General features: G+C 40.1%; 3 protein-coding genes, 1 non-coding gene and 1 pseudogene across 6 annotated transcripts; 2 read left to right on the top strand and 3 right to left on the bottom strand.

The window, feature by feature from the left end:
• Nucleotides 1-5,479: 5,479 nt before the first annotated feature.
• On the bottom strand, nt 5,480-83,298 carry SEC63 (SEC63 homolog, protein translocation regulator). The gene is made up of 21 exons (XM_036871286.1): nt 83,011-83,298; nt 54,659-54,758; nt 49,625-49,739; nt 48,185-48,297; nt 44,272-44,333; nt 43,626-43,684; nt 42,111-42,161; nt 40,976-41,084; nt 38,175-38,269; nt 37,943-38,075; nt 36,466-36,558; nt 35,648-35,802; nt 34,194-34,341; nt 32,760-32,842; nt 24,847-24,906; nt 24,469-24,642; nt 20,955-21,113; nt 19,084-19,185; nt 14,067-14,165; nt 10,227-10,331; nt 5,480-9,263 (listed from the first exon to the last, which is right to left on the bottom strand). Exons 1-21 carry the CDS (start codon nt 83,132-83,134, stop codon nt 9,120-9,122), a joined length of 2,283 nt encoding a protein of 760 aa, XP_036727181.1. The 5' UTR covers nt 83,135-83,298; the 3' UTR covers nt 5,480-9,119.
• On the top strand, nt 54,850-55,896 carry LOC118905407 (annotated as a pseudogene).
• A 54,113-nt stretch (nt 83,299-137,411) lies between the features above and the next one.
• OSTM1 (osteoclastogenesis associated transmembrane protein 1) lies at nt 137,412-175,862 on the bottom strand. Its single transcript, XM_036872107.1, has 6 exons — nt 175,378-175,862; nt 162,507-162,621; nt 150,402-150,499; nt 145,881-146,048; nt 143,663-143,828; nt 137,412-139,524 (listed from the first exon to the last, which is right to left on the bottom strand). Exons 1-6 carry the CDS (start codon nt 175,780-175,782, stop codon nt 139,469-139,471), a joined length of 1,008 nt encoding a protein of 335 aa, XP_036728002.1. The 5' UTR covers nt 175,783-175,862; the 3' UTR covers nt 137,412-139,468.
• Nucleotides 157,401-157,507, bottom strand: LOC118905544. The gene has a single exon (XR_005022250.1). It is a non-coding gene; the product is annotated as a U6 spliceosomal RNA (small nuclear RNA).
• A 225-nt stretch (nt 175,863-176,087) lies between the features above and the next one.
• Nucleotides 176,088-285,790, top strand: NR2E1 (nuclear receptor subfamily 2 group E member 1). 3 transcript variants are annotated; one of them, XM_036870933.1, is made up of 9 exons: nt 176,088-176,252; nt 270,337-270,482; nt 273,731-273,818; nt 275,400-275,635; nt 276,916-277,062; nt 279,146-279,242; nt 279,630-279,779; nt 280,020-280,125; nt 285,162-285,790. In XM_036870933.1, exons 3-9 carry the CDS (start codon nt 273,806-273,808, stop codon nt 285,199-285,201), a joined length of 789 nt encoding a protein of 262 aa, XP_036726828.1. In that variant the 5' UTR covers nt 176,088-176,252; nt 270,337-270,482; nt 273,731-273,805; the 3' UTR covers nt 285,202-285,790. The 3 variants fall into 3 exon arrangements, with proteins under 3 accessions (XP_036726828.1, XP_036726825.1, XP_036726826.1); XM_036870930.1 differs by lacking the exon at nt 285,162-285,790 and adding an exon at nt 284,297-285,141; XM_036870931.1 differs by lacking the exons at nt 176,088-176,252; nt 270,337-270,482; nt 285,162-285,790 and adding an exon at nt 284,297-285,141 and having other exon boundaries at nt 273,523-273,818.
• The last annotated feature ends 2,568 nt before the right edge of the window (nt 285,791-288,358 follow it).

The following is a 288,358-nucleotide window of genomic DNA, read 5'->3' as shown; positions in this document are numbered from 1 at the left end:
CATGGTGTGCTCCTTCTCTGTCTCCTCCGCCATCTCCTCCTCCTCACTCCAGCCTGATAGTGTTACCCCTCTTCAGGGCCCGGACGTCTCTCACTTATTTCTTTGTTGATCTCATTCAGTGAGTAAATGCCATTTCAACCCAAATTTCTATTTTGAGGTGGACCTTGTTCTTAAGCTCCAGACTTACACACTCAGCTGCCCACCTAACTTTTCATTCGAAGAATCTCAAACTAACATATCCAACACAGAACTTCTAATCTTTTCCCCCAAATCTGTTCCACGTCTTGCCTTGATCTTCTCTGCTGACAGCAACTCCATCCTTCTAGTTGCTCAGGCAAAAACCGTAGAAGGATCTTTACTCCTCTCTTTCCCTCATAACAGCACATTCACTTCACTAGGAAATCCTTCTGGATTTACCTTCAAGATATTCACATCCCAAATCCAAACACTGCACCCCACCTCCACGGCTGCCGCCCCACCGAAGCCTCCATGCGGACAAAGGGATAGCTATACAGGCATACCTCGTTTTATTGTGCTTCACAGATTTTTTTTTTTTCCCCACAAATTGAAGGTTTGTGGCAACCCTGTGTCAAGAAAGTCTATCAAAGCCATTTTCCCCACAGAATTTGCTCACGTGTCTTTGTGTCACTCTTTGGCATTTCTTACAATATTTCAAACTTTTTCACTATGATATTTGTTACGGTGATCTGTGACAGTGATCTTTGATGTTACTATTGCAAAAAGATTATGACTCGCTGGAGGCTCAGATGATGATCTGCTTTTTAGCAATAAAGTATTTTTAAATTAAGATATGTATGGTGTTTTAGACATAATAGACACTTAATACACTACAGTATAGTGCAAACATAACTTTTATATGCACTGGGAAACCAAAAAAAATCTTATGACTCACTTCATTGCAATATTCACTTTATTGCGCTGGTCTGGAACAGAGCCTGCAACATCTCTGAGGTATGCCTGTATAGCATCCATTGCCTTATAACACATGTAAAAATTCTGGGGAGAATTCTGCAGTAACCTTCTAATTGGTCTTCCTACTTCAACCCCTCTCTCCTTAGTCTTTTTTTTTTTTTTTTAACATAATAGCCAGAAGTATCCTTTTAAGACATAAAAGGATCAAAACCCTGTCACTCCTCTGCTCAAAACCCAGCAGTGGCTCCCCCTTCACTCAGAGTAGAAGCTGAAGTCCTTAAACAAAGTGAAAGGCCCTGCCTTCTGCGACCTTGACCTTCGATATCTCTCTGAGCTCATCTCTTGCTGCTCTCCCCTCGCTCACTCTGCTCCAGCAGATCCAGCCACTTTGATGGCCTCTTTGATGTTCCCCGCACTTGCCAGCCGCTCCTGTCTTACAGCCTGTGTGTCAGCTTTGCCCTCTGTCTGGAACACTCTTTCCCCAAATATCTGCACGGCTAACTTCTCCACTCCTGCAAGCCTTGGCCCAAATGTCAGCTTGAGATGAGACCCGTCTTGACCACAAAAAGTGAAACCTGTCCTCCATCTGCCTGCCTTGTTTTTCTCTACTTTCTTTTTTCCATCACTCTTATCACCTTCAATTATACTATTTAAATTACTTATCAATTATGTTTATTGTTCATTCTTTTTCTCCTCTTTTAGAATGTACAGCAGGGGTCTTTATTTGCTTTTGTTCTTTTCTGTTTTCTTTGTATCCCAAGCACAGTCTACTGTTAGCTTTGTCCTCCGCCCCTCCCCTCGGCCTCAGGCCCCTGCACCTGGAGCCCATGAGGAACCCGTCAGTGATGGTCTTCCTGGGTAGCCCTGCTGTCGGAAGCAGTGGTGCAAGTAAAGACACGTGGGTTGTACAGCGCAGCCCCTGTGGGGGAAGGTGCCTGGGTCCCAGCTCCAGCTCCGTCACCAACTGTGACAAGTCACTTCTCTTTTTTTTTTTTTTTTTTAAATGCTCACTGTGAGCCATCAGTTAATATGAGGGCTCAACTTTGTTGACTCAGAAAGTGTTGAGTTTCTTTAGGAGTTTTTGTTTAAATTCCTCTACTTTTTTTTTTTTTTTTTTTTTTTATGGCTGTGTTGGGTCTTCGTTTCTGTGCGAGGGCTTTCTCTAGTTGCGGCAAGTGGGGGCCACTCCTCATTGCGGTGCGCAGGCCTCTCATTATCGCGGCCTCTCTTGTTGCGGAGCACAGGCTCCAGACACGCAGACTCAGTAATTGTGGCTCACGGGCCTAGTCACTCCGCGGCATATGGGATCCTCCCAGACCAGGGCTCGAACCCGTGTCCCCTGCATTGGCAGGCAGATTCTCAACCACTGCGCCACCAGGGAAGCCGCACATCTCTTATCTGAGTCTTTGTTTCCATGTCTCTCCCTCACGTCAATGCCTGGCCCTCTGTGGGCGCAGCTGGAAGTGTGATCTACTTCAAACCAGAGCTGCTGAGAAGGGGCCTCCCAGGTTCTCAGCACTTGCATACACGCTGTCATGAACTCCCCACGGTAATGCCACCCCCTGGAGGTAGCACCAAGACTAAAATCCATGGATTTTGTTCCCATACTTACATTCTCTCTGCTTATATTAGGCTGTGGAGGGATTGGGGGACAGGCACTCAGTTCAATCAGAAATACCTAGCACTAAATTATGCAAAGAAAATTTTACAAATCATACACAGGGAGATGGAGGAAGGCTTTTTTTTAAAGATTTTTTTTTCTCGCTCTAAAAATTATTCTTTTCAACACACTGAAACAGTCACAATTCTACTCAAAACTCAGTTTTACTATTAGCAAACCTAAAATCGTCTAAAGTGCGCTGCCCCTAATGTGTCATTCCTGACGCTCGGAGGGATACCCTGTCATCAAGTCAGCAGACTTGAAAGATGTGGGGGTTCAGTGTATAAAGAAATAATACTGTGAGTCATAACACTAGTTTCATCTCCAATTCTCAAAAGCACTATTCTGAAAATCACAGCAATCCTCATAATTTGCATGATAATGGGCCCGGATCAGCATTTTGTGAGTGGGGTAGGGTAGCTGGAGCAAGATCTCAGGATGGTGGGAAAGAGGAACTGCAGAGTCCGGAACCAGGAGCTGGTTGTGGGGAAAACTGCAACTCTGAGACATTTGGAAGGGATGCCCTGCTTCCCTTCAACTTGGGGCACCTCTTCTGGTGCTTCCCCTTCTCTCTCTCATATATGTGTTGTCACATCAAGAAGAGGAGTCTTCTGGAAAAATGTGGAAAGTTGAGGTACAGCACAGCCAGCAACAGGAGTCCCAGGAATGTGGCAGAGAATCAAGAAATTATAAAAAGCTGGAGAAACTTTGGATGTGATTATAAAGCAAGTAGACTAATTTTTACGAAGATATAGATGCAGAGTAATAAATGAGGGAGGCTAGAGTCATCCCAGTAATATTACTGAATGTCTCCTTGGGAGTCCTCAGATGCACTTGAAATAAAAATCATGATTTTTAAAAAGGCACCCATTGAATCCTAGTCACATGCTTAATTTTTCATCGAAATATCAGCAAATTTGACTACCCTCCCAATTCATCAGCATCATCTCTAAATGACTTTTCACAGTAAAAAAATAAATATTCTCTCAAAGGATGGTCAGATGCCAGCACAACTGTTCAGAAGAATATTTCAGAGGTTCCTCAATTATTTCAACCAAAGACACTCCAAAGACTCCCTGGACTTGGATAGCATCTTAGGAAAAAGGACACCACTAAAGAGATGGCAGCTGTTCTACAAGGATCCACTCACTTGGAGGCACACGTTCAGTTTGTTGGGAAGAGTGGGATTTGGGGGAGGGGGGGGAAGGACACGTTTTGGGTTGAGGTTTTGGGCAAAGGTACAGAGGCAATTATCAAAATCTTTTATGGTTACAATATATAACAGCTATAGTGTTCATTTTTAGACACCCTGTTTGCACTACCACACTGCTCTGGATTCAATTTGGAAAATTCTGTATTTTTTTTAGTTGGTGCACATGTTAAGTGAACGGTCTTCAATTGTAACATAAAACTATCTTTGACAATAAAACATTTGCAAGAGGTTTAAATGCACATTATTCTCAAGGAACATGGCCTCACTGGTCCTAACGGTCACTAAATAGAACTCATTCTCTTTGAAAATAAGTACTCTATACCTCTTTGTAAATAGAAGTTACTATATATTTTGAATTCCAACTTTTGAGAGACAATTTTCTATGAATATCTCATGTTTCTGCAAACCTTGTGAGCAGAGGCACACTGCTTTTGTTCCAGACTATCTTTTTATGTGTGCATAGGAAACAGCCTTGGAAGAAAGAGTGTCTCCCTCTTGGGCAGCTTTGCTTGCATACTCTTTAAAGAGCAGGTTTCCTGAGCTCGAAATTCCTCAGCATGTGCAGCATCCACCTGAGCTACTCCAGCCAGCCCCATGGAACTCGGGAGACAGAGGAGCAGATGGGGAACAGGAAGCTCACGCAGCCTCCAGTGCCTCTGACTTGGGAGTCTCCTGTCTTCCGCCAGCATCCATGGCACTGTGGCAGGTTAACTTGTTAGCTTGCACAAAGAGTAAAAATCTCAGACCCTTCAATAGTTTTTGACACCTACCATCCAAAAATTAATTTTGTAGAATAAAAGGATTTTTTTGTCCTACCTGACTTCCTACCTCTCTCAAGCAATCTAATACATTTGTATTAATAAACGTGGATTGTCCTCGGGAGTTTGTTGCAAAGGGGCTTAATGTTTCTAGCCAGAAAACCGAGAAGTAAATTTAATATATTAAAGGACACATGTAATAAAGGCTAGGGTTAGACAGGAATACAAAACATTAAAGGGAAGGAAGTAAGCCTAGAAGGTGGAGATAGAAATAAATTACACAGCCATGTCTTTAATTTTGGTTCTTTGTGTCACAAACTAAACCATTCTTTGCTAAAGAAAATTATAGCCCTATCGTCCTCTACCGGAACCTGGCTAGAAACTACTGGGAAATAGTTTAAAGTTCTTTATGGAATCTGCTCATAATTATCCAGATTTTAAAGTGTACACTTCAGGTGTCCAGTAACCCAGCCTGGCAGGTTAACGCTGGACCATTTAGTGCCGAAAAGAGTGGACAGCCCTTCTCACGCTCACCTGTAATTTGTAGCAGCCACTGATTGCAGGGACCACTAACAGAGCTGTAGACTTTGCTGGAAGTCCCTGGAAGCCACACCTGGCACTTCTGCCCTCACCTGTCCCATTTTCTTTCCATGGACAACAGCTGCTTAGAACCCTCCCCTCATCTATTAACCCCATCACCAAACCTACTCAGTTCCACCTCAAAAAATATCACTTTGCTACACAGTGAATGCCAACCCTTTGACTCCAGCAGAGTAGCATTGTTTTGTGAACTCAAATGGTGAGTGCCAAAGGTCCAAACCTTCCTTTTTGCTTAAATGGCAGTATATCAACACTTCAAAGCAGCATATCCAAATATTTTGATCATGCATTGAAATCAGAAAAGAATGTATAATGCACCAATAAATGTATTATTTATTTACAAATTATAGAAGTGTACAATTGTACAATATATTATGTACATTATAAAACACATAAAAATAGAAATTTAAAAGGCTGAGAATAAATACAAACAACCGCTTTAACATTTTCCCAGTGGACTGATTACCTGCATATTCCTGGGATGTACACGCCCCCACCTGAAACCACAGCCCTAAAGCAGGCCAATGATTGCTAGACTTGAATTTTTAGCTCAAGTTACAGAAAAATGTACAAGATCACAGCTTTTTTTTTAGTTTTGCAAAATAGCCCTAGCATCAAGTTTAAATGTGTGAAGATGCCTGATGCTAACTTTTTCAGACATATTTGGGCTAATCACTGCACAGCTGGTAGGTAAAATGTCACATTATGGTTCACTGATAGCTGTTTCAGTTACCATAAGGCAGATTAAATAGGGGATTTCATGGAGTTGAATAAGAATATTTGGGGAGGAAAATGCTTTAAAGAAATACTTAATAATAAAGGATGAAGGTTTGCCTTTTTCTTTTTTTAAGCCAACAAGTAGCTAGCACCTAAAAAAACTCCTCTGCCTACAGTGGAAAGACAAACAAAAAAAGGCATTCCAAACAATGGTCATTAGCCAATGCAAATGGATTAAAACAGACTGCCACACATCTGCCTGCCCTAATACCTGTGAGTCATTAAGAACGCAAATTCTTTGATTTTTACAGCCCCAGTGTCCAATCACAGACCCAGCCACACTGAAACTCAGTAAATATGTGATGAATGATGAACAACCCCTCGAAAAATATGCGAAGTGCTTGCTGAATTACATTTGAAATAACAATTGTTGCTAAAGACCACTCCAGTATCTGGTTTTTATTGGCTGAAGTGAATAACTGGATAAATGTTATGGTCGAGAATAATATGCTCAGAGAACCTCATTACATTCCTCAACACCCTTGCCCCCGTTTTCCACATCAGTCCGTTGGTGTCCACCCGCCCTGCTTCCCCCCAGGGCCTGAGCCTCCACCTCGCCGTGGAGCCCTGCAGCCAGACCAGGCGCATTATCCTTCTGCACCCCTCAGTGCAAGCTGGGAGAACTAGAAGACAGTAATGTTCTACACAGAAAACCTTATTCAATGTACTCAATTTTTCAAAAATATATTCACCAAAAAATTTTTTTTAATTTTAAAGGACATGAACACCTGACTTCGAGATTGAGATATGCAGGTGGGGCCTCAATCAAGTTTCATAACACAAAAATTTACAACTGAAAGACTTTCAATTGTGGTCTCCTCTGGACGAGTACCTTTTAATAGGTACTTCACCAATTTAAAGAGATAAAAATATTATACAATTTAAGTAGCTTAATTTCATAAATAACCAGTTTCACTTTGTATATGCACACTGAATGTTTTCGTCTATATGTTCATCTATTCTGTTGACAAAATGTCAGTGTTTCTTGATGGGAACAAAACTGAAACTGCACTCAATGAAAGTTTCCATTTGATTAAATGCAAACCAGGGTAAATTAATTATTAAATCTCAATAATAGAGAAAGAAGGAAGGGATGTAGAATTCAGAGACTTGCTGGAAAGATGAGAACTATAAAATGAAGGCTCAGTTCTTTCACTATTGCAATATGGAAAGCGCTTACCTAAAGTACTCATTAGAAGAAAATGTACTATTTGGTTAGGAAGTACACATATATCACACAAATGGCAAAGGAAAACAGGCTAGTAGGGTTTCCTAACGAGGTGATGTTGTTTTTTTAAGCACTGTGGTGAGTTACTGGGTTGTAAAATCATCCTCTAGCCTTAAAATCAGAAAGAAGCCAGTTGTTTGAATAACTTACAAAGCCTCTTTAAGACAAAATCGCCAATAGAATAGAAACACTTTTCTTGAAAAGTATCTTTCAAGAAAACCAGGACTGCGCATACTACACATTGTTTCATTTGCTCACTTTCCTTGCCTTCATGCCACCTGCGTTTTCTCTAACCTCTCCTTTCACTGGATGCTACAGGCTGGCTCACTCCCTTCCACCTCAATTAGGTGACCAGCAGCTTCCCAGCAAAACCTGACTCGAAAATTAAACCCATCCTCTACTTATAAAATGAAACAATTCCTCAGTGGCGCTTCTGCTTCCCAAGGAAGGGTCTCACTAACACCTTTAAAAGAAAAATAGGTGATGGAGGTTCCAGTGAAAAAACTGCTTTGACCATATTATAGGATTTAGAACCAACCTAAATTTAGAACCAAAAAAACCCCCATTCATGTTTTTGGTTAAATTTCAAATTTTATTTCCAACTACTGCAGTTACAAAACACCAGTGGTAATTCTGCATGGAAAGTGGCAACCTTCTAAGTAAACAAGGTCACAAATTAGTATTCCAAGAGTACTTTGGTCTGCGGAGATTTAGATAGGAGAGGATTATTACAATCAGTCCTCTAATAGAGACTTACGCTTCCTCCGTATCTAGTAATACTAATACCGCAATAACTCATCATGTACACATTTCTGCTCTTTATACGCACTACCCTGTGGGAGCGTGAGGGGGAAATTCCTCCCAATCATGGGTTTTTCTATAGTATACAGAAATAGCAATCACTTCAGCAGTCATGTACATTATTATTAAATTTTTAGTTGAAAAATAAAAGAATGAGTTATCCTATCATATCCCTTTCTGGGAGTAAAAAGACACACCATTACAAACGTAAAGTGAGTCAAACTTCTATTTTATTGACAGGAGTCCAAAATGAATACAAAAAAATGCCTCGTTTGCATGTTATATTTTTCCTTAAAAGGCTTCTGATAGAGTCAGGTAGATTAAAAGCTAAGAATGTATTTCAGCTTTTATAATGAACCTTTTAAAAAAGGTTTAATAACGTAAGTCACCAATATCAGAGAACATATGGTCCCACAATCATTTTTAGATCTATAGCTTATAAAAAGAATTAGATCCTGTATTGATCTGCTAAAATAGAGGCTTAAAAATGTTTTAAGCCATTAAAAGCCATTTTTATAATCTGATAACTCTGGGCAATTAAGAAAAGGAAAATCCCAAAACGTAGCCCTCTATATTATGTGGAATGTGACAGAATGCCAACTTACGACCAAGATAGGCAAAAATAAAATGTTTAAAGCTATGAATGGAGCTTTTATAAATACTCTTGTATCACTGCAAAATGTCAATAAATGAATAATAGAGCTTACCAAGAGATTAAAACTTGAGCAGATGTTACTTAAAACATTTGTGGTGTTTATCATACTTTAACGTTTGTTAAAACTAAAGCTAAACAAAGAAAAGTCGCTCATTTATAGATTGTTTTTCATGTACCTTTACTTTCACTGGGACCACAAATGATCAGATAATACATAGCCCACACTTCTGGACAGTTATAACAAAGGGTTTATTATCATTTTCAGATGAAATAAATGCACCAGCCCATACTTGAAAGGCTTTCACAAGCCTTAAGCATTTTTCAGACTGTACCAAGGCACCACCACTGCCTAGTTATATTATGCACCCATTTCTAGTAAAGAACTAACACCTCCCTCAACATCAGTTCTGCACTGTTTCTGGTTTATTACACACTTCCAAAACAGCAAAAATTTGCAAATATGTGCAAATGTTGTGGTCCATTCATAGTACTGCTTAGTCATCATCTTCCTCCTCTTCTTCCTCTTCCTCAAAGCTATCTTCAAAGCCCTCGCTGTCCTCCTGGTCTTCATCCCCCTCTACTGCTGTATCCCACTGTGGGTGATTTTCTGGCACAGGCTTAGCCTCATGAACTTCCAACTATAAAAAAGAATTAAATGTAGACTTCAGAAACTTGGGGAGGAATAATGGGAGAAATACCTGGTAAAGAAAAGGTTTTCTTTGACTGCAGCAATTATAAAGATAGATTTTATGCTTTTAACTCTAAATTTAACAGATTTAGAACAGATATTCATCCCAGAAATAAAAAGGTGAATCTACTAACATGTAAGTATAGTTAAATTTCTAATGTAGTTTGATAGTTTGATTTTAGGAGCTTATACTATTTATTCTGTGACATGAAAGAGGAATAATTGTTATTCTTGAGCGAGAACACTGAGTAATGTCTTAATAAGTCTTCTGCTGATGAAGAAAAACTCAAGTGTGACTTCCAAAGAGGTATTTGCAGCCTCCAGACTCATGAAGTAACATTCTACAGCCAATGGAAAGAAATACAGTATTCTCGTGGGGGAAAAAAAGGTATGTCTTTGCTAGCTCCCTTCTCTTAGGTCTCCAGTATAGAGTGCAACAATACTTCTTCAGTACAGTCTCTCTAACACAATAGCATGCCTCTTATAAAAAGCTCAAGTGAAATGGTAAACACTGATGGGAGTGTGCTTCAAATGATACACAAATGTATACTCTAAAATGATCAAAAACAAATTAGTTTTGGAAATCAACAAACACTACAATGGAATCTGTGGGAAAACACATGTGCTTTTTAAAGAAAACAGAACCCATTTGGTGAGGCCCTGTAAAGTAAGAGCATATTACAGCACATTAAAATGTATCACGTAAGTTATACTCAAGGTTCTAAATCATTATACTCCGTTAATACAACTTAAGTTTATTACTGAAAGAGTAGTCCATCAAGTATATTACCCAAAAGTATGAGATGACCTCTTTTTCTATTATTCTACATTTCAAAACTAGAAAAGCTTCTCCAGTGTATTAAGCACTTATTCAAATAGACAACCATATTTACTGCATAGTCATTATTCTTACCTTCAATGGTTTAATCTGATCCAAACCCATATAGGAGTCTGATCTTAGAAACACTGTATATTGATAATTTCCAGGCTTTCCTGGTGCAGGAAACTTCAGTTCTACCTAGAATATAAAATCAGCACTTAAAATCTGTATTTTGAGGAGTGGAAGAAACAACAGCTCACTCCTAAAATATTTAGACTAGAGTATTTAATAGCTAGGGTTTACTCAGATGACACAGGAGGTCCTAATAAATGTTACAAAAGTTCTAACAACAACAAATACATACATATATGATGTTTATGTCATATATATACTATACAAAAAGAAAACAAAAAGAGGCAGAATTGATGGGGTTAATTTCTATCTCCACAATTCAAGAAAGCATATTTAAAGCAACCAAGTTCTATGTTGACCATCACATCTTCACAACTTGAATGAAGTTGGGTATAAAAGTAAAATAAATGAAATTGGCTAAAACAGACTTCACCAGAGAGGAAACAACAGTTCTTGCCAAATTTTCTTATTTCTACGACAAGTGTTGTGAGATAATAGAAAATATATATTATTGGCCTCTGCCCTCAGTTCCAGGCACAGAGCTCCTCAAACCCCTGTAATTTCCTAAGTGATAAGAGCACAAGGAGCATCTTTTGTTCTAATATTTGGTCTTTGACTCTGGTTCCTGACACTGAGCTTATAAATCCCTTGGAATTTCCTGGATAAGAATGAGTTCTCTTCTAATGAGGTGGCTCTTGGTGGGCTCCTAGATGAGGACTGGTCACCAGAAAGCCCAACCCATGATTAGAGGCTTAGAACTTTTAGTCCCACGCCCCCATTCTCCAGAGAAGGGCTGGAAACTGAGCTAATGATCAATTATGCCTTTGTGATAAAGCCTCCATAAAAATCCCCAAAGTAGGGGTTCAGGGAGCTTCCGAGTTGGTGAACATGTGCAAGTGCTGGGAGAGTGGATTGCTCAGAAAGAGCATGGAAGCTCCATGCCCCTTCCCACATACCCTGGCCCTAGGTACTTCTTCCATCTGGATATTCATCTATATCCTTTATCATACTATTTTCATAATAAACTGGTAAATATGTTTCCCTGAGTTCTGTGAGCCATTCTAGCAAATTACTGAACCCAAGGAGGGGGACCATGGGAACCACGATTTACAGCCAGTTGGTCAGAAGTATAGGTGACAACCTGGGACTTGTGACTGGCATCTAAAGATGGGGAGTGGGGGAACAGCAGTCTTGTGGGACTGAACCCTTAACCTGAGGTAGATATCCAGGTAGACAATGTCAGCACTGAGCTAAACCACAGGACACTCAGCTGGTGTCACAGCGAATTGCTTGGTGTGGGGAAAAGCCCACAAACTGGTATCAGAAGTGTTGAGAGTGTGGCAGTAGTGTTAGAGTAAAGCAGAAACACACAGGAGAAATACATTTTTTCTTTATAGATGTCCAATGCCTTACCAGGTCAAAAAGATACGTTATTTCCTATCATATACTAATGAACCTCAAATACAAAAATTTACGAACCCTTAGAAGTTTCTATTCCACTTGGACAAAGGAAGAATACATTTTTATGATGACATTTAGATGTTCTGGTAATCTGCCTCCACTTCCCAAAATCCAGATTTTGTTGGCAAGATTATATATTAAAATTTGCCATTAAAACAAACAAGTTAGAAAACATCATGGGAGAATTTTTTCTTAAATTAATCTCAAAGTTTGGCCCCTCTAACTGTAACATCACACCTAGAAATCATAAATGAAAAAAACTACTAAATCACACCATCAAACACCCAAATAAACCAATGGATAAACAAATGAGTAAATATTTCTATTTTTGCTTGATAAAAACAGCCACAAACTGGGGAGAAATATCTGCAATACACATCACAAAGGGCTGATTTCATAATATTTAAACAAAAAAAGTTCCCAAAACCAATTTAAAAGACCAATAACCCAACAAAAATGAACAATGGTCACAAAAACACACACAAAGAAATATGATTCAAACACACTGAAAGATGTACAGTTTCCCTCTTAAGAGAAATATAAAATTAAAACTACACTGAATACAACCAGCATAGTAAAAATTGATTCAGGCAAGAATCATCAACATATGCTAAAATGAGTGGGTTAAAGTCTGTTGGAGAACAGGGTGTTCACATAGTGTCCAAGTATCACCCCGCAGATTGGAGGAAGACATACTTTTTACAACAGAGAAAAGTCTTAACTAAATGATCAACCATGATATATCACCAATATCAGGCAAACTGATATAATGTGCCCCTGATGTGATGCACTAAGAAGGTTATTACATCACCTACGCAGCATTTTTGCCAAAAATATTTGAGAAGAATATAAGCGTGAGTAACCAATAAGACAAATTCAGATTAAGGGATATTCTATAAAATACCTTGCCTGGACTCTTCAAAAATGTCAATGGCATGAAAAAATAAAAAAGAAAGAGGTCAAAACTCATAGATGAAGGGTCTATGGGGGCATAACGTGCATGCCACATTTTTATATGTCTCACACACTGAGAGGCAATGGGCACACTTGAACATTCATTCTCCCTATGGAGAAATAAACATTTAGCAATATCAAAATTACAAATGTGCAGGGCCTCTGATTCATTAATTCTACCTCTATGAATTTATCCTATAGATATGTTTGTACCTGTGCAAAATGACATGAGGTTATTCATTGCAGCAAAAGACAAGAAACATCTTGTAAGCCCACCAAACAGCTGAGTGCTGAATAAACTAACTCCCACACAAAAGAATATCATGCAGCTGTAAAAACAAATGAGGAAGCTTTTTCTGTACTAACAAAAATTAATACAGAAATTAATTTGCACCATAACTTGGTGCAAATTCCAAGTTATGTCACTAAGAGAAAAAGGTAAGGTGCAGAACATGGTATATGCTACCTTTTGTGCAAAACTGGAGAGAATATACCTACATATTTGCTTGTAATTTACAATACCACATGAAGAACAGATAAAATTTTGATAACACTGATGGTCTCCAGGAAGTGGAATGGGTGACTGAGAGACAGGGATACAAGATATTTTCAGTGTGTGCACTTTTGTATATCTTCTGAAATATTAACTAGGTGAACGTATTATCCATTCAAAAATAGGTAAAATTTAAATTTAAAAAACTGTTAAAATTACTCTGTCAAAGAAATACCCTTAAGTTGGTACCAACTCTAAGTGTCAAATAAACAAGAAACTACTTCATACATGTACTACTTGGTTAGAAAGGTGGGAAAAAACGTTTTGGATTAAAAATCATCATCATAGATCTTGAAATTCAAAGCCTTGCTCTTGTCCACCAAGTCCAGGTAGACAGAACCTTCTTCCTAGAAAAATAACATAAAAAATCAAGAAGAAAAACAAGAAAATCCAAGGCAAAATATGTTCATCACAAAGCTATATTAGTGATGCCACTGACAGTGGACAATGCAATGTAATAAAAAATTCCACTCTAAAACACGAATCACCAGTTCTTATATTTGTTTTTTAAGACAAGAGGTATATATCTGAGCACTAACCCAAAGAGGATAAAAATCATAAATTTTTGTAAAACATAATTGAATTCTGGAGATAAGGTAAGGCATGTGTTCTGAGATAGTAACAGTGAAAACTCCCCAAAATAAGTTGAGAACAAGGTTTTAGAAGACTACCAAGTTGTAGTTCAGTACTTTATAAATTTCCAATGAGCTCTCTCCAAAAGGATGTCAGAGAATAGTTATAAAATGTGTCTTAAATAAAATGTAATAAGCCAAATACGATAAACTGATTTCTATACTGTTTTCTATATTTAAATGATGTTGTTGGATAATTACCTCTTCCATATCTTTTAGTGTGCACACATGGTATGGCATAGATATTAACGTTTGTTCCTTCCTATCTGCGATATAAAGCCACCACCATTCTTGTTTTTCCTGCAAAGAAAAAAAGAGTATAAATAACCAAAAAGAGTTGGAGAAATACAATTTTGCCTTGTCTCATTTTAGCGGTATGGTTATCCCTTGGTACCTGAGGGGGACTGGTTCCAGACACGCCCCCCCACACCCACAATGTGGACACCAAAATCCATGAATGCTCACATCCTTTATATAAACTGGTGTCGTATTTGCATATGATTTGTTTCATCTCTAGATTACTTATAATATCTAATACAATGTAAATGCTACGCCAGTACCCAGCAAATTCAAGTTTTGCCTTTTGGAACTTTCTGGAATGTACCCCCCTAACATTTTCAATCCACAGTTGGTCAAATCCACGGATGCAAAACCCACAGATGCAGAGGGCCAACTGTATTTTCCTTGTTTTATTCGTTGCTGTATCCCCAGCACAGACTCAGTGCCTGGTACAAAATAGATGTCAATAAATATTTACTGAATGAATAAATTGTTCTTAACCATTTGTAGATCTGCTCTCCACAACACTTTTGTTATGTAATTTTGGTGTTTCAAATGGCCCCTTAAACGCTATTGATGAACCTCTGTATTAAAAACCCCTGATTAATTGTAAATGACAAAAGATATGCTAAAAAAGAAAACAGTATGAACTATTACAATATCATTTAGCAAATAATCTTAGTAATGTTACCTAGTAATAAGCAAAAGCCAGAAAGTAGGAGTGGAAGGGATTTGGGCAACAATATCAGAAATCAATATATTAAAACACATTACTCATAAGAGAGCATCTCAGATTCTAAGAGCCTGTTTATACCTTTTACTGCACATGATTTTAATAAGCTCAGCATTTTTAGTTGTACTTCATAAAAGATTAGGAACAGAAAAAGAGCTGGGCAAAAAAATTGCCACCAGAATGCACAATGGTAGCAGAGAGCACTGACAGGAGACAAAAATCTATTAAAACAAAAATTAGAAGACTAGTCTGGAAGTACCAAACTTCAGTGTGCCCAGCAACCATCACTGTATTACAGCACAGGTCAGTAACTAAACAGTCATCTGCTTCGCATCCACTGTTTAAGAACTGGATAGAGACAATATCTTTCTAAAATGGCTTTTTAAAAAAAAATGTTTTGTAGCTAAAAATAAATTCTAGGATATTCCAAATAATCAACCAAAACAACAATAGACTATTCTAAAGTCTCAATTATCCAAAAGAAGGTTAAAAAAATGACTTTTTACTGAAAATAGTTTCGTAGGAAAAATGTTTATGCTTCTAAGCCAAAATCACTTGCACTTTCTATTGCATTTCAATCCTAAGACATTAAAATTTGTTTTATTATCTTTCTAAAAATGCTACACTAAGTTCAGCTAAAAGCTTTTGTTTAAATGCCTTAAACTACGAGGCACTGCAACATTAATAAGCAGAATAACAGATCACAAGTGCATGATCAACCCAACTTCTGCTTAACCCAAGGGTTAAGACTACCACAATAGGTATATGTGTATATATATGTTCGTCTATGTGTGTTTTGAACACACAAAATGTGTAAAACATAACAGACTCAAAATGGAGTACAGTTGTACCCCACAGGAGATTGGTTCCAGGACCACCCCACCTCCAGGATACCAAAATTCATAGATGCTCAAGTCTCTTACATAAAGTGTCATGGTACAGTTGGCCCTCCGTATTTGCAGATGCAGAACCCACAGATACCGAGGGCCAACTGTATAAACATCTGGCCTTTGTGAGCCAGAGTCTCTGCTGCAACTACTCAACTCTGCCACTGTATTGCAAAAAGAATGAGTGTGACTCTGTTCCAACAAAACTTCATTTACAGGCTGGGAGGCAGATTTGTCTGTAGGCAGTAGTTTGCCAATGCCTGTTTTAAAGCCATCTAGACCTGATTATTTCACTTCTCTAAACCTCACTTTTTTCTCTGTTAAGTGATGAATGCCTACCTCACGCTGTGTTGTGAACATAAACCGAGATAATACAAGTAAAATATCTGTAAAACTGCCTAGGACACAGAGCACAATAAAATTACAGTTACATTTATATAGCCACTATGGAAAACAGTATGGAGGATCCTCAAAAAATTAAAAATACAACTACCATATGATTCAGCAATTTCACTTCTGGCAATTTACCCCAAGAAAACAAAGTTGCTAATTTGAAAAGCAATTACCGCAATTACACAGCAATTCACCGCATCATTATTTACAGTAGTCAAGATATGGAAGCAACTGAAGTGTCCATTGATGGATGAATGGACAAAGAAGATATGGTACATATATACAACGGAATATTACTTAGCCATAAAAAAGAATCGAAATCTTGACATTTGAAACAATGTGGATGGACCTAGAGGATATCATGTTAAGTAAAGTGAGAGAAAGACGAATACCATATGATCTCACTTATTTGTAGAATCTAAAAAACAAAACAAAATGAAAACAGACTCACAGACATAGAGAACAAACAGGTAGTTGCCAGAGGGGTGGGGGTAGGGGGAGAAATAAGTGAAGGAGATTAAGAAGTACAAACCTCCAGTTATAAAATAAATAAGCCATGGGGATGTAATACACAGCATAAGGAATATGATCAATAATATTGTAATAACTCTGTATGGGAACAGATGGTTACTAGACTTACTGTGGCGACCATTTCATAATGTATGCAAATGTCAAATCACTATATGGTATACCTGAAACTAACGTGATGTTGTATTTCAACTATATATCAATAATAATTTTTAAAGTTATGATTATTAATGAAATGAGGTAAACATCTCTACTATTTAAGTGGTCTGACATTTCATTACCAGAACAGATATTAATATGAGAAGCAGAGGGGTATATTCAAAATGTGCATTTATTCTTTATCTCCACTTAGAGAATGCCTCCCACCCTCCACCCCCTAGCCATGCTATTTGATTAAAATGAGATTCATTCAAGAATACTATTTATTAAGAAGCTAGTGACTATCTGGGACTTCCCTGGTGGCGCAGTGGTTAAGAATCCACCTGCCAGTGCAGGGGACACAGGTTTGAGCCCTGGTCCGGGAAAATCCCACATGTGGTGGAGCAACTAAGCCTGTGTGCCACAACTACTGAGCCTGCACTCTAGAGCCCATGAGCCACAACTACTGAGCCCGCGTGTCACAACTACTGAAGCCTGCATGTCTAGAGCTCGTTTTCCTCAACAAGAGAAGCCACGGCAATGAGAAGCCCGTGCATCTCAATGAAGAGTAGTCCCCGCTCGCCGCAACTAGAGAAAGCCCGCCTACAGCAAGAAAGACCCAATGCAGCCTAAATAAATAAAAGAAAATTTAAGATTAAAAAAAAAAAAAAAAAGAGCGGATCTGTTGTGTAAAAAAAAAAAAAAAGAAGCTAGTGACTATCAATCTACGGCACTGCACCTACGCTCTCTTGATGCACATGGTGAAAAGTGGAAAAGATGTTCTACCATGAGTTATTTGTACTTTAAACAAAACTGTTTCTGTTGTGTGAGATTCCCAACCATTCTTAACTTATTAAATAAACATGAGCTGCAATTAACATGTAAGTCAATTATTAACATAAAACTTTAAGTAATTTAAGTGGGTAGTATGGTGGTTAGGTAGGTACATGGGAAGGTAGACAGGTAGATGTTAGGAAAATCCTAAATAAAGTTTATCTGATAAATGGCACTTTGAGATATTTACCATGTAGATGAAATTACAAGAAGGCATTTTCACTGCTAAAATGTTCTAAGGGAGTAAATGAATGCTTTGCTTATTAACTAAGCATGGTCTAAAATGAAGCTGTCTATTATAAGGGTACAAATTATGCAGCTTACAGCATCCCATGGTACTTTTAAAACCAATCAATGAGCGGAATTTATTCGCTTGCTTTCAGGAGCTTTGGTGTTGGCAGACGACACTGCAATGGGCAAAATGCCCCAACAGATGGGCTATAGCTCAGGACATGCCAGAAGATCAGTGCACACAGTAAGATGGAATCCTGGGCTGACTTCTCTCCAAGTCAAAACAAAAGTCTGTGCAGAGCCACTCATTTATTATTAGCAGAGCCAAATCACTTAGGAATTTGCCTTCAGCAGCCCCCAGCAACTAGAGATTGATGTTCTAGAGCAGAAAGCAGATTTATACATGAAATCACCTGCCAAACATGAGTGGTAAGCACAAGGTTCTGTGGCAAAGCTGCAAGGCAGTCTACGGGAACAGCTTCGCTAAACTAAGAGGCAACCAGTCCTTGATCTCTAGCCACAGACAAAATCATCCACAAATGCAATACGTCAAGCAGATCCCAAATTCATTTGAAAGACAAACAACATAGCGTATCAAAGAGATCAAAAGTTGAACAGGCCACAGTCACAAAGTAAACAAGCACAAGGGAACAAACAGCACTGCAATGATCTGTCCTGAGCTTGGGGCTTGGCTACTACTGAACTTTTAGCGGGTCCCTCAGCCATGGGCTTGCCTCTTCCCATGGACCAGGGCAATTATCAGAGCAAGTCTAGTGGCTACAGGTGGCCAGTAGAGAACCCTCAGAGAAAACCCACGGGGAAAATTTAAGGACATTTTCATCCTATTTAAAACATGACCGAAGTGTGAGATTCACAACAGCCACATAGTCATAGGCAAAATATGCATTTGTCCAACTAGGACTGCCTGAACTGCTAATGAAAAATCATCATTAAGCACAACTCTCAGTAATCTGGGCGCAGAAAAGACAGAAGTACTTAAAAAGTTAACAACCCTCCTTTTAAACAACACATTCACTAAAAATGATTTATGTTGAAATATAGGCTTCAAAAATGTGGCCTATCAAGAATAGACCACATTCAGCATATTTGAGCCAATACACACTACAGAGAGATAAAAAGCAACTAAGAAATATCTGAATAGAACGAGGAAAACACTAGGCTGTGTATAACTCACCTCAGGAAAGTAAAGACTATAAACAGGGTGTGTTATCTTTGATTTGGTTTCCAGTAGAGCTCGCTCCTTTCGCTGTATACTTTGTTGTAATTCTTGCCACTCCTGTAAAGTGAAAATTAAATATTTGAAATCAAGCATGTTTTCAATCATTTTGAGGGGTGTCCGTCTTCTTCCAGATGTTATTCCTGACAACACTAACTACTACTGAGTTCAGTTCACAAATCTGATCATTTCCCTGCCCCAGACTTACAATGCTTCTTTTCATAAATCAACTCTAACCCATCTAGCATGCACTACACAGCCAATCATGACCTGACCTGGACCTGTCTCTCCAGTCTCCTGTCACTGTTTTCCTCCCTGCACTTTTTCTTCTAGTCGTTTCCAACCACCTAGACTTCTCTGACCTCACCAGCTATTTCACTCCTCCTAAACCCTGTTTGGATTTTTGTTTTCTTTTTTCTCTACCTGGCAAATTCCTACTCATTATTCTTTCAGGAGCAGCTAAAGTCTAAAGTGTGAGTTCCTGAGTCCCACAAATCGTCCTCTACCCCAGAGCTGAGTTGATCACTCCTTCCTTTGTGCCATCACTGCCCCTTGCACAACGTGCATAGTCTCTTTGGTACTATAGTGCTTACTTACAAGTCTGCCTTCTCCATTAGGCTACTATCATTCAAGGGCAGAAACTATTGCACATTTAGCTTTGCATTCCTATCATCTAACACCGCGCTTGCAGTGTGACAGATAATGAGTAATTATTTGTTATTTGTATAATTATTTGTCAATTGAATGAATGTATTTTTTGGTCATCTGAAGAAACTAGTTTATCAAAACCCTACTAACCTAGTCACTTCTACTAACCCTAATACAGCCAGAAAGAAATATGTCAACTCTTTCTCAAAACAAGGGTGGGGGAATAATTTCTGTGATAGGTTTTAATTTCCTGGCAATCAACTTAATTCTCAAAGTACAAAAACACTCAAGGGCCAGCAACTGCTAAAAACAGTCATCCTTATTTTTCTCCCACCATTCCCAAGGGCAAGTACATTATTTCTATATACCTTTACCCTTTGCCCTTTTCCTTTTTCCTTTTTTTTGGCCTCTGCTTTTGCTTCAGAGGCTACTCAGGGAATCTCTTTTAAATTCCTAAACCACAGGGTTACTTTAGATCCATGGTCCAGTCAAGAACACCACAAACATAAAGAAGATGGCTGATCAGGTTACAGTCCATTTACAGTGAGCCTCTAAGGGCCGTTATTTGTCCACCAAATATTCTTTTCTACAGCCTTCTCATAAATCATGTGCAACTTAATGCCATGCCATGAGATTTTTTTTCTATTCCCTTTACCCTCACAATCTTAATTCCTTAGTGACAGCCCTTTCCTTAATGTCTTATATACCTCTTGAAACGAGGTGGCATTCCGTAAATGTTAGCTTTTACCTTAACCAACTTCTTGACGTTACAGCCCACAGTAATGTTTCTTCACCCTAAACATTTCCTGGAACTTTTGAGATCCTCTTCCAAGTAAATGCTACCTATTTCATAATCCACCTTTCCTTACTCATATTTCCAGATAACACAGAAAATTGCCTTAAGAGAACAAACTGACTTCACCTCAGACCCAGGTCCTACCCCATCTAACAATTTAAGATTTAAGAAAATTAGGATTTCCAATCTTGTTAGAAATAACTTTTCTTTATAATTACAACTACCATCCCTCAAAAACATTCTGTAAAAGTAATATAAGATTATAAAATATACTGGTATTGCTTAAGACAAGCAAAAAAAGTAAGCAAGCAAAGGAAAAACAACAACAGAAACCAAAACTATCATCAGAGGTATAATTCCAATTATTTAAACCTATAAGTCTTACTGCTTCATCATCCTTGTTTTGTTTTTCATCTTGCTCTCTATCAGAGTCTCTGTCACTACCATCATCTTTTTCACTTTGAGAGTCTCTATTGGTTTCTTCTTCCTCAGAGTCACTGCCTTTGTCAGAAACTTCTTCTTCATCTTCCTTTACTGCAGCTTCCTAAAAGGAAAAAGCAACCACAAAAGCTCTGAATATCTCAATGAATATACCATTCTGAGTCCCTGAAACTAATTTACTGTCATTATAATTAAACGGGCTCAAGATTACAATTTCACTATTCATGCAGAATTTTAGAGAATTATAAACATTTTTATGTATAAATATGTGGGAGTCAGCCTGAAGACTTTTAACATTTGGCTTATTTGTCTTTTTGTCAGTTATTTTATTCAGTCTTCAGAGTTTGTAAAACAAAAATATTTTATTTCTATTTGCAAAATATACTACCACAATGGCTAAGATGGCTCATCTTTCACAAACACCAATTATACAATAGATTTTATTTGAGAAGGAGAAATGAGAAGTTTATAGTACTGCTTTGGGAATTTAATATCATCTTCAATAAGGAGTATAATGCAGTAAGGAAAGTCACTGTCCCAGACAAAATACTTACTAGTCCGTTTCAAGAAGCAAGAAAAAGAATAGCAAATTAAATGCAAAGAAAGTAGCAGTGAATAATACAGACCAGAAATCAATTAAAGAGAAAGCAGATATGCAAAAGGGAAACCCAAACAAAACCAAACATTGGTTCTTTAAAAAGATTAATAAAATTAATAAATCTTATTAGGCAAGACTGATCGAAGAAAAAAAGAGACAATACAGATTACCAATATTAGGAATAAAAGAGACATAACTACAGATCCAAAAGACATTAAAAATAAGGATATTATGAATAACTTTGTCAATAAATTTGACAACTTAGAGGAAATGGACAAAGTCCCTGAAAAACACAATTTACTAAAACTGATATAAGAAAAAAAGTGGAATATGTTAAATAAATGGACTCTACAATTAAATCCTTTTTCAAACTCCAAGCCCATATGGCTTCTCTAGGTAATTCTTTCAAATAAGAAACAACCCAATCTTATATACCCTTCCAGGAAAAAGAAAGAGAGAATAATCCCTAACTTGTTTAATGAGGCCAGCATAAACGTGATCCAAAACCTCGCAAGAATATTACAAGAAAGAAGAATGACAAACCAACTTTCTCTCATAAAAATAGATGCAGGAATCCTAAACAAAATATTACTAAATCCAGATAAATATTTTAAAAATACTATGTTATGAGCAAATGAGATTTGTTCCAGGAATACAAGGATAGTTTAAAATTTTTTAATTCATCAGTATAATTAGTCACATTAACAGAAAGGAGAAATATCATACAATCATCTCGTGATAAAAAACCAAACTGGGAATAGAGGGAACACATCCTTAACTTGATAAAGAATATCTACAAAAACCCTATACCTAACCTCATACTTAGTGGTGAAATAATGTTTGCTTTCTCCATGAGATCAACAATAAGAAAAGGGTGACTGCCATCTTCACTTCTACTTCTAATCAACATTACACTGAAAGTTCTAGCCAGTACAGTAAGGCAGAAAGGAAGAAACCGCATAAAGATTAAAGTAAAGCTGTCTTTATTCCCAGATGGCATGATTGTGTATGTAGAAAATCTTTTTCTTTAAATATCTACAAATAGTTAGAATTACTGTCAATTCATCAAGAATCCTTGATGTAAGGTAAATATTTAGAAGGCAACTACACTTCTATACACCAGCAATAAACACTGAAGAATGAAATTTTTTTAATGTTATTTGCAATAGCACTAGAAAGGATCAAACACACAGGAGTAAATCTAATGAAAGATGTGTCATATCCTCTGCCAATGGAAATCACAAAACACTGCTGAGAAAAATTAAGAAAGATCCAGTTAATAAAGATAAAGCATAATTATGAATAAAAAGAGTCAATACTGTTAACCTGTGAATTCTTCCCATATTGAATCACAGAGTAAACACAATACCAATCTAAATTCCAGCAGCTTTTTTTGGGTGGAAATTCTCAAGCTTATTCTAAAATTTTAGCTGGAAATGCAAAGGACCTAAAATAGTCAAGACAATTTTGAAGAAGTAAAATAAGAGTTTGAGGACTTACATGACCATATTTTAAGACTTAAAATAAAGCCACAATAATTAAGACAGTGTGGTACTGGCACAAGAAGAGACAAATAATCAGTGCAATGGACTAGAAAGTCCATAAACAGATTTGCGCATATACACTTATGGTAACTTTTTTACAACAAATCACTATTGCAATTCAGAGAGGAAAGAATGATCTTTCCAATAAATGGTGCTAAAATAAGTGGTCTATAATCCCAATCTCACACTATTCACAAAAATTTAAGATATAACACAGAGCTAAATTTAACAAGCAAAATAATAATACTCATAGAAGAAAACAAAAATATCTTCCATTCCTTGTGTCCTTGGGATAGGCAAAGATGTCTCTAACAGGACACGAAAGCACTAACCATAAAGACTGATGAAACAGACTTTATTAAAATTAAGAACCATCAAAAGCTCCATTAAGAGAGCTAAAAGGGACTCATATCCAGAATACATAAAGGAATCCTACAAATCCATAAGAAGAAAAACAACCCCAAAATAAAAGAGGATATCCAAATGGCCAGTATGTACATGAAAAGGTGCTCCAAATCATTAGTCATCAGGTAAATATAAATAAAACCACACACAGGAAAAACACACACACACACCCACACCCACACCCACACACACAGATACCACCACAGATCCATCACAGTGGCTTAAATAAAAAAGAATGGTAAAACCAGGTATTGGTGAGGATGTGGAACAGGACTCATATTTTGCTGGTAGGACCAAAAAATGGTAAAACTTTAGAAAATGGGCTCTTTCAACAAGTTAAACATACACCTATTTTATGACCCAGCAATTCCACTGCTAGGTACATACCCAAGAAAAATGAATGCCCACAAAATGACATGTACAAAAGCAGAACATCTTTATTAAGAATAGGCAAAAACCAGAAAAACCCATAATGTCCACCAATCACAGAACAGATAAATTGTGGTATATTCATATAATGGAATCTCTCTCTCTCTCACACACACACACACACACACACAGCTGCTGCTACACACTGTACAGGTGAATGTCAAAGACACTATGTTGAATGAAAGCAGCCAAACAATTCCACTTACAGGAATTTTAAGAATAGGCAAAACTAATCTACGGTCCTAACAGTGAGAACAGTGGGGAAGGCCGTGGGGGGTGGATGGAGGGGTCACTGACTGAGAAGGGTACAAGAGAGCCTTTTAGGGTGCTGGTAAGGTTTTATATCTTGATCTGGGTATAATGGGTACACACAATTGTAAAACTTCAGGAGCTATACACATAAGATTTGAACATTTTAGTGTATGTTAGACCTCAATAAAGATGATAGTAACAATAATCTTTACATAAGATAATAAACTTACGCTCCCAACGACTCCGTTAGCCTGCTTTTGTTTCTGTTGCTTTGGTTGTGATAAGGGCACAGGTGTAGGTTTTTTTTTTAAAGGTTTCTTTTTTTTTGATTTAGCAGTTTTCTTGGGTCCTTTACTCTTCTGTTGCCATCCTCCTTTTGTTCTGTTCTTGTTAGTATCACCCTGCTGTAAATCACAACACACATGCACACTCAGAAGTTGTAGCACTAGTTTCATTTGGAAGTCATAGTAAATTTTAGATGGAAATGGCTAAACTAATAAATGTTGTAGTAAAGTGAATTAGTCTCCCACAGGAATATAAATCAATCAGAGAACTAACAAAACAGTTCTTTCACCAGGAAAGATAGATAGGAAAACTGAAGTTTTTACCCCATCTTCTGCTGGCTGTTCCTCTGCAGCACAGATGGACTGCTCCTTTTCAAATACTTCCTACAGGTAGTGGGAAGAAAAATATAAAGTCTATCAACCTATATTTACCTCTCTGATAAAGCAATCTTTCAATATATATTATCAGTAAGTTTTTTAACTGCTGACAACTGCACGGGGTGGGGACAAAACCATGGATAGACAGGAGACTTGAAGCAATTACTAAATGATGTACATATGCAAATTTAGCAATCACTAAATGACGCTTTAGAAGTTACCTTCTGAAATATCTCACATCTGTCTTGAATATATTTTGAGAAGTACGTTCTACTTAAATTTATAAATGCAATGCCTTAAAATATGTAAACTCATTATAAGTCAGTCATATTTCATAATTTAAATTTTTACTTTTATTCTAATAGTAATCAGACATGACTATTTTAAAGTTATGAGAATTTGAATATATTACATTATTCTCTAACATTAAAACTTCAGGAGACCAATATTAGTTTATTTATGATTGTAAGTGATATTGCTGATATAACTGATATAACTTAGATATAACTAAGAAGTGGAACACCAAATCTACATATCCTAAAGACATACCCACCCACCAAATAATCCATTTAGAATCAGTACAGAAGCTATAAATTTAGGATTTGAAATCCTGTAAGAACTTAGCAAGAATCTATACTAGAAGACGACAAGTGATATGGGTTGTGTTTCATAAACTCCCTAGAATTATTAAAGCTAACAAGTGAAAACAACAACTGTTGGGCTCAAACTGTTGGCCTAATGCATCGGTCAGCAAACTATGGCTCACTGTCTGCTTTTTAAACAAAGTTTTATTAGAACACAACTATGCCCATTTGTGAGTTCAGCAGTTGCTACAGAGACTGTACGGCCTGTAAAAACCAAACATATCAATATTTTTTAAAATTAATTAATTTCTTTTTGGCTGCGTTGGGTCTTCGTTGCTACGCGCAGGCTTTCTCTAGATGCGGTGAGTGGGGGCTACTCTTTGTTGCGGTGTGCAGGGTTCTCATTGCTGTGGCTTCTCTTGTTGTGGAACATGGGCTCTAGGCATGCGGGCTTCAGTAGTTGTGGTTCACGGGCTCTAGAGCGCAGGCTCAGTAGTTGTGGCTCACAGGCTTATTTGCTTCGTGGCATGTGGGATCTTCCTGGACCAGGGCTCGAACCCATTTCCCCTGCATTACCAGGTGGATTCTTAACCACTGCACCACCAGGGAAGTCCTGAACATATTATTTAATAACTGGACCTTTATAGAAAAAGTCTGCCAGCCTCTAGCCTAATTCTATCATCTCTGCTTCATTTCTTCACTTATTAGTTGGGTTCTAATGCTTAATTATGCTGAGATACAACTGATGAAAGAACTGAAAGATAAATACTTGATTCTTTCCCTTCCTCCAGGGCACTTTTGCTTTTTCTTTTACTAATTACCTGAGAAGTGTCAACAGCCCAAGGCCAATTTTGTGCTCATTTCTCAGGCTGGGAATTTCAAAGCCTGTGGGCAGTGTAAATCTAGATTCTAAACCCAATCCTGACCACTGGCTTAGAGCTTCCTCTTCTCCCAGGAGGCACGTCTCATCCAGAGTCCATGATACAAATGCTTCCTTACCACTTGCTACCATAAAACAGTATCTTTGATTTGATATGTCCTACTACAAAATATGCTTTTCCTACCAGAGGTTTTAGACATGGGTTTTAAAGGTAGCATAGGTTTCCTACAGATGCCAATAGACCTCAGAGTAGAACAGGCTAAAATCTACCACTGGCTGAATAAAACTGAGCTGAAATACTACAGTCTATTAAAAATGGGTTACGACTATAGTTGAAACTTGGGAGTTATACTTGGCTTGGGAGGTAATATAAATATGTAACAGAAACTGAGAAAAACAAGATGCAGGAAACATAGACATTATGACTGGATTTAATGAAAAAGAATGAGAAAAGTACCAATATACATATACATGCATGTACATATATGCACTGAAAAGGTCCAGATAGTAAACACGAGCATGGAGAAAGATACAAAAAGATTAACACAAGACTGAATTCTGGTCATCTGGGTCTGACAAGGAGGTTTCCTGGGGGAGCAGGGGTGAGATAAGGGATCCATGATAAAACTATCATTTAACTCTGTGGGTATTCATGCATTAGGCTAGCTAAAGGGACGAGCTTCAAAACTGATGATCTCAGAGTGGTAGAATTTTAGGTGATTTTAATTTCTTCCTATACTTTTCTGCATTGCCTCAATTTTTTTCCCCACACAGCATGAATGTTTCACATAATTAGGAAAAAAAGCTAATTTTACTGTACTTTTTAAAATAAAAATAAAAGGGAGTAAATTCTCAAGAATTGACTAAAAAGAAGTAGGTAGAGGGCAGACAGCAGAAGCAAGAAGAACTACAATTCTGCAGCCTGTGGAAGGAAAACCACATTCACAGCAGGACAGACAAAATGAAAAGGAGAGGACTTTGTACCACATGAAGGAACAAGATTAAACCCCAGAAAAACAACTAAATAAAGTGGAGATAGGCAACCTTCCAGAAAAAGAATTCAGAATAATGACAGTGAAGATGATCCAGGACCTCGGACAAAGAATGGAGGCAAAGATCTAGCAGATGCAAGAGAAGTTTAACAAAGACCTAGAAGAATTAAAGAACAAACACCTAGAAGAATTAAGAACAAACAAACAGAGATGAACAATACAATAACTAAAATGAAGAATACACTTGAAGGAATCAATAGCAGAATAACTGAGGCAGAAGAACGGATAAGTGACCTGGAAGACAGAATGGTGGAATTCACTGCCGCAGAACAGAATAAAGAAAAAAGAATGAAAAAGAATGAAGACAGCCTAAGTGACCTCTGGGACAACATTAAATGCAACAACATTCACATTACAGGGGTCCCAGAAGGAGAAGAGAGAGAGAAAGGATGCAAGAAAATATTTGAAGAGATTATAGCTGAAAACTTCCCTAACGTGGGAAAGGAAATAGCCACCCAAGTCCAGGAAGCGCAGAGTCCCAGGCAGGATAAACCCAAGGAGAAACACGCCGAGACACGAAGTAATCAAATTGACAAAAATTAAAGACAAGGGAAAACTACTGAAAGCAACAAGGGAAAAATGACAAATAACATACAAGGGAACTCCCATAAGGTTAACAGCTGATTTCTCAGCAGAAACTCTACAAGCCAGAAGGGAGTGCCATGATATATTTAAAGTGATAAACGGGAAGAACCTACAACCAAGATGACTCTACCCAGCAATGATTTCATTCAGATTCGACAGAGAAATCAAAAGCTTTACAGACAAGCAAAAGCTAAGAGAATTCAGCACCACCAAACCAGCTCTATAACAAATGCTAAAGGAACTTCTCTAAGTGGGAAACACAAGAGAAGAAAAGGACCTACAAAAACAAACCCAAAACAATTAAGAAAATGGTCATAGGAACATAGATATCAATAATTACCTTAAACGTGAATGGATTAAATGCTCCAACCAAAAGACATAGGCTCGCTGAATGGATACAAAAACAGGACTCATATATGTGCTGTCTACAAGAGACCCACTTCAGACCTAGGGACACACACAGACTGAAAGTGAGGGGATGGAAAAAGATATTCCATGCAAATGGAAATTAAAAGAAACCTGGAGTAGCAATACGCGTATCAGATAAAATAGACTTTAAAATAAAGAACGTTACAAGAGACAAGGAAGGACACTACATAATGATCAAGGGATCAATCCAAGAAGAAGATAGGACAATTATAATTATATATGCACCCAACATAGGAGCACCTCAACACATAAGGCAACTGCTAACAGCTATAAAAGAGGAAATCGACAGTAACACAGTAACAGTGGGGGACTTTAACACCTCACTTACACCAATGGACAGATCATCCAAACAGAAAATTAATAAGGAAACACAAGCTTTAAATGACACAACAGACCAGACAGATTTAATTGATATTTATAGGACATTCCATCCCAAAACAGCAGATTACACTTTCTTCTCAAGTGCACACGGAACATTCTCCAGGATAGAGAATGTTGGGTCATAAATCAAGTGTCGCATCTTGGGTCATAAATCAAGTCTCAGTAAATTTAAGAAAACTGAAATCATATCAAGCATCTTTTCTGACCACAGTGCTATGAGATTAGAAATCCATTACAGGGAAAAAAACGTAAAAAACACAACACATGGAGGTTAAACAATACGTTACTAAATAACCAAGAGATCACTGAAGAAATCAAAGAGGAAATCAAAAAATACCTAGAGACAAATGACAATGAAAACACAATGATCCAAAACCTATGGGACACAGGAAAAGCAGTTCTAAGAGGGAAGTTTATAGCTATACAAGCCTACCTCAAGAAACAAGAAAAATCTCAAATAAACAATCTAACCTTACACCTAAAGGAACTTGAGAAAGAAGAACAAACAAAACCCAAAGTTAGTAGAAGGAAAGAAATCATAAAGATCAGAGCAGAAATAAATGAAATAGAAACAAAGAAAACAATAGCAAACATCAATAGAACTAAAAGCTGGTTCTTTGAGAAGATAAACAAAACTGATAAACCTTTAGCCACACTCATCAAGAAAAAGAGGGACAGGACTCAAATCAATAAAATTAAAAATGAAAAAGAAGTTACAACAGACACCACAGAAATATAAAGCATTAAAAGAGACTACTACAAGCAACTCAATGCCAATAAAATGGACAACCTGGAAGAAATGGACAAATTCTTAGAAAGGTATAATCTTCCAAGACTGAACCAGGAAGATACAGAAAATATGAACAGACCAATCACAAGTAATGAAATTGAAACTGTGATTAAAAATCTTCCAACAAACAAAAGTCCAGGACCAGATGGCTTCACAGGTGAATTCTATAAAACATTTAGAGAAGTGCTAACACCCATCCTTCTCAAACTCTTCCAAAAAATTGCAGAGGAAGGAACACTCCCAAACTCATTCTATGAGGCCACCATCACCCTGATACCAAAACCAAACAAAGATACTATAAAAAAAGAAAATTACAGACCAGTATCACTGATGAATATAGATGTAAAAATCCTCAACAAAATACTAGCAAACAGAATCCAACAACACATTAAAAGGATCATACACCATGATCAAGTGGGATTTATCGCAGGGATGCAAGGATTCTTCAATATATGCAAATCAATCGATGTGATACATCATATTAATAAACTGAAGAATTAAAACCATATGATCATCTCAATAGATGCAGAAAAAGCTTTTGACAAAATTCAACACCCATTTATGATAAAAACTCTCCAGAAAGTGGGCATAGAGGGAACCTACCTCAACGTAATAAAGGCCATATATGACAAACCCACAGCAAACATCATTCTCAATGGTGAAAAACTGAAAAGCATTTCCTCTAAGATCACGAACAAAACAAGGATGTCCACTCTCACCACTATTATTCAACATAGTTTTGGAAGTCCTAGCCACGGCAATCAGAGAAGAAAAAGAAATAAAAGGAATACAAATTGGAAAAGAAGAAGTAAAACTGTCACTATTTGCAGATGACATGATACTATACATAGAGAATCCTAAAGATGCCACCAGAAAACTACTAGAGCTAATCAATGAATTTGGTAAAGTTGCAGGATACAATATTAATGCCCAGAAATCTCTTGCATTCCTATACACTAATAACAAAAGATCAGAAAGAGAAATTAAGGAAACAATCCCATTCACCACTGCAACAAAAAGAATAAAATACCTACTAATAAACCTACCTAGGGAGACAAAAGACCTGTACCTGTACTCAGAAAACTATAAGACACTGATGAAAGAAATCAAAGATGACACAAACAGATGGAGAGAGATACCATGTTCCTGGACTGGAAGAATCAATATTGTGAAAATGACTATACTACCCAAAGCAATCTACAGATTCAACGTAATCCCTATCAAATTACCAGTGGCATTTTTTACAGAACTAGAACAAAAAATCTTAAAATTTGTATGGAGACACAAAAGACCCCAAATAGCCAGAGCAGACTTGAGGGAAAAAAATGGAGCTGGAGGAATCAGACTCCCTGACTTCAGACTATACTACAAAGCTACAATAATCAAGACAATATGGTACTGGCACAAAAACAGACATATAGATCAATGGAACAGGACAGAAAGCCCAGAGATAAACCCACGCACCTATAGTCAACTAATCAATGACAAAGGAGGCAAGGATATACAATGGAGAAAAGACAGTCTCTTCAATAAGTGGTGCTGGGAAAACTGGACAGCTACATGTAAAAGAATGAAATTAGAACACTCCCTAACACCATACACAAAAATAAACTCAAAATGGATTCGAGACCTAAATGTAAGACTGGACACTATAAAACTCTTAGAGGAAAACACAGGAAGAACACTCTTTGACAAAAATCACAGCAAGATCTTTTTTGATCCACCTCCTAGAGTAATGGAAATAAAAACAAAAATAAACAAATGGGACCTAATGAAACTTAAAAGCTTTTGCAAAGCAAAGGAAACTACAAACAAGACGAAAAGACAACCCTCAGAACGGGAGAAAATATTTGCAAATGAATCAACGGACAAAGGATTAATCTCCAAAATATATAAACAACTCATGCAGCTCAATATTAAAAAACAAACAACCCAATCCAAAAATGGGCAGAAGACCTAAATAGACATTTCTCCAAAGAAGATATACAGATGCCCAAGAAGCACATGAAAAGATGCTCAACATCATTAGAGAAATGCAAATCAAAACTACAGTGAGGTATCACCTCACACCAGTAAGAATGGGCATCATCAGAAAATCTACAAACAACAAATGCTGGAGAGGGTGTGGAGAAAAGGGTACCCTCCTGCACTCTTGGTGGGAGTGTAAATTGATACAGCCACTATGGATGACAGTATGGAGGTTCCTTAAAAAACTAAAAATAGAATTACCATATGACCCAGCAATCCCACTACTGGGCATATACCCAGAGAAAACCATAATTCAAAAAGACACATGCACCCCAATGTTCACTGCAGCACTATTTACAATAGCCAGGTCATGGAAGCAACCTAAATGCCCATCAACAGACGAATGGAGAAAGAAGATGTGGTACACATATACAATGGAATATTACTCAGCCATAAAAAGGAACGAAATTGGGTCATTTGTTGAGACGTGGATGGATCAAGAGACTGTCATACAGAGTGAAGTAAGTCAGAAAGAGAAAAACAAATATCGTATATTAACGCATATATGTAGAACCTAGAAAAATGGTACAGATGAACTGGTTTGCAGGGTAGAAATAGAGACACAGATGTAGAGAACAAACGTATGGACACCAAGGTGGGGAAAGTGGCGGGGGGTGGTGGGGGGGTGCTGGTGGTGGTGGGATGAATTGGGAGATCGGGATTGACATATATACACTAATAAGTATAAAACAGATAACTAGTAAGAACCTGCTGTATAAAAAAATAAAATAAAATTCAAAAATTCAAAAAAAAGTAGGTAATGAAATTCTCAACAATAATCAATAACTAATCTCTGTATAACACTTTACAGTTCAAGATACCCACACTACCTTGTAATTATAATGTTTTATAGGGAATTAACAAATCATCACAGGAAGAATTAAAGTATTTTTCAACTTTGTGTGTGTGTGTTAAAAACTAATGTGAAAATTATAAAAATTAATTTAAAATTTCAAAACAGCTAACAGAACCTGCAAAATTAGATTTTCAAATCTACAATAAAAAAATTAATTAATTTTTTAAAAAATCTACAATAGTTTTGACTTTGAGAATGTATAACTTAGAATGAAAGAATATAAAAACCTTAACACGTAACTCTTAAAGCATAAAAATACAAACAGACTACTTACTGCCATTGTTTGCCTTGTCAATTTAACCAACACTGTAACTAAGGATCCTACTGTGATGTTGTTGCTATCTTCATCATCCAATACTATAAGATAAAAGGAAAATAAATAAATAAAAATCAAGCTCTATGTCAAGGCAAACAGCAAAACTTAACTTATTCAAATCAATCTGGTATTTCAGTATTTCAAACATACAGAGTTTTAAACCTACTAAATAAAAAATAATTCATTGACTATCTACTCTATAAAAAGCTCTCTAGTAGATGCCTTCAACAATGTACTCATTTAATCCTTAAATCAGCTCTATGAAGCATCATTATTATTTCTTTAAAGAAGATACTGAGGTTCAGAAATAAAGTAAAATGCCCAAGGTCACAAAATGGCTACATCGACACTGCCAAGTTTCAAACCCAAGTCTTTTAAAACAGAGTATAATGTTAGGACTACAACAGCTTTCTCTCACAGTGATATAAAAATAGAATTCTGTCACTCTATTAAATTGTGCAAACTTTATACTCACAAGATCTTACCTATATGAAAAAATGCGTGCCTGTAAGAATAAAATAATTAAAACTAGTATTCTGAGCAACAGTAAAGATATTTTAAGGCAAGAACTTGAAAATATTGTTTATATTAAAAAACACTTTAAAAACATTTTTTGCAATGTTTTTGCAACTGTTTAATTTTTTAAAACCACATTTGCTACACACACCCCCAAAAGTCTAATAATAAGAAAACTCAACTACAAGCCCTTTAAAAACAGAGACCATTCCTAACACATCCTTGTATTCTTGGTCCCACAAGAATGTTTTCACAATGGCAACTTAGTAAATGTCAAAGCTCAGACCAATGTCACAATGAAGGAATGGAGCAGAATAATCTCTAATTCTGTCACCATTCTAAGATACTATATTCAGCTCTAAAATGGGAACTCACAGGACAATTATGTAGGTAGAAAAATAATCTCTATTTTTTTCACTCCAAGCAGACATAAAGACAGAAGTCAGTCAAGAAAAACACATGAAATGTGCCACAGAGCATGGTGATTTTCAAGATTTAATTAATATAAACAAGTTAGGTTTTTCAAAAATTAATTTTAGAACTAAGCAGGTATCTTATACTAACAATAGATATATTTCAAATATTCTTCATTACATCTAGAAATCTCTTTCATTCTTTGAAAAGTTAAGATCTTCTTGAAAGCTGAACTACAGAACAGAAGCATCCTCAAGCCTAAGCCCATTAGGAGGATAATAAAAGTAGGGTTCTCAAAACTAGTAAGTATACAACATCTTCCATCACAGCAAATTTGACAGGTAAACTACAGTTCTGCAAAGTCTAATTAAAAGTTATTAAATGAAGTGTTTTGAGGACCTTGAGTCAAATAAGCAAAAGCCAATCTATCAAAAGGGAAGCAATGGGAAACCTCCCATTTACCCTGTGATTTTATGTCCATGGTCACAAATGGGAAACTCCCAAGGACAGCCATAACCTCTTCATACTTTTCATCTTCAAGGAAGTGCAATAGATTGTGACGATCTGATTCTTTTAAACTCACCAAATCCTGGATAGTCTTAATTTTGTACTAAATTTAAAAAGAGAGAGAAAGGAAAATAAATCCCGAGTCATATAACTTACATAAAAGGAAATTATTAGCATGTTTACCAAAAAAAAATCCAAAACTTTTAGAAAAATATTAAGATTATATACATTTCAAAGCAGAAATACAACTTCACTGCATTTCATGGCGTTTTTCTCCAAGGAAAGTTAAACTTAAGAATTTTCTTATTACAAAGTTACATACACAGTTACTTTTTTTTAATTAGAAAAAAATAAGTTAGAGGAAAAAATAATAACATTCATATAAACTCTTGACCCAAGCAGAATGACTGTCATTTGATTTGTTCAGTTTGCAGACATTTATTTTTAATTTTAATGATAAAAACCTTTAAGAGTATGAATTTATGTCCAAGTAACACCTGCATGCACCCTAAGTTTTACTATGCAATACTCTCATTTTTGTTATTTTCTAAGTACAGCTATCTGTTATTGCAGTAATACCCAGCCTGGATAAATGGATACTCAAGAGAGGATTTTTTAATTTCTGAGTATTTGGTGCCAGTTATTAATTTTTACTTTCACCGATAGGGATTAGCTCATAAGGCATGGAAATGCCTGCTTCTGAATTCTGAAGTTTAACAATTATGACTTAAAATGTGATCAAATTATAAGAGTAACACACTTACTCGAAAGGAGAGAACTCTGATGCAAATTTCTAATATATATTTATTAGTTCTACCTTAACACTATCAAATCCAATGTCTATCTTCTGCCTACTTTGTCTAATATCAATATATACAAAGTAATGTTTAAAATCTCCTAGCAAAATTAAATTTCATTCCACTTTTTCTTATATTTCTCAAGTTTTCATTTATATTACATTAAGTATCTTAAGATTCATTATCATAATCTATATACAGATGCATATTCTAAATAAGAATTATCTGTATTTGATCTACTTATTTTTTGAATGCTTAATTTTTTTGTTCATACTCAACCAATAACTATTGCCAGCCCTTAAGCCACGAATGAAATAAATGGAAAGTATACAGTGCATTTTTACTTATACATTTATTTTTGGCAACATAAAGAACAAAGTGTTGACTGCTAAAATGAACTGACAGCCAAAGTAAACCACTACAGAGTAAAATATTACAAAACAGCTACCCTAATCAAGAAAGTATTAACAGAATCCTTGAGGATAGTTTTAGAATGTTTAAAACATTGTAAATCTAAGAAGTTCATAGTAACCATTTCTAGAAAAATTTCATCATGTTACCTTTAAGTGACAGGACAACTGCTTAAAAACTAATTTAAAGTAAGCAAATTACCTTTTTATGATTAGAAACCCTTCTAAGATTGTCTTCTTCAATGTGAGGGAGCTGCAGAAGGGGAGACTTAAACTGCTGAAGGCCTTGCACAGCCATCTGGGAAAGCTTCATGCAGTTTTCCAGGGATGCCAAAGTTGGAGCACGAAACTCCCTTTCTTAGAAAGAATAGAAGAAAAGCAAAAACAGGTCTGGACTTTTTATATGTTCAGGAGTACACAATTCATCACAAAACCAAATTCATGTGAACATCCTTAACACCTCAAATTTTACGATCACAGTGTTGAATTTCCTTTAAAAGTTACTGGGTAAGACACAGAAAATACACAAACTTGATCAAATGTACATACTGATGTCATGCCAAAAACTGACATCATCCATAACAACAAAACACAACCAGTATCTCTTTTTTAAGGGTCTCTCTTTCCATTACTGACCATAAATAAACTCCCTCGTTCTTTTTTCCATTATGTAAAAAACACTACATGTCAGATCAATCATCATAACATCACTTAAAGAATTACTTCAAACTCATTGTTAACCTAATTCTAAAACTACTCAGAGGAAGGAAAAGGGTATTTTAAATCTTTGCAAACAATAAATAACAATAAAACAATGAAAAATTAAACTCAAAAAACATAAGTTACGATACTTTACATAATGAAAAATACAGGAAAGAAGAAAAACCATGAACAAAACTGGGAAAACTGATTCACCTTACAGACAGAATTATACTAAGCACCCAAAAATCTTAAAACTATGAAGTGTAATCTGTATGTGCTTGCAAGAAAAAGTACAACATAATTATGCTTCCTCCTCACCTTCACGGCTCCGGGCCATTATTATTAGTTGGCAGATTACATTAACCATTTCTTGAAGTAGGGCAGGGCATTTTTTCAGCATAAATTGCTGATCTGCAAAACAATAAAACACCTGAAACAAATCATTCTTCTTTTATGATTAAAACATCTTTATCACCTGTAGTCCAAGACGAATGCTAAATTTAAGCTGTCACACAAATTTTTCACATAACCTCAGAATATTACAGGTTGAACACAATAGTTTCTCCTCGGCAGCACTATGTCAAAAATCAATCAGAAAACCCTACCTCAAATTAGATGTTTCAAAGGCAAACTTTTAATATTATGGTCTTGGCCTTTATAAATTACTCCCTACCTTTTTTTTTTGAAATAGCCTTAATCTTAAATTTAATCATAATCTTACTAATTTAAGAACTTCAAAATTCTTCTTCTTGTGTACCTAAATTCCTATAAGTATAATTATGTATAAGTCCAAAGACTAAGATTGAGAATAAATGTCAAATAAATGGAGAGAGGAGGATAGGAGGAGGAGTGAGACAGACACTTTCATTTATACTGCATATAATAGTTAACCATTAAGATCATCCATTGGGGTTGGTACTCAACCTAAAAAAAATCTGTTCCCTGTTTCTTAGATAATTGGTAAAAATGGAGATGGTTTCATATCTGTACAGAACATTAGGAACAGAATTACTAGTTAACTTGCAACTTCAATAAACAACGTCTAAATAGCGCTCCTTGATTCCATCATAAGCAGCCTATCCTATCATTAATCACTGAGCATCAACTGACCTTGTTTTCAAAGGCATTTGATTGCATTACTGGCTTAAAGCAGGGTTGCGGGGTTGGGGGGGGCGGGTTGTTGGTTCATTCAGAAAGAAAATTCCCTAAGGATAATAACTTTCTTTTAAAACTTCCAATTGAAATAATGCAAGTGAAAAGAGATGACACTCAAATTCATGACATCCCTGAAAACACCACTGTCCCAATCCACTGCTTTTCTTTTAAGTAGAATAGATGGCTTCAAGTACTTATGAAGCTTTAAATAAAGATTAAACAGACACTTTATTGGTAACTACTGCTGGAGTATGATGGTGGTACTGGTGGCAGTGACTGAGACATCTGTTGTGAAAATCCATTTTTTTCTTGCCCCAAAAGGCTTACAAAATCCTTTTTTAAAAGTCATCAGGAATTATTGTATAATCTGCAACTGACTTAACATTTTTCATAGAGAGTATTCTCTCACCTTGAAATACAACATTTTAACATTTGCCAAAACATCTGACTTACTAATACCTTCAAAGAATTTGTGAAGTAATTATGTACACAGCATATAGATTTGTTTTTAAAAGGTCCTTGAGTAATTATCTGATTGAGCAAAAAAGAACAGTGACAAAAAAACAGAGCACCATGAGGTCTAATTAAATCCACCTCTTCTGTACCACTAAAACCCTACAGATATTAGAATCACAAATACCTTCTTCAAGGGTCTCAGGAATTTTCATTCTAGCAAGATGAGACAGTAAAAGAACTCTGGCCTTCAGGCTATATGGGCAGGTAAGTGGCGGTTCATTCTTCTTTAAATTAATGCTGCCAATTTCTCTGATTAGCTAGAGCAAATAAAATAATCATTTAAAAATGTATACTTAAAAAAGCATTAACTTTATATACTTAAATGTTTATCAAGGAATTTGGGAGGCAGGCCTAACCTGAGGTATTAGAATATTATCTGTTGGTCTGCTTGTGGCATCCTTGTTATACTGAGGATCAAATTCAGAGGCTCCAGCCAAGACCATGATAAGCCCTAAGAAAACAAAAGAAATATGAAGAAAAATAAATTTGCTCACCCATTAATCCGCCTCCCATGATACTTGGTTAATCCTAGAGTGAGGCAGTTTTCCAATCACACACAATGCTAAAATCATCTGAACTCCACTATCAATAAGCAGTAATCTCTCTCATAACAAAAGAAACGTCTCACTTTTTAAAATGTGTGCAATATTACCTATCACAAGTAAATAGAAATACACATCAAATTAAGGGCCCAGAAGCAACTAGATGCGTTAAAATCACTACAAATAGCATCGGTTTCTAGACCTAAGCATGTGTTCCACAGAAATTTATAGCAGGAAGTATTCTATGTGATGTTACTAACTGCTTTGTAAAAAAAAAAAAGGGAGGGGGGGAACTCCATGGCTAAATAAAGCTGAGAAATAGTTAAAAAGAGTTTCAGGGCTTCCCTGGTGGCACAGTGGTTGAGAATCTGCCTGCCAATGCAGGGGACACGGGTTCGAGCCCTGGTCTGAGAAGATCCCACATGCCGCGGAGCAAATGGGCCCATGAGCCACAATTACTGAGCCTGCGGGTCTGGAGCCTGTGCTCCACAACAAGAAAGGCCGCGATAGTGAGAGGCCCGCGCACCGCGATGAAGAGTGGCCCCCACTCGCCGCAACTAGAGAAAGCCCTTGCACAGAAACGAAGACCCAACACAGCCATAAATAAATAAATAAAGCACACCTAGTATTAAAAAAAAAAAAAGAGTTTCAGGTTTCTTCACTTCATGACTCCTCAGAGCCTTGAGTAAACTAAAATATACTGTAATTTGCAGAAATTTTTATTATGGAACCCTCGAGGGTTTTGTGGGAATAGTGTTCCTTGAAATACACATGATGTGAGGTCACATATATTAGCATTACTCTCGTTGGCCTATACAAGTTCTTTAATGACTGGCACTATAGTCATCAATCTTACCTTACAGCAGAAAATACGTAAAACATCCTCACAAAAAGCAGGACGGTACAGAGGTTAAGTGCGTAGATGAATGACCTAGAACAATATTCTTCACCTCTCTGTGGGCCTCGGTTTCTTCATATGTGCCTGACACACAGTCAGCATAGTAATGTGTGTGAGCTATTACTATTACTACCCTCAAATGTTTGAATGAAAACAACTAAGACAGCTATATAAATGGTGCCAATGCTAAAACCAAGGATATATAACCAAACCCACCAGCTAAACAAAGCTTTTCTGATAGAATTAATTGTTAAGGCCAAGTACCATCCTCAGAAATGAAATAGAAATCAAGATCACTGATCCAAAAAACACATTAAAACAGGTTACAAACATGAAACAGTTTCATAAGGGAGAATGTTTATATATTAATATTTCGACCCAGCGTAAGGAAGAGCCATACACGTACATAAGGGAAGGTAACATTCACTCATTCCTCAGAAATAAAAGATCTGCTCATTCTTCAGGAATATAAGATCAGTTCATTCTTCAGAAACACAAGATCAGCTCACACAGTCATATGATCCTGAGGAATCTCTTTCTCACTACCAAGAAAGTTAGTAAAATTGGCAAATATGGGGCTTCCCTGGTGGCGCAGTGGTTGAGAATCTGCCTGCCAATGCAGGGGACACGGGTTCGAGCCCTGGTCTGGGAAGATCCCACATGCCACGGAGCAACTAGGCCCGTGAGCCACAACTACTGAGCCTGCGCGTCTGGAGCCTGTGCTCCGCAACAAGAGAGGCCGCAACAGTGAGAGGCCCGCGCACCGCGATGAAGAGTGGCCCCCGCTTGCCGCAACTAGGGAAAGCCCTAGCACAGAAACGAAGACCCAACACAGACATAAATAAATAAATAAATAAATAAATTAAAAAAAAAAAAATTGGCAAATATGAAATACGAAAAAGTCCACTCAGGTTTTGGAACAAAAATACATCCTCCAGTGAGGCACAATTTAAAACTTACTTTTTTTTTTTTTTTTTAAGGAAGGGAAGGGAAGGGAAATGTGTATGATTTCCACAGAGCAGTGATTCTGAAAGGCAACACTATATATTCCAGGGATAAAATTTATAATGTTAGCTTTATGGGATCAAAGAAAGTTATTTAGGATGGTACTTTTTGTTTTTCATAATAAATTTTGAAATAAGACTCTGGGAATGAAATATTCTGGCAGTTTTCTTTTAACACACCCAAGACCTCTACATACTTTACACGATTAACACAGTATAATGTACTGGTTTAGGGCTTGGGAACCACATTACCTGAGTTCCATCCTAGGTCTGTCACTTACTGTATATCCTTGGGCTCAGTTTCTTCATCTATAAAATGTGCTTAAAAACAGCACTTATTTATGGGGGCATACAAAGATTAAATGAGTTAATACGTGCATAGTGGCTAGCAATGCCTGGCAACGACAAATACGCAAGAAATGTTAGCTGGTATTATTATTACAAAATTAGCCCACAAGAAGTTTTACTATAAAATTTCTGGAGGGAAAAAAATATGTACTGATATATACATATAGCTGAGTAAAAGGGGAACAAGAGAACTACAGATTAAGACATATGATAAAGGGTGTTAGCATTTTCCTCCAGCTTTAGCTATATAATGAACTGAATATCCCTAAAACTATTAAATGGAATTTCTCCAGTTGAATATATATCAACTCTACATAAATGACTCAGAAAATAATCTAACGTCACAGTTACTTAAATTTACTTACGTTTCATATCCATATTTCGGGTTTTATAAACAAAGTATGTATAAATCTGTGTTGTGCGTATTAGAATCTGGTCTCCACTATAGCGTATTGAGCGATACCACCAAGAGCCCTAAAACACAAAATTAAACCAGAAATAAAGCATAAAAACCATGATAAATGTTAACTTTGATGCAGAATGGTCAAATTTTCTAAATGTTCATAAACCAATAAAAAGACCTGCTCTTTAGAACAAATGCCTTTGTTACATATTTCAAATGATTTATTTGGTAAATATTTATGCTGCCTGAGGCCTAAACACCAACCTACCTCATTACATATATATGATTAAAACATTTAAGTTTCAGCTAGAAATTAAAGACAAAATAGGAATGAAACAACCCACTGTTATAAGCAACAAGCTGGTTCCTCACACATAGCATGTCTTCAACAAATATTTGACAAATAAGCGTAGGAGCAATTTTATAGTTGATATACTACTTTCATTCACATTATTCCACACAAGTGGATTCTCACACAACAATCCTATGAAGAAGGCAAGACAAGTTAATTGTTAGCCTCACTATGGGACCCACAGGAACTGTAAGATCAGTAAGAACACCACCAGTCATAAGAGTAATAAACAATAAAATCATAAACTTTATGGTACCTCCATATTGAGGTACTATGCAACTGTTTTTAAAAATGAGGTTGTTCTACATGTTGTACCCCTATATGAAGCAAAAAAAGTCACAGAACAATACATATAGTAAGATCACATTTTTAAAAAAAATGTGCACATGTATATATACATAATGCAAAGAAAAATATCTGAAAAGGAAGCAAACTTAGCAGTGATTATTTCTGACAGAGAAATGGAGTTGGGGGAGGTGGTAATGGAAGATTTTCATTTTAAATTCTAAATACATCTGTACTATCTCGTTTGTGTGTAATTTTTGGATCAGGAGGAGATTCATTTTAACATACTAAAGAGATGTCACCTTTAGAAGACCTTTAAAGTATAACTGAATATAAGATTATTAAAATTCAAGGATTAATAGATTATATTCTAATACAAATTACAATCTTATAAGGAGACTCCAAAGCATGCACCAATTCCCTTCCCTAAAAAATGTTAATAAAAAGAGCTGGAACTTACCACAACAACTGGAAGGATAACCATGAATGCCAATCCATATACAAGTAAAACCTTGAATTGAAAAGGAAAGAAAAAATTATGGCCTTCATCAGGTAAATTATGACAACATCCATGAACACTTATTTTGAGGCTTACATGGGGGAGGCACTATTAAAAGCACTCCTCATGCAGTACTTCATTTAATCCTTATTTTCGAACTCTAAGAGGAAGGTACCATTATTATTTTCCTTTTGCAGATAGGGAACCTGCAGCATATATAGTCATCCCTCGGTAACCATGGGGAATTGGTTTTAAGGCCCCCAAGGATACCAAATTTCAGGGATGCTCAAGTTCTTTATATAAAATGGTGATAAAAGAGTAGGGCCTCTTTATCCATGGATGCAAAACATGCCGAAAGGGAGGGCCAACTTCAGCTGACCCTTGAACAATGTGGGGCTTGGCTCCCCGACCTCCTTGCAGTGGAAAATCCACCTCTAACTTCAGAGTTGGCCCCCCATTACCTGTGGTTCTGCATCCGCAGATTCAACCAACCATGGATTGTGTAGTACTGTAGTCCGTATTTATCGAAAAAAATCCATGTATTAAGTGGACCCACACAGTTCAAGCCCCTGTTGTCCAAGGGTCAACTGTATTATATATCCACACCTTGGCAAGTAGTTAGTGCCTTGGAAATAAATGGTAGAAGCTGGTTTCTTTACCTAAATATCAAACAGAACACATAATGTTCTGTTTGCAAGTAATTTCTATCTATTGGTCTTAGATGTCTGTCCTACTGCTTGATCCCAAATCTGGTAGCTAACTGTCTTTTCTCTTCTCTAGTATTCCCTGAATAACCCTAAGCATAATAAACATGCTTATATACAGCAACTATATACCCTGGAAAATAACATGTAAATAAATAGCCATAAAATAACACTAAATAGCCATTTTTAAAACAAAACATGGATTTTTTTATTGCTTCAAAGATAGCTCCTAGATAATTATTTTCAAGAAAGGAGAAGTAGGGAATTCCTGAACAATAGGTTAGGATAACTCCCGACGTTTTAAGAGTTGCAGCCTCTATTACAGACTGAAGTCTGATAACCTACTGCCTCCTGAAGTACCATATATAATATATATCATTATGTTAGCACACATTAAAATTAATTTAGCCTGGGTAAATGTGGAATAAAAGATAACAAATTTTGAGCGCTACTTAAGATAAATGTAGATACCATAAAAAAACAGTGGTTCCCTAAACCAAGGGTAGGACCCAATCTGAAACCACCTCCACAAGAAATCACCACAACTGTAAGAAATTCCTTAAACAGTGGGGGGGGAACCCTACACTAGAACACACTGCCCCAAACCAACAACCTAATAATAGGAACCAATTCTTTTCTCCATTATGCAAAAACAGTTTTCACAATCCACAGTTAAACTGAAAACAGCATACCAGTATTTTCTTTGTAAAGCTCTCTTTATATTACCAAGATATATCGAACACATTACAGTGTCTTATTTAAATGTACTCACCAAAATTGAATTTTTCTGGTCAACTATCCAAGCTGGCAGGGCAATTCCAAAGCTCGTGGCTAAAATAGGAAGAATATTTTTGAAGAGTCTCCATTTCCAGTTTTATTTCTTTATATCCCCAAATTCTGTCTCCCCCACCCCCTCCAAAAAAGCTGTAAGATTATCTTATTATGTGTTTCCATTACACAAAAGTTGATGGACATGGTTTATATTTGAAACTAAATTTTTCCAGAAGAAAAAAAAATTCTAAGTACGTGAATTCCTTCTTCCCAGAACACTTAAATTCTTTTATATGTCCTGAGTTTATGTAAACTCTATGAATATATGAGAAAATGTTTAGTCAGTAAAGAAAAACAGATTTTTTTCATCCAATTTTTATCAACTACTAACTGGAAATGAAGAATAATGACAGTGACTACTTTCCTCATCAAATCAATCAAAGTTCTATCTTTCAAACCAATCTCTAGAAAGAAGAATAAAGTAAAAATTAAAGGGAACTCAATTTACATATTTGTTTAACTCCTTGTAGTTGTAATTTTCCTATTCACAAACTAAAAAAATCAAAACATTCTTTTCAATCTAGTTAACATTTTTATAATATACACATATCATAACCCCAGTATTTTTTAATCATCATTTACCACACCTTGAGGCCCATCTGGATTTCCAAACTCTTCCCAATTTTTCCGGGACTCTTCATCAGTTAAACTAGCATAAAAGGAACAAAGGTGCAAAATTAGAAAGCCACATCTGAAAAATAAGTACTCATATACACAAACTCCATTAACTAACCAACTCACTTCTTAAAGATAATTTCAGAGAATCAAGAAAAGAACTCTCTGAAATCAGAAAAGGGGGAGAGAAAAATAAGAAATTCAGCATTAACAGAAAATGCTAACTATTGAGCCCAGATACAAATTCCTAGTTGGCCCACGGGTTCTCAGGTTTAGCCAGTTCAAGCCAGAAGATGCAACTTTAAAGGCTACTACATTTTCTAAGGAGGCAGGGAGGATTATAGGTTACTTTTAAAAATCTTATACACTCAGATATTTCCCAAAATTTCTTCAATGGGCATGTTTTTACTTTAATAATGATATATATCTATTTTTTAAATATAAACTTAATACATGACTAATAATAATCCCTCCAAAACTGGCACCACATTCTCAAAGAAAAAAATAATAACACCTATAAAATTCCACTGCTTTGGAAAAGGTCATTTGCATTGTGCTAAGATCACAATTTTCTCCTAAGCCAACTTCAAGCAAGACTAGGAAAATACCTGCTAAAGCAACAGCTTCTTAACCCAAGCAATATGAAAGTGACAGTGATTTTTTAAACACCTAAACATAAATATAACCCCTAACCTGGGCAATGGCTCAAGGCACAGGGTGAGAGTAGTTTTATTCCAGGTCCCAGTATAGATGTTAAAAAAAAAAAAAAAAAATTAAAAGAAATTTTCAATTCCTTCAAAAACTTTACAATGCTGTTAAGGAGACAAGGCAGACACATACACACAAAATGACCAATAACATAATAAGGAAGGCATTCTTGCAGACCAATTGGCAAAAGATTATGTTTATGTCCAAATCTAATTTTAGCCATATTTCTATTTCCCAGAACATACGCACTTAAGATACAATGCATTTTCTATTCAACAAAGCTCCAATTGAGAGAGAGAATGCAGAAGTACCTTAATAAAATTGCAAAATTTTTCAATGACTGGAAAATATTTTTAAACTTATCAATTTAGTCATTTATGAAAACAAGAACCTTGATGTCTTTAGTCCTTATTCAACTATAACTCCACTTACACTGTTTGACCTAAGGCCGCAGTAAAATACAGGAGCCAATGAAAGGCATTATTAGAGAGATTACAAGTTAATAAGGAGTGGTGCTAAGATTCCTTTCTGCTAAGGGAGGGATGTTTTTCAAAAACTTTTGCCTTTGTTTCCCTGTACAATTGTCCACCCCACCCAGAGCTTTAGCTATTGTTTCTTTCAATTTTCTGTCTCCTAATCAGAGTCTTTTCCCCAAAATAATTATCTCTGTCCCCTCCTGACTTTCTAATGATGGCAGCACCACAAACTGTTCTGTTCTCTATACAATGCCCTTACGTTTTGCAAAATAAAGCACAGCTCTCATCAGAGAAGCACTTGATTTTTCAACCTGCATACACAGCTGATTAATGAGTTAATTCCATTAACTCATTCATTAAACCAATAGTACAACTGTTGTGTAACCATCCTGTATACTCAAAGGAATTATCCATTTTTTTAAAAGTCAGTGTAGGAAAGCAACTGATTTTTGGCTACTTATTAGTGCTTCAGTATCCATTCCTAAGACTTAAGGTACTTAAAAGCTATATGATTTCAGTATAATTTATATATAACAAGCTTAAACAACACCAATGGTGCTAACATAATTTTTTTAAATTCAATGAGTATAAAGTTTCCTAAACATGATTATATCCCTTGACTTTGGGGGTGGGAGGTTATATCATAGATCTTATTAGGAATCTAATGAAACCTATGCCCCTTCTGCCCTGGAAAAAAATGCACATTTACAAACACACATAAATTCTGTATACAGTTTCAGGGACCTCAGTTTATAAATCCTAACCCAGAGAATGCTTTCACTAAATTATATGTGAGGGGCCTGAGTTGGCTATGTAGAGCTAAGTTACATATTCATATGTAAGAACACATGAAAACATACTTTTTAAAAATCAAAATATCTTTAAGGATGTAAATCATGCTGCCCACTTGTTATAAAGTAGTTTAAACATAGATTTTACACACAAAAGCAAAATCCCAACTATATCCAGAAGAATGAATCAGATATCAATAGTTGGTCTAACTCCTCAAAAATAACCATACCTCCTTTCCTTTAAGTTACAATCTGGTCTGAAGAAATAGGAATGACCCAGCTTGTTTATTATAATGAATGAATAAGGGAAGAGAAACTAGCCTGAATAACCAAGGCAAATTCTGAAAAACTTTGTAGATCATGCAGTTTTTTATAACTGCATTCTACAAGTTGATTGAATTACATAACTTAGGCTGGTAGAGTTATACGTAAGATAGTAGCTTCAATCACTCAGAACCTATATTCAGTAAAATGCACCCTTTTAACTAATCTAGTTATACTTGTCCAAGTTACAATAACTCAAAGTTCTGGGTCCCATAATCATTTTACTTCTTCATTTGTCTGATAGACCATCAACTATTTAAGACATTTTACATACAAAACATTCTACATCTTGAAGATGTAACTGAGTTAAAACCAAAGGCCATATATTATTCTTCTGTACTTCTTAGAATAGTGACCATACATCATAGAGTCAGATTTCCAGTAACCTGAGAACAAAATCATGAACTTTAAAGTGTTAAATACCTGAAAACTCAGGGGGGGGAAAAATAACTGTACCAAAAGCACTAAAATTAAAACTACTAATTATTTTGGGGAAAAGAATCTGATGAGGAGACAGAAAGCTGAAAGAAACAATAGCTAAAGCTCTGGGTGGGGTGGACAATTGTACAGGGAAACCAAGGCTATCCAACTTCCTCTGGAAATCTTCAGTTCTTCTTAAATTACCTGAAGACAGCAACTAAGGCACTGCAATACTTGTGCAACAAAGATAAATGCTTAAAGGAGACACACTGAAAAAAGGGGAAAAGGAGACACCAACTGAAAGACAGCAATCTGGAGGATGTCTGCTGCATAGAAAAGAAAATGTAGTGTACACTTCAGAAGCTCCTGAAAGTATTGCTTTACTACAGAATCATATTCACATAGATAACAAGCAATCCACAAAGGGGGGGCGGGCTAGGCAGAGAGGAAACACGGTCAATATACTTTTATTAAGCACAAAAATGCATAAGATGATATTTCCCAAACTTCTGTCATTCACATACCACTTTCACAGCCTGCTATTATATCTGCATATCCTATTATTTACTTATATTTTTTAAGTTACCTTACAAAATTATATACATCACCGAGTCCCCAAAAAACAGATAACATCTTGTCTGTAGTTTACTCTTTAATTCAACATAAGAGCTGTGTGGGATACATCTATGATTCGGAAGAGTCCAGCTAACTTTTAACTCTTGTAATATTAATACTCAAGGAATTACTTCAAATTTTATATACCCTATCCTGTTTCCCCAAAATTAAACTCATCTTTAGTTTATAGTTTAAATGAGACAAGCTACAGGCCAAAATAAAAGAAATAGATCTAGCCTAACAAAAAGCCTAGAAATGAAAACAAGGGGCAAGTATATCTCTTCTAATCAGGATGCTTTGAAAATAGCTCAATTAACCCATCACTTATTAATTTAACCAACTTACATGGCAAAAGCACTACTGTAAGTTACTTAAAATTAAGGTTTGGCTAAATTAACACTTCATGGTTGCCAGGTAGTTCCATAAATGATAGACTCAACATATGAGGCGCTTAATAAAAGTGTATGACAACTATTTTATTACTACTTTATTCAAATAGAAAACTATCTTTACCACTCTTAAAAATGTGTAACAGGTCCTATAATACTTACGCTGCATAAGCTTTTGCTATCCTCATGAACATAACTTCATCACCTCCTTTATCTGGATGATACTTAAGTGACAGCAAACGATACTGTTTCTTAATTTCTGCTACTGTTGCCCCCTAAAAGAAAAGGCTTTGTTTTAGTAAAAATAAGCACAATGCTGTAAAAACATAATCCATCCCACTTTGAACTTAAAATACTGAACTACTCAATATTTTCAGAAACAGAAAATGAAGTTTTCATCCTATATATACCTTGTCCTATAAATTTCACCTCCATATTTTTTAAATAAAAATACTCATTTTGTCCAATATATTTTATTTTATTGAGCACCTAGTATGTGCCACGCAGTACCCTAGGCACCGACGATTTGAGACTGATACTATATAATGCCATTTAAATAAAATAAAATGATAGTGACATTTAAATATCAACGAATGATCACAGTAAATTAAGTCTGGCTGAAAAAAACTCAAATCAAAGGTTAACTTCCTTTCAAAGAAAAAATCTGAAGAATTTCTGGTTTCACCTGCTTGTCAATATTTTAATATTAAGTAAATACTGAATAAGTTTACCTTAGTTGTTTCCTAATTAGATTCAATTTCTATGAATAAATTTTTCACATTGATTTTTTATGGCATTAAATTGCCCCCAAACCTTTTAATCTTAAAAAATCTCTCTTGATGACCATGATCATCACAATAAGAAAACTCAGGTGATATGCAAACTTTTCTTCTACAAAGCAGAAAACTAGAAGATAAACACACTCCTTACTGTGTATCATATGAATCTCTGGATCAAGCCATCTATTGAGGAGAGGCTAGAAGTAAAAAAAAAAGTAGTACGGGGGAAAAAATGGAAAGGGCACTAGATTCACCTTGGTTACTAAGTTATGGGACCCCAGACAAAACACAATTTTCCAGGCCTCATTTTCTCCATGACAAAAAAAGGCTAAATGATCTCTAGCATTCATTTCAGTTCTAACTTTCCACTGATTAACTTAAAAGACCAGTTTTCTACTGGGACCCATCACTCAAGTTCAGTCAAGAAAGTCAGCTAACAGGTACACTCAAGATTAACCTGAATTTCTATGACAAAGACACCAACACACTGCCTTAGTGTCAACTAACACAGGGTCCCACCCAACTAACATAAATAAACCCCTTGCTTCTAACTTTGCATTAAACCAACCTTAGAAATGTCTTTTAAAAATATACTAACTTCTTATCTCATCTTCAGATATTTTTACATTTTAGCAATTATAAACCAACCCTTAATAGGATGGCAATCAACATCTGTGGCTTAAAAAACATATATGCATTAGAATAATAATGGATTAGGTATCTTTTTTAACTGACCAGAGTCTGATTTCTTTAGGCACAGCTCAATTTCTTTTAGGCTGTGGGCCCAGAGTATTTTCAAGGGACTATATAAAATACTACTTACGGGATCCAAATTTAATACTTCATAAGGATTGTATTCTTGATATTCTCGGTCTGTTTTGGAAACTTTGTATGTAAGGAATAATAACAATGCCCATCCTGCAAGCAGAACTATTTTCCTGTTTAGAAAAAAGATAAGTGAAGTATAAATAAATACAACTATATGGTTTTCCTTTAAGATTCTAAAGACACTATGGCAAGGCATAAAACAATCTTAAGTAGTCTCATGTCACTGTGCTATTGACTCAAATTCTATAACCACTGGGTTGTAAGACACAATAAGGACAGCATCTTTTTTCACCTTTGAATTCTCTAGAATCTAGCAGTGCCTGGCATATAATATTCTCTCAGTTACTATTTGCAGAATTTTAAGTAAGAAGTTAATGTACTCATTAACTTATTGGACCCATTCCATTAGATCAAAATATATTAATACTTAGTATTCAGTTAACCATTTAATGTAAAAAAGAATTGCTCTTGACCTTGTAATTACACTTTTAGTAAGATAAAGTATGAAAAATAATGGGTCAATTGTGCAAAGATGAATAAGTAGCCTTGTTTATAACAGTAAAAATTTGGAAACAACCTTAATGTCCATTTATAAGGAACTAATTAAATTAACCATTTATAGGAGACTAATTAAATAAACCAAGATATAGCCACACAATAGAACATTTTTAGCTAACAGATATAGAAAGACGTGCATAACAGGTTAAAAAAAGATATAAAAGAACATATAGTTTGAAAAACAACTAATTTCTTTTCTCTTCAATATGTTCTGTTTAGTAAAAATATTTAAAAGATTGATATTACCAGTGTTGGAGAGGCTAAGGTAAAAAGGAGCTCTCATACATTCTACACTCTGAAGGAATATCTGGCAATAAGGTTATCAAAAGCCCTAAAGAAGTTATACCTTTTTAACTATCATCTATTCCACTTCAAGAAATTTAGAAGGAAATAAACTAAAATTAAGTTTATAACGTATAAAAGGGTGATTACAGGTATAATTAATAGCTGAAAACACACACACATAAATGTCCATCAATAGAGTACTGAATAGATAAGTAACAGTACATCCATAGAGAGATACTATCTAGACACTAAAAATATTTGCTGTGGAAGATTATCTACCTTGTACTGTTAAATTAGAAAAACAGCTTTCAAAGCTGTATGTATAATATAATCCTATTCTTTGTAAATAAAAGTTTATTATAAGTAAAAATATAGAAGGTAAATCATCTTAATGGTGGTTATCTTTAATGATGAAATTGAATAATTTTTTTATCCCTTTTGTATCACAATTTGTTACATTAGGTAGGAACTGTTAAACAAAGACATAAAGGAATCATAGGAGACCTAATCAAACAAAACTGAAGTGACCTATTTTCAAATACAGAAAGAAAACATTCCGTGTGTTTAAGCTCTCTTGATAGGAACCTAGCTTAAACGTGTTTATTTGGAGTTTCCAGGATCCAGTTCCAACCTACCTCCTTACTTTTATCACCCTAGTATTTCAAACAAAATAAATCCCCATATCCCACAGTTCCCTAAGCTTTTCCCACCATTATGCTTTTGCTCTCTTGGGTCTTTCTACCTAGAATTCCCATTCCCCATTGCTGCGTCTCCAAACTATATTCATCCTTCAAGACTCAACTCAAATTATCTATCCTCCAAGAAGCAATCATTAACTCTTGTTAAGATGATCAATGGGGAGACCATGGTTACAGTCACAAAGAAGCACAAACCATGACCTTCCTCCTCTGGCTCGTTGCAAACTCCTTGAGCATGTGGACAGGATCTTATTCAGTTCTGACTAACCTCAGCATAACAAAGAGATGGCACTCAGATGCAAATTTCTTTCTACCTGGCCAAATTAATGCTCTAAACCTTATTAAGGGTATAATACCGCAAGTTGCTTTCCATACTATCTGTATGCCCAAAGACGAAGAGGGAGGCCTACCTGGAATACTCCCACTTTTACCTGGCTATCTAGGGAGAGGTAGTTAAGAACATAGGCTCTGGAGCAAAAACTACCTGAAGTCAAATCCCAACTTTACCACTTATTAACTGAGAGATCTTGGCAAGCTGCTTAGCCTTTTACAATTCAATTTCCAACTTTCAGGGTGGGTTTGAGAATTAAATAAGATTAGGTATGTAAAGCCCCTAAAAGGTACCTCACAGATAGTAAACAACCAATTCATGGTAGCTATTTGCTGTTATTAGTAACTCTTACCCAAGTCTCAGCTTTCAACTAGGACCTCACTTACTCAAGGAAATCTTCTCTATCTCATGCCAGTTAACAGCCCTCCCTAAGTTCTTTTATGGCACACCCTCCCCGCCCCTTACAACCCTTACTAAACTCTATTATCATCACTTGTTTACTTGTTAGTATTTGTTACTCACAGTATATCAGCGCCTAGTGTAATACCTGACACATACATAGCACACAATAACTACTTATTTTATGAATAATGAAAATAATTTAAAACAGTAACTTTTGACTCAAACCCAAAGTTTGCTAATACCCTCAATATGCTAAAGAACACTTGAAAATATATTTTATTTCCACACAAACTTAGTAACTCCACATTTTGTTTTGTGAACTTCCCCAAAAGGCTACAAAGCTCAAAAAACAAAGATAAAAGTAAAATTGAAAACCACTAAAGTAAAATTTTAAAGCAAACAAGGGTAGAAGAGAAAGGGAACAAAACACCTAAAACACACTACACCCTGTGTTAGATGCCCTTCATGTAGCATCTAGCTCTCTGAGCCAAAGAATAAAGGGAGGAGAGAAGAGGTTCATGACAGAATCCCCAGGCTGATGAAAACTACCACAACCAATAAAACCACGCTCTAATTTCCGGAGAGCCAAACCAAAGGTAGAAACATAACAAATTATATCATGCTCTGTGCCCAATTTTTTAAAAACATGTTTGGTTTCTCTTAAAAGACAAACATTTTCCCTACATATGGCTTCAGTAATTAAGTTGAGGTCTTGTGTTTTTTCTTTTAAGCAACTTCCAGAAATTAGAGTATTACACAATGACTACTTAATCTTGAAAGAATGCTTCAAGGTTAAGTAGCAAAAAGGTTTTGATGGTTCCTGACCTTATCTAAAATTTTACCAGTATTATTTAATTCTTCCTTACTTAAACATCCATTAATCTGTACTTCTATTTAAGTAAATCTCTTTACTAATTATTAAATAGAACAAAGTTGGGTTTTTTTTCTTGAAAACTGAGGTTCAGATACCCACAATGTGCTGACCAAAGCCCAAAATAGAAGAGACTGGAAAGCCAAAAATATCTGCCTTGCTGCCTCAGAAAAGTTTAATTTAAAACGAGAAGCAAGGACTTCCCTGGTGGTGCAGTGGTTAAGAATCCACCTGCCAAAGCAGAGGACGTGGGTTCGAGCCCTGGTCCGGGAAGATCCACATGCCACGGAGCAACTAAGCCCATGCGCCACAACCACTGAGCCTGCGCTCTAGAGCCTGTGAGCCACAACTACTGTGCCTGCGTGCCACAACTACTAAAGCCCGCGTGCCTAGAGCCCGTGCTCCGCAACAAAAGAAGCCACTGAATGAGAAGCCCACGAACCGCAACAGAGTAGCCCCTGCTTGCCGCAACTGGAGAAAAGCCCGAGTGAGCAACGAAGACCCAAAGCAGCCAAAAAAAATAAATTAAATAAATAAATTAAAAAAACAAAACAAAACAAAAAATGAGAAGCAATAGCAAGGAATACATAGTGAACATGAAACTACTCTTGTAAACACTAATTTTGCCTTTTAGTTTCACACCATTGAAGAACTCTTAACACCAAAGCTAAGAGACTTCCCTCCCTCTACAAAGGAACTGAACCAGGCACATATGTTGAAAACTATCATCATCATTTAAACCAATTTTTAAAAATAACTGGATCCACTTTTACTAATATCCTCTGCTAGGTCTTGCCCTCCTATCTACTGGATAGATATATGTAGGTAATTCACAGGATATAGTCCTCCAATAATGGCAGCTCTTTCACTTCCCCTCAGTTTCATCTGTTACCTGTAAATTGATGCCTTAGGGTGAAGGTCCAAAGCCCAGGCTAACCAGCATACCCCACAGCCTCAAAAAATCAAAGACACCTACTCTAATTAAACATGCTAATGGCCTGTTTAAGCAGATGGCCCTGCAAAAATAAAGGGTAACTAGGTCCCTACTCCACCACTTCTTGCTGCAGGAACTTGGTCAAGTTACCTCATCTTCTTAGTCTCAGTTTCCTCATCTGAGAAAAAGCAAAAATATCTACCTTTAAGTTAACATAAAACTAATGAGATAACATATAAAATCCTAGCCCAGCACCTGGCACACAGTATGTGCTCAAAAACTTCAATCACCATGAAATGCAAACTTGACCCTGTCACCTCTGTGCTTTCGATAACCTTTTAAAGATTCCTCCATAGTCTTTAAGACAAAATTCAAATCCTGACACAAGATACACAAGATCTTCCTTCAAGATTTGACTTCTCGGGGCTTCCCTGGTGGCGCAGTGGTTGAGAGTCTGCCTGCCAGTGCAGGGGACACGGGTTCGAGCCCTGGTCTGGGAAGATCCCACATGCCGCGGAGCAACTAGGCCCGTGAGCCACAATTACTGAGCCTGCGCGTCTGGAGCTTGTGCTCCTCAACAAGAAAGGCCACGATAGTGAGAGGCCTGCGCACCGTGATGAAGAGTGGCCCCCGCTTGCCACAACCAGAGAAAGCCCTCGCACAGAAACGAAGACCCAACACAGCCAAAAATAAATAAATTAATTAAAAAAAAAAGATTTGACTTCTCTTTCTCCCCTCCTCCCCCAAGTCAGAAGTACACTCTCTCTCTTTGGAACTTCTAAACCACTCTGCTCAGACTGTTCTCAAATTTACTAATCACATCTTACCCCTACTAAGGTTACAATTTCTTTACAAACACATGTTTTTATTCATCATTATACCCCTATTTTATATGATACCTAGCAAAGAGTAAGCACTAAGTATGTTTTTTATTGAAATCAATTACTTACTTTACTGTAGGAATAATATTTGGCTGAGGTTTTAATAACCGTAAACGATACCACATACATCTTCCATATACTTTTCTGATATTCTTTAATCGATTTTGCTCTGTCAAAAAAAGAAAAATAAGGTGGTAAGTTCAACGATTTCCACAGTGAAGGCAAAAACCAGAGTTAAAACCATACTAACCTTCATTATCATGCTAATATTATATTGGAACATCAAAGTACTCTCCACTTAAACTTTTAAGAAAAATTCACAAGATAGGCTAAATTTTCTACCACTTAGAACAAATGATCTATCTGGAAAATTTTATTCAACTACCAGGTAATCATTTTTCATGTGAGACTTAACTTCTAACTGAAAAAATTAAAAACTGACTTGAACCCAAAATATTTAGTTATATAATCAGTAATTTCTGAGAAGTTCTCTCCTCCTTTCCCTTCTGCTATAAAAGTAACAAAAAGTGCAAAATAGTTGGAACGTGCACTTTATTAGGGAAGCCAAGCAGAAATGACAGTCTTCAAATATGAAAATAATTACGTTAAATGAGAAAAGTCATCCAAACCCATAAGAAGTTAAAATAGGTTTATATAAGAGTTATAACAAAAGGTATTATTTTAGTCCCCAGGAAAAATCTGTAATTCAATTAAAAAGGAATTAAACCAAAGCCAACATATCATATACTGTTTTACTAAGCTCACCACAATCACTTGGTTTGAATAACTATCCCAAGTTTAAAAAAATTTTAGGTAAGTTTTAAAATAAAAATCTACCTTTTCATGAAGATGGCATATAGAAAGCAAAGAAAGGAGCCCATGCCACTCCAAAGCCAAAGCCAAAAACATAAGCTTGGAAGGCCAAGAAGGCAGTGCTAAAAAGCATCCATATCCACACACAAAAAAAGAAGATTGCATGTTACCCACTTTCTGGGTGGCCCAAGACACCCCGAAGGCAGCCCGTTTATCCTTGGAAGAGCGACAAGCTTAAGCACTATGTCATCATCAAGTTCCCCTTGAGCAGGGAGTTGGTCATGAAGAAGACAGAAGACAGCAATACACTTGGGTTCATTATGAATGTCAAAGCCAACAAGCACCAGATCAAACGGTCTATGAAGCAACTCTACAACATTGACATGGCCAAGGTCAACACCCTGATCAGGGCTGATGGAGATAAGAAGGTATATGTTCAACTGGCTACTGACTATAATGCTTTGGATGTTGCCAACAAAACTGAGATCATCTAAACTGAGTCCAGCCGCTTAATACTAAATAAAAATTTTTTCACAATATTAAAAAACTACAAAACCAAAGTCCTTAAATGAGATCTCAGGTAAGTAAAAGAACTTTGCATATAATAGAATGTTCCAAAGCTGCCATATAAGAAGTCCACCAACCTTGTTATCACCATGCTTCCAGGAAAGAATCCACATGAGAGAGCTATGTGGCAGGAGGTATCAGAAACAGGTGTGGTGAAGAGGGATCCATATAGGGGGAGGGGTGGTGGCAGAAAAGGAGACGGCGGATATGCAGGGAGAATTATCAAGTAAGTTAATATATTAAGGATAACTGCAGTCAGTTTTTCACCGTCAGAGAAGGGAGTTACATATGTGAAAAATTAGAAAACATGAATGAACTCTGTGGTATTAGAGTGGAACTGAAGATATCAGTAAGAACTAATTAATATCTTTTAATATAGAAATATAGATGTAGATCTATACACATACATACACATTCCCTAACTCTATTAAGTGAGCCTAGGAACAATGACATCTCAATAGCAGTGAGCACACCTAGTACCCAGATCTTGATTTCTAAATAGCATTCTCCGCGAACGGGAACCAGAGATCCAAGTATCTTCCCACAAAATATTACAAAAGGGAAAGAATGATTTTACAGTGGGGAAGTGTGATAGGCTGAATAATTGCCCCCTGTCAAGATGTCCACCACATCCTAAAACCCAGAACCAGTGAATATATTATCTTACACGGCAAAAGGCACTTCACAGATGTGACTAAATTAAAGATTTGAGATGGGAAGATTATCCTATATTATCTGGGTGGTCCCAATATAATCACAGGGGTCCTTATAAGGAAGCAGGAGGGTCAAAGAGAAGATGATGTAACAATGCGAGCAGAGGTTGGAGCGATGTTCTTTGAAGATGGAAGGAGAGGCCACAAACCAAAGAATACAGGCTGTCTCCAGAAGCTGGAAAAGGCAAGGATTCTATTCTAAACCCTGCAGAAAGAACCTGCCCTGCCAACACAATCACTAGCCCAGTAAAACCGCCCTTGGAAGTCTGGCCTCCAAAACTATAAATTTGTGTAATATTAAGCCACTAAGGTTGTGGTTTGTTACAGCAATGATAGGAAACTAATACAAAAAATCTGGTGGACACCATCTTTCCAGGTGATCAGTGAACATCACCAGCAATGAGACAAAATGCAATCATATACCATCTAACAGAATGCAATGAGAAGAACACAGAATCAGTTTTGTGAAATTCTTCTCTAAGATACATAACCTGAATCTAATAATGAGAAAATACCAGACAACCAAAATTCAGGTCCATTCTACAAAATAATTGGCCTATGATCTTTTTTTTTTTTTAATTAATAGCTACTCTATTTATTTATTAATTAATTTATTTATTTTAGCTGTGTTGGGTCTTCGTTTCGTGCGAGGGCTTTGTCTAGTTGCGGCAAGCGGGGGCCACTCTTCATCGTGGTGCGGGGGCCACTCTTCATCGCGATGCGCGGGCCTCTCACTATCACGGCCCCTCCCGTTGCAGGGCACAGGCTCCAGACGCGCAGGCTCAGCAGTTGTGGCTCACGGGCCCAGCTGCTCCACGGCATGTGGGATCTTCCCAGACCAGGGCTCGAACCCGTGTCCCCTGCATTAGCAGGCAGATTCTCAACCACTGCGCCACCAGGGAAGCCCTGGCCTATGATCTTTAAAGTCAAGGAAAAACTAAAGAACTGTTCCAGACTGAAGGAGACTAAAGAAACATGTCAACTAAATGTGATGTGTGATTCTGAAATGGATCATCTGCTATAAAGGACATCATTGAGACAAGTGACAAAACTTGAATAGGTCTGAAAATGAAATGGTAGTAATGTTAATTTTCTGATTTTCACAGTTAAATTATGGACACTTTTGAAAACACCACTGGTGATTTTTTAATCTGGATCTCATTAAATTAAGCCTCCACAGTCTCCCATTTTAAGTATGAAACCAAGGAAACATGTTATAAGAACATGCTGAAGTCTCTTTATTAACCAGATGGCTTGATCTATTCAAAGGAATGATATTCTCCCAATGTTTCTGTCCAAGAGAAAGTACACATGGTTTTCAGCCCCCAAAGTCTTGCACAATGTGTACATGCACCTTGTATGCCTCACTCTTCCAATCCAAAATTTACATCTTAACCTTTTAGTAGAATATTTAAATAATCAGTAAGTACTATGGGGTATAGTTTACACAGTAACACAGTGACATCCAGCACCACCCAATATTCATAGTACACATTCCAAAATTCTATACTAATGACCTCAAGTCAAAGTAACTATCAAAAGTAAAGTCCTTCCACAAGGAGGGATGGATTGGGAGTTTGGGACTAGCAGATGCAAACCATTATATATAGAAAAAACAACAAGGTCCTATTGTGTAGCACAGGGCACTATATGTAATATCCTGTAATAAACCATAATGGAAAAGAAGAAAAAAGTAAAGTACTTTGAGAGTTTTTTAAAGACACTTAGAATAAAAAGAAATTCATTTATCAACTTCTGGTTTATAGAATTACTAGTTTCATGGCTAGCAAAAATTACCTAAGTAATATCATTAACTTATAATATAGTTTTTAAAGAAATTATTCACATTTATAGAAAAGGGAAATTACAAGGTCATAAAACAATTCTGTGATTTAAAAAAAAAATAGCAACATATGATGATTGCTCTCAGCAATCATGAAGTTTATATGTCCACGGGAGCAGTCCAGGCTTGGGGGCAGGTTATTATGGTTATGCTTCATAAGCTATACGGTGCCTTTGCTAAAACAGTCATATCCACCTGTCATGCAGAATGATCTGTCAGTCTGTAGTATAACTGAGTGAACCCTTAGCACCATATTCCTAGAACCTGAAGAGCTGAAAGAATGTTAGTCAGATCCGGTCTTCAAACCTGTGTGCCTGCTTACCACAAAAGAATTTTTAAAAATCATGTACCCTCTTGTAGAGTTCTAATTTGGCATCTAAAATTTTCATCGTAAGTTTGAAGAGTTGCAAAAGATGTTGTTTCTGACATAAGTTGATATTTTAAAATAAAATAGTTTCACTGCTTTTAAATGTACCAATGAAATCTAAAAATCATAATAGCAATTTCATAGCCACCATCATCCATTTACAGAAATTTATGAACAAGCTCTTCATTCTACTTCCCCCACATAATTTTATCCTAATGTAATATATTTTTATCCTGGTAAGTCATTTCTTATAATACTGACACATACTTCTTCAAATTAATTTGTTTTATTCCCTGTGACTATTTTTCCCAAATTTTTATATTGAAAATTTTCAAGCCTTCAGAAAAGGTGAAAGAATATTACAATGAACAATACCCTTCACCTAAATCCACCAACTATTAACATTCTGCAACTCTTGGCTTTATCTCTAGTTCCTTCTTTCCCTCCCTCTCCCCTTTTTTTAGAGTAAGTTGCAGACATCAAGACACTTCACCTCCAAATGCTTTGGCATGCGTGACCAAAGGACATCAGTAATTTTACCACAGTGAAGTTTAACACATCCATAAGGTTTTTTATGTGTTAAAATTTCTGCTGCTACTTTTATACGTATGTGTGTGTGTACGCACGTGTGTGTGTGTTATCAAGGCAACATAAATATTACAAATTGATAAATTACTAAAATAAGAGTAAAACATCCATTACGCTTTCACTTATAAGCAACTTGTAAATATCCCATATGTTCAAAGAGTTGAAATTCTAAACACTGACACTTAGTTTTAAAAATAAAAAGTACACTGTTGTCAATATGGCACAATGTTAGGTAAAATAGCTTTATCTTTTACTTTAAGTATATTTTTTCAAAACTTGGAAGTTGCAGATTATCTTCAGTTATTCAATTTATAGAAAAAACATGCTCCATAACCTAACTGACAAAGGCAGTCCTCACTGTTACACCAATTAGGCAAATCAAACTTGGTCCAAAAAAAGTCTGACTTCATTTTTCAGTTCAAATAAATATATCAATATATATTTTGATATTTTGAGGATTATAAAAATCACTGAGGGCTTCCCTGGTGGCGCAGTGGTTGAGAATCTGCCTGCTAATGCAGGGGACACGGGTTCGAGCCCTGGTCTGGGAAGATCCCACATGCCACGGAGCAGCTGGGCCCGTGAGCCACAACTACTGAGCCTGCGCGTCTGGAGCCTGTGCCCCGCAACGGGAGGGGCCGCGATAGTGAAAGGCCCGTGCACGGCGATGAAGAGCGGTCCCCGCACGGCGATGAAGAGCGGTCCCCGCACCGCGATGAAGAGTGGCCCCCACTTGCCGCAACTAGAGAAAGCCCTCGCACGAACCGAAGACCCAGCACAGCCAAAAATAAATAAATAAATAAAAATCACTGAGAAATAAATTTTAGAATATACCTTGCAATATAGATTACTAAAATTAATAAAGCTAAGTGATATAGATAACATAATTTACTTAAAAGAAAAAAATGTACCACACTTCTTTCCAAAATTCAGTGACTCCTAAAAACTATTCCTAAATCCCTAAGGGGTCCAAGAAAGTAGTACCAAGAATCAAAAGGTTATATTTAATATTCCAAAAAGTCTAGAAGACATTATACATCAGTTTTCTAGCTACCCAAAGTCTCTCTGCAGCTAGCTGAGAATATATTACCTCAATGTGATGACACTGGCTCACTCGTTGTTGGGACAATTTTGTTCTTTTACTTAAAAAAAACAGGAAAACACATTTCACTATAATAGTGCAGTTTGGTTCCCAGAATACTTCAAAATAGAAAAGGCATGAAAATGATAATTTGGAAATGAAAAACTGGGAATTCAGTGCTCCAGACCACCAAAACTATAGCTTACCTAGTCACCCTAATCTCAAAACAGACTAAAAGAAACTAAAGCTTCTGTTATGCTCTTAACCTGAATCTGAATAGTTAGCCATAGTGTGTCATTCTCAAGGCCAGGTCAGAACTGTTTGGATTTGGGATAGATAAGACACTTGACTAAACACTACTCACCATCACTACCACCCAGTGCACACAATCACAGATTACCTAAATTGGAAGGATTTCAGAAACTTGGGTTCAGTTGCCACCTACCCCCTATGCATACCCTGGCAACAGAGAAGGAAACCCAGAAAGCAACTGAAAATGTTTGGATCAGAGTGGAACCACCCCACCACCACCAAAGTTCATAATCCTCAGGAATGCCTAAGGATTATATAAGTGCAACATAAGTGCAAACCAATACAAACCAAGTGGTTCAAACAGATTCAGCTGGTGCTTGACTGGACAGCAGCATACAACTATACCATATGCTTACCCACCTCAATTTTATTTTCCCTTTAGAGTACTGAAATGAGTACTATAGAGCACGGTTTTTCAGCCTCAGCACTATGGACATTTTGGACTAGGTAACAGTTGTGGGGAGCTGCCTTGTGTATTAGAGTATGTTTGGCAGCTTTATGGTCTCTACCCACTAGATGCCAAGAGCACCTCCCCGCTGGAGACAATATTAAACACACACACACCAAAACACATGGCTATAGAGGGGTCATGGAAAGCAGCTGAATGATATGGCCTGAAGATCAGGGACACAGGGAGAAGAAAGGAAAGGTTGGGAGAATAAACAGAGGTGATAAGGCAACAATTCTCTTTTTCCATTCCCCTACAAGTATCCTTCAGGCAAAGAGAATCACTATATATTTGAGTACTTATGAACACCTTGAGGGAGGGGGAGGTTGGGGAGCTTCATTATTTTAAAAGAAGAAAAAAGCCAGACAACAAAAAAAAGCTGGAGGAAGAAAGCCCACAACAATCTCAATTAATAGTAGTTTAGCACACTTAGAGGTCATCTGAAGGCAAAAATATTTAGATATTCCATAATTATCCCTGGGGGTATATCTCACAATTACAAGTGTTAAGCTGTCATTGTAAGCAACCTTTGTAAAGACCACTTGAAAAATTTAGCAAGTGGCTACATATTATGGAGATTAAAAATATATACTTACAGGATGATCAAACACCTAATGTTATATAATGCTGCACTTGTCGCTTGGAATAAAATTTCCAGTGATGGTATCATATTCAGAGCCCAAAAGTGCTATATCACAAACGCAGATGAAACATATACATTCTGAAAAATTGTTAAATGACTCATAAAATAGCTCTGGTGATCACAAAGACACTGAGGTTGAATACATGAGAAGTTTGAAAATAATTGTTTCCTGAAATGTAAGGGGATAAAACTGTATTTTTAAGTACTATATTTTATAGTATATGATTTTTAAATATTTTAAGTAGATACGACTTCATCCTTAAAAGGATATATATCCAAGCTGGCCAAAAAACTTTTTTCACCTCATTAAGAAATAGGAGACCTTGTCAACTTCTCTGCAAACTTTCAATAGCTTCCAACTGCACCTAAAATAAAATCCAAGCTTCGTACCAGGCTTACAGACATTTTCAGCACCCCAGCTCCCTCTCTGACTTTATCCCAGATTCTTCTCCTCACCTGCCACACTCTTGCCACTTTGGTCTTCTTTGTTCCTGGAATATGTCCAACTCTTTCTTCCCTTGAAGACTTTGTACACAGTTTCCCCAGCCTGAAACAGGCTTTTCCACTCAATTCAGATCTTTGAATGGCTGGCTCCCTTTTGTCACTCAGCTTGAAGAAACTTTCTCAGGAAGATTTTCTCTGAATATTCTACTTCTCTACACAGTATTTATCACTATCTGCTTTTGCCTGTTTGTTTGTTTAGATGTCAATCGTCTCCCCCACACTAAGATGTAAGCTTCAAGAGAGCAGGGATCCTGTCTATATTGTTCACTCCCATATTCCATTGCCTAACATAATGCCTGGCAAATAGTAGGTGCTTAATAAATATTTGTTGAATGTTTTAATTACCTCATTTAGACCCCCCAACCACCCTGGGGGTACGTATGTATGGATGGATGATTATACTTCAAAACAAAACAAAAAAACCTGAGGCTCAGTGAGGTTAAGTAACTTGCCCAAAGTTACAGACGGTACCAAAGGAATTGCAAATAACCACTAAAGAATACAGATGAGACTTGTGCCCAGGTTTAAATTCATAGGTCTGTGCACATAATCACTTTAACTGTCTTTCCTAATCAGAGAATAGTTAGATTGCCTTGACAATTCTCAAAAGCAGCTAAAATATATTATATCCCTATTCTCATTAACTTAACCAGACTGGACTATATCTCCGAAGCAGAAAATGTAATATGAAGAAATTCAAGTCAAAATATTTAAGAACAAGAAGTAGCTAAAAACAACTGATTAGGTGACACCTCTAAACTTCTGAAACATAAGTTTACAGACCAGGGATTCCCTGGCGGTCCAGTGGTTAGGACTCGGTGCTTTCACTGCCATGGCCCGGGTTCAATCCCTGGTGGAGGAACTAAGATCCCGAAAGCCGTGCAGCGTGGCCCAAAACAAACAAACAAACAAACAAACAAATGAAAAAAACAATTAAAATTTATTTTTAAAAAAGTACTACAAATAAAACTGCCACAAGGACTTCAGTATTAAAGAGTGTGGGACAAGGCAATGCAGTACATAAATTTGAGGGGGAGGGGATGGCAAACCAGTTCTCTTTTGTTTGTTTTAGCTCAATTTGCTATAGAAGTGTCAAGATCCAAAAGAAAAGCAAACCATCCTTCATATCTGTAGGACACAGGGGTTTTTGTGAGCCATTTGTCTCTAAGCCAGAAGATAATACTAAGGAAAGAAGGGGAGTCTCAACTGCAGGAACGATTCATTTCAAGCTACATTTCTTTTTTTTTTTTTTTAACAGATTTTATTTATTTATTTATTTTGGCTGCATCGGGTCTTAGTTGCAGCATGCAGGATCTTCATTGCAGCATGCAGGATCTTTTGCTTCGGCACATGGGCTTCTCTCTAGTTGTGGCGTGCAGGTTTTCTCTTCTCTAGTTGTGGCACAGGCTCCACAGCTCGTGGGCTATATAGTTTGCAGCACGCAGGCTCTCTAGTTGAGGTGCACGGGCTCAGTAGTTGTGGTGCGCAGGCTTAGTTGCCCCGCAGCATGTGGGATCTTAGCTCCCCGACCAGGGATCGCAAACCCGCGTCCCCTGCATTGCAGGGGAGATTCTTTACCACTGGACCACCAAGGAAGTCCCTCAAGTTACATTTCTTAAACTGAACTAGAGGAGATTAACCAAGATGGCGGAGTAGAAGGACGTGCTCTCACTCCCTCTTGCGAGAGCACCAGAATCACCACTGGCTGCTGGACAATCATTGACAGGAAGACCCTGGACTTCACCAAGGAGGATACCCCGCGTCCAAGGACAGAGGAGAAGCCACAGTGAGACGGTAGGAGGGGCGCAATCAGAGTAAAATCAAATCCCATAACTGCTGGGTGGGTGACTCACAGACTGGCGAACACTTATACCACAGAATTCCACCCACTGGAGTGAAGGTTCTGAGCCCCACGTCAGGCTTCCCAACCTGGGGGTCCGGCAACGGGAGGAGGAATTCCTAGAGAATCAGACTTTGAAGCCTAGTGGGAATTGATTGCAGGACTTTGACAGGACTGGGGGAAACAGAGACCCCACTCTTGGAGGGCACACACAAAGTAATGTGTGCATCGGGACCCAGGGGAAGGAGCAGTGACCCTGGGGGAGACTGAACCAGACCTACCTGCTGGTGTTGGGGGGTCTCCTGCAGAGGCGAGTAGTGGCTCTGTTTCACCGTGGGGATAAGGACACTGGCAGCAGAGGCTCTGGGAAGTTCTCCTTGGCGTGAGCCCTCCCAGAGTCTGCCATTAACCCCACCAAAGAGCACCGGTAGGCTCCAGTGTTGGGTTGCCTCAGGCAAAACAACCAACAGGGAGGGAACCCAGCCCCACCCATCAACAGTCAAGTGGATTAAGGTTTTACTGAGCTCTGACCGCCACAGCAACAGGGAGGGAACCCAGCCCCACCCATCAACAGTCAAGTGGATTAAGGTTTTACTGAGCTCTGACCGCCACAGCAACAGTCAGCTCTACCCACCACCAGAGCCTCCCATCAAGCCTCTTAGATAGCCTCAACCACCAGAGGGCAGACAACAGAAGCAAGAAAAACTACGATCCTGCAGCCTGTGGACCAAAAACCACAGTTACAGAAAGATAGAGAAGATGAAAAGGCAGAGGGCTATGTACCAGATGAAGGAACAAGAAAAAACCCCAGAAAAACAACTAAATGAAGTGGAGATAGGCAACCTTCCAGAAAAAGAATTCAGAATAATGATAGTGAAGATGATCCAGGACCTCGGAATAAGAATGGAGGCAAAGATTGAGAAGATGCAAGAAATGATTAACAAAGACCTAGAAGAATTAAAGAACAAACAAACAGAGATCACCAATACAATAACTGAAATGAAAACTACACTAGAAGGAATCAATAGCAGAATAACTGAGGCAGAAGAACGGATAAGTGACCTGGAAGACAGAATGGTAGAATTCACTGCTGCAGAACAGACTAAAGAAAAAAGAATGAAAAGAAATGAAGACAGCCTAAGAGACCTCTGGGACAACATTAAACGCAACAACATTCGCATTATAGGGGTCCCAGAAGGAGAAGAGAGAGAGACAGGACCAGAGAAAATATTTGAAGAGATTATAGTTGAAAACTTCCCTAACATGGGAAAGGAAATAGCCACCCAAGTCCAGGAAGCGCAGAGAGTCCCATACAGAATAAACCCAAGGAGAAACAGGCCGAGACACATAGTAATCAAAGTGGCAAAAATTAAAGACAAAGAAAAATTATTGAAAGCAGCAAGGGAAAAACGACAAATAACATACAAGGGAACTCCCATAAGGTTAACAGCTGATTTCTCAGCAGAAACTCTGCAAGCCAGAAGGGAGTGGCATGATATACTTAAAGTGATGAAAGGGAAGAACCTACAACCAAGATTACTCTACCCGGCAAGGATCTCATTTAGATTTGATGGAGAAATCAAAAGCTTTGCAGACAAGCAAAAGCTAAGAGAATTCAGCACCACCAAACCAGCTCTACAACAAATGCTAAAGGAACTTCTCTAAGTGGGAAACACAAGAGAAGAAAAGGACCTACAAAAACAAACCCAAAACAATTAAGAAAATGGTCATAGGAACATACATATCGATAATTACCTTAAACGTGAATGGATTAAATGCCCCAACCAAAAGACATAGACTGGCTGAATGGATACAAAAACAAGACCCATATATATGCTGTCTACAAGAGACCCACTTTAGACCTAGGGACACATACAGACTGAAAGTGAGGGGATGGAAAAAGATATTCCATGCAAATGGAAATCAAAAGAAAGCTGGAGTAGCTATACTCATATCAGATAAAATAGACTTTAAAATAAAGAAGGTTACAAGAGACAAGGAAGGACACTACATAATGATCCAGGGATCAATCCAAGAAGAAGATATAACAATTATAAATATATATGCACCCAACATAGGAGCACCTCAATACATAAGGCAACTGCTAACAGCTATAAAAGAGGAAATCGACAGTAACACAATAATAGTGGGGGACTTTAACACCTCACTTACACCAATGGACAGATCATCCAAAATGAAAATAAATAAGGAAACAGAAGCTTTAAATGACACAATAGACCAGATAGATTTAATTGATATATATAGGACATTCCATCCAAAAACAGCAGATTACACGTTCTTCTCAAGTGCGCACGGAACATTCTCCAGGATAGATCACATCTTGGGTCACAAATCAAGCCTCAGTAAATTTAAGAAAATTGAAATCATATCAAGCATCTTTTCTGACCACAACGCTATGAGATTAGAAATGAATTACAGGGAAAAAAACGTAAAAAGGACAAACACATGGAGGCTAAACAATACGTTACTAAATAACCAAGAGATCACTGAAGAAATCAAAGAGGAAATCAAAAAATACCTAGAGACAAATGACAATGAAAACACGACGACCCAAAACCTATGGGATGCAGCAAAAGCGGTTCTAAGAGGGAAGTTTATAGCTATACAAGCCTACCTAAAGAAACAAGAAAAATCTCAAGTAAACAATCTAACCTTACACCTAAAGAAACTAGAGAAAGAAGAACAAACAAAACCCAAAGTTAGCAGAAGGAAAGAAATCATAAAGATCAGAGCAGAAATAAATGAAATAGAAACAAAGAAAACAATAGCAAAGATCAATAAAACTAAAAGTTGGTTCTTTGAGAAGATAAACAAAATTGATAAGCCATTAGCCAGACTCATCAAGAAAAAGAGGGAGAGGACTCAAATCAATAAAATCAGAAATGAAAAAGGAGAAGTTACAACAGACACCGCAGAAATACAAAGCATCCTAAGAGACTACTACAAGCAACTTTATGCCAATAAAATGGACAACCTGGAAGAAATGGACAAATTCTTAGAAAGGTATAACCTTCCCAGACTGAATCAGGAAGAAACAGAAAATATGAACAGACCAATCACAAGTAATGAAATTGAAACTGTGATTAAAAATCTTCCAACAAACAAAAGTCCAGGACCAGATGGCTTCACAGGTGAATTCTATCAAACATTTAGAGAAGAGCTAACACCCATCCTTCTCAAACTCTTCCAAAAAATTGCAGAGGAAGGAACACTCCCAAACTCATTCTATGAGGCCACCATCACCCTGATACCAAAACCAGACAAAGACACTACAAAAAAAGAAAATTACAGACCAATATCACTGATGAATATAGATGCAAAAAATCCTCAACAAAATACTAGCAAACAGAATCCAGCAACACATTAAAAGGATCATACACCACGATCAAGTGGGATTTATCCCAGGGATGCAAGGATTCTTCAATATACGCAAATCAATCAATGTGATACACCATATTAACAAATTGAAGAATAAAAACCATATGATCATCTCAATAGATGCAGAAAAAGCTTTTGACAAAATTCAACACCCATTTCTGATAAAAACTCTCCAGAAAGTGGGCATAGAGGGAACCTACCTCAACATAATAAAGGCCATATATGACAAACCCACAGCAAACATCATTCTCAATGGTGAAAAACTGAAAGCATTTCCTCTAAGATCAGGAACGAGACAAGGATGTCCACTCTCACCACTATTATTCAACATAGTTCTGGAAGTCCTAGCCACGGCAATCAGAGAAGAAAAAGAAATAAAAGGAATACAAATTGGAAAAGAAGAATTAAAACTGTCACTGTTTGCGGATGACATGATACTATACATAGAGAATCCTAAAACTGCCACCAGAAAACTGCTAGAGCTGATTAATGAATATGGTAAAGTTGCAGGATACAAAATTAATGCACAGAAATCTCTTGCATTCCTATACACTAATGATGAAAAATCTGAAAGAGAAATTATGGAAACACTCCCATTTACCATTGCAACAAAAAGAATAAAATACCTAGGAATAAACCTACCTAGGGAGACGAAAGACCTGTATGCAGAAAACTATAAGACACTGATGAAAGAAATTAAAGATGATACCAACAGATGGAGAGATATACCATGTTCTTGGATTGGAAGAATCAACATTGTGAAAATGAGTATACTACCCAAAGCAATCTACAGATTCAATGCAATCCCTATCAAATTACCAATGGCATTTTTTACGGAGCTAGAACAAATCATCTTAAAATTTGTATGGAGACACAAAAGACCCCGAATAGCCAAAGCAGTCTTGAGGGAAAAAAATGGAGCTGGAGGAATCAGACTCCCTGACTTCAGACTATACTACAAAGCTACAGTAATCAAGACAGTATGGTACTGGCACAAAAACAGAAACATAGATCAATGGAACAAGATAGAAAGCCCAGAGATTAACCCACGCACCTATGGTCAACTAATCTATGACAAAGGAGGCAAAGATATACAATGGAGAAAAGACAGTCTCTTCAATAAGTGGTGCTGGGAAAACTGGACAGCTACATGTAAAAGAATGAAATTAGAATACTCCCTAACACCATACACAAAAATAAACTCAAAATGGATTAGAGACCTAAATATAAGACTGGACACTATAAAACTCTTAGAGGAAAACATAGGAAGAACACTCTTTGACATAAATCACAGCAAGATCTTTTTTGATCCACCTCCTAGAGTAATGGAAATAAAAACAAAAATAAACAAATGGGACCTAATGAAACTTCAAAGCTTTTGCACAGCAAAGGAAACCATAAACAAGACGAAAAGACAACCCTCAGAGTGGGAGAAAATATTTGCAAATGAATCAACGGACAAAGGATTAATCTCCAAAATATATAAACAGCTCATTCAGCTCAATATCAAAGAAACAAACACCCCAATCCAAAAATGGGCAGAAGACCTAAATAGACATTTCTCCAAAGAAGACATACAGATGGCCACGAAGCACATGAAAAGATGCTCAACATCACTAATTATTAGAGAAATGCAAATCAAAACTACAATGAGGTATCACCTCACTCCTGTTAGAGTGGGCATCATCAGAAAATCTACAAACAACAAATGCTGGAGAGGGTGTGGAGAAAAGGGAACCCTCTTGCACTGTTGGTGGGAATGTAAATTGATACAGCCACTATGGAGAACAGTATGGAGGTTCCTTAAAAAACTAAAAATAGAATTACCATATGACCCAGCAATCCCACTACTGGGCATATACCCAGAGAAAACCGTAATTCAAAAAGACACATGCACCCGAATGTTCATTGCAGCACTATTTACAATAGCCAGGTCATGGAAGCAACCTAAATGCCCATCAACAGACGAATGGATAAAGAAGTTGTGGTACATATATACAATGGAATATTACTCAGCCATAAAAAGGAACGAAATTGAGTCATTTGTTGAGACATGGATGGATCTAGAGACTGTCATACAGAGTGAAGTAAGTCAGAAAGAGAAAAACAAATATCGTATATTAATGCATGTATGCGGAACCTAGAAAAATGGTACAGATGAGCCAGTTTGCAGGGCAGAAGTTGAGACACAAATGTAGAGAATGGTCATATGGACACCAAGGGGGGAAAACTGCGGTGAGGTGGGGATGGTGGTGTGCTGAATTGGGCGATTGGGATTGACATGTATACACTGATGTGTATAAAACTGATGCCTAATAAGAACCTGGGATTGGGATTGGGATTGGGATTGACATGTATACACTGATGTGTATAAAACTGATGCCTAATAAGAACCTGCAGTATAAAAAAACAAACAAAACAACTAATACTAAACTTTCATTGGGTTATTTGTATGGAAATATGTTAATATAAATGTTTCAGACATTACATGAAATTTCTAAAAATCTTATATTTGTATTTGTATGGAAATATGTATGGAAATATGTTAATATAAATGTTTCAGACATTACATGAAATTTCTAAAAATCTTAAAAAAAAAAAAAAAAAAAAAAAAAAAAAAAAAAAAAACTGAACTAGAGATGCAAGATAGTGGAGAATTCTAAACGAATTATAGTGTGCTGCAAGTGGGTCTCTGAGAAGGATGCTATGTCTCCTTAGCATACTCTCAAACATGACCCAAGATCCTACTAAAGGGTCCTCTCTACCCTGCCATCTCATCAGCCGACAACACAGCTACTGTTAGCTACCTTACTCTTCATCCAATCCTCTACCATTACCACTCTATTTTTCTTTTCACCTTTATCCCAAGTGATAATCCATAGCCCAAGTCAAAGGTTAATTATTTCTAAGACAAAACAAGAGAAAAAGAAATAGAGAAACTCAAATACTGTTACAGTAAAGAAATACTAGCTTTTAAAAAAAAATGGCAATTTAAAACACAAGGATGAGGCTTCCCTGGTGGGGCAATGGTTAAGAATCCGCCTGCCAATACAGGGGACAGGGGTTCGAGCCCTGGTCGGGGAAGATCCCACATGCCGCGGAGCAACTAAGCTCGTGAGCCACAACTACTGAGCCTGTGCTCTAGAACCCACGAACCACAACTACTGAAGCCTGTGCACCTACAGCCTGTGCTCTGCAACAAGAGAAGCCACTGCAATGAGAAGCCCGCACACTGCAACGAAGAGTGGCCCCCGCTCACCGCAGCTAGAGAAAGCCCGCACGCAGCAATGAAGACCCGACGCAGCCAAAAATAAAAAATAAAATAAATTAATTTTAAAAAACCCAAAAAACACAAGGATGTATGTCCCACTGGGACCTTAAACACGACATACCCCAAAGTAAAAACAATTCACTGAGCTGAAAGGGCCTGCAGACATAAGAGGTACAGAGAATGTCTTCCTCCTTCTATGGCTATGATTGGCTCATTCCATCATAGCCAATCTAGCCAGAGATTCTTTGAATAAGCTTTCAGACATTAATACAAATTCATACAGTAAACTCAGCATATACATAAGAGCAGAAGGAAGAAAATATTCACCATTCTGACACCCAGATAATAATCAATAATAACATTTTAATGTGTTTCCTTTGTAGTCCTCTTTCGGAGAACATCTGGGAAGGAGGAAGGAAGAAAGGAAAGTTGGCAAGGTTGAGGGTACATACTCAGGAAAGACTTCTCTAAGAACAAGGAAATTCCAGCAACTAATTTCTAGGGGCAATGTGCTTCCCTCAATCAGAGGGCTGCGGGGCTGCCTCAATCAAGGCCCTCAAGGACACTTCTGCAGTAATGATGACATCTACTACTTCTCCCCAGTGCAGCAGATGCCCAAGAGATAGTTTCTCAGACAGAAGAACAAGCAGGACATACAAATGCTAATTTAAGGGCAGCACTCTATAATGTACCAGCGTACAAACTGACAGACACAAACACATAAAGCTAAAGTTTGTGTTAAAATCACATTACCTGTAATTTTTAATTTTTTAATTTCTAAACATCTCCCATGTTTAGAAACTCAATGTAAACATCATTTAATGACTACTGATAACCAAATGAATTGACACCATAATATACCTACCATCCTATAATTCGACATACAAATTGTTTCTGATTTTTTGATATTACGGGCATTTAAATAGGGTGTTCTGAGACTCAATTTCCAACGTGGGGGTGGGGAGGGTCCCCACACCTTCGACGAGTAATTCTTGGAATACCAGCTAGGTGTCCGAAAATTCAACTCAGTTCTGACACTATCTATCCAGAGTTAGCATCAGACTCCACAGGTTGAGGGCTCGGTCCCACAAGACTGCACACCCATGCCCCCCTACTTTAGATGCCAGTCGCAAGCCCAGGTTATAGACTTGGGGGGGTTCCAATCACCTCCTCCTTTGGTTTGATTAATTTGCTAAAGTGGCTCACAGAACTCAGAGAAACATTTCACTTACTATATCACCGGTTTACTATAAAAGGATACAACTGAGGAAAAGCCAAATGGAACAGATGCATAGAGCAAGGTTTGGGGAAAGGGTGAGGAGCTTCCATGCCCTCTCTGGGTGCACCTCTCTCCCAAAATCTCCATGTGTTCACCAACCCAGAAGCCTCTCCGAACCCTATCCTTTTGGGGTTTTATAGAGGCTTTATATAGGCACGGTTGATTAAATAACTGGCCATTGGCATTTGAGCTCAATCCCTAGCCCCTCTACCATCCCTGGAGATCAGGGGTAGGACTGAAAGTTCCAACCCCCTAATCACATGGTTGGTTCTCCTGGTGACCAGCAGAGTCCCTTTTCAGTGCTTCCAAAAGTCACCTCATTCACATAACAAAAGATACCTGTATCACTCTTAACACTTAGGAAATTCCAAGGATTTTGGAAGTTGTGAGCAGGAACTGTGGACAAAGGCCAAATATATACAAGAAGCATATATCTGGTCATTCAGATGACCAAAATATATTTTTATAAGTCACAATATCACAGTAGCTTTCTTTGGTCCTACAAGTATTTAGAACTATATCCTTAGGACACTGTCCCAGAAGTGGAATTACTAAATTTAAAATTTTTAACATCTTTATAGCTCTCTTCTAAAAAAGGAAGTAGGACTATACATTCTTTTCAGCAGCTGGCATGAATGGCACCACCATTCTTCAGCAGCCAGTATTAAATCCAATTTTTACTAATCTGTACTCAAACTCTTGGAGGCAGACACTGTTGTCATATACATAATCAGCCCTGCCCTTTCCAGTTGCCAAGAATACAGCAAGCACTACATAAATATTTGTATAGAATGTAGAGAACAGCTTTATTAAATAAATATTGGTGGGTACCTACTATGTGCCTGGATGTTTCTGGACACTGAGGATACAGCAGAAAACAAAACAAAAACCCCGCTCTCACACACCATATATTCTAGCGGAGGAGAAAGCAATAAACAAATTAAGTAAACTATATAGTATATTAGAAGATGATAAGTGTTATGAAGAGAAATAAAACAGAAAAAGGGAAGAGCTTCTTTGAAGGTGGAAAAATACTTAACAATTTTAAATAAGGTGCTCAAAGAAGGCAACACTGAGAAGATGGTGTTTGAGCAAGGACATAATGGAGATGGGGGAGGTCATAATGTGGCTATCCAGAGAAAAAGCATTCCAGGCATAGGGAGCAGCAACTATAAAGGTTCAAAAGAAGAAGTGTGCCTCATGTGCCCTAAGAACAGCAGAGCGGCTAGTATGACTGGAATGGAAGAAACAAGAGAGAAAGTATAAGAAATGAAGTCAAAAAGCTCATGAAGGACTTCACAGCCACTCTAATGACTTTAGCTTCTACTGTGATTGAGATGGGAGAGGCTTAAAGGGTTCTGAGCACAAGAGTGACACGGGCCAGCTTCAGTTCTAAAAGGATCACTCTGCTACTATTTTGAGAAAAGACTGCAAGGAGTAAGGGTAGAAACAATGAGACTAGTTAGAAGGCTAATGATAATCCAGGCAATAAAACAGGACGGTGGTGGTGGTGGTGGTGGAGCAAAAAGAAATGGTCAGACTAGATATAATAATTTGAAGGTAGAGCCAACAGGACACACTAAAAGTCTGGAAGTGGCATATGAGACAAAGACATGAACCAAGAATAACTCTAAGGCTTCTTCCCAGAACAGTTGAAGAAACAGATGTGATTAACTGAGATGGAGAAGACTATGGGTCAAGAAGGTTGGGGAGAGGGGAGACAGAAATCACATCAGTATTTTGCATATTAAGATGTCTATTAGATATGCAAAAGGAAATATGGACCTGGAACTTACATATACAGAAGTCTGGAGTTCAAGGAAAGAGTTCTAGACTGGAAATATAAGTTTTGGAAATATAAGTTTTTATGAGTCACACAGCTGATATTTAAAGCCATGAGACCAGATGAGATCACCAAAGGAATAAGTGTGGATGGAAAAGAAGTCAAGGACTCAGCCTTGAGGTATTCTAAAATTAAGAGGTCCTCACTGGTAAACTATGCTCAATAAATTATCCCACAAAAATAGAGACTACCCACGTGTCTAGAGCCAACTGATTTTTGAAAAGGCTATTGTTCATTCAATGAAAAATGAACAGTCTCTTCAACAAATACTATTTGGACAACTGGATTCCACCCCTAGGAATATACCCCAAAGAACTGAAAATAAGAACTCAGACATCTGAATGCCAATGTTCACTGCAGCATTATTCACAAAAGACAAAGAACAGAAACAACCCACGTGTTCATCAACAGATGAGTGAATAAAAATGTGGTGTATCTGTACAACGGAATATTATTCAGCCATAAAAAGAATGAAGTTCTGATACATGCTACAACATGGATGAATGTAGAAAACATTATGCTAAATGAAATAAGCTAAACACAAAAGGACAAATATTGTATGATTCCACTTATATGAAATATCTAGAATAGGCAAATTTACAGAGACAAAAAGTAGCTTGGAGTTTACCAGGGGCTGAAGGAAAGAGAGAACGAGAAGTTATTGCTCAATAGGTACACAGTTTTATTTGGGATGACGAAAAATTTTGGAAAGATGATGGTTGCATAACACTGTGAAGGTAATTAGTGCTAATGAACTGTACATTTAAAATGGTTAAAACTACAAATTTTATGTTTTATATACATACTACCACAATAAAAATTTTAAAAGAAAAGTAATATATCAAGTAATATCTCAAGTATGTCCCTTACCTTCCTATTGCTACCACCATTGTTTGGGCCCATATTATTTCTTGTCTGCTTCTCAATCTCTATACTGTCTCATCCTATGAGATGTTATTACATTAACTTGCATATAGCACAGTTGCAAAAGTGTTCTAAAATGTTCAAAATGACACACTGTCAACCAAATCACATATACACTCTTCAGCTGAACATATAAGGTTTTCTATACGACTTAATCAAGTTTTCTGGCCTTTTCTCACACTTTTTCACTCTGGGAACTCTGCTGCAGCTGGTTTGATCTGTACTTTAAACATGTTTCATGCTTTCCAGCCTCTACACTTTTGCTCATGTGATTTCTTCTTTGCACCTCCTCCCTCCATTCCACCCATTAAATCTTTCTTATCCTTTAACAGTCCAGTCAAAATCAACTTACTCTGAAGAGCCTTTCCTCATCTCTAGATGCCCACGACCACCCCCAACTAGATGCAAATACTTTATCCAACTAACTTCCATAGCACTTGCTTTCACTTCTCTTACACTTTCTTTGTTGCGTTTTGGATATAATAATTTGTGTATCTGTCTAATCCTAATTCTCCCACCCCATCCAGATTATAAACGCTATCAAAAGACTATATTTACACTGCATTCATCTTTGTACCGTCTGCTGCTCCTAGTACAGGCAAACAGTGAATGCTCAATCAATAACTACTAGATTTAACTAAACAGGCAAAAATCTAAAGTGAAAAACATCTGGAATCTACACAAGAAAATTCCTTCATCCATACTGACAAATATAATTCCAAAATGTAAGAAACACCTTATGTTACCAAACCCAAGTTTGGGTTTGCTCACCTGCCACAGCAAAGCCAATTTACTGACGCTGGGTTGTGGTGAAGGAAAGTACAGCATTTACTGCAGGTGCCAAGCAAGGAGTAGGGTAGCTCATGCTCAAAAGACCCAAACTCCCCGACTGTTTTCAGGCAAGGGTTTTTAAAGGCAGCATCTGGGGGTGAGGGCTGCAGGATACATGGCTTTCTTCTGATTGGCTGGTGGTGAGGTAACAAGGTGGTGTCTCAGGAATCTCAATCATCAACCTTCCAAAGTCACCACAGGGTTGAGGGGGGGGCGGGGGGGGGGGGTAGGTCTTAGTTCCTGAAGAACAACTCCAAGAGATCCTTCAGATAGTTCTGTATATCCCTTGAGGAGGAACTAGGACTCTGTTTTATCCCTGAACTATTGTCATTACTTTTCTTAACTGCTTTTCCTTTGTTTCTGCATTCCCTCACTTCCCTACTTAGTAACTACTTATGCCTACTCTTTGGAACTCAAGGAAGGCCTAGGAGACTAAAGTCTTTTTCTACAAACAAGAAATGGGGGACACGGAGGGGCTTTTGTACCTGGCAGGGTCCTGCTTGGTTTCAATCCCCCTTTCCTTTGATACTCCTCAATCTTGAGGGGAACAGTTACGGGACAAGAAAGGGAATAACGTTTTGAATAGAGAGGTTAATCATAAACTCGGCAGAGGAACTCGGGGTTTAGGGGGACTTGGTTTCACTTATTAAGAGAATGAACAATAACGCCTTTCAACAAACAATGTGACGGTGAGATGGTGTAACAACATTTGTCATCAACAGAGTCTGGTAATGGGACTTTTTTTAAAAGGAAGTCTGAGTACAATATGGATATATTTGTTATGACCTGTAAAGTATAAGTAAGGGAGTGAACATCTGAAAATTTTATTTTATATGAAAGTAAGCCTATCTTTGTCTTTCAGGTTCTCCAAGATCAAGCAAGAATGCAAGATGACCTTTAAAAACAATTTTATAAATGCATTTACTAATCCAATGTCTGTCACCGCATTTATAAAACCTAAATGTTGTACTATAATTCATACTGCCAAGTTTCCTCTATGACGTGAGACTTAAATGTGTACATGCTCACGTCTGATACCTTTTCTGTCCAGACAGAACACAGAGGGAATGACTACTTTAAAATGACTCAAACTTCTCAGATCTCTAATACCCCTTCAAAATCTAAAATCTTAGGAAGACTGTATGTTCTAACTGCAATATGAACATTCAAAAAATATACTCCTTTGAACACAAAACTGATAACTAGCCAGTTTTTTCTGTTAAAAAATCCACTCAACAACAGATTGAGATAACTCTACTGTAATTAGAAATTATCTAGATAAATCAATAGATAAAGCCAACATCTCATTTTAAATAAAAATGTTCATCCCCATCCTTTTCCCTGCACTCAACCCTAAAACTGATAAAAGTTAGTATGTTATTATTGGACGAGTCACCAAACAGCTTTTAAGAGGAAGAGAAACAAAACAGAAATGAAAAAAAAAAAACAGAAATGAGTGAAAATTCAAAATCTGCACTCCACTCTCTCATTCCCTCCACGGTACATATATTCCACAAACAGCCCATGCTATACAATTCTCTTTCTAACCTGCTCATTCTCCTATATGCTGACATCTCAAAGGACTAATAAGCCTCTGAAATGGACTCCTTCTCCATCTAGTTTCTACCCGCCAAGACACCACCACCTCCCACCAAACCATTCTCCACTAAAAGCTCCACAAAGCAAAACTGACCATGTAAATTACCCTACTTAAAAACCTCCATTATTTACCCAATAACTTATAGGATAAAGTATAAAATGGTTGATTTGCTCCTAAGTGCCAATCACATTAAATCTTTTTTTTTTTTTAAAGTTTTTTCCTTTGTGATGAGAACTCTTTATTTATTTATTTATTTATTTATGGCTGTGTTGGGTCTTCGTTTCTGTGCGAGGGCTTTCTCTAGTTGTGGCAAGCGGGGGCCACTCTTCATCGCGGTGCGCGGGCCTCTCACTATCGCAGGCTCCCCTGTTGCGGAGCACAGGCTGCAGACACGCAGGCTCAGTAATTGTGGCTCACGGGCCCAGCCGCTCCGCGGCATGTGGGATCTTCCCAGACCAGGGCTCGAACCCGTGTCCCCTACATTGGCAGGCAGCTTCTCAACCACTGCGCCACCAGGGAAGCCCCACATTAAATCTTTACCACCTACTGAACATCTCCACGCTTTTGCATATGCTTTCCCCTACATCTGGAACGCACTTCTCCCATTTACCTTTTAAGACCTATCTCAAATCAACTCCTCTACATTAAACACCCAAATCCCGGGCTTCCCTGGTGGCGCAGTGGTTGAGAATCTGCCTGCCAATGCAGGGGACACGGGTTCGAGCCCTGGTCTGGGAAGATCCCACATGCCGCGGAGCAACTAGGCCCGTGAGCCACAACTACTGAGCCTGCGCATCTGGAGCCTGTGCTCCGCAACAAGAGAGGCCGCGACAGTGAGAGGCCCGCGCACCGCGATGAAGAGTGGCCCCCGCTTGCCACAACTAGAGAAAGCCCTCGCACAGAAACGAAGACCCAACACAGCCAAAAATAAATAATAAATAAAAGATTAAAAAAAAAAACAAAAAAACACCCAAATCCCCAAACAGAATTATTCTCTCCTTCCTCTGTGCTCCCACAGCACTTTCCACTTATCATTTTAATACTTATTATAATGTGTTATAGTAATTACAGGAGAGAGTATAAGGTAGTGGCTAACAAGAGAAGCTTTGGCATAAGATGGATTTGGGTCCAACACTCAATCTTCCACCTAGTAGCAATACAGCTTTAGACAAGTTGGTTACCTCCTCTAGGGCTCAATTTTCTCATTAATAAAATTGGGATAACACTTGAGTCTAGTTTAAAGTGCTATAGTGAGTGCACTCAGCACTACCCATCTTTGAGGCTAGTCAACATTCAATGAACAGCAGCAAAGCTGAGGTGAGGATCACAATTATCTGTCTAAGACTGGAGGAGGATGTGGGGTCTCCCCCCCACAAGAAAAGGGACTATGTCTAAAGTCATCCCAAGGGGATGCACACACCAAAATGTTTAATTACTTCTGGGTGATTTGGGTGATGGAATTACAAGCAGTTTTTGTTCTGTTCCTTTTATCTTTTCTGCATTTAGTATATGCAACTTACTAAGAAAAAAGCTATAAGCCCTTAAATACCTGATCCATCGGCCTTCCCTCGTGGCGCAGTGGTTGAGAATCCGCCTGCCAATGCAGGGGACACAGGTTCAATCCCTGGTCCAGGAAAATCCCACATACCACGGAGCAACTAAGACCTGTGAGCCACAGCTACCAAGCCTGTGCTCTAGAGCCCGCGAGCCACAACTACTGAGCCTGCGTGCTGCAACTACTGAAGCTCGTGTGCCTAGAGCCTGTGCTCCACAACAAGAGAGGCTACCACAGTGAGAAGCCCACGCACTGCAACGAAGAGTAGCCCCCGCTCGCCACAACTAGAGAAAGCCCACGTGCAGCAACGAAGACCCAACGCTGCCAAAAATAAAAAAATAAATATAAAAAAAAAGCTTTAAAAAAAAAAACCTGATCCATCACCTAGGAGCAGCATCTAGCACAAAGTATTATGCTCTATAAATACTTGCAAAATGAAGAAATTTCTACAGTACATTTAGTTTTACAAGCAAGCATGTTTATATGCATTTATTTCTTTGCTTCTCATAACCACTTCTTGGGTAGGTAGGGCAGGTTATTATTATCACCCCTAGAAAATGAGGATGAGAGTTCAGAAACAACTAAACAGGGACTAGGCTGGAACTTAAAACCAAAACTTCTAACTTCAAATACAGCGTTTTTTTACTTCACTACTAAGCACTAAAAGTGAACTCCTACTCACATTCCCAAGTCCGAGAGCTAAATCACTTGTACACTATTTGAGAGGGAGCAAGCAAAGAAGCATAAAGGAATGTAACTTTTTTAAAAAAGTTTCATTAATCCTTTCAAACAATGGGGGAAAAAATCTGAGTACATAAGTGTACCAAATCAAATTGTTCCAGAAAGTCTAAGTAACCAGCAAAAACAACAGGAGCTAAGAGCCCCCATATGTGCCAGACACTGTTCTAAACATTTTACATATATCTATTTTATTAATTTAATTCTATAAAACAGATAACTACTGTCTCTAGTTCACAAATGAGTAAACTAAAACACAGAAATTAAATCACTTGCCTAAGATAACACAGTAATTGGCAGATCCAGGTTTCAAAACTAGGCAGTTTTGAAAAAGTAAGATCAAGGAGTCAAAAAAAAAAACCTCCAAAATCTGGGAAAAGCAGTGATGTATTTTATCTCAATCAAAGGATCAAAGGATCTATAATCCTTAACCTATGGAAAGAATAAAAGCCCTCTCTGGATTATTTGAATTTCTAATAATTAGAAACAGTTATTTTCTCTTGTTCAAATATCATTATAAACCTATTAAAGTTGCTTTAACAAAAATATTCTACTTTCAACTACAAGAACTTTACAGCCCTATTCTACAGTAAGTACTTATTAGCTTTGTAAAATAAAAAAGCTAAGACATTAGAGGTTTTTTTGTTTTCAGGAAAGTGCACATATCAAAAGAAATACACCACCTCCCAAAATGACAACTCCAACAAAAGACCACTACCTACCTTAGCAACACTACTCAAACCTAGTTACAATTTACAATCACATAGGGACTTTTTAAAAAACCAATACACGGGGCTTCCCTGGTGGCGCAGTGGTTGAGAATCTGCCTGCCAATGCAGGGGACACGGGTTCGAGCCCTGGTCTGGGAAGATCCCACGTGCCGCGGAGCAGCTAGGCCCGTGAGCCACAACTACTGAGCCTGCGCGTCTGGAGCCTGTGCTCCGCAACGGGAGAGGCCGCCACAGTGAGAGGCCCGTGCACCGCGATGAAGAGTGGCCCCCACTTGCTGCAACTAGAGAAAGCCCTCGCACAGAAACGAAGACCCAACACAGCCAAAAATAAATAAATAAATAAATAAAATTAAAAAAAAAAAAAAAAAAACCAATACATAGCACCCACTCCAGACCAATTAAATCACAATATCTGGTGATGGGTCTAAGTTTTTAAAAGGTCCCCCAAGTGATTCTAATGAGTAGTCAGGTTTAAGAACCACTATTCTAAGGAAATCCAAACCCTCCATATTATTACTTCACACAGAGCTTTTGCCCATAAAGGTCTGAAAAAGTATTCAGTCATCTTATTCAGCCAATTTGCAAACAACCAAGAGAGTAAGATAAATAGGACCCTTCAACTACTAAAAGGGGTATTAATTATAAGGGCACTTAGCCCAACAGATTAGACAAAAATCAAGGCAAAAGGATTCCAATGATAATGTTTTGGATAACAGAGTAACTTCAATTAACACGTCAAATATGCCAATGACCAAGCTATTTCTATTTGTCAAACCCTATATTTTCCAATCTGAAATGGCGCCATGCTTTCTGATGGACTCAAGAGCTCAACAATTCCAAAAGAGCAACACTGAAACAACTGTCAACCTTGAAACTGAAAGCCCTCAAATGTGTCATCTTTTAAAAAAGCTAAACAAAGATTAAACTCAACTTTAATGTTGTACAATTGCTGAGTAAATCTTTTTATGCTTTCATATAGAAGATACCCCTGAAAAGTCAATATTGCCATAAGAACTCTGAAATTCAAAATTACATGCCTAGATGTTTGCAGGAAAATAATTTGGTGACTTGGACTGATAGAAGGCTACTTATAATCTTTATTCAACTCACTTAAAAAAGTAGTCATATTTTGCTGTTGGGATATTAATTTGTTTGATTATTGGTGCTGTTTTAGACCCTTAAAGGCTTGTTAGGGTAGGTACTATCTTTCAAGAATTTGAAAAACTCTGTAGCATACCTGTCCTCAAGCGTTTTGAATAAAGCATGTGGATCTGTAGTAGTAATTTTGAATAACACAACAGGATATTTTAATATTTGATTTTTGAAGCTTATTTAGTTTTCCTGTGAAACTGTAAGTAGTTAAAAGCACTGAATCAGTCTTAAAGCATAACAAGTTCCGATGTGATTCCATGCTTCACTGGTAACGATGTCCCCAAAGTACAGTATACCACCTGGACAACCTAGACTCCCACCACACCCAACTTGAGAGAATCTATTTATTCAAGTTAGCATAGCTCTTGTGAAACAGAAAGCCTTCCCTAAATGTTCTTACTCAAAAGCTACTTGTTACTGTTAACGCTACCACAAACAACCTACTAAGGCCTTGCAGTTCTATCAGTTATAAGAATATCACCTGCCATATATCCTAGTAGAGTGCAACAAACGGAATCCAAAACCCAAACATAAAATGCCTTGCAAAGAATCTAAATAATTCTGTGTTCTAACCCGATGTTGTTTAATGTGAAGATTGAGAACTAAAAGCAAACGGACCAGCTACCTCACAACTGGACTACCTAGAAGACTTAATCCTTCCTTCATACTTGCACTTTTTCCGCCATAAACAACAGGAAACTCCAAAGAAACGGAAATAGAGAAAAGCCTAATTTTTCCTAAGGGTAATAACGGCATCGCTTCCAACACCCCCCCCCCCCAGTGTGAGTGAACAAATGAAAAAGCAACGGGGGAAAGGCACGGGGGGAGGGGCGGTTGGCGAGCTCAGCTGGAGTCCTATACCTGCCACCCAGCTCAGACGGTGCCCGAAACATCTGTAACGACCGCTGCAACAGGGAAACTGGGCTGTGGGGGGAAGAAGACCGTGGCCTGGGGGCTCAGAGTGGAGCCTGCACGCTCGGCTTCCTCCTTGGCCAACTCTTCTCTCACCTCCCAATTCCCATCCTCCCTATCCCACCCTGCTCCCTCCGTAAAGAAAAATACCCAATAACACAGGAGGCAGAGAAGACAAAGAGGCAAAACGATGCTGCAAGCAGCGTCCAGAACAATGGGGAACAGGGTGCAAAGCGAAACTCCCGAGGAGGACAATGAAGGGGGTGGAGAGGAACCCGGAGAAGCACAGAGGGAAACACCGCCGAGCCCGGGCCCCGCCGGCCGCGGACGCCTGGACTCGAGGCCCGGCCGCGCGTGCGGTATCACCCCGGGCGCGCCGAGCTGGGCCGGAGAGGGTGGGAGCGGCGCGGCCCGGAGGGGCCGGCGGAGCCTGCGCGGGTCCACCGGCTGCTGCCGGCGGGACTCACCGGCATTCTGATCTCGGGGCCAGAGGTAGTATGTGGCCGGGATCACGATGAGCCCCACGAAGGAGGTGAGGAAGTAGAAGAAGGTGTTCCCGCTGTCATCGTACTGGAACTGCTGCCCCGCCATGGCACCCCCTCCTCCGCCTCCCTCTTCTCACCACCGCCGCCACGACCCCGCTCTGCTTTCGGACTCCCAGGGCCCCGGCCGCGTGTGGCGTAGCTCCTACGCCGCCGCCTCTCCTCCCCGCCCCCACGCTACTCTCACGGACACGCTGCCGCCACCGCCGCTGCGGTCCCAGCTCTCGCGAGAAGAGATAGCTCCCTCCCCGAGCGGTTTTTCCCTCCTCCGCCCCTCGCCTCTCCCCAACCAGCTCGCTGAGAGAGACGTGGCGCGCAGCCGAAGAACTCTGCGAGCTCCCGCCCTTAGCCCTGCCCGCTTAGCCTCAGCTCCGCCCCTCAAGCTCTGATAGACCCTCCCTGAAGGCCCCGCCCCTACCCCTGAAGTCCCTCCCCCTCCCTCCTCAGTTTCCTTTCCCAGGGTCGAGCTCCGGGTCCTGAGGGTCGGTTTACAGGGTACTAGCCGAGGCTTCTGGGCCGAGCAGTGGGCGCGGGCGGTTCACCTGACTGCGACCGGGGTGGCACGCATTCGAAGCAGAGGTGAGGCTTCCTTGCCTCCCCTGTCTCCCATCGCTACCCACCCTGTCTTGCACTCTCACTTTTCAATTTCCCTGGTTGATAAGAATGTTTCCTTAAGTTCCGGATCCGCTCCTCCAGTTTGGAAACACTGGTCCGTCAGAATAGGGCGCGGGAGCAGGGCGGTGGGGAGGGATGGTGAGGGGTTTGGTTGTAGGAGTCTTTTGGCAAAGCAACGTTTGCTATTAAGAGACTGCGATCTACATTGCGCCCATTTTGCAGATGGAGATTCCCCAAGCCGGTAGAGATAGTGACCTACCTATCCCAGAGCTAATATTTATAGCATTTTCTTCGACACAGGCAGTAGGCGAAGACCTTCATTGCTTTAAATCATTCAATGGTCGGCGAACCCCTTGGAATGAATCAAAGCATGCCCGCTCTCCAGATGAGGAAATGGAGGCTGAAAGAGATTGCCTAGAGTGAAACACAGTAAGGAAACGTCTGGGGATTCAAACCCAGATCACGCTGACACCACAAAGCCAGTGCCCTGACCACCGCCTCGTCGCCGACCCTCGCATTTCCCTGAGAGCGGCCGGCCCTCGCGTGCGGAGTGTGGGCAGGAATCCGCACTGCGAGGAGAGACGGCTGGGGGAGCAGTCGCTCTCCGCGGCCTCTGCCCTCGCCGGCTGTGAGATCCCAGAGGCTGGTGTCAGCTAAGCTGGGAGCCGAGGGGGCTGGCGCCCTGATCCGTGAATGACCCCCACGGTCCCGCGGCAGCCCCGGCTGGAGCCTATCGCAGCATCTCCCCCTCCCCTCAGGGGACCAAAAGGAAAGGCCCACCCGAGTCACCTCACAGAGTCGTTGTGAAGATTAAAGGGAGTTATAGTGAAAACTGGAAAACCAATGCAACAAACAGATATTACATTGTATTTTTAAAAACTCATTTTAAGGCTATATAGTCTATTTACTAGGTTCCTTTCAATATGCCTTCCACTGTTGGAAGCGAAATCTGGTCACATGTCATCTTTTATTTCATGTCGTCAAAAATAATATTTATCATAATCAGTGACGACGTCCTTCATAATAGATTATATTTACATGTATTCTCTCTTCCCTCTCAAATGTCGTAACTACCCATTTTGAAAGAAAATTTCAGAACATCATTTTCTCTGCATTCCCCTCCTCACTTTTTTCTGTGTGAAGTTTTCAAAGACTGTATTAGAGGGGAAGAAATTAAACAGAGAGGTGAGGGGGAGAGGATTGGACAATTAGGTCAGCACAGCACTGTGATCACCCAAGGCTGATATGCCCAAAACAACTTGCCTTGCTTCAGAAACAAGCCTGTCATAAAATTGGCTCAACTGCAGTGGGCAGGATCCTGAAGTTCCTTTTGTTTATGTTGAATTTGTTATTAAGTCTTGTTTTAATAATGCTGAACTGGTTGTTTTTTATTACTCTGATTATACATTTTACTCTGCATTTGGATAAAGATAATACATCAGTTTTATAACCTTGCGTCAATATAAATTATTCATGATAAATATTCCCCTTCTGACTTTTTTTCTGCAGGAGTAATCTTTTCACTGCAGTTTGGGGTCATGCATATGAGTGGTTTGTACAGAACTGAACCATGAAACCAAATTTTGAACAAATCACATTTATTTGCTAAACTCCAGACCTATCTAAAACATGAATTTTTTAACCAAATTAAAAGATTAAAGATTTGAAAATGTATAAACACAGTCTGTCTTAGAACTTAATGTTATTCATCATAGATAAACTCAGATCACCCAAATATTCCCCAAAGCGAATCTGAATCATACCTTTAATTAATCACAATTTTTTCTGACTGATTTTTTTAATTGCTTTTTAAACAGTTGTTTCTTTTAAGATATCATTTCAATGAAATATTTAATAGTACTGAGTGAATATGGTGGAACCAGAGCTACAAACACATTTTGTTTAGTCTAATAGGACATGTTAAAAGGCATTTTTGTATTTTCTCTATATGTGTCTATAAATGAGTATTTTAATCAATTTCATTTTAATTGCTAGGTAGATATTTCCTCTCAAGTGTAGAAAACCTGCCTGTTTTTTGGTTCTTCCTGATAATTTGCTTTTTCCTTAGAGTGAATCTTTCCTTCCTTGCAAGTCATGCTTGTAACTACTGGTATTGACTTAACATTTATATATACCAAAATACATTTGTGTAGCTATAGTCAACATGATTTAATTTTCTGCTTAATGTAGTTAGCCTCAAAGAGACTGGAAAGAACCAAATTAATAAGTAGGTACATGCAATTATTTCCAGTCTTTTCCCCCTCTCTCTACCCTACAATAACCTTCACTGTCAAAGCCTAGCAAATCATCTTTAATGTTATGCCTCTTATTACTTTGTTTCAGTGCCAGGATTTTCTCCATTAAGAGCTAAATCTCTTCTGATACAAAATGAACAATTCTTTTTATTTGATCTTACAGAGACGAAAAGTTATGCCCATCATAATGACAACAGTAACATCAACAAAGTAACCTTTGTACAACATTTATTATTTACAAAAAACTTCCTCAGCATTATTCCAGTTGAAATTTCAAAGCAGGACCCACATGTTGGAACTTTGACTAGGTAAAAGGTACTAACCCATCGCAATCCTTTCATTCCCTAGCTTCCTAAGGCCCTTATGACCCAATGAAACCCCAATCTTACACTTGGAGAGAATGTGAAGGGAGGTATGGGTTAGAAAGACATTGGAACTGAGGGAGGTATGGGTTAGAAAGACATTGGAACTGGATTATGCTCCACTCTGAAAGCATGAAAACAATGTTAAAAGAGGAATTGAGGGCTGTGGTTTTCTTTAGTGTTGGGAGCAGGTTTGCATTTTGGCTCCTCTCTTTTCACGAGTATGTTGGACTTGTCAATATCGTTCTTGTTCTATACCTACTTTTGTGATTACAAAGCTGAGAATTATTGTACTAAAACCAGTTGTCAACGATGTATCAACAAACTTAGGTTATTCCTTTATGAATTAATTTTATGCATTACCAACATATCTAAACTGCTTAAAGAAAAAATGATTGACATTTCACAGTGAGCCATAAAATAGCACTTAATGAAATTTCCCGCCCAGATTGAAATATAATTTGGAAGAGTGGCCATAAATAAACAGGAGAGATCACTATGGGCAATTTCAAGTTTGTATATTTGCGTAAGGAGAAAAATAAAATCTCAATAGAGATTAGAACTTAAGGGAAAACATAAATCATCTTGTTGAAAAACAAATATTTGTGGATCCTGAAGTTTATAAAATTGGGGAGCCTTAATTAATAAAAAATATAAAATTATGATTATAAAATTAGGTACAAAAGTTCATATTCACTATGAACTCTGGTGATAATGATGTGTCAAGGTAGGTTCATCATTTGTAACAAATGTACCACTCTAGTGGGGGATGTTGAAAATGGAGGAGGCTCTGGGGGCCAGGAGAGGGAGAGAGTAGGAAATATATGAGAAATCTCTGTACCTTCCACTCTTTTGCTGTGAACCTAAATCTGCTCTAAAAGAAGTCTACTAAAAAATAGCTAATATTTATAATAATTATAATTGCTATAGGTTTGTGTTCTACAAACAAAAGAATTCTGATAAATTCTATTTTTGCATGATTTACATCAGGATTCTTTTTAATATGGTAACATTTACAATTGTATAAACTGCATATTGAATATATTTCTACTGAGAGAGATTTTTCCTTTTTGACAAGGCTCAATGACAACCAAATTCTCTGCTTACAATTTTAACATCTCATGAGTGGAAGAATTTTCCACAGAGTAGTTTCTGACTCTGTACATTTCAAACAATATTTCTCCTCTATTACCTACATACTTCAGGTACCAGGTCTAGTGGAATATATTCATACCATGAATCAAGATGTATCACTCTTTCATGTTGCAATGCTCGGTGAGTTTGCCCCAGGGGTAGAGGTGGAAGAAGTATTCCTGGAAGTGCTAACAACTATACACAGAAGTAACTGTAAACTACATAAAAATATCACCCTAACTCCAAAATGAATGTACCCCCTTACTTTCAAATGTACAGATTATTATGAGGAAGAAAATCAGTCATTCAACACTTAACATTCATTGAAATCACATACACTATTAGCGAGGGTGGGGAGCACAGGAATGTTTAAGACAGGGTCTCTGACCTCTGGAAACTTGCCTATAGTCTAATGAGAAGGACATACTTTTTTCAATAAGTAACAAAAACCAGAGGAAGGAATTGATAAATGCTGTAAGGAATATACAAATAAAATTATTTCCAAGTTCATAGGAAATAGTCCTTTCTTTTGGCAGAGAGAATCACAAGGCTTCAAGGACGAGGTGGCAATTGAGCTAGGCCTTCAAATAGAAATTGAAGGAAAAAATCCAGGTGGAATCAGCTCAGAGAACATTTGAAGAATAGCATGAAGTCCAGTCTGGTTGTAAATGGCAATCACAGAAGTGGGAAAATACTTTTAAGTCCAGCTTCCAGGTTACAGGCAGCATGTTAGAAATATTGCCATTTAATGAGCTTTGTTAAAGGAGTCCGTAAGTGGGAGACATTGCAGTCTCCTTTAGATACCTTAAAAAAAAAGAGAGAGAAAAAAAGAAATGGTTTTAACTAGCATGGTTTAAGTAAAGGCCTGCAGAAAACAAGAGGGTGAACTAGGTCATGATTTCTACTATTTTCTTCTTCCTCCTTTACCGAGCATATAGTTTCCATTCTTTGATATCAATCAAATCTTAAGATCTAATACAATAGTTATGTCCCCAAAAAGATTTCTTTGACATACCTTACCTCACTCTGCTGGCTCCTATATTTCACATCCTGTTCACTCTCTACTTCCAATCCTGCGTTCCCACCTCTGTCCTGCCTCACATCTGTTCTCTACACAGCAACCAGGGATCCTTTTCTTCTTTCAACTTTCTATTTTGAAATAATTATAGATTCACAAGAAGTTGCAAAACCAGTAGAGACAAGACCCATTTACCCTTCACTGCTGGTCTGCAGAGGGCTGAGTGGTTATGGTCACTGTGGGGTCCTCAGCTCTCATGGCTCAGTCAGATTAGCACGGACTCAGAGTAGCCATCCTAGAGCTGACTGATAGCCAGTGAGGAGGTTTCAGCATCAGCAAGCATTTCCAGTTCACCAAAAGTTTGGTGTGTGCCCTCCCTGCCAATGTTAACTAATCAGATCAAGGAAGGGAAACTTTGACCTACAGGCTGACTAGATTCAACCCTCATTTTAATCTCTGATTCACTGGACAGGTTGGCTAGAGACCATAAATATGAAATACATGAATAAACTTGCCTTCCAGGTTCAGTAGTTGCCTTGCTTTATGGGTAGTGAGACAATGGCCAGACCAATCTGACAATAGAACTCTAACCCACAACCCTTACAGCAAGCAATCCAGGAAGCCAAAACACAACCTCTTCAGCAGCTGGCCCAGAGTGTCAGGACTAGCTTCCCAATTTTTTGCCCCCATTTGCTAATTAGGATCAACCAGCCAAATATGCTGCCTTAATCAGTCATGCAGGATACCCAACTCCTAGTCAGCCTGTCTCCAGCTTCTCCATCAAAGCACACTGAAGCCTTCCCTTTTTTCACCGTAAAGCTTCCCCACTCCCCTGTCTGGCTTTGAGTCTCTGCCAAACCCAAGCAATGGTGGCAGAATCTCTTGCTATAGCAAGGTCTGAATAAATAGCCTCTGTTTGTTCTCATTTGGAAGATCTTCACTTATTTCTACGTTATGTAAATACTAAATGAATTGCTTTTAACAGTTGTTAGGTATACATAGTATTACACACATAGTAGTAGTCTAACATAGACGTCTTCATGATTTGCCAAGTGCCTACCTCTACTCCCACTAAAACCTAGACACTGAGGAAAAAACAACCAACCAACCAACCTATGAAATCAAACTCACTGCCTGAGTCTGAGACAGGACCAAAGAAATAAAAAGCCTTTTTAGAACCTAAGGAATGTTCTTCCTTAGCAGGGATTACCAATTTGATCCTTATAATTAGCCCTTCTGTATGCCTATTCACATGTCATTACCTGTTTGTACGGATAAGAACTACCAAACCTTGTGCCACATACAGCTGTGCTTTTAAAATTGTTTTTGACCATTATTCGTAGCAAGAGATGTATTTTACATTATGGCTCAGTACAAGTGTCATAAAAGAATACTTAACCCTCACCATGTGCAATGTGGTGTGATATTTTTCTATCGTACACTATACATTTATTCATATTAAATGTATATGTAATAAATTATACTTATGTGTGAAATGCTTTATTAAAGAAACACTGAACTACGGTCTGGAAGATTTCTGAAGATACATAGAAAAGCTCAATCATAGAATACAGATAAGGTCTCCTTTGACAGTAAGTATGTTCTTGAACATTCTTTTATCAGGTGGGGAGCTTCTCATTTAAAGAAATGCTCTAGCACAGTAGTTCTCAAACTTTAGTTGCAGGAGAATCACCTAGAAGGCTCATTAAAGCTCAGAATGCTGGGCCTCACCCCCAGAGTTTCTGAATCAGGCTGTGGTAAAGGGCAGCCTGAAAATTTGCATTTCTCACAAGTTCCCAGGTGATGCTGATGCTGCTAGTCTGGAAACCACACTGTTTTAGTGAATCATTTTTATAAATCAAATCATCCTTTTGCACAATGAATAATCACTTCCCAATTTGTCTGTTTGTCATATGTTGAGTTTACTGAAGCAACATATGTTGTAGTGGTTGGATGTGTGTGACTATAATTTGTGTCTGAGCAGGAGGTCAAAAGTCAGGAATTAAGGGAGACCATCTGCTTGCTGATTCCTTCCTCCAGCCCTCTGGTGCTCCTTTTCAGAGTTATTTAACCACACATTCATTTATTTCACAAATATTTGTGACCCTGTGCCAAGATCTGTGCTAGGCTTTAGATTACCATCCGCCTGAGCATTTTATAAGAAAACAGCTCCCTTCAGAAAGCTGTAGAATGGGGACTTCCCTAGTGGCACAGTGGTTTAGAATCCGCCTGCCAATGCAGGGGACACATGTTCGATCCCTGGTCCGGGAAGGTCCCACGTGCCGCGGAGCAACGAAGCCTGTGCACCACAACTACTGAGCCTGCGCTCTAGAGCCCACGTGCCACAACTACTGAAGCCCACGTGCCACAACTACTGAAGTCCACGTGCATAGAGCCTGTGTTCTGCAACAAGAGAAGCTACCGCAATGAGAAGCCCACGCACCTCAACGAAGAGTAGCCCCCGCTCGCTGCAACTAGAGAAAGCCCGCGCACAGCAGCGAAGACACGACGCAGCCAAAAATAAAAAGAAATTTAAAAATTTGAAAATAAAAGCTGTGGAATGATGCTGAGTCCCTTTTTCTGTTCTTTTATAACCATTTTGTTCCTGATGGGTGAGGATCAGGTGCCCTTCCAGAAACAGGAAGATGACAAAATCAGGCAGCTGTTGCAAGTTTTAGAGCTCCTGATTCACTGGTCTTTGAAGGCAGTGCCTTCCAAACCTCCTCTCTGAGGAGGAGCAGAGCACCCAGGTGCTAGTTAAAATTATAGCTCCCAGGCCCTTGGCGATTCTGACACAGCTGGGGAGGAAGCATGGTTGTTATATTTTTAGCAATTACTCCAGGTGAGTCTTAAAATCAAATAAGTATGGGAAACGTCGTTTTAAAACACACTATTACATATAAAATAGATAACTAATAAGGACCTACTGTATAACACAGGGAACTCTACTCAATACTCTGTGATGACCTATATGGGAAAAGAATATAAAAAAGAGTGGATATATGTATATGTATAACTGATTCACTTTGCTGTGCCGCAGAAACTCACACAACATTGTAAATCAACTATACCCCAATACAAATTTTAAAAATATAAAATAAAACTATCTTTGAATACAATATAGACCCTAGAATCATATTAACTGAAAGAAGAAGGTATTCACAGTAGGTAAGTGGTCCTCAAACTTCACTGCATGTAAGAACCACTTGGGGAACTTCCAAAGCCTAGGTCATTCCCTATATCAATTATATCAGAACTTTCCTCCCTATCTCCCCCGTGAGTCCAATTGGCAGCCAAATTTTAGAACCAGTACAATCATTTATGCAAGTTAAACCCCTCTTCATACTGAAGCACTTTTCACAGTCTCTTCCTAATGCAGTTGCTTTCCATCATGATGAAAAACTACATCCTGTTTAAATATTGGAGACTTAAGTATTGGGGCAGGTGAAGTATTATCAGGTGATTTTGAGTGCTCTTGTTCTGCTGACGCCAGCAGCCTACTAGCTTTTGAAAGCTCTGGACTAGATCAGGAACTACCCCAAAGCTTGGTGGCTTCAGGGATTCTGCTCAAAGATTTGGACTAGTGCCTCTCAGATTTCAATGTGCATTTGAATCCCATGGAGAATCTTAATAAAATGAAGGTTCTAATTCAGTAAGTCCAGAGTGTGGTCTTTGAGTCCACATTTCTAACAAGCTCCAGGTGATGCCTATGCTGCTGGACCACAAACTACACTTGGAGTAGCAAAGCTGTAGACCGTCCCCCAAATCTAGTGTCAATAAATAAAAGCAGCAGGAGTATATATAGCTATGGCAAATAAGCTAAGATAGAAGGGACAGGTGACTGTGACTCTCATGTAGGCAGGGCACAACAAAGCCTAGTGAATATCATAAAAATGGTGTTTGAGGTAACACAGGTGGAAAGAACTGCAGACCAAATCTGATGAGACATTTGAGATAGTCAAAGTTCAACTAAAGAGTGTGTCCAATACTGAAAAATATGGCCAGGGTGTAGATGGAGAAAAGCAGGGTAGCATAGAAGGTAAGAGCTTGGGTTTCCAAATCAGCTTAAAATTTAAATCCTGGCTCTACCACTTACTGCCTATGTGACCTTAGGGAAATGGCTTAATTTCATCTGTGAAATAGAAAGAACTTTGTGTGTGTGTGCTTAGTAAATTACAGGTGCCCAGCCCAGGGCCTGGCAACAGTAGGTCTTCAATAAATGATTGTTACAACTATACAACTGTAGCCCAAGTGTTCAGGGCTTCACCAGGTTTAGGTTCATTCATCCAATCTTTTTTTTTTATTTTATTGGAGTATAGTTGATTTATAATGTGTTAGTTTCAGGTGTACAGCATAGTGATTCAGTTATACATAGAATATTCATTCTTTTTCAGATTTTTTTCCTATATAGCTTATTACAGAATATTGAGTAGAGTTCCCTGTGCTATAGAGTAGGTCCTTGCTGGTTATCTATTTTATGTATAGTAGTGTGTGTATGTTAATCCCAAATTCCTAATTTATCCCTCTCCCCCGCCATGTTTCTCTTTTGATCACCATAAGTTTGTTTTCAAAATCTGTGAGTCTGTTTCTGGTTTGTAAAGAAGTTCATTTATAGCATTCATCCAGTCTTGATGGCTCTTCGTTCCTGCTTGGCAGCCTGTAGGAAATCCGGCCTCATGCAAAAGAGGGAGCTCTCTTGTGTGACCATTTTGGACTTGCTCATTGCTCTCCGCCATGGCTAATTAGGTTACAACCCTGCAGGCTTAGACTACAACAGAACCCAGAGAGGCCACTGCCCAGCCCTCACCACCACTGCTCTCATTGCCTAAATGCTAGATCCTTTGCATCTGATTGTTGAAATCCATGCCATTGCTTTTGCAAAAAGAATATATCCTAGTATTACTATGTTGTTTGTCCAGGATTTGGTGATGGCAGTAGAGTTCTCTGAAGTTACAGTGGGGATAGAGGAACAAGTGGAGCGGTCCACAGAAAGGATTCTTGAGTGCCAAAGGATCACAGAACCTTGAGTCCACACACATAGGCACCTTCTCCCCAGAGCACACAAATGAAGTGGAAGTTCCAGGGTCAACCACCACTCCATCCAGAACTGCTCACTACTGGCTCCTTAATGCTAAAGCCTTTTGGCTGATAACAGGAATCTTCACTAAGTACTTTACATACTTTAGCTCATTTCATTCTCAAACAGCCCTATGAAGTAGGTACTAGAAGTGCTCCCATTTTCCACATGAGGAAAAGGGAGGCTTAAAGAGATAAAGAAATATGTCCAGGGACACACAAGTGGTCAGCAGTGGAGGTGAGTTTGGAATCCAAGCAGTCTGACTCCAGGACAGAGATGTTCCTCTTTGCCTCCAATCCCTATCCTGCTCCCTGCACCAGATTCCTCTTACTTTCCAGTGTGTTTTCCCAGAAACCTAGCTTCCACCTGGAACCCCCAGTTAATCAGACATGTCTGTATATGTCTTAGCCCCAGTTGTGGACAGGGTTCAAGTACTTTGCCCAGAGGGCTCCCCAGTTGTGATACATGTCAGTGAATGCAAATAACTACACAGTGAAGAGGGTCACCATGCTTCCTTCTCCTAGAGTATCTGACTCTCACCTCTGGCCCAGCAAAGTCACCCAGTTATGGAATTAAGATGATAATGATGGAGCCAGTTTGTAAAGGGTTTGAAGGTCAAATCAGAATAAGGAAACTGGACTTTAATCTATGGGCAAATTCTATGACTATATCATTAATAAAATGGACAGGGCGTGAGGAGGATAAAAAAGGGGAAAAAGAAGAAAAGATTGAATTTCAGGTCCATTTGCTCAGGCTGTCAATGCTATGTGTTCCAACACCAGTGATGAGGGCAGCCCCAGGTGCTTCAGATGGAGAGCTCCATCTCCAATAAATGAACGTAAGAACAAGTGAAGAGTTGCTGGATGGTAGGATTAACTAATACAATGTGATAGCTGCTGTGATTCACCCCTTGCTTGAAGGTGTCAGATAAAGATGTCCTAAACTGGAATCAAGCAGGGAGAGAAAACTCGGAGAAGAGAGGGGATTGTAGTACACGCCAAAATCTTTGGTCTGTGAATAAGAATGTAAATCTCTAAGATGAAGCTTCTTAAATTATTTGACCATTGCCTCCTTTTTAAAAATAGGCATGACAAGGGTCTACAGAAATGCACTTTGGGAAATGCTGGTCTAGTAGTTTTAGCACAATGGTTGCCACTGATGGATTACTTTATCAAGAGTAGTTGCAATGGAGTAGTTGGGAAGGGAGAAGCCAGTGTGTAATGATTAGAAGGAGAAGGAAAGACAGAGACAAGTGTGGGTGCTCAGCATCTGCACTGTTCTGTCAGGAGGGGAAGGAACAGGAACGAGAGCTGGAAGAAGGGGCATGGATCGGGAATGAGAGACTGAGGGAGAACCAACTGCTGAGGTTTTCTTCTTTTTAAACATGGATGACTTTGCCATGTTTATATGACATGCTCTCAGTCCCTCCGTTTTCTGTCCCTCATAAGATGTTTCTAGCTGCTCTTCTGGGTGGAACATTATATAAATCACCCCTGCTCATCTCCTCTGGGGCTGGGCCCCTCCTGGTCAGCCATGAACTTCCCATGCCTACTAGCAGGGGCCTCTCAGTTTTAGATACAGCCTTATCTCCAATCCCTACAGAAGGTTTAGGCAGTAATTTACTCAAAGGTTTAGGAAAGAAGTCCAGAACCAAGCTTTACAGAGGATGGGAGTTAGGGAGGAGTATAGTTAAGGTACCTATCCTCAGTTCCCTAACCAGACACTTTGCCCCCAGGCAGCATTCACAAACCAAATCCCCACTGCAGGGTTTTCTGAAATCTTACAGTCTCATAGCCTCTAGCTTTGGTGCTCAATAGCCTGTGAAGGGCCAAACTCTGGTCTCATGGATGAAGGGAAGAATAAATGCTATCATTTATTTGTGTGTGTGCTTGGGGAGGGGAGGGTTGGATTTTTTGGGGTTTTTTTGTTTTTCGGGGGGCGCACCACTCGCTGGATGTTAGTTCCCTGACCAGGGATTGAACCCGTGCCCTTAGCAGTGAAAGCGTGGAGTCCTAACCACTGGACCATCAGGGAATTCCCTCATCTGTACTTAATGGGTCTTATGTTTGGGGACATTGCTAATCCCTTCGGATCTCTAGCATCTCAAATCAAGTACATTTAATCACCTTGAAGAGTGATTTTCAAATGCTGTGTAGTCACCTTAAGACATCCATCTTTCTCCTAGTAACTGCACTCTGACTCTATCTTAAGAGCTAAGATCTGGTCTCATTCTGTTAAGTTGATGAATATCTCTTCCCTGTGTTAACTAAGAGGGATCTGAAGCCTGATGGCTCCTCCCTGATTCCTGGAGTGTGAATGTGAAGGTCTATCAGTGACTGGGAGTTAGAGAATAGGGAAAGGATGGGGAGGAGAAGGAAGGTACCTCTGGAGTGAGTGGAATTGAAAATACAGAAGAAGGGATAATTTGAAGATTTATTTATGAGCACTAACCTGTTTTTAACTCTAATAATTAATGTAGTTATAAATATGCTTGGCAAGAAAAATACCTACAGAATTTATCATCCTAAAAAAAGTACAAAACTTTAAAAATGTGGCTACTAGTTCTGAATATACCATTACTAACTTTGTGACCTTGGGCAAGTCACTTTACTTTGCACTTCACAATTGCATGTGTTTGCTTTTGTCTACAGAATGGTATAATATTACACACCTTATCTCTCTCACAGCAATACCATGGAGGTCAAATCAGATTACATTAAAATAGTTATAATTACTTTCATTTGCATAGTACTTTATCATCCACAAAGCACTTCTGCGTATATTATTCCATTTTCATGAAAGAGCTTTGAAAAGTTATAAAGTGTTATCAAAGGATAATACTTACGTTTATATTTAAATATCAGCTCCATCTCTCTCTACTTCAATTTTCTCATCAGTAAAATGGGGATAACAGTGGTATCTACCTCGTAGGTGGTTGAGGGGATTAAAGTTATATCACCCCGAAAAGAAACCTGGTACCAATAGCAGTTGCTCTTCATTCTCCCTCATCTCCCTCCAGCCCATGGCAACCACTAAGCTACTTTCTATCTATGTGAATTTGCCTTTTCTGGATATTTCATATAAATACAATCATATGCCATGTGGTCTTTTGCGACTGGCTTCTTTCAGTTTGCATAATGTTTCTAAGGTTCATCCATGCTGTAGCATATACCAGCACTTCATTCCTTTTTATGGCTGAGTAATATTCTAGTATATGGACATTCCACATTTTGTTTATCCAATCAGTTGACGGATATTTGGGTTTTTTCTACTGTTTGGTTGAATGATACTGCTATGAGCACTCATGTATAGGTTTTTGTGTGGTTGCATGTTTTCAATTCTCTTGGGTACATACCTAGGAGTGGAATTGTTAAGTCATATAGTAACTCTGTGTTTAACATTTTGAAGAACTGCCAAACTGTATTCCAAAGTGTCTGAACCATTTATAATTCTGTAACAAAGAACAAACCTGACTCCACATTGGATCTAGTCCTTTAGCTCTAACCTTCTTGTTCTGTTGCCTGTGCTTAGTCATGCTGGCTCTGCAGCTTTGTAAAGGAATGCTGCCTATAGCCTGAAATATACATAACAGCCCATACTCAAGGCTCTTCCTCCCAGGCCTTTAAAGGTATAACACTTTTCATTCATATAGAGATAAAAAGTTGTGGAACAGAGAACATTTGTCTTGTTGGAGGTTTTCAAGAACCTTGTTAGCAGACCTATACAGACAGCTATAAGAACAAAGGATCATCACATACTCCCCAGGGTCTGGCCGGCACTAAGAAGTTGGCAACAACCAGCCACAACCCCTCCCCTTTTAGTATAAAAGAAGTCTGAACTCTAACTCCAGTGAGATGGGTTTTGGGGACAGTTGTCCACGATCTTCTTGGTCTCCTGGTTTTCCAAATAAGATCACTATTCCTTGCCCCAACCCCTTGTCTCTCAATTTATTGGCCTGTTGTGTGGCAAGCACTGTAAGCTTGGACTGGTAACAATCACACAGCAACGTGTAAGGGTTACACTTTCTTCACATCTTCATGAACACTTGTTATAGTCTTTTTAAAATTTTAGTCATCCCAGTGAGCATGAAATGATAACAAATTGCGGGGTTTATTTTGTTTTTTTTTTTTGGCTGTGTTGGGTCTTCATTGCTGCACATGGGCTTTCTCTAGTTGTGGCGAGTAGGGGCTACTCTTCATTGTGGTGTGCAGGTTTCTCATTGCAGTGGCTTCTCTTGCTGCAGAGCAGGGGCTCTAGGCACGTGGGCTTCAGTAGTTGCAGCACTGCAGGCTCAGTAGTCGTGGCTCGCAGGCTCAGTAGTTGTGGCGCATGAGCTTAGTTGCTCCGCGGCATGTGGGATCTTCCCGGACCAGGGATCGAACATGTGTCCCCTGCATTGGCAAGCGGATTCTTAACCACTGCACCACCAGGGAAACCCCCTACTAATTGTGGTTTTTTTTTTTTTTTTCGATTAGCTTTAGGTTTTATTCTAAATGAATTCAAAATGAAATTACGTTTACATAACATCATTCATGTATTCAAAAATACAATCAATGGACTTGAGGACACGGGGAGGAGGAAGGATAAGCTGGGACGAAATGAGAGAGTAGCATTGACATATATACACTACCAAATGCAAAATAGATAGCTAGTGGGAAGCAGCCGCATAGCACAGGAAGATCAGCTCAGTGCTTTGTGACCACCTAGAGAGGTGGGATAGGGAGGGTGGGAGGGAGGTGCAAGTGGGAGGGGATATGGGAATATATGTATACATATAGATGATTCACTTTGTTATACAGCAGAAACTAACACAACATTGTAAAGCAATTATACTCCAATAAAGATGTTAAAAATAAATATATAAATAAAAAGAAGCTAACATTTATAGAGCAAAAAAAGAAAATACAATCAAGAGCAAACTGAATGACTGCACATAGCATAAATGAGTGTTTTGACAAAGAAGCTACAGTGCAGAACTGAGAGTGACTGTGGTACAAATACACATATCAGTAGGTGAATTAATTACATTAATGACAAGTAAGCCTAAATGAGGCAATTCTAACATGTTTGTTATAGTAGAATAAATCTGTACAAAGTACACAAAGTTTTAAGGGCCATTTTTCTCAACATCCATTAATATTATATTTTTTAAGGACATAGGACTAAGGTCCTAAACCTAGCTCTGATGCTATATGTGTGATTTTGAGCAAGGCACATGGCATAGTCAGAGCTCAGTTTCCTCATTTTATCTTGAGAGCTTTGATTGGATCATCACTCAAGTTCATTCTCAGCCCAAATAGACTGTGGTTCTGATGCCAATTATAGTATCACCTTTTTCTAATATGTGGCATTTCTACTATAGTTGTTTTTCTTAAAAGATTTCTACTGTCATTTTTTAAAATAAGACAAAATTAAATTTGAGTTGTGCCATCCCATGAATGACCTTTTTTAAAAAGCTATGCAACTTTTTTCCAGAAAAAAAGATTGTCCCAATATGACCTCTACTGAAAACAATGATCTTTTCTGGTCAGTGTCTTTTGCTTTTATCCATCTTATACATGGGATTTCTACACCTTCTCAAATATGACTGTTCTGTTAGAAAAGTGAAAAAATACAATTCTTTTTATTTGCCATGACAGATCCCCATGTGATAAAGCTTTGTTATAAAATCACTTTCAGGAAATTTATTAATTTACTTATTCAAAATATATATAGTATGTAATTATCAGGAGTAAGAGCTGGTTTTAGCATGATGCAAAACATAACATATTTTCATTGTCCAGGAAGCTCATAAATAATATCTGAACATCCAAATAATAGAAGATATTTTACAAGAAAACGTAGCAAAGTGTAGAAAGAATGGCAGGGTCTACTCTGGTTGGATCACAACACTTCTGTAAATGAAACAAGAATAATAATAACTAACACAGAGAGTTGTTATGGTTATCAAATAAGATAATGTTTGTAGAGCACTTGGCACATGTAATTGATTAGTAAATTATTTCACTGCATCTTCTCCATAGGTCCAAATATGCCAGTTTTACAGATGAGGAAACCGAGGCTAAAATCATTAGGCTAGTAAGTGGTGGAGCTGATACTCAGACCCATCAATATGACGCCAGAGGTGATAGACTTAACTCAGGTACTATAACACCTTCTAAACATATTATTACCATGCCCACAACTTCGAGCACAGGGCAATATTGACAGCTAACTATTGGATGAGACTCTGAGAGATGGTAGAGCCTTGAAGACATACATTGCTGAGTAATTGGAGTAAACTAATTTTATCACTCCAGTGAACATGGTCACCTACTGGTTATTTGTGTTTACACACAGATAGCAAAATTCTTTGCAGCAGATGGTGAATCTTAAGGGCTCATGCCTTGTTCCAGTATGGGATGTCAGCACTAGAATGACAAAACCAGGTGAGGAATTAGACATATTCAATGGAGTAGGGCAAACCTATTACAGGCAGCAGTCAGAAGCAAAAGCAGGCTGGTATAGTATTCACAAAGTAACAGTTAGGTGGCAATTCAGGCAGGTGATACCTACATAAAAGATAATAACAGACGTTATCAAGGCAAGTATAGAAACAGAAGCAGGAATCCCAGCGTCAGGAAAAAATTAAACTGCAATAAGAGTTAAAATAGAGCAAGTACAGTGAAACTCCATCATAATACCATATGTGAGATCCAAAAAATATAACCTGTACAATGTGAAGTTAAAATATTTGAAGTTAATGCAATGACTGGGCTAAGGCTGCTGCAGAGGATGGGAACTGATTGCCAATCACATTTTATCCACAATTGCATTATTGTAGGATGCACTAAACTCAGTGTTTCTCTGTGCCTACCACACACCCAGAAAAACTAAGAACTTTACTTGCACTAACTCATTTAACCATCAACAACAACTCTATAGCTAATATTATTTCCTCTTTCACACAGATGAGAAAACTGAAATACAGTGAGGTTAGTAACTTTCCCAAGATCAATCAACCAATAAAGGGCAGATCTATAATTAAAATCCATGCTGTCCAGCTCTAAAGCCCACACTTACAACTACTAGGCAATCCTGTCTCTACAAAGTCAGGTATCAACCAGCTAACATTAGAGACTCTGGCAGAGGGTAACAAGACTCATGTCACAAGGTTGGCAATCTAAATTGTGGGATCAGAGCTCTAGTCTTTATGGCACAGTAGAAGTGAAGCAGTTAGAATAGTGTCTGGTCTCTAATAAGCGCTCAATGAATGTTAGCTATGAAAATCATAATAACTGTTGTTGCTGCTGTAAAAGGAGAAGAAAAGATGGGAACTTTTATAGGCTGAATTATAGCCCTCCTCCAAATTTATATGTTGAAAACCTAACCCCAGTACCTCAGAATGTAACTGTATCTGGAGATAGGGTCTTTTTTTTTCTTTTTTTAAATATCTTTATTGGAGTATGATTGCTTTACAATGGTGTGTTAGTGTCTGCTTTATAACAAAGTGAATCAGTTATACATATACATATGTTCCCATATCTCTTCCCTCTTGCATCTCCCTCCTAATTGCGGTTTTGATTTGCATGTTCCCGATGACTAATGATGTCAATCATCTTGTCTTAATGCTTATAGGCCATATGTATGTCCTCTTTAGAGACAAGTCGATCCAGATCTTTTGCCCTTTTTAAAATGGAGTTATTTGTCTTATTATTGTTAAGTTGTAAAATGTCTTTACTCTGGTACAAGTCCCATATTAGATATAGGACTTACAAATATTTTATCCCTTTCTGTGGGTTGTCTTTTCACTTTTTTGATGGTGTCCTTTGAAACACAAAGGTTTATAGCTTTGATGAAGTCTGGTTTATCTATTTTGAATTCACTTTTGAAATTTCTTCCCTTTAAGACCAGAGATGATTGATCTTTGTCCTATTGCTCCAAGAGCTGGCATGTCATTCTTGTCAGGAGCTGCTGTGATATAGGCAGTATGACTATATATTCAGCCTCTTTCTCGTGTTCTGTGCCGTGACATGTACTGCTTCCTTACTTGAAATTCCATCTCTGCCTCCATCTTCTCTGCCTAGCCAGGTCTTTATTGCTCTTGAAGACTTAGCTCGACATTTTCTCCTCCTGTTTGGAGATTCCCTGGTCCCCCCACTTCAGCAGAGGGAGCCACGTCCAATTCCTCACCACAGGTGGTGTGCAGCTCTGTCTTCCCTCATGGAAGTCATCAAAGGCAGGAATTTGGGTTTATTGTCTTTGTTATTCTGGAGTGGAGTCTAAAAAGGTCTGCATTTGAATTTCAGCCCCATAATTAGCTGTATAAATCTGGGCAATTTTATAAAATGAAAATAATTTCTAAACATAGGATAATTGTAAGATTGTAGATATAGTAATAAAGTTAAACTATTTAGCTTGGTGGATTCTTAATAAGTCCCAGCTATTGTTTTTAGCATTATTATTATTATTTCTTTTTAATGTGGGAGCTAACAGCATCAGGCACATGGTAAGTTCTCAAGAAATGTTAGTTTTCTTATTTTCTAATTCCAGCTCCAATAATGGATGTCTGGTGGCAAAGAGAACCACTATAGGCCTGTCATATCTCCTGTGTGGGCACCTCAGCTACACTCCTTTCAAAGTTTCCAGGGAGTTGTTTCCTGATGCATCTTTGAGCATCTGATGAAAACAATGAACCATACCCCCAGAAAATGCACATTACCCAATAGTTTGTGTATTATTTTGGTGGGATTTCTGAATGCCTGAAGCCCATCATGGGTCCAAGGACTAAAGGTTAAGTAGATTTAAACAGATATTTACAGCCAGTGCTGCCCACTTAGTCCTCTTAAAAATGAGCAACCTTGGGCTTCCCTGGTGGCGCAGTGGTTGGGAGTCTGCCTGCCGATGCAGGGGACACGGGTTCGAGCCCCGGTCTGGGAGGATCCCACATGCCACGGAGCAACTGGGCCCGTGAGCCACAACTACTGAGCCTGCGCGTCTGGAGCCTGTGCTCCGCAACAAGAGAGGCCGCGACAGTGAGAGGCCCGCGCACCGCGATGAAGAGTGGCCCCCGCTTGCCACAACTAGAGAAAGCCCTCGCACAGAAACGAAGACCCAACACAGCCATAAATAAAAAAAAATAAAATAAAATAAAAAATAAAAAAAATAAAAATAAAAATAAAAAATAAAAAAAAATGAGCAACCTTTACCATACCATCCAGCAACGGCACTCCTTGGTATTTACACAAATAAGTTGAAAATTTATACCTACACAAAAACCTGAACACGAATGTTTAGAACAGCTTTATTCATAATTGTCAAAACTTGGAAGCAACCAAGATTTAGTTGATGAATGGATAAATAAACTGTGCTACATCCTCACAATGGAATATTATCCAATGCTAAAAAGAAATGAGCTATCAAGCCATGAAAAGACAAAGAGGAAACTCAGGTGCATACTACTAAGTGAAAGAAGCTAACCTGGAAAGTTTACATACTGTATGATTCCAACTAAATGACATTCTGGAAAAGGCAAAACTGTGGAGACAGTAAAACGATCAAGGGTTGCCAGGGGTTAGGGAGGGATGAACAGATGGAGCAAAGGGGATTTTTAGGGCCGTGAAACTATTCTGTATGATACTACAGTGGTGGATACATGTCATTATACATTTGCCAGAATCCATAGATCTTACAACACAAAGAGTGAACCTGAATGTAAACTATTTATCTCTTTGGGTGACAAAGATGCGTCAATATAAGTTCATCGATTGTAACAAACGTACTACTCTGGTGCCAGATGTTGGCAGCGGGGGAAGCTGTGCGCGTGTGAGGGCAGGAAGCACATAGGAACTCTCTGTAAACTCCACTCGATCACTCAGTTTTGCTGTGAACCTAAAATTACTCTAAACAATAAAGTCTTTTTTGTTTTTTAAACAAGCACCTGGCCCTGTAGAGTGATGCCCGGTAGCTGTGCAACCATCTTCCCAGGAACCAACAACACAACGTACAAATATATTTTTTTGAGAGATACGTTCTCTGGAACTTTGGCATGACTCTCTGGTATCACCGTGGGCATGAAAAATACCATTCTCTTTGGGGTTTCGAGAACTACTTAAACCAAGCAATAACCAGATTGTTGCAATCTTCCTGGGAATTTTTATTTTCTAGTACAGAGGATTACCAGCAGATGGCAATCAAAGAATATGAAACCTGAGTTTATCCTATTCAAGATATTTGACAACTGGTTGAAGAATGATAAGATGATAGATTGAAGGTGGGCACACCACTGCATTCGACCTCTTGAATACCAGTTCTCCATAGAGCCACAGTTTCTTATGCTCCAAACAAACAAGTCTTCTTCCACCAGGAATTGAAATAAATGTCTAGCCACAGAAGAGGCACCAGGGACAAACTCCTAGATATTTTTAGTTACTCAAATGGGGACTCTATGTGAAAATGAATTAGAAGAGCTTGTTGTTTTTATTTAAGCATTGTATTTCCTTTAGATTTTCTGCTTACATCGTGAGCCAGGGTAAATGTTCTTTGGTATAAAACTGAACATTTGTGTAAATGAGTTCCTAATGATAGAAAATAGACAGCTATAGTAGAATAGAGCTGCAAAATCACCAGAGGGAAGGAATTTGCTCAAAACAGTCCAGTGTGTGTGCGTGGGAATGGGAGTGAGAAGGGCTCGTGAGGGTGTTCTTACCAAACTTAGGATTTTACAACCGATTTTACAAATATAGGAATTTCTTCTTTCCTCCTTTTGCTTCTGGAGATGTACTAGTAAGTAGATTCTCAATTAAATCAAGCATTCTCAATAATGTGTCTATTAAGCATGGAAGACTTTGCCCCTGTTGGTAAATTCTGGTATTTATGCTTTCCGTTTGCTAAACTCACCACGAGTCCACAGAGAGAGCTGCAGTATAGCAGAGCCTACAGAATATGAATATTGCTAATTTGTCTATTGAGACAAAGAAAATTTCGGTTTATAGTTTACAGTTCGGGCATATTTGATGGCATAAGAGAACCCCATTATACATGGCATTTGGATCATTGTAGAAAATGATTAATCTGTTTTGTTTTGTTTATTGACAATATCTTTATGAAAAAAGCCTCATAAAGCACTTGAAAAAAATAGACCTGGAGAGTTTGGGGAATATTCAATGTTTAAGAGAAGCAATGAACAGTAAATAATATTTTTTGGACTCCTACTATGTATTAGGCAATATTATCTCAAGACAGATAAATTATTTAGTCACATATTTACAGATTATGGATCTAAGGTTCAAAGAGATTCATAATTTGCCAAAGTTACATTGCTAGTAAGTAGCTGAGCTGGCATTTGAACCCAGGCCTGCTTAGGTAAATGTAAGTACTTCCCTACATTGTAATTTTTTATCTTATTCTGACAGGTGATGTTAAGCATTTGAAACCTAGCTAATTCAAAAATTTAACCAAATCAGCTGGGTAACTGTGAAAGAATCAGAGTCCCAGGTCATTCCCATAGAGATTCTAATTCAGAAGATTGCAGATGGGGCCCAGGAATCTGAGTTTTTAACACGCTCCCCCTGCCCTCCCAGTGGTTCTGCAGCAGGTAATCTTCTGACCTCAAACAATTGAAGAAAACACAGGCCCAACTCAGTGGACCAACTTTTCATGATCAAAGAGGACCTGATGAAAGCCCTGGACCATTTTTTCAGAAAAATGCACATTTTACACCCAAAACTTTGCATACAACTTTAGGGAGTTCCCAGATACTCTGAAGCCATGGACACTTGGTCTCCTACATGTCCCAATTAAAAGTGGCCTAATAAGAAGCCCCTTCCATCTCTCCACCAAAAGGTGTCACTCTTCAGCCTCAAACAGCCTCAAAAAGCCACCCCAAAAGATGCCAGTGTTTTTATTTTTTCCTTTCTCCTCAACTACAAAGGGAAGAGTTTCCCAGGGAAATGAGTTTACTGTTTGTAAAGGAGCTTCCCCTGTAAACAGAGCAGACTCTAGTTCGGTGCTTCAAAAAATTAGGTTGAAACAAATGATAATATTTTCTACAATCACGATAAAAGCTGATCTGGAAATTAAGGTGTTGTGATTAAAACCTACAGTAGGGACCACAGATTAATATGGGCACAACCAGAATGAAGGATCCTGAAGTTTACTTTCCCAAAAGCCCCTTCTCTAACTTCTTTTCAATCTCTAGGTTTTCTCTTAGGTCTCCACCTTAAAGCTAGCTTTTGCATCATTAAGTAACTAAAGACTTATGCAGCATATCTTTTGAAACATGTACATAAAAGACATTGACACAGAGTCCTCAAAAATTTTTACCATTAATAGGTTCTGGATTCTGTAAAATAGGAAAAGCATAAGGAGAACATGTAGTTCTCTGTGTAGGACTGGGGTCTTGTTAAACCTATGGCTAGAAGTAAGAGGGGAAGTGTCTGCAAACACCCTGATTTGTACATAAATGTCATATGTTTACTATCTTTTCTGGGGAAAGAGTCCATGGCTCTCATCAAATTCTTAAAGGAATCTTTAAATAAAATTTAAAATGTAATCATTTATAGGAGTCTTGTCTCACAAGACCAAGACAAGCAAACAGGGTGACAGAGCCATGTGGTGTGGGCTTGGTGAGCATCTTCTTCAAACATAAAGCGATAGTCAACATTGTATATGAAGTATGAACACAGCATTGTCAGAGCACGTGTCCTGATTTTGGTGCCCTTCTTCACAACTCTACCAGAGGGTCCACTTTTCCAGAAACATGTTTTCCTTGGTATGAGAACAGAAGCATGTATTTTGGATCAGGAAGACTTTTATCAGTGACAACGCAGATTTTACGTACCTCTCTGACTCCCAATGTACTTGTAAGTCAAGAATAATCAGTCCTAATTCATCAGGTTATTGGGAGGCAGAAATGAAATAGCATATGTAAAGCTCCTAGCACAGTGTCTGGCACAGAGTAGGCACTCAGAAATGTTTGTTTTTGTCCCTCTTGCTCACCACCACACTAAGATTTCCCCCATGACAGGAATGCTGAGTTCACACTATCTACTGCTCAGCTAGGGCTGCACCTATCAGCCTGAAGGAAATCAGGTTTCCTTAGGAATTCCCACTTTCCAGTCTCCCCTCCATCACTATTGTAAAGGTAAGCAAGGACCTCAGGCACAGAACATGCCTGAGGCTAACAAGAAGTCACAAGGGATGAAAAGACGTCATCCCTCTCCTTGGAGTTGCCAGACCCTAATAGGGCAGACAGTACCAAAAATTAGTAAACAGAAGCCACAGGGCATGGAATGCTAACAACATACATATCAGCACCAATATTCTACACACATGAAAACAAGTTGTGATAGAAAGAACAAAGCCATGTGGAGTTGATTTAGGAAACTGTCACAAAGAAAATAATTATTGAGCAATATTTTTAAAGTAGGGGAAGGGATATAATTTGAGACAAAGAAAGAGGAGGAGGAAAAGCTAAGAAAGGAGGCTAGAGTGTCATAGGGGCGGGCTTAGGAAAGAGGAGGACATGGAGCAGATTTGCGGGGCAGCAGGAGAAGCCATACTTGAGGGCCTGTGAAAAGATGACAGCAGTTATGTGTGGGGGAAGGCAGGCAGCTAATTGGTAGAGACCCTTGAAACCCATGATTAGGAGTTTTAATTTAATTCAAGAGGCAATTGGAGCTATTGTAGGCTTCTAAGAAGGGGAGTGATATGATCAAAACGATGCTTGAGGACAATGGTTCTTGCCGCTGTGAGCAGGGTGGATTAGATGAAGGAGACTCTCAGGCCAGGAGGCTGATCTGAGGTTATTCCAGGAATGCAGGGTTATAGGCGCATGGCCTAGAGCAGGGCTCCGGGCGTGGGATGGAAGGAGCAGAACCGAAATATATTATGGAGGGTAAACATTCATTCATTCTTTTTAGAACCAGACACTGGGTTAGGTGCTGTGATAATATGGGGAACAGGCACAGAGGCTGGGATGGGGAGAGACAATTAGGCAATTATAATATGGTGAGATAAGTGCTGTGACCATTGAACCAGAGACATATAAGAGTGCATAGCAGGAGCAGCACTTAACAGAGTCATGGGGAGGGATACAGGTGGTCAGGGAAGCCTTCCGTGAGGAAGTAGAGTTTACCCTGGCAATTTAATGAAGGATCGGAAGTTAACTGACTGAAAAATCACTGTGGGAAATGTTCTAGGCAGGAAGCCTCAAGATGAAAGGGTAGGAGTGGAGCCACGAAGGAAAGGAAAGAATGGTTTCTAGAAAGGCTCAAAGGAGCAAGAAGGGTGGGACCAGACCAGGAAGGGCCTTGAGTCTGCAATATGAACTGTGGACTTTATCCTTAGGGCAGTGAAAGGCCAGGAGAGAGACATGGTTCATTTTTCATCTTAGAAAAATCTCTCCAGCAATTGTGGGAGAAAAGGATTGGTGATGATTAGGAGAGGAGACTTGCATAGTCTAGGCAGAGATGATTGGGAAATAGAGATGGAGACATGTAGATATTTAGGATAGAGAATTTATGGGATGAGAAAGAGATTTAGAGGAAGAGAGTATTAGCAGGATGTCATTAGCCCAGAGAGGGGAGGTCATTCTCTAGGGTCATACAGCCAACCTGTGGAAGCATCAATGTTAGAATCCAAGTCTCCCATTCTTTTTATGTTTTTTGTTTGTTTGTTTGTTTTTTGGCCACACCGCAAGGCTTGTGGGATCTTAGTTCCCCCACCAGGGATCAAACCCTGTGCCCCCTGCAGTGGAAGCATGGAGTCCTAACCACTGGACTGCCAGGGAATTCCCACCTGATTCTTTTTAAAATAAGTATCTTTCATATCTCTCCTCATCATGCTCATGTTTTCCTTTACATTGTCAAATATACCTGTATGATTTATAATAGATGTTTTAAGCTCTTTGTCTGCTAATTCCATTACCTCTGTCATTTCTGGATCTGTCTCTACAGGTTGATTTTTCTCCTTGGTGTAGGTCATATTTTCCTGCTTCTTTGTATGGCTGGTAATTTTTATCAGATGCCAGACATTGTGCATTTTACATTGTTGGACACTAGATTTTGTTGTATTCTTAAAGAGCTTGGGACTTTGTTCTGACGTGCAGCTAAGTTATTTGAGTTTGATCCTGTCAATGCTTTCTTTTAAGCTTCTTTAGGGCAAATTTAGAGGAGGCTTTAGGACTTCTGCTTTCAGCCATGATGGAGTAACAGGGACTGGATTTACTCTCCCACCTGAAACAACAATAATGAATCAGGTTAAATGTATGAAACATTGGTCATCAGGCAATGAAGGACAGTGATCTCTGAGAGATAGGAAACAAATGAGGTGAGTCCTATGATTGCCCCAGCTTTCTGCCTTGAAAAGTTCCCAGGCCACAGCAAAGAAATTTCGAACTCGTGTGGATCCTGTTGGACTCGTGAATCGAGGAGATGGAGCCGAGAGTCTGGGGAGATAAAGGCAGCTAAAGTTCACAGGACAGAGTGCCAGAGAAGAGAGAGCTGAACAAAGAAGGAACTCCAGAGATTTTCAGAAAATCACCTTCAAATATTCAAGAGTATTTATCAGCACAAGCATGTGGAAAAATGATCCAAGGCTGAAGAAAGAACGATCTAACAGGATCAGAGAGAATACTACCTGGCACTTGCTCAGGGCTAAGAATAATGTCTGTTCCCACCAGCCAGCATAGAAAACCTCATAATTCATGGAGCATTGGTAGAGTCCTCAGAAGGTCTTGCCTCAATAATGGGGAATGATTATTAGTCCTGGACTAAACACTGCTCTAGTTTACTCTAAAATATCATAAATGCAAGGCCCCAAAAGAGCAAATGATTTCTAAGTAACTTAACTGCATTTCAGAACAATGTTGAAGAATATTTATAAAAATTCAAAAATACCCATCATCCAACAAGGTAAAATTTACAATGCCGGTCATCCAATCAAAGATTACCAGGTATGTAAAGAAACAAGAAAATATGCTCTATTATGATGAGAAAAAAAATCGGTTAATTGAAACCAATCCAGAACTAGAGGAAATGTGAGAATTAACAGAAAATATTAAAACTGTATTTTCCGTATGTTCAAAAAGTTACATAAAGACATGGAAGGTGTTTTAAAAGACCCAAATCTAGAGATTAAACCTGAGATAAATTATACAATGGATGAGATTAGTAGCAGATTAGACATCACAAATTAGTGAGATGGAAGAAAATATTCAAAATGAAATATATAGAGAAAAAAGAAATTTAAAAAATGAACAGAGCGGGTTTCCCTGGTGGCGCAGTGGTTGAGAATCTGCCTGCTAATGCAGGGGACACGGGTTCGAGCCCTGGTCTGGGAAGATCCCACATGCCACGGAGCAACTAGGCCCGTGAGCCACAACTACTGAGCCTGTGCGTCTGGAGCCTGTGCTCTGCAACAAGAGAGGCCACGATAGTGAGAGGCCCACTCACTGCGATGAAGAGTGGCCTCCGCTTGCCGCAACTAGAGAAAGCCCTAGCACAGAAACGAAGACCCAACGTAGCAACCAATCAATCAATCAATAAAAATAAATAAATAAATCTTAAAAGCAGAAACCTACCATTAAAAAAAAAAAAAATGAACAGAGCATCAGTGATCTGTGGCACAACTTCAAGCAGACTAATATGCACATAATTAAAGCCTCCAAAGAAAGGGAATGGGTACAGAAAAATATTTGGAGAAATAATTTCCAAAATTTGATGAAAACTACAAGCTCACAGATCCAAGGAGCTCTAAAAACAAAACAAAACAAAAACAAAAAATCCAAGCATGAGAAACATAAAGAAAACTACTCCAAGGCATATCATAATCAAATTGCTGAAAATCAGTGATAAAGAGAAAATCGTGGAAGCAGGAGAGGAAAAAAAATATATGTTGTATACAAAGGAACAATTAAAATGACAGCAGATTTTTCATTGGCAGTTAAACAATGGAATAACACTTTAAAGTACCGGAAAAAAAAAACCCAAAAAACTGTCAGCCTAGAATTCTACATGCAGCAAAAATATCTTTGCACAAACCACAAAAAAAGTGTTTTCAGACAGACAAAAGCTGGAAAATTCATTACCAGCAGAACTGCACTACATAGGACTCATTATTGTAGAGTTAATTTAGCCCCTCTACAAGAGCAAGCACTCTATCTGAGGTCTCTATTCTGACTGGATGAAATACAACTACTCCTAGCCCTGTGTGGGCTTTGAGCATTGATCATCCCTACCGTTTTTGCAAGGCCGTTATTCCCAGGCCTTGGGGGGTTTCCTCTTCTACATGTTCAGATCAGTACTCAGCCAAAGACTCAAAGGGGCTCCCCTGGAGCTCTCTGGAGCTCTCTTTCTGTTTACCTCCCTCCACTCTGGTACTGTACACCACAAATTCCCCAAACTCTGATCTCTGTCTTTCAACTTGGCAAGATTATCAGGTTGTTTAGATTCCTTCTTCTTGCATCCAGACAATGAGCCAGAGTGCTGATAAGGCATTCCTTGTTTCGTTCCCTTTTCTCAGGGATTACAATTCATAACCCGTTGTCCAATGTCAGGAAACTGTTTCAAATATCTTGTCTGGTTTTCCAGTTGTCTATGGTAAAAGGAAATTCCCGTAGTATTTAATCCTTCATAGACTGAAACAAAAATCTTTCAGGTTAATTTTAACTCTTCCAATTGTCACTGTGCTCACTGTCTTTGGGATTCAAACTCCGCCAAGTAAAATGCAACTCCAGTCCAGATTATAGGGGAAATTTGGGGTGGGTGGGGGGAATGTTTACCTGGAGGGGGACCTGAATGAATGAGGGGCAGAAAGAAAGCAGAGAAAGAAGTCAGGATGATGTCCAGGTCTCTGACTTGGGTGTTGAGGGAGTGGGGGGGTTGGTGCTATTAAAATAGCATGAGTAGAATCTGGGCATGTTGACATTGAAGTTTTGATAGACGATAACTTAAATCTTGTGAAAAGAGATCTGGGCTGGGCTGGAAAAACAGATTCCAGTGTTATCATTGTACAGGTGACCATTCAAGCTTGGGAATAAATGTAATTAGGAAGAGAAATATAAAGGAATATAAAGGAAAAGAAAAGTAGGTCAAGGGCAGAATCTTGAGTAATGACATATTGGAGGATAACAGATAAAGAGAGAGGTGTACAAAAAAGAGACTGAGAAAGAGCTTTGGGAGAATTGGAAGAAAACCTGGAAGAGAAAAGAATGATAAGCTCTGTGAATGAAACAAAGATAGTACTGAAAATTGACCATTTGCCTTGGCAGTTATGAGTTCAGTGGTCTTTGCAAGAGCAAAGTCAGTTAGGTGGTCTGGAATGAAGCCAGGCCGGAACAGGTTTAGGAGTGAAAAGACAGAGAGCAAGTAAAGACAATGAATGGAGGGGACTCAGAAAATTGGATGAGAAGGGAAGGAGGGAGATACATTCACAGCTGGAGGAGATCAAGGACCTCAGTAGGATACATTTTTTTTCTTTTTTCTTTTTAACTAAAGAACACTGGAGTTGTTCATGGCATGGGGGCTAAGACCCAGTAGAAAGGAGAAGTTTGGAATTGGAGAGAGAGAAGATGCATGATGGAGGAAGTCCCACTGGAGCGCATAGGAGGACAGAATCAAGCACTCCAGGAACCCTGTGATGACTGCTTTCTGTACAGTAAAACAACAATTTGTAAGGAAAGTAATTATGGAAATTCTCTCTTTCCTCCTCTTCCTTCCCCTTTGTGCAACCCCTTTCCTGCTCTCCAAAAAATATGCATGATTTATATACTCTGTAAGTTTGGATTGTCATATATCAGGTTTCTTTAAGGCAGAATGGCTTCTATATTAGAGTGTAGGACCCAACACTCCCATTGTGTCCCTCTGAGATTGTTGGCTAGAGCATGGGCTAGACATCCAATTATCTGTTGTGAGTCAAGCAGTGTTTTGGGACCTATTCAAATGTAATATATCCTGCCAGGGAAAGTCTCATGGGCTCAGTCATTCAGTGACTATTCATTGGGCATTGGACACCACTGGGGTAAAGGGAGGTCCCTGCCCTTGAGGAGTCTACTATCCAGTTGTGGAGGAGACAGGTACACAAAAGACACTAAACTGGCGACGCTAACCATGTGTGCTGAGTGTGTACAGTGTGGACGTGCTGGAGAGAAGGTGATCAACAGTTTGGGTGGGTTGTGAAAGGCTTCTCAGAGAGGCAGGGCTTGAGCTGGTCCCTGGAGAAGGGCTTTCTGGGCTGGAACGTCACATGAGCAAGTGCACAGAGGTTGTATTGTGTTGCATGTTGAATGTGGTACATGTAAAGGGTAATCACACATACTGTCTGACCATGGCTGTGGGTCCAGAAGTGGGAAGAAGTAATGCTGGAAAGGTGGTTGGAACATTTCTCAAGATAGGGGCAGAAGGCAAGGCTGACACCAATTATCAGAAGCACCTGTACTCCTAATTGACACCAGTAATTAAAAACAATGTGTTGGATAAGCACTATTCAGCGCCTATTGGAAAGAAATTGCTAAATGATGTTTTACAAAGTTATCTCAATTTGCCCACAAAGGCACGAATTGGGCTTTAAGCAAAGTGAAATCCTTTAAAAATGGGCGCTTTGGAGATTTCCTTTCTGTGTCAAACTGCTGCTAGGGAATGAAGAAATTTGGGAGAATAATGGACATGCTCTATGTCTTGATTGTCGTGGTATTTATATGGGTGCAAATATTTGTCAAAACCCATCGAATTGCACACTTAAAATGGGTGTGTTTTATTGGATGCAAAGTATACCTCTCAAAAAAGTTTACTTTTAAAAAGCAATTTGCACAATAAAAAATGAGTGAATCCAAAATAAACAAACAAATAAACAAATAAATAAATGCCCCTGGAATTCCTTTCTTTCAGCTGAGCAATACCATTTTGGAAATAGTTTAGGACTTCTTGAGAGTAAGCAAGAAAATAAAGAGATTCTGAGTTACTAAGATGAGTGAAAACAAAAATTTCCGATGAACTATTATGATTATTAACCAGCCAGCATGGATTTACGTAATTAATGATCCCAGAGGTTTTATGACTGTCATTCTCTTTTGCCTTTAAACATGTTCTTCAATAAGCCAATCATGGGGATGCACTGCAGGTGGTGAGAGGCATAAACTGCTGGGTGTAATTATCTCCCTTAGACATTGCATTAGGGCACAGATACACTTAAACTGGCATTTTAGAATCTCTCTTTTCCAGCCTATAGTGTATGTGCTTGCTGCGTTATTTGAGAATATCCAATTCTACTATAGAAGAAAGAAAAGCACGTAAGGTGGATAAAATTCATAAGAAGGATTCAGCATAGATAGAAAGTAAATGAGTAGTTTATGAGAAATAAAACTCAGGATCTGATAAGTATACATGAGTGAGCAAATAGCCTATGAAACATAGAATTCATAACATGTGCTAAGTATTAGGTAGTAATTGGTAACTTGTAAAATATGTTATATGTTAAAAAAGATCAACAAGAGTGTTACTCATAGACAAAAAGGGATAGAAAGACATGTCATATGTTATGGATTATGCTACCTCTAGGCTGGTAGTTATGTCATCCCTAAATCAGTAACCTTTCAGTGATCTCAGTATCATCCTTTATGGCCCCATGTGTGCTCTGCCCCAGAAATGCAGATGAAACTCATAGCTTTAGTAAACTAATTGGCACGCTTTGACTCTGTGTGGGTGTACTTGCCCTGTGTCTTTCCAATAAAGCAAGCATGGGGTAGCTCTAGGTGCGTTCTTTCTACTGAACCCCCTACCTTGTCCAAACTCAACTCTGGTCCTTCTAACTACAACACAAGCAGAGAGAGAAGACTGATCTTCCTTCCATGCTGCTTGCCCTCATCCTAAGGATGTTAACCCCCCATCTATGTCCCCCCGTTTCCCATTCTGTGTTTTAAATAGATTCAATAAATAATGTTATTCGAGAAATTTAATTTGGTCCATGAGCCTTTCTATTCCATGACCTCTAAGAAAGCTTTGCTGGGAGTGAAATTGGAGGCTGTCATTCCTTACAACACAGCCTGATTTGGTGGATAGTTAAAGCCGTCTTAAATTCATCTGATATTTTTAAACATATTTAAGATGCAAATAAAATTTTATTCCTGAGTTTCCAAGCTAAGTCAGTGTTTATCCAATCAAGTCCTTTTGTCACATGCCCTGCCAAGTAGCATGAGTGCTTATGTGGTTACAGAGGTGGGGGGCGGGGGGAACAAAACTTTTTTCTGCAGGGAAAGAAGAGGAGGAAGAGAGAGTCAGAGGAAGAGGCACATCCCTCCATGACCCTCATTCATTCACTGATTCAATAAACACTTAACGAAGCTCCACTATGTTCCACTTATTGTGGAAGGGCAAGAGTGATAAAGAAGACAGAGTCCCACCCTCAGGGAGCACACTTTCTCCAGGAGGCCCCAAAAGCCTGAAACATGAACAAATAAGTGAGCTTTGTGCAGGAGAGGCATTTGTAAAAGTCTATAGGAAAGAGAGGTGGTTGTGGATGAACCTGCTCAGGTGTGTGTGTGTGTGTGTGTGTGTGTGTGTGTGTGTGTGTGTGTGTGTAAAAGAAAGCAGAACTCACAGAGGATGTTTCAGTTCAGAAGTCTTGAAGGAGGAAGAGGAGTTTGCTTGGTGAACAAATGACCACATTTTGGCACCCAGTAGGACGGATTATTATGAGCAAAGACCCAGGCATGTGAAAGAATGTGAGTGTGGGACATGGAGAAGATGGGTGTGAACAGAGCATAGAATACAGAAAGCGAGAGGGAGCTGACAGCACTGGAAGGTGGGCCAAATAGAAGACTGCGATGAAAAGTCCATAGGCCTCTCTCTCTCTCTCTCTTCCCCCTGCCCCCTTACATCCCTTCTAATAGCAAGTCCTCCTGTTGGCTCTACCTCTACAAGACAGCGAGTCCAGCCACTTTTCACCACCTGTATGACCCACCAGGCCCAGGTGACTGTCATCTGTGTTGGACTGTGGCAATAGCCTCTGAACAGGTCCCCCTACTTCTGTTTTTATGCAGCCCTCCCAGCATTCTACGCAACATAGGATAGCCAGAGTCATCTTTTCAAAGCTGAGGTTACATCAAAACTCTCCTCTGCTGAGAATCATTCAAAGCTCCTCATCTCAGAGTAAAATCCAAAGTCCTTACAATGCCCCCCAAATCCATCGTGATCTCTCCCGACCTCTGCCTCCGATTCCAAGCACACTGGTGTGCTCCTCTCCACCGCAGTGCCTTCCTTCCTCTGTGTTCCCTCTACCTGGGGAGCTTTCCTCACCCCGGTTTCCACTTGGTTCACTCCCTCACTTCCCCTAGTCCCTACTCAGTGGCTTTCGCCCAGAAGCCTTTCCTGACCAAGCCAGGGTAGCGCTGGCCTTCCCTTCGCTCGCTCCAGATCCCCCTCACTTGTTTTCTTTTCCCCGTAGTACTTATCACCATCTGACATACTATATACTTACTTGTTTATGTATTGTTTGTTTCCCCCACAGATATCAGTTCCACAAGTGCAGGATTTTGGAGTGTTTTGTTCACTGCTGAATTCCCAGCTCCCAACACAATGCAAGGCACACAGCTCATGCTCTGTAAATATCTGGGGAATGACTGAATGAATGAATGAATAAATGAATGAAGAACTGTGGAAGGATTTTAAGCAGAGGAGTCTCGTGAGCATATCTGTGTCTTAGAAAGATCTCTCTCAAGGAGGCTGAGACTTAAGCGGGGAGATGGACAAGAGGTATTAAAGGTCCTGCCACAGAGGACTAGATTCTAGACATAGCTATTAAAAAACAGAGATCAAATGTGTGTTTACAGACTGACTGAGATTAGAGCTACAATAAAGAGTAACTTCAATGTGACCTAGCAGATATTTAGTAAGTATTAACTATAGGCAAGGGATCTTGGGAGGGAGAATGAGGGCATAGATAGGACAGATTCTGTCTCAAGGGGGTTACAATCAGGTGAGTCATGGGCACAAGAGTGGTTTGGTGAAAATGCTGGGAGAGCGGAAGAGGGAAATATTTGATTTTCATGAGTGGGGGAAGTTAGAGAAGATGTCGTGGAAGAGGAAGTCTTTAAGCTGGGTCTCAAAAAATGGGTAGAATTTTGAAGGCAAAGACTGGAAAGGGCAGTGAGATGATAGATTTTCAATTTCACCATCTCTACCATCACTTACACAACTTTTGATGGAGTTGCTAATGACTTGAGAAATAGTTCTTTCTACACTGTAAAATAAAATTTTTAAAAAGAGAGTGTGGGACACAGAAAAGCAGAAAGGAAGAGTCAGGATAATTCACTATCTGGATAGTTTGGAGAATAAGTGAATCATGCCAATAAGATTTTAAGAAAACAGGGACAAAATCACTTCCTTGTTCAGATGTGTCACAAAGGGAACAGCAACAAAAATCATCTAAGCGAGTAACTCTGCTGACTCCTGGACTTCGACCTGGAATTTGAAGACCCTGGATAAGCAGGATTCCTACATAAAGGCTGGCAGTCATGCTGGCTTGCAGAGCTTGCCTACATTTTTACTAAAACTGTCAGATTAAGCAATGCCTGGCTGCAGTATATTATTAATACAAATTCTTAACTGTCAATTAGTTAACTCGCTAGTAAAAAGAACCTGGTTTATAAGATTGCTGCTAATGAATATAATGCTTTGTTCTCAGGCAAAACATCTGCTTTGGATATGTAATTAGAGGAAAGGCCCCCTCCCACCCTCCCCATAGGGAGAACATGTGCAGATTTATTCAAAGGAGCTTATTATATCTGTGAGGGGTCAAAGTCTGTGGATCTGTGGCTTATGGTATTATGACAGATTACAAAATCACTCCATTATGCTAGTCAATCTGTTTCCAAGCACCTAGCGGGGAGCTAGCCGGCACTGGATGCTCTGAAACAAGATTCCCATTGGTTTACTTCCTAAGGTCTTATGATAGGTCAGCTGTTGTTGACATCACCCGACAGCTCACATGTCAGAGCCTTTTTGTCTGACTTCTGCTTCTGTTACTGCCAAGCTCTCCTCTGAGAGCCGGCCTGTGCCTCAGGCCACAACCAGCCCCTAAGAAGAGCTTAAGTGGATTTGAAATCCACGGGTAGCCCCATCATTTGCGCTAATGAAAAGGAAAAGGAAGCAGAACACTTAAACCCCATGTATCCTTTGTTTCTGACTCTTCCTCTCTCCTACCCTTCCCCCATCCCCCCTCTTTTTATTTTCTATTATTTCCCTAGTTCCTCATCCCACTCCTTCTCCCATAGGCATATGCCTTCTTATGAAACATATTTAGAGAGGAGAGCAGCTAGTTCCAAAAGCCTTTGTTTCGAAGTCAATAGTCACATGTACCTACAAAACCATTTCAAACTCAAGAGGTTGAAAGATATTCGATATTTGCCTGATACTCCAAAGAAGTGGTTTGAAGGAAAGTCAATGTTATTTCCTCAGCAGAGTAATAATTACTTTTAAAGGGTTTTCTCCCTCATAGTCTACTTTTCCAGCAGTGCCTTGCCATGGGCTGGATACTGTGTGCAGGAAGGGAGGGGGTGATTGTCTTCATTCCTGCCAACTACGCCCTCCCTGCCTAGTTTCTGCAATTGTCCAAACAACCCAGAGTTTAAGAAGGTGAAATTGACTGGGGGATGTGACATGCCAAATCATAATATTTATAAGCCTTAATGAGCTGGAATAAAACCGCAATTTTCAAGTAGTAACATCTGAATGAAAAAAATAAAAACCATATCCACAGGGGCTAGGAGGAATGGAACTGCTTCCCTGAGATGGAGGAAGAGTTTGGCTCCAGTGGGAAACCAGCACTCACTGTTGCCATTCGTTGGGGAAGTCAAACCCCTTGGAAGACACAGCTGCTTTTCATCAATGAATACTATTTAGGTGACCATTAGGAACTGAAAATACCTACGCTAAGGCAAGAGATAAGAGAAACCTGAACGGACCTAGGGGATAAATGGTGTCACCCAGAAGGGCTCTGCAGTTACCAAAGTGGGAACAGAAGCTGAGTCGATTAAGGGTCTTGTATCAGTCACATCTGTAATTGATAGTTTAGTGTTATTTTTGCCCCGTGTCTTCTAGGTATCCTTAGAGCTCCTGCAGCCTTATTCAATGGTTCCATTAGTACAGTGTGCCATTGGACTGCACCCTCTTTGTAAGGAAGACTGCCTGGATCTACAGGGCTTTTACCTGGTGTGTATAACATGTTCTCTAACACACATAGAAAAGGGAAGTTAGGAAGAGATCCACTGTAGGTGAAAAATGGAGGAACTGGATCCTGGAATACTTGAAACAAGAGCCTGTGGTATAGTGCAAGGAACATGGGCTCTGGCACTAGAAACACTGAGATCTGATTCATGGCTTTCACTTACTAGTTGTGTAACCTCGAACCAGTTACTGAATTTTCCTGAGTCTCGGTCTCATCATATGTAAAAATGAGTTTAATATAATCGGAACTACCTTGGGAGAAAAACAATGTAAAAAATGCCCAGGGTAGGGTCTAGCACATAACAGGAGCTCAGTAATGGGTAGTATTTCTTTTTTTTTCAAAAAATCATTATTTGTTTTGAAACACTGGGCACTTTCGTGGAGTCCAAAGGATCCTAGGCTTTGAAAGGTGAAGGATTCAGGAACCATTTCAAAATCTCATATTGTAGAACAACACTCCTGAGACTGCTTCATGTACTAATGAAAATTCTGTGGTCTGGGCAATTTACCAAAGATAAAGCCCCTTATGTCTTTACCCCCTTAGAGTACAAGATCTCTCAGGAAAGGGATGGAGGCTCTCTCATCTCTGTGTCTCTAGAACCTCCCAATACTGCTTGGATATTCTCTTATTGAGGAATTCAGACTGATATGTGATGGGAAACATTACAAGGGACTGTTAGAATGCAGCCTAGTTTTAGGAAAATTCCAATTAGAAGAAATTGCCTTGGGGGTGGGGGGGTGGGACGAATTGGCAGATTGGGATTGACATATACGCACTACTGTGTATAAATAGATAACTAATGAGAACCTACTGTATAGCCCAGGGAACTCTACTCAGTGATCTGTGGTGACCTAAATGGGAAGGAAATCCAAAAAAGAAGGGATATATGTATACATAGAGCTGATTCACTTTGCTGTACGGCAGAAACTAACACAACATTGTAAAGCAACTATACTCCAATAAAAATTAATAAAATAAATAAATGAAGTTGGATAGAAGAATGCTAAAAAAAAAAAAAAAGAAAGAAATTGCCTTGGGCCGATGAGTCTGTGTTTCCCTGTCCACAGCGATATTCTTGGAGACTTCATTCCTGGCAGGCAATTCTGAATCCAGTTGACATCATAATTGCACAGCTCATTGCTATCTGAACAATAATCTACTATCCTCCAGCTTGTTTTATTTGTTACTTCATATATTCAACAAATACTTATCGAGCATCTACACTGTGCCAGGTAGAGATGCTGGGGCTATGTACGGTGAACAAGACAAGAAAATTCTTACAGAACTTACCTTCTGGGGGGAGGGGAGAGACACAGACAAACGGTAGAAAATTAACTCAATTTCAGATTATGGCAGGTCTATGAAGGAAACAATTAGGATCATGGCCTGGAGACTGAGTGGATAGAGGTGATGCCTGCTTCAGGTAAAGTGCCTCAGAAAGGCTTCCCTTGGGATGAGGAGCCAGTCCTAGGAAGGAGAAGCGTTCTAGGTCAAGGTATCAGGTGAGGACAGGGGCAGGGCCTGGAAGTGTGGAACAGCAGCTGGAATTTGAGGAACACAATGGAAAACAGCTGGGCTGGAGCATGGTGAACAAGGGGAGAGCGGTCAGCAATGAGCCTGGGCTAAGCAGGTGGGGTCAGTTCATGAGGACAATGCAGGCTAAACAAAGTGAGGGGTTTGCATTGACCGCATGATTCTCTCACAGACTGTTTGGAGGATGCTTTCCATTTGTGTGCACTGGCTCCTCTGCAGGCTACCAACAGGGCAGTCTGGATCTCTATAAACCCCAGTGTACCATAAGCATTATTAAGTCAGTCTTTGTCTACCCCATGAGCCACAGATCCTAATGAATTGGGAGCAGCCCTCCCTAGGAATATTTTTATTAAGGATAATCTATTTGATATTTTATTTTTGTTTCAAATTTAATTTTTAATGGTGCATCTGTATAAAGAGACATTGAATGGGTACCTTTCAAACATCTGGGAAGTAGTCAACAAAATCCATGAAAAGAAAGTAAAGAAACAAGTAAGGCATGTGAGAGAGTTCTAAGCCTCTTGCATTAGTCTAGGGCTAAGGGTCCCCGTGGCTCAATAGAGTATGATTAGAAGGACATTATCAGAGTTTTGAACTTAAGAACTACTGGGCAGCTAACTAGTGAACTGGAGAAACAAATCAGAGCTCTAATGATAAACTTCTACTCAAAGTATTTTTATTTTCTAATTTAATCAGGATTTCTCTTTTGTTTTGTGACCTGAGTTTAACTCTTTAACTCAGGAAATTAATATTTTGAAAGCACAAATTCATGTTATATTATTTTTTTTCAAATAAAAGAAAAATAAACTTTTTTTTTTCCTGCCAGTACTGGAGCCTTCTTTCTTCTTACTATTCTCTTAGAGAAAGAAGCAAGGCAGCAGTACATAGTGGGACAAATTAGGGGTCATCAATGAAAAACTGGTCTCCAACTGCTGTGGGCAAATCATTTCAAGTCTCTGAGCCTAGGTTTTCACCTCAGGGGATGTTAAGCCAGATACTAGAGAGTCTACTGAGTCCCTTCCAGCTCTAAGAGCTGTGATTTTAGAAAGCAGGGAAATGTTTCTGAGGAAGGATGAAGAAAATATAATGAAAGATGAGGGAGGCAAGAAGAGACAGAATATGAGAAAAACAAAGTGAAGGTAGCTTTCCCTCCTTACCTGACAAATTGACCCTGAAGTCCAAAAGATTAAAAAGGATCTCTACTCTGCCTGGGCTTCTTCCCAACAACCTTAATTCAAAAGTATCCTGGTTCCTTAAATTATCCAGAATCGCCTCTTAAGCCCTTTGCAGTGTGCTTCATCAAGGATTTTGACATGACGAAAAAGCCCTGAAGATTCTTTGATAGGTGAAGCTTAGAAAAGTTTCTTGGTTCTAAATCAAGTCTTATATTTTACTGTCTAAACTGATTAGGATTCATTTCAGGTCAAGTTATCCTTCAAAATATATCTGTGGGGTTTTTTTGTTGTTTGTTTGTCTGTTTATTTGTTTTTAGTGTCCAGAGGCCAGACCTAGGGAAAGAATATTCTCGTTGAGTATACTAAGTAGAATTCCCAACTTCCTGTCTCTAGCAGTGACTTAGAAAATAGTGTCACTCAGATTCACTCATCTATTCGATACACCAGGCCCTGAGCTTGTGTGAGAGGAGGCAGGTGAGTAAACAGCAATTACAGCTCACGGCCAGGGGGTGGTACAGGTGCTGAGGGGCTCATAGGAGGGCATTGCCAATGAGCTATGAGGGAGGCTTGGGCTAGGATGGTGCAGGGGAAAGGGAGAGAAGTAGATAGACTTGAGATACGTTGGAGGAAAAACTGACAAGAAGTGGCGATGGACTGCATGAGGAATACAGGGAAAGGGTGTGATTTTAATTTAAGCAACTGTGTGGGCGTTGGTACTCGTTTACCAAGATGGGAAATCATCTCAGTTTTGGACATGTTATCTGATAAACTATAACTCCTAAATTAAGCTATAACTCCTCCAAGGAGTATACGATTTTAAAAAAGAAAGCTCTCAAGAATCAAAAAGGGTGGGGACTTCCCAGGTGGCGCAGTGGTTAAGAATCCGCCTGCCAATGCGGGGGACATGGGTTCGAGCCCTGGTCTGGGAAAATCCCACATTCCGCGGAGCAACTAAGCCCGTTGCACCACAACTACTGAGTCTGCATTCTAGAGCCAGCAGGCCACAACTACTGAAGCCTATGCACCTAGAGCCCGTGCCCCGAAACAAAGAGAAGCCACACAATGAGAAGCCTGCGCACCACAACGAAGAGTAGCCCCGGCTCTCTGCAACTAGAGAAAGCTGGCGTGCAGCAACAAAGACCCAATCCAGCCAAAAATAAATAAACAAATTTATAAAAAACAAACAAACAATCAAAAAGGGTGAAGCTAGAGTGGTAGATGGGTAGGCAGTTGCATTGACTGCTGTTTGTTGTTTGTTTGGGGGATGTTTTTGTTTTTTAATTTAGATATAATTGACATATTACGTTAGTTTTTTAGGGGTATGACATAACGATCCAATATTTATATATATTGCAAAATGATCCCCACAATAAGTCTAGTTAACATCACCATCACCATACATAGTTAAAATTTGTTTTCTTGTGATAAGCACTTTTGAGATCTACTTTCTTAGCAAGTGTCAAATATGCAATACAGTATTATTATCTATAGTCACTGTGCTGTACCTTACATCCCAGGACTTATTCATGGGCTGTCATTTTTGAATCAAGGATTACCTGCTCTGCCTATGGGTAAGGGTACTTGGGGCATAATGACCATATTTTATGGAGGTGAGCACTTCCTCCTCTACCTCCTCTAGTCTAGACACACACCCTCCTTTAAAAAAAAAAAAAAAAGATTTCGTTCTGGTGCTAGGAACCTGAGGTTTGGTGGAGAATTTTCCCTGAGTTGCTCCTGACTATATCTTGACCTAAAAGCCTGTATAAAATCTGTCTCACCCAAAATGGCTTGTGGAAGTGACCACCATTCCCCCCCACCACCCAAAGCAGCACCTCACCTCCAGCCCCTAAGCCCACCACCCTTGAGGGAGGGAACAGCTGAAGCTTCCAAAAAGCTGCCAGTCTCTGTGTCTGGAAAAGGAGAAGTTGGGATAGGTAGAATTTCATATTCACAGAGAGCAAGGAAGAGAAAGAGACCATTGTCTGCCTTAAGCCAGGTTTTCTGATCCGATTCCCAGAAACCTCACTCTTCTCCAAATATCCAAGCCCAGCAGCTCCTTCCAAACCCATCCTGAGGATCACCTTTAAAAAAAATCACAATCGTCAGTTCAAAAGAATTTGTACCTAAAAATGTTCTTCATAAAAAATTTTTGTCTCTACATACGTGAACACCTACCATTCACTTAGCATTTAAAAGTTTTGAGTTACAACACCAGTCCTGAAGAAGCTTTTAACTGGTCTCTACTTATTTTACTGAAATTAGAATATGCAGCCACCAAGTAAACTTGGTTACCCTTATATTATCTATAAGATCGGTTAATCTAGAGGGAAATCATCATGCGTTTATAGCCAACTTTGCTTTTCGTATAAAATTAAAACAGCCAAAGAAACAAAAACCACTTTATTGAAAAGGATATACAATTTTAAATTTTAAATAAAATATAATTGCCTATTATGACTAAATTCCAGTCTCCCTGCTCTTTAATAGTTAGTAATCCCTGGTTTTCTTACCTAGGACCTGCCTGGTTCCTGACATTGGCATTCTCATTAGATCAAGAACTCTGTGAGCTCAGGCCCATGTCTATCTGGGTCAATGCAGGAGCCCCAGGGCCTGGCACACTGCCTGCCTCGTCTTAGGGGGCCAGAAATACCCCTTCAATGACTGAGTGAGTGGACACAATCCAGCACCAGGGCTTTAGAATAAGCTGAATCTGGTTGGATTATTTCTGGAGTGTCTGGAAGGAGATACATAGAATTTAAGGGGTAAATGTGAATCAGAGCAGAGGAAGGGAGCCAAGACCAGAGGATTATCAAATGTGATTTGGTTTTTGTCTCCCCAAGCCCTCCCTAGGGGATTTTTATGAGGCCAAAAATAAGAGATAAGGGGAAAGTTCAGGCAGAGGACGTCAGGAACTTCTCAGAAACTCAGGTGTGAATAGGGCAAAGAACAAAGCAAGGGTCTTGGATGTCATTCTTGCTGGTGCTTGGGCATGTGATATAAAGGCCAGTTCTCCTACTTAAAGATTAGATTTGGTTCATTGAAATCAGACTCTTCCTGGGATGGCTTAAAAATTTCAAAACAATTTGACAACAAAAATCTTTACAGTGAGTTATACTGTAGTTAGGGGAACTTCAGTTCAAGGCCACATTCCCCAAAGTATATTTTTTGTTTTTTCTTAATAATTTCAATGGGGAATTATAGGGTTTTGTGGAGGGAAAAACAATGGTGAGTAAAACAAATGTTAAGCAGATTACTTTCTTGCAGTAATTCCCAGAGCCTTTAATATGTTAATGTACATTATGAGTCTCCGAGAGAGAGAGAGAGAGAGAGAGAGAGAGAGAGAGAGAGAGAGAGAGAGAGAGAGAGAGAGAGAGAGAGAGAGAGAGAGAGTGTAGCATCTCTGAAGACTACAATTCTGCAGAGCCTTTTTTGGGGAGAAAATATTGACTTAGTGAGTAATTCCACCTTCCTCTTAAGCACTCTTTGCTAAAAGAAATTCCCCATCTATGTCAACACTTTTCAGACAGCTTCATTTTCTTTTTTTGTGGCATGGCAAAAGCCCAAATGAAAATGTAAAGACCAGAAGTATATATTTTTTCAGTAAGAAAGAAATATTCTTTTCTCCTAAATTTTATTTTTTTGCCTATTGAAGCCAGAACTGGTATTATTAATTTATATAAATATAATAGCTGTTTAGTGATCATGACAAACAGAAAAATATGACAAAACTGCTTTGTGAAAGAACACAAAGTTAGAAAAATGATTTACCAAAATATAACTTTAAAAAATACTTTAAAAATAAAACTTAACCATAAAAACAGAGATATAATGTGGTTTTATTACCATGTATTTGAAGAGTAGAATGACTCATTATTTCTGTAATTCCTAAGGGTACCATTTTATAATTTGCCCAAGGATTTGATTTGATTTTCTAGTGGCCCCAAAGGTGGCAACATCTGCTTATAAAAGGCTTGATTTGGACTGTGTGGGCTGTTGAAGATTTTTCAGACTTTTTCTCATTAAAACAAGATTGTACGGTAGACTGGCAGTGTCACTTTCTCACTCATGCTTCCCAGAGGCTTAAGTGGTCAGAATTTACCTTTTCCTTTTCTTTGTAATACCAATTTTGTTTCATAGTTAATGGGTGTAAAATATCCTCTGAGGAGAAGCTTCGGAGTTTAGAATTTTTCCTTTTTCAGAAGTCAAAAGACAATAGATTATCAATTTATTTATCCTTCATTTCCCACAAAATATTTTCTCACAGATTCCCTGCACCTCTCTTACTTCCTTTTAAAAAAAAATCCATGAATAATATGAAGTAAACACAATTGATAGTGGTACGGGCCTTGGCCCATCATTGCTTACCATTTAAGAGGTGTCTACTGCAGGTGGAAACTAATTTTTGGTTCCTGTGGATATAATATCCATGGATTTTCCAAAAATAAATGACTAGACCGGGCCCAAGTAAAAAATATGTCTTAATCATTGAAGCAGCTTTTGTCTGACCATCATCCACTCACTTCTTTACTCTGACAGCTGCCTCTCCTCCTGTGGCATGAAGGAATACAGCACTAAAGGCTGAGACTGTCCTAAAGGATGGCTGGAGAGGCTACATGGAGGAAAAGAGAACCCTGGGATTGCAGGGCTGAACTGCCTATGCTGCCCTGAAGATTCCCTGCAGCAGGGTTATCCTTGCAAAGCAGGGGAAGAAAGGGAGTGGATCCTGAGCTCTGAGAGCTGCTCTCAGTCCTGTGGGATTTTTCCCTCAAAGAATTGCCCAAAGAGTCTGTTTTCTAGAAAAGTCTGAATGATGGCTGATTACAGAGCTGTTGTAGCTCAGAGATGGACGGTGCTGGCTGTAATTCCTCTGCTTGCCTTCCTGACCCATTCTCCATCCTTCCCAGCCCTGCTCTGTGCCCAAGGAGACTGACCCCTTCTGATGAAAGGGCAAGAGGAGAGAGGGGTCAGGCTTTATTCTTTGCCCTCCCTCCTTAGTAGCTGCGTCTCTGTTGATAGCTGTGGTGTTCCACACCTATGGCTCCCCTCAGGGAGCTCCAGCTCTCGCCAGGCTCCAAGACCAATTTTTCTTCCCCTTCATCCCTAGGGGAATTAATGGCTTCCTGCTGGTGCCAGACTCTGGGTGCCTCAAAATCCTTCGTTCATTTCCTTAACCCCGCCCACACCTCTGGAGGCAGTCCCTTTATTACAGTCTCCCCATTGCACCGTCTTACCTGTCGGGATAAATTCTGTTTCCTGTGGGGAACCTGACTGTTACACCAACTGACACTCATTTTAACATGAAATTGTTAAAAGAGATCTCGATTTTGTAGAATATATTTCTTCACAACTTCAGTCAGAGTATTGCTTAGGAGTGTGGGTGTTGGGGTCATGCAGATCTGTTCTTATTAACTGTGTGATTCTAGGTATGCTTAATCTTTCTCTCCAAGTGTCAGTTAAGTATCTCTAAGTATCTCATCCAGAAAATGGAGCTAAAAACAGTATTTAATTCATTTAGCACATAAAATTGTTGTTAGAATTAAATGAGTTAATGTTTATAAAGTACTTAGCCTAGCACAGTGCTTAAAAGAGAAGACTGTCGATAAGTTGGAGTGCTTCTTTCTTATTACTATTTAAGTATATTTCAATTTTCAAGCTGTGATACTGCATTTTCTCTCTATTAATTATTCAGTGTTTCTTACTTGTGAAACTAAAAGCCAAACACATTATAAAACATTATTATTAGTTTACCAATATGGACATTGAATGCTCAAGGGATTTGCACTGGTTTAAGATTAAGGACCAATAGCAGAGAAAGAAGGGAGGTCAAAAGCCTTGGCCCTGGTTACTTTTAGGAAGTAGCATTGCTCCTACCAACCCCCCAAAACGATTGCCCAGCTTTTCACCCTTTTCACCCCAGGCTATCACACACTCAGCCCTTCCTGGGTGATATGACACTTTCCCTTGTCCTTTAGTACAAAATAGAATTCCTCTGCTCATCTGCTCCACCTGAAATATACTAAATCAATTGGTATTGGTTTAATTGTGAATGACCAAAATCTCAAGATAATAGTAGCTTAAGCAACATGGAAGCTTATTCCTCCTTCACATAAAATCTGAGTGGGCAGGCCTGAGTTGGTAGGGGGCTCCATGGTGTCAAGGACTCAGGCTTGTTGCTCTGCTATGCATGGCCCTTGTCCTTTTCTTTCAAGATGGAGCTCCAGCCATCACAGCCACTTTCCAAGCAGCAGGATGGAGAAAGGGGAGAAAGATAAAGGGCCTTGTGAAATAATAGAAAATATATATTGGTCTCTGCCTCCCAGGTCCAGGCACAGAGCTCCTAAAACCCTTGTAATTTCCTAAGTGATAAGAGCACTAGGAGCATCTTTTGTTCTAATATTTGGCCTTCGACCCCAGTTCCTGACACAGAGCTCCTAAAGCCCTTGGAATTTTGGATAGGAATTTTGTTATTCTAATGAGGCAACTCTTGGTGGGTTCTTGAATAGCTTCAGGATTGGGGCTGGTAACCAGAAAGACCAATCCATGATTAGAAGCTTGGAACTTCAATCCCACCCCTATCCTCTGGGAAGATGTGGAAAGGGGCTGATGACTGAGTTAATAATTGATCATACAAAGCCTTTATAAAAATCCCCAAAGTATCAGGGGTTTGGAGAATTTCCAGGTTGGCAAACACATCCACATGTGGGGAGGGTGACGTACCCCAACTCCACAGAGACAGAAGCTCCTGCACTCAGGACCCTTCTGGACCTCTCCTCTTCATCTGGCTGTTCATCCGTATCCTCTACCATATCCTTAATTATATAATAAACTGGTAACTGTGTTTCCCTGAGTTCTTTGAGCCATTCACAAGGAGAGAGTCATGGGATCCCCAATTATAGCCAGTCAGTCAGAAGTATAGGTGACAAGCTGAAACTTGTGATTGACATCTGAAGTGGGGGTGGGATCTGAGGCTATCTCCAGGTAGTGTCAGAGTGGAGTTAGATTGTAGGACACCCAGCTGGTGCCACAGAGTTGCTCGATGTGTCAAACCCCACACACCTGGCATCAGAAGTGAAGTGTAGTAGTAGTGTGAGAGTAAAGGAGGAATGTGGGGACTCACCTACACCAGTTCTCTCTTAAAACAAGGGTCCTAGAAGTTGCCATTCAACATTCCTGCTGGGAGCCCGTGGGCCCCTAACCTCAGCTGGATGCCGCTCCTCTCCCCCACATCAGGGAGGCTGGGAAATGTCGTCTTTATCCTGAGAAGTCAGGCGTCCAGTGCAAACTTCTATAGCTATGGAAGAAATGAAGAGCGACCACTGGGGGCAACAAGCAACCTCTGTTAAAGACGTCTTCCTCTCTACCGCTCTCCTTCCTCACCACAGTCAGCAGGAAAAGAAGGCAAGGAGATTTTTTTTAAAAAACCAGTGCCATCTTGACAGTAGAAGAGCGTATTTTATAGTGGTTTTCAGCCTCTCAGAAGAGGTATGGTGTGAAACTAAAAGAAAACCAGAGGGATTTCCCCAGCGGTCCAGTGGTTAAGACTCCACGCTTCGACTGCAGGGGCCACGGGTTTGATCCCTGGTCAGGGAACTAAGATCCCGCATGCTGCTGTGGCGAGGCCAGAAAAAACAACAACAACAAAAACAAAACAGAAAGCTGTACTGTCTCATTCTGCCCCACCTTGAACTCTGCTCAGAGCCTGGTTTCCAAACATGAGCAATCAGTAGACTTTGTCTTAGACTGTTGCCACTGCCCAAACATACCAAGCAGTCAGAGCACAAATCTGGATAAAGACATTGACTGTAACTGGAATTACAGAATACATTTCATATCGAGAGGTGGAGACAGCCTGCCACGTGGCATGCAGGACCTTAGCTCCCCAACCAGGGATGGCCCAGCCAATCATAACACCTCATTCTCCTGGGCACAGTGATTGATCCAGGGAAGGGCATGTGCCCCAGTCTGGGCCAATTAGAGCCTTTTCTGAGACCAGTTTGGAGCTGGAGGAGAAGGGGTCTTGCTTTTTGGAAGTATGTCAATGGGGACTGCCGGCAGCCGTATTTTTTTTCACTACATGAAGAACACCTGTCTGCAGTAGGAAAGAATGAAGATAATATAGACAAATGGGTAGAGGGCACAGGTGGCAACCTCCCTGCAGTTCCTCAGTCCAGTCAAACCCGAAGCTAGATCAATTTCTGGACTTCCCAGTTAGGTAATCCAATAAATCTCCTTTAATGCTTAAGCTAGTCTGAGTTGGATTTCTGTCACTTGTACAAGTCTGAACTAAAAAAAAAAAAAAAAAAAAGTAAAAAAAAGTTAAACAACATGCTCTTTCTATTAGAAATCCACTTAATAAACTTCTATGAGTCCACAGTAAATTCAACGAGATGAATGCTTAAGCAGGTTGGTATCTAAGAAATATTAGTTAGCATACTATGGACAAATCAAAGGTGTTTAGGAGAATGTTGAGGAAGTCAGTTTTGCTCATTTTTGCTGTCTTCCTTCTTACACTGGTAGTTTTTGCTTTTGAAATTGTGAGAAGAAAAACAATGAGTCAGTCAAGAGAGAAGGAATAGATGGAGAGGCAGTAAAAGGAGGTATGGGAACAGAGTGATGGAGAAGGGAATAGTGAGAGATGGCACAGAGTATCAGAGCTCCAGCCTGGGAGTCAGGGGGACCTGGGTCACAGCCCTGGCTCTGCCACTACTGCTCCGTCTGCTTGGGTGAACCACTTTGACTAGTTGTAATTTCTACACCTGAGAAATAAGGAGGCCTGGAATAGAGGTGATTAAGGTCTATCTTGGCTCTAAGAGTCGATCCTTCTAGTATATCCTTATTTCTAGCAGGAAAATGAAGGACGCAAGGGAATAGGGTGCATCACTATTGGATTCACTGCTGTCAAGAGCATGACCTCAGGTTTCCCAAGAGGTCTAGCTCAGCAGGCAGCTGTTCCAATACCCCCAAACCAGCCTCAGATCATCCCAGGCAATTGAGGCTCTGGCTTTTCCCTGGAAGGGTCAAAACTTGGTCAACAATTATTAGGCTGGGGGTAGAGGTATATCCAAGACAGAGCTCCTTGCTTATAATTCATTAAAGAATTCATCAGACGCCCTGGGCAGAGAGGGCAGAACCCACCTAATTGCCCTCTTCCCTCCCCACCCTCTTCCTGCCCACTGAGGAATCCTGATCCATATGAGATCCTATCCAGAGGAGCATGCTGGAACTCATCCAACATAGCAAGTGCAGCCTGCCCAGCAGAGACCTGAGCAAATGAGTTTCACACAGGAAAATTCAACTGCCTGCTATTGTCACAGCCAGGGAGGCAGGGGAGGAGCACTCCTACCCATGACAGCAATTTAAGTAGGAGGAGAGATGAGAATGGGAGGAAGTGATGAATAAACACGGGGAAAGAAAGCTCTACAGAAGTGTGCTTCTGCTCAAAAGTTGGGGTTGAAGGGTAGTGTCTGAGAAGAAAGGAGTTTTCTTCTAGCTCTTTTAAACCATTTTCCCCATTTCAGCCAAAATAGCCAGCAAGAAGTTTCTCAGTTCTTAGAGTGCTGACAATAAGACTTAGCACACAGCAGGTGCTTAATAAATCTTTATTGAATGAATAAATCAATGAATGGATGGAAAAATCTGTTGGTCACCATATTGACTCTCTTTGACAAACCACAAAAATGGAATATGCTCCACGGAAGAGAAGGCATGATGAGGATGGGGCTCCTTGCAGGCTCAGCCGAGGCTAATGGTCCCCTCTCCAGACTATCCAGGCAGAGTCATAATGGGTCACATCACACAGAGGTTATTTCCTTCAGTCAAGGAGCAATTACTGGGCCCTTCTTTTAGGTTCAGGACCATATAGACGTTAGTCCCTAACTTCTGAGACCTTGCAGTCTAACTGAAGAGATAGTCTTAGCCCATATAGAACAATGATATGAATCATATAAATCACTAAATAATCAGTCTTACGTAATGTAGGGAGAACTATAATTGCAATTAGAGTACAAAGAAAAGAGAGATGAGTGGGGCTCGAACAGTCTAGAAAGATCCATTGAAGTGGGATTTGACCTTGACGCAGAGAACAGGCAAATGTGCATTCACTTGGGGGAAACTTGGGTTAATTTTCTGGACTCTGATTCCACCTGAGTCACAGTGCTATTTTCCAGATGCATGGTCAAGTCCCCTTCCAACTTCCCTTCCACAGTCTGCATGGCAGGCGAGATTTTCATCACCGTTAGAGCAGACGGGGGCTTCACAAAGAGCAGTGTAATTTGAGTGCTGATGAGGCCAACAGGTTTGATTCTGAAGATTGTTATTGCTGCCAGGCTATAACCTAGACATATAAATGTGCTGCTTCAAATGTTCCATCAGGAGAATCAGCTGGGGAGCACTAATCCTAAGTGAAACCATCTTGATTACAAAGGAAGAAATGACAACACCGTATTGCTTAACTGCTGAACCTTACAATGAAACACAAAAGTGGCATTAACGTTCTCTGCCTGTAATGCTGCAGTTTAAGCAGTTAATCTTATTTTAGCTGAATGGCATGTTCATTACAGCAAATAAGTAAGTAATGTGTGGGATTACTGAAAGGCAAGATAAATTAAACCAGTTATGGTTATCATGTTGATTTTAGTTTAACTGTCTGATTCAACTTGGTATTTTTCAAGAGTCAGATCTAATATACACTCATTTAGCAGAGATTAAGCAGATGGGACTCTTGCCCAGAGAAGGTATTATATGCAACTTAAGATGCTACTTTTAAGGGCAGCAATCCATGACACTCGATACTGGCTCTAGCCTGGAATCTTCAGTGCTTAAACTGGAGGGTTCCTGAATGGTAAGATAGCACTTCTCTCTTTCCATTAAATAGTTATGTTTTCACCATTTATGCTTTTCAAGGGCAGCTGAAAGACTTTTCTTCAAGGTCTCAAACACCCTTCTGCGTGGACCTGATACAAAACAGTATGTAGTTCAGGAATGTATTTTATATTGTTTACACGTGCTTTCTTCAAACAAGTGTTATCCTGACTCCAAAAACCCTTCATTGAACTACAGGTACAAGAGGAAAAAGAGATATAGTCCCTGAACTGGAAAGGATTACAATCTAGTCGGGAGAGGAGGGATAATAATCCCAAACATAAGGAACCTAGGAAACAGTGTGAGAGGGTGTCTAATCAAGTGCCAAATTGCATAGTACAATTTGTGCATAGTACAGTCCAAAAGGAAAAAGACTAGTACTTACTGAGCAGTATGAAGTACTAGATATTGGGCACTGCACTGCAGGCTCCTCATATACCTAATCTCATTTAATTTGCATAATAATCATGTGAGGCCAGTATTATTACCTCCCATTTGTCCAAGGAAGGGGAAGTAAATTGCCTGTCCAAGGAAGGGAAAAAGCAGGAGTTTAAACCCAGGTCTGATTCTAAAGGCCTCATTTTTTCCTTTATGACAAGCTGCTTCCTTAAATATGAAGAGTCAAGAGCAGAAGAAAATCATAAAAGATGTCATGAAAGGAGTGGAATTGGATCTGAGTCCGAATCCACCTTCAATCCAATTTAAAAACAAAAAAATTCTTTACCAGTACCCACTTGACAATCAATTTTACTTCCAGAAACAGCCTAAAGAAATAACCTTCTTTCCACATAATACAACGACCTTAAAACATTTTTAACTCCAAGAATCCTCTTTTGGTTTTTATGCCATCGTTATGTGCTTTCATTATATATATATGTTAATCCCACAGGGCATTATTGTTGTATACAGTCAATAATTATTCAGATTTATTTATCTATTTTATCCTTCTTGTGCCTTTGGGTTTCCACCTAAGTTCATTTTATTTCTGCCTGAAGAACGGTCTTTAGTAATGCCTTTAATGCAGGCCTTGCTTGTGATAATTCTCTCAGACTTTATGCCCAGGTATGCCTTATTCCCCTTTCAATTTTGAAGAACACATTTTTGCTGGGCAGAGAATTCTAGATTGTCAGTTACTTTCTTTCAGCACTTTGAAAATACTCCATTTACCTTCCCGCTTTCATTATTTCTCTTGAGAAACTAACAATAAGTTTAATTATTGCTCTCATGAAGGTAATGTCTCTTTTTTCTAGCTGTATGTATGTATGATTTTCTCCTTGGTTTTCATTTACTATGAATGTGACTAGGTTTTTGGGTTTGTTTTAAATCCTTTTTGGGCTTCTTAATTTGTGACAATGTTTTTCACCAGTTTGGGAATATTCTCAGCTATTATCTTTTCAAAAATTGTTTCTGTTCCATTTTTCTCTCTCCTTTGCTTCAGGGACTCTAAATACATTTATATTAAATCTTCTCACGATATCCCCTATATCTCTTACCCACCCCACCCCCATGTGTATTTACAAACTTTTTTCTCTCCAGGTTTCCTTCTGGAGATATTCTTCTAATTTATTCTTAATCATCTCTTCAACCATGTCTTATTGGTTATAAAACCCTTCCACTGAGTTAATTTCAGCTACTATATTTTTGGTTTGGGATTTAGTTCGTATTTATGTTTTCCATCATTATCAATCTTGCTTTTTTTGTTTCATCTCTTTACCCATTAAACAAATTGCACAGCAATTTGCTGTCAAGAAAAAACTTGACAACAAAGAAGCAATCAATGAGTTCCAGTCCCACTTAGGATATAGAAAAACAAGAAGCTCTGCTCCTACAAACTATGTTTCTTTGGGCAGAGTACAGAAGGAAGAGTAGCAGCCAAAACAGTAAGAGGAAAAAACCCGAAATTTTAACAAATGCTTAAAGACAAAGTATGGGCCAGTGTGACAGCTTAGAATCCCCAGGAGCCACAGATACAAGAAGAGTCTGCCCTCACTTGCCAGCTCTTTTCCATAGGCCTCCACTGGGTGTTCATAAGAAAAATGGGGGGTAGATCAGGAAAACTGAAAGAGCCACCCTTTGGTGACACAGGCATGCAGATAACCATCTGCCACTGGGGTAAAGGCATGAAACCCATGTTCTTTTATACAAAGAAAGAGCCATCTGCCACTAGAGGAGTGGTACAAAACCTTCCTGTTCCCTGGTTCCAGGAAAAGGCTGTAGTAGAGAAGGAGTTGAAGGAAAAAGCATCAGATGCTGGAGGGGGGTAGGAAACCCATCTGTGACCAGGATCCTGCCCTAATGCAAAGCATTAGGTCTGCTGCCAGTGAGAGAGGGACAGGAAACTTACTCTCATTTAAGAACCGTCCCCCCACCCCATTACAATGCAGAGTCTGACTGCCATGGGGAGAAGGAGGTGCACCTGTAAAGCTCAAGAGCCCAGGGCCTGCATGAGACTGAGGCTAGGGGGGAAAACACTGCCTGCCCCAACCACAAAACTTGCTCAAAGAAACAAGCAACAGATCCCTAGAGCTAAGGGAGGGGCAGGACTTGTAGAGATTCCACTTGTAGTACAGTTGTGCAGTCTGCTGAAAGCAAGAGGGTGAAGCAGGGACACTGAGAAAAACTCCCTGGCATTCTAGGCCACTCACTAAACACAAAGTAGCAGCAGTTCACCACTGGATGAATTTTAAAGCTGTGGTATATTGAAGGTTACAATATCAACAATAAAACCCAAGCCCAGATCAACTACTACTGAGAGTTACTTGGTACTCCCATACTAATGGCCCAAGAGAAGGAGAGGTGTGCCCACTGTAGGTATAAATACTATCTACCTCAGTTTCTACTGTTCTTTTACATGCAATGTCTGACATTCAATCCAAAATTATAAGACACATTAAAAAGCAAGAGAAAAAAATGACAATGATCCACTGTCAAGAGATAAAATAGGGCTTCCCTGGTGGCGCAGTGGTTGAGAATCTGCCTGCTGATGCGGGGCACACGGGTTCGAGCCCTGGTCTGGGAGGATCCCACATGCCGCGGAGCGGCTGGGTCCGTGAGCCACAATTGCTGAGCCTGCGCGTCTGGAGCCTGTGCTCCACAACAAGACAGGCCGCGATGGTGAGAGGCCCGCGCACCGCGATGAGGAGTGGCCCCCACTTGCCGCAGCTGGAGAAGGCCCTCGCACAGAAACGAAGACCCAACACAGCCATAAATAAATTAAAAAAAAAAAAAGAGAGAAAAACAGACAAATTCATTAAAAAAAAAAAAAGAGAGAGATAAAATAGTTAACAGAACTAGATCCAGAGATGACCTAGATATTGACACTATCCAACAGGAATTTAAAGTAACTGTGATTAAAATGCTAAGGGATCTAGTGGAATGAGTGGACAGCATACAAAAACAGAGAATTTCAGCAGAGAGATAGAAACTATAAAAAAGAGTTAAATGGAAACCCTGGGAATAAAAATACAGTATCAAGAGATGAAGAATCATTTTGACAGGCTTATTAATAGACTGGACACAGCACAAGAAAGAATCAGTGAACCTGAAGTAGGTCGATAGAAATGATGCACACTGAAACATAAAAGAAAAAGAGAGTAAATAAAAACAGAAGAGTGTATCCAACAGAGCTGTGGGACAATATCAAATGGTCTAACATAAATCTAATTGGAGTCCCAGAAGGAGAAGAGAGAGAGAGAACAGGACAGAAGAATATTTGATGGTATAATGGATGAGAATTTTCCAAAATTAATGATATACAACCAAAAAATCCAAGAGGCTCAGAGAATCCCAAGCAGAATAAATACAAAGAAAAACATACCAAGACACATTGTAGTAAAACTGTTGAAAAATGAAAGAGGAAATCTTGAAGGCAGTCAGAAAATAAAAATGTTACATAAAGAAGAACAAATATAAGAATCACAGCAGACCTGTCATCAGAAAATTTGCAAGCCAGAAGGCAATAGTGATTTCTTTAAGGTACAGTTGACCCTTGAACAACATGTCTTTGAAATGTGCAGGTCTATTCATACACAGATTTTTTTTTCCAACATATATACAAAAATATATGTGTAGAACATCATGTGCAAGACTTGTATTGAAGTGGATAGCCTATCCCTACATAGGCACAAGGTGAGTGATATTTAACATAACATTAATGATATTAGTTTTCTTACTGTTTTATAACTTTGCTTTCAAAGAATTACGTAACTGTACAGTATGCCTCTCTCTTTCATAATTGGAGAAACTGTGTATCAGCCTATCATCACAGGGAAGTGTTTTTTTAAAATATATAATTATGTTTCCAATACTGTATCATGAATATGACTGCAATAATGCGTGCCATAAAAATTTTATAACAATTCATTCATTAGTGAGCAGGCTAGGCTACCATGAAGCAATTGTATTGATTATCCTAGGCTACCATAAAGCAATCATATAGCTGCTTCTTCATTATCAATGCATGAATTGTTATACCTGTAAATAAACTGAATTTCTTTTTCACATTATCTCTTCATTTTTGATGTCTAGTGTTAGTAATACGTATAACATCTACAGTATTTTGCATCATATAAGACAATATTGATGTAGGTACTGACAGACAATTCATCTTGTAAACAAATGACATAAACTTATAGTATCGATAAATACAGTACAGTACTGTAAACATATTTTTCTTCCTTATGATTTTCTTAATAACATTTTCTTTTCTGTAGCTTACTTTATTGTAAGAATACAGCATATGGACTTCCCTGGTGGCGCAGTGGTTAAGAATCCACCTACTAATGCAGAGGACACGGGTTCAAGCCCTGGTCCAGGAAGATCCCACATGCCGCAGAGCAACTAAGCCCATGCGCCACAACTACTGAGCCTGCACTCTAGAGCCCATGTGCCACAACAACTGAAGCCCATGCGCCTAGAGCCCACGCTCTGAAACAAAGAGAAGCCACCGCAATGAGAAGCCTGAGCACCTCAACCAAGAGTAGCCTCCACTCGCCGCAACTAGAGAAAGCCCGCGTGCAGCAACGAAGACCCAGTGCAGCCAATAAATAAATAAGTAAGTAAATAAATAAATAATAAAAATAAAATATAGCACTTTAATTTCCTTAAGCTAGTTTATTTCAAAGTGCCAAAAAACTGAAGATGTTCTGGTGCACACACATATGCTGTGAATCTAAGAATTCAGAACTATGCAAAGAACTTTTCAATACGACTTTACAAATGAAATATTTATACACTTTACTGTAATGCTTAATGCTTATTTTTGAAATCTATTGCTGATGCTACTTCTAAAGAGCAATGACTCAACCAGAAAAATATTAAAGGCTGCCTTTTCTTTTGTAAAGTGCTTATTAGCAACCATATCCAAAAGCAATGGTTTTCAGAAATACATGATATTAAAAGGTGCTCAAAGAGTCACTTCTTACAGAATCAAATATGCCATTTTGTAACTTTGTACATGTAAACTGATTTTATCTGCATTAATGAAAGATTGCTTTCAATGGCCCTCAACCATATGCTTCAAATCAAGACAGTGCTATTAGCATCAGCAGCATGAACAGTAACAGCAGAATAAACCCCAGCACATTTTAAATGGATCACAGCAGACTAGAAAAACTGTAACAGCTTTTGGATATGTTGCATATCCAAGGATGAGCCTTCTCTTTCACTCTGCATATATGGTAAACATTTAAAAAAATAACAAAAACACTTTTTTGTCTCTCTATAAGAGCATTTTACAGTGTATAAAGGGATTCTGATTCTTGTACCAATTAAGCAAACTGTTTTTCTATATAAAGTAGGCTTTATATGAAAGAAAGAAAGAAAGAAAGAAAGAAAGAAAGAAAGAAAGAAAGAAAGAAAGAAAGAAAGAAAGAAAGAAAGAAAAAAGAAAAGAAAGCCTATTTCCACCAAGACAGCTAGAAGGAATTAACAAGTGAAACACCTAATGCTAAAAACCTGAGGGAAAAAAATGTGAACAATTCTGAAATGAAGCTTTTTTTGAAAGGTTGATATAAACATTCCAGAAAGGAATTTGTTTTCGAGTGTGAACTATCTGACTTCATTTCAATCATATATCACTTTTATCTGATTTAAATAATTTAGAAAAAAAATAAGCATCATCTTAACTGAACTACTTTCTGTATCAGATTCTCTTTCTGACTCACGCCCCCCAGCACAAACCATTCAATACTCTTATAGTGAGCATCCCCTCCGGTCCCTGTCTATTTTCTGAAACTTAAGCTTTTTTTTACTCCTCCTTTTTCTCCCCTCCCAAACTCCCCATATATCCCAAGAGAAAATCCCTATTAAAAAATCATAATTTAAATACATTGTGACAATGTTACATTTGATTTAAAGTGGTAATAAATTATAAATTGCCAAATAATATAATCCACAATGCAAATCCCTGGTATAAAAAGAATCCATCTTACCCTGAATATAATAAAGCAGTCCAGTGATTTCAAATTACTTATGAAATAAAGGCAAAAATAAGGTGTAAAACACTATTTATAAAAGTCAAGTAAGAAACCAGTTACCATAAATCTTTTTACAAAGATAAATGTAATGTGCCTTTCCATTTCTAAAAATTTTGAGGGAGGTTTATAACTAGTGGTTTCAAAAATGACTTTAAGGAAACCAGAGATTGAATTACATATTATTTGTAATATATGACATATTAAATATATGTGACAATAATACTGCAATGGTGAGAAACTTAATCTTTGGACTTGCTACTTTTCGGCAAGTAAATTTTTTTCAAAGTCTTTGCTATAACTGATTAATTTTTAAATGTTAGTTCTCAAAAACTTTGCTACTAGAGATACTATGTTAACTAAGGAGATACTGGAAGTCTCAAATAGTAACAATATGCCTACAAAATAAAACAAGATTGTTCTTGCATCTTTTGTTATTATAACAAATACACTTTAAAATAGACAACATTGCTATGCCTGTAAATTAAAAGTACCCAAACCCTTAAAAAGGGGGTGGAACAGGAAAGAAAAATTGAAAATTCTTATTTAAAAATAAATCTGAAGTCCTTGCATTTCTTAAGAACTTGACTTGTTAAATCACGGTTTATCTTCTTTTGGACCAAGCTGTGTCTTCCACCATTCATCCATGGGATATGATGTCAATTCTCCATTCTGTAGGTTTCAGTGTGAATTTTCTTGAATGTTTGCAAAGCTGGTACTGGACTTGAGACGTTTGGCTAAATAAATCAAAAGTATTATATTTTAACTTAAATTTAATTCTCTAAACATGATTATTCATTGTTTTATGTAAACTATAGTATTCATCTATTAATTCTATGTTTGAATCTGAATAGATTCAATCTTATAAGAATTAAACCTAAATATTTTTTTCTACCAACCTCAAAAGATATAACTTTGCTAGAAGCTGCACATGATTTTGTTAGAAGCAGTACCAAATAAAACAGACATAATTTATATCAGCCTGAACAATACAGTCTTAAATATGTAATAAAAATGAAAGTACTCTACTTTAAAAATGGAAGTGCTGTAAAGTATAATAATAAAATTATATATTTGAAAGTCTAATCTAGAAATCCAAATCTAAATTTCTCTTAAAAGAATTCAGTGAAAGAACTCTGTAATGTTTAAAAAAAAACACATTCAAATGGCTTACAAAGAAAAGTGAGCTGGATATTACACACATGTGCACAAACATATATGGCAGCTAATAAAATATGTACAATCAGTTTTGATCATGATGCTAATGGGACTGAGTCATTAGAGTTAATAAGAAAATCATGGCTATTTGGCTTGATAATATGTTTTGTTCTTTAGTTAAACATGAATGTTTCTCATGTTCCAGAAATTAAAAACAACCATGCCATAGTGAAAGTATCTTACATTGGATAACTAGGAATCTCTCTACTTCAGAGGTTCTCAACACTAGAATAGAGGTTATGATTTAGAAGGTCCGCAATGGGATTCAGGCATTTAATTTTTGTTTTTGTGTTTTGAAAGCTCTGCAGACAATTCTGGTATGTGGCCAAGGATGAGAACCACTGTTCTAGTTTCTATCAGGGTCTCCCCTGACAACTCTAAGTGGAAGATGACAAGATGGCTTCCTGGACCAGTGTATTGCTTCAGCCTAAACTTAAAAAGCAACTTAAACTAAAAAACAGCCTAGGGGCTTCCCTGGTGGCACAGTGGTTGAGAATCTGCCTGCCAATGCAGGGGACACGGGTTCGAGCCCTGGTCTGGGAAGATCCCACATGCCGCGGAGCAACTAGGCCCGTGAGCCACAACTACTGAGCCTGCGCGTCTGGAGCCTGTGCTCCACAACAAGAGAGGCTGCGATAGTGAGAGGCCCGCGCACCGCGATGAAGAGTGGCCCCCGCTTGCCGCAACTGGAGAAAGCCCTTGCGCAGAAACGAAGACCCAACACAGCCATAAATAAATAAATAAAATTTTAAAAATATATATGATTAAATGTTTAACCCTACAATTTTGGCTTATCAAATTGACTAAGATTAAAAAAAAAAAAAAAAAAAAAAAAAAAAACAGCCTAAACTGAAAGTCTACTTCTTAAGTCTTCAGTGGATTTGGGAAGCAAACTAAATCAAAAGGGTTTTTTTTTTTTAAATGTTGTTTAAAATTATTAAAAGCAATCTAGTTTCTATTTACCAAATTCATTAAACTAACCAGATAGCAATACCAGTGAGTACATATAACTACAACTTCCTTGCTTCCTTATTCTCTATCTGATAAATCCCTACATCCTCCAAAATTCTACTCCAGGGATCTTCTAATGGTGAATTCCAACACCCCAAATGCAGAGTTCGTCTTCTATCCCTCTATGGTCCAACCACACTGTATGCACTTCTACTACATTTGTTGTAATGATTGGATTATGGTCGGTATGTTCTTTGAGGGCATCTATTGTGCTTTGTTCCTTTTTAAATCCCTAATTCCTACCATAGGACTTGATGAATGGAAGCATATAAAATGGTAGCATAAAGAAAAGTAAATTAAAATTTCCATGAGGTATCAGCACAAGAACTATTTGCTTACACTAGCATTTCCTTAAGTTCATCATTTAATTCATAAACAATGCTTCTATGAAACATTAATAGGTATTATGCAAAGGTCCTACTGTCAAGTTTGGGGGATGTAATTTCAGAGGCCTTAATTTATATTCAGGTACATTACGAAGCTCATGAAAAGGAATTTCACAGGACTAGTATTTTAAGGAACACACTCTAGGAGTTGCTAACATTAAGTACAATGTTCTCTTATTCAACAAATATTTTTGAGTATCTACTATGGGCCAGGTACTTTCTAGATGCTGGTGATATAGTGGTGAGCAACATAAACAAAATCCTTTTTCTGATGGAACTTACAGTTGAGTCAGGGTAGACAAACAAATGAGGTAGAAAATAAGTGGAAAAGTTAATTTAAATAGCCTAAATAGTGATTAAATGCTATTAAAGAAAGATGATACAGAAGAATTTTAAAAAGGGTGTATTCTTAGGTTGGGGGGGTCATAAAAGTTCTCTTTGTGTAAGTAACCTTTGACCTAAGTCCTGGATGACAAGGAGCCAGTCAAGGAAAGCAGAGAGGGAAAAATACAAGAACCTCGGAAAGAGGGCAGTGTGAATGAGCTTGGTGTTTGAGAGGAGCAGAAAGAAGGCCAGACTGCCTACATACAGCATCATGAGAAAGGAGAGGGGTAGACACAGGAGTTTAGGAAGGCAGATGGGGACCAGGTCACATGCAGCTTGGAAAGCAGACCTTGGAATAAGTCTGTATTTTATTCTAGGTGCAATGGGTACACGGGAAGGGTTTCAAATGGGAGAGGAGCATGTGGTAAAATTTATGTTTAAAAATTTACTCTAGCCACTATACCGACAATGGATTGTAGTGGGTCAAGAAGTAGAAGTAGGGATACCAGTTAAGGGACCTCTGCCTTAGTGCTGGTAAGAGACGGTGATGGCCTGGGCTAAGGTATTACCAATGGGGATAGAGAAAAGATAATTTAAGATATCTTTTTGGAAATAGAGCTGGCAGTACTCGCTGATGAATTGAAAAGGGGTAGGGGAGGGAATAAGGGAATGGGGAAAGAAAAGAAAAGAAAAAGAGTTAAGATATTGAAAGATATTAAAAGAAATTAAACGACTACAAGATTTGTGGCTTATACAAGCAAATGGATGGTAATGACTTTTATTGTGAAAACAATCAAACAAACAAAAACACTGATCAGAAGTACTATATATCTTCTGCAGAGTTAAATAGATTTGCAAAGCAAATAAGACGCTAAACTTTAAAATACACCAAGCCCTGAAAAATATAGTTTCTCAACGGTGAGGTCCCTGCAATGTTTTGTTATTACTCTAAAGAAGCACTTTTAGGCCCGAGTTATTACATATTTACAGAATGCTGGCAATCTTCAAAATACTTTACTAAATACACTCATGATAAAGACTCTCTCCTCTAGTAGCTAGCTTTTTGAGGTGACAAGACATTACAAATTCAATGTAAACTGATCTACAAGCAATCTGTTCTTTTTTTTTAAGTTAGATATATTAGAAGTGAAGTTAGATAAATCATGAAGAAATGCCAGAAAGAAATTTACAGGGGAAAGAATTTTTATATCATAGGTTCCTAGACTAGGAATAATATTTGAGAGAAAAAAAGCCTGACTTTTTTTTCTCCAGAAAACATTCTTTTAAAAAAACTAAAATTACTAAGGGATAAGCCCATACTTTCATTCTGATAATAAACAAGAAACCTACGAGATTTGGAGGTCACTTTTCTTTGGCTAGTTGGGACCTTCTAGTTAGTGTTTTTTTCTGCTCTGCCCTATTTGATGGGGAGAAAGGAAAGGAATGAACACATACTGAGCACATGCTATGTGTCAAGTAACTTTCTTGCAACTACAATTCCAATTTGTTCATAAACAAATTGTCTGTGTGTAAGCTACAGTTTCTCTCTGCCTGCTACTTGTTTGGTGGTTCTGTCATGGGTGGTTCTGCCAATGGGCCTAAGAGCTCTCTACTATTTATCTCCCTATTATGGCTATTTCAGGTCTGCAAAGCCTTTGTTGCTATTCCTTTGTTGTTGTCAACCTTATTCCAGGGAATCTAGCTTTCTCAATTAAAGCTTCTGAAAGATACTGTATGTTAAAGTTTGATTATAAAGTCACTTAACTTACACATCTCTTCTGTTAGTAAGCACAGTTGTAAAAATTGAAGAAGAGAGCTGTTTTAGGCTAATATAGTTTGAGTTCTCAGAGTACATATTATTTCTAAAACAGGCTTAGATTTTTTTAAATACAGGTTTTTAATCTAAATAAATGAACAACCATAAAAAGAAACTTACGTAGAATGAGTTTGCGTTTCTTTTGCTCTGAGTGAAGAAAACTACTAAGGTAGAAGACAACAGGTAGAAAGAGAATGAACACAGCAACAGCAATTACAGGCACTGTGTCACTGCAAGGGACTGAACAGTTGAAAGTTCGACTCCAAAGTTTTCGAGTAATGTTCATCTGAAACAATAACAAATAATGTTACTCTATTTTATATTTAATTTGTCTTCAATTTCATACAATTATTTTGTCAATAACAAGAACCCCAAATTTAGACTAAATACACATCCCTAAAAAATCTATTAATAGTTGAGGACAATTTCTTCTGTCAGGGAAATAAGTTGGTTCACGATTAGTCATTGTATAAATTTATATCCATACAGAAATTTCATATTGTAAATTCAATACTGTCCAAAGAATGTCAGCTTTTCACAGACTTCAAACACAGAACTTGTATCAATAGAAATATACTGTGCTTCATTCATTAAAAAAGATTTAAAAGGGTAACTATGTGAGGTGATGAATGTCAATAATTAGACTGTGGGAATCCTTTTGCAATATGTATGTATATCAAATCATCATACTGTACACTTTAAATATATTACAATTTTATTTGTCAAGTACATCTCAACAAAACTGGGGGGGAGGGGAAGTCTCACAAAAACAAACAAAATATTTTCTTTCATATGTTACCTATGTAATCTCACTGAGCTTGTTGCAATATTTTTAGAATGGAGATAAAAATATCAACTTTATAGGGCTTCTCTTCAAGAGATGATATCTATGACATGCTTAATAGCTTATCTAAGATACTATGAAAGATTCATACTCATGGCAAGTAATTTTTTAAGTACATAATATCTAATGAGTCATGGAAACTTTATTAGACAATATTAATATCTTATTTAGCCCCTAGATACACTTAGGGGCTGCAGTATCTCACTTTCACTGAGCTCATGATTTCTGTCAAACAGGTTAAATGATGTAAGGAAACTATCAAATTTAGCGTTTACAACTGTTCTTGCCTGGATTTTGTTTAATTGAGATATGGTTTACAAATGGTGCACTGTATGTCTGTTGTAATTTTTGTTTATTGCAAAGATGGATGTTCTAAAATAGGTTGGTCATGTTGATTTGCTGTGTAATCCAACTTGTGTCATAGAACCAATATTCATTTTTCTTCTTTATTTAAAAAAAAATAGACTATTATTCTTTAAAAAGATGTTTATTATTTATTGGGAACCTACTAGAAGCCAGGTACTACTCTAAACATTAGTAACAGAGCAGTAACAAACAAAAATCCCCATGGTGTATCCATTTTCAGTGCTTTTTACCATTCTGAATATTACAGATCCACTATGTTCACTCTGAGCTGCTATAATTCACACTCATCATTCTCAAACATTAAGTTTACCAATTTTGACCACAAGTTCTCTGCTTTTTGCCAATAAATTTTCAGTTTCCTCTAACGCCTCAATAGTCAGGCATCGTATTCCCATAAAAAGGCATGATTGCCATCTAGTGGTGCCCCATGTAAAGGCAGGCTATTCAACTGAGGAAAAAGTTTCTGTTGACTATTCATTCAATCAATACATGTTACTAAGGGCCCACTATTTGCTAGGCGCTGTTCTAGATACTGAACAGTGAACTAAAAGGCCATGACGTCCTTGTTCTCATATGGTTTATATTTTAGTAAGGGGAGAAAGACTACAAATAAGTAAACAAAACTTTTCAGATGGTAACAGATATAAAGAAATAAACAAAGCAATGGGACAGGAAGTAACTGAGGAATGGCTTCAGAAACATATTGTAGCAAAACCTAGAGACTTCTTGAATTAGCAACAAGTGCACAAGAAACTGAAATGAAAACATTTAACAACACCCACACCTCTGAAAATGACACACATTATCAAACTTAAAAAACAAAATGTATAAATGGAGCATAATCTATAAAAATAGTAAATCACTATGTTGTATACCTGAAACGAATATAATATTGTAAATCAACTATACTTAATAAAAAGAAGTCAAATATACCAAATTATCAACTTACTTATGAAGTACCTGATTAATTTCCATTTTAGTTTGACACATCAGGATATTCTAAAACTTTACTACTTAGCAACTAGTTATTTCTGGTTGAAGATACCATATGCAAATTCCAATAATAATACTGAAGGCATATTCAACAACACTGCAAACCACGTGTTGTATCAGAAGCAAGGTACTTACTGCATCTTCCACGTCAATGCATAAGTGTGTTCCAGATTCAGCCTTATTTTCAAGTTCATTCATTTTTTGCATTTCACAGTACAGACTACTCAGAGCTTTGTATGCTTCACGACAGTTTTTGCATACTTCCGAATAATTTCTTAACTGAAGAAGACTGTGTGCGCTCCCCTAAAATGTCAAAGGCACATATAATACACACAATAAACATTACATTTTTTAAACTTATTTGCCCTCCTGGAGGAAATAATAGAGTATGTTAAAGTGCTGAGCTGTGATGTGGGGCAGGTTGCTAAACCACTCTGAGCCTCTGTTTTATCTATAAAATAGGGATACCCTTACCTGTATTACAGGTCCCAAGGAATAGAGACTGGTATGTATGTAGCACACAGCAAAATATTTGGCACTTTCTAGTTGCCCCTGAATTTTGAAAACCACTGCACTAGCCACTGTTAACTGAGGGCAACACTAGCTCATATACCAAATTATTGATGCCTAAATACCAAAAATTTACTAAGTTATCTTGTCATTTATACATCTGCCCTTATCTATCCTACACTCACCAAATAAAGTATCCCCTTGCCTGTGCTGACTTGAACCCTGAAGTCTGCCTTATTGAGACAGAGAAGACTTTATAATGAGTTACGAAAAGGCACCCAAACTACATCCCTCCCCCAGCCCTCTTACCCCAAGGCTTTTAAGGCTTTTAATCCAGGCCTTTCAAGTCAACAAAAAGGGACTAACACCAATGAATCGTATAACCTAAAATATAACCTCAGGTACTGGATATAAGACATTATGTTAGTGAATCTCAATGTTTTCCACTTCTGGGACTGACACTTGTATTTCAAGAACAAGTTTGCTAAACAGTCAATTCACACTTTTGTTTTCTATTCCCTTTATTCTTTACCTTATAGCCTGGAGAAATAATATTAACTGACTATCAGAATGAAAGAGAAAAGGAAAAATTAAAGGAATTAAGCTGATGTAGCCCCTACAACATTACCCTTACTATCTACTTGACAGAGAAACTCAGACTCTCTTTAGTTCTGCCACAAGAAATAGCCCATTGCCTGTTTTTCACAGAACAAGTGTACATTCAGCTAAATGTGTTCGATCAAAACTGGAGCACAGTACCTTGATGGGGGGAGTATAATTTAGTCATTTATATTAAAACTTAAAATGTACATATCGTTTGACGTTGCAATTTCACTTCTAGGAATCTACCAGACAGATAAAGATACAAATACCTGCAAAAGACTGTCCATATTTGTGATAGTAAAATACTGAACCAAACAAAAATCTCCATCGATACAGGGACTGACTGACTAAATGGTGGCATAGTCAAACAACAAAAGGCCCTGCAACGTTTAAAGCAAATGAGGAAGTAGGATTCTGGGAAAATGATGACATCAGCATGTGCCATTCCTGATTTCTTTTCTGAAGAGACTCAAGAACAGAAGAGTAAACCCAGGCCCTTGATAGCACTGTTAATTATAGAAGCATGACATGCACATTTCATCACAGGAAGGTTGTATGACAGCTGTCACACCACTCCCAGAGAAACTAGCCGGAACCACAGTCTCTTGTGACCCTCTATCCCCTGCAACCACCTACTGTCCTCTGGAGAAGTGAGGGGCTGGAATAATAGCCCCACCCTGCCTGCGGGACCACCCACAAAAAGCAGTCTCCAGAGTCACCCAGACAGTCCAGGTTCCCAGAGAAGCCACCTGCAAACACATACTACATAAGGTGGAGCTGGTCTGGAACCTAAACCCACATCTCTGCCTCATCACTGAGCCAGAAGTCACTGCCACAGCCAATACCATTAATTTCACTGCTACCACCTATCTCTTTAGCTGGTTCCCCTTCCCTTTCAAACACACACTCACACACTCACACTCACACACACACACACAACCTATAAAACATAGGCATTGCCCAGAACTCAGTCCTTGGGGCCTCTTCATCATCTCTATCTACACTCACTCACATCCAAGTCTCCAGGTTTGATACCATCTGTACCTGATGACTCTCAAATCTACAGCTCCAGCTCATACCTCTCCCTTGATAATAAACAAACAAACTAACTAATTAGTTAATTAATTTTTTAAAACCATTCAATTCAAGGAAATAGAAAAATGACAAAACCAAAAGAATACAGGAGGAATTAATAAATGCAAAAGCATAACTTAACACATTAAGAAAAAGAAAACAGAAACTGATAAATAAAGCCAAAGGTGGGTTTTCAAAAAGATCAATAAATATAAATGTATCTTCAACAAGCCTAAAGAAAATTCAAGGGAAAAAAGGACTCACAAGTACAGCATTTGGAAATAGAAAGGAAATGTAGCTATATATGTTATAGAAATTTTAAGGAGTAACCAATTACTAAATGCAATGCATTATCCTGGAATGAATCCTGAAACAGAAAAGGACATTAGTAGAAAAACTGGTGAAATCAGAATGAAGTCTGGCATTTAGTTAATAGTTACATACCAATGTTCATTTCGTATTTTTGACTAATGTACCTTGGTAACATAAGGTGAACATTAGGGGAAACTAGGTCAGGGATATACAGGAATTCTCTGTATTACCTTTGCAACTTTTCTGTCAGTCTAAAATTATTCCAAAAAAAAAAAAACCATTTAAAAATAGGCAGTTAAAATCTGTAGTGGGGGAAGAAAAGATACCGTTCATAAGGGCACCAAACACTGTGTAATACCTTGAAATAAACTTAAGAAATGTGTAAACCTATATGAAATTTAAATAAATAAGTAAAACTGTGCTAGAGAACATTAAAAAATAAAGGATAATGGTGGTTGCCAGGGGTTAGAGAAGGAGGAAATGGGGAGTTATTACTTAATGTGTACTGAGTTTCAGTTTGAGAAGATGAAACATTCTGGAGATGGATGGTGGTAGAGTTGTACAACAATGTGAGTGTACTTAATGTCACTGAACTGTACACTTAAAAACTGTAATGTGGTAAATTTTATATTCTATTTTACTGCAATAAAAAATAGTGAATATATACTGTACTCCTAGATAGGAAAGCTTAATATCATAACAGGTCAATTTTTCCCAAATGATGACTCTAAAATGTAATGCAATTCTAATAAAATATCAAAATGACTGATTATTTTGAACTTGGTTCTAAAATTCATTTCATGGATTTATTTAGTAAATCATGTTTTGAAAGTCAAGAAGCCATCAGGAAAAAAAGGTTGGTGCTAAGCCTCACATCTTACACCAAAATAAATTTCAAACAGATAAATGATGTTTAAATATACAAAACAAAACCATGAAAGTCCTAACACAATCACAGGAGAAATTTTAAAAATAATCTCAAAGTGGGAAAAGGCCTTCTAGTGTGACACAAAATCCACAAGCCATTAAATTAATTTTGGTAAATCTAACAACATAAAAATTAAAATGTTCTTCATATCAAAAAGAGAAGTATGATAAAAAGACAAACAACAAATGAGGAAAAAATATTTGCAACTAACATCCCAGGAAAAATGCTAATTTCTCTAAAGTACATTCATCAGAACTAGTGTCTTTGGTCTCTAAAACCAAAGAGTTCCTAGTCAAATAGGCTTGGTAAATGCTGTATACAAAGTTACCATTTGAAGTTCTATATAATGTACATTAGTCCACTAAAGTTCTGCAGTCCTGTATTAAAGCATTTCTTACCCTTATTAAGAATACTAAACCTTTTTTATGGGCTATCTATTAAAATCTTGCAGAACATATTTTGGGAAATGTTCATCTAATACTTTTTATTATACTCAGGGAAATTCATATTCTATGTTATCACATTTATTAAAGAGAAAGGCATACATACCTATATCCTAAATATATTTCTATCTATTTGTGGGGATTACCTACTTGTTAAAAAGCAAGTTTCAAAACTAGGATTTTACCAGAATTCCAGTTTCACCCCTCACCACTACCAGGAACGTTCCAGTACTAACATTCAAGGGTCAGAGGTGGAGAAAACAAAACCCAATAAGGTAGGTTTCTTAAAGGCTACCTTTTATATTATAATTCAAAACTCAAAGTTACCTTATTAAACAGCACCTTTTAAAGTAGGTAGAATATATTTAAGCAAACATTGAGGCAAAGAATAAGCTTTTTATAGACAGAATCATACAATTGTAAAATACATTATTGCATAAACAAAGTCAAGAAAAATTATTGTCAGATAGAACAACGCTGTGTTTTAATTAAACAATCACATGCCTCAGTTAATATGTTCATACTCATTAACTCATTGGATCCTGACTACAAAATACTGGAAGGTAGGCAGGGTAGATCTTACTATTCCCATCTTACAAATTAAAAAACTGAAGTTTTGATGATTTGCCTAAGGGCTAGTAATAGAAGAATTTAGCAGAAATCCAGGTCTACCTCTACACTGTGTATGTAGATAAATATCAACAATTAATGCTATAAAAATTGGAATTATTTATTATTCACTTGGACAAGGCAGCATTTTAATTTCAAGTGTCATATATAAAATACCTGAAGGTTATTCTCAAAGCAGGTCAAGGTGTGATTAAACAGATTCAGGAAGTATACTGTGCTATTTGATAATTCTTCACTTTTGTTCGTTAAACAATCTGTCAAGAAACCAAAAAATATATTAATATATCTCAAGCAACAATTACATATAGTCATTTATCTCTCAAGCTGTTATCTTCTGTTTCACACTGTCGTAATCCTTTATTCAAACAAGCATGAAGTGTTCCACGTTAAGAGAATTTTCCAAATACATGAAGCTTAACCTTTTTAGTTTCCAAAAGATTTTTTTTACATCATAACCATTTTAATGAAAATATTAAAATAGTCACATACTTTTCTCTCTTTGTAAAAACCATATACCAAGTAAAACTGAAATTGATTTTTGATGGTGCAAAGTCTTAATCATGAATATCAGTTATCAAATGCTGCCTTAATAGGAGTACTCTTAGTGCTGTTTAGGCATAAGACTATTTATCCTGCATTAATTTTAGCTAAATTCATATGCTGTTTGATTGTTTTCTGTGTTAAATTTAGTAGTTCTGGGTCTCTTCCATCTTCACTAGTGGGTCAGTTATTGCATCTAAGATGTTAATCTTTTAAAATCTGCTCTTTCTAATCTGTTGTGAGTTGGGAGACCAGAGAAACAAGCTGGCGAGAATTTTGCATAAAATACTGATAAAGGGACTTCAAGTAAAACCTGGAAATAAATACACTTGTTTTATGTCTTTCTAAAAATCTTACATAAATGATATTCCTCTGCAACTTGCTACTCTCACTTAGCATTAGCTCAAGTTCATTCCTGTGAATTGTTTTCTATGTATGAACATAGCACAATTTTTATATCTATTCTCCCTTCTTGGATGAACTTATTCTTTATCCTCAGTTTGCTTTTACCTCTCCCTGTGCTCTCAGCTTACCCTCTGGGATCTAGGTTCAAGTGCCTGGCATCATATCCTGGAACTCATGGTCAACCATTTCAATCTCACTTTCCTAGAATCCTTGTCCTTTTTACATTCCACATACTCACAAATATTTAAAACCTTCATTAACTTTCTCTACTCCCAACTGTGGTTGTAGAACACTATTATAGAAAATTCTGAAGTTATAATGAGGGGACTCAATTCAAACTAGTTTCAGGGCCACAAAACAATCCTTGTAGATGCCCTACCAATTACTCCACAAGGGATGTTCAAATACTTTCTATTCTCTAGTACTCAACCATACTCTTGTTCTTCTTAAATTTAACTGAGAGCTGTATATTATACACACTCAGGGCCATCTATTATAATCGTTCAACTGGGAGTGGAGAGACAGGATAGAAGGCTGTTGCAATTATCCAGGAGAAAGGTGGCAATGCAAACAGAAAGAAATCAATGGATAAGAGATACACTGAATAGGTAGTGAAGAGTACCAGAATATGCCAACTCAAAATATGCTTCTTTGGCATATGGATTATTCTGAGCTAAAGGCCTTTAAGGACTTCCCTGGTGGTGCAGTGGTTAAGGATCTGCCTGCCAATGCAGGGGACATGGGTTCGAGCCCTGGTTGGGAAAGATCCCACATGCTGCGGAGCAACTAAGCCCGTGCGCCACAGCTACTGAGTCTGCGCTCTAGAGCCCATTAGCCACAACTACTGAGCCCGTGTGCTACAACTACTGAAGCCTGCGCGCCTAAAGCCTGTTCTCCACAACAAGAGAAGCCACCGCAATGAGAAGCCTGCGCACCACAAAGAAGAGTAGCCCCCGCTCACCGCAAATAGAGAAAGCCCGCGCACAGCAACAAAGACCCAAGGCAACCAAAAATAAATAAATTAAAAAAAAATAAAGGCCTTTAAGAACCAACAGATACAGGAAAAACTCTAAAAACAGGGCACAAGTTTTTATTTTGTAGATAAAATTTACACTTGTAAAGGAAATTTCCATTTGTAAAGATGTCCCTCTCTCTCAAGAAAAAGAAAAGGGAGGACTCTTAACAACTAACTCTTACCAATGGAGATGGTTCTAACTTAAACCTATATAACAAACCTTACTAAACAATCCTGTTTACCATACTTCTCCTGGTCACTTTCCCATAACTTGCCTCCTTCAACCAGAAGACCAAAATCCTTTCTCCTCTGATTATCCTAAGATGGTATATAAACCCAAATTCTAACCATCCCTTTGGGTTACTGATCATTGGGTGCTCCCGTGTGTACATGTGCAATGCACTTGTTAATAAACTTCTGTTTGTTTTATCTTGTTTCTCCGTCTTTGGCCAGTCTAATTAGAGAGTTCCAGCCAGAGAACCTAAAATGGATAGAGGAAAAAGATTTTTTCCCTCCCTTAGAGTAGACATTAGGGTATAACACACTATACGATGCATGCACTATTATAAACAACAATCACTACAATGAAAGCTAATGTTAACTGAGTAGTTGCTATGTTCCAAGCGCCATTCTTGTACTTTAAACACATTTATTCAATTCTTACAACAATCCTATGAGGCAAGAATTATGATCTCCATTTTCTAAATAAGGAACAGAGGCAGAGAGGAATTAAGAAGTTACCCAAGGTAAAACTGGTAAGTAAAAACCTGGAATTTCTACTCAGTCTGATTCCTGAGCCTGCACTTTCAAACACTACAAATATAAAATATCTACACTCTAAACAATTAAAGTTCAATACTGGGAATCAATAAATACATGCCACTGCTCCTCCCTCCACCACCCATAGATTTCTTACACCATGCAGGGATTCAGGCAGTCGCTACCAACTGATCAGTGCTGGCAACTGAGATGAAGCCTAAAACTGGTAAACAGGGCAGCAACTAGCACATTAAGACTCCTTTGTGAAAACTGGAAAAAGACATTCCCTCCAGGTAGATTATTTACAAAAGAGTGCTCCTACCTCCAGAAGCTGAGCTGGAATCCAGCCCCACTCACCCCCTTACATGGGCCCCTAGTGTAGGACTTGGCCTGCACCTGGCACACCTGGGGCCCTACTGATGAACCTATTCCAAGAGTCTTTCCCTCTTTGAACTCACACACTGTACATTCTCTGCAGCTTTATCTTCTCCAGCATGTAAGTCCTGTTCTGACTGTTCACCTTATTATTTAAAAATCTGAGGGATCACTTCACAAATTAGGAAACAACTAGAGAAATAAAGTGATATACTGAGGATCATACATCAAGTTAGTAAGGCATTGAAATACAAAATATACTTTCCAGGCTCTTGATTAAGTATTATCTTAATTATACCATTTTCCCTTTGCTATTTAAAAATGTTACTCTCTCTGTTGGCTTTCAAAAAGTTCACACACTAAATTCTTAAAAAAAAAAAAAATAACATAAGTCTCTCTTAATCCTGGTTTAATATCATCACAAAGTAGCCTTGAATCTTTTTACACGAGGTAGAGTATACATAAATAAAAACAAACAGTTACAAATATGCATAATATTATATTGTGCTAATGAGATTGAAGAAGTTTTCAGTTTCTGTAGTTGATATTTTGGAGGGAAGTAGAGAGAATACAATTTCATCCACAACAACTGTACATCTGTGTATAATGAGCCACGTCATGGCAACTGACATGCACAATATGGGGGTGTGTGTGTCCCTGTATTGTCTTACAAAAGCAGTATAAAGCATGAATATGAGTGATTCATACTTCTATACAAAGTACGTAACTGAAATAATTTCTTTATAAAAAAGTAATTTATAGAATAATGAAAAATAAATAAACAGAAAGAAGTAATTTATAAAGAAGCTTCTCTGAACAAAGAACTTAATCTCTTTTATCTTACTAACAGCCATTCCTTTTCACTTGAAATAATTTGAAAATTAAACTCAAAGCTAATATAGACTGGCCATCTTATTACTGCATTAATGCAGTACCATCAAAATTTTTTCAATGATCATTAGACAGTGATATTATAAAGCACAAAGAAGTTCACTTATAAAATGAGATTTTAAATGTCTTCATTATTAAAAAGCCCTGACTTTCTGATTTAAAACAAAGGAACTCCAGTAAAATTCCTCTTTTATCCTTTTGTAGGAATTGGGAGCATAAGGTTATAAGCAGTGAGAAGCTATATATTTTAGAAATTAGTAAGTTAAGAAATATTAGTAGTAATAAAGCTTCCTATAAGCACTAAGTGAAGTGGTCATTATGAATTTTCCTCATCTCAGATAATCAATGCAGCCTCATCAAGGACAGATTAGCATAGCTTCTTTCTCAGTGAGGGCTCAAGCATCAGCTCAAGAGGCATTCTTAAAGGTGTTAAGGATTCAAGTTAAGACCTTACATAGAAACCTACTAAATATCATAACAGGAATTATGTATGCATCTTTAGGTAAAGTATTTGGCATCTATTAGGAGTTTGTATAAGGATCTCTGCTGTTTTTCAAAACTAGTTATATAGAGAACAACAGAGACAATTACCAATTTCTGAAAAATAGGGCAAGCTTCAGAAAACATAGTATTAAACTATGGGAACTTTGTACCTAAACAACATAATTAAGTTTAGTAAGTATGAAAACTAGGACATTTTAAGTTATAAGATATAAATAAGTGAGTCCAATGCTTAGTATGTTACCATTTAGATAAAATATGGGAAAGATGGGTTCTGATTAATTGATCTTCTGGTTAACTATTAAGTTTTATTATTGATTTTTAAAGAATCAAGACATAAAAAGTGAAGGGTGGCAGAATATTTGCCATAAGGATTATTCTGAGCTGACGGCACTTGGAAAATAGCCAAGGCAGAGAGAAGCTTTCTGTGAATTCCCCGTATCTGCTTGAAGACAGAGCTTCCAAAAGAAACTCAATTGTCATAAATCCCTTCTCCAGGAGTTTCATCAACCAGGGAAGATTTTCTCCTATCAGAGGAAAGGAGACCAATCAAACAGAATGGAGAGTCCAGAAATAAATTCCTGCATATACAGTCAACTATGAGCTGAACTCCTAGAAATAGAGAGCAGAATGGTGATTGCCAAAGGCTGGGGTGGGTGGGAGAAATGGGGAGATGTTGGTCAAAGGGCACAAACCTCCAGCTGTAAGATAAGTTCTGGGGATCAAATGTACAGTATGGTGATTTTTTTTTTTAATTAATTAATTTATTTTTGGCTGTGTTTGGTCTTTGTTTCTGTGAGAGGGCTTTCTCCAGCTGCGGCGAACGGGGGCCACTCTTCATCGCGGTGGGCGGGCCTCTCATTATTGCGGCCTCTCTTGTTGCGGAGCACAGGCTCCAGACGCGCAGGCTCAGTAGTTGTGGCTCACGGGCCTAGTTGCTCCGCGGCACGTGGGATCTTCCCAGACCAGGGCTCGAACCCGTGTCCCCTGCATCGGCAGGCAGACTCTCAACCACTGCGCCACCAGGGAAGCCCAGTATGGTGATTTTAGTTAGCAATACTGTATTCTATACTTGAAAATTGCTAAAAGAATAAATCTTAAATGACCTCACCACACACACACACAAAATGGTAATTATGTGACATGACGGAGGTGTTACCTAACACTATGGTGGTAATCATTCTGCAATATATAAGTGTATCAAATCAACACACTGTACACCTTAAACTTAAACAATGTTATATGTCAATTATATCTCAATAAAGTTGAAAAAAGAAAAAAATCAAAAACAAAGTACCAAAACACTTTACCATAAAGCAATTCATGGTCTCATCAAATCTGGTCACTCTACTAATTATTCACCTGTCATATGCATAAGATAACCAAGAAGCGTCTCAATAACCAGGCTATCCCTATGTCAACAATACACTTCTTTTTTTTTTCTTTTAAACTTTTTTCTTTCAAACACAGACTTTTTTTTAATTTATTTTTTTACACAGCAGGTTCTTATTAGTTATCCATTTTATACACATTAGTGTATATATGTCAATCCCAATCTCCCAATTCATCACACCACCACCCCCTGCCCCGCCACTTTCCCCCCCGTGGTGCCCATACATTTGTTCTCTGCATCTGTGTCTCTATTTCTGCCCTGCAAACCCGTTCATCTGTACCATTTTTCTAGGTTCCACATATATGCGTTAACAATACACTTCTGATAACAGCTTTAAAATTGTGAAGAGGAGAAATCCTTGATATATTTTCTTTACTTCTCAACAGTCACTCTCCACAAGAATTAATTTCCATGTTATTTGTAATATGAATTGGAAGAGTTGTGTACACTCCTTTTGAGTTTCAATCAGTTTCCAAAAATTTATTTCTAACGAAGACTAATATCATTCAAAGATACGGATATTCTAAAGATAAAATAGATGGTAGTGGTAACGGAGGGCACTCTCTCTCTTTTTTTATATTGGAGTATACTTGATTAACAATGTTGTATTAGGATGGCACTCTCTTTCATTGAGTGTCTAGCCTTCCTTTCATCAAGTAATAATGGCAAAGACTAGGTGCCAACCCACAGCTAGATCAAGTAGAAAGGTGATTTTTTTGGCAGTGTATTAATTTTATAAGTATTCTTTTAAACAATATTTTAGCTTTTATATTTTTACATGTTTATATTTTTAATAATATTATTTTAAAAAATTTTAATAGCCCCTTAAATTAACTTTAAAAGATTTTTATATAATTATAGTTTTGCATTTTCTAGCACAGAGGATGAAAAAGGAATAGTCATTTTATATCAAAAGATATATTCTTACAAAATGGATCACATATTGGTTTAAGTCTCAATTAAAAACAAATTTTTTAAACACCTCAGTAGTTTTTGTTCTTCCTTTGTAATTTTTTTCCTTCCCATTTTATCTTTTAGGTGCCAGACTGAATAGACTCCAGATTATTTACCATTGAAGAGTTCTATTGCTGGCATCACTTATCAGCTCTGTATTTGCAAATTTAATAACTAGATCACCACAAAAAGTTAACTGAGACAAAAGGGCTTGTATTTAACAGTTTTACATAAGTTCTGAGAAAATTGACCAGTCTTTTTTTTTTATGTTTATTTTTTTTATTTTTTATTTTTTTAACATCTTTCTTGGAGTATAATTGCTAAAAATATGGAACGCTTCACGAATTTGCGTGTCATCCTTGTGCAGGGGCCATGCTAATCTTCTCTGTATCGTTCCAATTTTAGTATATGTGCTGCTGAAGCAAGCACAACCCGTCTTTTTTTATGTTTAAATAAAAAAGCAAATAATCTAGATTTGGGGGGGAATATTTATACTGTGTTTTCATGCATATACGGTAGGGGTGGAAACATAATTTTCCCTCTACCCTTGTAAGTTCTCAGCTGGGTCCCCTGTAACAACAGACAGATCAATAGGAGAAAAACAAACAGAAGTTTGTTGACTTGTAAATCTCGCATATACACGGAAGATACAAAGGGAAATTGAGTAACTCAAAGGGGTGGCTTAGAAGTCAGACTTGAACATCACCTTCAGGTAAAAACAAAGAAAGATGGGTGTGGGGGAGGTCAGTTATGGGGAAATGACCAGGAAGAGTGAGGTAAACAAGCATAAGGTTATGCAGATTATGTCCCTGCCTTCTCCATTTACAAGATTCTCTAGTGATTTAAACAAGGCTTGTCAACTTAGTCCTTTTTTTTTTTTTTTTTAATTAATTTATTTATTTATTTTGGCTGTGTTGGGTCTTCGTTTCTGTGCGAGGGCTTTCTCTAGTTGCGGCAAGCGGGGGCCACTCTTCACCGAGGTGCGCAGGCCTCTCTCTGTCACGGCCTCTCCCGTTGCGGAGCACAGGCTCCAGACGCGCAGGCTCAGTAGTTGTGGCTCACGGGCCTAGTTGCTCCGCGGCATGTGGGATCTTCCCAGACCAGGGCTCGAGCCCGTGTGCCCTGCATTGGCAGGCAGATTCTTAACCACTGCGCCACCAGGGAAGCCCTCTCTAGTGATTTAAAGTCATCCTTTTCTTCCTGGTACAGAGAGGGAGACACCCTTACAAGTGGAGATTTCCTTAATAAATATAAATTTCTCATACAAAATGGTTATTTCTACTCTGTTTTCAGAGCTTCTCCTGTGTCTGCTGTTTCTCAAAATAATCAGCTCAAAATAATCCTTACGCCAAAGAGGCGTATTTTGGAATGGCACATTTTGGTCTCCAACAATACAAAATGACAACATCCTAGGCAAACTTCTGATCAGGCACAAATTCATTTAAAATTATAGTGTGATATGATTGCTTTCTTCCATTTTATTAAAAGAGTAAATATCCTTTGTATTCATTCTTTTACCTATTTCTAAAGGCCAAAGATTTAAAAAAATCAATGACTGGATAGGTAACAAATGGATTATCTTTTAAGTAAAAGGAAAAGAGAAGCCTTTAGCATCATTTATTAAGAAAATAAAAGAGTGAGGATCCCATGAAATCAGTGGTTTAACAGATCTGGTTGCTAGAGATGCGACTGTCTCAGAACCTGATGCCTGATTCCTGATCATTGCTGAGCATTAACATTAGAAAATGTGCAACCTTATTACAAACTTTTTTTTCACATTATCTAGTTTTAATTTTATGTAGTACTGATAGGTCTTTAGAAAAAAAAGAGTATTTTACATTTATATTTTTAGTAAAAGACTAGGTTTTCCATAATATCAAACATGTATATAGCATAGATATTAAACTTTGCAGGGCTAAAGTGTAGGGCTAATATTTCTTAAAATGGAGACTGTGCAATGAATTTGTCAAATAGCACTTTAAAACCAAATTAGGCCTTAATTCATGAACACTGTCTATTCAGATGAACAATCTTAAAGCCTTCTGATTTTAGTTCTAGGCTCTTGATCTGCAGTCCGTTTACACTTTCTGAGCCCTCATTCTACCTCACAGGGCTTATTGTGAAGTTCAAATGAACCAAGGGCCATGACATTGAGAAATATTATTTAATTTAATTGCTGACTTGTTATTCACCTTCTTTAGCTCATTTTTTCCTTCCTTCAAATTTCTTTTCTCACTGCTTTGTAACAGAAGACTATGTTAAGAATGCTTTATTAAATTTTGGTAAAAATTGCGAAGTTTTTTGAACAATTCTTAAAATTTTTCAGAAAATGTTCATGTTATCTTTATTACAGAGATTTGCAGAGAACATAATTAGAAGTGTTTCCAGGTAATTTGGTAAAGATTATTCATTTCTAGGTAAGGTGATTATTATTTTTTTTAAAGATTTTTTTTGATGTGGACCATTTTTTTTAAAGTCTTTATTGAATTTGTTACAATATTGTTTCTGTTTTATGTTTTGGTTTTTTGGCCTCGAGGCATGTGGAATCTTAGCTCCCCAACCAGGGATCGAATCCACATCCCCTGCATCGGAAGGCAAAGTCTTAACCACTGGACCACCAGGGAAGTCCTAGATGATTACTTTAGAATGAATACCCAAGGGAAAACAGGTGAGGAGCACAAATTTATAAAACTATTTTATTTCCATATAAAATACAGAATATACATTATGATAAATTTTAAAATGTGAATGAAACAATGAATGGAAGATAACTTTTTTAAAATGCATAATCTGGAAAAAGAAAATAGCCAATCTCTCTGATTACATCTAACATATGAATAATCATGGCAGATTTGGACAGTCTGTCAAGTTTTAAAAATTTTTATGTATTTTTGAATAGGTATTAAATGCTATGGTATACAATCCAAAGGGTACAAATGTAAGCAGAATGAAAACTAAGTCTTCCTGTCTTTCCTGCCCAATCAGCTATCTAATTCTCCAAAAGATGTCATATTTCTCTGCACCTTGCTTGGCCATATATTTTGGCCAAATTAATTTTAATTAGGAAGTAAACATTTCATTTTTCTTCAAAAGAAGTTCAATCAAGGAATATTTTGAAGATAGGATGCCTCACAGAAAAACAAAGGTAACCCTAAGAATTTATTCTAAAGAGTTTTATACCTACCATACTGAGTAAATATGCAGCAAAATGTTTTCTTTCCTTTTTATTTTTTTTTTAAATAGCTGGAGAAGAAAGCTATTTTAAATTAGTAAATTCATTACAAAATACCTTTTAAAGAAAAGATGCTTTACCTCTCAAGTATGTAAATTAAGTAACATCAGTCGAAAGAAGTGAATCCCAACACATACCCCACTTATTCTAATTAACTGATTTTAAATTATTTGCAATTAACATATTTTTTCCTATATCAATGGATTTTTCTGAAGGCCTAAGAATACTTAAAAACAGCTCTTCCGTATAAGTTAAGCAAACTCTGTTCAATCATATTTATACTAAAAAGTTTTACTCCAAAAAAGTAAAGATTTACTTTAAAAAAAAGTTAGCTGTCAGCCAAGCCTCTGTTCAAATTACCAGAAAATTTGAATTAATAGAGACAAAATTAAAAGAGTTAATATTCAATATGCATGGTATACTACAAAGGAAAAGAAACTTAGCAGGGAGTCTTTTTCCCATTTACAGTTTTCCTTCATATAACTAAACAAAAAGACAAAGTCCTTAGAAAAGTTAAGCTCCTTAATGACTTACAGGTACACAGATTTTTAATTCACTCTATCCTTTCTATTTCCACAGCCCATGCCGTACTTCATGTTTTCTTTGCTTCTTGCCTAAACCATTGTAAGAATTTCCTCACTGGTCTCTCTCTTCCAATGGGGTTCCACAAAAAAAAAAGAAAAAAAAAGGGTCTTTGTAGTTTAAAAAAAAAAAAGCTCAGAAAGTGCTAGGTTAAATGATGTTTAAAAGTTTTTTTTAACCTATAGTCCTTCTCACTGCCTTTAATATTCTATGTGTATTGTAAATTCCCAAGATACTATAGTATATAACCATTTCTTAATACTATGCTGGTGTTCTAAGCGGTATGAAAAATGTTGGCATAAGTGATAAACTACTATATAGGTCAAGGTCCTACCTTCCCTTTCCAAGTTTACCTCCCATTGTGCTTCCAGTATCCTGTAACGTCTACTACTCTTTTGTACCTCTGTGCCTCTGTTCACGATGCCTCCCTATCTGCACTGTCCTTCCTCTCATCTCTACTTATTGAAATCATGCCCAGCCATAAAAGTGTAGGATCAAAAGGTACTTCCTCCAGGAAGTATTTCAAATTCTCTCCAATCTGATTTATTTTCAGCTTCCCCAAGACTCTATAACTTTATTATAGCAGTTATTTGTCTGCTTTAGGTTACATTGTAACTATAACTTTCTTCCTCAAAAATTATAAGGCATAGGGCTTCCCTGGTGGCGCAGTGGTTGGGAATCTGCCTGTCAATGCAGGGGACACGGGTTCGAGCCCTTGTCTGGGAAGATCCCACATGCCGCGGAGCGACTAGGCCCGTGAGCCACAATTGCTGAGCCTGCGCGTCTGGAGCCTGTGCTCCACAACAAGAGAAGCCGCGATAGTGAGAGGCCCGCGCACCGCGATGAAGAGTGGCCCCCGCTTGCCACAACTGGAGAAAGCCCTCGTACAGAAACAAAGACCCAACACAGCCATAAATAAATAAATAAATAAAATTTAAAAAAAAAAATTATAAGGCATAGAAAATAAGAATTTCCTAGTACATAGTTGGTATTCAAAACACTTATGAATTGAAATAGTGATTTTAATTTTTCCAAAGAATGCTTGAAAATAGATCTCATTTCATTATACAAATACATACAAGCCTGCAAATCTGGTAGAACAGACGTTATCACCTCCCCCTACCACCAGATGACAGATTATTATGAACATCATAATTACTATTATATTAAGCAGCTAACATTCCTTGAACATTAACTATATGCCAGATACTAAGCTAAGTGCTTTACATAGTTTATTTTATTTATTCCTCAAAACAATCATATAAAGTAGGTTCCATTATTACCACCAATTTACGGATGAGGAAACTGAAGCTCCAAGAGGTAAAATGACATGCCCAAGGTCTGACAGTAGTAGGTTAGGGCTAATAAATGGCAGAGCTTAGAATAAAATCCAGATCTGTCTGACTGCAAAGCTCACTGTTAACTGCTACACTTTTCTGCCTTTCAGTATTTGCCCAAGTAGTTCTCACTAATAAACCGTGATGCTAATCACAGTTCATTTAAACTTAGTAATAAAAAATATTCAAAATTTTCAGAGTTCAAAATTCACTAAAATAAAATGGCATCTATACTGTTGAACCATAACAGCAACATGAAAATGCAAGAATTACTTACTTGCACAATTTGCCTTCTGCCATGTGGAATTGAAAAACTCAGACAGAATCACAACTATTTGCATTCTATCTGCCATTAAGAGACTTCTGGCACAATTATGACTCTCTGAGGAATTCTATAACGACAAAAGAAAAAGAAAGAAAAATACAATCTGAATGTTTTTAGACTTCCCAAACAACAACTTGAGGCAAAAAACCTTATAAAAATAATTCAAATATTTATTATAAGCATTTAATTTTTTTTTGCTATAATCGAATAATGATGTCATTAATAATAACAACTGTAATAAAACAATAGCAGCTAACATTTATTGGTACCAGGTTCACTGCAAGGGAAGAAAATCTTTGCTTCTTAAATAAATAAGTACTTGCTTCTATGTTACAATCTCAACTTAGGCCCACATGTAATATTTCTTACTCCTTATGCACAGGAAAAAATTCTGGAAAGCTATTCACCAAAATGTACCAGTAGTTATCTCTGAATAATGGAAATAGAGCGATTTTCATTTTCTTTTTTGCCTCTTTTACACTGTCTAAATTTTTCTACAATGAACATATATTATTTACACATTTTTAAAAACCTGGTGGGTAAATGATCACAAAACATTGTTTCATCTTCTGGGCATTTTTTGGCTCAAAATCTTAAAATCCACAAGAAAATGTGATACATCTAGTTTGTACCGAAATAGTTTGTACCCAGATAGAAGAACACGCTTTCTACAGATCGTTTTAATAATGAAACTCACACTATGCAAATAATAAATTCAAGTTCCTAAATTATTGGATCCTTATCTATTTCCTTTCCCTTTTGCCCCAAACAAGGAACTAAGTCCTGCTGACTCTTCATTCTTTCAAAGTTATTTAACTCCTACTATTTACCAGGCACTATAAGAATCTTGGAGTTCTGAGTATACAAAGAGTATAAAGGAATGCCATCAACACTGGGTCTTCAGAACCTCCCCAGAGACATACAGATAAGGAATTAAATAGCGTCATTAGTAATAAAAGAGAGAATATGTTGACTCTAGAAAAGAACTGATCAGCCATGTGGGATAAGAAAAGAGGGAAGGAGGGCTTAACAGCAGAATTCTTGTTTTAAAATATCTCTGAAGATCATTTTGGGATGATTACCCTTTCTGTGGCTTAGTTTTGTTGTCTCATTAAAACATGCAGCCAAATGAACGCTTGCCTTTAAAATAGTAAATTGAACAAAACATTTTAAAAAGCCCTTTTCTTGGAATTACTTTCAGAGCAATATCAGCTATAGAAGAAGATTTCATAAAAGATGAAACAATGTTTTGTGATAATTTACCCACCAGATTAAAGTAGAGCATGGCCTAAAGAGTCAGAAAAACCTGGATTACTAGCTGGTAATCTTGGACAGCTGAGGTAAACTCTCTGAGGCTCAGTTTCATGATCATGAGTCCTACAGGTACAGTATTAAATTAAATACCATACGTTAATCACTTAGCACAATGTCTGGCACCTAGTAAGTAACTGATATGTGCTATTTCACCTAGCGACCTGTTGCCAACAAGAAGTGCTCTAAGTGGGTGTAGAGGGCTAAGTATAACCAGTTACTTAAGTAGAGTCTTCGTAAGTGGATGACTGGATATTTTAAAAATCAATACAGATACAAAGTAGGGGCCTGAATCAAGATGGCGGAGTAGAAGGACATGCTCTCACTCCCTCTTGTGAGAACACCAGAATCACAACTAGTTGCTGGACAATCATCGACAGAAATACACTGGAACTCACCAAAAAAGATACCCCATATCCAAAGACAAAGGAGAAGCCACAATGAGACGGTAGGAGGGGCACAATCACAGCAAAATCAAATCCCATAACTGCTGGGTGGGTGACTCACAGACTGGAGAACACTTATACTACAGAAGTCCACCCACTGGAGTGAAGGTTCTGAGCCTCATGTCAGTCTTCCCAACCTGGGGGTCTGGCAATGGGAGGAGGAATTCCTAGAGAATCAGACTTTGAAGGCTAGTGGGATCTGATCGTAGGACTTTGACAGGACTGGGGGAAACAGAGACTCCACTCTTGGAGGGCACACACAAAGCAGTGCACGCATCGGGACCCAGGGGAAGGAGCAGTGAACCCAGGGGAGACTGAACCAGACCTACCTGCTAGTGTTGGAGGGTCTCCTGCAGAGGCAGGGGGTGGCTGTGGATCACCGTGGGGACAAGGACACTGGCAGCAGAAGTTCTGGGAAGTACTCCTTGGCGTGAGCCCTCCCAGAGTCGGTCATTAGCCCCACCAAAGAGCCCAGATAGGCTCCAGTGTTGGGTTGCCTCAGGCAAAACAACCAACAGGGAGGGAACCCAGTCCCACCCATCAGCAGTCAAGCAGATTAAAGTTTTACTGAGCTCTGTGCACCAGAGCAACACCCAGCTCTATCCACCACCAGTCCCTCCCATCAGGAAACCTGCACAAGCCTCTTAGATAGCCTCATCCATCAGAGGGCAGACAGCAGAAGTAAGAAGAACTACAATCCTGCAGCCTGTGGAACAAAAACCACATTCACAGAAGGATAGACAAGATGAAAAGGAAGAGGGCTATGTACCAGATAAAGGAACAAGATAAAACCCCCCAAGAAAACTAAATGAAGTGGAGATAGGCAACCTTCCAGAAAAAGAATTCAGAATAATGATAGTGAAGCTGATCCAGGACCTCGGAAAAACAACGGAGGCAAAGATCGAGAAGATGCAAAAAATGTTTAACAAAGACCTAGAAGAATTAAAGAACAAACAAACAGAGATGAACAATACAATAACTGAAATGAAAACTACACTAGAAGGAATCAATAGCAGAATAACTGAGGCAAAAGAACGGATAAGTGACCTGGAAGATAGAATGGTGGAATTCACTGCTGTGGAACAGAATAAAGAAAAAAGAATGAAAAGAAATGAAGACAGCCTAAGAGACCTCTGGGACAACATTAAACGCAATAACATTCACATTATAGGGGTCCCAGAAGGAAAAGAGAGAGAGAAAGGACCTGAGAAAATATTTGAACAGATTACAGTCGAAAACTTCCCTAATATGGTAAAGGAAATAGCCACCCAAGTCCAGGAAGCACAGCGAGTCCCATACAGGATAAACCCAAGGAGAAACATGCCAAAACACATAGTAATCAAACTGGCAAAAATTAAAGACAAAGAAAAATTATTGAAAGCAGCAAGGGAAAAACGACAAATAACATACAAGGGAACTCCCATAAGGGTAACAGCTGATTTCTCAGCAGAAACTCTACAAGCCAGAAGGGAGTGGCATGATATACTTAAAGTGATGAAAGGGAAGAAACTACAGCCAAGATTACTCTACCCAGCAAGGATCTCATTTAGATTTGATGGAGAAATCAAAAGCTTTACAGACAAGCAAAAGCTAAGAGAATTCAGCACCACCAAACCAGTTCTATAACAAATGCTAAAGGAACATCTCTAAGTGGGAAACACAAGAGAAGAACAGGACCTACAAAAACAAACCCAAAACAATTAAGAAAATGGTCAGAGGAACATACATATCGATAATTACCTTAAACGTGAATGGATTAACTGCTCCAACCAAAAGACACAGGCTTGCTGAATGGATACAAAAACAAGACCCATATATATGCTGTCTACAAGAGACCCACTTCAGACCTAGGGACACATACAGACTGAAAGTGACGGGATGGAAAAAGATATTCCATGCAAATGGAAATCAAAAGAAAGCTGGAGTAGCAATACTCATATCAGATAAAATAGACTTTAAAATAAAGAATGTTACAAGAGACAGGAAGGACACTACATAATGATCAAGGGATCAATCCAAGAAGAAGATATAACAATTATAAATATATATGTACCCAACATAGGAGCACATCAATACATAAGGCAACTGCTAACAGCTGTAAAAGAGGAAATGGACAGTAACACAATAATAGTGGGGGACTTTAACACCCCACTTACACCAATGGACAGATCATCCAAAATGAAAATAAATAAGGAAACAGAAGCTTTAAATGACACAATAGACCAGATAGATTTAATTGATATTTATAGGACATTCCATCCAAAAACAGCAGACTACACTTTCTTCTCAAGTGCGCACGGAACATTCTCCAGTATAGATCACATCATAGGTCACAAATCAAGCCTCAGTAAATTTAAGAAAATTGAAATCATATCAAACATCTTTTCTGACCACAACGCTATGAGATTAGAAGTGAATTACAGGGGAAAAAACGTAAAAAACACAAACACATGGAGGATAAACAATACGTTACTAAATAACCAAGAGATCACTGAAGAAATCAAAGAGGAAATAAAAAAATACCTAGAGACAAATGACAATGAAAACATGAAGATCCAAAACCTCTGGGACACAGCAAAGGCAGTTCTAAGAGGGAAGTTTATAGCTATACAAGCCTACCTCAAGAAACAAGAAAAATCTCAAATAAACAATCTAACCTTACACCTAAAGGAACTTGAGAAAGAAGAACAAACAAAACCCAAAGTTAGCAGAGGGAAAGAAATCATAAAGATCAGAGCAGAAATAAATGAAATAGAAACAAAGAAAACAATAGCAAAGATCAATAAAACTAAAAGCTGGTTCTTTGAGAAGATAAACAAAATTGATAAACCATTAGCCAGACTCATCAACAAAAAGAGGGAGAGGACTCAAATCAATAAAATTAGAAATGAAAAAGGAGAAGTTACAACAGACACTGCAGAAATACAAAGCATCCTAAGAGACTACTACAAGCAACTCTATGCCAATAAAATGGACATCCTGGAAGAAGTGGACAAATTCTTAGAAAGGTATAACCTTCCAAGACTGAACCAGGAAGAAACAGAAAATATGAACAGACCAATCACAATTAATGAAATTGAAACTGTGATTAAAAATCTTCCAACAAACAGAAGTCCAGGACCAGATGGCTTCACAGGTGAACTCTATCAAACATTTAGAGAAGAGCTAATACCCATCCTTCTCAAACTCTTCCAAAAAATTGTGGAGGAAGGAACACTCCCAAACTCATTCTATGAGGCCACCATCACCCTGATACCAAAACCAGACAAAGATACTACAAAAAAAGAAAATTACAGACCACTATCACTGATGAATATAGATGCAAAAAGCCTTAACAAAATAGTAGTAAACAGAATCCAACAACACATTAAAAGGATCATACACCATGATCAAGTGGAATTTCTCCCAGGGATGCAAGGATTATTCAACATACACAAATCAATCAATGTGATACACCATATTAACAAATTGAAGAATAAAAACCATATGATCATCTCAATAGATGCAGAGAAAGCTTTCGACAAAATTCAACACCCATTTATGATAAAAACTCTCCAGAAAGTGGGCATAGAGGGAACCTACCTCAACATAATAAAGGCCATATATGACAAACCCACAGCAAACATCATTCTCAATGGTGAAAAACTGAAAGCATTTCCTCTAAGATCAGGAACGAGACAAGGATGTCCACTCTCACCGCTACTATTCAACATAGTTTTGGAAGTCCTAGCCACGGAAATCAGAGAAGAAAAAGAAATAAAAGGAATATAAATTAGAAAAGAAGAAGTAAAACTGTCACTGTTTGCAGATGACATGATACTATACGTAGAGAATCCTAAAGATGCCACCAGAAAACTATTAGAGCTAATCAATGAATTTAGTAAAGTTGCAGGATACAAAATTAATGCACAGAAATCTCTTGCATTCCTATACACTAATGATGAGGAATCTGAAAGAAAAATTAAGGAAACACTCCCATTTACCACTGCAACAAAAAGAATAAAATACCTAGGAATAAACCTACCTAGGGAGACAAAAGACCTGTATGCAGAAAACTATAAGACACTGATGAAAGAAATTACAGATGATACCAACAGGTGGAGAGATATACCATGTTCTTGGATTGGAAGAATCAATATTGTGAAAATGAGTATACTACCCAAAGCAATCTACAGATTCAATGCAATCCCTATCAAATTACCAATGGCAATTTTTACGGAACTAGAATAAAAAATCTTAAAATTTGTATGGAGACACAAAAGACCCTGAATAGCCAAAGCAGTCTTGAGGGAAAAAAACGGAGCTGGAGGAATCAGACTCCCTGACTTCAGACTATACTACAAAGCTACAGTAATCAAGACAATATGGTACTGGAACAAAAACAGAAACATAGATCAATGGAACAAGATAGAAAGCCCAGGGGTAAACCCACACACCTATGGTCAACTAATCTATGACAAAGGAGGCAAGGATATACAATGGAGAAAAGACAGTCTCTTCAATAAGTGGTGCTGGGGAAATTGGACAGCTACATGTAAAAGAACGAAATTAGAACACTCCCTAACACCATACACAAAAATAAACTCAAAATGGATTAGAGACCTAAATGTAAGACCGGACATTATAAAACTCTTAGAGGAAAACATAGGAAGAACACTCTTTGACATAAATCACAGCAAGATCTTTTTTGATCCACCTCCTAGAGTAATGGAAATAAAAACAAAAATAAACAAATGGGACCTAATGAAACTTAAAAGCTTTTTGCACAGCAAACGAAACCATAAACAAGACGAAAAGACAACCCTCAGAATGGGAGAAAATATTTGCAAACGAATCAACGGACAAAGGATTAATCTCCAAAATATATAAACAGCTCATGCAGCTCAATATTAAAAAAACAAACAACCCAATCCAAAAATGGGCAGAAGACCTAAATAGACACTTCTCCAAAGAAGACATACAGATGGCCAAGAAGCACATGAAAAGCTGCTCAACATCACTAATTATTAGAGAAATGCAAATCAAAACTACAATGAGGGGCTTCCCTGGTGGCGCAGTGGTTGAGAATCTGCCTGCCAATGCAGGGGGCACGGGTTCGAGCCCTGGTCTGGGAAGATCCCACATGCTGCGCAGCAACTGGGTCTGTGAGCCACAACTACTGAGCCTGCACGTCTGGAGCCTGTGCTCTGCAACAAGAGAGGCCGTGATGGTGAGAGGCCCACGCACCTTGATGAAGATTGGCCCCCGCTCGCCGCAACTAGAGAAAGCCCTCGCACAGAAACGAAGACCCAACACAGCCAAAAATAATTAAATAAATAAATTAAAAAAAAAAAAAAAAACTACAATGAGGTGTCACCTCACACCAGTTAGAATGGGCATCAGAAAGTCTACAAACAATAAATGCTGGAGAGGGTGTGGAGATAAGGGAACCCTCTTGCCCTGTTGGTGGGAATGTAAACTGATACAGCCACTATGGAGAACAGTATGGAGGTTCCTTAAAAAACTAAAAATAGAATTACCATATGATCCAGCAATCCCACTACTGGGCATATACCCAGAGAAAACCATAATTCAAAAAGACACATGCACCCCAATGTTCACTGCAGCACTATTTACAATAGCCAGGTCATGGAAGCAACCTAAATGCCCATTGACAGACGAATGGATAAAGAAGATGTGGTACATATATACAATGGAATATTACTCAGCCATAAAAAGGAACGAAATTGGGTCATTTGTTGAGACGTGGATGGATCTAGAGAGCATCATACAGAGTGAAGTAAGTCAGAAAGAGAAAAACAAATATCGTATATTAATGCATATATGTGGAACCTAGAAAAATGGTACAGATGAACCGGTTTGCAGGGAAGAAACTGAGACACAGATGTAGAGAACAAACGTATGGACACCAAGGGGGGATAGCCGTGGTGGGGGGGGAGTGGTGGTGGGATGAATTGGGCGATTGGGATTGACATGTATACACTGATGTGTATAAAACTGATGACCAATAAGAACCTGCTGTATAAAGAAAAAAAATCAATACAGAATAACCTGTATGAGTGGTCAATGTGAGGAATAGTTCAGTTGAGGAAGACATCAGTGTAGTTGGGAGAAATAAGGAGAGTTCATGGAGGAAGCAGGATTTGAACTAAGCCCTATACTAAGAAAGGGAAGAAGGTTCTAAAATGGGGTAAATAAAATGATCGAGGGGTGAAAATAGGAATGGTTATGTAGTATTCAGGGAGTATTCAGGAGGCCAGTGGAAGGTACCTCTATGAAAGTAGAGGCAGTACAGGGAGAAGTCAGGGCAAGGTAATGAAGGGTCTTGAGGGTTATGAGAGTCACACAGTGGGAAACTTTTTAAGATTTTTGAGGAAGATGGCATGAAAAGCAGAGTTTGGAGAGCATAGGTCTATATCACAATATGTAGGGTGAAGCAGGAGACTAAATAGACTATTTCCATAGTTCATGTATAATGAGAAGACAGTAGCAACAGTGAGAATGGAAGGTAAGTGATGAATAATCCCAACGATGATGTACTTTTGAATACCTAATGGTTCTAAAAGCTCTAAATGTATAACTCACTTAATCCTTGTAACAACTCTATGAAATAGGCAGTGGTATCCTTTTGGATTCAAACCCAGCCTCTTTCACTGCATGGCCTTGGGTAAGTTACTTAATCACTCTGAGGCTCAGTTTCCTAAAGCATGATATCCACCTATATATGTCTAGGTTCCTCATCTGGACAAAAGTTCCTTTAGGATGGAAACTTTGTCTTATATCTTTGTATTCCCAACACCTAGCACATGACAAAAAACATTGGCCTTTGGTTTATATTTAGAACTTTTAATACTCAAATCTGTCACAACCACTTAGCAGAAACCTAACCACAATGAATCCAACAATCCACTTTCATCATGCCTATTTGGCAAAATGCAAACAACCAAGCAGATTATTTCCACAATAAATCCATAATCCCAAACTGTACTCCTCACTTGCCTGTCTGCTCATTCTCCCCTCTTTAACACCACTATTGCAATCTTCTCCACTCTCCCTTGAAACTCTGATATCCCTCTCACCCTTTACTCTCAAGTGAAGATCTAGCCTCCTGGTTGACAGTGAAAACAGAGACCATCAAGCTGAAACTCTGATCTGCCTACCCCTCTACACCCAACCTCTCCTTCTACCCTCCTGTTAGAGCGCAGAACGTGCCTGCCCCTGTCAAAGGCTCATCTCTCTCTCTCTCTCTCTCTCTCTCTCTCTGTGGATGCCTTAGATCTCAACTACTCTGCCTTCTCAGGAAAACTGACCTTGTTTACTTTCCCACTGTTTCCTATATCTTCACTCTCTCTATAGGATTCTTCCTATCAGCATTTAAACATGTTCAGGTCTCTCCCATCTTAAGAAAGGAAGAAGGGAAGTAGAGACAGAGGGATGGAGGGACAAAGGAATAAAAAGAAATTAAAAGAAAATCCCTGAGTCTCAATTCCTCTTTAGTGACCTCTCTTTCTTATCTCTTCCTTATGGCCAAACTTTTAGTTGTGCAGTATCACAATTCCCACTTCCTCATCTTCCATTCACTATTTAATCTACTTTAATCTTACTCTCACCCCCAAGTGCTCCCTCAAAATGGCTCTTATGGCACCAAGAATGCCAATGTTGATAGATTCACTTCTGGTCCTCTCAGCTGGATTTGACACAAATAACCACCCCTTCCCTTTTCCCTTTTATAGGACAGCACATTCTCCTGATTTTTCTTAATCTCTCCGACTCTTCTTTCTTGGTCTCTTTCAATATTTTATCCTCTAACCAAATCTTCAACCCAGCATTTCTTATGTATTCTCACTTCTTACTCAAACTCATCATACCATGGTTTCAAACACTACTTTTAAGCTGACTACTCCCAAACCGATTATCCCCAATCCACATCTCTAGACATACATATTCAACCACATATGCAACATCTCCACCTAGATGTCTCATAAACACCTCAAAATCAACAAGTTCAATATGAAGTTCATGATCTTCCCCCACCAAACAGGTTCCTCCCTCCATCTTACTAAATAGCAACCCTATTCACTAAGCTGCTCTTATTAAAACCCTGGAAATCATCGTTCCTTTCCTTCACATTCCATATTCAAATAACTACCAAGTTTTGTCAGTTCTACCTCCTAAATATCTCTGAAATCTATCCATTTCTCCCCGTCACAATGGCCCACATGTAGCCTAGCCACCAACATTTCTCACATCACTGCAAGAGTCTCTTAATTCATTTCCCCACACATACTCTTTCCCTACCCTCCCCAGTCCCTGTCCCCTCCATTTTCTCTCATGTAGCCATAATGACCTTTTAAAGTACAAATCGGATCATATCATTCACAGAATTAAACCCTTCAGTAATATCACACTGCTTTAAAATCAAAGACTAAAACCCTTAGTACTACCCTATAGGTAATATGACCTGGCACCTGCCCACTTCCTCAGGCTCAGATCACTAGTCTCCTCCTGGTTCACAGTGCTTTAAGTTCTTTCTAGTCCTCAAATACACCAGACTCCCATTCAGAGTCTTCACACCTGATACTTCGTTACATGTATACATTCTCTCTCCTCCTCGACCTTCTCAAATTTTAGTTGTCAGCTTTAATCACTGACCACTTCTATCTACTCCCAGCTGATCTTGAATGCTCAAGATCAGCATTCTTGTTATATGTTTTGGTGGCATCTGGGATTTTTTTCTTTGCAACACTTATCACACCTGAATTAAATAATTACTTTTATAACAATATGTTTAATGTCTGTTTCCCCTACCAGACTACAAGCTCTGCTCATTCACAGCTATATCCCTAGTTACTACCACTACCCTGCACATAATAGGTACTCAATAATTTTTTTTTTTAGTGAATGAGAAGCACTACATTTTCTGATCTCCAATGAAAGACATAGATTACGTTATGCTATGTTCCAATTTTCTCCCTATATTCCTAACAATTTATTAATCTACACTAAAACTATGTTGAACACTTCTAGATACATACCTCCAATCATAGGTAATATATATATATACATATCTATATGTCTATCTATCTGCTTATATAAATTTTAAACAAACCAAGTATAATAAGATGAAGATTAGCAATTGAGAATTTGGGGGGCCAAAGCATCCTGGCAACCACTCTGGTGATGCTGAACAGCTCAATGAAACTACATCTCTATTCAGTTTAAATTAAAGAAGAAAGTATGACTCTAAGTAAGAGGGAATCCGTCAATTCTACTATTCAGGTTTCACAAATCACTGTATTCTTTACCTTGAGATAATAAACCTATATGGAGTCCTTGACCCAGTAATTCCAAGAGGAAGTGACTAGAAAATAGAATTCTCATCAGATAACTCTATTACAGTTAAATGAATCAGCTTGCTGTACCACAGAAATAGCTTGCTAATTTCTACCTTTGATTCTTTTTCTCCTTGTTATAATCCCCTCCTCTCAATCAATCCATGGACATGGATTCATCCTAAAGAGGTGAGAAAGAATGACTCACGGTCATTCTGGCCACAGAACAATGCACCTAATTGCTTAAAACAGAATATGATGCCATATCATATCCTGCTGTAGTTGACAGGGACAAGTCTTTGGTGTTCTACTTTAAAATCATGGTGAGATATACTATATATATATATGTATACACACACACACACACACACACACACACACACATATATATAGCCCTTGCTATACCCAGTAGAAGTATGCCTGAAAAATACTGCATGTAGGTCTACATTTACTCAAAGTACCTTGAAAAGTAGCTCTTTACAGAGACCGGCCACAGAATTTATTTAATGCAAATAAATTCCCTATTTTTGTAAAAAATACATATTTATGTCTAGTAATATCAGGCTGACAAAGTAGGATGCAACTCTATATGTTTATATTTTGTCAAATCAACTATGATTTATGAAATAATTCCAACCACATTTTCATGAGACTTTTTTTCTCAGTACAAGAGGAACTTTCCACTCCATAATCGCAAAGTCATTTCTCCTGTTTTTCCTTTACAAGGCATATCCAGCCCATACCTCATGACTCCCGCCAGCCCTGACACTCTAATCCTTTCCTACTCTAGCCCCTATAAGGTACTTAGGAACAAGGACATGTCTCTGTGCCTGCCTGCCTTCCTTCCTTCCTCCCTCCCTCCCTTTCTTTCTTTCTCTTTCTTTCTTTTAATCAAGACCCTCACAGCACCAACCACATGACCAGAAGAGCTCTAAGAGTACCAAGAGTGGAGGGCAGATTTACCATTTTGTAAGATTTTAGTTCCCATTTACTGAGAACTATTACTATGTGTAGTAATAGTTTTCTCAGAGTGCCTCTCACACCCATCTTACAGATGAGACAACAGTTACAGAGAATATAAATTGCCCAGAGTACACCTCGAATAAGCAGAGAAGAACTGGTCTCCTGGCAGAATGGCTCCAGGCTGTATTAATGACTAAAATGAACTCTCATGCATTATCTCTTTTTATTTTTTTAAGTCACATCTGGCAGCGGTTTTTCTCTATTCTACAGAGGAGGAAACGCCAAGATAGACTCCAAGGTAATTAATCCAAGGTCAAACTGCTAGAAAGTGGTGGATCTGAAAATGCCTGGCTACAAAGCTCAAGTTCCTTACCACCAGCACACTATAGTTTCCCCACTCCACCTGGGGTTTCAGGAAAGAGTCCTTCCTGGGAACTCCAGGTGGAGATGGGAAGAAGCTGCGGCAGACTGGGGGGAAAGAGGTGAAGAAAGGTAGAGTTGGCGTGCAGAAGCCCCAAGAAAACTAGTCATACCTATCTGCAAATATGTACCAAAAGATGCCCAACAGCAGCCATGGAAGCAAAAATCCAAACCCCAAGCCCCATAAAGCCACCCACTTTTCTGATGCCCCTAACTCCACAGTCCAAATCCAACCCCCTTTTCTCACAAATGGGGAAACTGAGCACCCCCCCACCCCAAGTTAACCATCATTCCATCCTCCTCCCTTTCCAACAATCCACGCCAGAGGTCCCGGGTGTGCCTTCTACCCACCCCCACGGCTCGGCTGATGTTGTCCATCTTGCTGGCGACCTGTTGGAAGAGGGGATAGCAGGTCTGACAGAGGCGCACCGGCCGGGCGCCGCGCACTAGACACCCGGTCAGCTCTGCGCTGCTGTTGGCGAAGTCCAGCAGCAGCTCCCGGCACTCGGGATCCAAATCCGGCAAGTCTGGGGGTAGTGACAGTGGCCCCATCCTTCCGCCCTGCAGTAGAGCCAGGGACAAGTCCTCCACCTTCAGCAACTGCTCCTCCGACAGGAGGTCGTGGAGGACCCGGTGGGAACTGCTGCCCAAGGAGAAGGTGCCCAGAGCCAGCCCCGACCACAGCAGCGCCACCAATAGCAGCCGCAGCAGCAGCAACGATGACCTCCGCCGCGCGACTGTCCGGTCCGGGTCCATCGCGGGGTTCACGAACCCCAAGGCGCAGACCTCCACCTCTCCGCCCCTAGTCTGTGCTGCGGACAGCGGCCGCTTCCGGCTTCCTTGGGCGCAGGCCGCGAGCAGGGTCACGAGGCGCGCGCGTCACGGCCCCGCCTCCGGCGCGCGGCGCCCCGCCCCATTGGCTGCAGAGAGACTCTCGCGCAGCGGGCCGGCGCGTGTGCGGGAGCGCGCCCACACGGGCGGTTTCGCGCTCTCATCCTGTGCCAAGCGCCTGACCGAGGGGAGCGCGAGACCCGGGTGGCGTCGGCTGTGGAGCCCCGAGCTGAGGCTCGCCTGCCCTATGAATACAGGCGTCGGCCGCTTTTAGCCGTTAAATCTCGGGGGTCTTGCCCTCGGTTGCCCACCTCTTTAGTTGTTCGCTGAGTTCTAGAAGTCTGAGGAGTTATGTGCCACAGAAAGACGGACGGCCTCCGGCGTGGGAATTACGAGTGAGTTCCCTGAGAAAGCCTGCTGGCACATGCCTTGGCAGGTTTTTTTTACTTGGTATTTCTTAGCATAATTTTCCCCCTCAAAATATTTGGAAAGAGTAATGACGTGTGTTGATTATTTTTGATAGTGGAGCCTAGCGGCTTACAAGCTTTTTTTTTTCTTAAACTCAGCTGTGTCAGCGCTGTCCGATAGACTTCTTGAGGTGATGGAAAGATTCTGTATCTGCGCTCATACGGTAGCCACTAGCCACTTGCGGCTGTGGAGCACTCGTAATGTGGCTACTGCCATCGGGGAACTGAATTTTTAACTGTATTTAATGTGAATGTAAATAGCCCTATCTGGCGAGCAGTGCTGTGTCGGACAGCGCCGGTCTAAGTTCTCTCACTGTGTAGCCTGGTCCTTGGGTGGCTAATGTCCAGGTTTCCTTGCGACTGAAGGGGTTCCTGGGGTGCAGCACAAGCCTGTATCCCAGTGCAAAAACCTGGAAAATCCTCGCCAAACCGCTCAATTTCAAACTCCTATCCAGTTTCTGACAAGCCCAGGGCAATCTTTGGGGACACTCTGAAAAGCGTCCTGATACCACTACTGGGCTGTAAAAGAATTTAGCTGATGACCTGGAAAACGGTTTTCTGACAAGTATCTGCTAACAGATTTGGTAGAAGAATTATTTCCTGGCTGTTTTGTGTCATCCCGCTTTCGTTTTTGCCTTGTAAATTGCAGAGCTACTGTACTAATTCCTATTCATCTTATGGTGCTAATTTATGTTTCTGAGAGTTGGTAGAGTTACTTTTTTAGCCAGTCTGTTTGATTATTGTTTTGTGTTCCTAATGGGAAGGGAGTAAAGTTCCATAATTTCTTTAACATTCCTGTTTATTCTTTTACTATTACAAACAATATTGCAGGTAATAATCATATCTATACAGGTTGGTAAGATAAATTCCTAGCAGTAGACTTGCTGGGTCAGAGAGTATGTGCATTTGTGATGTTGTTGATTGTGCTATATTACTTTCCACGGAGGTTTAATACTTTACTCATAATGGTTCCTAAAGAACTCTTAAGAATGGTAATTCTAACATGTAGAAAGACCTAAAAGTTATAGGATGACATTTGAGAAAATTAAGACAACTTATTTTACTGGGGTGGCTAATGTCCAGGTTTCCTTAGGACTGAAGGAGTTCCTGGAGTGCAGCACAAACCTGCATCCAATGCAAAAACCTGGAAAATCCTGGGCAAACCACTCAATTTCAAACTTACCTTCCTGGAGCAATTCCATCCTAAAGCTGTTAGATCAAGTAGCGTAAGGTTGGCATCCATGCTTGGTCGGGTGGGGGTGTCAGAGGCCCAGAGAGGGGTGTCAGAGCACAGGGAAGAAGAGGAAGACATGACGGTGTGGGGGGGCGGGGAATCCTGATGCAGGGTATTGGATCCTGAGTTGGGTAAGAAGGGTTTCCCTGTAAGGGAGGGTACAGCAGTGACTGGGAGTTTGCTTACCTTCAGAAGGATTGATCAAATAGGTAAATATATTAAGGATAATGGGAGTCTGGTTTCTCATTGTCCAAGAAGGGAGTTACAAATATGAAAAGGGAGAAAAGTAGAATGAACTCTGTAGTGTTGGATTAAAATTAGCAATGTATGTATTATTAGTGGCTGCAAATGCATATAGAAATAGATTGTGGCTTCTAAATGTCATTCTCCACTAAAAGGAATCAAGAATCCTTGGAGAAATAGCCAATTCTACTGCTGGGGTAGGAAAAGCAGAAGTTTAGCCTGGATCATCTTTTTGTACCAGAAAGTAAGGAAGTGCTGAAAGAATGATGGGGACGTGTCAAGAACACACAGAAGCCAGCTTAACTAGGCTCCCACTGGCCAAATCTGGAACAATTTGAGCATCAAAACAAATAATGGTGGTCAATGGGTCGTAAACCATTGAATAAAACAGGAAACCAGGAACCTATAGTGATATATTTAAATAAATGAATAAGCTGAATGTTTCATGGGGATTAAAATATTTACATATTTTCAAAGTCATCTGCTCAAAAAATATGTATTAATTATAAATGGAAAAAATGAGTAAATTTACAGTGGAGAAGTCTGTCAGATCCCACATTAATCAAATGATCAACATGAACGTCATCATAATGGGACAGATAGAAATTGTATGCCACCTGATAGAATGCAGTTAGAAGAACATAGCACCAATTCTATATATTCCTACCAAAGATGCATAACCTGATTCTAATCATGAGAAAACATCAGATAAATCAAGTTGTTTCATTCTGCAAAATATCTAGCCTGTAATCTATAGTGTTATGTCTACAAGAGTCAAGAAAAGATTGAGAAATTGCACCTGACATAAAGGACATTATTCAGACAACTAGCGAAATTTGAATGGGATCTGAGAATTAGATGGTAGTAATGTATAATGTTAATTTCCTGATTTTTATAATTGTATTGTGGTTATGCAAGAGAATGTTTTTATTTGTAAATATAAAATACACAGGAAAGCATTCAGGGGTGATAGGACATCAGGGCAGCAACTTACTTTTTTTTGAGGTATAGTTGATTTACAATACTGTGTTAGTTTCAGGTGTACAGCAAAGTGATTCAGTCATATATATTTTTTCAGATTATTTTCCATTATAGGTTATTACAAGATATTGAATATTATTTCTTGTGTTATACAGTAAATCCTTGTTGCTTATCTATTTTATATACAGTAGTGTGTATCTGTTAATCCCATACTCTTAATTTATCCCTCTCCCCCTCCCTTTCCCCTTTGGTAACCATAAGTTTGTTTTCTGTCTGTGGGTCTGTTTATGCTTTGTATATACATTCATTTGTATTATTTTTTAGATTCCACCTGTAAGTGATATCATATAATATTTGTCTTTGCCTGACTTACTTCACTTAGTATGATGTTCTCTAGGTACATCCATGTTGCTGCAAATGGCAATATTTCATTCTTTTTATGGCTGAGTAGTATTCCATTGTATATATGTACCACATCTTCTTTAGCCATTCATCTGTCAGTGGACGCTTAGGTTGCTTCCATGTCTTGGCTATTGTAAATAGTGCTGCTGTGAACATTGGGATGCATGTACCTTTTCAAATTAGAGTTTTTCATCTTTTCTGGATATATGCCCAGGAGTGGGATTGCTGGATCATATGGTAGCTCTATTTTTAGTTTTTTAAGGGACCTCCATACTTTTTTCCATAGTGGATGCACCAATTTACATTCCCACCAACAGTGTAAGAAGGTTCTCTTTTCTCCACACCCTCTCCAGCATTTATCATTTGTAGATTTTTTGATGGTAGCCATTCTGACCGGTGTGAGGTGATATCTCATTGTCGTTTTGATTCAGCAACTTACTTTCAGTTGGTTCTGGAAAGAAAGGATTTGTACTGTGCTTCCAACTTTTTTGTAAGCTTGATATTGTTTCAAAATTTAAAATACATTGTAAAAAAATTAGGGTACAGCAGTGCAATAGAATTCTGTGCATTTGACGTCTTATGTACCCATTGTGGAACAATTGCCAACATAAATTAAATGGAAAAAAAGAAAGTGTCAAGAAAAAGAATTTTTAATGCTCATGCATACATATGCATGGACTGTCTCCAGAAGGATACACTAAGTGTGGTCACTTTGATAGAAGAGGAATTGAATTGAGTAGTATGGGAACAGGGCTAGAAGAGAGACTGTTCATTGTAAACTTTATTACTTTTAAATTTTTGTTCCGTGTGAATATTATTCTTACTCAAAAAATTAATAAAAATGAAAAGATAGTTTCTTACCTTGTCAGCTATCAGTGGGTTCAGGGCATTTGTGAATCCTACGAAAGTTTTTCATAGAATTTTGTACGTATGTATATCTTTCTGAGAAGGGTGACATAGCTTTCATCAGTTTTTTTTTTTTTGTTTTTTTTTTTTTGGCTGTGTTGGGTCTTTGTTTCTGTGTGAGGGCTTTCTCTAGTTGCGGCAAGTGGGGGCCACTCTTCATCGCGGTGCGCGGGCCTCTCACTATCGTGGCCTCTCTTGTTGCGGAGCACAGGCTCCAGACGCGCAGGCTCAGTAGTTGTGGCGCACGGGCTTAGTTGCTCCGCGGCATGTGGGATCTTCCCAGACCAGGGCTCGAACCCGTGTCCCCTGCATTAGCAGGCAGATTCTCAACCACTGCGCCACCAGGGAAGCCCCTCATCATAGTTTTTAATAGGGGTCTGTGATCCAAAAGATTAAGAACCATAGATTTAAAATAAACCCAAATAAAATTCCTTCCTACAAGTTTAAGAATTACATTAAATTGCTTTTTATCTCATGTATCTTAGAACATGTGACACAAAAAACAAAGCAAAACAAAAAAACAGTAATTTATTGTGGTATGCACTAGAATAAACAAAGATCACTAGAACACCATTGTGCTCACAAAGAATAGGACATAAAATCAAATTGTGTACAATAAAGTTAAATATTAAAGGCGGTAATGTGGAGGTGTTTTAGGAGCAATAAATATTGAAATAACTGTGCCTAGGGGTTTGGAGAAGAGTCAGAAACCTTTTCAAAGAGGAGGTGATTTTCGAGTGAGGTTTTATAGAATGAATAGGAATTCACCCAGTGGCAGCTCTAGAATGTCTCTATCAGAGGAGTGAATGGCAGCAGTCTAGATAGAAGGAAAGACTGGAGAACTTGTCTTAAAGCAGAATCTGCATGGGAAGCACACTATTTTTACTTAGAGCTTATGTTTATTAGGGTTACTGATGGAGATTATAGGGATGGTGCTAAAAGCAATCTGCCCACTTGGTACTTTCTATGCTAAAAAGCTTAAGTTTTATCCTGTAGGCAGTGGGGAACCATTAAAAGATTTAAGCAGGACAATGATATAATCATACAGGCATTTTAGGAAGAGAACACTCACAGCAGTGGAGATTTTTTTTTTTTACAGTACTAAGACTAAAGCCTAATTAAAGTAACTACATTAAAGGCCTAAAGGAGGCTGAGGTGGAAGTGGGAGAGAAGAGGGATTAGATTAAAGAGATAGTTATGATAGAGAAGAACGAGAATTGATGGAGAATTATGTAGATATGGGCATGTGAACCAGTGATGACTCGAAGTTTACAAGTTTAGATAACTGGGTAAATGGTGGTGCCATGGACAGGAATAGAATAGAAATATTGGAGGAGTGGAATACATTTGGACTGGAATAGAAACAATGAATTCAACTGGAATTGTCAGTTCAGGATGCTTCTGATAGAGATACCCAGGGAGCACTTTAAATTACATATCTGGTATATAGTAGAGTGGCCTAGGTTAGAGATTTAGAATTGGGAATCGTTGTGGTGGTTGAATCCCTGGAGGTAAAGTAAGTCAACCAGAGATTGAGACACTGATTAATTAATGATTGTTGAAGAAGATTATTTTCATAGATGATATGCATAATAGCCCTGGAATATCAGAATAGGATCAAGAAAGGGTCTTGTTCTGAGTGTAAACTTAATAACCAAAGGAATGCCACTGCCTAAATGCAGGTACTTTGCATCTCTTACATACATTAGTGCAACAGCAAAGGATAGAGATGAAAGAAAAAAGGCAAGAAGCCCAGAGAAGAAGAGAAATTGACCTTAGTACCATCCCAGATTCCTCTAGTAAGTTAAAAATGTGAATCAAGACTATCTATGAGACTTCTCAAAAATTTGTTTTCATGGAAATTTTTAAAGAAAATTTACCCCAAATTTAGAAGTAAAGCAAAAGAGTCACTACACTGGGGCAAGCAAGGATTACTTAATTTTCAAGTCTAGGAGAATGAACCTGTGTTTGGCTCTTTACTATTTAATTAGAGCTCATACACTATGAAGCTACATGTTAATGTGTAGATTTCTCTCTGCTAGGAAAGATAACCCCAAAGATTATGGTTTGATTACCCTAAGGGACATTAGCATGTTTTGCATCTAACCTAGCAATATTCTTTCTTTTTTTCAGTGCCTTTATTCAGTTTGAGAAACATTAATGAGCTAATAAATACTTGACACATTTTTATTCTATATTTGTATGAGAGTCATGTTTTTATCTTTTTGAAAATTGTATTTTGACAGTTCTTTCCTTCAAAATATGTAGAATGGAGGAAAACTAAGGATATAAGCCAAGAAGGTAGTCAAAGATGATCAGAAGAGCTCAGAGATCAAGGCCAATAACCAGTCTCCCTGCTAACAGTCTTTCTCCCCTGTAGTCTACTCAACCATACAGGCAAAGTGATCCTTTCAAAGCCTCAGTTGGGTGATATCATCCCTTATGCTCTGACCACACCAGTGGCTATACATCTCACTCAAAGGTAAAGGCAGAGTCTTTACTATGTCCTAGAAGAATCTACATGATCGGCCACTCCCAACAGCATGCTCTTTCCCCCAACTGGCTTTCTGCTTCTCCATAGCCCTTAATACTATACAAAATTCTATATATTTATTTTCTATCTCCTTCCACTGGATTTTTGTTGTTGTTGTTCCACTGCTCTATCTCTAGTACTTAGAACAGTGCTTGGCACTTAATAGATGCTCAATAAATATTTATTGAAAGATGATTTCATTTGGAGGGGGTGGAGAATAAGAAGCTCAAGGCTTGAAAAGAAGGTGAAATAATTGTTTTAGATAGTGAGAAAGTGAACATATTAGGTAAGTGTGACAAGATTGCCAGCCAATATTGAATGCCTATTTGAGATTTGTAGACACAATTTTAAGGTTTGACCAGTCGGCCTAATTATGTGTTCTCTTCAGCAACGGTCAGCTGTTCAGGTGAAAGCATAGAGCAGCATAAAGGCTGAGCTGAAAATTTTTGGGGCATTGCTTAATCCAGTACGATGAAAAGAGAGAGCACATACCACCTTATACATCTCCTCACCTGACCCAGTCTCCCATGGCTTCCCACCTTCCCAAATCATTCCACTGGGTCATTTGGAAGTCACAGTCTATCGTCCATAATCTTCCTTTCCCTCAATATTTTCTCTTCCTCTTTGCCCTAACAAAACCTGGGTATCTTTTGATGACTTCATTTCCACTATGCTTCATGACCTCTAAAGATTTCATGGAGCTTCCTCAAGAGTAGCCCTAGGTCGAGGGTAAGTGGAGATCAGGCAGCATTCCTATCCCCAAGCAGAGCAGTTTACTTTGATCTACCTTACATGTTGGAATTCCACATAAGATTTTTTTTAAAAGTTCTACTAGGGGAAAAAAATAGTTTGGAAACCACTGTTTTATTACATTTTTGCAGTGGCCTACTGTCTGCTCTGTGTCTCCATTCTTCCTGTTTATAAGCTTATACTGATCCTGTTCTACCACCATGTATTGGTATATGAGACCAGATAAGTTAGCTTTTTAGTTCATAGGTCTTTGGACCCAGAAGAGCCACATTTGAACCTGCTATAGAGACTACCACATATCACCCAAAGAAGTGAGTCCAGACTCAAACACAGAGTCTAGACTTTGAGCTTTATACAATGACAACATGGGACTTTGGAGCTGTTTCCCTTGGAGGGGGAATGAGTGTATTTTGCCTGCAGGAAGGAGAGTGAACCAGTTATTTAGGTGAGCTGTGGTAGTCATTAATATTTTTCACTAAATATTTCCAGTGTTTCTCCTGTGCACATAATAGGATTGCATTTTGCTGTGCCCTTGAAGTTTGCCCTGACTTGAAGTTAGGTTAGCCATTTGACTTAATTTGGCCAGTAAAATGTGAGCAAGAATGACAGGTGGAAGCTTTAGAGATGAGTGTATGATTCACCAGGGGTCCCACCCACCCATCACAATGACTAACACTTTTCTAAATGATGGAGATTCTGTTGGCCTAAGTGAGAAAGCATAGAACAGAACTCCCAGCTGACTGACTTGTGATGGACGTTCAACTTGAATGAGAAATAAACCTTTGTTTTTATAAGCTACTAAGATTTAGGGATTGGTTTTTACCCCAGGAAAACCTAGTCATTGTAATATATATTTATTTGCTGATTTTCTCTCCACTATTTTCTCTGGTTCTCTCTCTTTGGATCTCCTTTTATTTGGATGTTAGATTTTATCGAGGAAATTGCTCAACTTCCTTCAATATCCATCCTCTTCTTCCTTTTAATAACTCTCTCCTGAGTTTTGATGGCATAGGCAGGACTACATCCCCCAGCCTCCCTTGCAGCTAGATGTGAACAGAAGTGATACATGTACCTTATGAGTCATATCTTTAAGTTTTGACTTTTATTGACCTCCTTCCTGCTAGTTAGGGAATGTTAACAACTGAAACAGCAGCCCTGGCTACAGGGATGGATGTGGATGTAAAATGTTTGGCATGACAGAGCCAGCTGGTCATAAAGCAGAGCCATTTACCTACCCTAGGCTACAGAGAAATAAACTTCTTTGCTATTTAAGCCACTATATATTGGAGTCTCTTTGTTATAACAACTTAAGCTGCTTCCTAATATAGTCCCCCTAGGCTGTTACTTTAATTTTCTCATCTTCTGTGTCCTCTCCTATTTTTCCATTTCTGTGTCTTTTTACCCTACTTTCTGGAGATTTCATTACCTTTGTTTTCCAGTGCTGCTTCTAAGTTTTCATTTCTGCTGCTACATTTTTAATTTCCAGTAGTTCTTTTTTTGTAGATGCTATATGCTCTCTTTAAAGTTTTCTTCTTCCTCATAGCCTGGTTCCTCCAAGCTGCTTTTTTCTTCATTTTTCCTTGGATTTCTGGTGAACTTTGGCTCTTTCTGCTTATATTTAAGAGAGAGGCACTACAAAGATGAATGGAAGCTCATGGAAAGGGCTTTTTGACTGTAGGGATCACTATAGGCCAGTGGTTATCAACTGGGGACAATTTATCCTCCTCCACTGGGGACATTGGCAGTGTGTAGAGACATTTTTGGTTGTTGCAACAGGGGTAGGGGTATTGCTGGTATCTAGTGTGTAGAGACCAAGACTACTAAACATCTTACAATGCACAGAATGGTCACCCAAAACAAAGAACTGAAAACAGAAATATTTTAGATCTTTTCTCTTGTGCAGATCACGCTCTTCAGAGAAGACTTGCCAATATGCTATCTGGCTGCCAGCATTCTGAGATCCTAGCAGTGGAAAAAGACTGTCAGTCTTTGCATTCTGTTAGTAAACCTTTATTTAATTACCCTATTTTTAGTAAAACACTCCTGCCCTCAAATATGCTTGTGCCTCTTGGTCCAGACTCCCTCTGTTTCACTTTCTCCAGAGATCAGAACTTCAGGGGTATTCTGCTGGAATCAGAGTGAGACAGAGTTGTAGGGAGGGTATTGTAAACAAACTTTCAAATATCATCTTCTTTTTAGCTCCTCCACCTACATTTTCAGAGGTACCTGAGGTCCCCCACTTCCTGGGTTATTTGAGAGTTCTATAATGTAATTCACTTGCTTTTTTTTCCCCTCCCACTGCAGGTTTAGGATTCAATTTTCCTGGTTCTGCTACGTCAGTTATCATTAGTCCATCTGCTTTCCAACTTCCAATATTCTTTTTTTTTTTAATATAAATTTATTTATTTATTTATTTATGGCTGTGTTGGTCTTTGTTTCTGTACGAGGGCTTCCTCTAGTTGTGGCGAGCGGGGGCCACTCTTCATCGCTGTGCGCGGGCCTCTCTCTGTCACGGCCTCTCCCGTTGCGGAGCACAGGCTCCAGACACGCAGGCTCAGTAGTTGTGGCTCACGGGCCCAGTTGCTCCGCAGCATGTGGGATCTTCCCAGACCAGGGCTTGAACCCGGGTGCCCTGCATTGGCGGGCGGATTCTCAACCACTGCGCCACCAGGGAAGCCCCCAATATTCTTATTTTGTTTTCTTCCCTCCTGTTGTCTATGTCCTTGTGTGTCTTTTAAAAAAAATCCTTTCACTGTCATTTTGGTGAGATTTCAGGAAGAAGCAGATCTACTCATGCATTCAACTTGCTGTCTTAAATGGCAGTTTCCTCTGTTTTACCTCATTCTTCGTTAAAGTAATTAGAATGTGTCTCTTATTCACCACCCCCCACTCCCATGAGATGATAACCTCATGGGGAATGTGAACTGTGTCCTGTTTATATTTGTATACTCAGAAGTACCTGGCCTTAATAGGTACTCAGTACATTTGCTACACTGAACTTATGTAATGCAATTACACATCTGCTTTAAATGCTTTTTCCATTAATATATCAGTGGAAACTTATACTTCTATTTTCCTAATTCTTTAATATGCAAAAATGCAATAAGTTAACTCCTAATGTCCGTAAACTTTGCATGCCTGACTAAAATGACCGGAACACATGGAACACATAAATCATGTTCATTCATGACACTTCGCAGAGAGTCTCATGTACTTACTCTGGTGGCCAATCTCATTTCCAAATCTCCTGCTCCTAAATAGAGTATTTTATAGCCTCTGCGTTAGAAGATATTTTTAAAACAGTGAAGTTTAATTACATTTACCTGACAAACTATCTGGTTGTAAATGTATATTTCTAACAGATGAATCTTATTAGGACTTCATGTTTGTAGCAGTATATTTTAAAATAAATATCTGCTCAATAAAGAAATGAATAGAGGGCTTCCTTGGTGGCGCAGTGGTTAAGAATCCGCCTGCCAATGCAGGGGACACGGGTTCGAGCCCTGGTCTGGGACGATCCCACATGCCGTGGAGCAACTAAGCCCGTGCGCCACAACTACTGAGCCTGCGCTCTAGTGCCTGCAAGCCACAACTACTGAGCCTGTGAGCCACAACTACTGAAGCCCGCGTGCCGCAACAAGAGAAGCCACTGCAATGAGAAGCCCGCACACTGCAACCAAGAGTAGCCCCCACTCGCCACAACTAGAGAAAGCCTGTGCACAGCAACAAAGACACAATGCAGCCAAAAATAAAAATAAATAAAATAAATTTATTTAAAAAAAAAAGAAATGAATAGACATACACATTAATATGTGTGTTCAGTATTTGTACATTATCAGTGACCAAATTCTGATCGCTGAATCCATGTCCTAATATAACAGGAAAATCTGGTTGTTAATTAGATACCTAATACATGATGCTGTTTCTCCCATTGCTAGGATTCACAGGTCCAGGACTCAAGGGGTAGAAATGGGAGTGTCACCACTCACTATCACCCCTATTGACTTATTACCAAAATTTTTGCTTCCTGTCCATGTGACCTTATGTTTTCCTAGCTTAGAGGTCTTAGTTCCAAAAGGTGGAATGCTTGCACCAGGAGACACAATGATTCCATTGAACTGGAAGTTAAAACTGCTGCCTGACCACACTGGGCTCCTCATGCATTTTAATCAGTAAGCAAAGAAGGAAATTTCTGTGTTGGCTGGGGTGACTGATCCTGACTACCAAGGGGGACTTGGACTACTGCTTCACAATGGAGGTAAGGAAGAGTATGTCTGGAATATAGGAGATCCCTTAGTATCACCATACCCTGAGATTAAGGCCAATGGAAAAATACAGCAGCCCAATCCAGGCAGGACTACTGATGACCCAGACCCTTCAGGAATGAAGATTTGGGTCACTCCACCAGGTAAAGAACCGTGAGCAGCTGAGGTGCTTGCTGAAGACAAAAGGAATACAAAATTGGTAGTGGAAGAAGGTAGTTATAAATACCAGCTATGACCACATAACTAGTTATAGAAATGAGGACGTAATTGTCATGAGTACTCTCCCTTATTTTGTTATGAGTATGTGTGTGTGTATCTCAAATATCTTTGTTTTCTTCCCTCTCTTATTCCTTTATCATATAAAATAAGATATATTGGCTTTATGTCATTTAAGTATTTAAGTATCGTTAATTTTACATCGTATTTAAGTATTGTTAATTTTACATCGTAGAATTTAAGTATCGTTAATTTTACATCGTAGAATTTAAGTTATGGGGTATCAAGGAAAAGAGTAAACACCATTCCAGGACGTTACCTCCTCTTCTGTGGAAGTGGTTAGTGTGTTTCTGGCCATATGCAGGATAGTTGTATCATGGTAGGTAGAATTATGACCTTGTTATTGTCTTTATTTAGAGATTAAGCTTGTTTTAAGGAGATGCACATGGGTGCCAAGCTTACAAGGGGTGGATTTGTGATGGTTAATTTTATGTGTCAACTTGACTGGGCCATGGGGTGTCCAGCATTTAGTCAAACATTATTCAGGTTGTGTCCGTGATGGTGTTTTTTGTGTTTTGTTTTTTTTTTTAAAGAGAGTTTATTCTTTTTTTTTTTTTTTTAATTTATTTATTTATTTTTGGCTGTGTTGGGTCTTCGTTTCTGTGCGAGGGCTTTCTCCAGTTGTGGCAAGCGGGGGCTACTCTTCATCGCGGTGCGCGGGCCTCTCACTATCGCGGCCTCTCTTGTTGCGGAGCACAGGCTCCAGACGCGCAGGCTCAGTAGTTGTGGCTCACGGGCCTAGTCGCTCCGTGGCATGTGGGATCTTCCCAGACCAGCGCTCGAACCCGTGTCCCCTGCATTGGCAGGCAGATTCTCAACCACTGCGCCACCAGGGAAGCCCCGTGATGGTGTTTTTGGGTAAGCCAACATTTGAATGAGCACAGTGAGTAAAGCAGATTGCTCTCCCTAATGTGGGTAGCCTTATCCAATCAAGCAGAGACCTAAATAGAACAAAAGCGTTGAGTATGAGGAAACTCCTCCTGCCTCACTGCTTTGAGCTAGGACGTTGACTTTTTTCCCTGCCTTTGGACTTTAACTGCAACATTAGCTCTTCTTGGGTCTTGAGCCTGCCAGCTTTCAGATTGGAAGTTACACCATCGGCTCTCCTGGTTCTCAGGCCTTCAGACACAGACTGTAACTATACATCAGTAACTATACCCACTACAGATCTTAGGACTTCTCAGCCTCCATAATCATGTGAGGCAATTTCTCATAATAAATATCCCTCCCTCCTCCCCATGTATATCTATATATCTATATCTATATCTATATTATATCTCCTGTTGGTTCCATTTCTCTGGAGAACCCTGACTAATACAGATACCTAATTATAAATAGAAAGGTGATTGCACTATTTTAAAAATCTTGTTAATTATTCAATTCTTATTAATAACCATATACTATAGATTTTATGTATCTCTTGGCAGTTTCAAAGTATGTTTTATTATTGTTTGTTATCCATTATTAAATTTCCTGGGATACATAGATAGCTAGAGAAATAAATAAGGTGCTATTTCTATACAGTATGCCTTTTTAAATATCAAAAGTTAAGTATTCTTTGAAAGTTAAGTCATATTCACTGTGTACATGGCAACAGAAGCAGGAGGAAGCAAATGTTACAAACAAGGTAAAATGTATGAATGTCCATGTCTCAGAGAAATGGATGTTCTTCAGTTTACCTATGGCAACATTTGGAGCAAGTACCACTTGTTGTCATCCCTTACTTGAAGACCCGGCCAATGTTAAATTGTTTGCTTTCCCTCTTTTGTAAACTATTTTATTTTCCTTCCAATTCTAATTCTGCCCAATTGCTCTATTCAAGTAAAGTTACTTAATCTCCCCTGTTCTGATTGATATTTTAATTATTCAGTTATTTCCAGCTGCGTCCACCTCAGCTTTGTATGAAGAATGGAAAACTCTGCTTTCTGTATTTGAATAATAAAACTATGGACTAGGTCTTTTTTTTTTCTCTCCAAAATTAGAGAAATAAATTACCCACACAAAAGCAACCATTCTACTTTTCTGAGTACCATGGAGGAGATAGTTGCCTCTCTGTGTTCCCTTTTGTTAGTCTGCTAACATTTTAAAGAGTATGGCAACTATTTAAAATAATTACTTGGTTTGACAGCAAATCAATCAATCAATCTTGGACTTGTCAGATGTGAACTAAGATATCATTTTGACTCTCCTGGGTACCTGGCTTGTATTCCTAGATCTTCAGAGACAGAGATTCTCTGTGCATTTGAGAATAACTACTGGCTGATCTGATAGAGGCAATAATGTGACTGTGGGACTTGACAATAGGCTTCCATCAGGACAGTCTGTCTGTTGGATCTCTTTTGATTTCAAGAAACAAAACCCAACTCAAGTTAACTTAAGCAAAAAGTAGAAAATATAAGGATCAAACCAAGGCCATGTCTCAGGATGGGACTGAAACTATGCACCAGACACTCTCTCTGTCTTTGCCCACTTTATGTATCTCTTTACCCAGTCTTTATGGTAGAAAATATGGCTGAACAAACTCCATTTTTTATATCTCATGCATTAAGGATTTCAACCTAGGCAAAGACCAGATCTTTTACTCCCAATTTGAAGTTTTCCAAGGATGAATCTCTGTTCAGCCCAAACTTTAGCCAGGACAAAAATTAGGGTTCATAATTTATACCCATGGCTGCTTGGAGGCTATCCTGTGACCATGTAGATGAGAGGGAACGGGAGAAGTTTGCAGAGAAGGGAGGCTGGATGGCACACTTAATAGGTATCTACTGCAAGGCCCTCCTCATGGAAAATTGATCTTAAACAGTAGCCTACTGGAGTCCATGCTGTGGAAAAGGAAATGGATGGTATTAAGGTATGTTGGGTAAAAGGAGGAATTTTGAGGCAACTGGGCTTTTGGGGGTCACTTCAATATATACCATAAGTATGTTTTTTAAAAGTATAGCTCATTATTTGAACCATTCTTACACAAAGAGATTTAATTGACTGTAGCAAATTTATTCCTGGATTTTGAGCCATCTTCAAATTCACATGTTTGTTAGTTATCCAGGTCAGCTTTGCAGAGATTCAACTCAATTATCATAGTGCCTGACATGACCACAATGGACAAGCAGTGACTCAGTTGTTTTTGTCCTGTAAACCAGTGGGTTCCAGCCTGAGATCCCTAGACATCTAGGAGTCCGTAAGGGAAGAATTGAAGATCCATAAGCTATTTGCACTATTTCATAAAGTCGAAAGGAAATCATGTACTTACCTGACACAAAGCTACCTAAAACATCAAATTTCTCTGTTTTAGAATGGAATTATATCAAGTCAGGACAGCAAGTCTGTTTTTCCATGCTGATCTTAAGCTCTGGCTTAATGCATAGATACAGATATCGATATTGATATATACATATACAGTGATTGGTTAAATAAATTCTGGGTAAATGAATTCCATCCCGGGAGAAATGTGATTTTAATAAATGTATATATGGCTGCTATTACTCTGTTTATATTATAAAGACTGTAGAAAGAGAAATTTTAAAGCTCAAGATTACTAAAGTCATCTTTACTGGAGATCCATAAACATGAGATAATTAGCCAGCTCTCTAAAATAATGATCTCTGGAAAATCCTTCTACTTTCCTCTTAAAATATATTAAAATATCATCTACCCCATTATTAGAAGATATATTGATTAGGATACTACCATGCCTTAATGACAGAGACCTGTGGGTAATAAGTTGTTTCCAGAAATGCTCTCCCTTTAGAACATGAATTCTAGATCATCCTGTGAATATCAAGACCTTGGATGTTTAGGATTTCCTGCAAGTCCTCATCTCCATAATGATCATAAGCACTTGGTTATTTCTCTGCTTCATCCCATGATTAGGTCCTCTGGACCCAGATGTAACAATAAAACGGATAGGAAAAATTTCTAAGACACTAATTCTCTACTTGTAGTCCAAGTTGTCAGAAACCCTTTAAGTCCTAGGCAGTAGTACATATAATTGCCTGAAATCCACTTTGGAACAAAGCCATTCATTCCTCTTCCTATAGCCAAGACATGTCAGTAGGGTATTTTCAGCAGCCTTGAACTCATCTCTCTCACCTCACCAAGACTCAAACCTCTACACTAAGTTGCTATTCCATTCTACCTTTCAGAAAATTAATTAATCCCAATTAAAATGAGAAAACCCATAATTGCAACATCATCTTTAAATGTACCCTCTACTTCAGTCTTAGAAATGATACATCTAAGTTTGAAAAGAAGTTAATGGGATTTAAAGCAGTATTGAAGACACAAATTCTAACAGGAAATATTAGTTTTCTAAAGCATTGTTTTAAATATAAAGCTACAAAAAATAAATATAAAGCTACATATTTATTCAAAATTGATTCATATATGATGGACAAATCACTTCCCAAATGTGCTTCTTTGTAAAGCTATGAAAAGCAGGGAGGAGAAGTAGGTAGGACATGAGTTAATGAGTGTAAAGTCTTCTCCTCACCCTTAAATACTTGTACAGGATGTTCTTTTTAAAACAAATGTAGTGAAAATTCCCCTTTTCTTCCTTGAAGCATCTGTGAGTCTTTCTTTAGATAAAATGAGCTTTTTTGGTGAGCACATGACAAGGAAGAGGTTCAGTGTAACAAGCAATCATGTTATTTTAAAAAGCTCCATCTCAAATTAAGTTTACATATGGCAGCTTTTTAGAGAGGCTGGGTTGCAACATGTGAACAATTTAAAAGTGTAACGTTTCATTTACAGGTTCAGAGTAGCTTTCAATTCCTGTACTAGTGTGCTTCTACTTAAATCTTAATTGTACCATTCATTATGAATTGAAAGAAACACTGATATACTGGATTTTCTACAAGAGGAACACAAGATGGCCCTCATAAAATGGCTGGCTAATCCAAAGAAAAGCAGTAAAATGTGGAAATGATCCTTAAAAGTAAAGCCTAACATTTGAAGTTGCATGATTATTAAATTATCACAAATAATATCTTTTTTATAGGCCCATATGATTTAAATATATATGATTAGTTATAGTAAATCACCAGAATGCATGAGGAGCAGTGAGTAGGTAGCAAATGTAATGAAAATGACACATCCAATAATTTAGTTGCTACTTTATCATATACCAATTTAATATATCCTTGTGAAATAAACATTTTTAAAGTTGGTTTATCTTAAGGTCAGAAGAAGAAAGGACCAAAAATGTAAGTAGCCCAATGCTGCTTTCTCACGGAACAGGAGTTTTGTCTGAATTGTAGGATAATTACATTTGTCTCATTACACCTCTTTGGCATGTGCTTGGGTAATTTGAATTTTCAATGTAGCATGAAATAATTTTCAAAAATAAATCAATGCCCCTTCCATTTTTAATTCCTCCTGTCTATAGAGTCATCATTCCTGAAATCTGGTGATTTTGAATTTAGAATTTAAATGAGCTCGCCCTCTTTTCCATTATCTCCTGCAAACAGCCCTATAGAGAATAAATGAAGCAATAACTTAAAAAATACACCAAGAGAGGCTCCAACAACTTTGTGGAACTGAAGTTGAAAACAAAAGGTGTATTTCTGATATCCAGAGAGCTGGAAGATAACATCTCAGCCCTAGGTTTTTTGATAGTCTGGGATTGGCCATTTATTCTTTTTTGAGATATAAAGAAAATACAGAAAAACACAGTAATGTACCAAACACCCATGTATCTGCTACCCAGATTTTAATGAATAACATTTTGTAGTGTTTGTTTAAAGTCATTTTTATAAAAGTAATTTTTAAAATTCTCCTTTGTTATTCCTCTAATCCCGTTCCCTCCTACTCCTTCCTCCCCAGTCCAGGCTGTAACCCTCATAATTTGGTGTGAGTATTAGTATCTATTACTGCATAACAAATTACCCCAGAAGTTGGTGACTTAAAACAACACCATTTATTATCTCACAGTTTCTGTGTGTCAGGAATCCGTGTGGTTTAGCTGGATCCTCAGGCTCAGGATCTTTCACAAGCCCTCAGTCAAAGTGTCACCTGGAGCTGCAGTCATCTCCAGGTTCAACTGGGGCAGAATCCACTTCCAAGTTCACTCAGTGGTTGTTGGCAGGATTCAGTTCCTTGATAACTGTTGTACTGAGGGCTTCAGTTCCTTCCTGCCTCTTGGCTAGTGGCTGTCCTCAGTTCTTTGCCACAAGAGCAGCTCACAATATGAAACTTGCTTCATCAAAGCTATATAAATATGTACAATGTTACATATGTTTTCAATTTACAAAAATGGTTTCATAATGTGTGAATTATTATGCATCTTGCTTTTTTCATCTCAATATTATATTTTTGACATCTATTCATATTGATCTATTTAGATCTATTTAGTTCCTTTTAACCACTATTCAATATTCAATCTGTGGATTACCATATTTTACTGAAAATTCTACTCATTGATTTTCCTATTAATGGACATTTGTTTCCTTTTTTTTTTTTTTTTTTGGTGTTACTAATGAAGTGACAATGAGTATCTTTGCATGTGTCTCTTTGAGTACATAAGCAAGAGTTTCTAAAAACCTAGAAGTTATTTAAATATTATTGCCTACTTCCAAATTGTTCTAAAGTGATTATACCTGTTTATACTTATGCCAGTAGTTTAAGAGATTTACCTTTACTCAACTTGCATGCCAATCCTTAGTTGGTAATAATACATGAAATCTCATTGTTATTTTACTTGTTTTTTCCTAATAACCGATAAGGTTGAGCATCTTTTCACATGTTGATAAATCATTTGGATTGCCTAGTCTCTTCATTCTCTGTTCATATACTATGGCCATCTTCCTATTGAGTTACTTGTGCTTTTTATTACACTTTGATTATATGTCTTCTGTCATACAAAAAAACATTTTAATGTAGCCAATATTAGTTCCTTGCCTTTATGATTTATTGTCTTTGTTTCTAGTTTAAGAAACCTTCTGTGACCCAAGATTCTAAAGATATTGCCTATATTTTCTTCAAGCAGTTTAAAAGTTTTGGTTTTTTTACACTTGGAGCTTTCTTTAATCTATTTGAAATTTGCTTTTGTGTTTTGTGTGAAGTAGGGATCTTAATTTTCTGTATGGAAAGTGAGTTGTTCCAATCTTATTTATTAACTCATCCATCCTTTCACCCCTGATTTAAATATCACTTCTGTTATAGATAAATATCTTTTAAAGGCACAAGTCTATTTCTGGAGTTTCTGTTTCACTCAGCTGATCTCTTTGAACGCTCTTGAACCAGTACCAAACTATTTTAATTGCTAAAACTTTACAATTACTAAGTATTTTAAAGAGTAAGCCCCAGGCTTCCCCGGTGGCGCAGTGGTTAAGAATCCACCTGCCCGTGCAGGGGACGCCAGTTCAAGCCCTGGTCCGGGAAGATCCCACATGCTGCAGAGCAGCTAAGCCCGTGCACCACAGCTGCTGAACCTGCGCTCTAGAGCCCGTGAGCCACAACTACTGAGCCCGTGCGCCTAGAGCCCGTACTCCAAAACAAAGAGAAGCCACCACAATGAGACACCCACGCACCGCAACGAAGAGTAGCCCCCGCTCGCCGCAACTAGAGAAAGCCTGCGCGCAGCAACGAAGACCCAACGCAGCCAAAAAATAAATTGAAAAAATTAAAAAAAGAATAAGTCCCACCTCCTTGTTCGTTTTTTTCAGAATTTTTTGGGATATTTTTAGATATTTACTCTTCCATTTGCATCTTAATCAGTTTCTCAAGTTGCATAAAAATCCAGGTGGGATTTTTATTGGAATTACGTTAAATTTAGACATCAAATTTTGGGAAATTGACATATCCTGAAATTGAGTCTTCCCAAACAAGAACATAGTATGTGTCTCCATTTTTCACAAGCTTTCCTTATATCCTTCATGATATGCTATAGTTTTCTTCTTAAAAAATGTATACATCTTTTGTTAGATTTAGTCCCAGGTACCTTATAGTATGTTTACTATAGTGAATAGTATCCGTTTTTCCTATTAGGTTTTTAATTTTTTATTGCTGATTTATAGCAATGCCATTGATTTTTATGTTATAAACTTCGTGAATTTTACAAGATTGTCTATAAAATACCTTATGTAGCATCTTCAAATAACAACAATTTTTACTTTTTCTTTCTGGGTGGACATTTGTCATTTGTTTTAGCCATCCAGCATCTGAACTCCTTTCTGTGTTTAAGGAAATTTCCTGCTTTATGAGTTTGGTTGTAAGACAAAGACTTCTTCCTCTGTAGGAAGAGGAAGCCTCTGTAGGCTTAAAATATTCCAAACTTCCCTCCCAACCTTCCTTGCAGCTGAGGAGCAGGCATTTAATGATACTGTAGTGGTGACAGCAGTGAAGTAACAGTAGTGATAGAGCAGAGCTGGCATCAGTGTTAGCAGGGGTAGCAGTTGCAGTCAAGTTGCAGGAGCAGAAGTGACAGTGATGTAACAGTAACGGGGCTCAATGGTGGGTGGCAGCAAAGGATTCCTCGTCAGACTATTTATACAGCGTGTTATGGGCACTTCTGGAAATTCGGCCTTAAGCCTGGTTTTTCAACTCTCCCAATGATTCTGTGAGCTGCCAGATATTCTTGTAACAAACTCTTTCTGCTTAATCAGCCAGAGTCAGCAGCATCTATTGCTCGTAACTAAGAACGGTAAAGCATATATTTTGGATCTTTAAAGCTCTTATTCTTTTTTTAAAAAATCTCAGTGGATTTGCAAGGATCTCCAGTACAATGTTGAATAATAGGAGTGATAGTAGTGAGTATTATCATGTTCCTAACTTTTTTTTTCAAATATTTATTTATTTATTTATTTGGTGGTGTGGGGTCTTGGTTGTGTGGGGTCTTAGTTGTGGCAGTCCGGTGCCTTAGTTGTGGCTCACGGGCTCCTTAGTTGCAGCAGGCAGGCTCCTTAGTTGTGGCTCCAGGGCTCCTTAGTTGTGGCTTGCCAGCTCCTTAGTTGCAGCACATGGGCTTCTTAGTTGTGGTATGCGAACTCTTAGTTGCGGCATACATGTGGGATCTAGTTCCCCAACCAGGGATCGAACCCGGGCCCCCTGCATTAGGAGCACGGAGTCCTATCCACTGCACCACCAAGGAAGTCCCTCATGTTCCTAACTTTAAAAGGCAATGTTTCTGAAGTTTAACCACTCAGCATACTGTTTGTGTATGTTTTTAGTAGATACCAAATAATCAGGTTAGGGAAATCCTCTTCTATTAATATTTTACTGAGAAGTTTTTTAAAATCATGAATGGGGACTGCATTTTATCAAATGCTTTTAAATGTATCTTTTGAGATAATCATACAATATTTATTCTTAATATGTTAATATGTGAATTAAATTAATAGTTTCCTAAAGTTATCATTTTTGCATTCTTACTATAAATCTTATCTGATCTTTTTAATACAATGCTAGATTCAATTTTCTAATGATTTATTTAATAGTTTGCATTTGTGTTCGTGAGATTACTTAAAGTTTTATTTTCTTCTACTCTGCTTTGTGTGTCAAGGTTATTCCAGCTTCATAAAGTGAGTTTGGTAGCTTTCCCTCTTTCCTATTCTCTAGGACAGTTTGCAAAGATAGAATTTTTCTTTCTTCAAGGATTGGTAAAACTCACCTATGCCTGTATATTAATCATGTTTTTTATTTTTGGTATTCTATGATGCCTTGACATCTTGGGGCCTTATGTACTTGAGGAAGGACTACTCCTTCCTGGACTAGCTATTCCTAGAGATAACAAATAATTTGCCTTTGAACATATCTTTGTTGTGCAAACCAACCAATCCTGAGTCTATAACTTCCTCCTTTTATCAGAGTGCTGCAGTCTGGGACTTTTATCCGCCTGTGGTAAATCACCCTAGGGCCAGGTGCTAGACTAGACAACTAGGGACTACCCCGTTATAGCACAGAGCCTGCCAGAATTATTCAAACTATCCAATTCTAAATGTGCTCAGTTTGCCTGCCATGCCTCATCCATTGCTTCCCACCAAAAACCACAATAAAGGATCTGGACATGCTTTCCCCCTTGCTTCTTCTGCCTCTTCATCATCCCTGGTGCTTTCCTGTGTGGCCTCCCTGCTTGGCGTGCTGTGCCTTCTATTTTTAGGGATCTGAAAGTATAAAAACTTCATGACAGTAATTTTTGTGTCTTAATGTCTTACCACCTGATTAAGGCAAATCCTGGGTACATTTTAAAACAGCCTTGTACCTTTTAGAGGAGTAAGAGTTTTTTTATACCAGTAAAATTTTCTTAACAGTTATTGCTCTATTAAGTTTTTCTGTTTCTTCTTCAATGAGTGTTGGTGATTTCTATTTTTCTAGAAAATTGACTATTATGTCTGTTTTCAGACATACTGGCAAAATTAATAAAATGTTCCTGATTTTTAAAATATTTACAACTTCCGTAGTCACGTTGCCTTTTAAAAGTTCTAATATTGTTCACTTAATGCCATTCTCTTGTTTTCTTGATTACTTGATAAAGGGTATGCCTATTTTATTGGTCTTTTCAAACAAACTGCTTTTGGTTTTATTAATCATCTCTTATTTTTCTGTTTTCATTTTATTTCTGATTTTGTCTTTATTTTTTCTTTTATTCTACTTTCTATGGATTTTTTTTGTAGCTTCTGGAGTTGAATGCTTACTCCATTTATTTTTAGTTTTTCTTATTTTCAAATATGTTCTCCACTCCCCCAATTTTTTCCATGTTGAAAGAGCCCAATTAGTGTAATACTCCTGGCCTCTCTCCATCCCTTTACTTACTTCACTGCAGAGCAAGTAAAGAGACTTATTTGATTGGTAAATTTTAGAAGAATTCTAAATTCTTCTAAGAACTAAGGACATTTGACCTAACTCTTCTTCCCTTCTTCTTGAAAGTTAATGATGAGGAAAGAGCATGAGTTCTCCTCTGCTATTCCATGATGTAAGTCTCACCTAGGCAGGATCCAGTGTAGGCAACCCCCCCCATATCCAGTGTCCTTGTATATAAACTCTCAGTTCTGGACCTATGTTCTCATCTTCATGAGTCCTGGTTTGTTACTGTTTCTCCATGAAAGCTACCTATGTCCTTAAGATTACTGTCTTCCTTACTTTCCTGTGTGTCTTACTGAATGAAAGCATACTCCTTAGAGTTAGTAAGTTGTAGAGGCCATGTCAATGAAGTATATTTAATATTGTTTCAAGTTATAATTACTGTGAAAATCATATAAAGGCATTAAATGAATATCGGAAAGGGGGAAAAAGTGGCTAGTAATTATTCAACATCATAGAGCAGCCATTCTCACTGTTCTTTGTATATTTTTTTGTCATGATATATATACATTTTTCATGCTTGTAATCATGCAACATATCTAGCATATATATTTCTTCATGTGTCTAGATTGTCTTCATACTTATAATTTTCAATGACAGCATATTTCATTGAGTACACATTTCATAACATAACCACACCATATTACTTTCAATTTTTATTTGTGAAATTAATACTGTAATAAACATTTTTACATATTTATTATTTTCCTATTTTTTAATTTTTCCTTGGGATTAATATTCATAATTGTTGAGTCAAAGAAAGTGATCATTTTTATGAATCTTAATGTGGGTTCCAGTTATATCCCAAATAACTGTGTTAGTTTATACTGCTTCCTATAATACGTGAGTAGCCCAGTTACACCAAAACCTTGCCAAAATTGGATAATTAAAAAAAATTTTTAATATAAGTGGTTTTTTTGTTATTTTTTGTTATTAACTAGTACATTTGAACATGTTTTGCTTTCTATAAAACCAGATTTCCTTCTCTTTTTTTTTTCAGGAATATCTGTTCATAATTTTTCCCAATTATTTTTTGAAGTTTTAATGTTTCCTTTCCAATGTGTATGAGTTATTTATATGAGATATTAATACTTTTGGGACTTCCCTGGTGGTCCAATGGTAGAGAATCCATCTTCCAATGCGGGGGACACGGGTTCCATCCCTGGTTGGGGAACTAAGATCCCATATGCCACAGGGCAACTAAGCCCACATGCCACAACTGCTGAGCCCGTGCACCTCAACGAGAGAGCCCACGTGCTCTGGAGCCCACACACCACAACTAGAGAGAGGAAACCTGCACACCACAACTAGAGAGAAGCCCGAGCACCACAACTAGAGAAAAGCCTGTGTGCCACAAGTAGAGAGAAGCCTGAGTGCCACAATGAAGAGACCGTGCACTGCAATGAAAGATACCACATGTGTCAACGACCTGACACAGCCAAAAAATAATATATATATATACATATATTAATATTTTTGTAACACTTGCTATAAATAATTTTCCCTGGTACTTAAGAATATTTGGGGGCTTCCCTGGTGGCACAGTGGTTGAGAGTCTGCCTGCCAGTGCAGGGGACGCGGGTTCGGGCCCTGGTCTGGGAGGATCCCGCGTGCCGCGGAGCGACTGGGCCCGTGAGCCACAACTGCTGAGCCTGCGCGTCTGGAGCCTGTGCTCCGCAGCGAGAGGGGCCGCGATGGTGGGAGGCCTGCGCACCGCGATGAAGAGTGGACCCCGCTCGCCGCAACTGGAGGGGGCCCTCGCACAGAAACGAAGACCCAACACAGCCAAAAATAAAATATAAAAAAAAATAAAACAAAATAAAAAATAAATAAATTAAAAAAAAAAAAAAAAGAATATTTGGGATAACATAAAAATATATATACACAAGCCTAAGATTAATACAAGAGTTTTTTAAAAGCTGGAAAAGAAGAAAAGAAAGAAGCAAGTATGCTAATCATAGGAGCTATGTGTAGAATTCCTGGCACCTAAGTAGCTTTATTATTGGTAGTTATAAAATTCTCATTATCAGAAAAGGAAAAACATAATTTTCCTTTATAGAAGACGAAGCTTTCCTGGTACTAAATTCTTAAAACTACCACCCACCACAAATATAGTTCCCCTCCTTTCTTCTCAAGGCTTGGGTGGGCTTAGTAAACGTGTGGTTGGATAGAGCCATGTGACTAGTTCTGGCTAATGAATTTTGAGCAGATCTCTTCTGGGCTAGAGCATTTGATTGTTAATATAAGACCTTTCAAAGCCCTCTTTCTATTGGCCGTGGCAACTGGCAATATTGGAGAAGAAAGCATTAGCCTGGGTCCCAGAGTGAGAAAGCAAGGAGCAGAGGCCTCCAGCCTCACTGCAATGGCTATGTAGCATGGGCAATAAATAAACCTTTGTTCTTATAAACCACTAAGATTTGAGGTTGTTACTAAAACATAGCTTAAACTCTCCTAACTGAAACAAGAAAATAACAGTTTCTTTGGTCCTACATGTTACTACTGTAGGGACTTCTACAGATGCATCAGGAAGTTACAGAATTGACTTGTGCTGCACCCCTACTTATTGATGGACCTACCTAGTCTACAGTAGCAACATACTGGTCACGTCCTGTCTACTTGAGTACCACACTGTCCACAAAACAGCAGCTCCTTCTGGGAAAGGGATCAATACTACTACTCACTACCCTCCATTTACCTTTTATTTTGGTGAATGAAGGAATCCTTTTATGAAATAGCTTATGGACAGTGAGAGAACTGTTAAGTAGGCCAAGTACGTAAAAGGAAATCCTAAACAGTTCACTGTTTTCAAATTGTCAACTAGTTATCTGTATAACATTTATTGAGTAAACCTTCCCTCTTAATTTTTTGGTGATACCTCCTTATTCTACATTATTTTATATAATTATCTATATCCAACTATTCCAAATTTGTATAGGTTTTTATACCACTATATCAGTGTTTCAACCAATGTTATTAGTATTATTCATAATTGCCATAATATTTGAAGCAACCAAAAGTGAATAGATAAACAAATTGTGGTATATCTATATGGTGGCATATTATTCAGGGATTTTTTTTAAAAGGTGAAGAAGAGAGTATGGCAGAGTAGAAAGACCCTGAGCTCACCTCCTCTCACAGGCACACCAAAAATCACAACTATCCACAGAACAACCATGAGTGAAAAACACTGAAACCTACCAAAAAAGATCTTCTACAACTAAAGACATAAAGAAGGAACCACAACAAAATAGGTAGGAGGGCCGGACTCGCAGTATAGTCAAGTCCAATACTCCTGGGTGGGTGACCGACAAACTGAAGAATAATTACATTGCAAATTCTCCCAAAGGAGTGAGAGGTCTGAGCCCCACATTGGGCTCACAAGCCTGGGGGTCTTGCACCAGGAAGACAAGCCCCTAGAGCCTTTGGCTTTGAAGGCCAGTGGGGCTTACTTTCGGGAGTCCCAGAGGGCTGAGGGAAATAGAGACTTCACTCTTAAAGGGCACGCACAAAATCTCACACACTCTGCAACCCAGAGCAGAAACAATAATTTGAGAGGAGCCTGGGTCAGACCCACCTGCTGATCTTGGAGAGTCAGGAAGCAACTGCAGCTCATGCTGGGAATGTAGACACTGGCAGTGGACATTTTGGGGAGCTCCTTCTACCATGTGGACACTGATGCTGGCCAGTGCCATTGTGGAATCCTCCTAGTTCATTAGAGCCAAGAACTGGCCCCACCCAATAGCTTATAGGCACTAGTGCTGGGACACCTCAAGCCAATCAACTGACTGGGTGGGGACACAGCTCCACTCAGCAGCAGACAGACTAACTTAGATACCTCCTGAGTCCCCAGCTACTTTTGGTCACTGCCCTGCCCACCAGAGGGCCCAGGACACAGGTCCACCCAACAGTCCCAGAATCCCTTGGGCCCTGGCTCTCCCCTCCAGGGAGTCTGCTCTAGACTTTAGACCAGCCTCATCCACCAGGGGGCAGACACCAGTCTCAAGAAAACCACAATCCCACAGCCTGCCCATCAGCAGGCCACACCTTGCCCTGGGACCAGCTGGTCCCTGGCCCTGCCCACTAGCAGGCCAACACAAGCTTTGGGACACCCCAGACCCTGTACCGAGCCGTGTCAGGAGCCACACACCCCTCCCCCCACCCCTCCGATCAGCAGTCTGATGCCAGCTCTGGGACTCCTGGGTCCTGCAACCAGACTCCAGGACCCAGCTCTGCCTGCCAATAGGCCAGCTCTAACCCCCAGGACCTGGCTTCCCACTGAGGGTGGGTGGTCCAGAGTTTTCTGGACCCTGACTCTGCCCACCAGTGAGCCAGCATAAGCCCTGGAGCCCCTGGGGTTCAGCAGTCAGCTGCTTTGTGACCCAGCCCCACCTACCAATGGCTGGAAGCCTCTGTAAAAAGGCAGGGTCTGGCAACAACCAGACCAGGGGCCAACCAAGCCTACCAGATGACCCACATAGCCTGCCACAACAGAAGGCCCATGCAGCCCTCATAGGGTGAACCCTTAGAGTATATAGCTTGGGTGATGAGAGGGGAGTGTGCTGCTGGGACACATAGGATGCCTCCTTCAAAAGGCACTTCTCCAAGGTCAGGAAACATAACTAACTAGATACATAAAAATAAAAACAGCAACCTAGGCAAAATGAGGTGACAGAGGAATGTGTTCCAGACAAAGGAACAAGATAAAACCCCAGAAGAAGAACTAAGTGAAGTAGAGATGGGCAGTCTACCTGAGAAGGAGTTCAGGGTAGTGATCGTAAAGATGACCAAAGAACTCGGGAGAAGAATGGATGCACAGAGCCAGAAGTTAGATGTTTTAAACAAAGAGTTAGAAAATATAAAGAAAAACCAAACAGAAGAAGAATACAATAACTGAATGAAAAATCCACTAGAAGGAATCAACAGTATACTAAATGATAGAGAGGAATGGATCAGCAAGCTGGAAGACAGACTAGTGGAAATCACTGATCCTGAACAGAAAAAAGAAAAAAATGAAAAGACGGTTTAAGAGACCTCTGGGACAACATCAAGCACACTAATAGTCACATTACAGGAGTCCCAGAAGGAGAAGAGAGAAATGGGCTGAGTACATATTCGAAGACATAATAACTGAAAACTTCCCTAACGTGGGAGAGAAAACAGACATCCAAGTCCAGGAGGCACAGAGAGTCCCATATAGGATTAACCCAAAGAGGAACACACCAAGACACATTGTAGTTAAAATGACAAAAATTAAAGATAAAGAGAGAATATTAAAAGCAGCAAGGGAAAAGCAACAAATAACGTACAAGGGAACTCCCATAATGCTATCAGCTGACTTTTCAGCAGAAATTCTACAGGCCAGAAAGGAGTGGCACAATATATTTAAAGTGATGAAAGGGAAAACCTACAACCAAGAATACACTACCCAGCAAGGCTCTTGTTCAGACTTGATGGAGAGATCAAAAGTTTTACAGACAGGCAAAAGCTAAAAGAGTTGAGGAACACCAAACCAGCTTTACAAGAAATGTTAAAGGAAGTTCTCTAAGTGAAAAAGAAAAGGCCACAACTAGCAACATGAAAATTGCAAAGTGAAAAAGTTCATTGGTAAAGGCAAACATATAGTAAAGGTCAGAATTCATCCACACGCAAAGCTAGTAGGAAGGTTAAAAGACAAAGGTAGTGGGCTTCCCTGGTGGTGCAGTGGTTAAGAATCTGCCTGCCAATGCAGGGGACACGGGTTCAAGCCCTGGTCTGGGAAGATCCCACATGCCACGGAGCAACAACGCCCGTGCGCCACAACTACTGAGCCTGCGCTCTAGAGCCCGCGAGCCACAACTACTGAAGCCCACACGCCTAGAGCCCGTGCTCTGCAACAAAAGAAGCCACCGCAATGAGAAGCCCGCGCACCGCAACGAAGAGTAGCCCCCGCTCGCTGCAACTAGAGAAAGCCCATGTGCAGCAACGAAGACCCAATGCAGCCAAAAATAAATTAAAAAAAAAATATATATATATATATATAAAAGAGACAAAGGTAGTAAAGTCATCTATATCCACAATAAGCAGTAAGGGATACACAAAACAATCAGATGTAAAATATAATATCAAAAACATTAATCATGAGGGGAGGAGAGCACAAATGACGGGCTGCTAAAATGCATTTGAAAGTAAGAGATAAGCAACTTAAAACAATCATATATATATATATATATATATATATATATATATATATATATATATATATATATATAAACTTCATGGTCACCACAAACCACAAACCAAATAATAGATACATAAAAAAGAAAAAGGTATCTGAACATAGCACTAAAGACAGTCATCAAATCACAAAAGAAGAAGAAAGGAACAAAAACCTACAAAACAACCCCAAAACAATTAACAAAATGGCAATTAGAACATACATATCAATAATTACTGTAGATGTAAACTGACTAAATGCTCCAATCAAAAGGCTGAATGGATACAAAAACAAGACCCTTATATACGCTGCTTACAAGAGACTCACTTTAGATCTAAAGACACACACAGACTGAAAGTGAGGGGATGGAAAGAGGTATTCCATGCAAATGGAAATCAAAGGAAAATTGGGGTACCAATACTTATATAAGACAAAATAGACTTTAAAGACTGTTACAAGAGACAAAGGAGGACATTATATAATGATCAAGGGATGATCAATCCAAGAAGATAAACAATTGTAAATATACATGCACCCAACATAGGAGCACCTAATACATAAAGCACATATTAACAGACATAAAGAGAGAAACTGACAGTAGCACAATAATAGTGGGGGACTTTAACACCCTGCTTATATCAATGGACAGATCATTCAGGCAGAAAAATCAGTAAGGAAACAGTGGCCTTAAATGACACACAAGATCAGATGGACTTAATAGATATATGCAGAACATTCCATCTGAAAGTAGCAGAATACACGTTCTTTTCAAGTGCACATGGAACATTTTCCAGGATAGATCACACGCTGGGTCACAAAACAAGCCTTGGTAAATATAAGAAAAATTGAAATCAAATCAAGCATCTTTTGCAGCCACAACGCTGTGAGACTAGAAATCAACTACAAAAAAAAAAAAAAACCTGCGAAAGACACAAACATGTAGAGGCTAAACAATATGCTACTAAACAATCAATGGATCACTGAATCCAGTTTAATTTGGAACATGTACCATATATAATGTTCAAAATTATTCTGATCTGTAAAGCAAGTTGTATCAGTCAGGGTTCTCTAGAGAAACAGAACCAATAAGATACATATTGTAAATATGAAGTGATTCATTTATGGAATAAATAAAGGAACTGGCTCAAGCAGTTGTGGGGGTTGAGGAGTCTGAAATCTGTAGGTCAGGTAGGCAGGCTGGAAACTCAGGCAGCAGTTTGAGGCAGAATTCCTTGACTAGAAATCTGTTTTTGCTCATAAGGCCTTCATTGACTGGATAAGGCCCACCTACATTATTGAGGGTAATCTACTTTACTTAAAGTCAGTATAGTATACTATACAGTCAAAGCAATTTCAAAATATAATGTTCTATTGGTCCTAGAATTTTTAAATGCAGTGGTATTTTTTAAACATTATAAATCACTGCTGTTACAGCTTTTTTTGGGGGGGGGGATTGTTTTCTGTTTTTGTTTCCACTCTGCTCAAGAATTCAGCTTCCATGGAGAGATCATCAAATCATGAAAATTTGGTCTCATCCCTGACCTTGGTCTGGGGGAGAGCAAGATCCTTGAGTTATAGTTCCACTGGATTGCATCCCATGGAAAAGAAACAATCCCTCCAAGACAAAAGTGGTGGTCTTTTTTTTTTTTTAATTCAAGTATAGTTGATTTACAATATTGAGTTAGTTTCAGGTGTACAGCAAAGTGATTCAGTTATACATATATATGTATCTGTATTCTATTATTTCCATTATAGGTTATTATAAGATATTGAATATAGTTTCCTGTGCTATACAGTAAGTCCTTGTTTTTGCCTATTTTGTATATGGTAGTATGCATCTGTTAATCCCATACTCCCAGTTTATCCCTTCCCCCTACTTACACACAGTGTTGATGATTATTTTCATACTATTTCACCTTTTCTTTTTTCTTTTCTTGTTTTTAATATGTATTTTTACTTGTATGGCACTGCATTTTTCATGCTTTGTTTTAACTTTGTCTAGAGACCTACCTGGTAGCAGAAAAATAGAAAAGTAGTAAGGCAGACAAAACATATATAACAGAGGTCCCAACATAAGCCTAACAGAGATGGGCTCTGGGATTCACACATCTGAGCATGTTGGAGGTGGAGGAGGGGAGGCAGCCTGCCAAAGTCTGGATCTTGAGAAACCCAAGGGCTTGCTGAGAAATAATGGATTCCCAGGGTCAGGGACTTGACATTTGGTTCAAGGACAAAGGGAGGGGTAGAGGAGAGAAGTGATTTTGAGCATAGTAAGAAGTCTGGCATGGACTCACTTCCCAAGTCCAGCCCCTTAGAATCCTTTTCTGAGCAAAGGGACTGAAAGAACTAAACCAGCAAGAACTAAAAGATGTAGTTTTGTTTTTAAAATTATGCTGTCTGTGAAAAGTTGAGATCATGAGTCTCCAGAGACATCAATATTAGTGACTCCCCAGAAAGGATCTGGGACTTGTCTGTGTCAGGAGAAGAGCCAGGAGTGTGCCCTAATGGTGGCATCCAGGGACTTGCACAGCCAGGCTGGTGCAGTGATGAGTGGTGCCCCGTATTGGGACTTAGGTGGGATGCAGTAGGACGCATTGCCAGAGTGCATCAGAGGAAAAGGGTCAGTGTCCCAGGATGGCCACAGGACTAGTTCTAGGGACAACATGTGAGACTCCCAGGGGGTCTCAGAAGCAACGGGCCTGGAGATCCCACAAAGAAATACTGATGCACTTCTTACTACCTGTTTGGAAAACATGAGTTATATTTTTTGACCCTATAGTTACCCTTCTGCTCATTTCCACGTTTTGTAGTTTCCCCTCACTTCTCCTTCAGACAGTCCTTCTCCAGTCAGAAGAGCTAATATTGGCCCTTGTATGGACAGTACCTTTCCACTGAATCCCCCCACCCCCACCAGCCATGATTCTCTGTTCCTCAGTTGTGTATAAATGTTGGAGCTGTGGGGCTGATGTCTTCTATTCTGATGTGAAGGATATTCTGCTGGGGCTTGCAAAGGTCAGGGTCAGACCTCAATCTTATGAATACACCTCTCACCTGAAGAGGGAGGTCATTTTGGAGGGTCAGTCATGTGAGTGAGTTTGGAAAGTTCAGACAGGAAACTAGAAGTCTGGTCAGAATACAGGGAGGGAGACAGCCTCTCTCAATTTAGATTCCTAAACTAAGTGCATGCTTGGCTGATGGAGGTCAAAATGCCATATACCAGGTGGAGGGAGGATAACCAAAGGATTTTTTTCCCTGGGTTTTCTGATTAATGGTATGAATCCTTAATCATGGATGCAACCTGTGTCTCAAAAACTGTGTTCATTTCCCTTTTATCATCCCTTTTGCTATTTAGCCTTGAGTAAAATCTTTTTTTAATGTTCTAACCAGATCTCTGCTGTGCTACTGGGAAACAAAAGGACTGATTGCCCACTTTTGGTCCCTAGGGTGAAGAATCTGAACTTTATTTAAATTAAATAAGAATGACACAAAAAAAAAAAAAAAAAAAAAAAAAGAATGACATTATTTTACTTGAGGCTCTTTATATTTTTAAAAAATGTAAGTTAATGTTACCTTTCCAGAACTTTTTGAATTTTAACATTATTATAGATTTTTCCCACTGTTAAAGGAATTTTCAAGCATTCAGAAATCATATGCAGCAGACATTTTTGGACAGAGGTAACTAGAAATCCTTCTACAGTGGAAACCTCCTGGTGTCAAGACTGCTTTCTGACTCATGGTACCCTGGCTTAATTTTTTTAATTGAAGTATAATTGATTTACAGTATTATGTTAGTTTCAGGTGTACAGCATAGTGATTCAGTATTTTTGCAGGTTATACTCCATTATAGGATATTACCTGGTAATGGGTATAATTCCTTATGCTATACCCATAGTACATGGGTATATCCTTGTTCCTTACCTATTTTATATATAGTACTTTGTATCTGTTAATCCCATACCCCTAATTTGTCCTTCCTCTCATCCCTCTCCCCTTTGGTAACTACAAGTTTGTTTTCCATATTTGTGAGTCTGATTCTGTTTTGCATATACATTCATTTTTATTATTTTTTTTCGATTCCACATATAAGTGATATCATACAGTATTTGTCTTTATCTGTCTGACTTATTGCACTAAGCATAATATCCTCTAGGTCCATCTGCATTGCTGCAAATGGCAGTATTTCTTTTTTGTTTGTTAGTTTCTCAAGGGGAATTTTATTTTAATATGCTAAGGATTAGTTAGAACAGGCAAAAATTCTATCCTAAAGTAGAGATTTCCAAGATAATTCAGGATATGCTTGTTTCTGTCCAATAGATAATATGGCTTATTATTATCAATTATGCCTTTCATGGCCAATGGGTTTGGATTAAAATTGTTTCAAATTTAAGAGCAAAAAACAATTTCCATTTCCTTTAGAAAAGTGTCTGAACCAGAACTCCCTGTTTCTTTTTTTTTTTTTGAGCCTTTATATTTTTTTAAATTTTTAAATTTAATTTTATTTATTTTTTTATACAGCAGGTTCTTATTAGTCATCAATTTTATACACATCAGTGTATACATTGTCAATCCCGATCGCCCAGTTCATCACCCCTCCACCCCCACCCCCACCCCCCCGTGGCTTTCCCCCCTTGGTGTCCATATGTTTGTTCTCTACATCTGTGTCTCAGTTTCTGCCCTGCAAACCGGTTCATCTGTACCATTTTTCTAGGTTCCACATATATGTGTTAATATATGATATTTGTTTTTCTCTTTCTGACTTACTTCACTCTGTATGACGCTCTCTAGATCCATCCACGTCTCAACAAATGACCCAATTTCGTTCCTTTTTATGGCTGAGTAATATTCCATTGTATATATGTACCACATCTTCTTTATCCATTCGTCTGTCGATGGGCATTTAGGTTGCTTCCATGACCTGGCTATTGTAAATAGTGCTGCAGTGAACATTGGGGTGCATGTATCTTTTTTTTTTTTAATTTATTTTATTTATTTTTGGCTGCATTGGGTCTTCAGTGCTGTGCATGAGCTTTCTCTACCTGCGGCGAGCAGGGGCTACTCTTCGTTGCAGTGCATGGGCTTCTCACTGTGGCTTCTCTTGTTGCGGAGCAGGGGCTCTAGGTGTGCAGGCTTCAGTAGTTGTGGCACACGGGCTCAGTAGTTATGGCTCGCAGGCTCTAGAGCTCAGGCTCAGCAGTTGCGGCACACGGGCTTAGTTGCTCCGCGGCATGTGGGATCTTCCCAGATCAGGGCTCGAACCCATGTCCCCTGCCTTGGCAGGTGGATTCCTAACCACCCTGCCACCGGGGAAGCCCGCATATGTCTTTTTGAATTATGGTTTTCTCTGGGTATATGCCCAGTAGTGAGATTGCTGGATCATATGGTAATTCTATTTTTAGTTTTTTAAGGAACCTCCATACTGTTCTCCATAGTGGCTGTATCAGTTTACACTCCCACCAACAGTGCAAGAGGGTTCCCTTTTCTCCACACCCTCTCCAGCATTTGTTGTTTGTAGATTTTCTGATGATGCCCATTCTGACTGGTGTGAAGTGACACCTCATTGTAGTTTTGATTTGCATTTCTCTAATAATTAGTGATGTTGAGCAGCTTTTCATGTGCTTCTTGGCCATTTGTATGTCTTCTTTGGAGAAGTGTCTATTTAGGTCTTCTGCCCATTTTTGGATTGGGTTGTTTGTTTTTTTAATATTGAGCTGCATGAGCTGTTTATATATTTTGGAGATTAATCCTTTGTCCGTTGATTCGTTTGCAAATATTTTCTCCCATTCTGAGGGTTGTCTTTTCATCTTGTTTATGGTTTCCTTTGCTGTGCAAAAGCTGTTAAGTTTCATTAGATCCCATTTGTTTATTTTTGTTTTTATTTCCATTACTCTAGGAGGTGGATCAAAAAAGATCTTGCTGTGATTTATGTCAAAGAGTGTTCTTCCTATGTTTTTCTCTAAGTTTTATAGTGTCCGGTCTTACATTTAGGTCTCTAATCCATTTTGAGTTTATTTTTGTGTATGGTGTTAGGGAGTGTTCTAATTTCGTTCTTTTGCATGTAGCTGTCCATTTTCCCCAGCACCACTTATTGAAGAGACTGTCTTTTCTCCATTGTATATCCTTGCCTCCTTTGTCATAGATTGGTTGACCGTAGGTGCGTGGGTTTATCTCTGGGCTTTCTATCTTGTTCCATTGATCTATGTTTCTGTTTTTGTGCCAGTACCATATTGGCTTGATTACTGTAACTTTGTAGTATAGTCTGAAGTCAGAGAGTCTGATTCCTCCAGCTCCGTTTTTTTCCCTCAAGACTGCTTTGGCTATTTGGGGTCTTTTGTGTCTCCATACAAATTTTAAGATGATTTGTTCTAGCTCCGTAAAAAATGCCGTTGGTAATTTGATAGGGATTGCATTGAATCTGTAGATTGCTTTGGGTAGTACAGTCATTTTCACAATGTTGATTCTTCCAATCCAAGAACATGGTATATCTCTCCATCTGTTGGTATCATCTTTAATTTCTTTCATCAGTGTCTTATAGTTTTCTGCATACAGGTCTTTTGTCTCCCTAGGTAGGTTTATTCCTAGGTATTTTATTCTTTTTGTTGCAATGGTAAATGGGAGTGTGTCCATAATTTCTCTTTCAGATTTTTCATCATTAGTGTATAGGAATGCAAGAGATTTCTGTGCATTAATTTTGTATCCTGCAACTTTACCGTATTCATTGATTAGCTCTAATAGTTTTCTGGTGGCATCTTTAGGATTCTTTATGTATAGTATCATGTCATCTGCAAACAGTGACAGTTTTACTTCTTCTTTTCCAATTTATATTCCTTTTATTTCTTTTTCTTCTCTGATTTCCGTGGCTAGGACTTCCAAAACTATGTTGAATAGTAGCGGTGAGAATGGACATCCTTGTCTTGTTCCTGATCTTAGACGAAATGCTTTCAGTTTTTCACCATTGAGAATGATGTTTGCTGTGGGTTTGTCATATATGGCCTTTATTATGTTGAGGTAGGTTCCCTCTATGCCCACTTTCTGGAGAGTTTTTATCATAAATGGGTGTTGAATTTTGTCAAAAGCTTTTTCTGCATCTATTGAGATGATCATATGGTTTTTATTCTTCAATTTGTTAATATGGTGTATCACATTGATTGATTTGTGTATGTTGAATAATCCTTGCATCCCTGGGAGAAATCCCACTTGATCATGGTGTATGATCCTTTTAATGTGTTGTTGGATTCTGTTTGCTAGTATTTTGTTGAGGATTTTTGCATCTATATTCATCAGTGATAGTGGTCTGTAATTTTCTTTTTTTATAGTATCTTTGTCTGATTTTGGTATCAGGGTGATGGTGGCCTCATAGAATGAGTTTTATTGTCTTCCTTCCTCCACAATTTTTTGGAAGAGTTTGAGAAGGATGGGTGTTAGCTCTTCTCTAAATGTTTGATAGAATTCACCTGTGAAGCCATCTGGTCCTGGACTTCTGTTTGTTGGAAGATTTTTAATCACAGTTTCAATTTCATTACTTGTGATTGGTCTGTTCATATTTTCTATTTCTTCCTGGTTCAGTCTTGGAAGGTTATACCTTTCTAAGAATTTGTCCACTTCTTCCAGGATGTCCATTTTATTGGCATAGAGTTGCTTGTAGTAGTCTCTTAGGATGCTTTGTATTTCTGCAGTGTCTGTTGTAACTTCTCCTTTTTCATTTCTAATTTTATTGGTTTGAGTCCTCTCCCTGTTTTTGTTGGTGAGTCTGGCTAATGGTTTATCAATTTTGTTTATCTTCTCAAAGAACCAGCTTTTAGTTTTATTGATCTTTGCTATTGTTTTCTTTGTTTCTATTTCATTTATTTCTGCTCTGATCTTTATGATTTCTTTCCCTCTGCTAACTTTGGGTTTTGTTTGTTCTTCTTTCTCTAGTTCCTTTAGGTGTAAGGTTAGATTGTTTATTTGAGATTTTTCTTGTTTCTTGAGGTAGGCTTGTATAGCTATAAACTTCCCTCTTAGAACTGCTTTTGCTGCATCCCATAGGTTTTGGATCGTCGTGTTTTCATTGTCATTTGTCTCTAGGTATTTTTTGATTTCCTCTTTGATTTCTTAGTGATCTCTTGGTTATTTAGTAACATATTGTTTATCCTCCATGTGTTTGTATTCTTTACGTTTTTTTCCCCTGTAAATGATTTCTAATCTCATAGCGCTGTGGTCGGAAAAGATGCTTGATATGATTTCAGTTTTCTTAAATTTACTGAGGCTTGATTTGTGACCCAAGATGTGATCTATCCTGGAGAATGTTCCGTGCGCACTTGAGAAGAAAGTGTAATCTGCTCTTTTTGGATGGAATGTCCTATAAATATCAATTAAATCTATCTGGTCTATTGTGTCATTTAAAGCTTCTGTTTCCTTATTTATTTTCATTTTGGATGATCTGTCCATTGGTGTAAGTGGGGTGTTAAAGTCCCCCACTATTATTGTGTTACTGACCATTTCCTCTTTTACAGCTGTTAGCAGTTGCCTTATGAATTGATGTGCTCCTATGTTGGGTGCATATATATTTATAATTGTTATATCTTCTTCTTGGATTGATCCCTTGATCATTATGTAGTGTCCTTCCTTGTCTCGTGTAACATCTTTATTTTAAAATCTATTTTATCTGATATGAGTATTGCTACTCCAGCTTTCTTTTGATTTCCATTTGCATGGAATATCTTTTTCCATCCCGTCACTTTCAGTCTGTATGTGTCCCTAGGTCTGAAGTGGGTCTCTTGTAGACAGCATATATATGGGTCTTGTTTTTGTATCCATTCAGCAAGCCTGTGTCTTTTGGTTGGAGCAGTTAATCCATTCACGTTTAAGGTAATTATCGATATGTATGTTCCTCTGACCATTTTCTTAATTGTTTTGCGTTTGTTTTTGTAGGTCCTTTTCTTCTCTTGTGTCTCCCACTTAGAGATGTTCCTTTAGCATTTGTTGTAGAGCTGGTTTGGTGGTGCTGAATTCTCTTAGTTTTGCTTGTCTGTAAAGCTTTTGATTTCTCTATCGAATCTGAATGAGATCCTTGCTGGATAGAGTAATCTTGGTTGTAGGTTCTTCCCTTTTATCACTTTAAGTATATCATGCCACTCCCTTCTGGCTTGTAGAGTTTCTGCTGAGAAATCAGCTGTTAACCTGATGGGAGTTCCCTTGTATGTTATTTATTGTTTTTCCCTTGTTGCTTTCAATAATTTTTCTTTGTCTTTAATTTTTGCCAATTTGATTTCTATGTGTCTTGGCATGTTTCTCCTTGGGTTTATCCTGTATGGGACTCGCTGTGCTTCCTGGACTTGGGTGGCTATTTCCTTCCATGTTGGGGAAGTTTTCGACTGTAATCTGTTCAAATATTTTCTCGGGTTCTTTCTCTCTCTCTTCTCCTTCTGGGATCCCTATAATGTGAATGTTGTTGCGTTTAATGTTGTCTCAGAGGTCTCTTAGGCTGTCTTCATTTCTTTTCATTCTTTTTTCTTTAGTGTGTTCTGCAGCAGTGAATTCCACCATTCTGTCTTCCAGGTCACTTATCCGTTCTTCTGCCTCAGTTATTCTGCTATTGATTCCTTCTAGTGTAGTTTTCATTTCGGTTATTGTATTGTTCATCTCTGTTTGTTTGTTCTTTAATTCTTCTAGGTCTTTGTTAAACATTTCTGGCATCTTCTCGATCTTTGCCTCCGTTGTTTTTCCAAGGTCCTGGATCATCCTCACTATCATTATTCTGAATTCTTTTTCTGGAAGGTTGCCTATCTCCACTTCATTTAGTTTTCTTGGGGGGTTTTATCTTGTTCCTTTATCTGGTACATAGCCCTCTGCCTTTTCATCTTGTCTATCTTTCTGTGAATGTGGTTTTTGTTCCACAGGCTGCAGAATTGTAGTTCTTCTTGCTTCTGCTGTCTGCCCTCTCAGTATTTCATTTTTTATGGCTGAGTAATATTCCATCTTCTTAATTCAGTCATCTATTTTTTAATTTTTTAATTATTTTTTGGCTGCACCACACAGCACATGGGATCTTAGTTCCTCAACCAGAGATCGAACCTGCATCCCCTGCATTGGAAGCATGGAGTCTTAACCCCTGGACTGCCAGGGAATTTTCTCAGTTGTCTATTGATGAGCACTTGGGTTGCTCCATGCCTTGGCTATTATGAATAGTTCTGCTGTGAACACTGGGGTGCATGTATCCTTTCAAATTTGTGTTTTCATTTTTTCCAGATATATACCCAGGAGTGGAATTGCTGGATCATATGGTAGTTCCATTTTTAGTTTTTTGAGGAAGCGCCATACTGTTTTCCATAGTGGCTGCACCAATTTACATTCCTACCAACAGTGTACAAGGATTCCCTTTTCTACACATCCTTGCCAACATTTGTTGTTTGTAGCCTTTTTGATGATACCCTGGCTTACATTTTGTGTTCTGCAGATCTTTCACTGTTCTCACTCTCACTCCAACCCAGTCAAATAGCTTTAAACAAACCATGGAATCCAAAGACTGGTAAAATTCAACTTCATCTACCTTAGCACCCAAGGTATGCATTCCCTCCTGGAGGTTGGAGCCAGTCTTTGTCTGATTACCATCCCTGTGGTCAAAGAAGTCAAGAATAAGGATATTCTTATTCCTTAGCATTTATTCTGCAGAATGAATGGCTGAGAAACTTGGTTTCATGAAAATGTAGGAGATGGTGTGTGTCAAAGAACAGAGAGGGGTGGGCTTGGTGTAGGTGGATCAGCATTTCATTTATGCCCAACCCCAGTCTCTCTTGCTGCCTCTACTATAAAGGATTGAAAGCCAAATACTGCTTTCCCAGCTCTCCAGCAGTTCAGGATGCCATATGACCCAGTTCTGACCCAAAAGAAAACTGCTAGGGGGTTTATGATAAAGCATGTTTTCCCAATTGACAGGAATAGATGTGGCTGTCATAGCCTTTTCTTGAGCCCCCTTCTTCTGTCTTGAATGCAGACATAATGGTTGGACATGCAGCAGCCATCTTGAGACCACACGGAAGAGACCGAGAGCTAACATCTGCTCTGTCATCATCAAGCCACTAAGCGAAGCCAGCAGCTGCTAACTTCTGGCCTTCTTGTTGTGTGAGAAAAATAAAATCTTATTTGTTTAAGGCCCTGGAATTGGCATTTCTGATACTTTTAGCTGAACACAAACGACCCTTATTGTAAACAGCCCAGTGCTGGGGACCAGAATATTTCTGAGTAACAGGAGTGTCCTCTTTGGTTTATCTGTCCAAAATTATGCAAACAGAAAGTTGACTCAAACAATGAAGATGGGGTGTGGGCTTTTAGATGTTAATAAGCAAGCAAATCAAGTTTCTTGTATCTGGTAATCCAGACCAGAGTGATCCAAACTGATTAATTCTCAATTAAGATTTTTAAGTCAAAACACTGAATCTATGAGTCCTGTTTTTAAATACTCCTTTGATTCCAAATGGCAGGACACCAGGAAACATTATTGTCTGTCATGTTTCTTGCCATACAAAAGGATTTGGAGGCAGGAATCAGAAGATTTGAATTTTGGTTATGTGTGTGCCCCAAAGTCACTGTGTGGCCCCCAAAGTGACTTCTCTGTCACTCCTCTATACAGTAAGGAAAATGATATGTATCACTGGTAAAAAGAAATAATTTACTTGAAAATATGTTTTGAAAAGGATGATGTACTTCTCCTAATGAAATGCCTGATTCAAAGTCAGAGGGTGATGGGAACTTTATAATGAGGGAGTGACATCACCTGAACCCATTGATCAACCTGAGCTTCACTCAAACCAGAACAAGACATCGTGGACCTCCTGATTCTGTGCAATATGAAATTCACCTCTAATGTATTCTTGCCCGGAAAATGGAAGAAAAAAAAGACCCTGAATTTATTCAAATTTTTAGATCTTACTTCTAGTTTTCAGGAAATGTAGAAGATAGAAAATCAAGTTAAACCTCTGCTTCATCGACACATGAAATTTCTGCTAAATAATACCATGAGGAAGCAAGCAGGCAAATTCTGAATGTGGAACGTTCCTCAGGACAACTGACCTGGTTTCTTAAAAAAAAGTCAATGTCATGAAAAGAAAGCGCAGGAGAAAGGAGAGACTATAGTAAAAGATTTCAAAAGACTCAAAAGCCATAACACAAACAAACCAAAAAACATTTTTAGAAGATTTAAGAGCTGTACAATCAAAGACAAGTGTACCTTCTTTGGATCCTGATTCAAATAAACTGACTATAAAAAATTTCTTTTAGATGATTAGAGAAATTTTAATATGGACTGCATATTATATGATACTAGAGAATTATTATTTTTATTAGGTGTGATATTGCCATTGTGGCTATGATATGTCATTTTTTAAGTTGTATAATGAAATATTTAAGGGTAGAATGACATTTAATATCTGGCATTCACTTCAAACTACCCTAGCCAAACCAAGAGGGAGATAGGAAACAAGAAGGCAAGTGTGATGCTTATTGGAGTTGGGTGATGGATTCATGGGGAGTTATTGTACTCTACTTTTGTGTATAGTGGAAAATTTTCACAATAAAAACTATGAAAAAAAGTGTGACATGCTATATAATGTGACATTTTATTCAAGTTTGCTATTTTCCACTGAATATTAATTTGTGGGTTTTTTAAATCTAGACATAGTATAAGTAGATTTTCAGTTTTCACCAAAGGGATGATGGCGTCCCAACAAACCATTCAAGGTACTAAGTTCTTCTCACATACCCTGAGAATGCCCAAGAAGCTTCTTCTAAAGAGCAAGCTTGTATCTACAGAGAGCAAAGTAAAGCAAAATCATATGATCATCTGGTGACAGAGAGTGGACTACACAATTCAAATAATTCAGTCTTTAAGTGTATATTCTGACCTGAATTGTGCAGTTTGGCTGTCTCAAAACTTAAAGTGCTTTAATAATTGTACATTCTTCTCTTTGCTTCATACTGTTTAGACTCAGTCCAAGTAGGAAAAAAAATAAATCATCTTTGAAGTTAGCCAGAGCAGCCATGAGACATTCTGGCTGTTTTCAGAACGGTGGCTCCAATACTAGGATGTGCTGAGTGTGTCATGAGGCTCTGATGAACAGGATGCATCTGACGAGAATTCGTGAAAGCTTTAACGAAGAGATGGGGTGGTCTGAGGAGGGTGCCCTGTTCCAAAGTGGGGTCACCACGACTCTGCCTCTTGCTCCAAGGTGGCCACAGGAATTATGATTCATTTGTCAGGGCTCTCTTTGTTGACTTGGCATCCCTTATCTCAAGCCTGAGTCATCGTTTGGGTCAGATTTGGGTCAAGGCTCAAGGGAATGATGGCTCTACCGGGGAGGCAAAGTGGAGAAACTGCAAAAGAAGCATATGCTGTCACTGACAAAACTTTGTGGGACACAGTGCTGTCTGTTCTCATGAGAACATGTACTCACCTCTTATTAATATTTCCCGCAGCCTGTTTCTTTGGCAAATATGTGCTACAACTATTTCATTAATTTTTGTCAAGAGAGACAATTTGCCCTCTGTCCAGGGTGCCAAACTGGTCCTCCTGACCTGCTTTTCTCAAAGCAGATTTCAGAACAGCTGTGCTCTCTGTGTGTCTGCCTGCCCCCATCTCCCTCTCCCCCATGTTTAGCACTTGCATTGGAGAGTCATAGGCATACCATGTAGGTTTTTCTTCCTATTATACACTCAAAACAGCCTTTGACAGCATCTTCATCACACCCCTCATCAAGGGTTGTTCTCAGTTGCCAAAGAGTGGTTATGGTTCATACCAGATTCCAGAAAGGCCAGCCCAGGGGCTCCCCTGGTGGCTCAGTGGTTAAGAATTCACCTGCCAATGCAGGGGACACGGGTTCGAGCCCTGGTCTGGGAAGATCCCACATGCCGCGGAGCAACTAAGCCCATGAACCACAACTACTGAGCCTGCACTCTAGAGCCTGCGAGCCACAACTACTGAAGCCCGCGTGCCACAACTACTGAAGCCCACGCACCTAGAGCCCATGCTCCGCAACAAGAGAAGCCACCGCAGTGAGAAGCCCGCGCACCGCAATGAAGAGTGGCCCCTGCTCGCCGCAACTAGAGAAAGCCCACGGTCAGCAACGAAGACCCAATGCAGCCAAAAATAAATTAATTAATTAATTAATTAAAAAAAGAAAAAGAAAGGCCAGCCCAGAACCACCCTGCTCCTAGGCCTGGTTTATAAGCCCAAACTCTGAATCTCAGAAGATAGTCAAAAATTCAACAAATATTTCCTGGGAATCCACCCAAGGCAAAGTTCTGGGTAAATGGATGATGGGGAGGCAGGATGGATTTCGGAAAGGAAAATGATTCTGAGATGTCATAGATTCTGATCCATAGGGTGTATGAAAGAAATCCCTTATAATATCAGGACACATAGAAGAGCATGGAAGATGAAGTAGAAAGATGAGGAGGAAGCAACACAGAGGCATATCTTGATAGCAGAGTCCAGAAAGGCTTTATTTTAAAAGCACTCAAGAACACAAATGCAACCCTTTGCACTTCCTTAATTAACCTGAAGTGTTCACTCCAAGTAAACAATGACTTGCTCATCAGTGGGATCTTTATCTTTGATGTCACCTTTTCTTTCTTCTAACTGGCCCTGGACATTGCAGAGGCTTTTGTACAGTGATTCTCCCTTCACTGGTTTGCTCTAGTGCCTGAAATACCACCATCCCTTGGGCACAAACCTTGTGCCCTAGATGTTCCTCATTAAAATTTAGCGATAAAGAAATACCAGAGAGGAATGGGGCTTGCATTCTAAGCTGTTATCCCCCTTGGATAGGTTGGATTTTTGCCTTAGTTACTATCACTTAGCTAAGACTGAGAGGTTAGGATAGTGGGAGGCAGAACTTTGTATAGAGTAAAGAGAAGGAAGATTCTGGGACCTGAATGCTCTCTGAGACAGGCAGGCAGTGGCTGCCAGTGTCCAACAGAGATCTCCATCTGCCCTCTGTAACCATAAAACTTCCAGACCTCCACTGGAGAGAGAGAAGAAATCAGAGGTCCCTGCCTGATGAGTGACACTAGTCAGGCCACAAGCATTGAGGATGCATGTGATCTCTCCTGTTTTCTGCCTCTTCCAATTTTCTTTTTCCTTATTTATCCTTTCCCACTCTCTCTTCCTTCCTTTCCTCCCTCCCTCTCCCATGTACAGATGTTTGGGTAAGAGGCTCTCCCAAGCCTTCCTTATATTCTTAACTTTTATTTTCTTCCACCAGGGGTCGGCTTTGTTTCTTTTTTCTGAGGCTGACGCAGCTCCCACAGGGCAGGAGATATTAGTCCAGAAACAGCCCTTTTTTTGGAGATGTTGGAGACTCGGTGGTCAGGCCACAGGCAAGGTGTGCCCCTGTGCTGGAGTTACCCGAATAAGGAGGGAGCCTGCCAAGCGGGGAGGCTGGAGTCCAATCTGCCACCAAAATGCCGGTTCTCCGCCCCCTTTGAGGCATTTGAGTTAGATCAAGTCTTCTGGGTTGGGATTACCAGGAAGCATTGGGGACCAGTGGCGTCAAGACACCAAGACTGCAATGCAGATACCTGGGCGGTCCAATATCCTAACCGAAAAGGCCCGCAGGTTCTGCCCACTTTCCTTTTGGCCTGAGGAGCAGAGGGATTTGACTCCCTGGGTCCAAGCCCAGGAGGTGGAGTAGAGTGGGGGAGCCGAGGCTGAACACCTCAGCCCTGACAGCCAGGGCCAGGCCCAGGCAGCCGGCGGAGACTAGGCGAGGCCAAAGGCAGGCGCGCTGCTTCCAGGCTCTGTGCCTTCAAAGCTTCCCTCAGCTGGCCTGGGTAGCAAGCATGAGCGGCCAAAGCCCATTTCTTTTCGAACCCACTATGGGACGTTCATCTCCAAAAGCACTTCTTGTTCTTCCTCCTGTTTCTTCCTTCTCGTTTGTATCCCTCTGGCTGTAAACCAAGAGAGGCGCCCAAATGTACAAGTCAAATTGAATTTTGAAAGCGTATGGCTTGTGTGCTCCAAGTCCCCCTCCCCCTCTTTAAATTGTGTTTCAAAACAACATGGTGACTTTTGGACAAGATTTTTCTGTTTCACGAATACCACAATAGAGATACAATGAGTGCGGCTGGTGAAATGTTTGGTTGTGTCAAATTCAGTCCCGCAGGCTGGCTTGGGCCAGCATTGGGGCTCCGCTTTGTGTTATGTTCATGGAGAAGATATTAATTAAAAGAAATACATGATTAAAAAGTAATGAGTTGAATAAAAATTATCTCAGCTCATTTTCTGATTATGTTAATTGTTAAAAACCCTTCAATCACGCCGTTGCAGTCAATGGGCTTTAATGTGAAATTAGTGGGCTCTTGATAACTTACAGTCCAGAATAATCCTGGCGGTTTAGTCATCATCCCTAATAACAAGGATGTTGCTAAGAACAGAAATTTTACATGATTTTGATACATTCAGCCCTTCCCCCCACGTGTCATTAAAAGAAAAAAAAAAAAAAAGGCTTAGCCTACCGGCGGATTTCCAGCTTCTTGCACAGATCGACCGCGGCCTTGGAGGACCTGAGTTTGTGTTCCAGCCCCTTTCGCTTCCCGCGCGCCGCCCCTCGCAGGAGCGTTCGCCGTTGCCGGTTGCTGGTTCCCAGCTCAATGGCCGGATGCGCCTTTGCGAGACTGAGCGCGCAGTTTCCCCTGCTGGCCGGGCCAGGGCGCGGTGCAGCGCAGCGCCTGGGGCTGTGCGGGGAATGGGGGTAGGGGGAGAGGACAGAATTCGCAACTACGGGGGCTGGAGGGGCCGCGCAGCTACTTGGGGACCGGTCTCCCTGCAGCGGGCGAGTAGGGCTGTGCGTAAACGCGTCGGGACAGCGGTGCTGCGCCCTGCGGGGTTGCTGGGCAGGGGCAGGCAGAGTTTGTGGCGCGTGTGTGTTAGTGTGTGTGCCTACTGCTCGAGCGTTTTCGGAGCTTTGGATGACACCGATCTTGAGAACCCATCCAAAGCACGGAGGGGGCGGAGGGTCACGCGAGCTAGGCGAAGGTTCCCTGTGCCTCAGAACCTGAATCCCGCTCCTGACAAAGTAACTGGTGCAGAATAGGCTCTTCATGGGTTTGGGGGGATGTAAACGAAAGCTAGTAAATTTGTACATGATCTGATGAGTGATGACGGCTGGTGTTCTTAGCAGCCCCTGGTCCTCCTAGGACATCCCCCCCGGGACCAAACTTAGAGCGGAGGTTGGGAGTGAGGGGAGGGTTAATACGCGGGTCGAGGATGAAGAGGGATGTTTCTCATATATAACATAAACATTTTTTTTTCACTCTCAACGAGTAGAAGAAATGCCCTGCACTCTCTTTTTGGCTTCTTGGGAAAGAGTGCTGCGCAAATTGGGCCTGTGACAGAGGTGCAACCGGGAGAGTCGTGGGGTCCTGGACCTTAGAGGGGTGTGGGCGATGGGCTGCCTGAGGCGGGAGAGGTGTCTCAGCCCACCTGATGCTGGACATCTAGGAACCCAAAAACTTCCTATTCAAGGTGCTTTTGACACCTTGGCCAACCACCACCCGCCATCTAGCTGGAGTTAAAGGTATCGTCTGCAGACAGGAAGGGATGCAAGCCCCATTTTTCTCCCAAGAGAACTAAGTGGGGGAAATTGCATTTCCCGAGTTCTGTCTGAAGTCATACATACTTACATATACAAAAGTTTATAGATATTGTTATGCAAAAGTATGTGGGCGGGGTCAGTAAGGTAGGGGGTGGCGGGAGGGAGAGAGAAAGATAACAGATTTGATTCATTCCCAGAGCATGAGGCTCTGTGTCTCAAAGTACCTTTTTCAAAGCTTCTAATTTAAAACTATCTGGATGAAGCAGCAAATCTGGTGTTTCTTAATTTGTTTTTTGTTTGTTTGTTTCTTTTGCGCCTCCAAAAGAGCAATTTTCTTTTAGAGTTGTTTTTTTTTTTTTTAATATGTTTCCATTTTCTCAAGCCCAAACAGCGATGACTCTTCCCTGGGGAGTAGGGGGCGAAGGTGTCAGAAAAGACTGGGACTCCTCCCAAGGCTAATTCTTGTTCGCCTCTCTATTTGCATCCGCTGTTAGGCTGAGGATCATTTTAATAAATAACAATGAACGGGAATGGCATCTAGAGGACTTGTCGGCAACATTTAAAAGCCAATAGAGTTTATAATTCTACTCTATCATTTCTTATTGATTAGAGTAATCAAGATAAAAAGCTAGCCGGCTTGGAGAACTTCAGCGGCATATCATTAAAGATAAGAGTCAGTTAATTCTGGAGCTGGGGTAATGTGGCTGAAATGAAGAGTTCATTTGCATGAGATGCTGAGCCCAGTAACAAGGGGACAAAAATCACTAATTAGGATTGTAGAATGTCGCCCTCTCTGCAAGCACCCTTTCCAGATCTCCGCCGAAGCAGGGATCCACGTTTATGTAAATCTGGGGCTGGGCAGAAAGCTCTCTTGCTCTCGCTGGCTTTACAGATGGAGATTATCACTACCTGCCCCCACCTCCTACGCCATCCTCCCCGGGGTGGGGGGGGGATGCCTGACCTGAGTGGGTGCGGGTCAGTCATGTCTGATCCCCTCCTTCCCTGTCCATCCCACTACCCAGCCCCATGGCCGGCCAGGTGACCGGAAGCCAGCTCGGCCACTCCCTTAAGGAGGCTCATGGGCGTATGTCTGGTGCTGGAGTGAGTCCCACTGTACAGTGTTCGCTGCGGGCTCTGGCCTGATCGGTGTGGCTGCCTGGAGAGGCTCCAGCTCCGGTGCAGTGCCTGTGAGGTAAAGGGTGTGAGCGCCTCACAGGCCCCGCGAGAAGCTGGGGGCACCTGCCCGGGTGAGGATCCCCAGAGGAGGCCCGGGTCTCAGGGCCAAAGTCCATGACCCCTCCCCGGATTGTTCCCTCTAGTCCCCACTGCCTGATGTGGCATTTCTGACAGAGCCAGTACGTGGGTGCCCAAGGGCACGTGCTTTTGCACTTCAAGAGTGGTGCACATTTGATGTGTGCCTGGGTATGCAGGAATGTATGCATGTCTGTGTGATTATGTGTATGTGGGTGAGTCCAGGTCTTGTGTAAATGTGATTATGTTTCGTAAGCTTTTTGCTGCCTGACGTTTTTTTTCCTGCATGTGTGTACATGTGTGATAACATATGCGTAAATGCTATGCAGTGTGTCATGTGTACACATGTAGTGTGTGATGTGTATGTGGTGCGGAGCAGGGAGTGACAGCCTGGAGAGGTTCCCCAGAGTCATAAGCGGAACAGGCTTCACAGGTTGGGAGCCCAGGCGTGGGGTTGGGGTGGGGGGTGGGGTGCCAGGAACAGGAGCCGCACGCAGGCCATGCCTCTAAGGCCTGAGGGAGAAGGTGGCGAGAAAACACCTACATCCCACACTTGGTCCTTCCTCACTGCCCGCGAGCAACCAGGAGAAGCAGCTTCACCTCTTGGTCACGGGAGATCCCCTCGACCCACCCGGGGAAAATGAAAGTAGCCAAAAGGCACCTTAGACCGGCTTTGTAACATAAGTGGACGCGGAAAGGCCGCTGGACTGTGCGTTCACACACCGGCCCGGCCCTCTCTCAGCCCGAGGTATTTGGGATTCAGGTCCTCCAAACCCGGTGCTGGCCGTTGACCCCCGTGTCCGTGAGCAAGGGAGCAGTCCCAGCCCTGGAAGTTCCTTCCCGAAAGGAACAGAGAAAGAGGCGCGCAGCTGCTGGGCTACCCCTCTCGGAGACGCCGCAGCAGCGCCAGGAATCCCACCCCGCGTCCCGCTTTTCTTTGGCCTCTTTAGAACTAACTTTGCCCCTCACTTGGCTGCGGCATAAAGGAATCAAGGCCTATGTCAGATAATTGTAGGTGTCAGCGTGGAAAGTGGCTGTGTTTGCACACTCTCACAGGTCTCTCTGTGTCTGCTCCCGCAGTTCCCGGGCCTCTCACACCCCACTCCCAGCCCACGGCGCTGTGGGCCGCAGCTTGCCCTCGGGAGACTGGAGGCTGCCGGAGCCGGTGGCCCACGGACCCCGTGCACGCAGGCACCTGCTCTAGGACCCAGCCTCCGAGGCCGCGCGCCCGCGGGGCTTCAGGGACCATGGTCAGAGGGTTGAGGGGGCGCCCCAGGTGGCGGCTGGACCCGGGCAGGATAGGCCCAGCGGCCCGAACAGGAGGTGCCCGAGAGGGCACGTTTCTTTAGCATCGACCCTCTGCCCCCCCATCCCTCTCTCCAGCGACCTTTTGTATCCATGCACAGCTGGGGGCTCCCTCGCCACCCAACCCTGGGCCTCCCCATACAGAATAAAGTCAGTCTGTATTTAATGGTTATGGCGGATGTGAGAGGGATTTGGCAGAGGCAGAAGAGAGGCCTTTAGCTCTCAAATATTGCTCCTTACGTCGTGTGAGTCTTCCAACCCACCACGACCCCATATTCTTGTGTGGGTGTCTGACTCGAATGACAAGCGAGCTGATTTTTTCAGTACATAGCTGGGAAATGTAGTGAGTGATAATAGAGATTTCTCTTTCATTTTTTACGCTTGACTTGGTTATTGTTGCTTTTCTTTTCCCGTGATTCCTTCTGAGGATTAGCTCTGACTTCCCCACTATTGGCGGTCAAAGTGGCCCCGACTCGGGATGACAATTGATGGGGATCAAGGGATTGCCCATTCTGTGCCTGTAAGAACGGATTCGTGCCAGAGAAACTCATCAAGTGGAGGCGGAGAATAAAGACCGTTCGGGGGTAAATGTATTCATTGAGAAGGGTTCTCCCAAATTGCTTCTAAGTTTTTTTAATGAAAAGTAACGATTGCAGCAATCAGCGGCTTTTTGGCGGATTACAAATCTGGAGGGAGCTGTGGCGCTGCAGTGAAAAGTGCCCCCGCCTTCGCACAGGGCAGCCGGCTCACAGGAGCAGCGTGAGGGGCTGGGGTCCAGTCGCCAGACAAAGACGGGAAGAGGCGAGCGGAGGAGGGTGCCTCTGCGCACCCAGGAACTGGATGAAGGGTCGTCCACTCCGGCACTTGTGCGGCGGGGAGCTCCCGAGGAAAGCGAGGGGCAGGGTGCAGGGGAGGGTGCCGAGAGAGATCCACCCCACCACCGCCACTGGGTAAATTCCGGGCATCTGGAATGAGGAAGGTGTGCTAGAGGGACGGAGCAGGTGACCGTGGAGGGCAGAGGAACAGAAGGTGCGACTTTGTCCCCCACCTCCACCCTGGACCTGTGCATGCTAGTTCTTCTTTTAGGGACGCATTATTTTGCAAACTGGATCCTAAGCGTGGAAACCCGCTCGGTCTGGGTAGGAACTTACCCAGATGTTACAGGCAGGAGGAGGGAAAGATGGGTCCCCTCCCTACCCTGGGCGGGGGCAGGACGCCCGACATCAGTACCCAGCTGAGCTGGACCCGCACCAGTGCGGACCTCTGCTCCCCTTTGCATTGACATGGCTCACACCAGTCCCCTCTGCCACCGAGGAACCCGAATGCACGCCCTCACCCTCACAGAATCCTGGTGCGCAGTCTCCCGGCCTGCACGCACCCAGGCCCAGGCCGCAGCGTTCCCTGCCCCAGGATTCGGAGAGTCGCCTTAGAAAATGGGGGGAGGGGGAAACAAGAGGGCAGAGACAAAACACTGTTCCCACAGAGGATGAAATCAGCTGCAGCAGCCTAAGGCTGCTGCATTCATCCTGACTTTTTATACATTTATTTTTTTAACAGCATATCTTAGCAGGGGGGTGGGAGGTATATTTTTTCACACCGACTTCTTTAAGGTTCTCTTAAGTAAATAAGGGGAGCAGAGAGACAAGGGTAGGGAAGAGAAGGAAAAGAAAGACTCTCCCCTCTCCTGACCGCCCCCCCCCACCTTCTCAAGTTTAAAAAGAATAAATCCAGCAGGCAAGTCCATAGCCCTGAAGGTTTAACTTTTTTTCTTTGCAGCTTGTCAATGCGACCATTGCTTTGATGGGAGGCTCCTCAAGGTGACACATTTCTGAACTTCACCCCCTTTTCAAACTAACTCCCTACCTCCTTGTTAGTGGCCAGCTCTGAACTTCTGCAGAGTGTTTTTGTGTGAGTCAAGGCTCATTCACGGGCGCTTTTGTGGGCCTCTCCTCCTTTCAGGCCTCAGCGTGTTACACCAATTAAAGGGCGACGTGCTGTAAATGTAATGGGCCGCGCAGCGATTGTTTCTGACAAGCAACAAAACACATAGATCCACCCCTTAGATTAGGCCGTTGAAGGGGAGGGTGAGGCCGGTCAGTTTACTGAATAGTTTGTGAACTGTAATTCTGAGGACTCCTGTGAAAAAAAGTCTCTTCCCACCTCCCTGGCCTTCCTCCCCCTCTGCAAAAGTACCAAAAAAGAAAAGAGAGAGAGAGAAACAAGTGACATCTGTGGCGCAGAATGGGGGTCACTAGAGAAAAAAACCTGGGTGGGGAGCTTGTCCTTTCATTTGGACTGTCCGAAAAACCCCTTCGGTTCTTTCCCCTCCTTCCTACTCTTTGAACCTGGCCCTCAGTTTTACTGGCCACAGCAGCCTTCTCCCCTGATGGCGAGCTTGGTCCCCCCCACACTGGACATCAGATCAGGGTAAGAGTAAGGAACAGTCAGGTTGCCTTAGAAAATTCCATTGATTTCATTGATCTGGTTCTCTTGGGACATCAGTGAGTCACAGGCTGCAGCTTCCCCTAGCAGGTCACTCAGCCCTGGCTTCCGCTCCAGCCTCTAGTCCTTCTCCACAGCCCTGCATGCTGTAAAGGTTTCTGATGCCAGCACTCTGCCTGGGCTCTCTCTATCCTTCTGAGATTTCCTTTGCTCTTCCAGTGTCTTGGATCTTTCCTGGCACCCTAACGTTAAAGAGCACATTTCACCTGGAAAGAAGATGTTTAGAGATTACCTGCTCACTCCATCTTCCTCACAAGTTCTGTGGCCAAGAAAAGAGAAGTGACTTGTCCAAGGTCACAAAGCAAGTAGCTGAGCTGTGACTGGAGTTCAGATCTCCCATCGCATCCCACCAAGCACCTACACTCCCACACCTCACCGCCCCACCTCCCCAACCTGCCTCTAGATGGTTCCTCTGCCCCACGTCATGCTCAGGTAATCCCAGCTCCTGAGGCTTTGCTTATTTGGTCCTGCTCTCACTCTCCTACTCTCCCATCCTGCCACACTCTGCCCATCCCTAGCCTTCTCAACCCAACTCTGTTCAACAGATAGTTATTGAATATCAGTTACATACAAAGAACATTTGCCTTTTCTATGAAACTTTCCCCAGCTACTCTTATTCACTAAGTCCCCTCCCCACTCAAACTCTTCTAACTGGAATCCCCCCCCTCCCGCCCCCATCACTTTCTGCCTGGAAATCTCCTATCTATTCTTCAGGACCCTGCTCAAAACATACTTCTGTGAAGCCATCCCAGGGTGCAAAGACTCCCAAGGGAAGGAAGGAGGTTTAGCCTGACGGAGGAACTTGATGAAGCCCAGTGTAGCTGGAGCAGAGTGAGGCTGGAGAGAGGAGCAAAGGTCAGATCTCCTAACAGCCTTGTGGGCCACGTCAAGGATTGGAATTTTACCTTGGAAGCAATGGGAAGCCATTGAACAGCTCTGAGCAGTGAAAGTCCCTTGTCTAGACTGAACTTCTTGAGAATAGAGACTGGGTCCTTTTCATCTTTGTGTCCCTCTACTGCTGTCCCAGTGTCTGGTACATAATGCTCAAAAACCATTTGGTTAGTGCATAAATGAACCAGTAACTCATTAAATGCATACCATCCAGACCTTCCTTATCTCTTAATTCTGGCTAACCAGGTTGTAAGTGCCAGGATGGCAGGAACCAAGTCACGATGTCTTTGAATTCTTAACCTAATTGACACTAGTTCCGTGCTAGGGATACAGTACACACTTGTCTGTTGACTAAAGGCATGTAAGGGAAAGAACTTAGAATCAGGACAAAGACGGAGACTTCTTGTCTTTGCCAGTACTAACAGCCTTACCTTGGGGACCACATGACTTAAACCACTCTGAAGCCTTGGTTTCTTCATTAATAAAATGGGGTCAGTGCCACTTAATTCATGGATTATGAGGACTAAGCACCATTTGTATGAGAATGACTTGATTGCAAAGTAATATGTTAATGAATGAAAATTAGCGCACTCCCCCGGGGCCAAGGTAAGACCAGTGGTGAAGGCACCACTTTAAAATGACAAAAGATGGTCCAGGAGCAATCAGGATCCTGGAAGAACTCCTCTGATTCACAGCAGACTTCCCTTCTCCTGCTGTTGGCTCAGAGCCCAGCTGGTCCCACATCTTCCCCCAGGGCGTGTCACCGCTGCTGACACCCTTCACACTTGGCTCCCTCTGCTCTTGCTCTAAGAGGTCTGTTTCAAAGAAGCCCACATTCCCTTGTTGCACGTAGAAGGCTGCACTTGGAGACGGGACAACAAGATGCTGGGACATCATGCAGAAATCACACAGACTCTGATTCCTGCTAAACCAGGCTAAAGAACCACTCATGGCAGGAACCGACGAGGCCCACCAGTCCCCTGGCTGCTCACCAAACTCTACTGCCCAGTGACTGTGGTTCTTTTCCTGGAGGCCTGCACGTCCTTGGGGATGAAATGTGAGTAAGAGAGCAGAGACTGCGGTGGCTGGAATGAGCATGCTTGCGTGTGTGTGTGTGTGTGTGTGTGCGCGCGCGCGCGCGCACGCATGTGTGTGTGTGTTCATGTTCCAAAAGCACCTTAGTTAGCCTCTGACAGACATGGAAAAGAATCCTCAAAGAGGAAAGGGAATTTTTTGTTTAAGTTTCTATATCCAAATCAAATTTCTTTTTAAAAACTACTTCTTAACTTCCTTTCAAGAGCAGAGAGGAGAGAGACATGGGCTTCTTACCTTTCCCTGTTGTGCCTTCATTTGAACATTTTTTTAATCTCAAGGAGCAGGAGTAGAAGCTAATATTCGTAAAACTCTGAAGCAAAGTCAGCCAGCCAACCTGCCAGGGAGAACTCCAGGAGCATGAGGGGGCATCCAGGCGGGTGATGGGAATCGTTTGACTAGTCACGTCCTCCCCCTCCCCGTGGAGATGGCTTTCGAGTCTGGGGGCTAAGTAGATGCCAAACCAGAGGCCTGCTGTGGGAACGAGTATGTCTTTAGAGACTTTTCACTCCAACCTGATGTGTGTGCTGCTAAATCCTCTCCCATGGGCCCCAAACAACAACAAAAGCTATCTTTCCTCCTTCTACTGATGCATGCATCCCTCAGCCACAAGGAATGCATGTTGCTTCAGCTTAGAGTCAGCTCTCACAACCGTAAGTGATTTCAGTCAAAGATTCTAGACCTTTATTTGTATTTTCCTGCACCAGATTCCTCTCAGAGGATATTTTTCAGATGATCTTCTCCCCAGCTGATGGAGTTGTTCATTTTCATAGGATAACTTTTGGGGCTGGGGAGTGCAAGGCAGTGGAGGGGGCAGGTTACTGAGCATCACCGGGGAGGGGAGTGTGTAGAGGAATTTCCCTGGGGTAGGAGAAGATAGGAGCTGTGGGAGAAAGGACTAAGAGCCTCGGATACCTGGAGAAGAGACGTCCAAACGTGGTTTATGACTGCGCCTGTGCCGCATGAGAGCAGAGTAGCGCTGCCCTTACCCCTGGATGGAAGGTGGGGAGGCAGAAACCGAAACAAGTGAATTCAATTATATCTGAAAAAAGAATAGGCTAAATGAGGATTCAATCCTTGGGCCTGTTCCAGGAAATATTTGTGAAAAGTTGGTTGAAAGAATACCACTATCCAAATCCTAATTTCTCTATTATATAAAAGCCCCAATTTCTTTGCAGTTTCTGATTAGAAAATGTGTCCCTGGTTTTGTCTTTGCTACTGGTATGTGACCTCTTAATTTAATTTTGGTCTTTGCTTATACAAACCAATTGCTGTGGAAACTTTTTCCTGTGGTGCAGCAAAGACAGGGGGAAAGTAGAACATTAGTAATTATATATTGTGCTCCTAATTCATTTAATTAGTTGTTATCAAGCATCCTTAATGGTTCATAGCCACAAACTAGGTTTATGTCTGAGGGCATCAGCCTGCTTCAGAAATCTCTCATGTGTGTTTCTGTGATACAGAAAGAGGGAGAGTGTTTTTAGTGGACTGAAGTTAGAATCCAGCAGCCCGATGCCCCATCGCTTTTCTGCTGCCTTCTGCCTTTGCCTTGCCCCTAGCTGGGCCACTGAGGTTGCTGCCCAATCAGTGATGCCACTGCCCAATTTACCCAAATAGTGAGAGTGAAGATCCAAAACCTGATATCTTAAAAAATTAATTTTTGACTTTTTAGTCACTTGCCTGAGCTGCTAAAGAAAATGCTCTGGGTTTCTCCAATTCCTCCTCTCAAGCAGTGCTGTTAACTCTTTGAGAGAACTCTCATGTCTATGGGAAATGTTATGCATTGGGAGAAAAAGACTAAATTAGTAAGTACAGATTTAGAATACGTGGTACATTTTTTTGTCATGTGCCATTCCATGGTGGATGGAATTCAGAGATGTTGCATTTGATTGTATAGGTTGCACACTGCACAATGATAGAGGGAAATGTTCCATCAAACTATGAATGGAATTGGGTCTTCTGCTCATGGGGGTGGGAGGTGAGAACAGAAGGGTCCCCCCTGTGCTAGTGATCTTTATTTCAGCAACTAAGAAAACTGTGACAGACACTGAAAATAATGTATTTCTTTTGGTTGAAATGACAAATTTTAAGCTCTGGACCCAGGCAACTTGGGTCTAAACTCTGTTTGTGCCATATACCAGCTGAGTCACCTTGGACAAATTGCTTTATCTCTCTGTGTCTCAATTCCTCATCTGTAAAATAATAGATAAATAATGTTAAATAAAAAGAGTAACCGCTTCATAGGTTTATGAGGATTAAATGAATTCATACATATAACTAGATTAGAATAGTATCTGGCACATAGTAATTGCTCAATTAATATTAGCTGTTGTTATCACTATCATTTATTATATTGAAAGACGTGTATTTTCCCCCCCATTGTGGCAAGGGATAGAAACGCAGGGTTCCCACTGTTCTGTTTAGAAAATAGTGAAGACCCTGCATGGTTTGGCAGGAAGAGGGTATGTACTCAAGTAGGACAGAACAGGTTTAATTCTGTTGTAACCATCTATTGTGACCTTGGCTGTGTCCTCTACAGCTGTAGTCTCCTCATAAGCAAACTGAGGATGAGGAAAGTATCTATCTTGCAAAGTTGATGTGAAGATTAAAGACAAAACATGGAAAGTGTCCAGCACAGTGCCTGACCCTGGATTGACTCTCAAAAAGTGTTAGCTATTGTCAGGCTGGAATAAAGCCAAGACATGGCATTTGGGTACTGTTACATATACAGTCACTGAGCGTGTTCCAGCCTTGGTGAAAAAAAACTTCTCCGCCACCTCGTCCAAGGACAGTGATCTAAAAATTGTTATGTGGGATTTATGTTCAGGCCCCAGCTCTCTTCTGAACTGCTGGACCTTGGTGTTTGTTCTGCTTCCCCCAACTCATTCTAGGCCCTGGTCAAAAGGGACTTTTGCAGGAACTGAGAAAACAGGTCAGGGGAGGTGGAATATATCGTTAGTGCCTTTTTGATGGGTGAGGGTGTTTCAAGTACCAGACTGTCAGCTCCATGAGGACAAGGGTCATGTCTGTTTCTGTTCAACAGCATGTCCCAGTGTCCCTTGGTAAGTATTTGTTGAATAAGCTAAAAAAAAATGAATACACTATTAATGACTTTCTTGTACAGTAGCAACTCAGTTAAAGCTGTATTCAGTGAATGGACCCTCAATTTACATGTTTGTTTTCCTTCATCTCACTTTATAAAAAAAGAAGCTAACAGAACTAGCTCCTATGAGGAATTTAGTATCCAAAAAAAACCCACTAACCTCAATTTTTCAGAATATGATCTAGAATTTGCACAGATTCAGCCCAATTTCCTATCCTTGTATATGGAGACCGTTCGTACCATAGAAGTCATTCAACAAACATTTATAGAGCAAGTCCTATATACCAGAGACTGAGCTAATAACTTAAGCTTTCAATTTTTAAATTAATTTCACATATAAATTTAAAGTGATTACCACCAAGATAAAAAGAAAAAACAGGTATTACACCTTCATTTCCTCTTTCTCATATGAGGAAAGCAGGGCTCAGAGAGGCTCAGTGACATGCTTGAGGTTCCTCTTATGATACAGCTGGGATAAAGGAGGTGTTCCAACTCCCTTAAACCCAGTACTGTTTCCACTTCTCCCTGGGATCTCTTCCATGGGAAATGCTATTAAAACTTATGATTCACATGTCACCAAGAGAGAGCAATACTGTCACTGTCTTAAAAAGGGAGTAAAGTAAACATTTTAGAAACACTTAACAGTGGAGTTGTTTTTAATAAAAGCATTTTGGGATTAACACAAAGGTTTTATCAGAAAATGAGTCAGAATACTTCACTCCTCAGTATGCCCATTAGTCCAAATTTAAATCTAATTATTTAGGATTTAAAATAGAAAAAATAAGGTATCTTTGGACATTTCTAACAATCTGAACAGAAATTTTCAGCATGAATTTCCTCTATAGATGCTTGATGACTTACAACCCCTGCCAGGCCCATCCCACCTTGAGGTGGCTGAGAGAGCTATTGTACAGAGAGGTTGGGTAGACCTGCCCAGGTGAACTAACAAAAAGAAGCCACAGGGCCTGGTGGGAGGGAGCGGGGATGGGGGAGGGAGGAGGAAATAGCTGTAGTTTCCCAAGAAGTCCAGCTATACTTCCACTGTATCCATCCAATAACCACACCCTCCCCTAATACATAAGTAAGTTTGAATGGGTCTTTAATCCTTACAATCAAATTTGCTTTGATTAGGACAATTATGACAAAGGCCACCTTCAAGATTAATTGGAGGGGAAGGGTGAAGAATCTGTATGATCAGAAGTCCCAGGGAAAACTGCAGTACAAAGCATGTTTCTCTTGTGTCCTTCAATCTCCCCACCCTCACCTACTTCTTAGCCACTTCCCCCATAGGTGTCCCACACTCCCATTCTGACCTTTGCTTCTGAAAGATCCTAACTGCTACCCTTTTAAGCCTGTCCTTTTTGGAAAGCGCCTTAAGTTTCAGAATTACTGTTACAACAAGCTTTTCAGGTAGGTATTAAGGTATTAAGTTAACTCACCCTAACGTGAGTTATCCCTAGAGAATTAACAATTCAAAAGAAGATCTTATGAACTTAAATGAAACTCTAATCTGTGGGGTTTATGCCTGAAATGTTTCAGGGTCCCATCTCCTGGGTCAGGTGCTCACCCTGGCCAATAAGCTGAGGACACAGGAGCATGTTCCCCAGGGGGCAGGTCAGGGTAGATTATTTTAGAAGGGGATAAGGGTGGGGTCAGTGATTGGTATCTCCTTTATATGGTTCTTATATTAGTCTTCTCAGGCTGCCATAACAAAATAAAATAGATTGTGTAGCTTGAACAACAGAAATTTGTTTTCTCATAGTTCTGGAAGCTGGGAAGCCCAAGATCAAGGTGCTGGTCAGTCTGGTTTCTGGTGACAGCTCTCTTCCTAGCTTACAGATGGCTACCTTCTCTCTGTGTCCTCACATGAGGAAGAGAGGGCTCCGGTGTCTCTTCCTCTTCTTATAAGGGTGCCAGCCCTATTGATTAGGGCCCCACTCTTATGGCCTTATTAAACCCTTATCACCCCCCAATAAGCCCTATCTCCAAATATAGTCACAGTGGGGGGTTAGGACTTAAACATATAAATTGGAGGGCACATTCAGTCCATAACATTCCACCCTGGGCCCCCCAAAATTCATGTCCTTTTCACATGCAAATACATGTACTCCATCCCAGCAACCCCCAAAGTTTTAACTTATTCCAGCATCTACTCTAAAGTATAAAGTCCAGAGTCTCATCTAAATAGCATCTGAATCAGATATGGGTGAGATGCATCCTAAGGCAAAATTCCTCTCCAGATGTAAACCTGTGAAACCAGACAAGTTATATGATTTCAAAGTGAGGCAGGCATAGAACAGACATTCTTGTTCCAAAAGGAGGAGACAGGAAGGAAGGAAAGTATGACGGGTCCCAAGTAAGTCTAAAACCTAGCAAGGCAAATTCCATTAGATCTTAAAGGCTTGGGAATAATCCTCTTTGGTTTGATGCACTGCCCTCCAGGGCCACTGCTAAGGGCCCCCACCATGGCTTTCTTCAAGAGCCCCACCCTCTGACACCAGGGAGGAAACAGCCTTGCCCCCTGGACCTGTGTTAGGCAGCCCTCTGAATCACCTTCAGGTCATTCTCTTTCCTTGAAGGATAACCCATGTTAGCATCCTTCCTTCATTCCGTCCCGTTTTCTTGAAGCTGGCAGTGTTTCTGGTGGTATAATCTCTATTTCTGGCTTCTGCTGAGATGGCTGATTAGATCCATGGTTCACACTTATCTTAATCTCCTTATTAAAGGGCTGTTCAGCCACCCACACCCTTAGTGTTCTCCTCAGAACATCCTCCTCATTTTTTGCAGTATGGATAGGTGAGAATTTTCCAGTCTTTTAAGTTCCAGTTCCTTTTTGCTTAAAGATTCCTTCTTCAACTCATCTCTCTCCTCTTGTATTTTATTAAAAGCAGTAAGGAAGACTAAAGCCACACCTTCAGTACTTTGCTTAGAAATCTCCTTTGCTAAATACCCAATTTCATTGCTGGCAAGTTTGTTCTATCACAAAACACTAGAACACAGTTCAGCCAAGTTCTTAGCCCCTGTATAATAAAGATCACCTTTCCTCCAGTTTCCAATAACCTATTCCTCATTTTTACTTGAGATCTCACCAGAATAGTCTTTAACATTCACATTTCTACGAACATTCTGCTAGTGATCATTTAAGTGTTCTCTAAGAAGATGGAGGCTTTCTCTCCAGCTCTCCTTTTTTCTTTCTGAGGTCTCACCAGAATCACCTTTAACATCCATATTCCTACCACCAGTCCCTTAATGGCAATATAGACTTTTTCTAGCACGCACCTCAAAATTCCTCCAGCCTCCACCTATTTTCCAGTTCCAAAGCTGCTTCCACATTTTTAGGTATTTGTTACAGCAGCACCCCACTTCATGGTACCAAAATCTGTATTTGTCAGGGTTCTCTGGAGAATCAGAACCAATAGGATGTATATCTATATAGAAAGAGATTTATTTTAAGGAATTGGCTCACACAATTATGGAGGTTGACAAGTCCCAAGATCTGCAGTCAGCAAGCTGGACCCAGGAGAGTTAATGGTGTAGTTGTGGTCCAAGTTCAAAGGCCTGAGAACTAGGAGAGCCAGTGATGTACAGTTGACCCTTGAACAACATCAGTTTGAACTTTACAGGTCCACTTATATGCAGATTTTTTTCACTAAATACTACAGTACTACACCATCCAAGTTTGGTTGAATCTGCAGTTGCAGAACTGCAGATAGAGGGCTGACTGTAAAGTTATGCTTGGGTTTTTTACTGCATTGAGGGTCAGCTCCCCAACCCTGGCATTGTTCAAGAGTCAACTGTAGTTCTAGTCCAAAGACTGGTGGGCTCAAGATCCAAGGAGAGGGCTTCCCTGGTGGTGCAGTGGTTAAGAATCCGCCTGCTAATGCAGGGGGCACGGGTTTGAGCCCTGGTCCGGGAAGATCCCACATGCTGCGGAGCAACTAAGCCCGTGAGCCACAGCTACTGAGCCTGCGAGCCACAACTACTGAAGCCCGTGCGCCTAGAGCCCGTGCTCTGCAACAAGAGAAGCCACCTCAATAAGAAGCCCACGCACTGCAACGAAGAGCAGCCCCCACTCGATGCAACTAGAGAAAGCCCGCGGGCAGCAACAAGACGCAACGCAGCCAGAAGAAAATAAATAAATAAGTAAATAAATAAATTTATTTAAAAAAAAGAAGATCCAAGGAGAACCAATGTTTGATTTCAAGTGCAAAGGCAGGAAAAAACTGATATCCCGGCTCAAAGGCAGTCAAGCAGGAGGAGTTCCCTCTTACTCAGCCTTTTTGTTCTATTCAGGTCTTCAACTGATGGATGAGCCCCACCCACGTTAGGGAGGCCAACCTGATTCAACCTCAGTCTACTGATTCAAATGTTCACTTCATTCCAAAACACCCTCACAGACACATCCAGAATAATGTTTGACAAAATGTCTGGGCATCCCTTGGCCCATTCAAGTTGATACATAAAATTAACCATCACAGTTCTCAACCCCATAAATCACCTTAGGTATATAAGTACACATTGGAATCCCCTGGGGAGCTTTAAAAACATACCATTCTGTAGTCCCACCCTCAGAAATCCTTATGTAATTGGTCTGAGGTGCATCTTAGAAATTTTCAAAACTCCTCTGGTGACTCTAACATGCAGTCAAGCTGGCCAGATGAAGTACCTCAGCAAGGAAACTTGGTGGAGCAGAGAAGCCACATGGGAGCACTTTATGTGTGTGGCTCAGCCCAGAGCCACCACCAACTAATCACTAAGAGTCTCTTAATTCAATTAGTTGAGGGTCCTTTATACACTGCTAGCTATAACAGCAAAGAAATATGAAGCAGTAACAACATAGATGCTAAGTACACGTAACGATAAAACTGAAACCAAAGGCACAAAGCTTTGGGGGGAAATAGAGATCCTTTGGATAGGGAATGGTGGGGTCTTATTTTAAAATTCTGTGTTGGTGACATATAGAGCTATGGCTTGTGTTTCATAATTTATGTATTTCTGATTCCATGCATTTTTAATTATTTAGCTGATTTTTTGATAGTTACTACTTCTTCTTCTGGAAGGCTGGGGGCACTCACCCTCTCTCTTTTTCCCCAGGGCTGTGCCCTCAGCCAGGAAATGAAGGATGACTAAAGGGGCTGCTGGCAGGGCCTGGTTTGAAGATGCAGGTTCTAGGCCCTGGTCTGAGCCATGGAGTTTGGCCTCCTGTGGGGTGGGGAGGAGGGAGGAGCTAGGAGGATGACAGAGGAAAGGAACTCCTCTCTACCTTGCTGAGGAAGAGACAAGGGCCTGGGTAACTTTGTATAGAATACAAAGTTCTGGTTCTTTCCATGGTGATGCTAAGAACTGAAAGTGACACTTCCCTCTTCTCTGAGCAACTCTTACCCGCTCTGCCGTGGGGTAATAAGGCAAAGCAAAATGGCAATGTACTTTCTGGGTAAGGTTTAGTACAGTATTTGCTCAATATCAATCCAGCGAGAAGCAAAGGTACATAGAAATGTTTTGCATGGTGAACAAGGGCCACATTGTATTGTTACCGCTTTTGCCATTGAAGGAGAACTATGCAAAAACTACTAACACCTTAAAAGATACTAATTCCTTAAGAGTTTACTGATAGCTTGGAAAACCATGGAACCAACCCTGCAATGTAGTTTCAAAAATAAGTCTCACAGTGTAGACAGTTTCGGTTTGGGAAGATGGATAGTGGTGATAGTTGCACAACAATGTGAATGTACTTAATGCCACTGAACTGTACACTTAAAAATGGTTTAAGTGGTGTAAAAAAAAAAGTTCCACATTAAAAAACAAAGGCGTTTCTTATTCAGAATTAACACCATTTTAAATACATAATACCAGAACGGAAACCCTGAAGGCTCTACTGTCTAAATTACAAATTCTAGGTTCAAATAAGTATGAGAGGAGACAAGAAACCGGATGGCAGAGAGGTCGCGACTATGCAACCACCAGGCTTTCTATTCCGCTTGTGGTTCTCAGGATGGCAAAGATCTCCTCAGACAAGTTTTTCTTTAGTTGAGCTGGTGTTTTGGTTGCAGAGAATCAACAGGAGGGGAGAGAGACAGGGAGAAATCTTCCTCCTCAACCAAAAAAGGGCGGGCACCCATCAGGACCGAACAGCCGCGACCAGCCCGAGCTGCCCTCTTCGCCTAGGCGGCTAGAGCCGCAGTGCCGAAGCAGAGCCGGCGCTGCGGGCAGAGCGTCTGGCTGCGCGGCCCACCCCGGGGGAGAGCTCCGAACTCCCAGAGCCTCCTGTGGCTGCGAGGCGGGAGCAGCGGCTTCTCCCGCCTCCCTCGCGCTCCCTCGGCTTCCAGGTTCAATAAGGATTACATCATGGAGCAAGTATGCGGGGCAGCCTGAGAATCAAAGCCGTCACAATCAGCGGCTGGTTAACTGTACTGTTGCTGAAACACATCCTTCCCACCCCCTCCTCTCTCCCCTCTCCCACCCCAGCCCTCTGCTTTTCGTACTATTAAGGATAGCATTATTGGGGAGAGGAAAATCTGATCAAAACTGTCGACCGCCAACAGCAGATTTTCTATGGATTCTATAAAGGCCACCTTAACGATTTCCCTAATTAATGGATGACATCTTTGGCTGAAGGAGAGGCGATGGATTCGACTCTGTCTTCGCCTTTGTTAACCTTCTAATTAACTTTCATAGGTCACCCAGGTCTCCCAAACCTAAAAAGTGAAGAGGCCCATTGTGCGAGGAGCAGTAAACTTACTTTTTCTGCTGGGATACTTAAAAGGGAGAACAATTATAGGCTGAGAAAAATAACTCCATTTAAAAGCTTTGTGGCTGCAGAGAATGCATAGGTCCCTCCCTTAGAAAATAATTGAAACACCTTTTATACCAATATTTCTATGCATAATAAAAACAAATTAGCAAAATGCATCTAAATTCAGCAGCACTTTCAAATTACCTTTTTTTGGAATGTAAGCCTCTACAAGTCAACAAAAGGAGCGGGAGTTTAGAGAGAACATTGCAACTGCAACAGCTATGGGCCTTTAGGCAGAGTGAGTGCAGCACTGGGCCGAGCTCAGATATCTGAGTCACCTCCTGGAGGAAATGCTTCGAATTTAGTGCCCTTGCCCATGCTGGGTATGAGATGCCAAGGGGACCCAAAGACTATTAGCAAGTGAGCAGGTCTTTGTCTGGATAGAGTGGCCTTTGGGGGTTCAGAAATATTTTAATGGTCTTAGTGAAAAACAGAAACCACCATGGTGGAAAAGCCAGAAAGTAACTGAAACCCCACTGCGATCAGTGAAATTGATAAGACAGAACAATTTTTTAAAATGTAAGACGTGTTCCTGTTGGAATTTTCATTTTGGTAGATTTGACAGACTATGCAGATGTGTTGTAGTTTCTGCCCCAGCTCCTTGGCATCTGTGGCCAAACAGAGGAGACACTGAGGGAAGAGTAGATGCTCAGCCTAAAATGGAACTGAGATGAAGCCTCCTTCAAAGGAGGGCTTTGCTGAAAGGGAATGAGATTTCTAACCCAAGGACAACAGTACTGTGACTTTAGTATTGTTTTCTGATTACAAACAGACCCAGAGCTAATTGTAGAAAAGTATAAAGACTTTAAATACTGTCAATATTTTAGTCATGTCTTTCCATTCTTTCTCCTATGCATCCCCAAATTTTTATACAGTTCATATTTGTATTCTTCGTTTTGTTCCTTTAACAAAAGAACATTTGGCACTATTTATAAAAATTACAAAAACATAAACATTCTTTGAGGCAGCAATTCCTCTTTAGGAAGTTTCCCTAGAGGTATACTTGCACAAAATGACACATGTATAAAGTTATTCTTTGCAGCACTGTTCATAATAGATTGAAAGCTATCTAAATGTCTATTAATAGGGGCCTGGTTAAAGAAATACAGTACATCCATTGAGTGGAATATTACACAGCCATAAAAAATAGATGAGGATGCTCATTATATGCCATTTTGGAATGGTCTTCAAAATAGCCTGTTAGGTAAAAAACAAACAGCAACAACAAAATGGAGCAGAACAGTGGTGTAAAGTATGCTACCATTTGTAGAGAAAGGCATGGTTTGAATATTCATAAACATTTTCTTCTGGTGGCAGTTATCTTGGGAGAAGAGACCTGAGTGGCTGAGGAACAGCTGTGGGAGGGAGACTTCTCTATAACTTTTATATCGTTTGAATTTGTACTGTGTGAATATATTACCTATTCAAAAAATAAATACATAATTTAAAAATTTTAAAAAGAGAAGGGTTGCTGTTTTCCAGTCTGCTCCGTGCATAGCTCTGCACAATTCAAGGGTAGCCTAGTCATAAAAGCGTCCTATTCATTTCCACATACTAAATAGCTTATTTTAGACTTCTCAAAGTCTGCCTAGATTAGAAGAATCCTAAAATGGAAGGTACACAGTCACTCTCTCTTTGAAATATTTAAATGATTCTTAATGAAAACAGAATAATGGGGACTTCCCTGGTGGCGCAGTGGTTAAGAACCTGCCTGCCAATGCAGGGGACAGGGGTTCGAGCCCTGGTCTGGGAGGATCCCACGTGCCGCGGAGCAGTTAAGCCCGTGTGCCACAACTACTGAGCCTGCGCTCTAGAACCCATGCTCGGCAACAAGAGAAGCCACTGCAATGAGAAGCCCGAGCACCGCAATGAAGAGTAGCCCCCACTTGCCGCAACTAGAGAAAGCCTGCGCAGCAATGAAGACCCAACACAGCCAAAAATAAATAAATAAAAAATAAAAAAAAAGAAAACAGAATAAGGCATTCTGTGATTTAATTGTTTAAAATTAAATTTCAACAAACTGTTAGGTCTGTGTAAATAAAACATTCACAGGCTTCATCAGCACATGCATCGGGACATACGCTTTGGGCCTCAGAATTGTAGAAATATTTCCTAACATTTGAGTGGTGCCAAGAAACAGATAAAGAAGTCAAAATCTTTTTTTGTTGGCCTTTTCTGTTTGTTTTGGCCGTGCAGTGCAGCTTGTGGGATCTTAGTTCCCTGACCAGGGATTGAACCTGGGTCCACAGCACTGAAAGTGCCGAATCCTAACCACTGGACTGCCAAGGAATTCCCAAATAAAATCTTGTATTACACAAATTCTTCTTGCTCACAAGAGTCTGATTTACTTGTATCGATCAATTTAAGTGATTCATAGTTTATGAGCTACTATTTTAAGTGACTGGACTAAAACCTGGAGCCAGTAGTATTCTCTCCTCACTCCTCAACCCAATCTGTCAAAATGGCATTGGAAATTATTAGGCTGAACCATATGCAATTAGTGTGTGTCAAGTATAATAGCAGCAATTTCAAGATTCAACCTAATATTTTTCATCATCATAATGTTGTAGCCTGCAGCTACATAACAGAGACATTGTTATAGTTGCCAGTCCACCGTCCATTTCTCCCTTCTTCCCTGTTAGCAGAACTCCCATTTAATTCCCATTTAGGAAGGTAGTAAATCTCAATTCAACTAAACTATATACATGGAATTCCCATTTCTCTTGTCTGTGATTGGTTTAGATTTGGGCATGTGATACAGTTCTAGGCCAATGAGATATAAGAAAAGACAGCTAAAAGTTTCTGAGAAAGATTTCTCTTCCACTGGACATTTTCAGGTTCAGATGGATTGCCCAGAATTCTGGCAGTCATCTTGCTACTACAAAGCGTGCAGACATAATGGGCATCCTAGGGTGACACAATAGGAAATAGGAAGGAAGTTGGATCTACATGATAGTATTGAATGGTTGTATTAAACAACTCTGTAATCCTCTGACCTTGTACTTCTTGTTATACGAAATGATAATTTTCCACATAGTTTAAGCCATTTTGAATTGGTTTTCTATTATATTCCAAATATTAATAGACCATCCTGGTAAATATTTTCACCATTTTAAGTGGCATGAAGCCCAGGTAGTATCCTGTAAAAGCTCCTCAAGTAGTTCTGTTGTACTCTTCTAGTCAAAATTGTTTTAAATCATAAAAATAAATGCCTCCTTGGGCTTCCCTGGTGGCACAGTGGTTAAGAATCCGCCTGCCAATGCAGGGGGCACGGGTTCAATCCCTGGTCTGGGAAGACCCCACATGCCGTGGAGCAACTAAGCCCGTGAACCACAACTACTGAGCCTGCGCTCTAGAGCCCATGAGCCACAACTACTGAGCCCGCGTGCTCTAGGGCCTGAGTGCCACAACTACTGAGCCCGTGTGCTGCAACTACTGAACCCTACATGCCCTAGAGCCAGTGCTCTGCAACAAGAGAAGCCACTGCAATGAGAAGCCTGTGCACCACAACGAAGAGTAGCCCCCACTCACCGCAACTAGAGAAAGCCCGTGCGCAGCAACAAAGACCCAACACAGCCAAAAATAAATAAAATTTAAAAAATAAAATAAATGCCTCCTCAACATCTTTCGTCATAAGGGAAATGCAAATTAACACCACAATGAGATACCGCTTCACACCCACTAGAATGGCTGTAATCCAAAAGATGGACAATAACAAGTGTTAGTGATGATGTGCATTGCTGATGAAAATATAAAATAATGCAGCCACTTTGGAAAACAGTTTGGCAGTTCCCCCCAAAAGTTGAACATAGAGTTACCATATAACCCAGCAATTCTACTCCTAGATATATGTTCAAGAGAACTGAAAACATAACATCCTCACAAAAAGTATACAGGAATGTTCATAGCAGCATTATTCATAATAGCCAAACGGGAGAAACTATACAAATGTCTATCAACTAATGAATGGTTAATAAAATGTGGCATGTTCATACATAGAATATTATTTGGTAATAAAAAGAAATGAAGTATTGATGCATGCTACAACAAGATGAATCTTGAAAACATTATGTTAAGTGAAAGAAGCCAGACACAAAAGGCCACGTAGTGTATGATTTCACTTGTACGACATGTCCAGAATTGGCAAATCCATAGAAACAGAAAGTTTCAAAAATACATATGACCAATTTGTTAAAAAGAAAGACTATTTTTTATCTAATTAGAGCTGCATTTTTGCAGTCATTTAAGCAAAAATGAGTGAAGATTCTATCCCCCAGAAGACTGTAAACTTCATGAAAGCAGTGTCCCTGCCTGTGTCTTGGTGCCAGCACATCCAGCTGGACTACACACATAACAGACTATGTGAGTGAATGGATCTTGGTGCACTTTCTTATGAACAATTCTCGGCTTAGTTCCTAAAATAGGCCTCTGTTTACTCATCTGTAAAATGGGGTTAGAGCAGTAACAACCTTATAGGATGAGTGTGAGGATTAAATGAGTTAAGGGAGCTCATTTAAACTTTGCAAAGTTCCTGGGATGTAATAAGAGTCAACAAGAGGGAGTCATTACTGTATTGTTTTATTGTTGTTTTAAGTATTATTACTATTATTGTATTTTGGGACCTTATGCCTACTCATCACAAGGCGTAGAAATTTCTTACCACCTGGCATGAGCAATTCTTGAGTGATTATTGTTTAAATATATATTCGCTCTTATAAAATTGAAGAAGGGATTAGCAATTTTCAGATTCTGAAACAAAAATAATTGGAAATTCAGATTCAGCAATCATAGGATTTTATAACAGTCTACAAGTACATGAAAAAAATCTACAAAAGTATAATAGATTTGAATTTCTATAAATTACCTAGTCTGAAACATTTTTCTAAACTTCTACTATTTTTTCATATACTCCATTAAGCTTAAAATACCAAACTCCTTAAGTTAACTTTAGGTCAGCTTTCAGCCTCTGTTATAAGTTTTTAAATCGTCTCCCTCGTCATTTGAGTGAAATATTTTTCACTTTACTTGAAGTTTAACATATACTCATAGGATACAGATTGAGTCAACCATTGTTTGGGAGTAGGTAGGGGTGTGCTGGAGGCAAAACTTTGGTCCTCCCATCTCACACAGGGAAAAGCTTAGGTAAGTGATTTATCTTGCATCACATAACTTGTTAATGGGATTTTGAAAGGAAAGTCCAGGACAAGGTGCTCTTTTTCCTGCTGCTACAACACGCCAGCCCCCTCCATCATACAACACATAGACGAACAATGGACAAGCAGCAAAACATTTCCCTAGCTGGGACAGCAAATATTATGAGAAAGGACAAGCATAGGGAAAATGGAAAGTGCATGATTTTTAAGTGCATTCTTACAGGTTTCAATCCAGATTTTGATCATTTATATGTTCACAAGTTTCCATTAGATCAATATGCTTCGTTAATCTTCTTGTTTGCTCTTGTGAGAAAAATACAATGGCCAGGGAAAAGTGGGGAAGAGATGAACAAGTAAGTGATTTGCTGGAGAGATTAGAAAGTCTCTGTCAGAATCAATTCTGTGTGTTCACACCAACCCTTAACTACCCCTCACCTCACCCCACAAAAAAGAGAGAGAACAGATAGAAGCAAAGAATAAGAAAGTCTTCTGATGCCAGGCAGTAATAGAGTTAGCTGTCACCAAACTGGGCCAGAAATAATGGATGACAACCTCACCCTTGCACACCATTCCTAGTATCAATTCCTTTTCCTTTATTCTCATTACCAGCAAGACCCACCCACAAGGGGGAAGATTTCCTCCCAGTGTGAAGAAACTTCCTATCAAGTAAGTTGGATGTTTTCTCTGCTGAAAGGTTACATCTTGTTTATGGACAGGGTTCTCTGTTTTAAAAGTCCATGGGCAGAGGGGCCCTGTGGAGGTGGATTATTCCTCATTCCCCCCAATTTAATCCCCTCATTCAATTCCCCCTTTCTGACTCCTCTCTTCCTTTCTCTTCTCTCTTCCTATTTTGCGCCTTCATTTTATTCCTCTCCACTCTCCTTCCCTTCTCTTTGATCACATAAATCTTTAGTAGTATATTAATGTTACTCACCAAAGTAACAAAGCCTTGATTCTGAAATTCTGAAGTCTTGATTCTGAATTTGCTTCTCTAAACAAAAGATAGGTTTAACATTAAGAACTACAGGTGGTGCAGCATCACTTTTTATATCCATCCCCAAACAAGGAGGCCATATATTTATCTAGAGGTATTTTGTATAACTTAATTCAGTATACATGCGATCTATGTATACATATACATTAAAGAATCTTTTGGATCTGTGTAAGGGCCTTTGAAGTCTCTTCTGCATGTTAATTTCTCTCCTAATCCAGATGCCACTGCTCTTTGTGACATTTCAGAGAGGTCACTGAGCACCATCCTTATAACCCTCCAGAGAAGAACAATGGAATGCAGAACTTTTTTTTTATTACCTAACCTTTTAATATTCTTTTTTCCTTTTCAAGAAAATCCAGTTAAGTACTAGGAGGTCTTACCACTAATACTAATTTCTCTCTAGCTCAGTCAGTACTTACCCTCTGCAGAGAAAATTATGAATGTATCTGTGTTCACAGATTTACACATTTCCTGTTTTATGTGATTACTCCCCAGAAGGAACTACCTTGAGCCTTTCTGGCCTCCCCATGATTATGCAGTTCAAAGAATCACAGCTTTTACAAATGAACTTCCCTTCTGATTTGGAATTCTAAGAGCTCTAACTATTATTAACCTGTATATAAACTATAGGGATTTGAAAGAGGTAACAAATGTTAGAGACTGCAGCTTTTCAAGCTGTATATTTCACAAACAAAATGCCAGCTTAAATTAGAAGCTGGAAAAATATTTTAGTTTTAGCAAAGCAGATTTTTTTAATCTGCTAATAAAAAATTCATAAATTCTGGAAGAATTAATCTAAAATATTGATACTTTCCACACAAATGTATCAAATGATCTTAATGTGTTACCATTTGGGGAGTTTTAATTCTGCTAGCATGAAAACAAATTTTTTGACACTGTAATATCTTATTTGAATACAGTTTTATACAGTGGAAAAGCTTAGTCTTATATACTGTGCGTACGGAAAACCCATTTGTGTTTAAAATAAAAATTCCTCAAGATATTTTAGGTTCTTGCTCTGTACAATGAATTTAAAGATAAATTATGTTCTGAGTAAAACGTTGTTTGTGTTTATGCAGAAGAATATAAAGAAGAAAATAATCGATAATTCCACCATCCAGACAACTACTATTCATATTTTCTTCCAGTCTTTTGACTAGGCATATATTTTGAAATTCCTTGTTTAGACTTTCACTGTTCTGTTTTAAGCAGTAATGCTTCATGCTGAGGCATGCTTGATTTTTAGTGATAGGGAGAAAGAAAAAAGAGAGAAAGATCAAGAAAGAGGAACATGGAGGGCACAGGATTCTCTTGCCTCCTTTCCTACTGACTACTGACACTAGTCCCCCATACCTACTTCTGCTAGAGGCATTCCCCAAAATCCTCAAATGGAACAACAACAATTAAAAAAACGTTTCCAAACCTGAAAAGCATTGTAAGCAAGCCTACTGATATTCACTGTGAAGAAAATGTCAATATTCTCTTTGTGGATAGCTAGGTAATTTGTGGATTTTTGCATTTCTATGGTCATTTGTTTCTAGGCTTCTAAGAAATCATGAATATCTTTTTTAAAAAAGAAAAAGAAAACGTATGTTTTTAATCACCTGAAAACACCCTTTAGAGTCTAAAATGGGTATGACCATTATTCTGATCCCCCTGCAATGTAATAGTTACTCTTCTCAGTCTGGCTTGCTTTATATTCTTAGTATAAAATACATACTGAATTTTTTTTTTTTTTTAACATTTTAAATTTTATTTATTTATTTATTTATTTTTGGCTCTGTTGGGTCTTTGTTTCTGTGCGAGGGCTTTCTCTGGTTGCGGCAAGTGGGGGCCACTCTTCATCGCGGTGCGCGGGCCTCTCACTATCGTGGCCTCTCTTGTTGCGGAGCACAGGCTCCAGGCGCGCAGGCTCAGTAGTTGTGGCGCACGGGTCTAGTTGCTCCGCGGCATGTGGGATCTTCCCAAACCAGGGCTTGAACCTATGTCCCCTGCATTGGCAGGCAGATTCTCAACCACTGCGCCACCAGGGAATCCCTACATATTGAATTTTGGCAAGTTTGAGTAAATATCAATAATATAGCTTTCCAGGATTGCTTGCATCATTATGGCCTAGAATTTAAGGCAATTAAGTGTGTCTTCCTTTTCCTGTAATTTTATATGAAGAACACATTTCCCACAACATACAGTACTTATAGTAAGCACTATAGGCCTATAGTAAGCACTAGACTGTGAAAACAGAATAGTCCATCAGCCTCCTAAGAGGATGCTTAGTGTCTCCTTAGACCTATCTTCATTGAAGCCTCCAAGAATGACATTACTGTATTGTGCTCCATGATTGTGGCTATCATTTCATCACCAGAAATTATAGCACTGGCTTCTGTTTCCAGCACTTTGGTGGGTTAGATGCTGCAAAGGTTAGTTTTACGTGTCAACTTGGCTAGGCTATGGTGCCCAGTGTTTGGTCAAACACTAGTCTAGGTATTGCTATGAAGGTATTCCATAGCAATGTGGTTAAAGTAGATTTTTAAGTAAAGCAGATTACTCTCCGTGATGTAGGTGAGCCTCATCCACTCAGTTGAAGGCCTTAAGAGAAAAGACAGGTGCCCTGAAGATGAAGGAATTCTGCATCCAGACCTGCCTTTGGACTCAAAACTGTAACATCAACTCTTGCTGGAAAATCCAGCCTATCAGTCAGCCCTGTGGATTTTGGATTTGCCAGCCCCCACAATCTCATGGGCCAATACTTAGAGTCTCTCTATAGACATAGATAGACACATAATTTATATTGTAATATAATATAATCTCTTTCTTTGGAGCACCCTGATACAGATACCCTGAATGACAATCTCAGCTAAGATAGCTAAAACTCTTGATAAAATATTTTTTAAATGTCTTTTTAAATATATCACTGAGCTTGCACAAAAGGGAGGGATTTTTCAGATCCCCCAAAGTAAGTGAAAGCAGAAACCCTGGTAAGTAAGCAAGTTCCAAAGCCAGCTTTCACCCTGAAAGTTTCTGTCAGACTCTGGAGACCCTGAATCTCAACTCTGAGATGAAGCTCAGAGATTGCCCAAGGTGGGGAACCTGCTAGGAGAATCCTTACATAAAGCTGAAAACACAAAGGGCTACATCCTCAGTGTAAAGACAAATTTAAAAAAACCCTGTCCCAAAGAGGGGTGCTATTTCAAGGACATTTGCCTATCTTAATGTTGATGCTGGGAGGACAGAAAGAAAGAAAAAAACTTCCCTAAGAATTTGGAAGCACAACTAGGTCCATCACAGGAGAGCTTTCTACCTGAATTCATACCACATATGTGGCCCCCCCCAAATTTTAAACCATAAAATAGAGTATTTCAATACAAAAGGATCCCAAGTTGGTAGTACAACCAAGTAACTCAGCCAGAAAGAGCAAGTGCAGATCTTCCCTGCACAAATTCATTTCCAACTTTGGCCTTTAAGAATCCCCAGAGATAAAGTGCCAAGACAAATGAGAAGATCACAGAAGAAAAATGTCATAAAACCTAGGAAGAAACATGGTACCATGAAGTGAAGACCAGAAGAAGCAAGCAGCAGACGTCAAAAGTGGTCCTGCACAGACATCAAATATTGACATTAGTGACCAGATACCAATTTTATATGATTAATAAAATAAAAGGGGAGCTTGAAAATATTAGCAAGGAACAAGAGACTGTAAGGGATATCCAAGCAGATCTGATATGGAACCAAACAGTACTTCAGGAAATGAAACATAAAATAATTTTTTAAATGGAGGAGAGGGGCTTAAACAGCTGTTTAGACCCAATGAAAAAGAGAATCAGTGAACTAGGAAATATATTTAAACATTTTCCAAAATACAATCCAGAAGACAAAGAGACAAAAAACATAAAAGAGATGTTAAGAGTTTTATAACACCTAATCAGAGTTCATGAAGGAGCTAATAGAGTAGGCAGAAAGCACTTTCCAAAGAGATAAAGTGATAATAATAGAGGAGGATTTTCCAGTATTGTTAAAGACCGCAGGGCTCAGATTCAGGAAGCCAAGTGAATCCCAAGCATGATAAATAAAAGAAATCTACATATAGAACTATGATTGTAAAAATGTAGAACTCCAAAAGGGAGGGAAAACTTTAAAAGTAGACAGGAAAGACAGAGCATCTGTAAATGTGCAGCCTTAGACCTAATACTGACTTTTCAACAAAAAACAACAGGAGCTGGGACTTCCCTGGTGGTCCAGTGGTAAAGAATCCGCCTTCCAATGCAGGGGACGTGGGTTCGATCGCTGGTCAGGCAACTAAGATCCCACATGCCATGGGGCAACTAACCCCGTGTGCCACAACTACTGAGCTCGCGCGCCTCAGCTAGACAGCCTGAGTGCCACAAACTACAGAGCCACACGCTCTGGAACCCGCGTGCCACAACTACAGAGCCCACATGCCCTGGAGCCTGCGTGCCACAACTAGAGAAGAGAAAAACCCGCACGCCATACCTAGAGAGAAGCCTGCGTGCCGCAACAGAAGATCCTGCATGCCTCAACGAAGGTCTCATGTGCCGCAACAAGACCCGATGCAGCCAAAAATAAATAAATAAATAAATCTTTTTTTAAAAAAAGCAACAACAGGGGTGCGCGCACACACACACGCACACACAAAGACAGTAGAATCATATCATCGTGCTGAGAGAAAATAACTATGAATCAAGCACTATATCCCCAGTGAAATATCTTCCGAGGATGAGTGTAAAATATACTTTCAGTCAACCAAAAATTGAGAGACTTTAATACTTGGCAGACCCTCACCAAAGAAAAGTATAAAGGATGTACTTCAGAAAGAAGGAAATAATCAGAAAAGATATAGGTAAATACGTGGGTAGATCTAAATAAATTTGATTGTATTAACAATAATATATAATCTGTGGGGGGGGAAAGGATTGAGCTAGAACTGGATTCCAGAACTAGAAAAGGATATGTTGAAAAGATTTCTAAGGTCCTCATATTGTTTCCGAGGAGGAAAGATGTTGATTAACCTTGTTAAGTGAAAACATTCAAACAGCGAGGCAACCCCTAAAAGAATAGACACACAAAGAATATAACTTCCAAACAAAAAATTCTCAGTGCAAAATAAGCAAAAAAGAAGGAGCAAAAAATAGAAATATAAAGCACCAAAAAGATGGCAGTAATAAGTCCAAGTACATATATCAGTATTTATAATAATGTAAATGTACGAATATAAATGTCCAGTTAAATGTTGAGGATTATCAAAATGAATTTTTTTTAAAAAAACAATTATAAACCGGTTTACAAGAGATTCTTAAAACATAAAGTTATAGAAAGGTTGAAAGTCAAAGGATGGAAAACCAAATATTAACAGAAGAAAGCTAGTGTGGCAAAATTAATATCAGAGAAAATAGACTATGGCCAAAGCATTACTAGAAATGAAAACAGTTCCTACCTAATTCACCAAGAAGATATGTCAAGGGACTTCCCTGGTGGTCCAGTGGTTAAGACTCCATTTCCTGATTGGAGAACTAAGATCTCACTTGCTGTGTGGTAAGGCCAAAAAAAAAAAAAGAAGAAAATATGTCAAGTCTACACTCATATGCACCCACAATCATATACTTCCTTTTAGCATCAGAGAAAATGCAAAGTTACTGCCATTACCACTGCTATTCAATATTGTATTCAAAGTCCTAACCTGTATAAGTGTGACAAAATCAGAAAATAAGTTAAAGGTTTAGGGATTAAAAAAGAAAGATAAAAAAACTCTCATATTTACACACAATATTATTGGCCACATAGAAAACTCAAAGGAAACTATAGGTAAATTATTAGAATTAATAAGAGAGGTTTTGAATCAGTATACAGCATAACTTTCATACAGCAAAACTATCAATAAGAAAATATTGTAAAAGAATGCCATTATATAGCAAAAATATAATAAATCTAGGTATAAATCTAACTAAAGTCGTGCACCTCATTTACACAGAAAAAATATATCTTACTGAAAAAAACATTAAAGAAGACTTAAATAAATACCAAGTTGTTAGTAGGAAGCTTCAACACATGAAGATGTCAATTCTCCCCATATTGATTAAATCCAATTCTGATGAAAATCCCGGAAATATGTTTTTGTGGAACTTGACAAACTAATTCTGAAATTAAAATGGAAGGACAAAGGGCCAAATATAGCCAAGTATTCCTAAGAAAAAGTACAAGGTAAGAAGACTTGCCCTCCCAGTTATCAAGACTTAGCATATAAGCTATAGTAAGTAAGACAATGGGATGCTGGCAAAGGGCTAGACAAAGGAACCAAAGGAATATGATAGGGAACCTGGAAATAAATCAAGGCATATATAGAGACTTGCTTTTATAATATAGTAGGCACTAGAGATAAACAGAGAAAAGGTTCAATCAATGGTACTAAGAAAATTTATTAAACAACTGTGGGAAAAAAAAAAAAAACTAAATTGGATCCCTGCCTTACCCCATACACAAAAACTCATTCCAGTTGGATTAAAGACTTAGATGTGGAAAGGCGAAACTATAAAAGTTTTGGAAAATGATTTAGGAGAACACCATTACAACCTTGCAATAGGGAAATTCTAGCATATGTGTACAGGAGGCATGCACAAGAGATAGTCTGAGAGACAGAGAGAGAGAAAGGGAAGGGAAGAACCCAAATGTCCACTCCTAGTAGTGAGGAGCAGTCACTTGTAGCATGCTCACACAGTGGATTACTATACAACAATGAGAATGAAGAAACCACATTGTGTGAGTGTACCACAATTAATACCAACATTAAACACAGTGGTGGGAGAAAAATCAATGACAACTATGTTATATATATATATTTTTTTAATTTATTTTATTTATTTTAGGCTGCGTTGGGTCTTCGTTGCTGCACGCGGGCTTTGTCTAGTTGAGGCGAGTGGGGGCTACTCTTTGTTGCAGTGCGCAGGCTTCTCATTGCAGTGGATTCTCTTGTTGCGGAGCAAGGGCTCTAGGTGCACGGGCTTCAGTAATTGTGGCACGTGGGCTCAGTAGTTGTGGCTCACGGGCTCTAGAGCACAGGCTCAGTAGTTGTGGCACATGGGCTTAGTTGCTCCACAGCATGTGGGATCTTCCCAGACCAGGGCTCGAACCCATGTCCCCTGCATTGGCAGGTGGATTCTTAACCACTGCGCCACGAGGGAAACCCTATATATTATTATATAATATATATACGCTATATTATTTAGGGATACATACGTAAGTAGTAAAATTACGAAGCAAGCAAATGAGTAAAACACAATTCAGGGTGGTGATTATTTCTGGTGTGTTGGTAGGGAGGAGAGATGAAATCCAAGAGGGCGCAAAGGAGTCTCCTTGCGGACACTACTGAGATTCTATTTTTTTTACTGTAGCTGCTGGGATAAAGCAGTCATTTTATTTTATTCTTTAAATCATACAGATGTATTCATACAGTATTTTATATGTATGATACAATCACACTCAAATGTTAGATATGTTATTTCTAAGATTTTGGCTTCATTCTCTTATTGATTTAAATCTAGTCCATCCCTGGATCAAGTGCTCCTTCTTTTTGGCTTATGAATACCATATTCTAGATCTGGAGCTGTACTTGCACCTGCTCTGCCATTATCAGAAGTCAGATTTCTGTACTTTTCTGGCAACCTAAGCCTGGGGGTACCAAGATCACCATCCTCCCTTTCCAGCAGTGTTTGCTCAGCTAGCAAGTGTAGGAGAAAAAAACAGAGTTTAATTATAATCAGATCTCCAGGAGCTTCTTTCCTCTAATGATGTTCTCATCAAGTGACTCCAGAAAAATTCAAGAGAGTAATTTAAGGCCTTGAAAGCTAACCAGAGTGAGTGATGGAAAGGCCTGATGCCAGTACGTTACCCCTTTCAGGGGTTGACCTTATCAAAATTACCTAGTGTTCCCCTCTCAGAAGACCTTCATCTGTAAAATAGAAATGATAAGCAATCGTGCTGGGTGCTCTTAGAAGCTGTGGTCATAAGCTTTCTATTAACAGACAGTAGATCTGTCATCAATTCTGTCTAAACCTACACATTGCTGTTAAATGATTCCTTCAATGTCGAAGTTTTATCACTCTGACTCATACTTCTGTTTTCTTTTTTCTTCCTAATAATGCGACATCTCAGTCTTTACACCCTCACTCAACTTTTGCTGACATGCACACACTCAGCATAGTCATACTTGCCAATAAAGGTCAAATGCTATATTTTTTGGTAGGTTTTAAGAACTTTCATAATAATAAGCAAAAGGTCCTGTCATTTATTTGATTTGAATTAGCAAAGGCATCAATAAACTAAAGGAAAACATACTGAGAATTGATGGGGAAAAAAATGTTGATTCCCAAATTTATCTTCTGGAAATTCAAAATACACAATGGAGTAACAGCTGTTCTAGATTTCCACCAGAGATCAGCAGATAAGTTATTATTGAAATTCAAAGTTGTGACATCTTTAGATAAATATTTGCCTTTGACTTTCATTCAAGAGAAATCTAGAAGGGCTCACAGTCTGGCCCAGAGAAGATAATTTTAAATCTACAGTTTTAAACGGGTTGAAAAGGAGCCCAGGTTGGATTCTGCCAGCAGGTCTGTCTGCTGCTATTGTGTTCTGTTGTCAATGTCTAGGTCTTTCTGTCTCCAGCCATGTTTCAGCCTATCCTCGAAGGCTTTCCTCACCCCTCTTACTGAGCCTGCCACAGATTCGGTACCTGCCATCAGAGCTCCTCTCTCACTGTGCCTCCCCTCTCACTGCGCCAATACCCTGACCTGATGCCTTTGGAGGGTCTCTATACTAAAGCCTAGCTATTGAAGACTTCAGTTAGCCAGCCTCAGAGCACACAAGTGCCTACAGGTCCAAGAGCAGAAGCATCCTCCATGAAGTAAAAACATTGGGATATCCTCTTTTAGCACATGCCAGCCCTCCACCCAACAAATGGCTTCCCTTACAACAGCACGCAGTCCCTCCTCCCTGTTGATTCACTTGGGAAGCCGGTCCTCTAAGAAGAATGTGGCCTTTGCACTAACCACGCGGACTGGGTTGTCTTGTATGCAACCACTGCCAACCCAGCTTACAACAGTGTCAAAGAGACTTCTGTACTCATTCTCCTATTTTGAAAGGAGAGAAACAAGAGATGAACTCCTGGTCCCTCCATATGTGCTTTTCAGACCAGTGACAATATTAATCCTACAATTTGGTTTTTTAAAATTACTGTCATTTCTAACACTACCATGTATCTGCAAAGTAATTAGATATCTTGTCCCATATGTTACATGGGCAAGTCCACCTCATAACTTTACAGAGGGATGGTGACGCCTTCCTTTGGGGCCCCCATCCTGGCACCCCTTCTCCCCCACCTGCTTATTGATTTAGGAGTCAGCCTTCCCAAACTGTGTGTAAATTGAGGGCAAACTCGTTTTAGTCTCCCTCCTATCAGGACCATAGTAGTTGTTCAGTAAATATCTGATGAACGGTGACACCTCCCAAGGTCTTAGAATACCAAGGGTACGTCTCTTTCCCTTCCTCCTAAATCACCTGCCAGTACTTCCCCCAACCTGGTGCCCCCAAGCGTCACCCCGGTCCTTGCCATCACCCCGTCCACGTTTTTCTGAAGCTACTAGGCCTCGGACAGGGATCTAAGGGCCTGCCTGGAAGGTGGGTGCAGCCAGGAGGTGGCAGCGGATGTGGGGACAGGGTTGCGGCAGCCACACCCGCGTCCCCTCCCACTCCCGGGCTCCCCCACGCCCCTCTCCTTCCAGTCTCCCCCCACTACAACCCCACCCTCTGCAGCAAGGAGGCAAAGGAGCAAGAGGAGAATCTTGGCCGTAGCCCCCTCCGCCGCCTTATAAAAAAGAAATTGACTTTTGTTTGGAGTTTGTGAAAAGTGGGGCTCGGGACCCAGTCAATGGGGCGCCCCGCGGTGCGGGCTGAGTGGAGCTAGCGCGAATCGCTCAGCCGCGGCCCCAATTAATCCGCCCTTTGTGCGGCCCGCCCGGCCGCCCCCGCCGCAGCAGCACCAGCGGCCCATTGTTCGGCCTCGCCGGGCCGCGGGATTTACCCTTTTCAAACAGCCGGTTTTGTCCACGGCAGTTCGAGCGGAAGTTTCTCACTGACAATTTGCCCCAAATAGATAGATTTGTCAGAAGCGACCTTCGGGAAGGAAGCAAAAAGCCACCGGCCTGAAGGTTGGGGCCGACACTCGGCGTCCCACCCGCGGCCGCGCCGCCCTCCGCGCCCCTAGCCCGGCGGCCCGAAGCCCCTCGGGGATCCCCGATCCCCGGCACCTGCTGAGCCAGACGCTTCGTAGACCTGATCTCCATTTATCCGTCTGTAAAATGGAACAGCTTGTCGCTTGCAAGCCGTTAAGTCCAGCGCTTTGGGTCAATTAGCGTGGACAACGTTCATTTCCTCTCTCTCCTCTCACCTCTTTTTTAAAAAACTGTAAGGAAAAAACCTAGCAAACCTCAGGGACGACGTGAAACATTCTTGAAGGTGGGTCTTGGTAACAAGTTCCGGATGGTGCACGTGTTTGTTTCTCTTCTGCCCTCCGGCTCCTCCTTAACAAAGATGTCAACCGTGCTAAATCACAGGTGGGGTCTTTGTAAGACCGGCTATTGTCCCCTCATAAGTCAAGATATAAAACGCTTTGTACTGAATGGCCCGTGATCTGTAGCTCTCAACTTGGGAGTCGGGCTGTTAGATTTTTTTTTTCCCCACCCGCCAGAGCCGCTCTTCCCCCAAATGACCTCACTTAAATAAGCAAAATCTAAATGGGGGAAAAAAATCCCAACATGCTGTTGATGAAAAGAATAGTTACTGATTTCTTCACACTTAATGGCAAGTATGTCTTTTAAAATACAGTCTCATACCAAACAGATCTGTGAATTTTAAGCAGAACTGAATTGTATTAATCAGTTGATGGGTTTGTTCATTTTCTGTCACTAGAGGAGAAATACAAAGGTTGGGACTCCACAGCTTCTATTTCTACTGTACTCACTCAGTCTCTTTCTTTAGTCCAGAAAATTTCCTGCTAGTTGCACATGAGAGAAAAGTTAAAACAAAAAAATCTGTTTTTTGTTTATCCATCAGGTGAATACACACTTCAGCATCATACAGAGGAAACCCTAGGTGGTCTTTAACAAGATTTCGGTGGTTAAGAGCTACAATTTAGAGAAGATGACAATACATACACAGTGTCAATAGTATTTAAACAAACATTCCAGACAACAGAATAATGGTTATTAACTATGATGCTTTGGGCTTCTGACTGATTTCCCATGCCTGTCTGCAGCCAAACAGCTGCAGGATTTCCACACACCCCGCTTTTAAACTGTTTATGTGCATCATTTTTAAAATTGCATTTAACAACCGTATCCTTCAGAACAGTCCCTCCGTGTGGAACAGAAGTGAATGGTTTAGTGATAGTGACAAAGCCGGTAGTAAGAATGTATTTCATGCCAAAAAGACTCTAGTTAGAAATCAGCTCCTTCAAAAGATTCTACATGTCTCGAAATGTGGACCACTGTCTGATTCTGTATGTCCTGCAGCATGGGTTTACATGTCTAAATAAATAGAGCTCTTTGACCCTACTCAACACTTGCAGTGTTTTCAAAAGTGATTAAATTGTACAACTGTCCTAAAGTGCACACCCTCCTAGGGTTTGAAAATATTAAAGAAAGAGAAGTTAAGATTATTTTGTGCAATTCCTTTCTCACTTCCAGACAAATATTAAGTTTTAAAAATTACTTTAGTGATCAGGACATTAAAATGAATACATTCCTTGTACACTCCAAACATGCAACTCCAATCATTATTTAGCTAATGCAACTGGAAAACATATATTTAGGGATCCAAATATGTGCTATTATGAGTGCTTGGGTAATTATACATTATTTTAGCTAATCATAAATGCATGGACTAAAGTTAAGTTACCTCCACTGTTTTCATTGTTGTTTAGCATTTATTAAGCATCTGCTTTGCACTAAAGTCAAAACATCAGCCTTCAAAAAAGGCATCTAAATATTTGTATCTTATCTATAGAGAGATACATATATGCTATATGTGGTACGTGTGGGCGTTTCAAATATCTAATTATTCAATGTCCTGATCTGAAAGAAACACTAGATTTCAAATGTTTCATCTATTCCAAAGTCATGTCAGTTACACCTGAAATTTTAGAGACTTGGAGAAATGTCTACAACCTACCTCCTGAGCTGTGCGCTGCTATACCTGAAAGCCTAAATCCTCCTTCTCCCAGCAGGCAATCATCTTATGCCCTGAAGCATGAGATCTGATTACCCCTATCATCATCTTAGCTTGCATAGATACAGATGTTATTAACGGCTGTAGTTTATCCAACCCTTTTTTAAAACGCAGCTGCAGCATTTGACTTGGGGACCTCCTGTGAATCCCACTGGTTGACTCCGTCTTGCACAAAACACGTGGGGTTTGGGGGAGGGAGAAGAGAGGGGGAGGTTTGTTTTGTTTTGGAGGTTTTTTTTTTTTTTTTTGAATCAGACTTCCCTAAATAGCCACTTGGCATCTTTGTAAGTGATGTGAATTCTGAAATTACTTACTAGAATAGGCGGACAACAGAGTACTGTGTGAACTAGATCATTTAGAAACAAAGCATACTAGAATGTATGATGCTTTTCACTGCATTGGCAGAGATCGAATATGTGGTCCTGATATACTTATTGACTGAATAAAGAATAGAATTGTAGTTTATTCTCAAATACGTTAGCCACATTTAAACCGGGCTATCCCGTTTTACATAACAATTGTTTCTACTAGTGTTGAAACAGTAATCTGGATAAAGCAGGTTCTAAACCTGCCATGGAGGGAATAGAGAGATGTTTTTAAAATCTGAAAGGCCCAGATTGGCAATCCACACTGATCAAATTCTGTGATTAATTGTTCAATCTAATTATTGACCTTTTTCTCAGCATCTACAATTAGTGTCTCTAAGTGGTTCCTCCTGTAGCCTACATCATCCCCTCTACAAAACAGAAAGAGACCTCACACATTTTCTATCCATTTGGACACAGCAAATTTTAAGTACTTGCAGAGGGAGAATGTGAAGAAAAATCTGTGAAGTGGAAGAGTCTGAAGTTCCAGAAATACTGAACTATTGCTTCAAGATGCACAAAACACTTTTCTTAATTCTGATTACTTCACTTGTGAATGAAATTGCCTTAATTGGAGCTTCTAGAAGCCCTTCTGGGAAATGGGAGGTAGCTCAATGCAGTGGAATTAATATTTAAAAGAGCATTAGGGGCTTCCCTGGTGGTGCAGTTGTTGAGAATCTGCCTGCCAATGCAGGGGACACGAGTTCGAGCCCTGGTCTGGGAAGATCCCACATGCCGCGGAGCAACTGGGCCCGTGAGCCACAACTACTGAGCCTGCGCGTCTGGAGCCTGCGCGTCTGGAGCCTGTGCTCCGCAACAAGAGAGGCCGCGATAGTGAGAGGCCCGCGCACCGCGATGAAGAGTGGCCCCCACTTGCCGCAACTAGAGAAAGCCCTCGCACAGAAACGAAGACCCAACACAGCCAAAAATAAATAAATTTATAAAAAAAAAAAACAGAGCATTAGACTCAGCATGAAGAGATCTGGGTTCTGGGGTTGGCCTTTGTCTCTAGATGAGTGACCTAGTACAAGCTTTGTACTAGACTCTAAGGGTCTCAGTTTCCTCATCTGTAAAATGATGAAATTAGATGAGTACTGATCTCTAAGGTCCTTTCTGGTTTGTGTGCTCTATAATTCTGGGCTAAATGGGAGCCAAGTTGGACTGTGCAGTTCACAGGAAATTAAGAGGTTGAAGGAGGCTTCGTGGCCAATCCTTCCCTGGATGTAGTCTGCTTTCTTGTTTCTCTAGTCATTCTTTTGTTTTAGAAAGCCAAAACTGACCTCTTCCCAAGGCTTGGGGACCTAGAGGACCTGTGCCTACTCCCTATCCTCCCCATTGCTGGGGCAGAGCAAAGGCAAGTCCTCCACCTCAAGCCTCAGCTTTCCTTGTGAGTACCACCAGGCAGGGTCACTCATACATTCCACATTTATCAAGCACTGCTATGTGCCAGAGTGCTAGGGGCTGGCAACCCAAGATGAATCAGTCTGCTTCACGGAGCTCCCTGTCTAGTTGGAGAGCTGAGTATCCCTTATGTCTCCTCTAAACTTTTTACTCTTGCCATTAGGAAATAAGAAACAGGGAGCTTTGTCTCTGCTTACCTATCTTTCTGGGAGACACCGTTTTCTTGTTTCTTTGTTCCTGGTAACGTCTCTGGTTGTTTCTGTTTTAAATACATTTCAGGTGAGTCATCTTATAGGGAGGGAGCCCAGGTCTTAACTTAAAGCAATTTGACATGAGAGCCATAATAAATTCTTCCTGCAACAAGGCAGGATATAAACAATTAAAATATTGTATGTAGGAAATAAAGTAAAAGATGGGAGAAAGATGTTTCTATTTGATTGTTCCTGGGGCAAGATGAATATAAAAGTGTAGTGAGACTCCCTAAGCTTCTAATCCCCAACCTGCCCCTAGACCTGAATTTCTTCTGCTCATATGGCCCTAAGAGAGTGTGTGAATAAATGCAGAGACACAGTTTGTTATTTGTTAAGAAAAAAAAAAAAAAAGGAGCCCGTCACACATGGCATTTTCTTATTGTTGCTGCTGTTAGCACCAATACTAGATTGTATGAGAGAGGCAGGGGAGCTGTTAGTAAGGAGTAACAGACAACTCTTAGCTAACAGAGTTCTAGAAAATGTCAAGGAAAAACCCCACAACTCAGCACCAGTTCAGTTCTAGAGCATCTGGGCCTCTTTTCTGGATTGTTCTCAATGTTTCTTTATGAGAAGAGTTAGATAGGAGCCAAACCACTTGTAGAAAGATCCACAGCAGACTCAGGAGCAAGCCTGGTGAGACTGCTTCTTGCATTCACTTAGTGAGCCCTCACTGAGCACCTACTTTGAGCTGGACACTCTGCTCTATGACCCACCTTCTCTCTCACTCCCCATCCACTAGGGAAGCAACAAGCAAGTATAGGTTGATTTATGACCTGGAAGCAAATGAAAATCAACTTTCTCCTTCATGTAAACAAACAAATAAAACTTGTGTCAGGGTCTTTTGGAAACTGAACATCAAACCTCAGGCAACCTTAACTGGTAGGTTTTGCCAAACATTTTCTGGGTCTGGGTATTTCTCAACCCTGTTTGTCCTTGAGGTGAGGGGAATTTTAAAGGAATGAATCTCTAGACATAGGATAGCCTCTGAGAGGGGGTTGATCACTGGTTGGGGAGGGGAGTCTCTGTTCCACACCAACTTTAGCTCTGCTTGCTGATGGGAAAGCTTTTCCTTTCTCCTTTACTGTTTTAATTTAGAATATTGGAGAGGGCAGTTAATGGAGAAAATGGCACTGTTTTTTAGGGAAGCTAAGTGAATGGAGATCTAGAGGTCAGACCCAAATAATCTGATGCTAGAGAGGTGTCCTGCACCCCTGCCTCTCTCGTGCAATCTAATTCACAGGACTCTACTTCCCCCCTTTTTTTGTTGTTCTAAAACATTTTTTAAATTTAAGTATAGTTGATTTACAATGTTTCAGGTGTACAGCAAAGTGATTCAGCTATATATGTATAATCTTTTTCAGATTCTTTTCCGTTATAGGTTATTGCAAGATATTGAATATAGTTCTCTGTGCTATACAGTAGGTCCTTGTTGATTATCTATTTTATATATAGTAGTGTGTATCTATTAATCCCAAATTCCTAATTTATCCCTCCCCTTCCTTTCCCCTTTAGCAACCATAAGTTTGTTTTCTATGTCTGTGAGTCTATTTCTGTTTTTCTACTTCCCTTTTTAAATGGATGAGAAAGAGGATTAGCAGGAGAGTGAGCTACACTAGAAGACAGTTTTCAGAGGCAGTAGATTCCCCTAACATATAACCAGTTTTCCAAGGGCATTGACAGCCTTCCCAACTCCACACCGGTTTAGGGTCCCTTGTATATTTTTCCAGAATGTCCTGTGTTTTAGTCCAGTCCAAAGCACTTATGACCTTTTATGAGTCTGCTCTCCCTGTAGACTCCTTGAGAAAGGGGTCATGTCATTAATCTCTGGCACATAGTGGGTGCTCAGTGTTTGATGAATGGGGTGGATTGCTGGATGGACAGAGAGACCCCTAGATTCCATCATCCTTCTGAATGTCTTATTTCTTATCTCCTTGACCAAAATGTAAACATCCTGTGATAAAAGATGTCTTCCCTGTGTTTTTTGCTTTGGTTTTGGTTGAGAACTCCATACTCACAAGAGGATAAAGATGATGCTAGAGGCTATGTTTGGACCTGGTCAGAAAGGCTTGAGAACCTCTGGGGTGTGGTCACACCCTTTCCAAGCCAAGTTTATAAACTCATCCTTGAACTTAATATCTTGTCTCTGTTAAACGGTATTTCTGAGATACATGGCATTTGCCCCTTATCAATCACTTCTCTTTGTGGACTCACAGGAAAAATCTTTGAAAGTTAAGGTTGAACAGGACTTAATCATTTTACAGATAATGATCTGGAGCCCACAGAGGTCTAGTCACTTGCCCAAATTTACACAGCTAGTTGGGACAGAGCCTGAAGCCCCACCTCCTGGCTTCCAGTGATTAGCCTTGCTGTACCTCCAGTGACTACTTGGGAAATCTGCAGGCGACATTCACCTTCATTCATTTGCCCAATGTTTATGCAGCACCTACTATGAATCAGGCAGCGTGCTCGAGCCTATGGATAGGAAGATGAAAAGTAACAGTCCCTACCTTGCAGAGTCTTTCTTCTCTGAGCTGCAACCACAAGAGTCCCAAGTTTCTTACACCTTAGATCCGAGGTCCCTGTGTCCTGCAGCAGCTTCCAGTGAGTAGAAGCCAGTGGACACTGGTGCCAGGCTCCTCCTGGACCTGGTGGGCAGCTGGGCCCTAGCCCCTCCCGCCTACCCTGGATCTTGTAGCTGCCGTTGCCACCGAACCAATCATGCCAGAAAGTCATCACGATGATTTCAGAACTGCATTGTGAGTTATGCAAAGCGCGCGCATAATTACAGCCAGGCGGGCAGAACATGCTGTGGGTGTGTATGCGCATGTTGTGTCTTTTGCCAGGGCTGGATGGTGTGTGTGTGTGTGTGTGTGTGTTTCTATTCAGTGGAATTCTTCTTGCCACCCTGCTTGATTCAAGAGTGGTGGCGGGAGTAAGAAGGGATATTCCCATTTTGACTTTGAGACAACTTGGTAAACCTCGGGAGTATTTTCCACAAGTTTTGGTGCCTACAACTGAGTCAGTAGGGCGAGAGTGTCTGGAGTAGGGAAACCGGTGGTTTGGACCCTCTAGAACCATAGTCCTCCTACCTCCAAGCCCTGGCACCTGCACAGCGGCTTCCAGGTCTCCTAGCCACAGACTCCTAAGCTTTTCCCCTGGAGACAGACCCGGGCCTAGTCTTCCACACCGGCCTTCATCTTTGACCAAGATAAATTATTTGGACTCTAAAGTTCTTCGGCCTGAACCAAGCGCCCCCCTTTGCGTCCACGTGGCGGTGGTGATGGTGGTAGCGGTGGGGGTGGTGGCAAGTGTCTCTCTGACGGAAGCCGGAGCCCCAGGCTCCAAAATGGCACAGTAACTGTGTTTCTCAAACGCCGCCGGGAAATCATATACTTTTCTAGGCGCGGAGTTCGAGTTTGCACCACGTCTTGGGCAGGGCTAGCTGAGCACAAGTCTGCCCAACTTGGTTGTCAACAATGTTGACTTATTGTCCTGTCTCCTAAAAAAACCCCTCAGGTTTGTGGCTTTGTTCCACATTTCCCTGATCTCGTCCCACTTCGAAAAACCGAGGAGGGATAACTTGGGAGGTAGTTGTCCCCTTTCTTGCTCTTTCCGAGTGTCCCCAGGCCCGAGTCCTGGTCGCTGCGCGGCACTAGCAAGGACGCGGGCTCCGGTGCGTGGCGTGCGCGGGCGGGGGCTCCAGGCCCAGCCCAGGCCGCTGCGGAAAGTTGCGGTCACGTGCTGCGGCCACCAGCAGGAGCGCACAGCCTGCCCCGCTGAACCTCCGGGGCCGAGGAACTGCGGCGCCCTCCGAGGGTCCGGGGGACGCAAGCACTCACTTGCACACACATAACTCTGATCGAAAGCCCGGGTTGACACCGAGTCTGGAGAAAGTGGGACCGGGAGCGGGCGGATAGAATTGCGGCACGCTAGTATCTGTTCACCTCCCCCAGAGCTTGAGCGGAGGGCGGGAGAGCAGGAGGTGTGACCCTTGACCTTTGGCCAAGCCCACGCCAGGAGGTGAGGCTGGCAAGCTCTTGTTCGACAAGTTCAAGCTGCTGGGAGAGCTTTAGTAAGAGTTAATCTCTTAGAGATCGGGGATCACCGCTCTCTAGGCGTGCGCTCTCCCAGCGCGGTACAGGATCCAGGGCAGGAGAGAGCACAGGAATCGCGGGAAAGGCGGGCAGGAGGAGTAGGGGGCTAAGGCGGGGGGAGGGAGCTCTCCAGAATCCCTGGACCCTGAATTGGGGGAGTGGGGGGCAAGCGAAGCCCGCTGGGGACGGGCAGCGGGAGGGAAAGCTCTACCCTCCAGCCGCTCCAGTGCAGAAATAATGGAGGCGAAATAGCTTCGCCCTGCTCCGGATGGGCTTTACTTCGGCAAGCCGGCGGCACCCTCCTGGCGGCTGGTTCCCAAGTGGACAGCGCGAAGGCCACAGGAACGCGGAGCCTCCGGCAAACCCCATCCAGGCCCCAAATACGCACACAGTGTCCTCGCCTATAACGTTCCGTAGATAGTTGCAAAATGAATAATTACTCACCTTGGACCAGATCCAAGTTTTACCCAACAGAAGGGGCACGAGACCAAGAATGAACCAACTCACATGGCCATATCCGGCGCGCACAATCACACACAAACACACAGCCACCCAGTTCTTCCACGAATCTGTCTGGCGCTCTGGAGAGAAGGGGGAAAGCGTTCTGAGAAAGCTCCAGCTCCCCTCCCCTTCCCCCTTGCCATGAAATATAATAATTCACTTTTATTACGAGAGCTGCACCGTCCTCACCATCTCGCACGCACAGAGCCACACTCCCATATTCACACTCTAACTCCTCAGCTCCGAGAGCGCCTGCATTTTCTTTGGGAGCCGCTTGGAGGTTCATTAATATCATTAGCATTTAACCCCCTCCCTCTTTCCATCCCCTCCCCGCACATGGCTGACGTCAGACCCCGCCAGGAGTTGGGGGAAAAGCTAAGTGGGCCAGGGACGCCCTATTCCCCTCCCCGTGGCTGCCTGTCAGAGCGCTTCTGGAGATATTACAGGGGACCCAGTCCGCAGCGACAGGCACAAAGTCACGGGGTAATGAACTTCGGGAACCCTTTGCCGCTGCGTGCTCGGCTCTCCCCGGAAACCGGGAGCTGGCCTCCTGTTCCCTCGGAAGACTTCCCAGCAATCTAGTTTTTCCCACTCCGCGCTCGGATTTGGGCAGCGCGGAGCCCATCTGCCTGAGACTGCGGTTGTGTTTCCCTTCTTTCCGTAAAAGAGCAGCGGTCTGTAGAGATCTGCCCACACTCTGCCTGCCTAATGTAGAGGGAGGAACTGAAGACTGAGAGACAGGAATGGGGAAAGAGAGGGATTTTGCCCTTTTTGCTTCGTAGAAAGACCATTTTCGTGTCTCCATCTCTGTTCTTCAATACCCTTCTCTTGCCTGTCCTCCCTTCTCCCTCGATCTGCTTGTCCGTCTCTCCATTTGTCTGTACATGCCTGTGTCCATACCAAGCAACATTCCCAGCAGCTGCGGTTTTGCAAGAGGCGGGAAGAAACTTAAGGATGCTTAATTTTCCACTGTGGAACGAATTCTGAGCGCCCGGGGAGCAGCGCAGCGCGCAACCGACACCCACCTGTCCGGCCCCGGAGCCTCCCAGGCTGGAGGGCGGCTGGAGAGCGGCGGCGCCCGGCGGCGAAGCGGGCGTTGCCGGCCGGGACTCGGGCAGCGCCCACCAACCGCTCCGCCCCGGGACCGCCAGCATGAGCAAGCCGGCCGGATCAACAAGTGGGTACCTATCGGGCCGCCGCGGGGCTCAGGCGCGCAGGCTGGGACGGACGGGCGGGCGGGGTGGCCGGGGAGGTCCTGCTCCGATCTCCGAGACTCCGAGCCTGGGAGAGGGACTCCAGCGGTGTGTGCGCTTTGGCCCAGCTCCTTGTAGACCATGAGTCAGTGCCTTTCGTGGTGAGGGAAGAACAATTTCGTTACCTCTGGATTGCTTGATTTCCCCCTTTCTCTGGTATGGTGGGAAGGTTGCGACCCAGGCCGCCCAGCAGTCCCTCGAGTTGCCTCCACTTAGCCGCCAGGTGCGGGGAAGAGGGGGAGGAGGCGGCGGGGGCGGGAACTAGGCCGCAGCCCCAGGCTGCAGCACAATAACACGCTCGCTCAAAACTCCGAGCTCCAAAGCGCAAAAGCAACTTTGCGCAAAGCGGATTTTGAATGGAATGCTTTGCACCCCTTTTCTAGCTATTTCAAATAATCCTGCAAATTGGGAAGCAGAAACAATTTAAAAGTCACATTTTCCTTAATCCTAAATCCGCGTAGGTCATAACTGGGGAATTTAAAGTATGGCGAACCGCTCTAGCAAAGAGAGGACCAAATCCCTAATCCCAAGGAGTTTTCGAGCGGGAGCTCGGCAGAGGCAGGAGAGTGCGGCCTGTTCCCCTCCGCGCGCTCCTCTCCTTCCTTAACCCTGCTTAGCTGGAGGCTCTCCCTTGGAACGCCAAGTCGTGGCTGATCTCTAACCGCCCCTAGACGCCGGAGTGCAGGGCTGAGTGTCCGTGCGAGGGCTTTTGCGTGCACCTTGCCTGCGGACCTTGAGAATGTGCAGGCCAGAGCCGGCGCTGGGCCGGCACGGCCGCAATGCCAGGGTCTCCATGCGGCGTTTCAGTTCCCGCCTTCCGGTGGCCCGGGGCTGCGGTTTCCAGGGTCCAAGGCTGGGGGTGGTCGCTGCTGAAGTCCCCACATCCCGGAGTGCTCCCGCCGCCCTTGTCGTTTTCGCTTATAGCATTTTTGGCGCTTGTGCTTTCCTCAAACACCCCCTCCCCTCACTCCCGCTCATTGTCCCGAGTCTTTGAAAGTTAGGAGAGTCCGAGATACTTCTGAGGACTGATAATGAAGTCCCACTTGAGTGGGATGCAATTCCTCCCCGCCCTCCCAAGAAGTGGGTTGTGTTTTTACTTTGTCCGTTTGTTTTGGTTTTGGGCGCTGCCATTTTAAAAATTAAAGTGAACGTGAACAAGAAGAAAAAAGGAGAAATGTTTGGAACTAAGGCGGAGGGGGGAGAGGAGGAATCTTAGCTGCCGCCCGAAACAGAGCCGACCCTGGCGGAGGACTGGAGTTTCCAGTTAGCCTCGGGCCTACCTGGCCCTCGCTGTTCGAATCTCTGGGAAAGGAGGCGAGCTCGCATATTTTTGTGGCCCATGTTCTGGCGTGTGTGTGTCCTTCCCGGGAGGTGCAGAAGGAAAGCCTTCCTGGTGCATTCCGAGCCTCTACCGCTAAAACTGAAGACGGCAGGCCTCGGCAGGCCTCGGTCCTTGCTTGCCCTGTGACAGGTCCTCGCCTCCTTCCCTGGAAGTAAGGAGCCTCAGACCCCTCGCCCACTTGGGGTGCGCAGTCGCCGGGGTTGAGGAGCCTTGAAAAGTGAGGCCTCGGAGGTGAGGGAAGGGGCGGGCGCGAACTGGGTTCGCTGGGGACCGCGCCCGCATGCTGTAGATGGACTAGGACGCAGGCGGACCGTTCGGACTTTTAGGGAAAAAGACAGAATGACACTGGGGAAACTTTGGAGCTTTCCAGCTTCCCAAGAGCCTGAGCTGGGCCTCCTAAGCCTCGAGCCCGACGCAGGTCCGGACGCCTCCGCAGGGGTTTCTCAGGCCCGCAGAACAGCAGACCCCGCCCGCGGCGCGGCGCCGCGCCATCCAGGCCTTCTCCAGACCGGTGGCGGCAGCGGGGCCCAGGCCTGCGGCCCTCGAGCCCCGAGCAGCGATGGGGTCGGCGCGCAGCGGGCGAGGTCAGGGCCGAGCCCGGCCGCGAGGTCTGCAACTCCCGCCTTGCTCGGATTCGCACAGCTGGAGAGCAGAGCGATGTCACCCGGGAGACCCGCCTGGGTGGTAACAAGACCCCGGCCAGTCACCCCTGCAGCCCAGACTAACTTCTTTCAACAGCCTCTGATGGTAATTACAGTAATCGAAGCTGCCATATATCTTTAGGCAATTATGACACACAAAAAGCCCCGAGGGGACCCCCTGGCGAGGGAAGTTAAGAACGGTTTTCCAGCCTCAGGAAACTCCCGCCTGCCTCACGTCGGAGCTCGCTCGACTTGCTAAATGAGGGGAGCTTTGCAACGGGGTCAACCAGCTTGTCTCGTGACCCAAGTCACCTTAACGTGGCTGGGTGGCGGAGTCTGAGGCGCACACCCGCTCTGCCCCGGAATTTTCTCGTCCTCCCCTGTGTGCCCCGCCCCAGGTGGGTACGCCTGTCTCTAATCTGCCCCGGGAGCCTCGGCCTGGAGGTCTGGGCAGGGGTAGAGCCGACCTGCCTCCCTGGCGGCCCCGGGGGGGCCGATGGTCTAGGAGCCCCGCCCCTGGAGCCCAAGTAGCGTCGCCCGCCCCTAACTGGTCCTCCCTCCACCCCGTCGGGGTTCTCCAGAGATGCATGTCCCTGGCCTCCCGTCTGGATGGGGGGACGGGAAAGAGAACCCCCACCACTGCTCCTCCCGCTAGCTCATCTTGGCATCATCAAAACTGCCACCGGGAAGAGGAGGACAGCTGGGACGACAGGATGGCTGGACCCCAAACACCGACCCCAGCTCAGCCAGAGCGTTATGCAGAGGAGAATGGTTGCAAAATATGGAAACCAAGTTTACTGCTTTTCAGAGTGAGGGCGGCTGCTGCGCGGCCGTTGAGTTCCCTTGGGCGCAGTGACAGGTCCGAGGGGGTGAGGGACAAAACCCGATGTGGCCTCCCCTGGCTCTCTACAACCCCCTCCTTCCCCCAGCACAACCTCTCCTCCCACCCTGCGGGAGAGGGGTCGCCGAGGCGGTGGTCGCCGCGCCGCGCGCCTCCCCCGCCGCCCTTTGTCGCCATCCGAATTCCCATGCTACTTTTTTTGACGGGTCACTGGTGGCTCTATAGGCAGGTGCTACGGCGGGGTTGTAATTGCCCGGGCCGAGCCCGGTGGTTACCAAACCCCCCTCCCCAACCCTGCCGCCCGCGTTCTCCCCGCCCCCACCCCCTGTAGCTCCTCGACGGCCGCGGTCGGGGGTGCGCGCCCGCCGGATGCCTCGGAATCCACCGGCGAGTTTCCACCCTGAGGCCTCGGGCCCTTCCTGCGCGGCGCCCTCGCCTCCCCTACTCCCCTGGCCCAGTCGTCCTCCCCCTTGCCTCCCATCACCCCAGCCTAATCGTGGTCCCTAACCTGAGCGCTCCAGGAACCAGGTGCCAGCTTCACAGAGGCCAAGCCGGAGGCCGCCGGGGCCCAGACTGGAGGCCTTCGGGCCGGTAGCAAAGGGAACATTAAGTGTAAAGAAGTTAATTATTAACTAGTATTGTTAAATATCATCATCATCATCATCAAAGTATTAATTAAGTTAACTCTTTATTTAATACTCCCTTTTTTTGCACGAAGGATTTCAAAGTTCTTATGAGCCACTTCAGGCTTGTTGGACCCTTGAACCTTATAGAAAAATAGTTCCCTCCCTTATAACTTTTCGAATTTTACCCTCTCCCTAACATTCCTATAGGGTCCTCGGCCATCCCAGGCTAGAGGGGATTCCAAGGCGATTTCTCTTAAGTCAGGCGACTGTCGAGGCCACTGGGGGTGGGGGCAGTTTAGGGAAACCAGTCAGATCCTTGAAAAAATCAGCCTCAGACAGCAGTGGAAAAACAGAAAGCAAGGGACCCCCGCAGGATCTAGTGTGAGAAGGGAGGGCTTTAAGGGGGAAGACGTTGGGGAGTCGGGGTGGAGGGGTGCCGTCCCACCCTAACCTGCCAGGGAATCGACATACTTACAACACTCTCCTCCTACTTGCCTACCTCGGTGCTGGTTACTTTGGGGAGGAAAAAAATTTTTTCCTAAAAGAAATTATTTCTCAAAAGCGATCCATCAAGCATTATTTTAAATAGGTAAAGTGAAAGTTGGGCAATTACCACTACCCTTATTATCATTAATAATCCTAGTATTAGCATTACAATAATAATCCTAATAATAACAACCGCCCGGCAGCTCAGAGAAAACTCGATTGCCTTCCAGCTGCCATCCCTGGTTCCAGCCGTGTTTGTTTTTCTTCTTTTCCCTTTTACATTTCAAGTTTGTCTCCTCGCGCGCTCACTAACAACTTTCTCTGTTAAATGCAAGAGCAGGAGAGGGAGGCGGCCAAACTTTCCGCGGAGCAGAAAGGCAGCGGCGGCCGTGCTGCCGCCCCGGCCTGCTGTAATCTTTTATTCCAAAATGGGTTTCGGCGATTAGAGGAGACCCAAATACATGTAGCGGTGCATGAATAATGCTCATTGTAGGAAACTGACACTTGCTCAAGGAAAAAAAGTTTGGCTATAAAATCACTTCATTATTTGCTTTTACCGCAGCTTCGGTGCTAATCCCTTCAGAGGTCAGATTGCTTAGCATCTCTCTCTCCCTCTCCCCTTTCCTCCTTCTTCTCCGCCCTCCTCTCTCTCTCACCCCATCCCCCCTTCCCTGTCTTTCCTGCGATTTCAGGCCGTATTTTAGATATCCCCTGTAAAGTGTGTGGCGACCGCAGCTCGGGGAAACACTATGGGGTCTACGCCTGCGACGGCTGCTCGGGGTTTTTCAAACGAAGTATCCGAAGGAATAGGACGTATGTCTGCAAATCTGGAAACCAGGTACCTTAGCAGGGCTACGCTGCCCGGCTCCCCTCTGCCGCCTCCCCTTCCTTTGTTTGTGCCAAGGCCTCCTCTGAGTTTCCAAGCTGCTGAGGAGAGACCAGGCCCTGACCTCTCCTTTCCTCTCCCCTCCTTCCTGCCTCAACTCTCAGTGGCCCTTTTGCTTGGGAAAGGCGGAAAGAGGCAAGGGAAGAGAGCTGAGTTTGAAGGAGGAAAGCTGAAGTCCCAGCGTCTCCTTACACCCCCTATCAATCCCCCCCCTTTTTTTTTAATCCTCTGACAGATTTTGACACTGAGTAAGGCCCACACCCAGTGACTATAAAGCCAGCCCAGGGGATCTAAGGAACTTTAGGATCTAAACCACAAGCGCAGGCAGGTAAAAGGGCTATTTTATGTCACTGCCACCCCAGTCCCATTCCTAGCAGCACCTAAGCTCAGTGCTCTGACCCGGGTCTGTCCGTGCAGAAGTGAAAGGCACAGGGCATTTCAGTCAGCGAAGTGAGTGAGTGTTGGCCAGTTGGAACAGAGAGGATGTGCTGTATGAGGGGCTGTGCCTTCAACTTCAGAGAAGCAGGGCTGCTTGGTAGTGGGCAGTGAGGCTTCAGCACCCATGTGACTTTAGTTGGGCCTTGTCAGAAAAGGGCAGAGTGAGCAAGAAGAGAAGGTGCCCAAGGAAGGAAACTGGGAGCCTCTCCATGGCCCCCATATCTTCACTTTCTCTGCTTCGAAGAGGTGCCTGGTTGATTCTGTTTTGATCTTGAGCAGGCAGAACTGTTTCAAAGAGACAGAGGAGTAGGGGCATGGGTTGAGTGTGAGCCAAAGCTTCCAGAAAGAGTGAGCAGACCCCTCCCCCTGACTCAGTTTCCAGTTCAGTAGTAGGTTTATTTCAACCTAGGAGATCAGCCTTTTGGTCCCACACTTGGCCTTCTCCTTAGCCAGGCACACAGACCCTAAATACAGAGTGACCATCTCCACTTCCAAGAAGATCCTGGAGAGCGCAGTAATCAGAAAACATCCTTTGGTAACCAAAATGTTAAAACGTTTTCGCTAATTAATATATATGATACACATATATACAAACACATATATTGTCTGGTGCTAGTGAATTGTTTATCTTTTTCTGAACCTATGTCTGCTCATACCAATTTCTGATAGATTTGGATTATCAACAAAAACAAGAACAAGAAGATGCTGCATTTGGATAAGTTATTTTGAACTCTCCAGCCCTGTTACCTGTTTAATTGGGTCCATAGCTCTGTATCAGTTTCTCGCTTCACCATATGGACACATCACATTATATACACACAGGACTGTATCCCAGTAGCTCCACAAGAATATGGGATTACTGTGGGTCATCAGACTTGAGCAGGCCTCTACTTAAGTTATCTTTTACTTTTATGCAATGCACAGAATTGGGGAATCAAAACCTCAGATGTTATGCTTGATATTTTCAAAGGGGTTGGCTATCAATTCAAACATATTGATGTCAGTCCAAGTGCTTGTAAAGGAGTGTTGATAGACTCCTCAGGCATGGTGGTCCTCTTCTTACACAGAGAATAAATGGACTTAGCTGAGGTGCACATCTGTCTCTCAGGCTCCAGATATTTATATACATTTGATCTGATTTGAAGACACTCTTAAGAACTAATGAAGACTTCTATTATGCATTAGTATGTTTATCAGAACACTAGGAGGATAACATTTGAGGATAGGCATATGATTGCATTTAATAATAAGTTATTTAAACCTCTTTACATTGAGCTATTACACTGGCCAGCAAAGATGACCTGAAGAATTCAATTAGGAAAAAAATTTATTTCCTTTCTCTCTTTTATTCTAAGCTTAGGTAAACAGCATTCTAATTTATTATTAACAGTAATGAGGATGTTTAGAAATTATTATGAACTTCTGCTCTAGCTTTATTTTAAATAAATCAACGTATTTTAAATCAGAGGATGTGATCTCATAAAACTGTGTGTTTGAGTGTATAATTTTTTCCTAAGGGATATTTCAGAAGATATGCTTACTCCAAATTCAGAGTATATGAATTTTGAGATTATGAAACAAAATAAAAATACATTTATTTTATTCTCTTTCTTCCCACTGTAAATGTAAAAGTAGCAAGTAGTATAAACAGAGCACCAAACTTCTTATGTATTTACTGTGTATAAAATACACATGTAGACATGACTCTTTATGAATCTATGTATATGTTCTCTCAGTAATAACACCTAACATCGAGTGAATGCCATTAGAAATTTTCTCTGTTTTCCTCTTTTAATGGCCAATATTTTTCCAGAAAATTGCATTGGATAAAATATTTATTTTCTCATGCATCTCAGATAAGTATTTCTAAGGCACAATTACCTCTTTTTTTTTTCTGTTATCTTGCTAATATTCTCAGTCTATGTTATCATTTTGTCAGACAGTCCATCACATTATCTTCCTGGTCATATTTACATGGTGGGCATTTCTAGAATTTGTCCAGGCCTTGGGCTCTTCCCTTCCCACTCTCACATCTGTAAGCCTTGCCCTCCTAACCACTCTGGCTTCTGCCTCACCTTCCAGGAATGGCTGTGTTTCTATGAATCTGGGCTAAAGCTAGTCTTTAAGACGACTCTCAACATGCTGGTCAGAAGCATGGCTTTGAGTACAAAGGCAAGAGAGAAAACAGGAGAGTGGAGAATAACGGGAAATATTTATCTGACGGATAAATGGGCTCACCCAGAAAGTGACAGAAAGAGGTAGAATCAAGACCTGAAAGTGGAAAGAATAGTTGGTGGGAGGGGGACGTGGCAGGGGTCCTGGCAGGCAAGCCTGCTCCTTGCAGAGCTCTAAGGCCTCCTCCTCCAGGGCAGGTCGCTGTCTTCGGTCCTGAAAAGTCTCGCCCCGCTCCAACCCCTCTGCGCCTGGCGGAAGTTCCCCTCGGGAGCTCCTCCCCACGCAGCGTAGTCTGGGCAAACCAGGAGCTCTGACCCTTCACCTGATTTGAGAAGGACTTTCCTTCTTGTCCGCTTGCATAGGGTCAGGGGCTGGTCCTTTTGAAGTAGCCCCGGGAATCCCAGCCCTTTCTCTTCCTGGCCTTGCTGGTGCCCAAGGCCCTCGCGTTTCGCGGACCCAGGCTTGCAGCTCCGGGGTCTGTTGCGGGGTCCGTACCCGCCTCCACGCCTTTTCCCCGACCCGGCGCCGGCTTCGCGTCCCCAGCCTAAAGGTCCTGGGGGCCGCTGACCGCCTGCGCTCTGTTCCAGGGAGGCTGCCCGGTGGACAAGACACACAGAAACCAGTGCAGGGCGTGTCGGCTGAAGAAGTGTTTGGAAGTCAACATGAACAAAGATGGTAATCTATTCTTAGTACATCTTTTTATCCTTATGTTGGTTGAGTAGTAAGTAAATTATGTGTACAGAAAATAATGGCACTCCTATGCATATAAATCATCTCCTGAGCATTTCTTTCCAGGTGCTGGGAATTGGCCTCCGGCTTTAGTCATCTCCCTGCATGAGCCCCACCCCCACCCCACTGAACTCCCCAGGGCAAGACCCATGCCCACGTGGGACACTTGCGCCTCACAACCATCCCCACGAAGCCAGCGTTCCTGGGGCCCCCACTCTGCTGGGGACACACGTGTGACATTCTTAGCCTCCCATCCTGATTCCTCTTCTCACCTCTCCTTGCAGCCCTTTTGTGGCCAGACTTAAGCCTGTTAGCCTCCCGCAGGGTCTTGCTGTCTGGATAGTCTCCTGGAGAGGATATCTTGGGGACTCGGAGACGGGTTGAAGGAGGAAGGGCAGAGACACGAACACGCGGAATGTCCACCCCTTGTTTGTAGACTCACCAAGATGACAAAATCAGGACGGCCGTTGTGGCGATCTGAGCTTTTTCAGGGCCTTCTCTTAGTTCTAAAGAAAGGGGCTGGAGGGGCAGAGTGACGCCAGTGGGTGCCTCGGACACCCAGCTCCCAGAGGCTCTTAAAGGCGCGCAGCAAGAACTAGGTCGTCAGGATGCTTCTTGGGCTTAGAGTGCAATCCAAGCTCGTGCCCGGAGGTGGCCTGGCGAGGGCGCCCCAGGCCGGGACGTGGCAGGGGTCTTGGCTGGGAGGGAGGGATGGGGCCTCAGGACTGGGTGCCGAGTGGGCTTTGCCCGGACGGAGGCCTGGGCGGGGTGGCATCTCCACGAGGTACGGCGCCCATTGGGGAGAGTTCCTTCCTCCGCGGCTCAGGAAGCAGGAGGGAGCGTCCAACCTGTTGAACTTGTGTATTGACAAGTTGTCAAGCTCGTCGAGCGGAAGATTGCCCTGAATTAATTTGTTTGTTTAAACTGTTGGTGGTAATTGTCACATCTCCCCTGCCTTCTTCCAGCACACTATGAGAGGGCTTTCCCTCGTCCCATTCCCCAGTGGACCCGGGCTCGGGTCCTTTACTCCTGGGGTCCTCGGAGGCCAAACGGCATTTCCAAGTGGGGCGGGGGATGGAGGTGGGGGGGGAGTGGTCGTCGAGCGGATTGGGAAAAGTGTGTGCAGAGACGCTGTGCCTAGCTGTGCGCAATGCTCCCTCTACCCTCGATTGCGGTCGAGACCTAGCTACTCCTGCCCAGAGGGTCTCTGGTTTCCCTGCTACCTTCCCTGGGTGCGGAGGAGCCCTCAACCGACAGAGAACACACCTAGTCTTGCCTGAGGCTCGGGTATTAGTGTGACACTTTGGGCCGGGCTGCTCTTCTCGGCTTCAGCTTCCTTATGCAAACAGTGTAAGGGTTAAACGGTCTCAGAGCGCCCTCCACCCTCACATTCCTTCTCCCTCCTTCTCTTCACCTCCCGGGTGCCCTTGCCTGTCCAGACGCAGCTTTTGGCCCGAGAGCGCGGCAGCGTCTAAGCGTCACCGAGTCTCTGATCTCGGGCGTGCGCCGGTCTGTCTGTCTCTGTAGCCGTGCAGCATGAGCGGGGGCCTCGGACGTCCACCATCCGCAAGCAGGTGGCCCTATACTTCCGTGGACACAAGGAAGAGAACGGGGCGGCCGCGCACTTCCCCTCCGCAGCACTACCCGCGCCGGCATTCTTCACCGCGGTTACGCAGCTGGAGCCCCACGGCCTGGAGCTGGCCGCCGTGTCCGCCACCCCTGAGCGGCAGACCCTCGTGAGCCTGGCTCAGCCCACGCCCAAGGTCAGTGACCTTGCTGGGCCCGAGACCTTTCCGAGTGGAGGGCGGAGAGGGGCGCGCCCATTCTTTCTCAGCTGGCATGGCTCAGCCAAAAGATGGAGAGAGAGAGACCTCACGGGGTGCTCGGGGCTTCGCCGAGCTCTGCGGGGAGCTCTAGACCTCCCTCTCTCCCCTGTTGAGCTAGGGGTGCTCAAATTTTAGTGTGCAGTAAAGTCACTCTCTGAGCTGACTACAAACGTGGCCGCCTAGGCCCATCCCCCTTTCAGCAAATTTGAGGCGGGGCCCAGGAACCTGTGTCTTTAGAAAACACCTAGTGTAAAGCCCTGGCTGAACTAAGAGGGCAGCCTAGGTGTTCCTGGAGGACAGAAGAGCAGAGTTTGTTTTTAGAAGAAAGAAGTTGCCTACAGCTGGCAGAAGAGCTCCTGAATTGCAACTGCAGGGATCTAATCTCTTGGGCAAAGCCATGGGTCCGTAATGCAAGAGAGAAATGTGGAGCTCACCTTGTTAGGACAGTTTGAAGAACCTGGCTTCATTTCCCACTCCCCGTACTCTCTTCTGAGCCGCATGAATTTACACAAGAATTGAGCCTCTACTAGCAGGGACACAGTCAGAACCACCTCAAAAGGCTGCCACCTAGGTACTACCTTCCAGGCTTCCAGTTGGTACCTACCCAAAGCCCCCAGTCCAGGCCGAGAAGGGCTCCAGATCTCTCCCCCCCAGAGGAGGGCCAGCTGCAGCCCCACACTGCAGGGAAGCCAAACACCTGGGCACATGCACACACACAATATTTGATATTGCTTTCTTATCGTTGATGTGTATAATAAGCTTGGGAAAGTAGTGTTATGAATATGTCGTCAGTTATGAATGGGAATGCTCTATGAATGATTAAGATGTCTAATTGAAATATTTCCATAATATACTAATCCCTTCTAAAAATACTCATATGCATATTTGTGTTTGGGATGCCTATTAATTTATACTTTCTCCACATCTATTTTTATTTACTCAAATGCAAGAAGCTCTTGTCTAAATTGGGAGACAGGCTTGGCACTTGGCTCAGCCTGGGGAAAATTTGCTGCAGGGGATAGAAAAGCCAGATGCCCCTCTTGAAGGAACAGGCCGCCAAAGAGTGGAAATGAGCCTCTCCCATCAATTATTATTCCCCAAACTCTATAGATATTCCTATCTCCTTCACTGGTCTAATTAGAAAGTTTAAAATTTGGCTCTTCTTGCAAAGCTGCAGTTTCCTTACTCCCTGGTGTTTCTCTTTCTTCCCCACCCAGTACCCCCATGAAGTGAATGGGACCCCAATGTATCTCTATGAAGTGGCCACAGAGTCAGTGTGTGAATCAGCTGCCAGGCTTCTGTTTATGAGCATCAAGTGGGCTAAGAGTGTGCCAGCTTTCTCCACGCTATCTTTGCAAGACCAGGTATGACCAAGAGGGCGCTGAGCTCTTGGGGGAAGGGGGTTGGGAAAGAAGCAACAGTAGTCAGTCTTATGAAACTAGAAGTTACCTGGATAAATCACCAAGGCCAGGCATCCGTTCTTAACAGCAGTAGGAAATGATTTTTCTTAGCTTCTTGCTGTGGGTTCAAAATAGCTAGCTATGGAATCCTTACTAAGAAATGTAATTATGTTATTTCAGGAACGTTGGATATGATCTAAAAAAACACAAATATACAAGACCATTATCTTTTTTTTAGTTTAATTGAAACATCAAATTTAATCACAAATTTTAAAAATCTTAATGATTTTTAAAATTGTTAATAAAACAATATTTTCTTAAGGACACTGGAACTGAGAGACATAGAACGTGATGAGAGTATTCCCTTGTAAGATTTTGGGAACTAGTCTCATTATTTTATATTTGCAGCTTTATATTTTCCATTGTGATGCTCATAGTTTTGGCCACTGATTGATCAGCATGAAGGATTAAAGAGTGCATTGCACACCTCCCTTGATTCTTCAAGTGCTTTTAGAGTTTTTGTAAACAAATAGGTCTGGTGCATAATCCTGTGGTTGTAAATGACATTAAGAGGGAGAAAACAAAGTATGTGCCTTTAAAATTGCATCGTACCGAAACTCAGAAGTTTTGTTGTTAGGAATATCAGAAATGGCCTCTGCCAGAATTTTTCTGCCCTTAAGGGAAAGAAATAAAATGAAGTGTTCACAAAAATTGGCTGTCACCAGCACATTCATGGAAATTAATGACAAATTTCCCAAAAGGCTAATAAGTAGCTCCAAAAGCAAAGGATTTGTTTCTTTAATTCATTTGATACCTAATTAAAGCATAATAGTGCCCCTTAATATGAAGTACATTTCCTACAGAGAGCCCTGGCAATGTGCTCAAAACATTTAATCTTCTAGCATGGGATGTTCTTTTTTTCATGGCCTGGACTTTCAGACATGTTCAGAATTAGACATTGTTTACCTTGCATTTTTAAAGTATTATTTTCTGTATTTAATGCAATAAAACTGAAAATAAAGCACTTTGAAAATTAAACCTTTTGGTCTAATTGTGATTTTGGTTACAAGCCTTCACAATTCAGCCCTTAGCTCTCAAAAGAAAACCCTCTCACATCCAGAACTGACTGTTTTTTGAGAGATTTTTCAAAAACAAATTTTTCAAGATGGTTAGTTTCTATCTTTGACCAGCTTTACTGGTTGACTCTGACCATTTGCTGTGTGTGTGTGTGTGTGTGTGTGTGTGTGTGTGTGTAAGTTGGCTATTTTTTCTCAAAACAAGTATTTGTAGACTATTTAATCCAAACAAAATTTACTTACTGTCTGCCACTTAGCCCTTCGGTGGAAACCCTTCAACAACAAGCAAACTGCAGTGAAGTGGAATCCAGTATATTAATTTCGAAAAGGAGCCAGATTTTCATTTTAAATATTCAGTAGCACATTTTAATAGAATGAAAATGACAAGCACCTTGATGCTGTCCACTTATGAGTCTCAGAAAAATCAGGCAGTGAGATGAGGTAAACTCAGCAAAACCCGATTAACATAATTACACCCTGATTTCCCTGCATGCCTCTTGGGAATTAGTGATCGCTCTCCCAGCCCAGCCCGCTCAACCCTCCAGGAAGATGGGGGCCCACATCTGCATGCTTAGTCTGGAATCCTCAACCCCTGATAATATCAACATTTTCTATGAGGGGAATCTGCCTGCTGTGCTGCTGGTGACATTTCATAGAGCCTGGGTCTCCTGAGGAGTTTCTAGGTGGTCAGGAACAAATGGATGCAAGAACAAGAAGGGTAAACCCTTTTCCAAGGGAAGCAAAATTTGGGGAATTGGAATGGCTGACTCTCAAATGCATGTGCTTAAGTATAGACACCTTTTAATAAAGGAAAATATGAGAAAATAAGGGAAAGCTAGAATATTCAGAGGAAAAACTATCAGGACAGGCATTTAAAACACTTCTTAAAATGATGGAAATTTACATATTGAAATTGTTTATAAATTTATAAATTACACACTATATTATATTATACATCTATTGTATGACAGCTGATGCTTTTGGAAGATGCTTGGAGAGAACTGTTTGTTCTAGGAATAGCACAATGGGCCATTCCGGTTGATGCTAACACTCTACTGGCTGTATCTGGTAAGAATTGCACAATTTAATGACTTTGTTGTAGAAATTACCATAAAAATACATTACTGAAAAAAGAACAACATGTAAAGAATAACAAATTCCTGCTGAACAATAGAGTATACCTGTCATTTATAAATCTATATTTAAATGCAAATAATGTTGTTTTGTTGTATTCATGACTGCTTGCATTGTTATTTAAATGCAAATTACTGTGTTTGTTATCATCCAAGAGAAGATTTTATATTAACTTTCATACAATATAGCCAGTTTACATGGAATCAGATATCTTAGAGTGACAATTGAATAGATATTGATATGCAGGATTTTGTCAAAAATCAATATTAAATCATGAAAATGCCTTCATGTTAGAGCATTTATTGCATATTTTTATTCTAGGCATGAATGGTGACAACACAGATTCCCAGAAGCTGAACAAGATCATATCTGAAATACAGGCTTTACAAGAGGTGGTGGCTCGGTTTAGACAACTCCGGTTAGATGCTACTGAATTTGCCTGTCTAAAATGCATCGTCACTTTCAAAGCTGGTAAGCAGACACAAACTGCTGTCTCTTCTCCTTCCCCAGTTTTGCCATCACTAATTCAGCCACCTCCAAGTCCAAAAAAGAGGTGATGGTTTTCAAGAGAGCTGATACTCTTAGTCTGACTCCATTTTCGATAGCCATGGAACCTGCATGTTCTTCTGCTGGCCATCCACTTCCAGAGAGTGCTTTCCCCATCTGCATTTCCTGTGCTGCCTATCACAATTTCCTGGTCTTCATTTCTAGTTCCTACACACAGTGGTTCTGAACTGAGAAGTTTCCGGAATGCTGCCGCCATCGCAGCTCTTCAAGATGAGGCTCAGCTAACTCTCAACAGCTACATCCATACCAGGTGACCCTTGTTTGCCTTGAACATGTACTTAAGAAAATTGCTTCCATTGTGAATGTGTGAGCAGACAGCAAAAAGCCAGTTCAAACATTGTGACTAATTATCCTGTTGCCAAGCCAGTTAATTTAATTAGAATCTATGTCCTCACGTATTTCGAAGGGTAGGTGAGAGGAGCAAATCAAATTAGATTACAAAACTGAAAGCACTGCCAGACACCTTACACCTTTCCTGGATGAACAAGTTGATCCATCAATATAGCTAAACACATTGAGGTGAATGGGCCCAGATATGAGAAAGGTGAAAAATGAAGGCTAAAGTGTTATGTTAGTTGATATATTAGAGAGTGGTCACACGATCCTTTAAAAAAGGCAAGTGCCTTTCTTTGGATGCCAATCCCAAATAGAAGGACCAGAGAACTTTCTAAAGAGGTCATCTTTAACCCCATCATGACTGCTGTCTGGCTTTGGTGTTTGGTATCTGTTGAGCTATTTTGAGTCATAGCACCCATCATGTTACTTCTGGCCAAGCAAAGCCCACTGACAGAGGCTGTTCTTGGCTATTTGTAGAAACTCTCCGTCACTGGGGTTCCAGCAGTGCTCCTCCTGGCCCACCAAATGGGCAAATCCACCACGAGGTCTACAGACTTTCTGATTCCGTTTTCAGACGAAAAAAGCAAGGCTTTTAAAGAGCAGTGAAACCTTGCTAGCTTCCTAAGTTACGGCTGCAGTAGATCTGAGGTTAGAATAGAGTTGCTCTTCTTACTTATTCTCTAGATTGATCTTGAAGAGAAGCCCATGGAAACCAGTCTCTATCATCTCAACATCACCCATAGACACTATGCTGGGAGTAACTAAATCAAATGGGTAGAGGCAGTTAATGCTTCCATTACTGAAGGGGTCAAAGAAACCCCAAGTCACCTGTATTCATCTGGGATGATACCACTTCTGCAGGGATCTCCTTATTTCTTTTATAAATCCTCTTTTGAATACTAATGAGTAAAACTGTTCCCTGTCCCAGAGTCGTTGAATGTAGATTTCGGAATTCCTATTCCTGAAAGCTTTAGGCTTCACAGTAGATCTTCAATAGCCAACAGCAACCAATATCTATTGAGTGCTTACTGTGTGCCTTACAACCCAGCATATTATGATTTTCCCTAAAAGTAGGGCGAGTATACAAACAAGTAAATTTGTAAAATGTGAGTTTAACAACAACAACAAATTGTTCCCTGTCCATGGAATATCACTGAAACTGTGATGAGTGATAGAGCCTGTGTATGTTTTTCCGAATTAAAGTTCCGTGGTTTTAAATTTAAAATCCACATTAACTTTCAGAATGTATATAGTAAGCGCTTAAGTTTGTTCAGAATTATAAAATGGAACAGTACATAATTTGGGCACTTTTTCCCTACTAAAAACTAAATTGTATATCATAACTGACCTCTGACATTTCGAGTCTTTAAGGTATAAAGAACATCACACCAGGAGAATATGATACTAGGTATTGATTCAGTCAAGCCTTTGCTGAGTACTCGCTTTGTGCAGGGTGGCTGGTGAGCACTGTGGAAGACGAGAAAGGACAAGATACTACCCATGATCATTACAGGAAGTAGGCAGAAGTGTTACTCCAACTCAGACCAGGGAAGAGAAAAAGCAAAGTAGGGAGTGAGAGAGATGAATTCTAGTTGGAGGGAGTGAGAAAAAAATCTGGAAAGTCTGATGGATGGAGAAGACATGTGAGCTAGTTCTTGGATTCCAGCAGGAGAGAAGGGGACCAATAGGAGGCAGAAGAGGGGCTGGTAGAGGTGCCATGGAAGGTGCCAGAGAGGGAGTAAGGAGAGTCTGAGAGAGCCTGACGTTTCAGGAGCTGCTTCTAGGACGACCTGAGAGAGTTAAACCACAAATTAACAGAAGTCTATTTTAGAGAAATGACAAGTATACTACTTCTCTGTCACCCTCAAAACAAGGAAATTATTCATGGAAGGAACACATCTGCTTTGACATGAGCCTCTCATTTCATGATATCAGCTACAGCTAGAATTTAATATTAATATCTAGAGTCATACATGTGGCAAAACTGACTATACCTTACTGCTTAGCTCCTTCAAATCAGCGAACATTCTCCTCTAGCACTTTCCTGTCTAGAAAAATAAAATCTGAAATTGAGAAGTTAATGTGGCAAACTGAGCTAATTGTGCATTAATTGTTAAAGCTGCAAACTGAGCTAATTGTTACAGCCCGGTAAGTGATTTCTCTAATTATCTAGGACATAAGGAGAGGGCTAGAAATTGGCATTTCAAACAAACTATATATAACTACGTGTAACAACTATATATAACTATATATAATAATAAATAATTTAGTTATATATAATAAACTATATAACTGACAATCAAATACCCAAATCTGTGACAGACACAGAACACTTACACCTGGAAAGAAAACTTCCAGTTATGTATGCTGATGGATGAAGTCAAGGGCATAGATACTCTACAAAATAATTTTGAGCAGTCAGAGAGCCCCTCTCTTTCTTTCCTTCTCTCTCTGTCTCTGTCTCACACACACACATACACATGGTTATTGTTTCTGGGTAGTAGAGTACTCCACATATAATAAACACTTAATTTGTGTTGACTGACTAACCAGCCCCTTCCTAACTAGAGAATAAAATAAGTGGGTGAGTAGGTGAGTGGATAATCTACTCACAGAAAATCAAGAGTTAATTGTCTATGGAGTCACCAAAATACGTCCTTTCTGAAAGTAATTATTTCCCACAGTGTTTTCTCACTGTGGGAAACTTCAGCATGTTGGGTGGATGCTGCAGACACGGTGGGGGCTTATTTAGGCAGCCACTGCTTCCCACCCACTGCAGGGGCCTTCTCTCCTCTGCCTGCCTGAGAAGGGAAACAGAGCTGTTGAAGAGAGTAAGTGGCCAAGGTGGAAGGGAGACGTGGGTCTTGGGATTACTTTCCAGGAAACGTAGGAGATGTTTTTGGCAAGTAGAGTAAGCGGTGGGATTTGTGTATTTTTTTAAATGTAGAGGACCTCCACCGTGTCCATACCACATTATTAAAGGTGGTCTGGTGGTCCCTGTCCATTGGTGGTCATGAAGCTGGGCAGTGAAAGAGCCAAATGAGGTCCTCAGAGGCCCAGAATGAATTATCAGCCTCATATCAGGTTGAAGAGAGGGACTCTCTTGTGCCCAAAGCTAAGAGACAAGCATGAAAGTTGTTCCCCTGGACTCTGTTTGCATGGTGGGGTTATTGGACAGTTAAACTCAATGTTCAGCCACCTAACTCCTGTGTAGGAATTGTTATCTGTCAGTTTCTAGCACCTGTGGCCGTGGATTGAACCTGGCTGAGTCACAGATAAGTGTCTCCAGAGGTCAGTCTTTTGGGTGGTTTGTGTCAGTGGAGGGAGACCTCCTGGTGGACTGTATTGACACCTGATTCCAAGCTGCTGACTGAAGACGCATCAGGGCTGCAGCGAGGAGGTGGCTTATAGGCATCTAAAGGCAGCAGAAAATTGAACTTGCACATCTGAGCACAGATGCATGTTGGACATCAAGAGAGGAAATTGTTCAGCAATTTCTCACATCTTTAATTATATGCCAATTTCATTGACATGAAAGTTGGGTGGCACTGCCAGCCAACAGAACTTAGTCTTTAATTTGCAGTGTAATAAGGAGGGAATTATTCCTGAGAGTGACTAAGTATAGTGCCTGAATAATAATTTAGAGAATTGCTTAGAAAAGGAATCCATTTTATTTGAGGGAAATAGCCTCATGAAGGAGTCTTGAGAATCAGAAAATGTGAATGTTGTCACTAGTTTTGTCATCAGTACCATTGGTTGGTTTCTACACTGGCAACCTTAAGTTTATTATTTGGTCTAAACTTAGTACCATGTTTCTTAAAATTATTTTTTCTCCAAAAAAACTGCAACCCCTGTGCTAATGAGGAGACAGTCACCGTGTGCTTTTGGCAGCGTCATTATGTTCTCCATGCCTCGATTATTCCACCTGCAAAACAGGGACAGTAGTGCCTGGCTAGGACTCTGTAGTATGTTATTAAAGAGGCTGAATCAGGAAATTAAGCTGAAGATGGTGTGTGTTCAAGGATGAGATATTAAGCCTGTTAGTGATGGATCTTACCTTGCTTTCATGGCTTCTCCTATTCCAGATATCCCACTCAACCCTGTCGCTTTGGAAAACTCCTGTTACTTTTGCCAGCTTTACGTTCTATTAGTCCATCAACCATAGAGGAAGTGTTTTTCAAAAAAACGATCGGCAATGTGCCAATTACAAGACTGCTTTCAGATATGTACAAATCCAGTGATATCTAAGCTCTCCAAGTCCCTACTTTTCAGGATGGGACAGTATCTGATGAACTTCTACCCATGGAGAACAAGCCTCAACTAACAAACCCTTCAGGAAGCATAAACCTGGGAATGTGTAGCCTTCAGGAAAAAATGTCAATTGACACAAAACAATTCCAGTAGCTCTGACCTGCTGCCTCACCCAGGGTGGGGTGGCCTGGAAGGAAAGGGGGTGTAAGAGGACCGCCTGAGCAGAGAGGACTCACTGCTGCCATGCCCTGGGAGGGGACCGAATTCGGGGTTGCCACAGGCCAGGCCATTCTGCCTCTTACCTGGAAGATCAGGCTGATCTATCAACAGCCGAAACATAAGTAGAACATTTTTTTTCCCTTTTAGCGTATAAAGTTGGGTAACCAAATATAGTTCTGTGTATCACATCATACAGCAGCCTTCAGAACTATCTTATGTTGAAGAACTTATTTTAAAAATAATGGTTAGGTTTTAAATCAAAAGTTTTATCAAAAGTTTCCCTTCTATTGTACTACTTCATAAAGTGGCCTTCAGAACTGAGTTAATAAGTGAAAGGTAGCTTATGCTGTGAGATTTGCTTTTTTCTCTCCTTCCTTTCTCTTTCTTTCTTCCTCTTCCTCCTCCTCCCCTTCCCCTTCCCCTTCCCCCTTCTCCTTCTCCCCCTCCTCCTCCTTCTCCTTCTTCTTCTTAATACCATAGGCCAGGCAACCTTGTCAAAGGAATTGGTGGACGAAAATGAGATTCTCACCGGGACTTCAGGTTGGATAACATCTAAAAATAGAAGAGCTTTACTAAAAGAACACAAGTCGAGGGAGGATGAATAAAAACAGCAAAACCAAATAAAGTGGAGATGAATGATGGAGTGAGGCAGACTGCTGTCCCATTAACATAGTGCTGAAACCAAAGGCAATGGGGGTCCAAACTCGTGTTTCCGCGAGTCACACCAGACGGTAAATGAACAGAGACATGAGACCAGAAGGAACTTCAAGGAGATGGATGCTAAAGGGCTTCTTGATCCAATGCTAACAGCCTGAGACTCTTCAATGCCTTTCAGAAAACCGGTTTCTAGTAAAGCTTTGAATGCCTGCACGTGCACACACACACTTCGTCCTACACTATAAGCTGCTCCTTTGGTATGAATCTCTACTTATGGAAATGTAGAAACAAACATTTTAAAATAGCTGCTGTACTTTTCACATTTTGATTTATTAGGTACTAGCACTGAGGAAAAATATTCAGCACTTGGACTATTATAGGATGAGTAAAACTTTCCTTGTATAAAGTGAATTAACTGATTTGTGAAGTTAAAAGGTTGTACTCATTGTATTTACAAAGAATAAAAAATATATTGAATTTAAATGAACTCTGCCTGATTTCTTAGCCTCCCTCCCTGGCTGGTTCTTATCCACCAGTTATAAGGCGGCCGCGGCAGCTGGTGTAAAAACTGAAGCTCAGAGCACTGCAGCCTGAAGAACTGAACCACAAAGGCAATTTCCTTTTTACAGTGAATCCCATTTGTAAAACGATGAATAAAGAAATAAAACATAAGATTCCGTTCTCTGCAGCTCTCAAATGTAATTGCATCTGTTAGAAAAATTGCTGTGTGAGGAAGAAAGAGGCCGATCAACAGAGTCTTCATTCACTCACTCCTCTGTTTCTAACTCTCTTGCCAACATTTCAGTCCTGACCAGGAACTTAAAATTATTTAATGATCAAAAAGATAAAGTGTGAAGAACCATATTGGTGAGTAAGATGTGGAAAGAGTGGTAGAAAGTGCGTTGAGATGTTCCCAGCAAATCTCAGGGCACTGGTCCCACAGCCAGAAGCCGGTGGTGGAAATCAGAGTTGCCCTAGGCCATGGGCACTATGCGTTCCTCCTGGGCAGCAGCTCCAGCAAGAGTCTGGAGCAGAGGCACTAGCATCTCTTGGCTAAACTGACTTGGCAGATAGCATGTGTGGAAGTTCAATCAGCCATCCGCTCCTAGTCCACTAATTCCACTGAGAAAAAGAAGTTGGTCTTAAAGGAAAGCAAGTTACTCAAAGATGTGTACAAGAATGTTCTTTACAACACTGTTCATATTTAAAAACTAAAACGTCCACCAACAGAGAACAGATAAATTGTGGTAAATACAGACAGTGTTACAATAGTTCAAGTGAATGGACTAGAGCTGATGTATAACATAGGTAAATCTGGAATATGGTGTTGGGGGAAGTGAATCCCAGAGGATACATACAGATTGGTTTTAATATAAAATTTTGCAACCTACAGAACAATACTCCACCATGTTTATAGATATACAAATGTATAGCATATGTTTAAAACAAACACGAGTATGGTAAACACTAACTGTATGATAGTGGCTACCTTTGGGAATGGATGGGATTGCTGAAGGGTACCAAGAAGACCCTCCCTCAAATGTTTCTGAAATGGTTGATTTCATAAGACAAAAGAGAATTGGAAACAAATATAAGTTCAATGACAAGATTTGGCAAAGATGAGCAATGGATTCAAGGCTGTTCATCCATGTATTAGTCAAGTTTTACTTCAATAATGCTGAATTACAACCCCCAAGACTTTGAACAACAAACTTGTATTTCTTGCTCATGGGACTGTTGGGCTGGGCACCTGGCTGCGGTTTGGGTTCAAGTGGGCTCCAGTGTTTCCTCCTTCTGGACTAGCATCTTCCCTAGAGCAACTTCTTTGCATGGCAGAGTGCAGAAGTGCAAGGGGCTGAGCCAAACCATGCGAACACATTTAAACCTGCTGCTCCCGACATGTGTGTTCACTTTCCACCAGCCAAAGCCAAACACATGGCCAAACCCAACCTCATGGGGGCAGGGAGTGTACGCTTCTCATGGAGGAGGAGGAGGGGGGAATCGCTGACATAATAAAAGGATAAAGAAGATGTGGCACATATATACAATGGAATATTACTCAGCCATAAAAAGAAACGAAATTGAGTTATTTGTAGTGAGGTGGATGGACCTAGAGTCTGTCGTACAGAGTGAAGTAAGTCAGAAAGAGAAAAACAAATACCGTATGCTAACACATATATATGGAATCTAAAAAAAAAAAAAAGGTCATGAAGAACCTAGGGGCAAGATAAAGACACAGAATAAAGTCCATTCTCTACTAAAGAATGGACTTGAGGACACAGGGAGGGGGAAGGGTAAGCTGGGACAAAGTGAGAGAGTGGCATGGACATATATACACTACCAAACATAAAATAGATAGCTAGTGGAAAGCAGCCGCATAGCACAGGGAGATCAGCTTGGTGCTTTGTGACCAACTAGAGGGTTGGGATAGGGAGGGTGGGAGGGAGACGCAAGAGGGAAGAGGTAGGGGGACATATGTATATGTATAACTGATTCACTTTCTATAAAGCAGAAACTAACACACCATTGTAAAGCAATTATACTCCAATAAAGATGTTAAAAAAAAACTATTACAGTCATAATCTAATCTATTTGAAATACTCTCAGTAAAGTTAAAAGGGAGTAAGTTTTCTGTGACATGCCACAGAATACTGATTTCCCACCGGAATTGCCTTTGTTTGGGGCATCTCTGCCATTACAAAGAAGAATCAAACCTGGCTTTCGTAAATCAACTATAGTTTCAAAACAAAACAAAACAAAACCCTGGCTTTCAACACTTGAGAAAGACCAGAATTAAAAACCCAGTAGCGCTCTCTTCTGGGATTCTGAAATCTCTGCTGTATGCAGCCTGTATACTTTAAGAACCTCACAGCTTGCTTAGATTTTAAGGCAGACATTCTCTAGGGCTGCTGTTGTGGGGAGGTGTCACTGCAGTCTTGGATATACAAATTCCAGATGTACAGTTTCAAGATCTGCAATCTGAATATACCAACAAGAGAAGGTGAACCCAGCCAAGTGAT

Source organism: Balaenoptera musculus, chromosome 12 (assembly GCF_009873245.2).
Source record: "Balaenoptera musculus isolate JJ_BM4_2016_0621 chromosome 12, mBalMus1.pri.v3, whole genome shotgun sequence".
Classification (NCBI taxonomy): domain Eukaryota; kingdom Metazoa; phylum Chordata; class Mammalia; order Artiodactyla; family Balaenopteridae; genus Balaenoptera; species Balaenoptera musculus.
The sequence above is the reverse complement of the archived record's forward strand: the minus strand, read 5'-3'. Positions and strand labels throughout refer to the sequence as shown.

What these genes read in the sequence shown, in the direction of transcription:
- SEC63 (XM_036871286.1), bottom strand. Translation starts at nt 83,134, where the DNA reads ATGGCGGGGCAGCAGTTCCAGTACGATGACAGCGGGAACACCTTCTTC. An exon ending in TTATCCTTCCAGTTGTTGTG is followed by an intron (nt 41,085 to 42,110) that starts GTAAGTTCCAGC and finishes TTTGTGTTTTAG; the next exon opens with GGCTCTTGGTGGTATCGCTC. An exon ending in CATGGACATAAAATCACAGG is followed by an intron (nt 32,843 to 34,193) that starts GTAAATGGGAGG and finishes TTTATCTTATAG; the next exon opens with TATTGGATGATGAAGATAGC.
- OSTM1 (XM_036872107.1), bottom strand. Translation starts at nt 175,782, where the DNA reads ATGGACCCGGACCGGACAGTCGCGCGGCGGAGGTCATCGTTGCTGCTG. An exon ending in GCAGAAGGCAAATTGTGCAA is followed by an intron (nt 150,500 to 162,506) that starts GTAAGTAATTCT and finishes GTTTCTTGACAG; the next exon opens with ATTGTTTAACGAACAAAAGT. An exon ending in GCATTGACGTGGAAGATGCA is followed by an intron (nt 143,829 to 145,880) that starts GTAAGTACCTTG and finishes TTATTGTTTCAG; the next exon opens with ATGAACATTACTCGAAAACT.
- NR2E1 (XM_036870930.1), top strand. An exon ending in TGGCTCAGCCCACGCCCAAG is followed by an intron (nt 275,636 to 276,915) that starts GTCAGTGACCTT and finishes TTCCCCACCCAG; the next exon opens with TACCCCCATGAAGTGAATGG. An exon ending in CACTCTACTGGCTGTATCTG is followed by an intron (nt 279,243 to 279,629) that starts GTAAGAATTGCA and finishes TTTTTATTCTAG; the next exon opens with GCATGAATGGTGACAACACA.